The sequence below is a fragment of the Sminthopsis crassicaudata genome, chromosome 3, assembly GCF_048593235.1.
Source record: "Sminthopsis crassicaudata isolate SCR6 chromosome 3, ASM4859323v1, whole genome shotgun sequence".
Taxonomy (NCBI): domain Eukaryota; kingdom Metazoa; phylum Chordata; class Mammalia; order Dasyuromorphia; family Dasyuridae; genus Sminthopsis; species Sminthopsis crassicaudata.
The window spans coordinates 379,514,878-379,803,235 of record NC_133619.1 but is presented as its reverse complement, the minus strand read 5'-3'; the positions used below and the strand labels follow the sequence as shown (position 1 = coordinate 379,803,235).

At 34.2% G+C, this 288,358-nt stretch overlaps 1 protein-coding gene across 1 annotated transcript; it reads left to right on the top strand.

The window, feature by feature from the left end:
* Positions 1 to 106,086: 106,086 nt before the first annotated feature.
* NXPH2 (neurexophilin 2) lies at positions 106,087 to 258,013 on the top strand. The gene is made up of 2 exons (XM_074301937.1): positions 106,087 to 106,354; positions 256,184 to 258,013. The coding sequence occupies exons 1-2, from the start codon at positions 106,304 to 106,306 to the stop codon at positions 256,925 to 256,927; spliced, it is 795 nt and encodes a 264-aa protein (XP_074158038.1). The 5' UTR covers positions 106,087 to 106,303; the 3' UTR covers positions 256,928 to 258,013.
* The last annotated feature ends 30,345 nt before the right edge of the window (positions 258,014 to 288,358 follow it).

The following is a 288,358-nucleotide window of genomic DNA, read 5'->3' as shown; positions in this document are numbered from 1 at the left end:
TACTATTAAACCTTCTTCCTTTACATTTTTTTTTTCATTATTACTGACTGCTACTAACTGAGTATACTAGCTCCCATGTTTTTCTGATTAGTGGGACTTTACCATCTCTAATTGGCCCTAAATCTATCATATTGCAGTCCAATCATCTTCCTGTCATGCTTTGAAATACTTCCAGGCCTCCTTTTCCCCTTTATTATATAACATTGAACAAATCACACTACCATTCCTGTAAAGAGTGTATTAATTGATAATTCTATGATTATACTGATTTAACCTATGACTTCTCAGACCAAAACACCTATCTATTGCTCCCCTTTATGCTTTGAGATTACCTATTACTATGTAAGCTCCTCCAGAGTAGGGACTATATTGGGTTTTGCATTTGTATTTCCAGTACTAAGCTTAATGCCTTTCATACAGTAAGCATTTAATAAACATTGAATTCATTTATCCATCTATTAATTTTGCCATCATTATGTCATTTCACCTCATTTGTCCTTTTTAAAATCTCCTTTATAGCTACTTTTGCTTTAATGCAATGATTGTAACATCAGGAGGAGATGGATGGAAAGGTCTGCTGGAAAGATCTATAGAAAGAACTTAGAAAAGTAGGAAAAGATGAAGAAGAGGAAGGTTTCTTTGTTTGGCTTCCTTTCTCTGACTTTTGTTTTAATGGCCTTGGAAACGTTTTTTCAAACCTTAATATTTCTCAGTAGCCTTCTACCATTTGGCTAAATACTGTAGGAAAATGAATTAATAATTTACACAGTGCTTTTCCTAGGATTTCCAGTACTGGAGATCAAGAATTTATGAAATTGAATCAGCAGGTAAATAAAGGAGACTAAAAAATGTCTTCCATCACACAGATGCATACCAGATGTACTGAAGGAGGGAAATATAATAGATGTAGGTGTGAGATGACAAGGAACTGATCATGATTAGTAGCAATAGAAATGGAGTACTGAACCCAGGAGATTTTGTGTTTTTATTTAACAAAATAAAATAAAACTAAACAAAAAATATTAGGTAAAATTTTGCAAGATTGAACTTGTCCTTTCAGCTTGAAGTGATTATTTCTAGACTTAATAATCCTTTTTAGTCATAAGCTGTCAACTGTACAAGGTTGTCACACATTTCTGTATTAATTAGTATCTCTGCTTAATTTAATATCCGCTGCTGACAGAAAGACTTGTGATAGCATTTTATACTCACAACTGACAGTACAACAGGGTTATAGTTTTTTTCCTCCAGGGTATTAGAGTTTGAATGTACTTAAGAGCATTCAAAACATTTCATTAAACAAGATTTCCTGAATCATAACTAATTTTGAAATTTACATAAAATATCTGCATATGTTCAGCAAACTTAAATTTGCATTTCATAATTAACTATGAGGCTATGATAAAAGATGGATTTGGACACAAATTTCCATTGCATGTTCAAGAGTACTCTTAGGAAGAAAAAACTAATTTTGGCTTTCGCAAATTCCAATTGCTCTTGGTGCTACCCTGGGACACTAGTAATAATAATAATAATAATAATAATAATAATAATAATAATAATAATAATAATAATGATGATAAAATCTAACATCTTTTCAAAGGAAAATTTTTCCCTAAATATTTGAAGGATATTTCTTCAAATATTTAAAATTAGATATCGTGTACTATTCCACCTCACTCTAATATCTAACTTTCTGACTAAAATTTCCAAATTACTTCTATCCTTACATGAAAGAACATAAGCCTCTTTACCATTTGTGTGGTTCTAGGATGCTTCCTAGGCTATAATTTATTGGAAATGACTTAAACAAGACATGTAAAAGGGCTGAGATATTTATCTTAGTATATAAAGAATCAAGTACAAATTAACCACCTGGCATTCCACAAGGGACATAATTTATCTTAACTCTGGTTGGAATCTACCTGACTTCAGACAGGAGATTCTAGACTTAAGTATGATGGAACCAATCCAAAGGCTATGAATCTGCAGCCTTTTATAGAGTCACTTTTAGCTGTTCATACCTATATCTTAATTCCACAAGTAACGTCAAGAGGAGATAAGGATAAGAATAGATTTTCTGTATGCTATGGCAGAGATTACAGCTGCTTTTGTTACCTAATCCTGTTGGTATTAGAAATTGGACTCTGTTGATGGATCAGAAAAGTAATCTTCAGGTTTTAGGGGATTTGAAATGGTATCCCCAGGGAAGGTTTATCTGCCCTAAGGATTATGGAAACAAATATTCACACAAGGAGATATAGGAATACAGAGGGGAAGAGAAAGTATCTTTCTTTCTAGTTTGCTATAGTTTTGCAAAGAATGTATGTCTTCTCTACTGGATAGTGGTTGCTAAGCACTAAGATATTCTTTTTAAGCCCCAGAAAAAAAATTATTGTGAAAAGAGAAGATAGGAACAATCATGTGATGGTGATAATTATGTTCTGCTAGATTTCATCCTGGAATTTACAGAATGATATTGAAAGATTACTTTATTTTAATAATATATTGATCTTTGGTGAATTACATACCCAGAATCATTCTTTCAGGCAAAATGTCTTCTTATTATACAAGGAGTTGAATAGTAAGGCCTAGATCATCCAAGTCAGGGCCTGTCCATTCTAAGAAAGAGAAACAATTTGATCTTTCACTTAGATAACCACTTTATTAAGACAAGTTCCCTTATTCTTTCCTAATCCTTCTAGTTATTTATGTAAGACTGATTTAAGAATGAGATTGCCTTTCAGAGCCATTATGATGCTTCCAGTATGTTAAAAGGCACCAAGAAGGCAAGCTGCTAACATTCTCACCATTGTTATAAGCTATTGATTTATCAGCATATCTACAACATCAATAAGAATATTTAACATCAGTTGGTTCATATAAATTAATGTCAACAAAAATAAAAACAATCAAATTTTTGAAACCACAATCAAAAATAAGATCATAAGCACATTATAAGAAACAACAATCATATTTAGGGCTTCCAAACCATACAATAAGTATATATGCACATTTATGTATACATATATATACATATATATGCATAATATATATATACATAATAAATATATATATAAATGTATGTATAAATGGATTCATTCTCCTGTACCATTGGTAAAGGAAGGGTGCAGGAGTGACTGGGACACGTATATGAAGGAATACACATGAAAGGAACACATATGTTGAAATCACTTAAATAAAAGACACATAGCCAAAACTATTATTTTAGTAGGAGCCACAACACTTATATGAAGTGTGAGCTCCAAGAACTGAAGTAAAATGTAGTTTTAGGTACTACAAAGGTCATGCAGGTCTATGAATCCTGAACTCTTCTATTCTCATTCTTTTCTCTGTGGAGTTATGCCTATTTTTCTTTAAGAGGCAATTTATTGTGCAAAAGTGTAGGCAAAGGGCAAAAAGAAAAATAGAGATTAAGAAAGATAGGTTTAAACATCATTTCCAATCATATGACCATCTCAATCTCATCTCAATGCTAAAAAAGCTATTAAGAAAATAGAGCATCCATTCCTATTAAAAACACTATAGAGCATAAAAATAAAGGAAGTGTTCCTAAGCAGTTTCTATCTAAGCAATCATCAAGCATTATCTGTCATGAGGGTAAGTTTGGGGCCTTCCCAATAAGCTCAGGGGTGAAGCAAGGATGTCTTGCTTCATTATCATGACTATTATTCAATAACTAGAAATGCTAGTTTTAGCAATAAGAGACAAAGAGGAAATTGAAGGAATTAGAATAGGCAATGAGGAAACAAAACTATCACTATTTGCAAATGATATGAAGGTATAATTGGAGAATCCTAGATTATCAACTAAAAATTTACTTGAAATAACTAACAATTTCAGCAAAGTTTCAGAATAAATGAACATAAATTGCACATAAATCATCAGCCTTTCTTTACATGACCAACAAAGCCCAGCAGCAAGAGAAAAAAAGAGAAATTCTACTTAAAATATTGTAAACAGTATTAAACACATAAGAATCTACCTGCCAAGACAAACCTCCAAAACTATATGAAAACAGTACCAAACCACTTTTCATAAAATAAGGTCAAATCTAAGCAATTAAAATTTATTAATTTCTCGTGAGTAAGCAAAATCAAGGTAATATTAATGACAGTTCTGTCTAAACTAATTTATTTATTCAGTGCCATACTAATCAGATTACCAACAAAACAAAACAAAACAAAAACACTAGTTGATAAAACTATGAAAAAAACAAATTTCATCTGCAAAAAACAAAAAGACAAGAATATCAAAGGAATTAATGAAAAAAATATAAAGGAAAGTGGCCTATCAATACTAGATCTCAAACTATATTATAAAGCAGTAATCAAGAAAACTATCTGGTACTGGATAAAAAAATCAGTGGTGGATTGGTGGAATAGATTAGGTAAAAAAAAAAGACACAGTAGTTATTGACAAAAATGACTTTTTTTGATAAACAATAACTTTGTGTTTGATAAACACAAAGCCCATAACTTTGGGAATAAAACCTCACTGTTTGATAATCTTTGGGGAAAACTGGAAAACACTAGGAAACATATACAGTGCAACATCTCATACCACATATCAAGAAAAGGTCAAAATGAGTGCATGATTTAAATGTAAAAGGTAACACCATGAGCAAATTAGAAGAGCAAGGAATAATCTATCTGTCAGATCTATAAAAAGGAGATAAATTATCATAAAAATGATAGAAACAGAGCATTATAAAATATAAAAGTAGGTAATTTTCATTATCTTAAATTTAAAGTTTTTTGCACAAACAAAATGCATATCAAGATTAGAAGCAAAATAGAAAGCTGGGAAACAATCATTACAGCAAGTGTCTCTTATAAAGGCCCCATTTATCAAATATGTCAACAACTGAGTCAAATTTCTAAGCCATTCTCCCATTTGATCAAATCAAAGAATATGAACAGTTTTCAGATGAAGAAATCAAAGTTATCTATAGACATATGAAGAAGTGCACCAATACAAATTAAAACAACTCTGAGGTACCATCTTACACTTTTCAGACTGGCCAAGATGACAAAAAAATAAAGTGATAAATGTTTAAGAGTATGTGAAACAATTGAGACTTTAATTTACTGTTGGTAGAGACTGAACTGATCCAACTATTCTGGAGAACAATTTGTAACTATACCCAAAGGGTTATACAACTGTACACACCCTTTCACCCAATAATACCACTGCTAGATCTCTATCCCAAAGATATCATAAAAGAAGGAAAAGGATCTATATGTGTGTGAAAATATTTATAGCAGCTCTTTTGGTGGTCACAAAATACTAGATATTGATAGGATGCCCATCAATTAGGGAATGGCTAAGCAAGCTGCAGTATATGAATGAAATGGAATACTATTGTGCAATAAGAAGTGATGAACAAGCAGATTTCCAAAAAAAAAAAAAAAATGGGAATATGTATACAAACTAATGCAAAGTAAAATAAGTAGAACCAGGAAAACATTGTACAAAGTTTCAGGATCATGATTATCAACTATGATTAATTCAGACCTCTTCTGCAAATAATGATCCAAGACAAGTACAAAGAACTCTAGAAGGACAATGCTGTCTGTAATCAGATAAAGAACTGGTGTAGTCAGAATGCATATCAATATTTATGATTATGAAAGAATACTTTATTCTTTCTTATTTTCTCCTTTTGAATGCTTTCTTCTTTTTACAACTTGACTAATATGAAAATATATTTTACACATATAAACTACACCAAACTATCTACCATCTTTAGAGAGGAGAAGGAAGAAAGAAGGGAGAGAGAAAAACACAGAACTCAGAATAAATGCTAAAATTTTTCTTGCTATATATCTGGGGGAAAATACTTCTAATTTAAAATAAAATGAAAAAGGATAAAAACAAACATCATTTCTAAAGATTTTACCTATTCATTAAAAAATAAAAGAGAAAAAATGAGGCAATAAAGTCTGAATAATAAGCATCCAAATCCAGTTTTATCTCATTGATTTTTATGCTGCCGTAAGTCAAAACCTCCTGTTCATTCAAAATGGATTCACTTACTTTTTCTTTCTTTGTTTAACTAAGGCCATTTTTAAAGTGTCTTTTTCTTCTGACTATACCACCTATGAACTTGCACATACACCTCCATACATACACACATACATCAATCAGAACCAACAATACTGAACCCAATATTATATACCAACTCTATAAAAGTAAATAAGATCTTAATCATCTCACTCATGGAAAGGCACTGATATCTACCCATAAAGGAACTCCCTAGCTGTGTAGCAGTAAACCAAATTTTAGTAGTGCCTTTTATGTCCTAGAAATTCGCTCATTTGTAGTTGAGTGAACATATGCAAGAGAAACATGGCAGCTATTATATTTCCCATAATTACATTACCACCAGTGAATCCACAATGCTATGGGCAGAGAGATATATATGTTGACAGCAGGACTAAGAACTATTCACTCTTCCTCCTCTCCCCAAAAAAGAATGAAAATCTTTAACCTCCTCTCATAATACTGTAACTATATAGATGAAGCACTTGGATGCCATAGAACTCACACAAAAAGCACATTGAAAAGGTAACCATTCATGGCTCTACTAATACCATCTAGCAGATCCTTAACAAAAATGCTCACATGAACATTTCGTAGACTGAGGAGAAAAATAAGCACTGTGAATGACTTTAGTGTGCTTTATAATCCACTCATGCCTTATACATAAAGCATAGTAAGAAGGAGACTTTTTTGTTGGGCCAATTGCTTATGACATTGCAGAACACTCCAGGGAAGTATTCTGAACCTTTTCCTGGCATGTGGATTGATATAGCTATTACTTTTGTAATTATGCCATCAAAATATGGTGTTGAGGTATTACAAGCTCCAGTAAACTCATACATTGCAGACAGAAGGTTTGTTATGTGTGTGTTGTCCTTAATTTGAGTAGAGCAGAATTCTCTTGTGATTTCTTTGAACTTTACTCCAATTTGATTAATTTTAATTACCATTTTTCAGCCATAATAGGAGTAGCCAAAGTCAAGTCTGGCCCCTAAGTAAGCAAAATCATGTCAGTGCATACCAATTACTTGGCATTACATGAATATATAGTCAGTCTTTACCCAGATGAAAAGCACAATTACCCTTTTGTTTTCCAATTATTTGTTTTTAATTGAACTGATTGTTTTGTGTCTAAAAGTTAAAAAAATAACAATAATCTTGGAAATATCAAGCTTTTTACATCCCAAAAATCTCATTTCTTTTCATCTAATCACATACTTAGAAAATTTGTCTCTTGTAAATATGATAACAAGAATAACTTATTCAAATAACAATAGTGAACTATATAATTTAAAATATCTTTCTTACAACATCCCTATGAGGTAAGTAGTATAAGAATTATTATCCCTAATTTATATATAAGGACACTGAGGTACAAAAGTGAAATAAACTCTACAAGTAACCTCACATGGTTGATGGAGATACAAGAGATAATATGACTTGACCCAAATCACACTGTTTATGGGCAAAGCCTGGTCTAAAATTCAAAACTTCTATTTAAATCTAATAATTTTTTCACAGTATCTACTCTTTATAACTGAATTCCAGAAAAGCATAGAGAGTAGGAAGGGGCAATAGCAACTGACAACAAAAGAGAGAAAGAAATGCGACCACTTCCAAAAAAAAAAAAAAAATCCTGACAACTCCTTAATATCTAACTAATGATTATAATCAAGTTGTTGATGATTTATATTTATGAGGCATTTTGTGCATATGTACTTTGAGAACTCAGAGGTCTTTTCTCATATCTAGGTTAGAGTTTACATTCTAAAGGTAAAAAGAAATTTGATCTCTTACTATTATTATCTCAAACTGACAAAATACAAGCCAATGAGGTTGTATATGTATTCATGAAGAGGAAAATAATGAGTGTTTATATATATTTATACATGATAGCTGAAATTTAAGTTTGTAAATGTTAAGTATATACTTTTAAAAAAATTTAAATCAGCTTTGAGCATCAACAAAGCTTCGTATTTTTTTGGTTACTGAAAAATGTTTCAAGCGTGCTATGTATTATTGGAAAGTAATTAACAAATTTTTCCCATAGAGAGAAAGAAGCAAAGATTATCAAATAAAGAAAAACCTAGGGGAAATTAGATTTATATTATTTGACACATTTTTAAATCTGCATTCAAGAATATTAACACATTTCCCAATTTTTAATTGCTCATATTTTTCAGAACCACAACTGAATATTAGAAATGTCTTATCTTGGAAATGATAAAGTATGGTAGTCTGCTAATACATGAATTACCATTTGAAAAAAAATTAAGGAGGTCAAGAAGATTTGTCAGTGTAACTCAATAGGCAAAGCTTTTAGTATATGCTTTTTGTTTAAAAGCAAATAGAATTATAGGGAAATCTGCTCTATTTGTTTTCTATTCAGAACATCTTATGACAATAGCAAAATATGTCTGATTTATTCTTTGTTGATATTCAAGTTTTCTTTGAGGTTGTACCTATCAAAGAACCTTGAATGATCATAATAAGTACATAGGAAAAATCTAATTGGATGAGAGCCCTCCAGGATATGTTTTCCTCTAGTAAGTCAAATACTTTTCTATCATGAATAAACAATTAGCCAAGAGGATCATATGTTCTCTGTAGTTTGCATTCAATGAATTATGAAGGAAACATATGACAAGTATAAAATCGTTGATCCATTCTCTTCTCATATTTTCATCAAGGTTACCAATAAGATAGGCATAACTAATAAGATACCAAGAAGGAATTTTTGCACTCAAAAATTATAAGTAATTCAGTTTATTATTGACAAATGTGTAGAAGTCTGTATTACTACCTTTCCATTAAGTGGGTATTTGTCAACAGAAGGTTCAGATTTATAGAAGGTGGACATCCCTAATGAATGCCAAGATTTTTGAGATTTGTACCCTTTTATCTGATGGTGGTTGCTAATTAAATTCACAGGGACTTAATGGTTGACATTAGGAGCAATCAATCCATAGATAGTCTGCCCATCAACACTAACAAAATGATTAGTAGATTTTTCTAACCATACAGAACTATAAATGAAGTTTGCTAAATGGATACTTTGTCAAACTTATATTCCTAATTTTAGATGTGGTTTACCAAGTCAATTTTTTGTTTCATAGGAAATTCCTATTTTATGGTCAGGTCAATCAGTAGTCAGACACAGAATCAAAGCAACTGGTCTACCTTGAGAGTATCCTTGCAATTTGTATAGATCATCCTCATGAAGATTTTGATCACATGAGAAAATAGGTATATGGTTTAATGTTTGTTAGTATATGCTTTATGTTAGTGGGGGTGATATTCTTTCGTTTTTTTCTAGTTATTTGATATCTTCACTCTTTTCAGATATTTTGAAAATTAAGTCGATTGATACTTTAAAGATTGCATTGCCTTTGAAAGGGATATCTTCCATGTAAAATTGTTCTGATTGAAAGACACTTCCTTGAAGGGTACAAGAAAGGGGAAGGGACTTAAAAGGAGGGGGGAGGGATACTAAGAAGGGAGGGCTGCATGACACAAGTAGGGTCCATAAGTTTAATAGTGGCGAAGGGGTTCAGGGGGGACAAGGGAAAAAAAGCATAATCTGGGGATAATATGATGGCAGCAAATACAGAATTAGTAATTTTAACTGTAAATGTGAATGGGATGAACTCTCCTATTAAGCAGAGATGGATAGCAGACTGGATCAAAAGTCAGAACCCTACAATATATTATTTATAGGAAATACATTTAAAGCAGGGTGAAAGATACAGAGTAAAGGTAAAAGGCTGGAACAGAATCTATTATGCTTCAGGTGAAGTCAAAAAAGCAGAGGTAGCCATCCTTATCTCAGATCAAGCAAAAGCAGAAATTGATCTAATTAAAAGAGATAGGAAGGAAACTATATCCTGCTAAAAGGTAGCATAGACAATGAAGCCATATCAATACTAAACATATATGCACCAAGTGGTATAGCATCTAACTTCCTAAAGGAGAAGTTAAGAGATTTGCAAGAAGAAATAGACAGAAAAACTATAATAGTGGGAGATCTCAACCTTGCACTCTCAGAATTAGATAAATTAAACCACAAAACAAATAAGAAAGAAATTAAAGAGGTAAATAGAACATTAGAAAAATTAGGTATGATATATCATTGAAGAAAACTGAATGGTGATAAAAAGGAATATACTTTCTTCTCCGCAGTTCACGGAACCTATACAATAATTGACCATATATTAGGACATAAAGATCTCAAAAATAAATGCAGGAAGGCAGAAATAACAAATGCTTTCTTCTCAGATCACAATGCAATAAAAACTACATTCAACAAGAAGTTAGGTGTAAATAGACCAAAAAGTAATTGGAAAATAAATAATATCATCTTAAAGAATGACTGGGTGAAACAGCAAATTATAGAAACAATTCATAATTTCACCTAAGATAATGACAACAATGAGACATCATACCAAAATTTGTGGGGTGCAACTAAAGTGGTAATAAGGGGAAATTTTATATCTTTAGAGTCTTACTTGAATAAAATAGAAAGAGAAGATCAATGAACCCCCAACCAAAAACTTAACTTGAAATTCTAAAATTAAAAGGAGAAATCAATAATATTGAAAGTAAAAAAAAAAAAACTATTGAATTAATAAATAAAACTAAGATTTGGTTTTATGAAAAAGCCAATGAAATAGATAAACTTTTGGTAAATCTGACCAGAAAAAGGAAAGAGGAAAATCAAATTGTTAGTCTTAAAAATGAAAAGGGGGGATCTTTCCAACAATGAAGAGGAAATTAGAAAAATAAATAATAAGGAGTTACTTTGCCCAAGTTTATGCCAACAAATTTGATAACTTAAGTGAAATGGATGACTACCTCCAAATATAGGCTTCCTAGATTAACAGAGGAGGAGGTAAACTCCTTAAATAGTCTCATTTCAGAAAAAGAAATAGAACAACCTATTAATCAACTCCCCAGGAAAAAAATCCCCAGGATCAGATGGATTTACATGTAAATTCTACCAAACATTTAAAGAACAATTAGCCCCAATGTTATCTAAATTATTTGAAAAAATAGGGGATAAAGAAGTCCTATCAAACTCCTTTTATGACACAGACATGGTACTGATACCTAAACCAGGCAGGTTGAAAACTGAGAAAGAAAACTACAGACCAATCTCCTTAATAAATATTGATGCTAAAATCTTAAATAAGATATTAGCAAAAAGACTTCAGAAAATCATCCCCAGGATAATACGCTATGATCAAGTAGGATTTATACCAGGAATACAGGGCTGGTTTAATATTAGGAAAACTATTAGTATAATTGACCATATTAGTGATCAAATTAATAAAAACCATATGATCATCTCATTAGATGCAGAAAAAGCATTTGATAAAATACAACATCCATTCCTACTAAAAACTCTTGAGAGTATAAGAATAAATGGACTATTCCTTAAAATATCCAGAAGCATAAATTTAAAATTGTCAGTAAGCATCATATGTAATGGGGATAATCTGGAACCTTTCCCAGTAAGATCAGGAGTGCAAAAAGGTTGCCCACTATCACCATTACTATTCAAGATTTTATTAGAAATGCTAGCCTCGGTAATAAGAGTCGAGAAAGATATTAAAGAAATAAGAGTAGGTAATGAGCAAATCAAACTATCATTCTTTGCAGATGATATGATAGTATACAGAGATTCTAATAAAAAGTTATTAGAAATAATTCACAATTTTAGCAAAGTAGCTGGATACAAAATAAATCCACATAAATTCTCAGCATTTTTATACATCACCAACAAAATGCAACAGCAAGAGATGCAAAGAGAAATTCCATTCAAAACAACTGTCGAGAGTATAAAATATTTGGGAATCCATCTACCAAATAAAATTCAGGAATTATATGAGCTAAATTACAAAACACTTGCCACAAAAATCAAGTCAGATTTAAATAATTGGAAAGACATTAAGTGCTCTTGGATAGGCCAAGTGAATATAATAAAGATGACAATACTTCCTAAACTAATCTATTTATTTAGTGCTATACCAATCAGACTCCCAAAAAACTATTTTAATGACCTAGAAAAAATAACCACAAAATTCATATGGAAGAACAAAAGGTTGAAAATTTCAAGAGAATTAATGAAAAAAAAAAATCAGATGAAGGTGGCCTAGCTGTACCTGATCTAAAGCTATATTATAAAGCAGCAATCACCAAAACCATTTGGCATTGGCTAAGAAATAGACTACTTGATCAGTGAAACAGGTTAGGTTCACAGGACAACATAGGGTACAACTATAGCAAACTATAGCAAACTATAGTTTGACAAACCCAAAGATAACAACTTTTGAGATAATAATTCATTATTTGAGAAAAAAGGTTGGGAAAACTGGAAATTAGTACAGGAGAAATTAGATATAAACCCACACTTAACACTATATACCAAGATAAGATCAAAATGGACCCATTTAGTCATAAAGAATGAGATCATAAATACATTAGAGGAACATAGGATAGTTTACCTCTCAGACTTGTGGAGGAGGAAGGAATTTATGGCCAAAGGAGAACTAGCATTATTGATCACAAAATAGAAGATTTTGATTACATTAAATTAAAAAGCTTTTGTACAAACAAAACTAATGCAAACAAGATTAGAAGGGAAGTAACAAATTGGGAAAACATTTTTACAGTTAAAGCTTCTGATAAAGGCCTCATTTCCAAAATATATAGAGAACTGACTCTATAAGAAATCAAACCATTCTTCAATTGATAAGTGGTCAAAGGATATGAACAGACACTTCTCAGATGATGAAGTTGAAACTATATCCACTCATATGAAAGAGTGTTCCAAATCACTACTGATCAGAGAAATGCAAATTAAGACAACTCTGAGATACCATCACACACCTGTCAGATTGGCTAAGATGACAGGAACAAATAATGATGAATGTTGGAGGGGATGTGGGAAAACTGGGACACTGAGGCATTGTTGGTGGAGTTGTGAAAGAATCCAGCCATTCTGGAGAGCAATTTGGAACTATGCCCAAAAAGCTATCAAACTGTGCATATCCTTTGATCCATCAGTGCTACTACTGGGCTTCTATCCCAAAGAAATACTAAAAAAGGGAAAGGGACCTGTATGTGCCAAAATGTTTGTGGCAGCCCTTTTTGTAGTGGCTAGAAACTGGAAAATGAATAGATGCCCATCAATTGGAGAATGGTTGGGTAAATTATGATATATGAATGTTATAGAATATTATTGTTCTGTAAGAAACGACCAGCCAGATGAATACAGAGAGACTTGGAGAGACTTACATGAACTGATGCTGAGTGAAATGAGCAGAATCAGGAGATCATTATACACTTCAACAATGATACTATATAAGGATGTATTCTTATAAAAGTGGATATCTTCAACAAAGAGATGATCTAATCCATTTCCAATTGATCAATGATGGACAGAATCAACTACACCCATTTTTGTCTTTTTTCCAAGGTTATTTTTACCTTCTGAATCCAATTCTTCCTGTGCAACAAGAAATTCAGATCTGCACACATATATTGTATCTAGGATATACTATAACACATTATAACATGGGACTGCCTGTCATCTAGGGGAGAGGGTGGAGGGAAGGAGGGGAAAATTCTGAACAGAAGTGAGTATAAGAAATAATGTTGTAAAAAATTAACCACGCATATGTACTGTCAAAAAAATTATAATTATAAAATTAATTTAAAAAGTATAGATAAGGAAAAAATGATCAATAGCATCTATTTAAAATCATTAATAAGCATCATTTGTAAACTGAACCATTCCAAATAAGATCAGGGGTGAAACAAGGTTGCCCACTATCACTGTCACTATTAGTATTCAATATTGTATTTACAAGGCTAACTTTGACAATAAGAGAAAAAAAGAGATTAAAGGAATCAGAGTAGGTAATGAAGAAACCAAATTATCACTCTTTGCTGTTGATATGATGGTATACTTAGAGAACCCTAGTGAATTAACTAAAAACTACTAACAGCAATTCACAACTTTAGCAAAGTTGCAAAGTATGAAATAAACCCACAGAAATCATCAACATTTTTATATATTACCAACAAAGTCTGGCATCAAGAGATACAAAAGGAAATTCCATTCAAAATAAATGGGTCTAAAGTATAAAATATTTGGGAATCTATCTGCCAAGAAAAAATCAGGAACTATATGTACACAAATACAAAATATTTTACACACAGATAAAGTCAGATCTAACCAGTTGGAAAAAATATCAAATGATCATGGGTAGGCCAAGAAAATATAATAAAAATGACAATACTACCTAAATTAATCTACTTATTTAGTGCCATATCAATCAAATTCCCAAGAAATTATTTTACAGAACTAGAAAAAAATAATAACAAAGTTCATCTGGAAGAATAAAAGGTCAAGAATTTTAAGGAAATTAATGAAAAAAAAGCCAATTAAGGTAGCCTAGCTGTGCCAGATCTAAAACTATATTAAAAAGCAGCAGTCATCAAAACATTTGGTAAGGGCTAAGAAATAGAGCAGTCCATCAGTGGAATAGGTTAGAATCACAGGATAGAATAGTCAATAACTATAGCAATCTAGTGTTTGACAAACCTCAAAACCCCAGCTTTTTGGATAAGAACTCACTATTTGACAAAAACTGCTGGAAAATTAGAAAGTAATATGGTATAGGCATTGACCTATACCAAACACTACATACCAAGATAAGGTTGAAATGGGCTTATGATTTAGATACAAAGGATGATGTTATAAATAAATTAGAAGAACATAGGATAGTTTACCTCTCAGATCTGTGGAAAAGAAAAGAATTTGTGTCCAAAGAAGAACTGGAACTCATAATTGAACACCAAATAGATAATTTTGATTACATTAAGTTAAAAAGTTTTTGTACAAGCAAAACTAATGCAGACAAGATCAGAAAGGAAGAAATAAATTGGGAAAACATTTTTACATTTAAGAGTTCTGATAAAGGCCTCATTTCTAAAATATATAGAGAATAGACTCAAATTTATAAGAATTCAAGGCATTCTCCAATTGATAAATGGTCAAATGATATGAACAGAAAATTTTCAGGTGAAGAAATTAAAACCATTTCTATTCATATGAAAAGGTGCTCTAAAATGATCAGAGAAATGCAAATTAAGACAATTCTGAGATACCACTACATACCTCTGAGATTGGCAAAGATGACAGGAAAAGATAATGATGAATGTTGGAAGAGATGTGGGAAAACTGGGACACTAATACATTGTTGGTAGAACTATGAATGGATTCAGCCATTCTGGAGAGCAATTTGGAACTATGTTCAAACAGTTATCAAACTGTACATAGCTTTTGATCCAACAGTTTTTCTTTTGTCACCATATCCCAAAGACATCTTAAAGGAAGGAAAGGGACCCACATGTGCAAAAATGTTTGTGGCAGCCCTTTTTTGTAGTGGCAAGAAACTGGAAACTGAATGGATGCCCATCAGTTGCAGAATGACTGAATAAGTTGTGGTATATGAATGTTGTGGAATATTATTGTTCTGTAAGAAATGACCAGTAGGATGACTTTAGGGAAACCTGGAGAAACTTACAGGAACTGATGCTAAGTGAAATGAGAAGAACCAGGAGATCATTATACATGGCAACAAAACTATACAATGATCAATTCTGATGGACTTGGCTCTCTTCAACAATGAGAAGATTCAAACCAGTTCCACTTGTTCAGTGATAAAGAGAGACATTTACACCCAGAGAGAGGACTGTGGGAACTGAATGTGGATCACAACATAACAATCTCACTCTTTTTGTTATTGTTCATTTGCATTTTGTTTTCTTACTCATTTACCTTCATTTTTTTTATCTGATTTTTCTTGTGCAGCAAAAGAATTGTATAAGTATGTTTTTCACTTATTGTATTTAACATATTTTAACATGTATAACATATATTGGATTGCTTGCCGTCTAGAAGAGGGAATGAGGGAAGAGGGGAAAATCTAAAACATAAAGCTATGCAAGGATCAATGTTGAAAAATTATCCTCCCATATGTTGTTGTTGTTGTTGTTGTTGTTGTTGTTTCCCCTGTAGAGGACTAGAACTGAGCAGATGCAAGGTAACCTGGCACTTGAAGCTAATTACCAATTGGACAATTCTCTATTGCCACATAATTGGAGGATGACCCTACTTAACTATTCTGTGATGGCTCAATAGGTGGGTGTGGACAAAGAAGGGGAAGTGAGATCAGTAGGTGGAGTAAGAGGAGGACATTGATTCATTCTCTTGATGGTGGACAGAGAGGAAGGAGGTGTGGAGATTGCTAGATCTAATCCCCTGAGCAGAACTGCAAAAGACCAAAAATAAAGACTTTTGCTTATCCTGACTCCTGCTGATTTTAAGAGATACAGGGTCACAACATTTGGCCCCAACATTCCCTTACCCCAGGCAATTGGGGTTAAGTGACTTGCCCAGGGTCACACAGCTAGGAATTGTTAAGTGTCTGAGATCAAATTTGAATTCAGGTCCTCCTGACTTCAGGGCTGGTGCTCTATCCACTGCACCACCTATCAGCCCCTTCATGCATATGTTTTGAAAATAAAAAGCTTAATTTTTTTTTTTTAATTTGAAGTTTGGAGTCATAATAGGCAACTTTTTCCATGAACAAAATAGTTCATATCAACTGCATATTTATAGTGTTTGAGCTGGAAAGGACCTTAGAGGTCATTTAATCCAACTACTTCATTTCAGGAAACTGAAACTCAAAGTGATTAATTGACTTGCTATGATTATATAAATAGTAAGTGGCAAAACTGGAGTCAAATCTAGGCTCTCTGATCCCAAATCCACAACCTCTACCACACATTACCCCTTTTAAAAAGGTCAGTTAATATTATTTTAGTCCCCACTTAGTATTCTATCTGTGTCAAGACCTTCCATGGCAGAGATTTCCATTATTAATGCCTATCAGCAATTACTTTGTGTAGCGAGCTGTCGTCTCCAGAAGCTGCCGGATCACTCTCTGGGAAGAGATCTGCTGTGAATACTCAAATCTCTCAGACATATTCTTCTTCCTGTAGTGAACCGTTGTCTCCAAGCAGTTGCTGTTAACTCTTGTCCAGAGAAGTGACTTCCCTTCCTGCAGAGAGCCCCGTCAGGCCTGATGTAATGTAGAGACCTCTCCTATTTCTGGAGTGCAGTCCTCTTTTATCCTCCCAGAGAATGGGCGTGGGATAATGCAAGGGCTTCTGGGAAGAACCACTTCAACCAATGATCTTGCTCCTTCTAGGATTCCTAAGGTGTAAACTCCCTTTACAGGTCTGAGCCAGAGAACTGTCAAGTCAACCTGAGTTCTCACCTTGTAATTGTCCAGACAACCTGAGTTCTCATCTAGTAATCCTAACATCTCCCCCTTTCTTTTGATTTAGAACATAGGATAGTCATGACCTTGAAACATAAATCCATCAATATGGGAAGAATTACACATAATTACATAAATTACATAAGCACATAGTAACATAGTAACATAACACATGCTAGAAGTATATGACAAATAACATAATCAAATAATCATAAATTGAAAATTTATAAATGTCCATAAGTCCATTGTCCATTAGTCTCATCTTGTGTGAGGAAGTCCAATGATTCCTGATGGTTTTAAAGTTCTTTAACAGTCTTTTTATTAGCCATGCTCTTTCAGTGTAAGATGTTTCTTAGATCTTCTCCTTTATTTTGAGGTCTTTCTCTTTTTCTGTCTCTCTCTGATGGACAAGGCGAATACGACTCGTTGGCACCCATCTGATTCCTTCTCCTGCTGAAGAAATACAAGCAAACCCTCTCCCCCAGGCAGTTAACCTATCTAATTACCTTCTATTTACCACTTTCTAAATCTCTTCTCATCATCTCGCAATTACATTGGAATTGTTTGCACTGGGTACAGCCCTGTTGGTTTAAAAGGTCTGTATTCTCCCCAAGTGTAATCTTTTTTTGCTATCTGATTGCCTTTTGGCTGACTGATTGGGTAATCCCTTTCTGACATGTGATTGCTTTTCTGCTGGTTGATTAAATCAGAGTCCTGGCCTTCTAAAGACTCTTTGGGTATAACATCAGCTGCCACCATGCCCCAAGTCTTCTTTGCCTGGGGCCCTGGACCTGGGCCCCTCATCCCATTTCCTTGAATTATTCTACACTCTGATGCCCAATGGAATCCTCTGTTGCATTTTGGACATGGGGTTTTAGGTTTTCTCTCACCCTGTCTTCTCATTGTATCGCCATATCTACACTGAGCTCTTAGATGTCCAATTTTTCCACACTGAAAACATCGCCGAGTTTCTCTAGAAGTCCCTTGCCAGGAGGGACCCTGCCTTTCCACATTCATCATTGTCTGGGTGTAAAAAGCATTTGTTCCCACTGTAGCACAGCGTCTTATAATCTCCTCTAAAGGAGCATCTTTGTCTAATCCCCATATAATTCTTTTGCAAATCTCATTGGCATTTTCCTTAGCCAGATGTCTGGTCATTATTTCTGTAGCTGCATTTTCTCCAATAGTTCTTTTGACAGCAGTTTGCAAATGTCCCACAAAATCTGCAAAAGGTTCATTGGGACCTTGCTGTATTTTAGTGAAAGCCTCTCCCCGATCTTTCTGTCCAGGAAGGACACCCCAAGCTTTTATTGCAGCCTTAGCAATTTGTTCATATATTGTTATGGTATAATTAATCTGTTCCGAATTCTCTCCATACAGACCTTCACCAGTTAAGTGCTCAAAAGTGAATTGTGTGTTAACTCTTATTTCCAAATTGCATCTGACTTGAATTTTACATAATTCATGAAATTCCGCAAGCCATAATAAATTTTCTCCAGGTTCCAGGCATGTCCTTGCTATGGATTTCCAATCATTCGGGGTTAGGACTTCAAGACAAACCATCTAGTAACATTTTAACATAAGCTGATGTAGCCCCATAAAGGGTACAACCTTTTTTCAAATCCTTAATTTTATTCAAATCTAAAGGTGCATATCTTCTCCTTTTTTTACCTACAGAGTCAATATTTTCAATCACAGGATATGCATGTATAAAATCACTTATATCCTGTCCTTCTCTCTTAGCTTTAACCAATGCTTTTTCTAATCTTGTCATAGGCTTAGGCTGCTTCACAGGCAATTCTGTTTGTGTTTCTGCCTCTTCCCCTCCTTCTTCCTCCACCTCTGAAGGTGGGGTTGATGTGGGCCTGTCAATAATCTGTTCTCTAGGCAGAGTTGAAGCTTCTTCAAGAGAATCATACCATAATTCCTCATTTAAATCATCTTGCTCTAGGGCAAGATCTTGATCTTTCCTTTTTTCCTCACACTTCCTCCTCTGTTCATTTTTAAAACTTTTCCTTCTCCTACAACTTGCTTGATAGTTTAAGGCTAATTGAACTATGTTGTAGATATAAAATACCTCTGCAGAAATTGAACGAGGCCCATTTTTTGCATGAAATTCTTTCATTTCAAATCCCACTAGCTTCCATTTATCTACATCTATCTTTTCTTCCTCTAAGAACCAAGGGGATGTGCGTCTTAATACAGCCAAGAGTTTAGCAATCTGTACCCAGGTTACAAGTAAACTCTGCTCCTCAATTATCTTGATTATACTCTCTATAGTACCACTCCTGAATGGGGGTGGAGCTGAGGTTGCTTCTGGGGCTGGGGTTGAGTCGGCTGAGGTCCAGGGATTGAATATAGCTAACATCTGCCCCATTTCAGCTATAAGAGATTCCTGGTTTAGCCCTTAACAAGTTAAGTTCCTTATTTATCTATTAACACGCTCACTTAATCTTTTAACAAAGTTTCCTCGTTACTCATGGTTCTGGGTCAGAGAGACTGAGATCTGGATGGGAGGCTTTTCCATTGGAATCAGGATTGTGTCGGTCCCTGTTCGGGCGCCAAATTGCTATGGTCCAGTCTAGCTCCTCTTGTCAGAATAAGCAAAAGTCCTTGCCCCACGTGTGGACGCCAAATGTAGCGAGCTGTCGTCTCCAGAAGCTGCCGGATCACTCTCTGGGAAGAGATCTGCTGTGTCTACTCAAATCTCTCAGACATATTCTTCTTCCTGTAGTGAACCGTTGTCTCCAAGCAGTTGTTGTTAACTCTTGTCCAGAGAAGTGACTTCCCTTCCTGCAGAGAGCCCCGTCAGGCCTGATGTAATGCAGAGACCTCTCCTATTTCTGGAGTGCAGTCCTCTGATATAAAGATTTGTTTTGCTTAGTTGATCCCACCCTGAGCTGCTACTGTTGCTACTGTTGTTATTACTGCTGGTGGTACTGGGACTGGGAGGAGCCATTGGATGGGCTGGGACGATAGACTGCTTTGCCATCTGGGCTTGAACTCCAGTAGCCTTTAGAGCTGAGACTGCTTTCTGGGCAGCAGCTGGGCTGTCAAATTCCACAAAACCATAACCTTTGCATTTATTGGTTGTTTTGTCCAAAATTGCCTTTGTGGAGACAATTTTTCCATATGGTTGACAAAGTTTCACCAGGTCCTGGTCTGTGGTATTTGGAAGCTGCCGGATCACTCTCTGGAAAGAGATCTGCTGTGAATACTCAAATCTCTCAGACATATTCTTCTTCCTGTAGTGAACCGTTGTCTCCAAGCAGTTGCTGTTAACTCTTGCCAGAGAAGTGACTTCCCTTCCTGCAGAGAGCCCCGTCAGGCCTGATGTGATGCAGAGACCTCTCCTATTTCTGGAGTGCAGTCCTCTTTTATCCTCCCAGAGAATGGGCATGGGATAATGCAAGGGCTTCTGGGAAGAACCACTTCAACCAATGATATTGCTCCTTCTAGGATTCCTAAGGTGTAAACTCCCTTTACAGGTCTGAGCCAGAGAACTGTCAAGTCAACCTGAGTTCTCACCTTGTAATTGTCCAGACAACCTGAGTTCTCACCTAGTAATCCTAACAACTTTTTATTTTATTTTTACCACATTGCCAGAGGCACAAACAGATGTAGGGATTTCTTCAGTGTCATACAGACAATTGCAAGTTCTAGAAGCAGGAAGTGAAGGAAGATCTTTGTAACTGAAGTTGACTGTACTCCATGTGCCCTGTTATCCCAACAAAGGTTACAGGATGAGGGAGGAGAAGTGACAAAGGGAATGATAAATATTTAGGTGATAGATATAGATAGCTGATAGATAGATAATGGACATAGATAGCTATTAGATAAATAGATCAATAGGTAAATGATAGTAGATAGATAAATGATAGGTAGATATAGATGATAGATATCAATAAATATCTATCTACAGTTATCCATTCCACATCTGAAAAATCCAAAAAATTTTGATCTTCCCTTCATACAAAATAAGTTTGAATTTTTTTTTTCTTTTATGGGGTGTTTACAATATCTTATTGTAAAATTTGGGTGAAGTATTTATATATTGTGTCATCTATTGTTTCTGCAAAATTCCCAAAATTCCCCTGGGATTTCTTTATGCTGACCACTGATATATTGAAATTGTGATGGGTAAAGTCGTGATGTGGAAGTTATAATGTGTTTATATCTGTCTATAAATCAATCACAGGTATCTAAAAGGATAAGAATGTTAAATACAAGGAGATATAGATAGATATACTACATTATCTATAGTATTATAGATGCATATGTATCAGTCTATCTATCTATATCTATCTCCTTTTCATTTAAATTCTTACCTTAATTCTGAATATAAATATGCTAATTGTCAAAGTTGATAGATTAAATCAGTCTTGAATCCCCATTGCTTCCCATTTCCCCACATACATACCCCATCCTGTATTTACACATCTCAAAGGTCTTGGAAACATAAGGAAGAAACACTTATTCTTTTGCCTTCCCCAGCATGACAACTTCTTGGATTTTCCTCTCAGCTCTCATTTGTTCTTTGACCCAGCTGTGAGACACCCTTAGGGAAGTACTTTCTGATGGGCAATTGCTGCTTATTTGAGACAAACAAGGGAAGTGAGCCAAGGCTGCTGCTGTCTCTTCTGATTTTTTACCACTATGAGCTCAGATTTTACATCAAGACATTGATACTGGAAAGAAGGTCAGTGGAAATGTTTGATAAAAAACGATCTAAAGAACACTATTGGTATTCCCAGTGACTAGATGATAAAGTTTTATGCCTGGCGAGTTTAAATGGAAAATTTCGTGAATAAGGCAGAAATGATTTACAGAGAATCTAGTCTAATTCTGTCCACTTTTTATGTATTATTCTTGTTTAATCAGGAAAATTGTATGTAGATTATCCCTTCATAAGAATTTTTTTTACAATCATTGTATTGATTATAGGAATTTATTCTTTTACAGTTGATCATCATTATACTATTGTTGTTACTGTGCAGAATCTTCACCTACTTCTGCTTACTTTTCTTTGCATCAGTTCATAAAGGTTTTCCCAGATTTTTTTAAACCATCTGGCTTATCATTTCTTGTAGAACAATAGGATTCCATCTTAATTACGTAGCAGAAGTTTTTCAGTTATTTCCCAATTGGACTATGAGTTTCTTGAGGTTAGGGACTATGTTTTGTCTTTCTTTGTACCTCTAGTACTTAGAACAATAATTGACATATAGTAGATGATAGATAAATGTTTGTTGACTGACTGAGAGGTCCAATTTAAGTGTAGATTCCTGGGAAGAATTAAGAAAAAAAGAAACATACATTCATTCAATATTTATATAAGTAAGGCAATGCATGGTATATTTCCCATTAAACTTGATTATCCTATTTAACTTAGCACACCTTGAATTCTTTTAAATATTTAAGACCAGTGATTATTTTGCCAGTGGACTAAAATGATATATAGGTCACAAGATAATTGTACATATCTATATTGAGGGAAAAGGATGGAAATGGGTGAGAGCTTTGAGAAAGAGGAAATATAGATTTTGCAGTCACCAACTGAGCAAAGCAAAATTCTGAAAAGTTAGCGTGGTATCACTAATTTAAGCTCATACCAATGTGTCACAGAAAATAATGGAGATTTCTCTTCTTGGAAAACTTACTCAAATACTCAAACCAATCCCTGCATTCTCACCTTTATCTGTTTTTTGGATTTGTTTTGTATCTATTGATATGTTATTCTGCAATTGTTCTTGTGCCCTTTTTATGTGGATTTTTCTCCTATAAGATTCTGTACCTAGTGTGGTACAGAAAAAAGAGTATTTGCTTTACATTTACAGTACCTGAATTCAAACTCTGCCTCTTAGTAGTACCTCTTAATGGATTTGGGGAAATTAATTTAACCAACTTAGGCCTCAGTTTCCTCATTTATGAAATAAGGGAGTTAGTTCTATGTCAAACTACAAACATTTATTTAGCACCTACTAAATTCCATGCTAGCATTTGAGATACAAATACAAAGACTGAAATAATTCCTAATTTATAGTGATAACAAGAATTTAAATAGTGCTTTAAGATTCCTAAAATTCTTCACATGTGCATCCTATGACAGCATATTGCTTTTCTATCTCTTGTCAATCATGCTGTATCTCTAAATTCCCTTCTACAAGTATATCTATCTGTTTGGATTCTTACAAGGTGCTAAGTCAGTGGAATTGATAGAGACAATAATTATCTAATTTAGCATGGTTCAGTATGATTGATCTGATCCTATTGATCTGATGCTACAAGGAAATGTTATGGGCCAGAATTTGAAACAAGTTCCTAAGTGGAATTGAGACAGTGATTTAATCCTACAACAAATAATGGTTTCCTAGTGATATAATGATTGGTGTATACTCAGTATGGAACATATAAGGAGGAGCTTTCAGGGCCAGAAAGGACAAAGCCACTAGAAGCTCTCAGAGCCTCAGTCAGGATTCATTTGAGCAGATTCAGAAGCCAGAGAAGGCACATAAGCTCTCGGAACCAAGACTACAGAAGGCCTCCAAGAAAAACTAGCCGAGTCCCAAGTGAAGGAGACAAGACTTTGAAGGAGACAATAAAGGATTTAGACTTTAATACCTGGCTGCATTTGAGGTGATTACACTAAACTGAAATGAAGGCTGCCTCCAGAAGCTCCCCCAAGAAACCTGCTCTCAGAAAAGATTATACTTTAGAGAAGAATATTATATCTAATTTTCTTTATCTCTATATATCAATCTGTCTATATCCTCATAAAGGAACCTGAATATAAAAGGGATTCAATCAGTGTTTCATAGCTAAATATGAGACAGAAATCTGATTAAGAGAAAAATGTTTATACTGTGAAATCATATGAGTCATTCAAAAACAAATATGCTTCATATGAAAACATTTACTTATCAATATGACAATAGATAGCCAGTGTATAAACTAATATTTCTCATGAGTGCTAACAGGGTAACATCTTTTTTAACCTGAGTCAATAACTTAAATATTCTAAAAATAAATATGATTGATTTAACAGATCATATTAACAATTAAATGATACCCTCTTATAATATAGCTCCTTCGTGCATCATCTTACAATCCACAGACTAAATTTGGATTACCTGTGAGTCCTTTTGAAAATGTAAGAAGCTATCAAACATTCTACACTTCCAGCTTTCAAGCCTTGGGAAGATCAAAGGGACTTGTTCAACAGTAAAAGCCTTCTTAAGAGCTTCCTAAAACTTGACACATCACACACATTTCACATGTAAGGCAAGATTTAGGAGAATCCAGGCCATAGCGGCATAAATGTCTGCCTTATTTACTCTGACTATAAATAACCCAAAAAGTGTAATTCCCATAATAGCCTTTACCAACTCTTTATTTTTGGTTAAGTCCAGAGGCAGATGCCATTTTCAAGTGAGATGCAGCTAAGAAATATATTTTATATGAATATTTTCTTTTCAAAAAGAAAAAGGGAGTAGGAGAAACAGGAAAATGTCTTTTGTCAATAGATTACAATCCATCTGTTACTTAGACAGTTACCTGAACCTCAGGAAGGTTAGTTAAGTGATTAACCCATTGTAAGACAGTTAGTAAATATGTGATGATAGTTGAACCTATGCCTTCTAGGACATGAGAACAGCACTCTATCCAGCATCCCACAGTGTTTTTCTATTAATCTCTGTCAAACATTTACTGCTGGGTAACCCTGGGCAGGTACCTCTGCCTCTAAACTGCTTCAATTTCCTTCTCTATTAAATATGTTCATGATACTTTCACTAGCTATTTAACAGAACTATTACATGGAAAGAGCAAACCTTTAAGCATTATATGAAATGAGAGTTTATTTCTTCTCTTTTCATTCTCTTTTTTTTTATTTATTACTAGCAAGATCTATGACTTCAATGGCATTACCCCTAAAGAAGAAATTTCTTTTGTCAGTACAAATGGCCACTTTTCCCAAAACTTATAGACTGCACTTTTCTCATCCTTTTTATTATTATTGAAATTGTTCTCATTCTTTTTTTTTTATTTTAAGACAGTTCTTATCCTTTTCTATTATTAATAGAATCTATTTGCCCTTTTGTTGAGGATCTCAAAAAAATGAGTTATTTTAAATATTTGAAAATCTTATAATAATTAATCATTTTTAGTCATGTCCAATTCTTGACAAAGAACCTGGAGTGTCTTGCCATTTTTTCCAGCTCTTTTTACAAATAAGGAAATTGAGGCACATAGTGTTACATGACTTACCTATTTAAGACCAGATTTTAACTCAGCTCCTACTGACCTTGGGCTGGAATTCTATCATCTGAAGCACTAGCTGACTTATAATTTTAATTATTACAATAAAAAAGAAAAAAAGGAGAAGATTTTTACTCACAGAGATGGCGTTATTGACTCACAGTGCACTTTAACTATTAGAACAAGGTATCCTTATCTACAAAATAGGGAGGGAAGATGGGAATAGTCCAGATAAGTTTTAGAGGTTCCTTCACTGCTTCACTTGGTGATCTCATTAGCTCCCCTAGACTCAGTTGTCATTTCTATCCTGATGATTCTCAAATCTATTTTTCTATTGACTGATGTTTACCTTCAATCTCATATCTACAACTACATATTAGATAGTGCTGTAGACATTTTAAACTTGACATGTCCAAAACTGAGCTTTTTCCTTCACAACCCTCCCAACTTCCAAATTTCCCTGTTGAGACCACTATCACTCTCCCAGTCCATCAAGTTCACAACTAAGGTATAATCCAATCTATTGTTAAACATTGTCTAATTCACATCTCAACACCTCTACTATATATTCACTCCTATCCTCAGCCTACCATAACATCAACTCAGGGCTGAACTGTTTTTGTCATCTTCTGGTTCATCTTCTTATACTAAGATTCTCCTCATTATAGTCCATGCTCCCTAAGCTAATAAGTTGAATTCCCAAAAGTGTATATATGATCACACTGTTGTGGTAAAGAAGGGACCTCAAAAGGTTGGGGGTTGCAGAGCAGTGTTGCAAGGTGTCTCAAAAGAATTTGCAGGCTTAATAACTGTATGGATATGTATACATATATTGTATTTTACATATACTTTAACATATTTAACATGTATTGGTCAATCTGCCATCTGGGGAAAGGGGTGGGGGGAAAAAGGGGAAAAGTTGAAATAGAAGGTTTTGCAAGGGTCAATGCTGAAAAATTATCCATGCATATATCTTGTAAATAAAAAGCTATAATAAAAAAGTATATGCTAAGTAATATATACTAATATATACTAAATGTATACTAAGTGCTTTTAAAAAACCAATTAGCAGGCTTGCATATGTAAGTATTTGACAAAGTAGGTTTGAGGGGTGGTCTATTCATTATTGTCTCAGGAACTTGGTTATCATTGATTACCTAACTGACAATAAGTAGTGTTTGTAGGACTATTTTAAGGCCAGAAAAGTTTAGAATCATTGTCAGACAGATTATTAGAATAATAGTACTCTAAGGTCAGGGGGACCTCAGGATCATGGATTCTAAAGCCAGAAAATTTAAGAATCCTTTACAGATTGTTAGAACAGAAGCACTACAAGGTTAGGGTGTTAGATTCTTACTAAGTGCTAAATCGGTACTTAACAATTCTCTAGTTCACACCTTTGGTTCCAGCCTTTAAGGGGAGTTTACCCCTTTGAACTTCTGAGGAGGAGTTTACTTATGAAAAGGAGTTTACACAACCTTTAAAAGGAGCAAGTTCATTGGTTGAAGTATTTTGGCAGTTTCTGGAGACAACAGAACATTACATTTGGGGACCTCCTCACTACTGCGTTCCCGGAAAATCTGTACCCCATTGTGTGGGAAGGGGTGCTAGAAAATTTACCAAAATTAACTACTCAGAGGCATTAAACAGAAAGCATTTATTTGTTCCTTTCAAGGAAAGGTCCAAGCACATCAACTGCACAAAGTTCAGCATGGTATGTGGCCCATGGCATAAACAGAGAATGGATTATATAACAAAAAAATACACGGGCACAACCTCCCTTCCTGTTAACTTTAAAATTCATTGGATGGATTGAAAAGGAAGTAACCATTGACCAATGGTCAGGTCAACAAGGCTAGTTCCCAGAGGTCACGTGACTTCCTGAAACTTAGGCCTAAGGTCTAACCTACTCCATTTCATAGCCTTTTTGAGAAATCTTCACCAGGTCCCATCAGTCCCTCCTCTTTATTTCATACATTTGAAGATTTCTCACACCAATCTTGATACATTTCTTCCTCTAGGACACCATCGGTATCTAAGTCTTCAGACTTGTCCCTCTCTTCAGTATCAACTGTAACCCACCTTCTACCATACAGAACCAACACCCACACATCAGTGAAGCTTTTAGGAATCAGACTCCTTGCTTCCACCAACTCCCACCATTTGTCTTGGAAATCCTGTCATCCCAGCCAACAGATTAGCATCTGGCAGCCAGTTATCCATGGAACTACAGGACTGTGGAAGCTCACTGGCCTCAGGGCCATTATTCCATCCTCCCCTCCTCAAGCAGTTCAGACCCAGATTCATTTGGGACAAAAGGAGGAAGGCTTCATCTTCTGGAGCTGCTTCAGTCTGACAAGGGATGCAGAGCTGGCCCTGTCCAGTGAGCTCCAGACAGAGGGGAGACAAATGACTTGTAAGTAACTGCAGCATCAGTGCTGAACATCAGAATCAAATATCAGGTGATTTCATGTTGGCCAAACAAAACCCAAAAGCAGTTTGAAGCCCCTGCCAAGGGACATATATACAAAATGCTCCCCTAAATGTGAATCCCTCCTCCAGATAGACTAACCCTCCCTCCCCCCAGCATGAGGGAGGTTTAACAGCCCTTTCAGAATTTACTTGCCTGAGAGCTATATGAGGGAATGTAGGAATTAGGAATTGGGGGATTAAAGATGCCATGGTCAGGGACAAAAAAGCAGCTAAATCTTCAAACCTGTTTCCCTTGGACTGAAGAGCATCTCTCTTCTGTTGTCCTTTACAAAACATAGCAGAAACCTCTCTAAGTCCAGGGACAGCTTGCAGTAATTGTTCCCCTGTATACTTACAAGGCAAATGGCTGGCGGTCAAAAATCCCTTTTTTTTCTATATGTTCCCCAACAGCATGCAAAACATGAAAGCCTTATTTGGAGTCAGTATAGATATTCATTTATTCATTTCCTCAATTCTAAAGCTCTGGTGAGGGCAAAAATGCTTTGAAAATGGTAGGGAGTTAGAATTGCCAATGATTGGCCCAGGGTGAGCTTAGAGGCTTCCTCAATTAGAAAGACTGTGGTAGCCACTGCTCTAAAGTGGAAGGGGGTCACCCCAAAGACACCAAGTTTATTTGAAAAGTAAGCAAGGATTCTGGGATCAGATCTCAGGAACTGAGTTAAGACCCCTAGGACCTATCCCCCACCTTTCATCAACATACAGGGTAAAAGGTTTTAGCTAGGGCTAAAGTGGGTCAAGAGATTAGTTTAGCTTTCAGGGTTTTAAAAGCCTTGACCTGATAAGGGAGTAATAAGATTGTCTGCTTCCTCTCTGCAGAGAGCTAAAAGAAGGTGGGAGTTGATTCTTGGCTCAAATAGTTAACAGACTGATAGGTAAAGTGGGCCTTCAGACAAAGAAACTCTCACCTCAGAAAGCCAGAAAATTGTATGGCAGCAGCCTGAGAAGCCCCTAGGGTTGGGCTGCAAGTCAAAATATTATCTACATACTTGTATTGTGCCCATGGCTTCTATGGACCACTTGCTTTGGCTATAGAAATTTGCTATAAGAGGGAAAAAACAGGGACATGGTTATAATAGCATCAAAACATCTTTCAGACTTCAGTCTGAGAACACATACATGATAGGATTAAACTTCCTTATCTCTGATAACCAATCACTCAGTAACAACTCCACCAGATAGCCATACTCAAGAATAATCAGGTGAGAAACAAAGAAACAGAACAGGAAACTAAGCAGAAGCTAAGAAGAAGGTTGTCTTCCCAACTCTTGACCAGATAAGACTGTAAAAACTCAGGAAGGATCCCTCTGAGAAACTTATGGCATTTCTCCTAAATGATGGGTTTTTTATTTAATGATCTCTCAGACAATCATACCATACCCAAATTTAAAAATCAAAACAATATTAAAATTCCAAGAAATTTCATCTCAAAAGCAAGTTTCAACAATTAGAGGCTTCAAGTCTCTGTATTTAAAAAAAAAAAAAAAAAGAATCGAGAAAGAGCTATCAATCTGTCAATCCTTTCCGTGTCTGGGCTGGGTGAGGTTTCATTGTGCAAACCTATTACATGCACTTGCAAGACACAGTCAAAAGTAGTGCTTGGATATCAGGCTAAAATTCTGCTCTAGGTACTTCAAGAAAGTTATAAATCATCTTTGTTAACATATTCATTAAACAAGGAAGCCATTATGCCCTTCAATAACTATTAAATAATTTTGCTGAAGACAGATGGAGACCATATTCAGAGAAATTACAGTTCTAACAAACCTCTGAAAACTTCTTTCATTGTTAAGCAGTGGAATCATTGATGCAGCATCAAAAATGACTAACTCAAAGCAGCTATAAGTTAGAAAAATAGAAAAACAAATATTCAGTTATTAACACCATGTTAATGTAAGCTATTCCTTTAAACAATAGAAACAATTCATTGGTGGGGGGGAGTGGTGAGGTCCAGTGTATAGGTTTGTTTTCTTACTTCTAAGGAGTAGCCATACCCAGTGAGAGAAAGCTAGATTAAGCTTTAACATTCCCGAGCCAACAGATCATGCAAATATCTAGCATACAGTTTTTAATTCTAAATTTTAGCTTAACTACCAAAAATCCCAATCAAAAACCTCCAGAAACCTAAAGATGAAGAGACTGGAACTCTACACCCAGAACCAAGCTTTCTCCAAGCCCAGCATGTTCACAAAGCAGAAGAATGGACCCTAGAGCAGGAGCTGAAGTCTACTTCTTCTGCCTGTCCAACCTCACCTTAGAGTCCTCTAGGCAAGCAAGGAGAAGGCACAGATAGAGATCAGTTCAGCTCCATGGTCCCATCCTTTGGGGAGGTGGTCCAGTCTGAAATCCAAGTTACGTCAAACTCTTGATTCCCATCCTAGACCCACCTGAAGAGAAGCAGTCTCAGCCTGCCATGCCCTACCAGAAATCCTCCTCATGTCCCTGGGGTCAAATCCTCCCCATAAAATCTGTCCATGGGGAGCCCCACGGCCATTGCCTTCCCCTAGGTCAGCCCATCAAGGCATTCCACCTCATTGTGTCTTTCCCCTTTCCCTATGCCATGTGGTATCTTTCCTAACTCTACTATTCTTTCTGACTCCACTTTTTCTCCTTATAGCTAATTCTTTTAGGTTGCTAAATCTCAGGATTTAGCCTGCTAGCTAATGGCATACACCAATCTCATGGAGTGTTTCCTTTCTCCTGGCAAATGGCAAGTTCCACCAAAGAACTTTCCCTTTCTTTCCATCCTTAATTATTAAAACCCCTTTCTATGCTCTCCCACTCCATTTCATATTTTCCCATTCTTGGTGTCTATTCTATCCTTTCAATTTTGGGTCCTGGAACCACGCCTTTTGGTACCAGCCAAATATCCATCCTGTTCCTCTTTGTGCCCTTACATCTCCCTCTCTCTCTCCCTCTCCCTTTCTCCCTCCCTCTCTCCCTCACTCTCCTTCTTTCCCTCTCCCTTCCTCTTCTCCCTCTCCCTCTTCCTCTCTCTCTGTCTCTCTCTCTCTCTCTGTCTCTCTGTCTCTGTCTCTTTGTCTCTCTCTCTGTCTCTCTCTCTGTCTCTCTGTCTCTCTCTCTGTCTCTCTCTCTCTGTCTCTGTCTCTGTCTCTCTCTGTCTCTCTCTCTCTCTCTATCTCACACACACACGCACACACACCTTATCACATCAATAATCCTTAACAATTTTAGGTTTCAATATTACAATAACCCCTACTTAATTACCAATTTTACCATTTACAAAAGTGATAGCCAAATAAACATAACAGCCTATCACAAAAATGGATAGGAATCTCATGTAATTTAGTCATTTTCAATTCTAACATACACAATAATTTTTTTTAAAGTTATTTTATGGCCAACAGGATGATTTCACAAAGGCCTAGAGAGACTTAGATGAACTGATGCTGAGTGAAATGAGCAGGACCAGGAGATCATTATGTACTTCAACAACAATACTATGTGATGATCAATTCTGATGGACGTGGCCCTCTTCAGCAATGAGATCAACCAAATCAGTTCAAATAAAGCAGTAATGAACTGAACCAGCTACACCCAGCTAAAGAACTCTGGGAGATGACCATGAACCACTACATAGAATTCCCAATCCTTCTATTTTTGTCCGCCTATATTTTTGATTTTCTTCACAGGCTAATTGTACACTGTTTCAAGTCCGATTCTTTTTTGTACAGCAAAATAACTATTTGGACATGTATACATATATTGTATTTAACTTATACTTTAACATATTTAACATGTATTGATCAACCTGCCATCTGGGGAAAGGGGTGGGGGGAAGGAGGGCAAAAGTTGAAACAAAAGGTTTTGCAATTGTCAATGCTGAAAAATTACCCATGCATAAAATTTTCAAAAATTAATTAATTAATTAATTAAAAAAGAGAAAGTAATTGGTTGAATTTATTTTATAAAGTAAATATTAAGGAATAAAGATTCATAGTTTAATATACAAAAGAAAGTTATTTTAAAAATCAATATTTTACCTTGTGATATTCTAACTAGATGTTCCATTAAAGCTTTCAATTGCTTTTGCAAATCAATCTTCCTTGTCCCTTGTTTTTAAAATCACCTCTTTTTAAAACCTTAAGATTCACAATATAGCTAATATCTAAAAAAAACTTTGGACTAAATTTCCATAAAACTTGTATCTATCCAGCAGAGCTGACAAAATTTTAAAACACCTCATAATTTTTACAAATTATCCAATATACATTTTAGGAAGCAACATTATTTTATCTAATTAGGGGATACTGTGACCTCTTAAGATACATTACCAGAATTTTGTTTTAATAACCTATTTCTTAACTTAAAATCCAATCAAATATAGACTTAAATTTCTAGTAGTAATGTTTCAATGTTTGCAAACAAATGACTAAGATCTTGGGTTTAAAATAAACAAATTCACAATTCTAGCACATATCAGTTAATAGTGATTGTCTCATATACCTGCAATAATAAAAGATTCATCATATAAAATTTACAACTCATCTTAATATCTAAGGAAGTGTCCTTAAGCTCAACATTCCTGGTGTTAAAGCCAATCATCAGAAATTTTTCCTACTTAACAAAGTTGTAGATTATCAGTAAACTCATTCCTTCTTTGGGACCTACATAACTCAAACAAGTTATTTCTCAGGGATAAAAATTTTATTCACAAGATGGTTTTTAAAAATGTAACAAACTTACAATTTAAGAGACATTCCAGAAAAAGACTCTCCTTCACTTCCTGTCTATTTTCTTTGATTGACATCTTTCTTTGTTTTTTTTTTACTTCTTCCAATTCAGAGCTGCATATTCTCAGGTCTCTAGGATTTTAAAGTACAAACCTGATCCAGATAAGATTTGTATTTTTTAAACAAAAGTTTTATTTTTTTTTATTTTATTTTTTTTTATAATATTATCCCTTGTATTTATTTTTCCAAATTATCCCCTCCCTCCCTCCACTCCCTCCCCCTGATGACAGGTAATCCCATACATTTTACATGTGTTACAATATAACCTAGATACAATATATGTGTGTAAATACCATTTTCTTGTTGCACATTAAGTATTAGCTTCCGAAGGTATAAGTAACCTGGGTAGATAGACAGTAGTGCTAACAATTTACATTCACTTCCCAGTGTTCCTTCTCTGGGTGTAGTTATTTCTGTCCATCATTGATCAACTGGGAGTGAGTTGGATCTTCTTTATGTTGAAGATGTCCACTTCCATCAGAATACCTCTTCATATAGCATTGAAGTGTACAGAGATCTTCTGGTTTGATGTAAGTCTCTCCAAGCTTCTCTGTATTCCTCCTGCTGGTCATTTCTTACAAAGCAATAATATTCCATAACCTTCATATACCATAATTTACCCAACCATTCTCCAATTGATGAGCATCCATTCAACTTCCAGTTTCTAGCTAAAACAAAAAGAGCTGCCACAAACATTTTGGCACATACAGGTCCCTTTCCCTTTTTTAGTATTTCTTTGGGATATAAGCCCAGTAGTAGCACTGATGGATCAAAGGGTATGCACAGTTTGATAACTTTTTGGGCATAGTTCCAAATTGCTCTCCAGAATGGCTGGATTCTTTCACAACTCCACCAACAATGTATCAGTGCCCCAGTTTTCCCACATCCCCTCCAACATTCATCATTATTTGTTCTTGTCATCTTAGCCAATCTGACAGGTGTGTAGTGGTATCTCAGAGTTGTCTTAATTTGCATTTCTCTGATCAGTAGTGATTTGGAACACTTTTTCATATGAGTGGAAATAGTTTCAATTTCATCATCTGAGAATTGTCTGTTCATATCCTTTGACCATTTATCAATTGGAGAATGGTTTGATTTCTTATAAATTAGGGTCAGTTCTCTATATATTTTGGAAATGAGACCTTTGTCAGAACCTTTACTTTGAAAAATATTTTCCCAATTTGTTACTTCCCTTCTAATCTTGTTTGCATTAGTATTATTTGTACAGAAACTTTTTAGTTTGATGTAATCAAAATCTTCTATTTTGTGATCAATAATGATCTCCTCTGGTCATAAATTCCTTCCTCCTCCACAGGTCTGAGAGGTAGACTATTTTCTGTTTCTCTAATCTATTTATTATCTCACTCTTTATGCCTAAATCATGGAGCCATTTTGATCTTATCTTGGTATATGGTGTTAAGTGTGGATCCATATCTAATTTCTGCCATACTAATTTCCAGTTTTCCCAACAGTTTTTTCCAAATAATGAATTTTTGTCCCTAATGTTGGTATCTTTGGGTTTGTCAAAGATTAGATTGCTATAAATGTACTCTTTTTTGTCCTTTGTATCTAATCTGTTCCACTGATCTACTGGTCTATTTCTTAGCTCGTACCAAATGGTTTTGGTGACTGCTGCTATATAATATAGCTTTAGATCAGGTACACTTAGACCACCTTCCTCTGACTTTTTTTTCATTAGTTCCCTTGCAATTCTCGACCTTTTATTCTTCCATATGAATTTTGTTTAAACAAAAGTTTTAACAAACTTTTAGTTACAAGCCAAGTCTCAGTTCCCAGTTAGAAAGAAATTATTACTTTTTGATTGTTTTTGAAAGTCTAAACAAATCTTTTTTTCTTTCCTTTATGAATCACAAAAGGTTAAGTACTTGATGCTATATTTTCTCTCTCCCTCTCACCCCCCTAGTCCATGTATCCCTGCTGCAGTCAGGGAATGGGGAAAGGAGGAAGAAAGAGAAAGAGTCTCTTTACTCTATGTGCCACCCTCATTTTGGGAAGGCCTTAATTTAGTTGAATTTGCTTTCAAAATTTCTTTATATACACATAAAAATCATTTACCTCAACATATACTTTGCATGTTACTCACATGTAAAAGCCCATATTAAGTTATCAAATATGGAGCAATTAAATCCAATAAAGAAGTTAACATTCATATAGCATTTGTTTTATGCAAAACACTTTTACAATCTTGAAACAACCAATTGCCAAACTCCCCAATCATTGCTCTCATAAATTTGCTAACTTTATTTCTGTAGCCCTTAGCTTGATCAGAGCAAGGGTTCACAGGAAAAAATTCAGACTTTTTTTTCCTTCTAAGGTAGAAGTCAAGAGTGTTTAAAAAAAAATTATATATATATATATATATATATATATATATATATATGTGTGTGTGTGTGTGTGTGTGTGTGTGTGTGTGTGTGTGTGTGTATTTCCCAGTGTTCTTAATACAGCATAAACATTTTTCTTCTGCTAGCTGCATTTAAAATCTTTCCAGGTAACAAAATCTAGCTCATAGAACAGACATGACATAGATATTCTGCACAAAGACACAGACACTGACAGAAAATGGCGTGGACGGATTGTCCCATCCCCACACAAAACAGCAATATCTTATCATTTTATTTTTATCTTTCTCTTAATATTCTGGTAATTTTATATCTTAGATTTTTGCTCTGAAGATTTTGGGTTTGGACTGCTCCTTCCCCTAACTTTTCTGGGCAGAGTATCTCTAATCTAATGACTGGTGATCCTGTAAGTCACAAAGCCCACTTCTCCATGCAGACCTCAAGCCTGATGAAGCTGTCTCCATCCAGGCAATCATCCAGATTTGTCCCTGCTCTGTGTCATTTATCAGGACTTCTTTCTGGTTTACTAGATGCCATCCCGTTTCTTGATTCACCATGCCTTGATGATCCCAGTGTCCCATTCAGTGCTCACACAAAGTGTTTATCCCTGGATTATGCATACACAATAAGTTACCTGACTGTCCTCTCATCTGTCCTCAGGCTTATTCAAAGACTTTACTTCTGTCTTCTGGTTTTATTGAGTGTCTCTGCCTCTCAGGCCCATACTTCACATAGAGGGAGTCTGGGAATACAATTTTGAGGATGGTTGGAAACAATCACTTAACCTAGTGTCTGACATATCAGAACCCCCATCTTTCTCCAGAAAGTCACAGATCCCAGATGAGCCCCCACAAACTATGTGGAAAAGGGTACTAGATCCCCTTACCCAAATTGACCATTCAGAAGCATCTTCAATACAAACAGGAAGCATTTATTTTATCCTTGCAAGGAGAGGTCCAAGCACATCAAGTGGACAAAGTCCAGCATGGTGTGTGGCCCATGGAGGAAACAGAGAATGGATTATATAGCCAAAAAAAAAAAAAAAAAAGACATGGGCATAACCCGCTTTTCTGTTGATTTATAAATTCATTGAAAGGACTGAAAAGGAAATAACCATTGACATGGTCAACAACGCTGTCTACTTTCTGAGGATCATATGACTTCCTAAAACTTAGGCCCAAGGTCTGACCTACTTTACCCCATAGTCCTTTTTAGAAATCTTCACCTGGTCCCATTCAACATCAACACCATTTCCTACTAAGTAGACTCCAGGGTCTTCATATCATCTCTAGGATCAAATAAAAATTCTTTATCTGACATTCAAAGTCTTTCACAACCACAACCATCCCAACTTTTCCAGTCTTCTTACATCTTATACTCTTCTTCCAACAAGAAGCACTAACTTCTTTGCTATTCCTTGAACAAGATCTTGTTCTACCTTGTACAGAAATTTTCCCCATCCATCTCCCATGCGTTTAATGATTTTCCTCCATATCTTCATCCCCTGACTCCCTTGATTTCCTACAAGTGCCAGGTAAAATCCCATTCAAGAGAAAGTATTTCCAAATCCCTCTTAATTCTAATATTTTCCCTCTTAGTGACCCAATCTACTGTGAAAAGAAATTGACTTTTGTCTTTTTTTGTATCTTTATTGTTTAGCATGATATCAGGAGTATGATATCAGCAACATAATAGATGCTTAATAAATTATATTGATTATTTCTAGATTTAGGATCCTATTATATGGTTCTATTTCTTTTTCAATAGTCATGATATATTTGTACCATAATGTTGAGGTTCAGAAGAAGATCCCAAAAGGTTGGGATCACATACCAGTGTTGTAAGATGTCTCAAAAGACTTTATAGGTTTGAACATTCCAATCTCCAAAGCAAAGGGCAAAGTTTAATGCAATTGTAAAGCCAATTGAAGCAGGCTAAATTCCAAAAGAATTTAGCAAAGAACTAGGAATAAGAAGATAAAATTATAGGAAAAAAGATAGAGAGATTAGATGCTTCATGTCACTGATAATGCTAATTTTATGGCTTAGAAGTAGAATTGAGGAATGGTCTTAGAGATGGAGTTGAAGAGTGGTTTAGTATGCATCTCATTATTATCTCAGAAACTTTGTCATTACTGATCAACAGATTGTCATCTGACACCCACCACTGTTTGTGGAATTAGGCACTGCCAAAGCCTGGTGGCCTCAGGGCTACTACCACTTTTCCCCTAGAAGCTGTATCCCAGCATTATCTGTCTACCTCCAGACTTTTAGAGTCTAGTGTGAGTATTTATAAGAGATCTAATAATTCTTTTGACAACAAACTTTCAAGTGATTTGAAATATTTGGAGGGGAAATGCTAATATAAGTAAAATTTAACCTACTAATTTATTTGAAAGTGTTTCTGTACAATTTCAGCAGTGCTTGAAATTTGTACTTTTCTGTTGTCTAAATAAGAAAACTGCTTTTCAGAAATTTAATTAAAAAAAAACTTTATTCCAAAAAAGAAAATTAGATTGGGGGAATGAAAAGAAAGTTGAGAAAAGAAAGAGTAGGGGTCACATAGGAAAATTTTATTTAAAAGAAAATCTTAAAAGTAGAGACTTGTATGTAGAAACTGGATAGAGCACTGTAGGAATCATTAATAAAGCAGTAACAGCTTTCTAAATTTCTCTACTGGACCACAGAAAATAACCCTTATTCCATTTAAAGTTAATGGCAGAGGAAAAAGTTAAAACCAGTGAAGTAGCGACTTAACAACTCTACTTCCCATTATAGAACATAAATTTCCTTTCATTAAAATGGGCACTCACGCCAACCCTGCTGAAAAATTTTAAAACAAGATGGTTTTTATTTATGATGGACTTATAGTATATGATGCACTGATTCCCAGAGCAGATTTTTTTTTTTAAGTTTGTTGTTTGTTCTCGAAAAAGACAGTGGCATCAGGGAGATGATACCATAATATGACAATGAATTGGATTTATGTGAGGGAGGGCTGTGCAAGGTCACCTACTTCACTTTCCACTCTAGAGCCACCTGGGTCCAGTGGCCAGATATAGACCAGGATGACTAGAGATGGCTCTGGATGTAGTGGGAGACCTTGGCCTTTTTAAGCTAAGGAATTCAACAGACCTCAGTTTGACTGAAGCTGCACCCATTCAAGTATTAAAGGTAGGTAGCAATTATAGCAAAGAAGCACTACTCTCATTCTTATCAATTGACTGCCAATATTGGTCCCAGATCACACCCCATTTAAGTTTAAACTAATAGCTAAAGATTAAGGTAATACATATCTTATTTTGTTCTCAAGAAAATGCTTTTGGGACAACTGGTCCCTTCAGGAGGCAACTCTATTTGTAACTGAATATCCTCAGTAAATTTGTGGTCATTAAACTTCTCTCTGCTTTTAGCTTCTGAGATTTATCTCTTTTTCTCTTCTACTGGCCATCTAATTCCCAAGCACTAAAATTTGGGGCTGGGGAAGCCACTTCCTTATAAGAACTGGCTTCCACATCTTTAGATGAGAGGTTATGAACCTCACACTTCATTCCTATAATGCTTCCTAGTTTACAAATGAATTTGAGTCAGAAATAAGGAGATAAGATCATTTTGCTACATTGTCTTGTCCTATCTTTTTTTCCCCCCATTTTTATGAAGCAGTAACTAACATAGGGGGTAGTGACTTTGAGTTATGAAGTTTGTTGTTATCTTTGTAATCTCATTTGGATTTAGTTTTTGTTTTTTAACAGAGAGCTAGAGTGGTTTGCCATTTCTTTCTCTAGTTCATTTTTACATATGAGGAAACTGAGGCAAACAGAATTAAGTAACTTGCTCAAAGTCACACACCTAGTATCTAAGGATAAATTTGAACTCATAAAGATGAGTCTTCCTGACTCCAAGCCTAGGGCTCTATCCACTGTTCTATCTGGATGCTTGGAATTCGGGAGACTTGAATTTGAATATTGCCCCAGAATTACTACCTGCATGAATTTAGGCAAGTCATTTAGCCCTCAATCTCAGTTCTTTCACTTGTAAAATAGTAATTATACTAATAATAAATACAGGCTTCCTAAGATTGCTATGAGATTCAAATGAATTAACATATATATGTATATATACAGATATATATATGTATATATACATATATATATCACTTTGTAAACCTTAAAGGAATATAGCAATGCTAATTATTATTATTATAATTATTATAAATATTTGTCCTTATCAAGAGGGAAAAAATAGTTTTGTTGATATATTTTGACCAGTGAAAAAAGTATAGTATCTCATTATATATAGATATTCACATGTATACTACTTTTGATCATTGCTCCCATTCTGGGAGGTCTTAATTTTTTTAACGCCCTAATTCATTATAATTGTTCAGCTTGAAACTTTAAACTAAGACCAAATCCAATTCCCTGAACTGTACCTTTAAGGTCCATGAGTTTTCTAGCTATTCTAGCACTGCCTATCTAAAATAAAGCTTCCTTGAGAACAGATAGTATTCAAACAATAATTAATGATACTATCCATCTGTTGCTTTTCTTTTTTCACCAAAAATACTTCTCACCACCAGAATCTCAGATATTATTTTCTTTATCTTAAAACTTCCTATACCCAAAAGTCTGTGATCCTAATCTGTAATATCCTGTCATCTCTCAGTTGTAATCCTTCTGTGGGAGGAGGTATCTTTTCTGTATAAACTTTTCCTCTTTGAGCAGGTTTCTTGGGAGGCTTCTGGAGCCTCCAGCCAGAGTCCTCGAATCCTTATTCTTGAATTTATCCTTATGCTCGAATCTTCTTCTTCCTGAATCCTGGCTCTGAATCTCCTTGAGCTTCCCTGAAATTCTCCCGGGAAGTCTTGTTCTTCTCCCAATCTAGACTCTCTCCTTCCAGACTGCCGTCCAGGCTCAATGTTCCAGTCTAGACTGACTTCAGACTCAATGTTGCCTTCTTTTGTGCTCGAAGAGAATGGGCTTGTGAGAACTCAGGGGCTTGTAGGAAATACTTCAACCAATGAATTTGCTCCTTTTAAAGGTATAAACTCCTTCAAAAATATATAAACTCCTTTTCAGAAGTCTAAAGGTGTAAACTCCTTTTAAAGGTTTGAACTAAAGGTGTGAATTCTGAGCTAGAGAATTGTTTAGACAACCTGAGTTATCACCTTGTAATCCTAACACTAATCATAACACACTTCCTCAAAAATTCATATGACAAAAGTGCAGTCAAGAAAAGGCTACAATCAGCAAACTGTTGCAGGTTAGATATAATGACATAATTGTATTTTAATGAAATTGATTATCTGCTCCTTAAATTGTTCAGTTCCCAAACTCATTTTTTTTCCGAGTTCAATCACAAATTTGCAAGTTCTATATAATTTATATATACTAATCAAACTCTTAATAGTTTGACAAGCCAGAATACTAGCTTATTAATTTACAAAGGAACACCAAGGAGTATTATTGCTAAATTTTAAAACACCCATATCAATGAAAAAAATCTAAAAGAAGCAACAACAACAAATTCAAATATCCTGGAGCAATTAGAATTATAAGGATTTATCAGCAGCTACAACAAAAGATCACAGGTACTAGAATAATACCAATAATCAAAAGTGCTAGATCTGTGGCTAAAAATGTCTAATCTAGCAAAACTAGCCATAACATTTGTAGAGGGCTGAAACTCTAAAAAGGTGTGCTTGAATCAGACAGTAGAGCACTTAAGGCTAATCATCTATTCAATGTGAGATAATGACTCTCTAAGCATATACTTAGCATGTATACAATGTGATAGCTCTCTTCATGATTGGCACTTGCTGAATGTGTGGTAGGCAAGGATTGGAAGGCTAAGGGAGAGAGGTCAGGATCACTTGGCTGCAGGACCAGGAGGAGAGAGGCTGGAGACTCTGGACTCCAGAATCTAGGATACATCTTTGGCAAGCCATGTGAATGAAAAAATTGCATTCAACAAGCTTGCATGTTCCAATTGAACTCAATAGAAAATTTAACAGATAAGAGCCAACATCAAAGATTACTTTCAAGGCATTTAGCATAAACCATATGTTTACAATTGACATCACTAATTAGATAGTTCAAAGGAAAGATTGGGGCAGAACTGAGTATGATCTGACTCTAAAAACAAAACTATCTAGGAAAAGGTAAAAATAGTAATTATGCTATGCAAATGAAATATAGAGAAGATTTGATACGGAGAGAAGAGGGCTGGTCATATTGAAAATTTACTAATATTGGGAATGGATTAAATAGGGAACAGTACACTCAGATGCGCGTGCGCATAAACACACACACACATATATGAGTGTATGTATCTATAAATATACACAGCATGAAGGGTATCTATAACAAAATAAAGGAAATGAAACAGAATTAGATGGTGTATAGAAGAAGAGTATATAGATTTATTACCATAGAACAAGGAATGTAAATTAATGGGAAAGGAATAAAGAGGAAGGGAAAGGGTGAGGGGAGAAGATAAAGGATGGATCAATGGTGGAGGGGTTAAGTAATAGCAAGGCAAATTAAGGAATAGAATTAAAGTAAGTAGAAGAGTTAACTAAGAAATAAGAAAAATGCACAAACACTATTATAAGGATTAGGAGTATTTAATAGAAAAAAAGCTAGTATGCTTAATCTCAAAGTCAAACTTAAAGATTCAGTCAAGAGAGAAATCCACATTAGATGTCAGTCATATTAATGTTGTTTTAGATGCATCTCTACAGATAAATGCATATATATGTTTATGTATTGTATATATATGCATGTAGATATATGTTTATATAGATATATGTATGTGGTAGATAGGCATGGGTATGGGTGTGTAAATATAAATATATATATATATATATATATATATATATATATATATATATATATATATATATATATATATATAGTGTGTGTGTATGTATATGTAGATATAATCATGCTTAACTCTAACCTGGTTGGGGGAGGGAGATGAAAGAGGAAAAAAAGAACAAACTAAAAAATTCACAGCAGTAAAGAGACAATAACCTACAAGGAAGTCAAGAAAAGATGGACAGTCATGAGTATAATCTCTTCTCTTATTATATATGTTTGCTTGAAATGGAAATATTGTTACATATTTTGAATTCTCCCTATTATTTGGCTACACACATGACAATATTTTCTTTTTGTTTTATTTTTCTTTTATTTTTCTACTTTTTTTCTTATTTTGTATCTAATTTTAAATAAATATTTTAAAAAAGCAAAAACATGAAGTATTATTGTTAGTCTAAAGCAAAGCTTCTTAAACTGTGAGTCATGACCCCAAATGGGGTCATGTAACTGAATGTCAGGGTTGGGAAATTATGATTTATTATTATATTTGATTTGTAAATCTATTTTTATATACCCTGGATCATAAAAAATTTCTTGGATGGAAAAAAAGGTCATGAATGGAAAAAGTTTAAGAAATCCTGTTCTAAAGAGCTAGACTAATCATCTAAAGATTGTCCATTGGACAAAGTGGAGAAATATAAATTGTTACTCCCTAACTCTCATTTTCTAAATACTGTGCAGATCACCTCTCTTTTGTTTGCATTTTTCACTGAGATATAGCCTGCCTGCAAATTGTTAAAATTTCTTTGTTTAGTTTATCTTGCATAAGTTACATTTTAGAGTAACTAATTTCTGAGGACTTGTGGCAAGACACTTTTCCCCCCTGTTATTTCTAAATTCTTGTTATTTCCAGCAAAGGATATAGCCCCTCCTAGATTTACATTTCCTATTTTCTTCCTAAAAATTGACCCTTCACTCTTGATTCTCTTGATTTATGCTATACCCTTCCCCACATGCAATTACATATATATATATATATATATATATATATATATATATATATATATATATAGTATGTATGCATATATATAAACACATATGCATATGTAGATATGTAGTATGTATACATGTATTTTATATGCTACATATATACATGAATATATGTACATATATGTATATTGTGTATATATATATAATATGCATTTATATTTTTACAAAGTCTCATTCATACTCCTTGCCTTTGAAAAGTCTGTCTGATATAATTAAATTAAATCAAGTCTAAGTTGAATCTTACACATTTACATACTACATGTGTGTATATATACATATTTATGTGTCTAGGAATTCCTGGTCTTATTTGTTTTCTTATTACTGTCTCAGTTCTCCATATCACTTTGTAATATGTATATTAGTAAATGCAAAGCATAATAGACCTAAAATGAAGATAGAAAGATAACTAGGAATTTTTTCACCTAGGTAAAAATATATTGGGGTAAGGAAAGAGAGAGGGATGGCAGTGGAAGTATAGAATATATTCCAGGATCAATTTAGAAAACTATGAAATTTTAAACTGGAAGATTATCTAATCAAGTCTTTTATTCTACTGATGTGGCAGCTGAAGATCCCAGTCAAGTATCAAGTAATTTGCCCAAAGGTACATCATTTGAGAAAAAATAATAATTCATGTGTAGGATCTCAAACTCCAAGGTTAAGGCTCTTCATTATATCATATTGAAAAGATTTTCACTACAATGACTCCAATAAGTATTCATTTGTCCTCTGAAGAACTTTAGTGAATATGAATTCTCTACATCCTTTAAAGAAAAAGATGAATCCTTCTATCCTTACTATCATCCCATAATTTATTTGCCTTTTGTGGGTAAAAGACCATTTACAATAGATACCTTCATTTAGTCTGTCCTTACTCTTCTATTCTCCTTGCAACATAGTTTCTGACTTCATTCTATCAAAGATGCTTTCTCTAAAACTATCAGTGATCTTCTAATTGCCAAATTTAATTGGGCTTTACTCAATCTTTAGTCTTCTGGATTTCTCTGCAGTCTCTGATAACTGATCATCATTTTCTCCTTGATACTCTTTCTTCTCTCTAGATTTTGGGGACAATGGTCTCCTGTTCTTTTGTGCGAATTTCTATGCTAGTTTCCCATCTTTATTTCCAACTGTCTTTCAGACAATTTGAATTATATGTCCAGTAGACATCTTAAACTTATGTCCAAAATTGAAGTCATTATCTTTCTCTGGAAACCTCCTTCTTTCTAAGTATCCCTATTATTGAGAAGGATGCCACCATGCTCTTAATCTACCATGCTCACAATCAAAGTGTCATTTTCCTTGCTTCATTTATATTTATGTGTCTTACTCTATCCCCATATTTAATCTGTTGCTAAGGCTTGCCATTTTCATCTTTGTAATTTCTCTTGAATATTCCCGCTTCTGTCTGCTGATACTTCCACACCTGATGTAGGTCCTTATCAGTTCATACTTGAACTGTTCCAATAGCCTGCTGCATGCGAAATCTTTGCCACCAAAAATCTCTGTCCAGTGCAATCCATTTAAGTTCAGCCATCATGGTGATTTTCCTAAAGCTCAGGTCTAACTATATCACACATGTACTCAATAAATGTCAATAGCTCCCTATTACTCCCAGTATCAAATAAAAAATCCTTGGATATTCAAAACCCTTTTAGTACTTTTAGTTCCACAATCAACAAGTGGAAATCTGATTACCCCCATATAATAACTCCTTTTGCCCAAGAGAGTTATATAGGACAGTGCAGGTTTCTAAAGGCAGCTTTGAAAGATATGTTGACCCATTCTCTCCAAGAGAAACTTTGACTCTTGTTTTTAGGGCAGTAAAAAGGCTATGAGTTTCAATCTCTATTTTTCTTCTGAGAAGCTATTAAACTAGAATTATAGCTATCCCAAAATATTGTTAGTTTAGGGATTTTTTTGTTTTGTTTTGTTTTGATTTGGTTCAACTCATTTTCTAGGTCACTTTCCCTCAAAGAAGAAATTATTTCAAATTTATGAATTCAAAGTTGATTTCTTTCTGCCAAATTGTAGTTACAGAAATTATCATGATAATCACAAATAAGAAATAGCAAGTAAATCTATTTTATCCAAAAAGAAAATATCAAATTAGAGATATTATACAGATTAGAGTATACTAGAAAATGAGTGAGATATTTCAACTCACCCAAGAAAGAAGTCCTGATCTCACCCAGGGGAAATTCCCCCAAGGTTCTGCTGATTAAAGTTAACAATTGTGAAACCTTGGCTCTTCTATAGGTTAGTTGCTTTCCCAAATTATTTTTTTTTTCTTTCTCTTTTTCTCCATTAGCCTCTCCTTAAAGAGATCTTGGAACCAATTGTATTTCTTTTGACAGAAGGAATAAAAAGAATGTCCCTCTTCACCAAAGCTCTGGTACCAACTTTGCCCCTCAAAGTAGACATGAATAATCATTCTCTTCATCAATCTGAAATTACACCTAAGTAGCAGCACAAATAATACCTTAGGCTTGAACTCAGGATTTTATCTTCCAGTAGTTGAAGATAGCTATCAAACTATGCTCTTTCACCCATCTGTGCTGCAACCTCTCTTCTTCCTCACCCCATATCTATCCAAGTATTCTCTGTTATCTTTAATCATTTCTCACCTTCCTGTATACAGATACTAGTTTGTCAATGTGCTTTCTAAATGTAGTGTCAAGAAATGTATAGTGGGCACTGAATAAGGAACTATAGGGCACCGAGGTGATAGATTTGTCTCCCTCATCTCCCTAATTCTGAACACAAAATTCTCAAGTAATGCAGTGTAAGATCTCAGTATTTTTTTACTCTTGTTCCATACTATTTTCTCATATTCAGTTTGCAGTTCATTAGCCACTAAAAACTCTTTAGTCTTGTAATAGTAATTGTTATCTAGCTACACTTCCTCATCTTTTAATTGATACTTTTAATCCAAGTACAGGACTTACATTTATCATTTTAGATGTCATTTTGTTGCATTCAGTCCATCATTCTGCTGAGTTCTTTTAATCATTCTGACTTTTTCATCTGACATGTTAACTATGGCATAGTGAGCTGGACGTTATCTTATTAGGAAGTCTTAAGTTCAAAACTGGCCTCAGACCTTACTATTTCTGTGACCCTGGGTAAGTCACTGTTTGCTTCAGTTTTTCAATCTGTAAAATGATCTGGAGAAGGAAATGACAAATCACTCTGGTATTTGCCAAGAAAACCTCAAATGGGTTCATGAAGAGTTGGACACAGCTGAAAACTAACTTTAAAGTATTGGCTTCTCAGCTTCTGAAATCTTATAAACACCATCTCTGCCTTCTTCTGGGACACTCACTGGTTAAAAACTTGTAAGCAGCTGGTAGCTAGGGTCAAATGTTAGAGACTCTTCTCCAGAATGATACCAGTCATTCATTTTACTCACTGGGTCCACTCATAAAACCATTTCTTAATCCATCAAACTATCATTTTATCATACACATCTTCCTTAACTAAAGCAACACTTCTGTGACACTTAAAAGAAAAAGAGAAAAGTGGTACCTGGAGAGATAGGCTTTGGGGGGAAAGTTGTTTTGTTGTTTTTGTTTTTAGTTTCAGTCTTTCCATCTATGTGATGTACTTTTCCAAAGGCAAAAGTAAACAGATCTTTGTAACAATAATTGTGAATTCAATTCTCCAAAGGAATTTCAGCCAGAAACTGAATTACAAGTGGCAAGTAGCTTTAACCAGAATTATAAATTCCCAGAATAGATATCTGGAAATACTCTCAATATGAGAAGTACAATAATCTTGCTAACCAAACTTAATGTTTTTAGGACAGTTAGGCCTTTGGGAAGTTATGTTCATGACTCTTATAAGAAAAATATGACAGCTAAATACATTGGTTTTAACTTGAGGAGAGGGATTTGTGTGTGTGTGTGTGTGTGTGTGTGTGTGTGTGTGTGTGTTTTCTGTGTGTGGGTATATTTCATGGCACAATTATGGAGAAATAATGCAAGCCTCTGAGAATGGCACTTCTTTCATAAATGGTGAAAATTTTTCATGACAGACAAGAGGAATTGGGGCTGCTGCTTTTTCAGTGATTGTGAGGGAGAGTTCCTTTTGTATCACTAAGTGATCATTGGCCAATTGTAACAAAACTGATTAACTGAAATGTTCTGGGAACAGGGTGTTTGTTCTATTTAATTGCATTTCAGGTTAACTCAGTTAACCTGAAAAAATCTATTTTGTTTCAAACTTTGTTGTGGAAACTTTCTAAACTGTATGAGTCCACTTTATTATTCTGATGTGTTAGGGACCAAGATATTTGTTAGATATACAGAATACAATTAATTAATCTTTTTTTTTTTTTTTTAATTGAAGTATACAATGGCCTTGGAATCAGAACTAATCCAAATGATGCCTGTTCTAACACTTGACCTTGAACCATGGTCATTTCAGTTTCTTAAGAACTCAATTTTTACATCTGTAAAATGGGGATAATATTGTTACTACCTACTTTAAAAAGGTTTAGGAGAGTCTTTTGTACATTTTACACCACCATGGAAATATAAGAATAAATATCCCTTAGAGTGTCCCAGAATCAATTTTTAGTACAGAGGGAACTGACTATAGGGAACCTAGACTAAAAGGATATTAAGCTTAGAATATTCTCTGAAAGCTATTTTTGTGCAAGAATTAGCTAATTTTCTGTGATTTGTTGCTTGCTCTAGAAGTTAGTTCTATTCTTGGATATTAGTCAACTAAACTTTTTTTTTTCCCTAAAAATGCAAAATTTCCTTCTTCCTTAAATTTCCCTATGTGATATCCTTGTTCTTTGGGGAATGTCTCCTCAAGAAGTAAACTGAAAGGCCAGAGATCCATGACTCATGCAAAGTTCAATAAATTTAAAGTAATACCTTAGGCATTACAAATGTCATTTTATTTCAATGATTTCCTTTCACTCTGATATTTGTTTACAGAATCCATAGAGAATTTCTTTCTAATGTCATCCTTATTTATCAATCTGTTCAGCTAGAAGTGTCATATCAGAAGAAAATTGCACAGCTCCTGGAGATAATGCTCAATTTTCATTTGATTCAAAACTATAGTAGATTTAGTCCAAGGCTTCTAACTGATTGCATCAAATAGTGTTACAAAGGTGTTTTTGTTGTTATTGTTGTTGTTGCTTTAATTTCAGTATAAAAATAGATTTATTTTTTTTTTGCAACCTACTTATTTACATCTGTCTTTGAAGTGTACTCCTCTACCACCCACCTTACAGGGACAAAATTCTTTTATATGTTTTCTTGTTTAGCAAATCTCCATTTAACAATTCTTTTATACAATCATGACCGATAAGAGGAAATTCTTCTAGCAGCATCTACTCCAGTAAGTACAGCAGATGGCAGCAGAGAGCTGTTTTTCCTTGAAAAGCTGGTCTTAATCTGAGGTGAAATCTTGAGCTGTGTGTTTATACTACATCCAAGTAAAAATTGACAAGTATCCCAAAGTGGCCATATGTATCACCTGAAGGTGGTTCAAAGTAAAAGATATCATAATGTTGTGAGATAAAAAGAAAGCAAAGACATCGCTTGTCTGTTAAATAGAAATAAACTAAAAACCTATACAAAGGTGATTTTTGGTTTTTGAATTTGAGATTTTGAAGTTTTTTGGGGGGAGTCAAGCCAGAATTCTCCTGTAACTGTTTTTATATCTATTTGCTAAATATGACATGAGATGTAGTTTAGCTCTTTTAACTGAACTGCTATTACTATAGAATTCACAAACTTTTCAAATGAATTTATATGATAGAATTGAGAACAAAAAGGGAAACCAAGACTCAGAGAAATCCTTGCCCAACATTATTCAGATGTTGCTTAGTAGATCTGGAATAACATATAGGTCTTTTGGTGACTATATATAACATACTTTTCACTTCACTGAATTAACCAGATTTATTATTTCATGTGATATGGTCACAATAGAGTGGATAGAAATAGGAGGAACAGAACCTTCTACATTGCTTCTGAGAGACTACATTACCTTTTTAATGACCCCAAACTATTTACCAAAAAAGGGGGGGTTTTAATATCACTGCTCACCTAGTAATGTTATAGGGTTATTAATAATACAATAAAGAATACAATAAGCTATGAAGAATCAGTCACAGATGATCCCACTGGCATGGCAGATGTAAATAAGCTACAGCATATCTCCGATGATGACCTACATGCAAGAAGTAACAAGCAATATCCTTCAAGAAATGCATGCTTGGTTAGGTATGGTGGCTCATTCTTATAATCCCTGCTATTAGGAGGCTGAGGCTGGTACCTCTATTGAGCTCATTAATTCTGAGTCATAGTGAGCCAAGCAGATTGGGTGTCCCCAGGAGCAGGAAGCAACCAGATTGTCTAAAAAGGGGTGAGCTGGCCTGTATTGGAAACAAAAATTGTCAAAGTTTCCCTTGATGATCAGAGTAAATCAGAACTGTAAATGGCCAATTCAATATTTCTAATCTTACTTAGGGAGTTCCAATCTAGAAAAAGAAAGGGGAAAGGAAGTGGCAGGGTAAAGGAAGGAAAAAAAAGGAAGCCCAGTCATATAGTGAGACTAAGGACAAGAGCAAATGAGAGTAAATAAGAAAAGAAATCCCTTGGAATACATCTTTGTAAATATCCTTCCTGAAAAACCCATTGCCCTTGCTGAAAAGATAGTCAAAATTTTGTTCTTGAAACTACAACATATAAAATTACTTGGATCAAAATTACTTAAATCACAAGATATTTTTGTATCATAGATCCATTTGGCTTGCTTCCTGGTAAAGACCATGAACCTTTTCAAATAACATTTTTCAATTTATAGGATCACAACAGAAATCAATTAAGTTGAAATAGTTATAAAGATATTTTTAAAAGACCTCAGGACCGCAGGTTAAGATTCCTGATTCTAGAGAGGATTGTAGTGTATTAAATTACTTCTCCATAGTGGAAATATGGGGAAACATAGATAAGATGGCATAAGATAGGAAAGAACAAAAAGAATGAGTAATGAAATAATTTTGTTGTTTAATCATTTATAGTTATTTTTTTCAGTTGTGTCCAATTCTTTGTGACTCCTTTTGATGTTTTCTTGGCAAAAAAAATACTGGAATGGTTTGCTATTTCCTTCTGTAATTCATTTAAGTGACTCTTGCCCAGTGTCACACAGCTAGTAAATGTCTGAGGCTGAATTGGAATTCCTTACTTCAAGCCCAGCAATCTATCCACTGCACCACCTAGCTGCCCAATGAAAAAATAGCTTTCATTTACATAGCTATTTGAGGTTTGTGAAGTACTTTATGTATGTTATCTTACCAATCCTCACAACAACCCTTCACAGATGTCATATTTGACAAAGTAGAGAGAGGTTAAGTGACTTGTACAGATTCATACAGCTAGTAAGCAAAGCAGGGTTTGAATTCTATTCTACCTGATTCAAGACCCAAGGCTACCCCTGGCTGCATCCTTGTCAATGAAGCCATGTGATCTGCTGAAGGATAGACATCTCCAAAAACTCATTTGAAAACAGTTGACTTTAAATCATCATTTTACTAAACATTTCCCTCCCAGCAACCCTATGAGCTCAGGAGTATAAATATTATCATCTTCATTTTCTAGATGAGGAAATTGAAGGTAAAAGAGGCAAAATAAATCCCCCAATGTTGATCAGCAAATAAAGGACAGCACCAAGACTTGAATTCAGGTGATCTAACTCCAAGTCCACTGCTTTTTATATTTCATCATGCTACTGATAAGGTGCAAATGATAAGACTAGTGGTAGTGAAGAGGTGCAAAAATTGGGGTGGGGAATCCCCTCTGTTTGGTGTAGGTTCAATGAAAAAGAATTAGCAAACCCAAAATCTGTGTGTGGCAAGAAAAGGGAATGTTATTATTCACTAAGAAGGAAGTTTTCTTAACAGGCAAAACTACTCATTAAGAGTTTGGCAATGAGAAGTAAGCTTTGCTAGGAAGACAGACTTATTAGTGGCAAGGTCCCGTTAGGAAAATGGCAAAGGTTAACACTGAGAAGAGAATATCTTTACAGTGGGCAAAAGTCCTAGTAGGCAGCCTTGCCAAGAAGAGAGCTTCCTTAGCAAGCATAATCCTGTTTCAGACTTCTGCAAAGATTTGAGGTTCAGAGTTGTCTTTTATTAGCCACCTGAGGCTTGGGCTTTCATTGGAAACTGAATGAGAGTCCTTCAATGTTGTCAATGCCTGGGGCTTAGATTTCCAATTGAAAAGAGATTACTTATCTTGGAGTCTCCAACCACATAGGACTATCAAGCCAAGATCTCCAGCTGAATGAGACCACTTAACATGGGAGTAGGGCTTTGTCTGGGAAAGGTATGCTTTTCCCAGGGAGAGCTTGAGACCCCAATCACCCTTCTTTTACAAATTAAAGGGTGTTGACACCCTTCTTTTACAAATTAAAGGATGTCGACACAGTTTTAGGATTCACCCCCATCACTACCTTACCTAGGTTACTAAGTGATGATAGGGATATACCATTGAGTCCACAATCAGAAAGACCTGAATTCAGGTCAGGTCTCCTATATGCACTAGTTGTGAACAAATCACTTATCTTTACTCTGGCAAATCATATAATTGCTATTCATCTCAGTTCTCTCAAATGGAAAGTGGGGATAATAGTAGCTCTTATCTCAAAAGCTTGATGGAAAATAAAATGAAATAATATTTATAAACAGCACCCAGAACATAGTAGACAATTAATCAATGCTTATTTTCTTCACCCCTTTCCCTTCTTCCTTTCTTTTCCTTATTCCTTCTTTCCACAGTAAAGTTGCAAAGGATATAAAGTTTAACAGGCCTAAGAGGGAGGGAAAAAAGCAAAGCTACAAATAACCTGACTGGAAAACTAATAAAGGAATGCTGGTAACTAAAGGAATTCTGCAGATTGATCCACTATAGAGAGGCATACAGAACAAATCTCAATCTGATCAGTCATATTCTGTGCACCATTCAGACAGCACTTATAAAACATTTACCATATGCCAGATCCTATGCTTAGAGGACCTTTGTATACAAAAAAAGTTAAAAAAAAAACAAAAAAAAAAAACATGGTTCCTGCTCTCAAAGAGCTCACATTATATTGCTATCCCTTCTCCATCATGACTTTCTCCATTTCACCTCATATATATCACAATTTGGCAAAAGAAATTAAATGGAAACTTTGGGGAGAGCTTTGTGGAAGCTGCAGATGATATTTGAAGGCCAATAGATGACACAGAGCCTATGAACAAAAACTTAACCTAAATTATACAATAAGGTACTATAAACACCCCAAAAAGAAAAACAAAAATGTCAGAATTCTTCTCTGTCAAAAAGAAAGGGCCAAAAATTTTACATGGACTTTCCAGATCATGGGAGAACTGTGCCCCCAATCCCTACTATATAAAATAAATAATGGCAGTGATGAAGACAATACACAAACAATTGTTTGCATACAAGGGATATTCAGTATAAATGGACAGTAACCCAAAAGAGAAGGCACTAGCAATGTGAGAGGGGGAACCAAGAAGCCTTCTTGTAGAAAGTGGCATTTGAAGTGAATCTTAAAGGAAGCCAGAAGGCAGAACTGAGGAGAGAGTGCTTTTCAAGCATAAAGGACAGACTTCAGAATTATTGAGTAAAGTGGAATGCCATTTGTCAAGAACAGAAAAGTAAAGTCATCCTGGCTAGGTCTCAAAGTGGAAGGAAATAAAGTAAAAGAAGACTACAAAGATTAAAAAGAGGCAAGGCCTTGAAAGTTTTTAAAAGGAAAAAAAGACAAATAGAGTTCCATATTTGATCATGTTGGTAACAGGATTGGATTTTTCTGAGCTGATGGTCAGAGCCTCACTTTAGGAAGATCAATTTATTAACAAATCACTGAGCATAATATAGGCTAAGGCTGGGGGGAGAATGAGAGAGTACAGATTTTAAATTTTTATGTAAGACACTACCTATCTCTCCAGCATTTATACTCCAGTAGGTAAATCAAGCAAAAGATAGACATCATATAAGCGTTCTATAGCATTGTAAAACAAAGTGTTATACAAGGTCCAAGAGGGTCATTTTTAATCCCAGGTTAGGAATCAAACCTGGAGAACCAAACCATGGAGAAGATGAAATGAATTATACTTTGAAGTGTAGATAGCAATTCAACATGAGAAGAAGGAAGGAATTGCTGGCCAAAAAGAATAGTGGAAACAAAAGCTTTAAGTTAGAGAGCAGATAGAATAGTTGGGGATTATCCGATCATAGATTTAGAGTCAGAAGGGATCACACACAAGAAGCCTTCTTTATAAAACCCAAATCAATTAGTAAATGGATGGCATGTCCATTTCATAGTTCAAAACAGGAGCTGTCTCTTTCTTTTAATACAGACCTACTTGGAGTCACATTTCTTATGAGAAGGTTACCGCTTAACCATATGAAACCAGATTTAGAAAGATGGCTAGCTTTTCCAAGACAGTTTTTAATGACTACAGATACATAGTTGTTCTTTCCCATAAACACTGTGATTTCTTCAGCTCTTCTATTTCATAATTTTGCCCAAAAGTTGCTGTATACTACATATAGGCTATAGTGACAAAAAGAAAGATGACAATTACCTAGGTATAATCTGAAAAGGGACATAGAGATCTGAACTAAGCGACAAGACATTCTATAAGCTTTCTTAAGAAGAAATAGCTGTTTCTTTACTGCTGTATACCCTTCTCTCTAACCCCTGCCAATGTCAATTATGTCTTTCATCTTTTCTCTTGAAAACTTAGGAAATGGCAATGGCATTGGCCTTTTGCCTAAGTGGAGTAATTGGTTGCCTATGTGATATGATTTGAGAAATGTGAAAGGGCTCCCTGCCCCATAACGTCTTCATTGCTGGCACTGCCACAAGGATGAGAATTCTCAAATTACCCTTTTGTGTGAAAGCATTGAAAATTATTTAAATGCAAATGTTATCTAGCCATGTGGCATAAGGATATAATGGAATATTAGTGCACCATAAGAAAAGGATAACAGCATAAAGTCAATTGATATAAACAGGCAATTCTGGAAATAAAAAACAGAAATGAATTGTTCAGATTCATCAATGAAAAGGGAAATGTGAATTTAAAAGCTTTGAGGTACTTCCTTATGCCTATTAAGTTTGCAATAAGTCTAAAACTACCAAATTCATTATTTCAAGGGATGTTATGAAAAAACAGGCACATTGATTTATTACTGGTAGAGTTGCTAAGTTAAATGGAAAGTTAAATGTAACTTGAATTATGAACTTTAATTGTATATACTCTTTGACCCAATAAAGCCATTACCAGGACTAAGGAAATGAAAGTCCAGCCTACTATACTTTGCTCTTATATGACCATAGGCTACTTTTTTCAGTTTTTGGTACATCTTTAAAATGATGTTGTTAAATTGGAAATTTAGATGAGAAAAATAAGCATTCTCTTGGTTGAGGGAATTAGATTTAGTCTGAAGAACATAAGTCTTGGGTGAAAGAAAAAAGATGCAGGGAAGACAAGCATGGTCTACTATATTCCAGGCATTAGAGATAATAGAGACACAAATAAGAAAAAGACAGTTGAACAATTACTTGAAAAAAATATGTTCCTTTTATAAAGGAAGGCTTTATGAAAAGTTTATTTCTCTTCTTCTGGCCCTACATTTGGAAGAGAGAGGTAACTAACAACTGAGTATCAATAGTTGAGTTAATCTTTATGATGAGGAGGGTAGAGCTACTATGGGAAAATGAAAAATAGACAATCTACTGAGTATGTAAGACTGTAAGGGTTGAAGTAGTAGCTATGGGTAGATATTACAAAGAGGACATAACCATTAAAAACACAAAATTCTGCTTTGTTCACTGCTTAGTGATTGAAAAAAAATATTTGATGTAATAGAGTAAAATGTAGTCTTTAAAGGGTCTCTTTCACAAAAGGTTCTCTTTTTTATAAATGTATCAAGATCATACAAAGGCCCTCAAATGGATGAATCAAGAAACATTTACTAAGCACTTATTATGTGCAAAGCACTGTGCTAAATGCTGGGGATTCCTATTAAAAAGTAAAGTATTCTACACTCCCAAGGAATTCCTTCTGATAAAGACAAGGAATATAGAAGGTTTCTGCTTCAAGCTAAATGGAAAGACCCCAAAGTCCTTAGATTGCAAGAGCAAAGTAATTGATAATGATAATACATTTTCTTTGAAGCTATTGATACTTATAAAATCATAGCGATTTCTGATGTTGTACCATTTGACAATTCAAAGGGCCCTGAAGTTGGGAACTTTTTTTCTGAATCTTCATTTCCTTTGGTTGCTGAGATGAAGCTACAGAACCAAAAGAGATAATCACAATTGTCTGATCTCCAATCAATTCAATTAATCAATCAATAAATATCTGTTAACCACTCACTATGTGCTAGTCACCCAGCTGTTAGGGATATAAATAAGAGATTCCACTCGACTATGAATAGAGGAGAAGTTGACCTAAGGATGATGTAAAGGGCTAGAACTGAGCAAATGTACTTGGATAATGGAGCACATGAGACTAATTGCCAATTGGACGGTTCTCTATTAACTTGTTTGAAGGTTGACCCTCCCCAGCTGTTCTGTGCTGACTTGATTGGTGGGACAAAGAGGGGGAAGTGACGTGTGTGGGGGGAGTAGGAGGAGGAAATTGAGGCATTCTTTCATGGTGGTTGAGAGAGGAAGGTGGTGTGGAGATTACTAGATCTAATCCCCTGATGGGGAGCTCAAGAGACCAAGAATAAAGATTTTTGGTGATCCTGACTCCGGCTGATTTCTGGGAAGACAGAGTTCCAGCATTTGCTGTCCAACACGGACCAGGCACCCTATCTCCACTGAAGTCCTCCGGTGACCAGGAGATTAGATGAGTATTCTAATAGACAAATAAGGAACTTACCTTGTTAAGGGTTAAACCAGCAATCTCTTATAGCTGAAATGGGCCAGATGTTAGCTAAAGATATTCCCTCGACCTCAGCCGACTCAGCCCCACGTTGGGCGCCAAATGCTGGAACTCTGTCTTCCCAGAAATCAGCCGGAGTCAGGATCACCAAAAATCTTTATTCTTGGTCTCTTGAGCTCCCCATCAGGGGATTAGATCTAGTAATCTCCACACCACCTTCCTCTCTCAACCACCATGAGAGAATGCCTCAATTTCCTCCTCCTACTCCCCCCACACATGTCACTTCCCCCTCTTTGTCCCACCAATCAAGTAAGCACAGAACAGCTGGGGAGGGTCAACCTTCAAACAAGTTAATAGAGAACTGTCCAATTGGCAATTAGTCTCATGTGCTCCATTATCCAAGTGCATTTGCTCAGTTCTAGCCCTTTACAGGATGAGGCAACTCCTGAGGTTTGGGAGCTTAAAAGTCTTTGGCTGCCTTCACCAGGGCCTGCGTGTGGTAGTTAGTTTGACCTACTTGCCACATGCCACCTCCATTCCCTCTTTCAAAGTGAATTGTTACCTTTGTTAGGCTGGCTTGCTTACCTGTTGGTGGAAGCTAGTCAATTATTGCTCTTGGTAGTTCAGGGGTTCTCAAACTACAGCCTGCGGGCCAGATGCAGCCTCCTGAGGACATTTATGCGGCCCACTGGGTTATGGCAAATGGGCTGAGGGGCGGAGACAGAGTGTGAGCTTTTGTTTTTACTATAGTCTGGCCCTCTAACAGTCTGAGAGGCAGTGAACTGGCCCCTATTTAAAAAGTTTGAGGACCACTAGTAGAGGATAGAGGAAGTGTCTCCAATAGAGCTGCCCTTCTGAAAATTGCAACCACAGAGATAACTGTTCTTTGATCATCTGATTGCCAGTACCAAATGAAGCATGAAACAGAGAATCATCCATTTGCCAAAACTGTGGGTCAGTGTCAAAAGATTTCTAGACAGATTCTAAATGGCAGAAAGATTCCCAATAAATGTTGAAAGGAAGGACTTTTCCTTTTTTGCCACTGTCTGTCCAGGTCCCAGAATTGTGTCTTCAAAATAGGAGATTCTCTATTCTCTAAATGCTGCAGATGATATTGTGTGGGCTATATCAAACCTAAGAACATATGAGATCTAGTGCATCCCAAAAGATATTTCTCTAGTAATCCATATAGAGAAAAAAAATCAAGTGATTATTGCTCAAGTTATTATATGCATCTAAATTGACATTCTACTGAAGGAAACATTTAGACTATATATTATGGAAATCTGGAAGGCAAATAATGAACTTGAACAAGATTCAATAGGAGAATGGGTTGGATTTCATTTGGGAAATTGTACAGTACCTAAAATGATTATAATTTATTCCCTTACAGAAAAGCCCAGTTTTTCCACACTATAATCATTACAATGATGGTGGTGATTCATAGAACACCAAAATCAGAGTAATCCAAATGGTTAAGGGTGAACACAGTGAGTGTAAATGACTATAGCACATTATCAGTAATTACTTTATTTCAAGAAGGGGCATAAAATACATTTTAAGGATATACACGCCAAAAATGAAAATAAACTAATTGAGTAGTAAGAAAAAGGGATTACAAATCAACAACTTGACTATTGCTTTAGTATTCATGAGATATTAAAAACCTAGAGGAAGGTTTCTAGTGCATTTTGAAAGATTTATAGAAAGACATGGATGAAGGCTTCCCACATCAACAAGACAAAAGATCCATCAATTTTATGGATCTTTCAAATTGAAAGAGGATAGGTATAAAATTCCACTGAGGATTCAGATCTCTTCTAAGTTTTGCTTTGGATTGACTGGCTAGAATACCAACACTAGTTACAGTAGTACAAAAAATATAATTGTTGAGCATTCACTAGCTTCACACTTCTCAGTATGTGAGCCTGTGATCTCTAAGATTATACCAATAAGTACAAGATCTGGTAGAATGTACTGAAATGAAATACCATGAAGTAAGGATCCAGCAATGAACTTACTGTCTTTGGTAAGCCTAATTAAATTCACAGATACTTATCATCTGAATGCAAAGGTAAGGAATATTTTGTCCAGGATAATACATGAAGGCTATCCACAAAGAAAAGAGTGTCAGTGGATGAAGTACTTTGATGAAGTACCTGTTGGTAGTAGCTGGTCAATTATTGTTATTTATAGTATAAAAGGATGGATGAAGTGGTAGGATTTGTGTCTCTAGTGGATCTGTTCTTTTGAAAGATGCAACCACAGAGAAAACTGTTCTTTGATCATCTGATTGCCAATATCAAATGGAATATGAAACACAGAGTGCAAAGGGAGTAGAGAGAACTGAGTTTGATCAGTTTCTAGTATTTAAAGACTTTCCAGTATTTAAACATTTAAACACTATGAATTCACAGTGTTCAGACATATCATCTATGACTACATGGATCAAGACATTTTGATATGAATCAGCTGATTTAAATGACTTTTATGCTGAAGGAAATCAAGGGCACAAAATAAGGCATTTTGGAGAATTGTAGACACATTTCCAGAAAATATGCCCCATAACCTTAGGGCTTAAATCAGTCTCAGGAAAGAGAATAATTGTAGCACGAGAATCAAAAGCAGCCATCTGTGTCAGCTCCATTGAATGCAATAGTATGACTTCTAGAACTTCAAAAGACAGAGAACTCACCTTTTTGAAAAGGAGAGAAGAAGAAGGAAGGAAAGGGAATGAGAGAAATGTATTATTCCACAAAACCACACAGTCCCTTCTTCTATGCGTGAAATTCTATTTTTTTTTTTTTTTTGATGGGGTGGAGATTTGCTGAGGGCAAGTAGAGTGCAAAATGGGTATCACTGTTTTCCAATTCAGTGATATAGGACAATAAAAGAAAATAGGGGCATTGTGAGGAATATATGCCCCTTGATACCACTTCATTGACATAATGTGTGGCCGTGAACAGGTCGCTTAATTTCTCTGAGTTTCCATTTCTTCATCTTGAAAATATTCATATTAGCTGACCAACAGTGTAATTGTGAGAACATTTCCTAAACTTAAAAGTACTACATAAATGTAAGTAGTTTTTATTAGTAACCTTTTTTTTAAAGATCTAAGCATTCTCTAGAAATTCTTTCTTAATTTCTTTCTTTAAGATTGGATTTCCCTATTTCACCCAAGATGGGAACTTTTGTGCTACACAGGACTGGTCCAATATTGCTTTGATCACCTTGGAAAATTTAAACTATTCTCTTTCAACCTGGGCCTGTTTGTCTTGGCCAAGTTAGTGTCTTCCCCCACCTCCATCTCTACTCAGGAAGTTCAACATGTTAATGCTGAAATAAATAAAGACTCCCCTTCACATGCACAAGCAACTCAGAACTTCTGAATTCAAGATACTAGTCAGCCTCATTCTTTACAGCATCAGGGATTACAGGCATGCTAGAACTCTTCCCACTCTGCTCATGGTCATTAATATTCTTTTTTTGTATGCACCTTCTGCTTTCACCAAATACAGTTCAACTGTATTCTTTCTTGTGGTGCCTTATTTATCACTGACTATCATCCCCAAGCAGATGCCTACTCATCATTGGCCCTTCCTCCAATGAGATCCATTTTCCACATAGGTTCATATTTCTTTATACATATCATATGTATCTATTATATATATATAATGTATAATATAATATATTATATATACATATATATGTAACATCCAAATGGAAAGTAACATCTAAGAAAGATGCTTTTAAAAAGTATATGTGTGTGTGTGTGTGTGTGTGTGTGTGTGTGTGTGTGTGTGGAGAGAGAGAGTATGTTTCTGTGTACATGATACATACTCACATGTTAATATAGTTGCTATAGATAGGTATGTATTAATACTGTGATAAATACTTAATCCTGTTTGCCTCAGTTCCTTCTCTGTAAAATAAGCTAGAGAAGGAAAAGACAAAACATTTCAGTATCTTTGTAAAGAAAACCCCAAATGGGGTTACAGCACATTGAACATGACTGAAAATTAACCAAACAACAACAAACATGTGTATAAATATATATTTATGTATATGTATATAGATGCATTTCTTAATATATTAAAATCCATATATAATATTTTATTAAGCACCAACTATGTGTCAGTCATTTGCTAATGTTAAGAATAAAACTAGGAAGGAAAAGAGGGAGGGAGGGAGGGAAGAAGGAAAGAGGGGAGGAAAGAAGGAGGGAGGGAAAGAGGGAGAGAGAAAGGGAGAGAAAGGAAAAACAAGCAATCTTTATTCTCAGGGAACATTCTATTGGGGAAGACAATATTTGCAGTTATACCAAATCTATGCAACATAAATGCATATGTTGGGTAGTTTGGAAGCAAATGCACTAGCAGAAAGAGAATTCAGTAAAAATTATATGAAGAAGGTGGAGTTTGAATTCCATCTGGAAGGAAATGAAGGATTCAATGAAGTAAAAAAGAGGAAGAAGTTCTTTCCAAGGGTAAGATTTGATCATGCGAAGGAAGAAATGTAAAGTGGCATACTGGATATGGCAAAGGGAAGTCCATTTTTGTCTGGATTATAGAGTCTGAGAAAGAAAGTACTATAATACAACATTAGACAGCTAAGCTAGGACCAAGTTGGGAAGGTTTCTGAGACAATAGAGAGTCACCAGAGAGGAAAATCATTCTGGCATCTATTTGGAGGATAAATATATTAGAATGAAAAGAGACTTGAGACAGAGAGACCAATTTGGATACCATTGCAGTAGTACCATTGTCTAAGGGACAAGATAAGAGCCTAAACAAAGATGTTAACTGTGTGAATAGAGAGAAAGCGTTGTATTTCTGAGATGTAACAGAAGCAGAAACATCACCATTTGTTAATTTATTGACTATATGGAGTGAGGAAAACTTAAGAGTAATGGCAAAGATATGAACCTGAGAGAATGAAAGAATGATGGTCCCTCTGAATGCAAAGTTGTGTTCATGACCTGCTACAGTCCTTTTGTGAAAATACATTTCCTGAATTATATCATTATGTAATTATCTTTTCCTTATACTTAACCCAAATTTTATAATAAGGGACTGTAAACCCCCCATGAAAGAAAAAGGGAAAAAAATTCAAACTTCCTTTCTAGTACAAAGGAAGGGCCAAAATATTTTACCTGGATTTTCCACGTAACCCCCATTATGTGGAAGAAATAATTATATTCTTTATGGAATCATTTTTTTTCAAGGAAAGTCCAGCTCAAGCTAGTATTTAAAACAAACTATTTATACTTTTTAAAAGAGATTTCTATGGTCTTTGTGTCCTGCCTTTCTGGAGTTCTCTTAAGTGTTCTTTCCTCTTTATTTTCTCCTTTCTTTTCTGATTTTATATTAGGTGTCTTTTCTCTTTCTCTTTTTTTTTATGTTAACTATTTAAAAATTCCTCCATCAAAAAAGAAGCACCTCTTCACACTACACACTTAATATCAAGGGGAAAAGGAACATAACCAGGATCTAGCATCATTACATATTTACTTTTAATAGTCTAAGAGCAGGTTTGCCAAATTGTTCCAGCTGTTACAAAAACAAAAAGCTAGCTCTATGAATCCATCTATTCCAGCCCAACTTAACATCTGCTTAAAAAAAATAAAAAATAAAAACAGCCTCAGGACAAGTCACTGCTTGAAATGTATCACAGGGTTGTAGCTTGTCATCTTTTAAATATATTCTGTTACTGGAATTTTTTTTTAATGCAATTCCAACCAAGCCCCAGATAAGACAGGAAGTTGGAATGTTCCACTATAGTCATGTTCTATGCCTATCACAGAAAAGGCTTCTCATGCACGTAGACTATAACTTTGGAGGAGAAATAAAAAAGGAAAAGAAAAAAGAGTGAAGAAATATTTGGCTTCATATCACATGATGCCTGGGAGATAGCTGAGGAAATCAAATTGGAGCAGAGAAATATGCAAAAAATTAAAACAGCAGATTAACGGAGGTGAGAGGATAATTGCATTATTTCCACCTAATATCACAAAGATTGGATCATACATAATTGTGGCCAATCCAGACAATACTGAATGTTTATGTTAATCAGCATCTCACTGCATCTGGGGAATAACACATGGCAATACATGCAAGATTTACTGGCCATGTTTTGTTTGTGGGAAAAGGTTCAGTTCTTTAAATGAACACCAACAATAAGCGTGGAACCCACTCCCAGAAATGACATGTGGCTGTACACTGAGCCAAATTCTTTCTACAGCTGACCACTTGTCATGATTTATCATGCTTGGCTTCATGCTTCTCAGTCTGTCCAAGAATACATTTGACTTGCTTTTCAGTTGTTCATTTAGAGGCTATCTACTCTAAGACTCCCCAGCTGGACAGGAATATCTACTGGCACCAAGTCATAGTTTCATCTCCACATCTCTGCTACAGACCTTCTGCATAAATGGTTTTACATTGCAAATAAAAGCCTTCTGGGAGGATTTCCTCAGGCTTTTTTAATAGTTTCTAAAAATTTCGATTTTGGTTGGTTTGTTTTTACATGCTAAGTAGAGCACATTTACAAAATATAAGCTTTGCAATAAAAATATGCTTACCTAGGTCTGACCTTTGAGACCCTATATATTCTCTCTGTATTTTACCTTGCCACCTTTATCTCTCAGAATAGAAGCTTTCTTATCCCGTGATGCTCTTCTTTGTCTCCTTAATGGCATCCCTTATATCATCATCATTCTCCCTCTGCACTTTCTCAATCTTCCTCCTGCCTGGAATGATGTCCTTCATGAGATTTCATCTTTGCACATCCTCCTCCCCAGTACTCTCTAAAAAGAAACTTCCTTGCTATTACCATAAAGGTCTGGAAATTAGGGGAAATGATTTCATGCCCCCAGCAGACCTGAGCCTCACCATTTATAGCTCTTGGTTATCATTCTGTCCACAATATGAACATGCTGCTGCCTCACTCTTTGTAGCTTGGCTAGCAACTGAAACAGAAATTAATCCATGTTTCATTTTGATTTGAGACACATGGGCTACATCTACTAGGAAAATATCCATTATAAGAACCCAAAAGGGCTAGTACTAGATGGCTCATGACCAATACATACATTAATTCATCCATCCATATTCAATAATAATGTGTTGAGTGACTTCTCATACCTATAGGAGTATTTTCTGGTAAGTATAGCCCATGAGAGTAGAATTTTCATCCTTGGGTAAAGTTGGAAACCTATAATCAATTAATCAAAAATATTTATTAATTTTGATAAAATGTTTAGTAATTTGTTGATCAATTGACGAGTATTATTATGTGTCAGTCTCTGTATTAGACACTGTATATATAGATACCAAAAATGTTAAAATGTCTACAAGAAAGAAGCTTACGTTGGGATAGGAGAGTCATATAAATGTACAGAACATTCATATAAAGGTAATTATGATACCTATGTGTAAGATGAATATGTAGCATGAGGTGTCATGTGTCATAGTTTGCTGAAAGGCCAGAATAGCATCTCCAGCTACACACACACACACACACACACACACACACACACACACACACACACCCTTCTCCAAGGAGACTGGTTCTACCAGGATGGGAAGCAGGAGTTGAGGGTCAGAGGTTGTTACATTTTCCTCAGACAGTCTTTTTCTCCCTTTGGCAACCTGAAGTGGATTTGAGATTATTCCTTTTCTCTCATAACTGGAAGGCAAAATTATATGAAGAAACTGAGAAAACAGAAAAGATTGGATCTTACTTCTTTCAGCAACTCTGCCCCATCCTCTCATGTAAGTATGGGGCATTGATCAGGAATAAAGAGAGAATCCCATACCAATAAGCTCTGGGGCTCTGGTTACATTCTTTAAAATGGTAATTTTTTGTGGGGGAGGGGAAATCACAAGAGGTGTAGAGAAAAATTAGGAAAAAACTTTAGAAAACAGGAATCTATAAAAGGAGAGAATATATTTCAGGCATGTGGAATGACCAGAAGGCACAGAAATATGAAGTGTCATGTATGAGAAAAAGAGAGAAAATCAATTTCATTTTAAAAGTCCACTATGGTTAGATACTCAGTTATTGCCTTGTTAAGAAAACACTGAGAAGTTGCTAAAATTTGTTAGGCAAATGTTAGTGTAGAATGAGTCAAATGATTTAATTAAAACAGAAAAAAATTTAAAATATTACAAATATAGCAACCATTCCCCAAAATGGTATTATTCTTACTCTACTCTCCAAAATTATTCAGAAAGGAAGCTCTTTCTCCATTCTTATCCAGATTCCTGTCTGCAAACTGGAGAAACAGCCTATATTAGCAGCTGTGAAACCCGCTCTTATAGCTATTAGTCATCATTCTAGTCTTCAGTTATAGTTATAGCAATTTCCACGGTTCTATTACCTCATCTCTTCAAAGACCATCCAGCAGCTTGACTAGAAGTTTATTTTTGTCTACTTGTGTTTTCTTTCAATTCTTCACAACTCAAGATTTCACAGATAGCATGTCTTGTTCTCCACTTAATACTATTTCTCCTGTAGTCTCTCCAAGATTTTTTATTCTCTTCCACAGTATTTTATGTTTCTTCTCCATAACAAACCATGTCCCATGCCTGAGCTCATGAGTAGATGGTTTTTTTGTCTGCCACATGCACAGTGGGAAGTGTGGATTTGTCATCCAAGAACTGAATAAAAATCATCAAAACATCAGATAAGCCAGTTTGGAATATATTCGGATCATTGCACATTCTGATAATCTTATAGAGTTGAAGATAAGCTAAGTAGATGTTGATTTGAAACTTTGAGGTTGATTACAAAGCCAAGCTGCACACAACCAGATTAATTAAATTACTTTCTAGCATGAAGTTTGCATTATTTTTTCTTTTCCCATGTTATGATGTAAAATTTCTGTCTACAAAAATCATTGCCTTTTATCATTTTCTCAAGTTATGGTTTCTTATCTCTATGATTTCTCTAACTCATTTCTTTTAAAATAAAAATTAAAATCTTGTTTTATTTCTCATTTTACCTTTTCCCCAAAATATCTCCAGTTATTTAATCAAGTCAATTAATCAAATGAATTAACTTATTCATGTTTCCTGTACCTCACAGATAACCCTTTGTTCCAGGTAGAATAAAGAAAATTAATTTTGGAGAGCAAGGCAAAGAATGAATGACAGTCTAAACCTAGGATATTTTGATAGATCAGTGAACTCATCCTTCCAGTGAGGTAACAATATAATTCATTCATGTTTACTCATCTTAAAAAGCTGGAGGCCTTCTTTTAAATAAGGGATTCTTTACTTTTTTCTGTATCTTGGACCCCTTTGGAAGTCTGGTTCAGTACTCTTTCTCAAAATGATGATCTAAAGTACATAAAATACAATACATAGGATTACAAAGAAAATCAATTAATTTAAAATAGATTCAGTAGATAACTATAGTCACTTGACTTCAAGGTAATAATGAGCATACATGATATTTCAAGATACCTGCAATAATTGCAATGTAATAGGAAAATGTAATTTTTATTAATGACAAAGTGCCTACTATGGCTTGATACATCAGATCAAAATTGAAAGAAACACTATTTTCAGTTAGAAGTTAGTGGAAAAAAAAAAGACATATATATACGTAAACATGTGTGTGTGTGTTTGTGTTTGCCTACAAATGCCTAGAGCTCCTGAAATCTATACATAGCCCTACCATTAAACTTTTTACATTATATGGGTACAAATCTACCAAGAGAGTACCAACAATTACTGATTTTATATCATTCTCACAAAATTTTGTGAAATTGTGAAAATACACATATGGCTTAGTAATTGTTGATACTCTCTTTGTAAATTTGTTTGAGTAATAATATAATCCCAGGTTTCTTGCATGTCTTTGATGTCCTTCTTTCAAGTACCTTAAGAGTCAGTCACTACATGTTCTGAAATTTGTGTCACCTTCCATGCAGATTTCCCTTCTGTATATACTTGGTCCAGTCCATTTTTCTCCTACTATTATTTTTGTTGTTGTTATCATTAACATTTATCTGATAATCTTCCTGGCCTTAACTCCACTGAACAAGGTACTCATCATAGGCTAAGCTCATCTTCTCTAACTTATCACCCCCCTGCTAACTTAAGCATTTATTGACATCTTCTCCCTCAGTAGAATGAAGGATGGGATTATGGAATACCAAACTCTCCCAATGTCTTCCTTTATAGAGTGCAGAAACTGGACTTTTACTCACTCTACTCTGCATATGCAACTCTACCCAGTTTCAATTTGGTGGAATAAAATATCCCTGCACTGAGTACTAGGGACAGCTAGGTTGCACAGTGATTGGAAAAACTGAACCAGAGTCAGAATGACAGTGTTTGGTACATAGTAGGTGCTTAGTAGATGTCTATTAGGTTGGATTGAATTGTTGGTTCTCTTTTAACTTCCTCACAGAATATAACTAGAATCCAAACTTTTTCATAGTGAAAAACTTTTTTTCTTTTATTAAAAAACCCAACTTCATAGATATTTTCATCATTTTGTTATGATTCATCCAATTTCATCCTAAAGTCCTCCGAATAATTGTACTTAGTTGGATATCTCATTGAATTTTCTTTAAATTTTCCTCCTCTATGGCTTCTCATTGTTTCTATTATATAATATTGAATATAATCTTCCACTAACCACCTCTGTAAGATTTTTTCAAATGAGTTTTTATTCTAAACTGATATGGTCTTTAGTGACTATATTTTTCTGTCCTACAAAATGATAAAGTGTTTTCTGGGAGTTGTTAGTATCTTTCATCCTCATTAGAGTAACTAATTTCATTGGCTATAATACTGCTAAAAAATGACTAAAACTACATCAATGTCTCTTCTGTACATTTTGTATTTTTAGTGTTAAAAGATTACTTAGCTAAGTTAAGGCCATACCTTTTTCTAATTTTCATTCCTTTTTTGTTTATATTTATCTTACTCTTCATTCTAACAAATATTATACACAAGTGATTTGAAAATGATTTGTGATTTTTATTTAAATTAATCAGCTTTCTTTTTTTTTATTTTGATATTTTCCATGTTTAGCATCTCTTGACTCTTTTCTCACAGAAAGTATCCATGATATAAAAATACAAGACTTTTGTGCAAGTATCTACAGGTTCCTGAAACATCTTTCTTAGCATATTTTGTCACCTTCACATTGAAATAACTGAGTATCACAATGTTTATGTCGGTTTAATTTAAGAGTTTTATCAAGTCCCTTATCTAATTTCTCTACTTCTTCTTCCTCTACAAAAGATCGTGGGCAATTTACTTAATCTCAGGTATACAACCTGTTTCTTAAGTCCTCATATAATTAGATAGTAGAATCATATCTTTTCTAAAATGTCTTACAGCTATAAATCTATAATCCTACAAGATGGCACATGAGCTGCTATTATATTTATTACTACTAGGGGGTATTGTGACCAGTTCCTAGAGAAAATGTTTTCACTCTTGTTGCTCAGCTTCACATATCATGAACACCCAAAAACAGAGGGTGCTCTAAGTAATTGCCAATCTTTTCTTCCTTCCATTCTGTCCTTTTGTAGGTAGGGCATTACTGAATCATGTTAGATCTAAACTAAGCCTTTATTCTACTCTAGAAAACTCTTCCTATTTATCCCAAGTCCTTCAATGATGTTTCTAATTAGTAAGCTTAATCCTATTTAAAATAAATGTTCAATGCAATAAAAAGTATACTAATTTCAACTCTCATTCATCTGTTCACACAACCACAAGTTTATCCCTACTCAAGATACCTTGCTTTTTTTGCCAACTTCTCCATAGAACAAAATCCCAATCTGTTTCTCTTTCAGAGTTGAAACAAATACAGTTCAGATGCTTAAAGCAAATGTATTAAATTCTACTGGCACACAAGCTAGAACTAACTTCCTGATGGACTTTTTGTTAATGCTTATCACAAATAGTACAATATGATATGAACAAATCTAAAAAATATGTTTTTTATTGTTTTTCGAAGGATAAAATTAATTCTGGTCTCACTTTTCTTTGTCTTTCCACAGAGAATCAATAAACCATCCTTCTATTTAGTTTTAACTTCTTTTTGGTCTTTGAATATATTTACTGTGAGAATTGAGAAATTATTAGTATTCATTTCTCTAATAATCTGTCCACTTATTGGTCATTGGCCAAATATTTCATTTAGAGTATCATTGGGTAGTGCAATGTTTATATAAGGTCTGAAAACCAAACCGGATTACAATTTTCCCTTCTTCCTTCCCATTCTGTGTTCCCAGAATCTTTTCCTTCAGCAACTTCAAGGGTAGTTCTTTTCTATCTTTTCTCTTGAAGCTTGTCTAAAAGCAGCTCAATTCTGGAAGAAGGCTTGAACTTTGGAGAAAGTTGAAGGGGGAATGATGAAGATACTGACTTAAGAATGAGGTTCCTGGTAAAGGAATTGTTGCTGGCCCTAAGCTAGGTACCAAGCAACATGAAAGTTCAGAAAATAAGAGTAACTGTTTGGGTCAGATCCTAAGAGTGAAAAGCATCTCAGCCTAATCTGAAACAGTTGAATAACCAGGGAAGGAATACCAGACCAAAATAAAATCTAAAATTCTGTCACCTTGCACCAGCATTATTTTCTAGTTTGCTATTAGTTGGCTAAGTTTAGCAATAGTCTATTGGAACTCCAATCAAGAACAAGCCCACAAGTATGCTGCTCAGTCCCTAACTCTGGGCAGGAACTTTCAGAACTTAAAACTAGTATGGTCATGATCAGACTTTGTCCTTAACCAGACCATTTTGAGAGCAATGAGCTTCCAAATTCTGAGATTGAGTTATCCCTGTTATCCTGGAATAATATAACAATCAAGACCTCAAAAAAGCAAGAATAAGAATGAAAAGAATATAGGGTAGGCTCAGGTATGCCCTCCATAATTACAGAGACTCTGCCTCTAATATAAAATTCAAAGTCATGGAGTAACCTAGAATAATGATCAAACAAAAAGAAACAGGCAAAAGAATGCCACAATAAAAAGTTTTTATGATAATATAGATATTTAAGACACAAACCCAGAAGAAAAAATGATCCCCAATATTGTCCGTGAAGTACAAAAGCCTCAAAGGAAAATGTAAGTTGGGCATAAGGAGGAGGAGGTGGAGGAGGCAGAAAAGGAAGAAGAAGGAGAAGAAGGAGGAGGAGCAGAAAGAGGAGGAGAAAGAAGAAAAGAGCAGCAGAAAGAAGAAAAGAGCAGCAGTAGCAGCAGAAAAGAAAAGAAAAAAAGAAAGAAGAAAGAAGAAGAAGAAGAAGAAGAAGAAGAAGAAGAAGAAGAAGAAGAAGAAGAAGAAGAAGAAGAAGAAGAAGAAGAAGAAGGAGAAGAAGAAGGAGAAGAAGAAGGAGAAGGAGAAGGAGAAGGAGAAGGAGAAGGAGAAGGAGAAGGAGAAGGAGAAGGAGAAGGAGAAGAAGGAGAAGAAGGAGAAGAGGAGAAGAGGAGAAGAGGAGAAGAGGAGAAGGAGGAGGAGGAGAAGGAGGAGAAGGAGGAGAAGGAGGAGAAGGAGGAAAAGGAGGAGAAGGAGAAGAAGAAGAAGAAGAAGAAGACAATTGACCTGGAATACATATCAAAAGTTTAAATTCAAATTTAAATGGGATACATTAAAACCATCACAAAAAAAGAGATCAGACATCATATTTCAAGAAATTATAAAAGATTACTGCACAAATCTATTAGAACCACGGGGCAAATAAGAAATCCTAGAAACTTTGTATCTCAAAAGTCATCAAAGAAAAAAGAACTATAAATAGTGAGAAATTCATGTTGTAAGGAATCACAGTCAGGAACATGCAAGATTTAGCAACCAGCATTATAAATTAATCAAGAACTTTGAATATAATATTTCAGGAGAAGATGGATCAAGGTATACAATTAAGAATAATTTACTTTGAAAAAAATTGAAATCTTGGAAAGGAAGGAAAGAGTCTTTAAAGAAAAAGAAGACTTTCAAGTATTTCTGATGAAAAGTGCAAATAAATGAATACAGTACAAATAGGATATGAGAAGCACAAAAAAAGTTTAAAATATGAATGAGTAAATAAATAGACAAACTGTATTCTAACATAGAAAAGTGACTAGTCTACTCAGAATCATATACTTATAGGAGTCATAGAAGGAGTCTTAAGTAAATAGTTGTTCTTTTGTATTTGGAAGCTCTTAAAACTTAGAATGGAAAGGAAGGGGAAGAGAGACACTGGAGAGTGGTAACAAAAAGAGGAAGGTAGAAGAAAATATCTCACATAACTGAGATATACAAGTAAAAGTCAAGGAAAAGACAAGGAAAAAGGCAAGGGGAAAGAAAGTAACACTTGAACCTCACTCTCTTCTGAAATGGTCAAAAAAAAGGGGCAGCTAGGTGGCACAGTGGATAGAGCACCAGCCTTGAATTCAGGAGGACCTAAATTCAAGTCTGGTCTCAGACACTTAACACTTCCTAGCTGTGTGACCCTGGGCAAGTCACTTAACCCCAGCCTCAGGGGGGGAAAAAAAAAAAAAAGAACACATACACATATGTACATACAATTGGATAGAGAACTGCATTTTATTCAGCAAAAATAATATTAAGGAAAAGGAAAAAGGTGGATATAAGGAATAACAGAAAAAGTAGGTTAGGAGAGACATTCAACCTAAACAAAACAAACTGAAACAGAGGATATACAAAAACATGTATAAGCAACTCTTGTGGTAGGAATAAAATAGAAATTGAGGGAGTACTGATTCATTTGGCAATGATCAAAAAAGTTACAGTATATGAATGTGATGGAATATTAATGTGCTTTAAGAAATAATGAATAAAATGGCTTCAGGGAAACCTCAGAGAAATTATATGAACTGATAGAGAATGAAGTCAGTGAAACTAAGGGAATAGTTAATGTGATAATATTGTGGAAACAAACAACTTTGAATGATTTCGGAACTCTTATTAATATGGTTACTTAAACACTTAGAGGACATTGTAGGGTTAATAATTAACTTAATTTCAAAATTGTTCTATCTCTGAGATTAAGGGAGGCCAAAGAATCATAAAGTCAAGGAGTGGCTGATTAGTGGAGCAATAAGAACACATACAACATTTATCAGTTAAGTCTTATGTGGCCACTGTTCAAAGCAGCTCAAAACAATTACAATAGAAACATCAAAGATCACTTGTCACAGATCACCATAACAGTTATAATAGTAATGAAAAAGTTTCAGATATTGTAAGAACTGCCAAAATGTGATAGTGATATGATATGAGCATATACTGTTAGAAAAATGGTATCAATAGATTTAGATCAGTTCATAGTGGTCACAAACTTTCAGTTTGTAAAATGCGTAAGATCTGTGAAGTGCAATAAAGAGAAGTGCAATAGAACAAGGTATCTCTACATTGAAACCACCTTAATTTCAAATCTGTAAGTTGAGCTCCACCCTAACACTATTCCTGGGCAAAGAAAATAAAAGGATCCTTGATCAATATCTCAACAGTTCAGCCTTGAGTCAAAGGCAAACTTCAACAAAATAATATTCCATTCCTACATTGTAGTGTTGTGATGACTTTAAGTTCTTAAAAAACATGCCAATCCTTTACTGGATAATTCATTCTCCCAGCTCCACATTTTAAAACAAGCTGTTCCTCATGTTGGGAACATTCTCCTTTCTTATCTCTGACTCATTGGAATCCCTAGGTCTCTTCGAAGGTGAGCCCAAACAATATCACTTAAGGGACTCTGATCCCCACATTGTTAGTGCTATTGTCTTTCCCTGAAATGTTTTGTATTTTTATACTATATTTTTTGTATTGGTTTATCAGTGAATATTCTATTTTCTCCCAATAAATGTGAGAAGATCTTGTTTGTCATTGTCTTTGTATTCTCAATACTGGGTCTCAACTTTAGTATGTAGTAGATGCTTACTAAATGTTTATTTTTTTAAATAAAAGAATTTAAATGCATTGATCATGTAACAACCTTGGTAACTTAGCTCTCCAGCATATGAATTCCTGCCTTAATTCCCAATCTGATTTAATCACTGAATTATCTACCAATATCTGTTTTTTTTCCTCTGAAGCTTATTTCTCAGTTACTTGGCCATTCATTAATCCCTAGCCTTACTAATGACTTAGTTTTTTCTTGAACACTCATTGGTCTCAAAATTCTTTTCCCTAATATACCAGTAACTAGACCTTTGCAAATTATCAACTTTTTGGATCTTAATTGATAACTGGTGATGTGTTTAGACAGATTCCGCCATACTGGATACTAATGTAAGGAATCACATTCAAAATCCTGAATCTTACATTCAGTTTGGATCTTTGGCCAATGCTTTTACATTCCCAACCTGTTCTATTCATATATTATATATATAGATATATAGATATATATAGATATATACATACACATATATGAATGTTCGGTGCTATCTTTCTCTTTCCCTGTCTCTTCTTCCATTTTAAACACTAATCCTTCACATAATTCTCAAGGTCTGCTTAGTTCCCACCTTCCCCTGTCTGGTTTGTCCTAAAATCTCTTTAACTGTGGTTAACTGTAGAAAAAAAATATCAAGGAGACTGTCACTGCTGAAAAAAAATACCTGATTCTGTGGTAATCTCTTTGAAAAATATGAAGAAGTGACACATAGCACCAGACGATTTCAAGTTCAGTAATACAATAAAGTGATGAGAAAGTGAAGCTTGCCCCTCCTAATCTCAATCTAGGATTCAACAAATTTATAGGCATATACTTTTAAATTCCTAAATATTTGGGTGGAAGTCATAATAAATACATATTAAAATTGTTATGCAGATTCAGCAGTTTTCATATGCACTGATTAATGTGCCACTATGTGAATACTTCTTTAGTATAATGAATATTAGAATAATTTTACTATGTATGTAAGCCTGTCTTTTAACCCTTATCTTTTCTGCATTAAACATATTCCATTGATTTTTTTTCACTGCCAAAAATAGAATATGATTTTGACAACTCCAAAAGTAGCTGGGAATTGGCCAAGAATTTGTGGATATAAGATGTATTTGCTTTCTTGAGCTAAACCTAATCAGCAATTTGTAACCTCTCTGGCAGAGTACATTTCATAAGCTTGGAGGGGACTCAGGTGAATGAAAACCTAATTAGCTTCTAGTGTTAAAGCTAAAAGATCACAAAGTGAAAGTCCTGCAACTTGGAGTTGGGGGGGGGGGGGGAAATACCTTCTCTCTGCAGGAGAGTCGAGGACCAGTGAACTAAATCAAAAAGAAACAGAGGATTCTTACCATATAACTATTGTTTCAGACAAGGCTAATTGTGTGGGGAAAAAAATTTTCTACAGCCACTATTGGAAACTGAAGGATAGAATGACAAGAAGCCCATAGAAAGCGTGTGACTTGAGTCTATTTCATTCTACAAATAGTACAAAAGTTGTTATTGATGCTAATTAATTAAGGCAGTAGAAAAAATATTGAAGATCAGAATTTGAATACCAGGATCTGTGTTCCTCCTTTTTAACTTCAGACTAGTGAGTGAGCCCTTTTAAGTTTCCATTTCCTCATCTACAAAATGGGAATGATAATAGTTTCAGTACATATCTCAGTGTGTTTTTTAGAATGAAATAAGATAATGTATGTAAAGTCATTTGTGCCATAAAGCATCACAGAATTGTATACAATTATTTGTCCATATCTATGGTTTCATAGTTTAAAAAGTTCCTGATGAAAAAAAAGCTCCATTATCCTCATAGTTCAGGCAATTGTTATATAACTTAAGAATATTAAGATGTTGCTTGAAGCTTTGAGAAGTTGGGAGTAACACATGATAAAACCAGCACCTGCTAGAGGCAAGACCGGAGCCCATTTTTATCTTAACTGAGAAAGGGGGCTGTTGGGGAGAGTAGAATCTAATGAAAAGTAGAACTTGGAAGACTAAAAGGGGAATATGTAAGTGTGCATATATAAACATATATATATATACATATATGTATTGTACATTTGCATTATATGTGCTTTACATGCTAAATATGCATTTAGAAGAAGCTTCTAAAAGAATCAGGAAAGCTTATGATAGTGTATACACACATATCTTGGGAAGTCTTTTGCTATGACTTGAACAAAAGGAAATCAATCAATAATGGGGAAAAATTGATAAGATGTAGTTCTCATACCTTGAGGATAATGCAAGACTAACTCTCATAACTTGTACAAACTTGCAAACTATTTCTTCTTTATTTGATATTTTAACCTTCTGTATGTTTTCTTGTAGTGCATAGGATTAAAATAATTAAGTCCAACCTAAACAAGAGATTCTGTTATTTTAGGGAATAGGAGAAAGGGCAGAACTAATCAGTCAATTGGCAAACATTTATTAAGTATCTACTGTTAGCTAGCTATTGTGCTAGGAATTTGGGAAATAAATATTAAAAAATGAAATGAACCTTGTTTACAATGAGCTTCCAAACTAGTGAAAAAAAAACCTTGAAATCCTCTCTTATAGTGTGGATGATTAACAACTAATCAAAAAGAGAACATTGGGTTTTTTTGTTTTTGTTTTTGTTTTTGTTTTTTTTCATTCTTGAAGAGAACTAATAACATCAGGAAAGTGATTGCTTAACTGGCAAGTGCATTGGATTTGAGTGAATCAGAGATATGCAAAGTCAGCATCTCAGTACTCCAGAGTCATTGGAGTCCACTGGCAAAACATAGGTCATGATGATTGATAATAGCCTCAGAAAGAAAAAATGATGGCAATAAGAATACAGAAAAGGGTGCCAATAAGCCACATTCTGGGACTTCCTGGTGGAAGTAATTGGCTTGTTAGGTTTCTGTGATCCTGACAGACAGCAGTCAATTCTTAAAAAATCTGTGTCTAATAAATATAATGAAATCACTTTAAAAACCTGTTTTTGCCTTGTTAAATACGAATATTTTTAAAGACATTTTCTGTAGAAAAAGATGTTTCTCATAATTGAAGCAATAGATAAAAGTTGCAGACTGCTGGACAGTTACCATGGGAACCATTGTTTGCAAAATAAGATATTAGACAAGGAGAACTTTTTCTCAAAAAGATTATTTTTAAAAGGTAAAAATGGAAATGTATTCAAGTCAAAAGGAAATTTCCAGGGCTGGGGGAAAACATTTGGGCAAAGAAACTTAATTTTTTTTTCCTTTCAGTGTAGAGGCAAAGTTATAGACTTTGCTTATATGTGCTTATGTACTTCTCTGACAAATAATTCTAGATACCAGGGGAAATCAAAGGGAAGACATTACCTCTATCTGTTACCCTAGTTAATTCTATGATCCATGACCGCCAAGAAGAGAGCTAAAAAAAATTAGCAACTGTGATGAGAAGTTTCTAACAGGACCAGCCTATGATAATTAGAAAATTGATAAATTTAAAAAGAGCTGAAAAACTTGTCTTTCTAAAATGGCCTGCTCTTCCAAAATCATATATAATCACTAGAAGGTACATATTAGAAACTTAAACTAACACTTGATTATTGACAGATCAGAAGAGAGTGTAAGGCACTTAAAATGAATTAGATTAAATTGTGGTAATAATTAATTAGTAAAAAAATCTATCAAATTATATGAACATTAGTTTTTTGTTGTTTTTTTTTTAGTCTTTTTATATTATCACTCAAGTCACTCATGCAAGGAAAACAAAAAGACAGTTTGGATGCTACATACTTTGATTTCAAAAGATTAAAAAAAAAAAAAAACACAGAGGAAGCCCTCCAGTTCATTAAGTAGGTGACTTATGCCAATTCATGGAAAAATATGGAGAAAAATATAATAAGAAAAGAAAAGCATAGATAAAGCTTTGATCTGCCCTAATGGACTGAAGTGATCCCACTGACAAGATAGTAATAGAAATATAATAGTTAAGAGTAAGGATAAATTATATCTATCTGTTTTGGAAGAAAGTCCCTTCCCTAAAAGAAAAGAGTTATGACTTCAAAGAATTGTTTTAATAGAAGGGAAAGATTCCAGATTTCTGATCTTTATGTTGATGTTGAGGCTTGTAACTACCCCAAACCTAGTTTCTGTTAATTTGATGAAAAAATTAAACTAAGGGACATCACAGTGACATTGAGTAACTAAAGAGAAAAATTGGGGAAGAGAATAACAACAACAAAAAAAAAAAGAGTCATGAGAAAAGAAATGAAAATAAAGATATAACCAAAACAAAACAAAACAAAACAAAAAAAATTTGTCTAATCATCCCTGATCAGCTATGAACTTCTTAGGCTGGAAAACTATTTCAAATTACTACAACAATCTCTTTTTTAAAAGTTTTTCAGTTAAGTTTGTTTTTCATTTATGAAATAAAACAAGTATTTTCATAACACAATAAAAATGGCATATGAAACTACAAATCTGTTGTGCAATGTGCTATTCCTTTTGAACACATATTAAAGTTTTGTAAATTTCTTTTTTTCCTTTTTTATCTCTCTCCCCTCCTCAAATCAAGAAATGGTTATTGTTAGACACATACTTGTATGTTGGTGGGTTTACACATACATAACCATATATATATATGCATATATATGTAAAATCACTCTAATATTGTAATTAAATTCTTGTATTTGCCATCTTTTAAATGTTTTTTCTTGATATTTACTTAATGGATATCTGCTAGCATTGTACTAGATACTATAGAAAATACAAAAATTTAAATGATATAGATCTTACCCACAAGAAACTTGGAATATAATAAAGGAAATGGGAGATGGGATTCAAGTCAATAAATATTCTATAACTGGCACATCAGGTTTTGTGCTAAATTCTGGAAATACAAGAGCGAAAGGGAAACTTTAGTTGCCCTCAAAGAATTTATGTTAGTTAATATGCAAACAGATAATTAATTAATTAATAATTGTATTACATAATTTTGGTGGATGAAGTAACAAAGTACCATCACTAAGGAGTGAAAGTGCTGTTAAGGTCCTCTAAACTTCAGTGTCCTGAGAAAAATCCACACCTACACTGCACTATTACATCCCTGAGTATAAACAGCTTACCTTGAATAAAGGTTCTCTGATAGAAAATGACTGATAGCTTCTTTAGAAAAGTAGATTCAGGCCAGATTGTGAAGAACCATGCATCTAAGCTTAATATTATGGACTTTATCTTAAAAGATAGTCATGAATATCACTATCACCCTAATCTTAGTTCTTAAAGCTAATTATGATAAAAAAAGAAAGAGCTCTGTTAACTGTTTTACTATTAACTATTATATGAGTTTACTATTAACTATTATATGAATTTAAAATAATGAATTATTCTCCTTAATCATTTTTCCTTCCCCTCACAAACAACACAAAAACTGTCAATGTGTAACACAGTTCTCATTTACCAAATATATTAAATAAGCCCAGTCCTTGTGTCCTGTGAAATGAGAGACTGTATGGCTTGTTCTTCTTTCACCTCCAAAGGGAAAAGAAAAGAAGTGTTCAGGAAAGGTTTCAAATTAGCAAACAGAGCATTGAGCATAGAGAAATTAGATAGCACTGAGAAAAATCTTTGATATCTCTATTTTAAAATTTATTTTGTTCCACTTCGATGTATTCATAAAATGTTGTCTTCTGTGGAAAGGAGCAAGGTCTCTTTAAAAAAGGGCAATCTGTTTCAGAGGTCAGACTGTAAAAGTTGCAGGGGAGCTGGAGTGCTTAGTGTTTAATGAGCAAACATTGTATGCCAATTTCAAGCTACAGATAAGAAAGGAGAAGAGAAAGCTTGAAGCAAGTTAGTCAAGTGGAGAGAAGGGAAAATTACTCCCTTCTGATTGGAAAATAACAATCAAGAGATTTCAAACAAACCATCCTCATCATTGCTGCCTGTAACACTGATTCTCCCTCCCTCCTTCTTTCTCCCTCCCTTGCTCTTTCTCTTTCTCTTTCTCTCTCTGTTTCTATCTCTCTGTTCTCTCTCCCTCTCTCTATGTCTGTTTCTCTTTCTTTTTTTGTTTCTCTGTATGTCTCTCTCTGTGTTTTTCTGTCTCTCTGCCTTTCTGTGTATCTGTTTCTCTCTATAAAAAAAAAAAAACAACAAACCTCTTCCTTTCTATATATCTCTGTGTTTCTCTGTCTCTGTCATTCATTTTCCTCTTCTTTTCCTCTCTTCCCTTTCCCTTCCTCCCTTTATTTCTCCCCTTCTCCTCCTCCTTGTTCTTTTTTTCTCTGTGTCCCTCTGTGTCTGTTTCTCCTCTTTTCCTCTTTCTCATTCTCTCTCTCTTTTCTTCTCCTCTTCCCTTTCCCAAGATAACAAATAAGAAGCAAAAATAAAACAGAAAGACAAATGGAGGGTTTTCTTCTGATTTATTCACTGAAAGCTAGAACCTGGGTAGCTGGAGATGATAACAGAGTAGTTGATCATAAGAAAATGTTCCAGACTCCAGAACAAACATATACAGAAATAAATCACAAGGAATCAGCCTTACACACAACCAGCAAGAGTTATATCAATTACTCAGCCATTGCCAATGAAATGATTATCACAGTTGAGAAAGGGATCTAGCTTGTACTAAGAGCAGTCTTGTACAAAACAAAGATTGAGCTCCCTCCCCCAAAAGAAAAAATCCACTACTATAGCTGGGAGCAATTATCTTAACCAGAACCTAGACACCTTTTAGACTGGTGATCTGATGATTCTACTCTTCCTTTCCTGTCAACAAGCATTTATCAAGTTTTCAAAGTGTGCCAATCATTGTACTTAAGCATTGGGGATACAAAGAAAAGTACTAGTAACATGGTCTCTAGCTTTAAATTAATGATGATAATAATAATAATAATAATAATAATAATAATAATAATAATAACTAGCATTTATCTGGTGCCCATTATGTGCCAACCACTCTACAAAGTACTTGACAAATGTTATATTTGATCTTCACAATAATTTGAGACAGATCCTATTATCATCCCCATTGTTATAGTTAAAGAAACTGAGATAAACAAACATTAAATGACTTACCCAATGTCAGAGAACTAATAAGTAACTGAGATTGGATCTTTCTATTCCAGGCTCAGTTTTCTATCCTCTGAGTCCTCTAATTGCCTCCAGTTCTGGCTACTCATATTCTAATAGGAGGAACAACATGCAAATAACTGTTCATATAATATATAGATAGTACAGACAACTAGTCCCATGCTAGTCTACATAGATCTAGATTTGACTATATCATTCTGACAATGAATTTCTAGTTTCTATTACAAGAAAGGATAATCACAGACAATACTATTTCAATACATGAATTGAAATATCCGGAACAGAATCATATGAGGGGAAGGGTGGCAGCAACTTTAAAGTTATAAAGATTCAAAATGAACAGAAATAAAGGTTGTAAAATGAACCTAATTTAGATTAAATAATAGTTCAACAATGCCCTAGTTAAGGTCAGAAAGATTAAAGAATGAGACCTTCATTTTGGAATAGAAGATTTCTCTCAGCAGAAAATAAAATCTCCCCATTGACATTACACTCAAGTCTTTGTTCTTATGCTGAAAAAAAAATCTCTCTTTTATGGGGTATGAATTCTCTTTTCCGTGGGTATTTGTTGGCCTATGGATACAACATTACAAGTGATTCATTAGAAGGAATTTATAGCCAGCTTCATAGCATCTGGTATCATAGCATCCTTAGTCTTCACCATTTTTTAATCTTATAAAATTTCATTTATTTTTATTTTTAATATATATCTTTTGAAATTTTGAATTCCAAATTATCCCTCTCTATCCTTCTCTCATCTGTTGATAAGGCAAGCAATGTGTCAATTCACATGATCTTTTTAAAAAATTAACTCAACAGAAAGAGGAAACTCAAACTGTAAGCTACAGAGGGATACCACACAAAGATTCTTGGACCTCACTTCCTGAAGTAAAATTTTATGCATCTGTATTCCAGGATAACAGGAACCTAAATGACCCCTGGAAGAAAGAGGATCATGTGAATCCAGAAATGTTAGCAGATAGAGATAATGGTAAAACAATGGCAGACCATTGAATGAATTAAGTTAAATTAGCAGAGTAATCACTGGATAAAAGCAATTTCTTTAATCAGAAATTTATTTAACCAATTTCTTTAGAGAGAAGTTACTGAACAACACTGCGTTCCTCAACCAATTAAGGGAGTTCTGGTATCAAGCAAGAACCAAAGTCAACGAAAATCAAAAAAGAGTTATAAAGTGGGAATTGAAACTCAAACCATGCCCTCCAATAGTAAATATGAAATATGGCAGCTTTTTGTGAGAAGTAATCGGTTGATTCTATCAACTCTTAGTTCTTTGTTCTAGTGAAGGATAGTATAAACAGTTTCTACCTGGTATAGTGCCTGTAATTTGAAGGACTATACAGGTCCCCAGGGGAATAGAGAAGAGACATATATTTCTTCAATTCTAGCAAGTTCAAGTATTTTATTTTGATAAGGGACTTTCAACTCTAGGATAATCAGTAAAAGAGATAAAAATCTCACTAGAGAAGAAAGGAAAATCGTCTTGACTGTAGAAGGGTTCTATTATAAGTCTCTTCTGTTTTCTACTTTTTGTCAAGTTAATAAAAGCTTGATGTGTCTGTTTACATGTAAGGAAGCTACTTTATTGAGACTGAGAAATGAGCAATGCTGTTATTTCCCCAAAAAATATTCTAATTGGGAATCAAACAAGCCAAATATCACTGTTCCCATAAGAGCTTAAAAAAAAAAAAAAAAAAAGTGATTTGTGATCTGGCCTCCAAGACTGAAGTTGATACTTACAAACCTAGAGCTTTCATTCCGGATCATGGGATACACAGCTATTTATGCCTAAATGTTGTTCTAAATCATATTTTACATTTTAAAATATAAACTTATTTAACATTTAGGTTTAATTATTTTGTAGTATAGTGGCAAAAATTCTGAACTTTGAGTCAGTAAACCTGTCTACTGATGATCTACCATTCCTGGTTGTGATATTTGTTATCTGTTTAATCTCTAGGCTCACTTTTTAAAAATCTGAAATAATGACAGCTAAAGAGATAATAATGCCTATACTATCTCAAAGGATTATTTTGAGAATGTATTTTTCTGAAACAATTTAAAGTTCACAAAGTAAGTTTTTTTGTTTGTTTGTTTTGTTTTGTTTTGTTTTTGTTTACTAATAAGCATTCAATTTTTAGAGAAGGCTAGAGACCTAGCTGTTTAGGATATAAAGAGATCATCAAAGAAGTACCATCCCCTGGTTGCAGCTTATCATAATTGTAAATAAATTGCAAAGGAAGAAATAGTCTCTGGAGTGCAAGCAAACATATGAATGATAACAAAGATTATCTGGGAGGTAGAATAACACCTAATACAAATTTGGACATTTCCCCCCTCTAAAATAGTCTTTTCATTATTTGTGAAAACAAATATTTTTTTTTCTATTTCTTTAAGTCCCACTCCCTACTAAAAGAGTCCCTTTTACTAGTTGAAATCCTTTTCTTTTATCTTGCTTCTAAGAAAAGGAAACCATGACACTTGGCTTCAATCAGGATCAACCCTGATACCAAGTTACTTATGTTATTACAACTCTGAAGCAGAAATAGGATCCTTTAATCCCTGTGATTCACAATCACCATTGATCTATCTTGGCAAAAACTCCTTTCTTTGATACCTTTCCTTGTACCTACTAATATCTAAACTAGCTGTGTCCCTCCCCAAGTTTTCAACTAATCATCAATCATCATCAATCAATAAGATAAGTATTTACTATGTACTTACTAGACTGTGCTAGATATGGAGGTTTCAAAAATAAAGAAAGAACAATCTCTTCTTTCAAGGAGCTTAAATGCTAACAGGAGAAAGAAACAAACAATGGTATATATGTAACTATATGCAGAGCAAATATAAAGAAAATCTGGGGATAACAGAAACCTGACTTTCTTCTGAACATAGAACTCTGATCACCCTTTATTACTACTCTTGCAACCCTCCCTAAGGTCCTGGAAGATGAACTGGCATATTATTTGCTCCTTCCTGCCACTTCTAGGCCTTCCCTCTAACTCAGTAATATCACTTCTTTTTAAATTCATATTATCTGATTTATATCATCTTCTTGTTTTCTACCAATTTTCAGATCATTCTCTCTCCTTCAAAGAGTTTATCATTTGGATCCCAGACTTCCTTTCTGTGCAGCAGTCAGAATTGATATTAACCCTTCTAATGTCTTTATCTCCCAGATAAGTTTCTTCCATTTCAAGACCTTCAGTTACCCTTGGAGCAATCATATGTTACACTTTGTTAATAGAAACTGTTCCTCCTCCAAGATCTTAAACTTTAAGATCCCCTTTTATGATTATATAATCTGCTGTCTTACTTTTTTTACTATTTCATTTCTCATAAACCTATTCTTCATCATTCCTATGAGTTATCCATAAATTCTGAATTCCCTCCCCCAAAAAAATCTTCCTTTTCTTTACATAGAGTTTCTCACCTATAATTAACTATATTAAGGATGTACCATATTCTATTTTTGAAGCTCTTATTCCTTTAACCTTTTATTGTTCACACACTGACTCTGGATCATCCCTACTCCTTGTCTTCTTATTGCTATTCCCAAGTGACTAATTGTTAGAGGGAAGTCATGAAGGTAAAAGATTGGGTCTCTTAAAAATTAATAATAATCAAAAATGCTTACTGAATATAATTGATTTAAAATTTTTTAAAATTCCAACTCAATCATGAACACTAGATAATAATGCTCATATTTGTTTGATTTTGCTTCTAATCACTCCTCAGAATAGCTATCCCAAATCCTCTGCTTTCTTTTAAATCACTAATTCAGCCTTCATGTCTTTGTCTCAATAGTTGACTTTATTTCTAATTCACTGAGAGTGAAGCATTCTATTATGAGCTCCCTTATCTCCTCTAATCCATATATCAAAATTTCTCTGTCTTTACCAATATTAAAATTCCCATGTTTCAGTCTCCAAAACTCCTTCACTATACTAAAGCTAACCTATCCAGTGCCACAGTGGAGACTAGCAAAATGGTGCAGTGGATAGAGTGTAGGGCTTGGAATCAGGAAGATAAGAATTTACTCTTTTCTCAGATATTTACCTCTCAATTTCTTTCAGGTTCAGTTTCATTATCTGTGAAATGGAGATGATGATAATACCTCGTGGATTTATTGGATAAAATGTTTTGCAAATATAAACCATTATATAAATGTTAGATCTTGTTAGCAGAAGAGAAAAGCATTCATTTAAAGAGATTGATGTGTATCCACAAGAAACTAACCTAGATTTTTAAAGATGTAAAAACATATATTCAAGCAATTGCAAAGTGGATACAAAAGCATGATTCTATAAAAATAGTGTATGGAATGGTAAAGGTCAGAAATGATCTGAGGTTGGTGATAAATGTTAATAACAATAACAATGACAAAGAATTTTCTGTTTTTCTACATTAGAAAAAAAAGAAAATTAAAAAATGATACAGAAGATGGAATAATAGCAATAGATAATGGAAAAAATACATAACTTCTCAAACCTTATTCCCTGCCACAGAGAATGATTTTTGGACTTGAAAGAACAGAATTAAAAATGGTTAATAGGGAATTAAAACCCAGAATTAAAAGGAAAATAATAAGAAGGCAAGTCTACAACATTAAGGAGTTCAATTCACCAGGTGCAAATGAATGAGATGCTGAGGTATTGAAAGAAATAGTAATGCCCTCCTTATGAAAGACTGTGGAAAACAAAAAGGGATTGGGTGGGGGGAGCATGGCAGGAAATCACTATTCTCAAAAAAGTTAAGAGATGAGAGGCTTATGATCTACAGTCTAGTGTTTGACTTTGAGACTTGGGAAAATTCTAGAATTTAATAAAAGGATGTTCTTCACACATTTTGGAAAGGGAGCCAATATGGCTTCATCAAAAACAAACATGTTAGAACAGAATCCCCCTTTTGTTTTATTATGTTATTAGACAAGCAGATTAAGGTAGGTCTCAAGTTAACCAGTATTTCTTAATTCCCTAATACATGTGAAATATGTGTGAGACATGTGTTAGACTGGGGACACAATGACAAAATATGAAATAAACCTTGCCTTTAAGGAGTAGAGAAAGAATATTCATATAAATTTGCAGTAATCTGTATAAACATAGAGAATCAAAAATTGGAGAAATTAGGAAAATCTCTTAAGAGGAGGCAGTATCTGATTAGATATTAAGGAAACCAAAGAATCTAGGAGACAAAGATTCTTTATGCAAAGGCACAATTTATGCAAAGGCACAAAAATGAAATGTCAGCTTTAGAGAACTACTACTAGGCCAATTTGGGGTAAATAAGATATTATTTTTTAAAAAGTCATTACTAAATAAAATTCATATTTTTTTTCATTTTTTAAATTAATGCCTTTGGCATTTATGTCAGTTAGATAATATGCTAAATGCTGAGTTTAAAAGAGTACTATCTGAAATCCAACATTCCCTCATTGGACCTTTGTGTCACAAAAACAGTTAAGTAAAACCAAATGATATCAAAATCACTTCTGACAGTATATTTTATGTTCTATACTCTTGTTCCCTCAACTATCTGTTGAGAAGGAAGCATTTTTCATCATCTATTCTCCAAGAAGCAATAATGTCCATTATACTATTCAAGGTTTATCTGACTTCCAGTATTGTTTTCATTTATTTTGTTGTAATCCTTGTGTATATTGTTCTCCAGTGTCTCCTTATTTCACTCTGTGGTCACCTCACATAAGCCTTCCAGTGACAGTTACATAAACACATAGTAAACTACATACATAACTTGGTGCCAAAATTGGTCTTTTTTTAATGTATATATGTCAAAAAATGTTTTTAAAAGTCAGCAGTAAACTATAGTAAAATGACATATATGTGACTGTCTGACTCCATAGGAAACAATCAATTGTAGATCAACTTATTATTCCATCCCATGAGTTCCAAGGGGAATCTTGCAAGATTGCTTCTCTGAAGATGATAGGCAGACAAAAACCCATCATTAGACAGAATCCCTAGGAGTACTTATTCCTCTATAACTGATAATTTTTTAAAAAGAAAACTTCTAAGAAAGGAATTCTTCCTTTTGCCATTCTTCTGATCCTTTCTTTTTTAAGTAATTCTCTACTTTTCTTAATAACCTTTAAGTTTAGAGGAATATTTATTGTGGCCTAAATGTTTTCTCTTTAGGATCTAATTCTGTCAAAGAAAATTCTTCTCATCTGTCTAGTAAACCTAGTCTAACTTAGTCATGACCTAGGGCTTATATAAGTACTCTTGAGACCATATCTGTAATATAAAAACCAAGCTATAAGTTTGTTTAGTTAAGACTCTCTTTATAAGAGAGCATAGATGATGGTAGTACTAAGAGGACTTCAAACTTAGATCTTTTCAAAAGTAATTTATCAATTACAACCTAGGAAATAAAAGAAAGGAAATGGCTACAATTTACTGTAGCCTAAAATCTACCTCATCCCTTTAAAAATGTCATTATAATGAAGTCTAGAAAGGTTAGCTGAAAAAAAGCTTATGAAAGGTTTTAAATCTGAGGGGGGTTTTACATTTTATCTTAGAAGCAATAAACAGGATTCTGAGGGTTTGAGAATAGAACAATGACACAATTGGGATTATGTCTTATTTTAGATGTATTTATAAAACTATATGGAAGGTATATTGGAAGGGGAGAAACTGATATCATGGAGACTGTCCAATAATCTAAAGAAGAGGTAATAGGAGTTTAAACAAATATAATGGCGATGTGAACAGAGATTAGAAAACAAATATAAAAAATACTCTGACTTGGCAACTAATTAGATATTTTGGGTGAGGTAAGACATTTTGGATAAGAGTTAAGATAACAGGGTAGCAGCAACTCTTTGAATACTCAGTCAACTGAGAAACTAGAAGGATGTTGAGTATTTTTCTAAAAATATGGAAGTTTGGAGGAGTTACGTTATGGAAGAATGTAATAAGTTTTGTTTTGTACATGGTGAATTCAAAAAATTGATGAAACATAGAAGTTTGTGTGTCTATAGAAAGTTGGTGATATAGAACTGGAATTTCAGAAAGAAATTAGAGCTGCAGTTAGATTTTAAGTTATCTTCTTAAATATGATAATTTAACCCTTGAGAGCATATGTGGTCAGGAAGGGAGAAGCATAGAGGAAAAAAATGGAAAACCTAGGACAGAATCTTGGCAGATATTTGAATTATGGTTTTGTGATGATAAATAAAGGATATTTCCTTACCTTTGTGACTCAGTAAACTTAATTAGAGAGAGTTCAGATAGGTATAAAGAAAAGTAGAAGAGAGCAGTATGGTACAATAGAAAAAGTATTGGATTTAGATTCAGAGTACTTGAGTTCAAATTTTAATTCAATTACCTTTTAATCTTGGGGAAATCACTTTAAAGACAAACAATTTTGAAGGGCTTGGGGACTCCAATCAATATAACCATGAACCATGATTCCAGAGGACTGATGATGAAACATGCTGCCCTTCTCTGAACAGAGTAAGATGGAATTAGGGTACAGAATTAGACATCTATTTTTTTTGGATGTGGAAATTTGTTTTTCTCGATTGTATATATTTGTTACAAGTATTTTGTTTTTATTTTTTGTTTTCATTGAGGGGGGGTCATAAAGAAATGGGAAAATAGATTTTTGTTCATTTAAAAATTATAATTTTAAAACTATTTTAAGCCCTAGAACAATAAGTACTATCTATAAAATGAAGGATTAGATTGCCTCCAAGATTCATTCCAGCCTGTGAACAGTGTCATAGGAGAACACAGATTATCTAGAGAAAGGAAATAATTAACAGATGAAAAGCATAAGAGATGAAAAAAGATAATGGCAAAAAAATAAATGATAGGATTTAGCAATTAAATGATCATTGATAATTTTTGAAAAAGAAGTTTTAATGGAATGGTAGAGTCTAAAGATCACTTACAAAAATCTGAGGAAAATGAATGTGGTAAAGAATTAGAAAGAGAAATAATAGATGATTCTAGGATCTTGGCAGTGAAAAAGGAAAAGAAATACAGGATAATAGCCTGAGGAGAAGGCCAGAACAAATAGGTATTTGTTTTGTTAAGGATGAGGGAGACCTGGATCTATTTATAAGCAATAGGAAAGGAGGAAGGGAGAGAGAGGAAGAGAAGGTAATAAGAATGCTTACCCAAAACCAATTTGCCAGATGATGGACTAAGCATTTTTGTAGATTTTTACCTCATTGATAGGAGGGAGGGAGACAAAATTTGAAAAGAAAAAAGAAGATGAGATTGAGGACACAAGTATAAGCATTAGACTTGGCAAAGAGAAGACCAACTTCTTTCTCCATTAATGGAGGAAAGGACAGATAAAAATATTAGAGATTTTAAAATATAAAGATGAGTTTGTGAAAAAGATCTTGATGAATGATTTCAATTTCCTCAGTAAAATAGGAGGGAGACAAGATCATTTTCTAATAGAGGAGAGGTTGGGATGACATAGGGGGCTGTTTTGGGATAATGGCTATAAGGAAAAAGGCTAGAGAGTTGATTCAGAAGAATAAAAGGATTGTCTAAGTAATTATTTCTAAGTACAATTTCATTTATTTCAATACTTTCACAGATCCAATTTTTCATTGTTGTTTCTCCATTGATTCACATTACAAAGTCTCCATATAAGTAGATACTTATGGAGGAGAAAAGGATAGCTAACTTTATGATGATGGACCACTGAACTTAGCTCAACTGGTCCTTATATGACAGACATGGAATTAATCATAAAGACCCATACTAAAAACCTTTCTACTTTGGTAGGAATCTCTACATTTTTTATCATACTAGTTTAAACTTCAAGAACCTATTGTCACATTTTGAATTTATCTAATTTCACATCAATCCTTCAGGGCTTGATTGTAACACTATAACAAAAGATAGTTTCCTATCCTTTGCTTTTTCTCAATATAAATTTATACTAAATGGCATTATCATCTTTCATTTTGCTAAATTAAGTAAGATCCTTCAGCTATTTGCCTATTTTCCATACAAAACACTTTTCTGTCTTTCACTATTTTTATACTCCTTAATTTTCTCTTTGGGTTTGGGCAAATTTGATTAAAATTGAATTCTTCCAAATCATTTAGGAGGAGGAAGAAAAGTTTTAAAAGCTTAGGAAATCTAAAAAAATAGCATAATTTGATACTAAACTCTGTGAACTTAGCTGAATCTTTGAAGTGTTCTCAAAACAATATCATCATTAATGGTTTGCTCTTTTTTTTTTTTTTTAACCTTGTATGATTGAGCTTATACTGAATTGGAAAAAAATTACCTTAATTTACCCTGTAGCTCTTTCTTTGTGTTCATAAAAAGCATAAGGTGATTGATTAGTTATATTTAGAGAACCTTATTCTTAATTAATGAGTATTTTTTTTCTTCTCATTTACTTGACTCGGTAAAAAGACATGAACTATTAATAGTTATCAAATTCAAGGAAAGACACCTGGAAATTTGCCAGCTACATTGAGCCTACACTCGATTATTTAGTGGTCCCTGGTCAAGGTGTCCTCTTAACTGTAGTCTGATGAAATAGTCCCAGACAACATTATAAACAAAGGCTGAAGCAGGCTGGATATGAAAAGTATGTCTTTATGATTACTGAAGTAGTCTGCAGCAAGGTAGAAATTCAATCTGAGGGTGGAGCCTGATTTGGAATCAAGGGTCAAAGCCAGAGTCAGCAAAAGCAGAAATAAGGCTGGTCATAGAAGGGGGTCTGAGCAATGAAGCTTACTACATTTATTTGTTTTGCTCAGTTGAGCTGGGAGATTCTGTAGATTTTTAAGTCAGTGAAGAGAATTCAGATCTCCTAATCTGATCTTCTTGAATGATAGGCATCAGTGATAAGATAAGCAGAAAAATATCTCATTTAACAAGCTGATTGGCAAATTCCAATATGTTAAACCATAGATAATTCAGTTTAAATAAAACTTAGTCATCTCTATTCCATTAATTAAACTCTAGTTTCTTCTCTGTGAAATTTAGTTTTAAGTGGTTACATTATGGTACTTCAGATGTGAAGAAAAAAAAGGAAAAGATAATAATTTCAAATATTTTCTGCATATTCCCTAAATGAATTTATGAAGTGCCTAACTACTTATTGTACTGTGTGTACAAAAGTTAAATTAGCATAAACAACTTTTGCACCATAGAAATTTTATGATCTTGAATCAGTCTTTATAAGCTTTTAGTCTTCAAACAAGTCCCTAAAGTTTTCTGAATATATGTTCAATCAATATGGCTTTTTACAGACATGCTTTAATAAGACTAAGTTTTTTGATACATCCAAGAAATAAAATATAGTTTAAAAGAATATATTGGATCACCCATGACAAAATTAGGCCAATTTTTCAATCAACAAGAAATCAAACTGCAATTAATGATTTCTTTCTGTAGAGAAAAAAAAATAGTCAAAGATATGTAATTATGTTCAGACTATAGTTTATAGCTGGGAAATTAGGAACTCAACATACATTTCAACTCCTCAAAGTTAATAGGGTAGAAAAGGTAAAACTTCTTATATTATTCCCTTTCCTAAATATTAAGGTTAAATTTGTCTCTTTACAGCTTCAAGCCATTCTTTCTAGGTGAAACCAAGAAAGGGAAAAAAATCTAATTTTATCATCTTTATGACAGCTTTGTGTTGTTTTCGAAAAGGTTGTATGTTGGGATTTACATGAAAGCAATCCAAGCTTGTATAACAACACTCTTTTAAAGTTATCAGATATCTAAACCTTATTTAGGTTCCTATCTAAAAAATTCTCCCATTGTCCTCCTCTGAATATCCTCCCCAAATAAATAAAAAAATAAGCATTGCATCATCAATCCAAGCTTTGGAGAAACTTTCATCTAATCCAAGCTATTCATTTTGGGAATTCAATTGGGAAATTGGGACCCAGAAAGATTGAGTGTCATGTCTAAAGTAACATAGAACCCAGATGCTCTGACTCTATCTACTCTTTTGTCATTCTTTTCATTGTACCATGCTGCCTCAATCACATGATATATTATATATAGTCTAAAGATGCTCCCTCTTCACCCCACAAAAAAAAAGACAAACTTTAAAAATATAGGGCAAATTCTCCAATTGATAAATGGTCAAATGATATGAAAAGATAATTTTCAGATGATGAAATTGAAACTATTTCTACTCATATGAAAGGGTATTCCAAATCACTATTGATCAGAGAAATGCAAATTAAGACAACTCTGAGATACCACTATACACTTGTCAGATTGGCTAAGATGACAAGAAAAGATAATGATGAATATTGAAGGGGATGTGGGAAAATTGGGACAGTGGTGCATTGTTGGTGGAGTTGTGAAAGAATCTGGCCATTCTGGAGAGCAATCTGGAATTATGCCCAAAAAGTTATCAAACTGTGCATACCATTTGATCTAGCAGTGCTACTAATGGGCTTATATCCTAAAGAAATACTAAAGAAGGGAAAGGAACCTGTATGTGCCAAAGTGTTTGTGGCAGCCCTTTTTATAGTGGCTAGAAACTGGAAAATGAATCAATGCCCATCATTTGGAGAATGGTTGGGAAATTGTGGTATATGAATGTTATAGAATATTATTGTTCTGTAAGAAATGACCAGCAGGATAAATAGAGAGAGGCTTGGAGAGACTTACATCAACTGATGCTAAGTGAAATGAGCAGAACTAGGGGATCATTATACACTTCAACAAAATACTGTATGAGGATCAATTCTGATGGAAGTGGATATCTTCAACATAGAGAAGTTCTAATTCAGTTCCAATTGATCAATGATGAACAGAATTAGCTCCACCCATGGAAGAAACACTGGGAAATGAATATGGACTACTTGCATTTTTGTTCTTCTTCCCAGGTTACTTTTACCTTCTGAATTCAATTCTTCTTGTGTAACAAGAGAACTGTACAGTTCTCCACACATATATTGTATCTAGGATATATTATAACATATTTAACATGTATAAGACTGCTTGCCATCTAGAGGAGGGGATGGAGGGAGGGAAGGAAAAAGTCAGAGCAGAAGTGAGTGCAAAGGATAATGTTGTAAAAAATTACCTATGTATATGTTCTGTCAATAAAAAGTTATAATAATAATAAAAAGAAAAATGTTGGGCAAATATGTATAAAATACTTTTGATACCTATTACTCAAACAATCTCCCATTGACTTAGTTCCAAATGTTCAAGTGCTACCTAGACCATGAGTTGTGTTCAGCAGCTTGATATCTCTATTTGTCAAGCAGAAAATTAGGTAAACACTTTACCCATTTGATAACATGGCATGATTATGCATTTTCTTGTCAAGATCCCATCATCATTTGCAGCTGGACTGGTAAATCATTAGAATTCTGAAGCCAATTCATCAAAAAAGAAAGGATGCAAAAGGCCAGTCCTGCATATCTTACTCAGAGTGCAACTTTCTATCTGATGGTATGAGGAGCATCTCTGCACAACCCCCTGTCTCTACCCATCCCCTATGGAATGGCAGAAAAGGAGAGAATCCATCACTAGCCATTTTATTTATCTATTTATTTTTGTCTTTGTTTACATTTTAAATTGTAAACTGTCTCCCTCCTTCCCTCTCCACACTGTTCTAGAGAAGGACACCATTTGACAATGATTGCAAATATATGTAAAACCATACTATCTGTACTTCAATTTATCATTTCTTTCTCTGGAGATAGAAAGCATTGTCCTTCATAGTTTCTTTATAGTTAATTTTATTTATAGTACTCATGTACCCATTTTCTAACCTCCTCCCCGCCTTCTTCCTTCCATATTCAACCTTTCCATCTTCTTGAAAGTTCACACTAGAAGAGTACCTGAAAGAATAAAATCTGTTTGGAAAATATAAACATGATGTTGAGTCCAAACCATGTTCATTGTTGTTAATAATGTTACTGTTGCTATTGTTTGTATGGGAGATAGTCCATGGAGTCTCCATAGTGAATGAAATTTTCTACCCCAATGTTATATGAGGAATGAAATTCAGAAAAAAAAATAGAATCTTTATTTATCCAGACATAGATTCCTTTTATTTATATAGGACATATAGGAATGGTTGAAGAAATTCAGGGTATTGTAAATATAATCTCAGATCTCTGGAAAGATCAGAAGTCTGAAAAATGGCTGATTTTCATTGGTTCTTTGGCCCAATCTCCAATTTACCTCCTGAAGTAAAATTCTACTAGTTCTCATGATGGAGGTGATGCTCTTGATTCCAGCACAACCATTCAGAGCATGTTGCCTTTCCCCCTCCCCTGAAATTTATCCATTTTCATGTGGAAATACAAGCCCTTAAAGAGATAAGTACATGAGAATGTTATTTCAATGTCTTTCTAGTTCAGTAAATCATGTTGCACTGATCAAGCTATTAGCAGTTTGAATTTAATAAATTACTTTGTTTAAATGTCGAGATGTGGTTGAAAGCATTTGAATTGACCATTTGAATCTCAGAGGTAATTCAGTATGAGTGACTTAGGAAGGTGTCATCCTTTTGGTATATCTTTATCTTGGAGGTTGAGATTGGCAGTTGGGTCAGAAGATATAATGCCTGTCAATTCATTCCTCTTATTATATATAGTGACATCGGTTAAGTTACTCAGCATTCCCTTTTTCCAGGATGATTTTGTCTGATGGACTCTATAGCTTCTTAATGTATATGGGAATCTTGCCTGAATCTGAGAGTGTGTCAATTAAGTGGGCAGAAGACTCATAAGGATTACTGTGTTTTTTCAGCTATTTTCAGTTTGTTTCTTCTTCAAAATGGTTCAGCATAATTTGAGAGATGATAAGACAGGGAGGAACGGGTCTGAGAAAAGGAACATGTTATATAGTGCATTTAAATTGTGTCTTGTTTTGATCTTCCTGACCATTCCTCTCTTCTGGTTAATAAAGTAATAAGTTTATAATCAGACCATATAAAGGGGGCAATTGAAGGAAGTAAGGTTGAAAAAGGGAACCTGAAAGTTGCATACAAACCATCCTAAAGCTCAAAGGAATGTAATTAACAAATCATATTACATATTAACCAAAATTCTCATCTTGATAATTCATTCTGAATCAGCAGAAATCATCTTAGTGCCACAGTCAGGGCCTTTTGAGATTATACTATGGAAATGTCAGGCCACTTGCAGACATCAGCAATAAGACCAACAGATCAGCAAATGGAACTGATGGGGACATGATGTGGGCACATATTAACTTTAAAGTTTTATTGACAACTTTGGCTGATTTGGATTTGTTAATGAACTATCCCAAAATGACACAGATAAGAGTTTATCAGTATCTTCCCCAAAAAAATGTATAAAATGAGAACTCAGACTCCTTCATTCCCAGCATTCTTCTCCATTCCATAATTTCACAAATTTATTCTCAATTCATTTAGTTCCTCTTCATTCCCAAGTACACATATAGCTAGACTGTTATTTTTCTGATCAGAAGTTTATTAGGGACATATTGAGCATCTGAAAGTCACAAAGTTACATGTGTCACACTCAACTACACCTACAAATACATGCAAAAAGAAAGTTTTCCATTAGCAAGTATGAAAATATCTGAATTTTATTGTGTTTTAATTGATGAAATAACAAGTAGAATTTCCAATCTAGTCACACACACACATACACATACTCACACACTACCACCACCACCACCTCAGAACAATTTCTTTTGTTCAAATTCTCTGACAAGATAGATTAGAAATAAAATGAGAGATGCAGTAAAAGAGAATAATACTTTTGGTACATTCTACTAGATGGAAAGCAAGATAGGGGAGAGACTATAGCAATAATCTGGAGTGCATGACTTGAAACTCACTTCTGGATCATTTGGATAAAGACCAGTCTCCTCTGCTACTCTAGGTCCTGAATATAGAATATTTTTGTGGATGTTATTATGACTTCCAAGTTCCAAAATAGAACATTTTGCAGCTGGATTTTGTTTTGTGTGACACTTCTGTTATGCTTTAAACTGATTTTGTTTTTATTTAATAGGCTAATATGGTATTTGAAAACATATTTTTTTAAGTTATAATTTTCTTTGCACAAATTCTTGTTTATATTTGTAGGCAGTGCCACCTTTGGCCAGTAGATAGCACTCAAGATATTTCAATAAATAGAGAAGAGAAATTTTGGAGAGATTTTTACTCTATCAAATGAACAACAGATAAATCCATCTGTACCTAGCAAAGGAAAAGAAAATAGGCAATTCTGTGTAATTATAAATGGAAGCTTTCCTACCAATCATCAAGTGGCATCTTAATGCATACCTGCATATTATGATCGATGTAGGAAATTAGCCCACCTGTTTCCCAAAGCAATTATTGTCTACAGACAGGAAGGAGTCACTCATTGACAGGAATGGAAGCATTTAAAAAAAAAAAAATCACCTGATTACTAACACTAAGGACCACTTGCATAAGTCATGTACCTGGTCGAATCTTTCTAATTTTTTTTTTTTTGGGGGGGAAAGGCTTAAAATGAAACATAATGTAAAATCCACTGATTCTACTCTACAAAAGGGTATTATGCAAAAAGCTGATCTTTTGATAAATATTGTACTGGGGAAGAGAAGAGAACTTCCAGATGTTCTCTTCATAGCCTTAGATGGCTATGAAGAATGAATTTTAACTTTTCAGTGCAAGTGAAACATATCTTGGTTAGTTTAGTGTAAAAACAAATTGCTCTGTTTATACATGGTTTTCTGTGTGAATAAAGGATACTTCAACAAGCACTTAGGTGTAAATGGTGACAAGAAAAACTGATATTGACATTTTGTATAATCTGCCATGTATGAGTTCCAAAGAGAAAGAGAGACTGATGTAGTTCTACAGTCACAGTGTATCTGCTAAAGTTAATTCATGTATGTGTGGTGCCCAGGTAGTGGATGATAGCATACATGTGTTGTCCATCTTGTCCCAGCTGACTGCAGTTATGGAAGCCAGAAGCAGAGAGCTACTGAAAGAGCAAGTCCAAGAGGCAGTAAAGGCAACAGAGCAAGAAAAGAACCCATCAAGAAAGAAAAATCATCACCAAGTTCAATTTAGAGAAAGAACCAGATACATTTACGTCTTCAACCTTTTTTTTTTTAATAGCATCTAGATGGCTCAATGGATAGAGTACTGTCCCGAAAGTTAGGAGGATCTGAGTTTAAATATGATCTCAGACACTTAGCATTTACTAGCTATGTGACCCTGGACAAGTCATTTAACACTAATGGCCTGCATTCCGTAACAAAAAAAAAAAAAATCAGGGAAGGCATTTTTTCTCTCTCTCAAGACCAACTAACCACAAAAATTTGAAGGTATTACACCCACCTCTTCTTAGTGGTGATACTATATATTCTTGGAAGCCCCATCTTTATAAAATGATCTAAGAATTTTCTAAACGTTCCCTGTTTAGAGAAAAAAGCCAAAGTATCACAAAATCGAATATGCTATATTTCATTGGCTGTTCAATGATAAGCTTAAGCTATGCTTATGACCCCTATTGGTTGAGTGACCCTAGCAAGGCACTTAACCTCTTAATACTGTGGGCAATTCTCTAAAGCTATAAGAGGCAGGGAAGATATTGACCTATATTGGTAGAAAGAGTTCTCTTCCTTGCCAGTTCTCTGTCCCTTATACTAATGATCATAGGTCTCTGTCCTTATTCCTGATGACCAAATTGATTTCCCTATGTAATATATAGCACTTTGTCACTTTTATTTTATTATAGGAAATTCAGCAGATGTTATCTTAATTTTTTTAACACCTACAATATAGGTTTCTACTGAATTTAGAATCATTACATTTTGAAAAAAATGTCATACCTTGCCCACATTTGCTTAAGAAAATATAATCCTGATTCACGTCTTGAGTGAAATCTATTATGTTTTCTTCCTTGCTTTTTCATCATATCATCTTTTCAGCTTTCTGCTAATAAATGCATAAATGAAATATTATAGACAACCTGCATTCATTCTAATTTATTATTATTAGGAGACCTAAAAGATGACCCAGTTTGTTGTATGGATATTCTTGAATGTTTTATAGTAGGTGGACATGAATCATACAAGTTGAAAAGGGTAGAGATCTATGCTATGGTAAGGGGTTACCCCCCATTAATCAAAGCTCAATGAGATCCATTAAAGAAAGAATAGTCTTTAGAGATTTTGAGAGGAAAGCTTTCCAAAATAAAGTACTTTTCATTTAACATGTTAGAAGTGGTACTTAAACATTGTCTATATGCTCCTTTACCTTATTTTTCTTTTCTTTGAGAGATGGAAAATCTCAATCTGAACATTTCCTGTCTGATTGCAGACTGAAAGCAGCAAGTAAAACAGCCAAGGTGATACCCTGTATATTTAGTATCTGGAGAAAAAACAACAACTATAGAAATATATAATCTTATGTGCACACTTGCTGATGAATGAAGGAATACATAGAAATAATGAAAAAACTCTTATCCTAATCAATCCAAGTTGACATGGATGTGATTTGAATAGTCTAGGAAATTGTATTATGAAGGCTTCTGCAATCCAGAGTAATAGTATATTGATCTACTTGTTCTATTCATCCCAAGGCTAACTTGGAAAATACATACTATCTCTTTTTCTCTTCTACCATTTTCTTCTAGGAAAGTTTTTCTTCACAGGAAATTGAACCTTTTTCTTCCTAAGGGGTATACTACTACTACAACTGTCATCAAATGGGAGGATCCATTTCCATTTACATTATATTATTATATCCATAGAAAAATTTCCTATGTTACTCCCTGAATTTTCTCTACCATTGATTTGTCAGGTTGTAATTGATTGATGCTTATCTTATTTATTTTATTTATTTAATTGGTTGATATCTCTTAATTATAATATTTTTGATTAGCTCTTTTGGCAAAGGAACTCTAAAAATGTATTTCTATTTCTCATAAATGGAGGTAAAGTTCTGGCTATACAATGATTAGTAAAGACAAGTTTGGATGGATGGATGAATGAATGAATGAACAAATGAAAACATGCTTCCTTGGTAGATAAGTTTGTCTTACTGTTTCTTTGTACAGTGAGGCTAGTCATGGGATACACAAGGAATATTTCAGCTAAAAGTTATAGTTTCATAGAGTTCTTCCTTAAGTATGTCCAGTTCTATGACTATCCATTAAAAAACTTAGATGACACTTCATAACTTTTTCTTGTGCCATGGACCTCTTTGTTAATCTGGCAAAGCATTTGGAGCTCTTCTGCAAATAATATTTTTAAATGCATAAAATAAAATAAACAGTATTATAAATGAAATTAACTATATTGAAATATAGTTATCAACACATTTTAAGTAATAGACTTTAAGAACTTGTGTTCTAGAGTCTTTCCCAAAATGAGATGAAGAATGTTAGTTTAAAAAGTATATTTAAGGATAAGATATAAAGTGAAGGGGAAAGAGGAAAGCACAAATAAATTGTTTCACATAATTGTATAAATAGATGAGTTACAAAATCATACACATCTTATCAGAATTTTATAGCTGTAAGCCAACTTTAGAAATCATTCAGTTCGACTATTTTCCTTTCATATATGAAGCACTTGGGGTCCATTTAATTAAAAAGACTGGTACACAGTCATGACTAATAAGTGAGTGTTAAAAATGAAATATAGAAACTAGATATTATGAAATCAGGGTACCTGAACAATCTTTGATTCTGTCTTTAACCATTCCTGAAAACTATATACTTTTTTCACTGAGGCAATTGGGGTTGTGACTTGCCCACGGTCACACAGTTAGGAAGTTTTAAGTGTCTGAGGTCAATTTTGAACTCAGGTCCCCCTGACTTCAGGGCTGGTGCTCTAATCTCTGCGCCACTAGCTGTCCCCCAGCTATATACTCTTTAGGAAACACTGAGAAAGTATAACTATGGAATGAGCCTTTTCCTTGCTTTCATATATTTAAAGTGCTCACTTCCTCAGGTTTTCATCTGTATCTATTGAGAGAGGACAGAAAAATAAAAACAGAAAGAAAAGAAGAAAAAGATGATGATGGTAATGATGAAGATGAAGGAAAAAGAAAAAGATGAAGAAGAAGAAGATGATGATGATAAAGATGAAGAAAAGATGATGAAGAAGGAGAAGAAGATGATGGAGAAGAAGAAGAGATGAGAGGAAGGAAGGAAGGAAGGAAGGAAGGAAGGAAGGAAGGAAGGAAGGAAGGAAGGAAGGAAGGAAGGAAGGAAGGAAGGAGGGAGGGAGGGAGGGAGGCAGGGAGGGAGGGAGGCAGGGAGGAAGGAGGAAAGGAAAGGAAAGGAAAGGAAAGGAAAGGAAAGGAAGGAAGGAAAGGAAAGGAAAGGAAAGGAAGAGGAAAGGAAAGGAAAGGAAAGGAAAGGAAAGGAAAGGAAAGGAAAGGAAAGGAAGGAAGGAAGGAAGGGAAAGGAAAGGAAAGGAAAGGAAAGGAAAGGAAGAAGGAAAGGAAAGGAAAGGAAAGGAAAGGAAAGGAAAGGAAGGAAGGAAAGGAAAGGAAAGGAAGGAAAGGAAAGGAAGGAAAGGAAAGGAAGGAAGGAAGGAAAGGAAAGGAAAGGAAAGGAAAGGAAAGGAAAGGAAGGGAAAGGAAAGGAAAGGAAAGGAAAGGGAAAGGAAAGGGAAAGGAAAGGAAAGGAAAGGAAAGGAAGGAAAGGAAGGAAGGAAGGAAAGGAAAGGAAAGGAAAGAAGGAAAGGAAAGGAAAGGAAAGGAAAGGAAAGGAAAGGAAAGGAAAGGAAAGGAAAGGAAAGGAGAGGGAAGGGAAAGGAAAGGAAAGGAAAGGAAAGGAAGGAAAAAGGAAAGGAAAGGAGAGAGGAAAGTGGAGGCAGGGAAAGGAAGGCAGGGAAGAGGAAGGAAGAGGAAAGAGAGCCATAGCTTCTGATTCAAAATACTATTTCATGTTATTCCACTATATTTTTATAGTGGAAATCAACATCAAGTATTGAGCATTCACTGTACCTATATCAACCTGCTAGACAATGTGAGGAGATAAAAGGATTAGAAAAAGATAAAACTCTAATCCCTAAGAAGCTTGTAATATAGTTTTAAATTCAGAGAGTTATAAGTGATCTTACATAAAAATAACATTGTAATAAGTATAAATGACCTCATTTATATTTAACCCTCTTCCTAGGCTTATGTAATACTTGTTTTCTAGGCTCCAATGTGCATACCAACAAAATCAAAGATACATACATATGAAGTATATTATTAAATCATATGCAGAAATAAGAGAACAAATATAATATTGTAACAGTTTCTGAACACAGTCCTTCAAGGATGTGTACTTTTATCAGTATGGATTTCTCTGCATTAATTGACATAATAATCTATCTAAGCCTTGATCTTCAGGAATTGCTATAGGGAAGGGGGAAAAAAATTCCCAGTGGTTAAACCACTGGTGATGAACCTATCTGATCTTAACTGGGAGAGATCCAAATAACAGACACAAAGCCTGTTGCCCAGTTCCTATTTCCAGTTTTCCTGCCTGGCAGGGTTTGCCAGAGCTTGTATTCCACTGGCACAGCCTTTAAAAACTCAAGGTCACCTCTATGCCATGATGAATCATCCAAGCAATACTTGAGTGGATAAAATAATGTCCTACAAGTTAAATGCATTTTTTAGAAATAATCCATAAATAATTGTTTTTCAGTAGTCCTAAATCTCCCTAAGGCCATATATGTGCTGCAGGTTAATAAGTCTCTCAAACATCCTGGCCATTTACAAATAAATTTTGCCATTGGCATCAAAACTAACTCAACTTAGATCTATTCTTCTCTTTCCACTGGAATAAGGAGTTTCTCTCTTGGTTATATCTGGAAGGAAGGGTAAAAGAAGAACATGGAGTTATATTTGCATACTATTGTAGTTATTTTCAATAAGGAAATACAATAGGAATAAGTGGGAAAATAAGCATTTATTAAACATCTACTATGTGCCAGACACTGTGCTGAGCACTTTACAATGTTGTCTCATTTGAGTTATTATCTAAAGCACAATAGAATAACAATATTATTCACAAGACATCTGGGAAGTCTTTTTATCATGTACCATTGATGAAATGGTTAAACAAAACTTTTTTTTAAGTGTCACTGTCAAGATAAGACACTTTAAGGGGGGAAGAATGGCAAAGAGGATGGGAGAATGAAGGAAGAAAATGGGGAAAAGAGAAAAAAGAAGAAAAAAGAAAGCTACATATGGTAGGCCACCAGTAAGAGGCAGTACTGCACTTTGCCTCTCTACTTCAGATGCTAAAATATCTGGTTGTAAGCATGGTTGCCATAATTTGGCACTCCTATGTACTGAAACTACCCTGATCATGACATTTTTCTTCCTCTTCCAGACATATCCCTGGATTCTTAGCACGCATAGGATTAGATCCTAACTACTGAAAATTTAGGGGCTATAATATGAATCTATAGATTGATATCAAATCAGATTTTACAACAGAAACCTATCTGAGAATTTAGTCAATGTTGATTTTCTCCTTTTTTCTTCCCAACTCAATCAGAATACTCTGTCTTTTATGTTTGTCCCTCTATTGCATTCTCCTTCTCTTTTCTACTATTCACATATGGAGAGCTGGGGTATATTTCTATTGTCTAAGGAAGGAAAATCGTCCTAGCCAAGTATGTATCAATATATATGTATGTGTGGATAGATAGATAGACATATGAGGTACATACATAAATACCATGTATGTGTATGCATGCATATATATGCTGTATACTATATGTATTTAAAACAATTTAATATAAATATATAATGTACTTTTATATTATAAATGTATAGTATTAATATACTATAGCAAGACAAAACAAGGCATCAAATTCATTGTTCATTTATTAGGCACCAACTACATGTGATGTACTTCCAACGAAGTGCCAAGTATCCGGGGCAAAAATAGATAAGGTACAGATCTTGAGCTTAATCAGCTTGCAATCTAATTCAGGGAAAAAAATAAATAAATAAATAAATGAATAACCATTGCCCACTGAAGACTATGAAAATTACAAGGGAAAAGTTTAGGTCACATGCTATGATAATTTTGAGGGGAAATGATCTTTTTAAAGTTTAATTGATCAAAGAGAAGATCTAATTCAGATCCAATTGATCAATGATGGACAGAATCAGCTACACCCAGAGAAGGACCACTGGGAAATGAGTGTAAACTATTTGTATTTTTGTTTTTCTTCCCAGGTTATTTTTACCTTCTGAATTCAATTCTTCCTGTGCAACAAGAAATTAGGTTCTGCACATATAGATCTAGGATATACTGTAACATATTTGACATGTATCTAGGGGAGGGGGTGGAGGGGAGAAGGGGAAAATTTAGAATAGAAGTGAGTGCAAGGGATAATGTTGTAAAAAATTACCCATGCATATGTACTGTCAAAAAAATGTTATAATTATAAAATTAATTAAAAAAATAAATATGTGCAAAAAAAAAGTTTAGTTGATGACTTTTTTTTAAAGAATAATTTCCTAATAGTACTTCTTTCTGTCCCATATTCACTGCAGAGCCCACTCTCATAAGAAAAAAAGTTAAACTACTACAGATACCAGACATTGGAGTGTATGCTATTTATAGCCCCTCTATTCCCCTTAGCTTCCTCTTTTGAGAGGAAAATGTATTTAATCATTTGTTATCTACAGCTAACATTTTCCCTTTTATTTAATTATTTAGTTAATTTAATTTAATTTTACCTGTATTTTAGTATTGTTTTCATTTACGTTGTAATAATTATCTTATATATTATTGTTATAGACCATTTTCAGTAAGCATTCTACAAATTGAATTAAACCACTTCCTGCTATTGTCTGAGAAAGAAAAAATTGACAAAGTAGGAGATTAGAAGGATATTTAATACACATAACAATAATACCAATAATCACTAAAAGAAGATGTAGATAAATAAGCAAAGGAGTAAGTAATTGCTTTTGTTGTCCTGAGAATGTTATGGGTGTGAATAAAGATATATCATAGGAATTATATGTTGAGATAGAGTAGGATTAAGGAAATAGCACATTTCCCCAATGTGCTATGTTCCAGTTTTAAAAAAGAATAGCTGGATTTAACTAACCTAACTTTTGTTCATCATGTGGTACCCTATCTAATTTTTTCATGTTGTCTAGAAGGGTATCCAAAAGTTGTCCAGATAGTATACTTATTTTGTCATGTTATTCTGATATCTTTATCTACTAACCAACCTGATCCTAATAAAAGTGAAATTTGTCTATATAACTTTTTTGTTTGTTTGTTTTACTCTAATGGAATGAAAGTGGCTTCAGGGAAGAAACTACTTTTCATTTTGATTTTCTATCCTCAATGTCCAAAATAGTAACATGCACTTAGAGGCTTAATAAATCTTTATCAAATTGTACTGGATTGGATTGGATTGGAATTTGTCTAGAATCAAAGAGTTAATCTAACACATATATTTCTCTAGGTCCCTTCTATATTTATGAACCTTTTAACTATCTCCAATCATATGGGAAAACATTTTTCTAGTATTCAAAGCTTCAAAGGTGACGGAAATGTGAAGACAAAATTAGTAGGTTAGCACTACCTGGAAAGTATCTTGGAGAGGACAATTTTGTGTGCGTGTGTGCGTGTGTGTGTGTGTGTGCGTGTGTGGTGTGTGTGTGTGTGTATGTGTGTGTTGTGTGTGTGAAAGAGAGAGAAAAAGAGAGAGAGAGAGAAAGAAAGAAAGAGAGAGAGAGAAAGAGAGAGAGAGAGAGAGAGAGAGAGAGAGAGAGAGAGAGAGAGAGAGAGAGAGAGAGAGAGAGAGATTTAAAACATCTCTACCATTACAAAATGAGACTGCAAGCTGGTATAAAAAGCTTTTGTTTCTTTTGTACTCTAACAATCAGGAGAATGGAGTTGGCCACTTAACTGAGGTGAATTTAGACTTATCCCTTCAAAAGATTATTTTCCTTATTGATTGGATTATAGATTTAGAGATAGAAGGAGTCTTATAGTTCATGAAGTCCAACTCCTTGTGCAGATTCTGCCTTTATAAATCTCTTGAGAACCATGGGTGAACATCACTGACAGACCTTCAAATTTTATTTGAAGACAGTATTTATTCCCCCTAGGATTTCTCTTTTTTGGTTCTAAACATTCCAAGTTCCTTTTACTGTTCTTCACTTGTAATGATATCAGGTCCCTCATCATCTTGGCATGAACTATAATTTGTCAATATGTCCCTTAAATATAATACCCAGAATTCAATATAAAACTCTACAACAGGAATAACCATTAAAGAATATAATGAAAGTAAAATTTCCTTGTTTTGAACAGACTCTACTAATGAAGATGAATATTCTTTCAATTTGGCAATGACATCACAATGTTGAATAATTTTCAAGTTTTCATAATCTGAAACCCCTAGAACTTTTTCACATGGATTTCTCTTAATCTTACCCTCCCTCCTTCCATGTAAAGTTGATTTTTTTTTTATTTATTTACTGCTAAGCACATGATTTTCTATTTTTCACTCTGTTAGTTTAGGCCTGTCCTTTAAGTCTGTCAAGTTCTTTTAGATCCTATCATCTGGTTAGTTAACATTATTTTCTAGCATTGCTATACATACATTACATTTCATAATAATGTATCCAAAATATTGGAAGATAATGAAACCAGGAACAAAGACCCATGGAATGGCTAGAGAATGCCCCTCCAAAATGCTGCTACTCCATCAATCAATGTCTTTGAATAGGCTCTTATATCAGAATATCAGCTATAAATTCATCTGTAGGGGCAGCTAGGTAGCACAATAGTTAGGTTCCTGGGCCTGAAATAAGGAAGATTTTAGTTCAAGTCCAAACTCAGTCACTTATCAGTTGTGTGACCCTGGTCAAGTCACTTAAGCTTTATATCAGTTTCCTCATCTTGGAAGTGGAGATAATAATAGCATGTACCTCCCAGGATTCTTGTGAAGATTAAATGAAAAAATATTTGTAAAGTGCTTGGCCCACAGTAGTTGCTATATAAATGTTAAATATTATAAAATTTTACTATCTACCATCCACTCCATATCTAATTCAATCTAAAGTTATCATGAGATACATTGTAAATCTTGTCAAGATCCAGCTATATTACACCTAATGACAATTTCCTGATCTACTGATTTCATAATCTAATTAACAAAGAACATGTTAATTTAATATGATGGTTTTAAGTGAACCTATACTGGCTCCTAGAAATCACTATTTTTCTTGGCGTTCATAAATTGTCTATATCATATTATATTCTAGAATTTGCAAATATTTACTGGAACTTACATGTCAAAGATCTGAATCCTTACCTTCAACTATTTTGAAAATCAGGGTGAGCTATAAAGGATAGAAAAAAATAGGCATTTTATTTCACAGAAAAGAATAAATAGCGGTAAAAGAGTGAGCACGGCACCTGCTATATGCAAAGGTTATTTAGAGCAAACATTTTCCAATCCTGTACTCAGGGAATGCTTTATACATTGCATCACTTATTCTTCTTGTACTGCAGCTTCAGCCAACCTCAGGAACAAGAGCTCTGCCCTTCTGATCATCAATTCATATCCAGGAGTGTAGCTGAGCTTTAGGGCTGAGGATATTTTACTTCAAAAATGAGCATCTAGAATTATTAATATAGATCTTTTTAAATTTTTCATTTCAAGTAAGAGGGAAGGAGGGGATGGATTAGAAGCCATTATTAGTATCCTTTTAAAAAATTCAAACCAAAAAAATGACCACATTTTGTAAGAGAAATGAATAACAGACTCTCCTCTTCTCTCTTTTTTTCCTTCTCTGTCAGCCTTTAATTTTCCTCACCTATCAGTCCCTAGGGGTGCTTTTCCAGTGGACTGAAAAATAGAGTAGAGGCAAACAGGATCGAAGGTATATCTCTCCAGTATCTTGAGTCCTGCACTCCTTAATCTTGTCGGAGGAAAGTGAGACAGGAAGATCCAGAGGTGAAGGACAGAGGAGCTGCTCAGACTACCGAACTTCCCTGGAAAGCAATTTCTGCACAACTCAAGTCTATTTTGCACTGTGCTGCCTTTAGGTGCAAACCAGGGATAACTTGATAGCCATACTTTAAGAATTACTCTTACTCTCTCCACCATCCCGGCCCTCGTTCCACCGAGGAGGGATGTCTAGATGACTACTCTGTCCTCCGAAAAGCTTGTTTTTCCTCTGCCTAGTTTGGTCACACTTCCGGAACACCTTCCACTTCTGCATAACATTCAGGTGCAGAGGTCACTAACACTCAGGCCCTAACTCTCCACCCATCATCCTCCCCATTACACGGACTTCATCTGCCTGTTTAGACCTCGCCCAGTCCAATTTACTTTAATCATTTCCTTACCTCTTTCTCTAGTAACCTTAACCCTCCCTACTTCGCTTGCTTCCCCAGTCCCACATCTTATCCACTTTTTTCCTTTCCCCAGGTTTCCCTCTGAAACTGCACCGCGGATCTTCTTCAATGCCCTTTCCGCCCCTCCTCACCCCCAGCCGCCACATTTCACCCCTTCCTCTGGCACACAAGAATTCTCTTTCTCACTCTTTCCTCTCCATCTCCACCCCCAGTCACTCACAGCCCCCACTCTTTATTTTGTCGCCCCCTCCCCCAAAATGAGAGCCAGTGGGCTGGGCTCACTTCTGCCGTCGAGCTGCCCTGGACCAGCCCCCTACTGGGCGGGAGAGAGGGTTGTAAGGGAGGAGGGACGGGGCCTGCCGGGACTCCCTCGGGACTCCTAAGCCAGCTCCGCTCTTCTCCGGCCAAGAAGGCAGCTGCGCGGGGCGGCCGCAGCGGTGGAGACAGAACTAGGGGAAGGAAGGAGCCGCAGATAGCGCGAGGCAGCAGTCACTGCCTGGTGCCCACGGGCAGCCAGTTCATTTCGCCCCCTGCAGCCCAGGCAAGCGAGCCCCAGCTCTGCGCCTGCGACTGGACTTTGTTGATGGTTATTTAGAATTTATTTTAATTATTATTTTTTGTCTCCTTGAAGGGGTGTGCGGGTGGGGGGTGGGGGGCTCAGAATTCTTTTCCTCTCCTCAATCCTTGTATATAACCCTCCCCAAGCTTTCCCACCCACCCTTCAGTTCGGTGTTTGGAGTTTAAAAAAAAGGAAGGGGGGGGGGAGGAAAGCGCAGTGGCATGTCCCTGTCCTCTTCAGTCCTGCCCCCCGAAGTGGAGATGTGCAAGAGACAAGCGAGAGAGAGGAGCTCGTGAGACGCAGAGCCGGAACCATGTACCTGCGGCCCCTGCCCCTTGTCGTGGTCCCAGGCTTTCTCCAGCTGGTGAGTGGCCCCCGCCCGCAGCCCCCAACTCTACGTTTCGGCTTCCCACGCTCCCACCAACCCCTGGCTCACCCGGCTTTCCTGGGCTTTCTCTGCCCGTGGGAGCTTTTCGGCGGGAAATGTTAGCCTAACCTGGAGGGTGAGGGAAGCTGAGCCCCCGGCCAGTTACAAAGGCGAGGTGGGAGGGAGTGGAGAGAGAACTGGTGGAATATAAGGGACTTGAAAGTAGGGAGGGAGAGACTCGGGAAATGAAATAGAGGGGACACGGAGGCGGATAGGGTTAGGGTTGAGGGACATAAGACGGGGGGTAGTGAAGCTCAAGGTAAGGATGGAAAACGGAGAAGTGGGTAGAAGGCAGTTGAAGACTAGGGTTAAAAGAACCTGGAAGCCGAAGACGGGGGACGGATGGAGAAGATGGGCAAAACTAAGCCGGGGTATATCTTCCTCCAGATCAGATTTAGAAGATGGTTTGGAGGAGTTTGAGGTTTCTTTAAAAAAATATATGTTTTGGATGATTTGGGGGTTGTAAGTTTTAGTTTGGGGTTATAGACATCCCCAACAGCCCTCCTCCAAACCTGAGTTTGACTGCATCTCTCCTCTCCTTAAATAAGGCTGACCTATCTGTACAGTACCAGATGAAGTGATGTATATGGGGAAAGGGTCGAAAATGGGGAAGAGGGTTAGCTTTTCGGACAAATGGCATTTTTCTCTTCCCACTGATTGTCATGGAAGGCTTGGGGTTTTCTGTCTGCTGGTGGGTGGCAGGATGTAACTTTCACCAGCAACTCCCTGCCGGAGGTCTCAGAGAACCGCAGAGTCTTCTGCGGGTACCTTTCCGCCGGCTCTTGGCTATTGCCGGCCGAGAGTGAAGTAGGTAGGGTCTTTTTTAAGGTCATTGAAAGATCAAGACCAAATCCTTGTCCAATTCATGACTCTGAGTTGGTTCCCTGCGTGGTGTCATGCTATGCTTTGCTGCAATTTGTCTTAATTCGTTGTCATTAGCTAATTATGTTGAAGGGAGTTCGCAAATCAAAATCTTAATTAAAGTAACTTTTAAAATAGAATAAAAAAGCCGTTTTTTGGTTGGTTTTGGTTAAGTATTTAGTCGGCTTCTTTTAAGTTCGTGTCATCTGTAGGTACCTGACTGATTGTCCTAATACAACTGGTACTGTGGGGGAAAGAAGAAGTTTTCTTTCTTGGGGGGGGGGGAGGTCCTCACTATACCATGATTTCTTTTAGTTTTCACCTGTGCACTTCTTTTTCAATCCAACTCAATATCGTTTAAGAAATTAGGAGGGCAGATTTTTAACACCCCCCCCTTAAAAACACCTCCCCAAACTGGCAAAAGTTTCTCAACTCTATTTAAAATTGTTTCAATACAGTTACATACTGAGACATTGAGGACTATAGATGTCTATTTGAAAGTCATTTGGGCTGACTTTAAAGGCTTTTCTTCTTCTTGACAGTCCAACCTAAGGCACCCCCACCATCAGTTTTATAACATAAAAAAGCTGCACCTACTCTGTTTTCTATTCATTTCCTTTATGTCTGGCAGAGGAAACAAAGAGTGCACATTTGTTACTTAAAGTTAAAGTAAAAATTAGCCATGCTATTTTACATATTATAATAGCTTCTATTCATATAGTGACTTGTCAAGGTTTCCAAGATACAATGCAGAGTCCCCAAACCTGTCTTTTTAGTTAGACTATTTACAATAGGATACTATTAAAGAATAGCGTTTTGTTTTGTTTTGTTTTTTACAGTGAGGCTCTCCAGTATATTAGAGTAAAACTCTGAAAACATGAGGAGTACAGGTATTCCACTGTTTTCTGGATGTATAATGTCTTCATAAATATATTCATTATAAGGACAGATCTCTTTGAGATCATACTGCAAAAGTTTACTTATCACCTATTATATATCTGAAAGGTTTTCATGTTTTGTGGGAGGTTTTGGTCACTTATACTTCAGTACATAATGAATAAATAGGGAATACATAATAAATCTTGAAAGGATTATGTATCCTCCTTAAGAACTAGATTCTAACATCGTGGCCCAAGTTGATTGATTAGTTTTTTAAGAAAGCTTATTGTAGGATTGTAATCCATTTTGGGGTTGTGCTTGTCGTGTAATGTGTTTTTCCCCCTATAGCACTTTATCATGGTGGTGAAGTACAGAGCTGCAGCCCTGCGATAAGCCACACATTTCTTAAACACTGCTATCCTTTTGGACAATAAAAGGCTGTTTACATTCTTCACATTCTTATAGCACAGCTTCCAACTGAACAACACAAGGGACTTGAGATGTGAATGGAAAACAAAGTAGCTGACAGGACAGTTCTAAATTAAAACACCCCCCACATACACATAGACAAACAGAGACACACATATACACAGCAGGTATCAAAAAGGATGGATTAAAACTTGCCCCTTTAGACAGTGTTGTAGTTTTATTTCACCTTTTCCACCTGATATTGAGCTTCTTTGTTATGGCCCAACAGCTACTGGATAAATGCATTTGGGCTTGGAAATTAAAAATCAGCGGCTTAATTTGATATGAAAATACCATTCAACTATAGAGCTGTTTCAGATGTTAGAAAATATTCTTTAAAACCCCCCCACACAATTTAAGGATTCCCTCTTTAGAGCTTGTGGTAATTTGAAACAATGGAACAATGGCAAGGGGGAGGCATCTTAAAACTTTGACTATATTAACATTGTCAACTCCACCATCAAATGACTCCACTATACAATTTGCACTAAATAAATAAATATTATAATTATTTGATATTGTTATGATAATTAGGGTGCTTTTCTTTGTAATTACTAATGTGATATCTAGAGTTTTGAAGAAAACAATAGGAATTGATTTGAAAAATGGGGGGGACAAAAAAAGATAGTCTGTTGCCTGTTACTGTATAATTTATTTAATGTTTCAAATGTTCAGTACTTCAAATGACTAGTACATTCTTAGAATCCAAATGGTGGGATTAGTAATCAGGTATATGCAAAATTTAAATACTAATTTTGGAATTTCTTCTATTCTTTGAAATTTTTACCACCTAATATATTTTGTTAAAAGAAATGAATAACAGGACAAAATTCTTCTCCTAATATCCTACCAAGAAAGAAATGACAATTTAAATTTATGATGCAAAAAATTGTGTTGCATCACTACAGTATATACAATGAAGAATCTGTTTAATGAACTTTTAATAAATTTGCATAAATTGAAATTCATTGCTTTTGTATGTTCCCAAAATATAAATGATAAAAAAGACTGTAAAATTAAATAAAACATCCAGCTGAAAATGAAGGTTAAGATTTGATGGGGATTTAATAAATAAAAATGAATATTGTTATATATACCAAATTATCTTCCTGTTAACATAATGCATTTTAAAACTGAAAATGTATAAATTAAAATTTTATTTGTTAATTTTCAGGTGGTTTTAAAATTATAGTGTTTGTGACATAAATTAATATATTTTTATGGAAACTGTTATTTGGTATCATCCCATAATATATTGTTATAATTTTATAATTTCTCTACTTGAATAATTGCTTAATATGGTTCAATGCATTACATTCATTTTCTAATCTGCTATATGCACTCTGAGACTCAACTAGTATCATATTAATCAGATTAACCAATTCATGATAAGTTATGAATATCTTCCATTCATAAGTCACATTATATTATTTTAATCAATAAATATCAAACATTAATTCACAGTATACACCAATAGTTATCTATTCAACTATTGCCTAAATGACAATGAGGAGAAAATAATTCTGCTACTTAGACCATGTCATGGCCAGTACTTAAGAGTTGTCTCTAGTTTGAAATTAATGTATATAAATCTCCTCTGGTGTTCTATAATTACCTCATTATTGCTACCCCTACCTTAGACATTAAAAAGGGGTGGGAGAGGAGAAAGAATTAGAATTGAATTAGAATTAGAGAATTAAGCCATCTGGTCTAGCCACCTCTTAGTAAAAGGTTTCCTCTCTTGGCCTATTTTGGTATTGTGTTGTCCATTCCAATTTTAAATGCCTTACACATTGGAACATGACCCTTTCTCAAGGGAGATTATTTTATAGCTTAATAGATTTCCTAATGGAAAAAGGTATTTCAATATTCATCCTAAATTTTCAGTATCTTATAATCTTATTCTATTACCTTTGATTAGTGGTTAAAAATACTAAATAAGTGGAGAGGTTTGCAAAAAGAAATGTTTTAAAGTTTTTGCATTGCATCAGCTTAAATGTAACTAGATACTTTGAAAATCAAATGATTTTTTAAAAAAGTTTATTTCATCATATTACTCATATTTTATCATCCAAAGTCATTGATATTTCTAGAGTGCTTTTCAGTATTTTACACTCATAGGCAAATAGTGTCACAGTTTTATAATTTTGTTATGATTATAGAATTGTTTTCAACTGCTTAAATATTCTGCAGGTTCCTCTACTTGAATCATTGCAGTATAATATTAGGAAAAAGAATTATAGCCATACACTCAAGCATCTATAGCTAAGGTTGTGTCAGCATTTCTGTGAAGACTCTTATTTCTATCTTAGCCTTGAGATTTTCTCTGGTCTAAAAATTGGCAACTCAATTCAAGAGTCAATCTGAATATGCTTTTAAACATTAAAACCAGGTTTAAATATATAAAAACATAGAAGTTATTCATTTTGTTTCACTATAGAATGATAGAATTAGTTTATCCAAAATTTATGTAGCATAGTGCTTTGGGGATATAATTTTCATTATTTCAAATTTTGAGGATATTTTTCACATTATCTTACAATACAACATTTCATTATACTTATTTCCGGTGTTTCAAATGAGATTATTATTATTATTAATATTTGTTAAATATTAGATTATTCAAAATTATTTCTCATTACTTGTTGACATGATGCATGATTTTCAAGGCTATAATTTGGCTCCTCAAACTGTAATGCTGATTAATAATTAAAAAAACAACAACTTTAAAACCTATAAAATAATATTCAAGTAATACAGTCTTGTACATTAGAGAACTATTTCTAGTTAAGACTTCTATTTATGAATTTTTTATTAAAAAATCTGTAAATTTATATTGTCATCCTAGAAAAAAAAAACACAGTCTTTCTCATTGTATAAAGGACAGACTACAATTATACACACATACACCTTTTTTCTTCCTTCCTTCCTTCTTTCCTTCCTTCCTTCCTTCCTTCCTTCCTTCTTTCTTTTCTTTTTTCTTTCCTTCCTTCCTTCCTTCCCTCTTCATTTTCCAGCATCATTATTAAATATAGTGTTAGAAAATAGAAATATAAGCAATATGAGTACTACTATTTCTAAAATACACATTAATCTTTTCCCTTGGTGAGATAATTTACCTGAGGATCAAATTGTCATCTTTACCATTAAAATGAATTTTGTCTTACTTGACTTAGAGGCCTATCATAATAGAAGAGCTGGAAAATGACAAGAATTTATCAAAATTCATCTTCTATGTACAGAGTATAATGAAATTTATATAAAATGGCTGACTTTTATGGGAATTGGATCTTCTTTTGACAGACATTTCACTTTACTTTGTCAGTGAATAAAGTTGAACCGGAGTCAAAAAGACTTGAGTTCAAACTCAGCCAGAGATACATACTTGCTTATGATCTTGGTAAAGTCAAATAATGTCATCTGCCTGCTTCCATTTCCTCATATGTAAAAATAGATGCAATAACAGAACTCGCTTCCTAGGGTTGTCTTGAAGACAAAATAATATATATAAAGTGCTTCTCAAAGCTGAAAGCCCTATATAATGGTAGCTGTTATCCCCTTCTTATTCTATTCATCATTATCACCCAATTAATTAATCATAAGAAATTGTTTTTATCCTGTGTTTTGGGTATTAAAATGGTGTTTTTAATTTTTTCTAACAATGAAAACCATATTAGTTACAATAAGATTACATATTTCACATGTTGATTGCATCATAAAGTTAAAGCTGAAAGAGACTGCAGAGATCATCTATAGCAATCATTTCATTTTACTGATTAAAAAAAAAGCTGAGGCTCAGATAGGTATTATGACTTGTTCAAAGAGTCTAAAGCAGTAAATAGCAAAATTCCAGTTTGAAATTAGACCTTTTCTAACTCTAAATGTAGCATTTAACTATAGCATATAATCTCTCTATGAAAAGAATTATTTTGCATTGACATTTTATGTTGCATTTATACTATGTTATTATTTCCATTATATAGATGAGGAAAGTGTGCTGAAAATAGGCAAGATTATTTGACAAGCAGCTGTTGGTACATAATAATAAGACCTAGCATATCTATTGCACTTCAAGATTTGTGAAATGTTTTACAAATACTTTATTTGATCTTCATAACAACTCAGGAAGGTAGGTACTATTATTATCCCCATTTTACAGATGAGGAAACTGAGGTAGACATGGTTTGTCTGGGGCATATAACTAGTAATTATCTAAGGTTAGATTTGAACTCTGGTCTCCTTGGTTCCAGGTTTAGTGTTCTATCCAGTTTTTTACTTACATGCCATAATCAATTAAGATAGTCAATATAAGTAATTAATGGAAAAGAAAATGCTTCTTTCTAGACTGATTTTTGTAGTTTTGTAGTTACAGCCAGTTCATATGAAAAGATATTCAAAGTCTGATGTAAATTGGGGCATCTAGTTAGGCAGAGGAAAAATCATTCAAATCTGGCCTCAAATACATACTAGCTTTGTGACTCTGAGCAAGTCACTAAACTCTGTTTGCCTCAATTTCCTCATCTGTAAAATGATCTAGAAAACAAAATATCAAACCATTCCAGTTTTTCTGCCAAGAAAACCCTAAATGGGGTCATGAAGAGTTGGATATGACTGGAAAAAATGAACAACTTATGTAAATGGAGTAATGTCATGAGAACTGATATATCTCAACACCATAGGAAAATGAGAAAAGGAACTACTAAAAGATATTAGTGTTTCTTCGATCAGAGGTATTGAAAACATGTAACCCTGAACACTATTGAGAGGGTCCTGAACTGCATCAAAATGTTATTAGGAAATATTTAACACAATTTAAAAAATACAATAGAACACAGCTATTGTTAATATATGATTTCCTAAACCAATATATCCAATATGTATGTATTTGTAGCTTTAATTTATATTTCAGTTTGAAGCTACTCTTCTTAATAAAGTCTTTAGTCTGATCAGGTAAGAAATGTTTATGACAGCTCCAAAAGTTATGAGCTTCTTGATCAGTCATATTTCTGTGTTGTCCTACTCATCACAACCCTATTTGGGGCTTGGCAGGGAAAATGGAGTATTTTGGCATTTCCTTCTCCAACTCATTTTACAGATGAAGAAACTGTGGCAAAGGGTCGCACAGCAAGTGAGTGTCCAAGGCTAGATTTAAATTCATGAAGATAAGTCTTCCTGGCTCCAGATCTGGCACTCTGTCTAGTGCACTACCTAGCTGCCCCAAAGGTTCTCAACACATAAGTTCAAATAATACAAATGTAACAAAGAAAAATACTGGAAAGAGAGTTGCAGAATTTGAGGGGTCTAAATCTTAGAAAACAAAACTCAACAAGTAAACCACAAACTGGGGCTGAAGCACTATCACTATGTAGCTCTGAAAAGATACATGGAATGTTTAATATAACCATCTTTATAGCAATATAATACACAATAACAACAACAACAACAACAACAACAACCCTGTTCTCTAACATTATGCAAATAAACATTGCATTCTGGCAAAGTACCTCAAACAAGATTCCATTTTTTTCAGCTACTTTCTACCTTCTCATCTATGTTTCCTGGCTTCCCTGGCTTTTTTGAAGATCCAATTTAAAATCCCATTTCCTATGATAAGCCTTCACTGATCCTGTTGATACTAGTGCCTTCCCTCCATTGATCTCCTATTTAACCTGTCTATATTTGGTTTGTATTTAGTTTTGTTTTTTTTTTTTTTAATGTGTCCTCCATTTGACTTTGAGTTCCTTAAGAGTAGGGTCTGTCTATTGTCTCGTTGTATTCTAGGTATTTAGCACAGTTCCTGGCATAAAGGGTAGTTAGTCATCTGCTTTTTGATGGTTTGATGGTTAAAAATCTTCAAGGTTACCAAATTCACTTTGACATGGCAGATATAGCCAGAATTACAAGGAGGGGATGGGATGGTAAGATAGTGGTTGTGAATAAAAAGATACCAGATGGTTTATTTGGTCCAGAATTCTCCAATTCATTTTCTGTGTGACAATACAGCCAAGGAATATATATTAGCATTAATGGTCACTTGATAGGCATCATTATGAATAGACTATATAAAAGGTAAGGGGAAGAAAGCTAATTGAAGAGATAGTTTCAGGAATAAACATTTTTAAATAATAATAACATATAGTATAATGTTACTTTGCATCACTGAAAGTTCTTATGCAAGGTAATCATTTTCAACTATTTTTATGTATACTGATGTTTTTGAAATACCATATTCCTATCAATGTTCATAGGCAGAGCAGGAATATTAGGGTAAAGGGATATCTTCAGCTTGCTCTTAATGTCCATGAATATACAAAGCAAGTCTGACCAGGGATTCTTATTTATATCTAAGAAGAGAAAAACTGGAACCTACCCTTTAATGAGTCTGAGTGCTATATATAGGAGAAGCTACATGGATATTTCATGAGCAAAAGTTTGCACCTCAAGCTTGTCAAATCAGGATTTAACATAGGGGAAAACATTTTCCCCATTCACCCAGACTTGAAATGTAGAAATTATTTTCTATTCCTTATAATTTGTTCTCTGTATCCAGTAAAATAGAGTTGATAAAAAGAGATGAAATAGAAATAACAAAAAATATAATATATATAATATATACATATACTCATAATATACATATATATATATTTCAAAATATCTTCAATTATATTCTAATATATATTTATCAAGTGCCTACTCTGTTCAAAGCACTGTTAAAGGAGCTAAAGATACAAAGATAGAAAAGAAATATTGCCCTTGACTTCAAGAAGCTTATGTTTTTTTTGTTTCTTTTTATCCATTATTGTTGCCATCAACTCAAGTTTGCAATAGCCACGTAAATAGCTTTTGTGACGTTCATCTACATCATTCAACAAAGATGTACTGATAACATATAAGATACTAAGAAAAAAATAATGAGACTTTACTCTTTCAAACTGAAAAACTTTTTTGAATTGGGTATGGCTTGTATGCTAAGGGCCTTTCTCTAAATATCTTAAGGCCTATATGGGTATGACTGGTGTACAGAGGCATCTTTTAGCCCTCAATTTTACAGTCCATCTTCTTTTTCTGTTTGTACATCTCTGGTGACATTCTTTAATTTGGTAAATAACTCCTTGTTAATATACTAGATCCTACCCATTCCCCTTATATTCTCTTTATCGCCCTTTGAATGACTTTAATTATTTTAAAATCGTGAAATTCCATTATTTGGGTGTATATAATGTCATTCAGATTATCATCATTCTAAAAATAAACCTTGGTTCCTGAAAGAAGCTTGTTGTCATTTAAGCAACTACACAATTTCCAAATTGCTAACCAGACACTCAATTTTTTTTATTTCTTCCCTATTCTCTAATAGTCCTGATGTCATAAAATATTCTCAATAAATTTGTGCTGATTGGTTGGTTCAACAATAGACTGAACTTTTAAGAATACTAAGACTTTCTAAGAGTATTGGGGCTATTCTGGGAAGAACCTTTTTTTTCCAATATACATGAAATAACATAATGATTTTATTCAAGAAAGATTTTTAATTCTGTAATTATATCTAAACAAGATCATTTTAGAAGATCCCTTTGATTAAATTAGAGAATAAAAATAATTATAAGTACTGTATTATACCTGAGTTAATATATGTTGAGTAATTCCTATCTACATTTGATCTTAAGAAGAATTCCACTGTTACTAAGACATGGACTTTTGTTTTGTTTGGGTTTGGTGTTTTGTCTTTTGTTGTTGTTGTTGGGGGGGGATTTGGTGTGTGGGGGTGTAGGGATAGAGGCAATTTGAAAACATGTTTCTGTATTTGTAGACTTCTTTTCCATTGGTGCCAATCAACATGTCAATAGTTTAGAACTTCTTGGATTTCAACATAAAGAAGAAAGATTTAACATAAAGAGCTACTTGTCTGGTAGAAGAATGGATTATCCCCTAAAGGAAGAAAAGGTGATCTGTCTAGGAAGCTATAGAAAAGATTTCTTATTGATAGGAAGTTAGACTAGATCACTTCTAAGGTTTGTCTTTTTCAGCTAAATTCTGATTCTATGACTTGTTCTATAGAAACTAATTTTGTTCATAGGCCTGGTTCTTAACCTCTGTGTTTATCCACTAGGAGTAAGTTAACTAAATTCCAGAAGCAGGTTTCTATTTGATAAATTGTCCTTTCAAAGAACTAAATAATGCTTGTTTCTCTGGAATCCCACCAAGTATAGCTTCTTCACCCAGTACACTACTTTAATCCCCAAGAGAACTTTATTTACTCAGAGACTCAGATCTTACTGATTCTTCCATGTTATTGATGAAGGTCTTAGCACTGCATTTCTATTCATTTAAAATGTAACTCAAAAAAACCGAAAACCTATATGAGAATCTCATTAATTCATACCAACAACTGAGCAAATGAATGAGTCCTGAAAATTAGTGGGTTACCAAAGATATGAACAAGTAGGATGGCTAAATCAATAAATACACACACACACACACACACACACACACACACACACATACACACTATATTTGGTATTGTTCGTTAAAGACTTTGTTGTGAATCCAGATGCACATTGCTGACATAAAAGCTAGAGTTATATGTATACATCAGAGCTCAGATTTAGTCCTTACTACATTTGATAATCTGTAAGATTCTTAAAAGCATTAAAATCAAAGTTATGATAAACTCCATGCACTGAATTTAAGGTCAAAGATTTTTAAATTGAAGGATTTTGAATTTTCCTGAAAAAGGAACTGTTTTGCTTTTTTTTTTTTTTAACAGAATAATAAATGCATCTTTTATGTACTAGGATTAGTGTATTAAATATTTTTATCACATACAAGACTATGAGAACTAAAATTTTACATTTGTTTCCTGTTATGTTTTGTTTTGTTATTAAACTTGGAACTTTATGAAAATGTACTGCCCAGAACCAAGATTAATCTGGAAACAATCACAAATAACTAATTTTGCAATAAAAATAACTTCTTTGCTGAAAAATATCAAAACAAAATATTTGTGTGAAAGTAGTCATATGAAGGAAATATTAGAAGTCATTCAATCAACATCCACTTACCCATATTAGCTTACTATGTACCAAATACTTTGGTCATTTTACTGACTGAGATTTTTAAAAATTGTTTAAGTTAGCCTTTTGAATATAAAATTAGTCTGTGATTATTATTAGTATTGCTAATATTTGTAGTCAGATAGTTTCTTACCTTCCATTTAAAATTGTGATCTTTTTTATTTGTTCTAGAATTATTTACCTATTGACTGAAAGGGAATTTTGCACATTCATGTTATTAAAAACAAAACAAAAGACCTGTTTATTCACTATATCTATGAAGGAAAAACCATTCATGGTAGGAAAACTAAGTTTAAAGACCTTGCAAATCCTAAAAGCAGCTAAGTCCCACTTTAAGGAAATTAAATATGTGAAAATCTCAAACTATGAAGATCTTCTTTATTAATTATTTTTTAGTAAATAGTGAATTCTTAAATCATTTCAAAGTATTCTACTGACATGTATATATAACTTTTCTGAAACATATTTATTACATAAGCTAAAGTATGTTAGAAGATGAAAAAGTTAACAAAAAATAAAAAGAAATTAGAGATAAAGAAATATAGAAGCTTTATTAATATTATTTTTTCCTCTGAGGCAATTGGGGTTAAGTGACTTGCCCAGAGTCACACAGCTGATGCTTTATGCACTGTGCCACCTAGCTGCCCCTTTATTTATATTCTGTGATTCAGCTAGCAGGTTTTTACTTTCACATAGGATATTCAGTGATAACTTATTGACAATTGTTATATCAAACCTAAATCCAGCTCTTTGTACTTACATCCATTGATCTTAGTTCTATGCTATGGAGCAAAGAGAATAAGACTAATCCATGAGACTACTATTATTATCCTCATTTTAAAGATGAGGATCCTGAACAGACTGATGTTAAGTACCCAGGATCACAAAGCTTATAAATTTCTGAGGTTGAATCTGAACTTAGGTCTTCCTGAATCTAATACTATCCACTAAGACTCTTAGTTGCCGCATGTTATTTCTCTATTTTATTGATTTTCTACTTATAGAAATAGTGCTTAATTGTGTACAACTCAAGGTAATAAAGAAATGAAAGTACTTAATAAAAACCTATTGATGATGTTGATTCTGATGATAATGTGGTCAATGGCATTTCTCATAAAACTTCTTCTAAGTTAACAAAATGGAACATCTATAATGCTGGAGAAACTGAGGCAAGGTAGAGATTAGAGAATATTTAATAATTTATTTAAAAGGGATAGATTTACTGAGACCAAATGGATCCATGGTTTGTTCCCAGGGCTGAATGAGACTATCATCTCCAGGGATTCAGCCAATGTGAGTTCTCAATGACATATGCACGTAGCTCAGACTCAAGGGGTAGACTGAGGCAGGGGTGGAGTCAGGGTGCTAAGAGCAGGAATGGGACTCTGAAAGGGTGGGGGGAGCCACCAGAGATGGGATGACATAATGGGGAGAGGAATCCCGGAGATGAGGAAAGACATCTTGATAAGATGGTATCTGATATTCTGATAGCTTGGGATGGGGAGAGGCATTCTGATATTCTAAAACATAAGATATTTTATCCTTATCAAATATTCTGATTAAAAGGGAGAGGTAGTTTTGCAGGATTTAGCAGAACAATTAGGGAAACTGAGTCAGTACAATATATAAAAGAGAACTGTGGCATAACACAAATACTTTAAGAAAAAAAATAATTATTTGAAAGATTAGGAGTTTTAATAAGATATAAGATCAGTTATGGGAGTAGAAAGGAAATATAGGCAACATCAGGGAAGAAGTGCCATAATTCAGTTTTCTTAAAAATGGTCACCTTTAAAGTCAAAATGATATCTAAGTGGCAAATCTAGACTTAGAAATGTTGCTTATTTTCAGTTTTTACTAATCCATATGTGTGTAAACAGTCCTGATTTATGTGCTAATGTTACACCTATGTTATTTGCATGACTATCTTAAAAACTCTCCTGCTGCATATGCCTTTCCCTCCTCATTTCCTTTTCAGGCTCCTGATCTGCCTTCTATTTGGGCTATCTTCCTCTTCAACTTTCCCTGTCACCTCACCAGGGACAGAAAATGTTCTTTTGCTAAGAAGTTGGGGAGAGACAGTGTCTGTAGCTTCTGAAAGAAAAAAGAAAAGAAAAATCAAGAAATGAAGCAGCAAGAGGAAAGCAAGACTAAAACCTAGAGGAAGTTTGGAATATTAAGAGTGATGAATATGAGGGACAACTTTGATTATATTTATCTGTGGGTTATAAATTGTCCCTTGGTTATTTTTAAAACAATTTTTCTGTTTTCCAGAAGATGAAAAAATAATCTTAAAGAGTTTCAAACTTCTAGTGTATAGAATCGTAAAATCTTGGAATTGGTAAGTACCTCAGAAGTCAACTAGTTTTGAATAGAGGAGAGACTGAACTTATAATTTTATTAACCTAGGGAATTTCCTTATGAGAAAATGCCTTACACACCTGCAGATTTCCAAGTGGTTATGCAATTTTTAACCTGGATCATTGAGAACTAATTGATTTGTCCAATTGTTCTACTTTAGGGAGTTGTAGAGAGATAGGTTGAATTAGGTAGCCTCGAACTTCTGGAATTTCATGAAGCAAAACAAAACCAATGTGTCTTCCACATGACAATCCTTCAAATATTTTAAAAGAATAATCATGTTTCCATTAAATCTTCTTTTAGAGGATGTTATGGTTTGAGCTCCCTTAATAAACTTGATTATATTCTAGATTCACCTCTCTCTCTTTTTTTTTTTTTTTTTTTTTTAACTTTTGGTCAATATCTTTTCACAAATAAAATTCCAAGAATAAGACACTATTCCAGATGGAGTCTGATCAGTACAGAGAAATATTTAAACCAAAACAGGTATGCCCATTTTACAAACAAGATACTGGAATTCTAAGATGTCCCATGTATTCTAATTTCTTTCAACATGTGCAAATTACTTGGGACAAGCATTAATTGTAATACGATTTAGTTTTATGGCAATAGATTTGTTGTTCTTTACATTTCTAAAATGGGAGAGACCTAGATCTTCTGACTTTGACCAGATGAAACTACACAGGGCTGGTTTTCATGCCTTGCACAGGTTTCATTGCTGTCTTTTGTTGTATTTTAAATTCAGTGGATTGTTATTCCAAAGAAATGTGCCCAGGGTCACATAGGTAGGAAGTGTTAAGTGTCTTAGACCAGATTTGAACTCAGGTCCTTCTGACTTCAGGGCTGGTGCTCTAACCAATGCACCACCTAGCTTCCCCTATCTCTTCCTTTTCTAAGTTCACAAACTGTCCCTTTAATAAGTAGTTTTAAGATTTTCATCAGGAAATGATGTAATTTTATTGACCTATAGTTTGAAATGTCTATCTTTAGCTTTTTAAAAATTGGGGTACTTTTCTGTGACCTGTATGTTTGCTCAAAGAACATGAAAGCTGCCTTAGTAATCATTTCCTCATATTTTCTCCATCTTTATGAAGCAGTTTGTCAGGAACTGGTAACCAGATGTAATTGAGGTCATGTAAGAAGGACATTTGTATGTTCACTAACCATATCCTCTAATTTGGAGCATCCATTCCCAAATTAAGAGTAATATTGGGAGCTTCCATCATGTTCAAGAAGCTGTTTTTTGATTTGTCTCTTCTCCCCAATATAGATTTTTTTCTTACAGTCTTCTTCATTGCCTTTAGCAGTTATTTTAAGCACCTGCTTACTTTGGACTTTAGTCTTCCTGATACTATTCTTACAAACTTTCTACTTATATTTATAGAATCATCAATTATCTTTCCTCATTTATATATCTTATAAATGTTTTTTTTTAATGTGAGCTGATTACTTCCTATACATCGCAGTAAATGAAATTATCATGTAAGAAAACCAAAAATTGTTAGTTGCTCAGCTTTTATGAGGCAGACTACAAGACTAACATATGTTTTAAAGAACTGAATTTGCCCATTGCAACTATATCCTACTTTTCTTCCCTGGTTTTGTGATCCTTGTCAGAAACTCATCATCTAGTTCCTTCAGCTGTCTTGGCAACTGAAATCAAGAGTTCCCAGTTGTGACAATGAATATTTGTGGAGCCACAGAGTTATTGTGAGGGATTCATAAATCTGTACATAAATCTATAAACAAGAAAGTATATCTTCTATAGGCTGGTTAAATAATATCCAACAACATGATAAATGCAGTGACTGACATATCAAGCACTTAATAAATGATTATTCACTAAATTTTACTTTATTCTTGCTTTTCAAAATTAAGTAGAGTTGTTATAATAAAGTACAGATATATTTAAAAACATTACTAAATTAATATGGGTTTTTTTGTCATGTGTGTTTTCCATGGTGCAATTATTTTAATGTCTTTTATTATTTATTTTCAACAGGAGTCTTGTGTAAAAAATTTAAGAACCACTTGTATTGTATTTTTTTGTAAGAACCACATTATAGTATTTTCATATACAATGTTCTCATCACAATGTCACTTTTTCACTACTTTTTCACCAAATGAAAATGGTTCTCAGAAGTCAACAATAACTCTTAAAACCTAAAATTCAGGTCTAATCATTCAAATAGTTCTTAAATTCAAATTATCATTCAGCCCAATTTTTGTCATTGATCTACAAGAATATCACAAGAGTCTTTGTCATGTCTTGATAAAAATTCATGTATTCTACATCTTCATATTTTATGGCTTTTCTAGAATTCTTATCTCATTGACTTTTTGATAGCATTTGATATTGTTGATCATTCTCTTCTTGGGATGCTTTGTTGACCATATATGATCCTCCTACCTCTCTAACCCTCTGTGGCCCTCTTACTGCTCCCTTAAAGTTTTGTTTTAGACACGTCAACCTTTATATTCCCTCTCCCTTGACAATCTCATTCACTCCCAATAGTCTCAATTATCACCTCTATGATAATAATTCCCAAGTCTATATATCTGTCCTCCAAGGAGTGATATACAAGATATAGAACATACAGTATAGCTCCGTATGTGTGTATCAGCCTGGATTCAAAGGTATTTTATATAAAACAAAACTTATTTTTATTCTTCCACTATCTTTCAAATCACTCAAATTTTCAAAACCAGTTATCATTTTTGACTCCTCACTTTGTCTCATCCAGCATCCATATTCTATTTCTACCATTCTCAAATCTGTCCCTTCTCTACTCACACTGCTACCACCCCGGTCCAGAACCTTATTATCTCTCACCTGAACTATTGTAATAACCTTCTAGTTGCATTCCTACCTCAAACTTCTCCTCACTCCAAACCATATATAACTACCAAGGTGAATTTCCTAAAATATCCACTTGGCCTTTCATTCCTTTCTCAATAAATTCCCTGCTGGCTATAGAATCAAACATTATTTCATCATTATATCGTTCTTTTTGAATTGCTATTTTTTGTTTAACTTTTATAATATACATCTTTATTAACGATATAATAATGCATAACTACAAACAATTCAATATGTACAAATTGGGTTTATGTACTCAGATATTTTTATTGAAGGGTAAACAAAGAAAAGTTGGAGACTATGGCTTAAGAGGTTCTAGTATTCTTCTAATAATTCTTCTAGCCTCCATTCTCTCTCTCTCCCTCTTCTAATCCATCCTTTGCCTAGCTTGATACAATGAACTTTCTTGTGCATAAATCTGTTCACTTCAAATTTTCTTCTCAAAATTTTTCAATGATTACTTAACTACTAAATATCAAACTTCATTTCCAACATTCATTGTCTTCCATAATCTATCATCATTCTTTGTTTCCATTCTTATTTCATTTTACCTGCCTTCACATACCCTATCCATATTCTTATGAGACTAATTTTCATCTTCTATAGAGCAACTATACTTGCTTCTCTCTGTCTTGTCTTATTCTGTTTCTTATACTTACATTGTGTTATCATAAGCATGTAAGTACACACTTCAAGACGTGTATATTGTCAGACAAAGAGAAACACACATACACACACACATTCTAATATTCAACTACCACCTTTCCAGCAAACTGTATTCCCATTCATTCTTTAGAATCAACTCAATTGCTGCCCTTAACAATAAGCCTTCTCTAATTCTTCTGTCAGTAATTATCTTACTCTCTCAGGTTTCTCATAAGAATTTGCTTTTACTTTTCAGATTATATTTTATTTTGTACATGTTATTTGTATATGTATCATATCCTACTAAGCTTTAAGTTTAATGAAGGCAGGAAATACCTTTAAAAAATCTTATAAATTTATTTCAACTCCTGACATAGTCCTTTGCACACAGTAAATATTAATTTGTATTTAATTGAATTTTGTGCATTGGGCTGAGAATCTAACTATAGTTTATAATGCTGTTTTCTTGTGAAAAGTTGCTCTCTTTCAAATAACAGCTTCCCAAATGCTATTTTGGAGCTCAGCCTATTCATAACTTGGTGACTTCCTGTATTACCTTCTAAATAGGCTTCCTCTGTTTAAAAAAAAAAAAAAAAAAAAAATGAAGACATAGGAAGACCATGCTTACTAAGTTACAAAATTCAAGTTATATTTAGATGCTAATATTAAATCAGCACTGCTCTTCAAAATATTATCCTCAATGTAATTCTACCAGCTTTCTCTGTTACTTATCTGCTTTTGTTTAAAGGAAAAAACAAAGGCCATCATAAAGCCACTGATCCAAGAGCTAGTTGATTCCATTAAACTTATTTAGATAAAATTTTCTAAAAAATTGAAAATATTTGTATTGTCTACAATATCCATTTTGGGAAAAAAAAATGTAATTACATTAACTTGAAAGTCTTATCTTTCTAGTTCAAGAATTTACCTAATCTTATTTATCCTTGCTATTTACATACCTATGCAAATAAAGACTTAGCTAATGTAGAAGAAGCTTATTGTTTCTAAAAGCTTAGTTTCTACTATTTGATAGGGGAAATAGCACAATAACAAGGATTCAGATATTCATCCAACCCAAAGGTTTTGAGTTGATGAGCAAGATTACTAACCTACTATTTAATATTGATATTTTAATGGTATTCTGAGTGAACTTGTAATTTTTTTTTTCCAGTTAGGCAACAAGATTAATTTGGTGGTAGCTACATCATAAGAATGATATCAGCATCTCTTCAGTAGACTTTTTCAGATTCTAATCAAGTGTTATCAGAATTTTACTTAGTGTTAATTAGGCTGATTGCTTTGTGAATGAGACTTTTAGTGTGGTTCAAGGACTAATTCAGTTTTAATATATTCATCATGGTGCCACCTAATAACCATTCTAATTTATCTTCCCTTTAATAGAGGCTAGCTCTTAATAATCCCACTACCCACTCACCAGGTAGGCAAACAGCCATAACATTATAGGAACCTGTCAATGAATAGGCTTATCCTTTGATAGGGAGTTAAACATATGGTGGTGGTGCTTATGCTCATTATACCAAGCAAACATGTTTCCAATAATTCTAAGGTTCTGATAAGTGAGAAGATTTGATTTTCATTTGGAAAATGATATCTGAATACAGTTAAGGCTTAAGCTGTGCAAATTCAGAAGATCCCATTTGATGGAAGTGGGTTTCTCTGAACCACTCTAGCATCCTAATGCATTTGGTTTCTCTAAGTGAAACGATGAAGAGGTTTTTTTTGTTTTTTTTTTTTGTTTGTTTGTTTGTTTTTTGTTTTTTGTTTTTTTTTTTTATCAAGAAACAAATCTTAGTTCTGGAAAAAAAAATGAAAATATGGGGTATAATAAGACTCACCTGAATATGACAGTAACACAACAATTATGTGTGCAGTTGATGGAGATATAGAAACCTAAAGTTTACTACTGACAGATTCACAAATAATTGTACTGCAAATCATAATGTCATAGATAAGGGAGAAGTTATAGAAGTATCATTATAAAAGGGATAACAAAATTGGTATGGAATTTGAGATTTTGAAAGTATGTCAAATATACAACAGTAACCCCCTCTATAGCATACTTTACAAATAATCATCCAGGATCTGTTTGAATACCTCTGAGGAAAAGAACTCATCACCTCTAGAAACAACCTATTTCAGTTTGGTACAGCTCTAAGTGCTAGAAAATATTACCTTTCCAGGAAAGGTCTTCCTATAAAATCTGGATTACCACTTGTTAGACAAGCAGTATAAATAATTATTGTTTGCATATGGAATGGTCCCTGTACTCCCTTCTGTTTCTCAAATTCTGTAATTCTATGTTTCTTTGAAAAAGATATGAAAGAGGAATAAGGAGAGGGAATATATGTATGTTAATGTGTGTATATTAAAAAAAAAGAGAGAGAATGGGATATAGAATCAGAAATCTGAGTTGAAAATCTGATACTGCCACTTATTACTTGTATGATCTTGGGCATATCATTAAATTTTCTAGTATGTGTGTAGATAGATAGATAGATAGATAGATAGATAGATAGATAGATAGATGGCCCAATGGATAGAGTACTCAGGAGGTGAAATCAGGAGGATCTGAGTTCAAATGGGACCTCAGATAGTTTATACTGCCTAGCTATGTGACCCCAGGCAAGGCATTTAACCCCAACTGCCTCAATAAAAAACAAAAAAAAACCAAAAGGAGTGATTCAATCATTAGATGATCTCTAAAGTGTTTTCCTTTCTCATATGTACTATCCTATTTGTGTAACAAGCATAAGGCTGGAAAGATAGAGTAGAACAAGTTTGTGGAGGATACTGAATGACAGTATAAGGAGTTTAATATTTTATTTGATCAACAAAAGGGAGCCACTGATAAAGCCATGTGTTCATGTTGATGCATTCACCAGACATTTCAACAATCACATTACTACATATCTCTTTTTAGAAAAAGCCCCTGCTGGCTATGAAAAAATGAACTTCCATCTCTTGTTTAGATGTTTTTAAGTGGCAACTGTTACTGTTCTCTCTTTTTCTCTTTTGTTCTTGACTTTGAATCTGGTATGTTTTAAGCAGGAATGACTACCTAGTGAGATTCTGAGTTTCAAATATGTTATCATGAGATCCCATGAGATAGCTTAATTTCCAGTTGAATGTCTGTTTTAATTAGTCAATCTATAAACATTTATTAAGAACCTACTATGTGCCACAGCATCAAGGAGGCAGAAGATAGTGCCTGCTCTCAATGACCTCACAATTGTGTGTGTGTGTGTGTGTGTGTGTGTGTGTGTGTGTGTGTGTGTGTATTACAATCAAACAAATGATTACAATCAAGAATATTCAGGATAAATAGAAAATAAGTAACTGAGGGAGGAAGGCACTAGAACCAAGAAGAAACTGGAATTACTGAATCAGCTGCTGCACTTGACCACATTCTTCATGTTAGTAACATTCATTCTAGATCTTCTCTTTAGCCACCCTCAGGTTCTTTGACTAACATTTCCTTTGTATGTCTAGCAGTGCTTCTGTGACACTTTCTTGATATATTTTCTTTTATTATTAATGATGGTTTTGAATGTAATACCAGAGAAACTGAGTCAAGAACGGGATTGGTTGTTAATCTTTAATGTGAAGTTTGAGCTGGCTTGACCGAATGGGATTCTTGTCCAAAGCATTCAGAAAATTGAGGCAGGGAACTTATATAGGATTTTAGCTAACTAGAGTTTGATAGGGGAAACAAAAGCAGATAAGGGGGTACAAAGTCACTGGGAGGATGGACAAGCCATAATTCCAGGAAAGGATCATAATTTAATCCTGACAGGATAGAGGGTCAAGATAAGAAGGTCCTGGACAGAAGATGGCGAGGCAGGGGCAATACTCAAAAGGAGGGGGAATTATCCTAGCAAGGATTGAGATAAAACATCTGAAGATTATGACACAATGGTATGTAAAGATAATCAGAGCTTCAAGATTTTTCCTGGGCTCTTTTTTTAAAGTCAATTTCTAGTCCTGATGGCAAGGAAGAGGAGTGGCTATGATTTTTTATTCAGGGTTCAACATGAACACTAAACTTTACCACCTTCATCTCAAATACTTTCATTCATATATACATATATATATATAATAGCTACATCTCATTCTCTATTCCATTATAAATATATATTTTATATATGTATACATATATATATACATACATACACACAAATACATATCCTTTCATTTTTCTGTAACTCTATTTTCTCATAAATAGGTTTGACTACTTAGTAAGTGAGAATATTATCTTTTACACAAATATTTTCTTCAGCAACAAATCAGGAGTAGGGAATGGAATATTCCTGCTTCTACTATCAGCCTAATAATTGCCTTTCTTACTTTATTTAATTAAGTGTATGATGTGAAGATAGGGCTGGGGAGGGATAATGTTAGCTCATTAAAGCCTGTTGAGGTCTCTAATATGGAAAAGAAGGGCCACTGTTTCTAAATGCCAAATTCATTAGGAATTCAAATCATGTTTGTTTATGTATGAACATATGTTTGCATATATTCACATATGTATTCCATATTTTAAACATCTATACATTAACATATGAACATATGTACTATCATACATTGATATATATGAGTCCATATATTGGTAGTTTTTACTTTTTGATATTTCTCTAGTGATGTTGAAACATTCCTCTTAACATGAGATTCTGAGACAGGTGATCTTGTGCCTGACATTCAGCTGGAATTCCTGTGTGGTTACTCATAGACTATAATCTTCCTCCCATCTATTGATCAGTTAGGAATCAAAGGCCGGGCATCACACTGAACAGTGACCTCTTGTTTAAAGGCTTCCCTAGACCTTTCTAGAGCTAAATTCTTCTTATCATATGCCCTCAGTAGCATTTAACTAGCTATTTTAAAATATTTTTACTTAATTAATTTACCATGAATACCAGTTAGGCTGCTTCATTAAACGGAAACCAATCATCCAGGAGCAGAAAATGTCTGGTTTGGGTTTCTTAATGTCTGGTTTTGGGTTCTGTAACAGTAGAACATATCTGATTTATGATAAATATATATTTGGACATATCTAGTTGGCATAATGAATACAGCACTGGAAGTAGAATAAGGAAGACCTAAGTTCAAATCCCATATCATACACTTAATAGTTTTGTGACTTGGGTAGGTCACTTAATCTTGGTTTGTATCAATTTCCTCAAGTGTAAATTGGAGAAAATAACAATTCTTATCTCACAGGGTTTTTGTGAAGATCAAGTAAGGTATTATTTGGAAAGTTCTTAGTATAGTACTTATTGTATAGTAAATACTATATAAATGGTCATCCCCTTACTTTCCTGTATACTGCAAACCATTCTATTTTATCCAGGCCATATAGGGGCAGGTATATTTAAGTTAAAACACAAGTCAAGATTGTTCATTCTCAGCTCCAAATTTTATAGTAAAAACTTTAAGCATATTTCTAATATCTACACATAAAATAATATAGATTTCTATGCCATAGCACTTACTTCTTGCTTAAAATCTAGCACAAAAAGTTTTCAAACCAAAAAAGAAATGTAGTCAACATGAGTCAACAGGCTCCACTGAAAGAGATGTTTTAATGGGGAAGGCAATTGATAAATGGGATTATTAAGAATAGGTCCTGCTATGGACTTTATTTACAAAAGCTGAAATCCTTTGGGGCCATTGAGGATCCAAGGGAGGAGAGTAGGGGGACAGTAGGTTGGTCAAGGAGTGATATTAGAAATGGAAGTTGGATAGGAATTTTGGTGAATACAACACTGGAATAAGGCCACAACATAGTCTTTCCCCTACCTTGATCACTGAAAGTAAGTGGTATTCATAGGCACACATCAGTCTGGAAGTATACTGAACTTTTACGCATTTATTTCAATGTTCTTCTTGGGAAATGAAGTGTCCAAAGAACTCCTCCTGTACTAAAAGGAATCTATTTCTTAGTCATTATGGATTTGGCTAAAAATGGAACAGACATAATTAGGGTACCTGTAGGAGTCACAAAAGTAAATCTGGATATTAGATATAAATTACTTAAAGGCTCATAAGGTTGTAAAAGATGTGATTTATAACACATTGAACAATGAAAAGTACTACATACATATAAGAATATCAAAATTATATTTCCCCATACAAGTGGAGCTTAATAAATGCTTTGGCCTTTAGGAATTGATATATTAGAGACACAGGAAATCTTGATTGAAGATAGGGAATGAAATCATGACAAGTAGTCAATATATAATTATATTTCTCACTCTTTTCATTTTTACTGAGGACAAGGAAATATGATGAAGAAATTGTGACTTAGATAAATAAATCTTTCAATTTTTGTCAAGAAAATCCTGGTGATCTTTTCTCTTAAATTCCTACAGAGTGTGCATATATACCACAATATACTTCTTAGGCATTATATTGACTGCAGAATTCTAAGGATGATATAGTTGATAAAATGTCCACTTCTGTATCCTAAAACATCATAGACGTTCTCAAATTTTTTTTGTAAAAAGCCCAGACTATATATACATATATATATATATTCTCTTGGGATTGTGCTTTTTGCTACCTTTAATGCTATCTAAAGGAACTTTTGGTATGGAAGACAGTGTAGTATTATGAATTTACATTGATCTTGCAATCAGAAAAACTGAATTCCATATCCAAAGCTGACACTGATTAGCTGTGGTAAACTGTACAAGTCAATTGACTTCTCCTCTGTGCCCTTGTTTCTTCAAGTATATAACCAAAACTTACATTATTTACTTGACATGATGTGTGGAGAAATTGCTTTAGAAATTTTAAAAAGAACATAAATATTGTTGCTATTATTGTCATCCTTGGAGAAATTGCTTTGATTTAGGAGTCATATATTTATTCTTAACACAATCACTAAATAAGCAAGACTAGAGGGTAAGAGGTGAATGAGGCATTTCAATGTAAAGCTTCTCCCCCTGCCTACCTATATCCTTCATTACCATACAGTTTTCATTGATGACTTAACCAGTCATCTATGAGGTGAAGAATCAATAATTCAATTTGGATTGTAGGATTATAGAATAATAGATAGAAGCTATCTATCTATTTGGCTCCATATCAGCTACATTGGTCCCATGTATTAACACTTTAATAATGCACTGGAAATCACCCTGGAATTCCTCTTTCTTTGAGTTTCCACTATTTCTAATTTCTATTGTCATAGGTAGAAGAAACCATAGAGGCCATCAAATCTATTCCCATACTTAGATGAAGAAACTGAGGCTAGAGAGATTGTGATTTGGCTAGAATCATAAAGCTAATAAGTGTCTGAGAAAGAAAGAATTTGGAGCTAAATATTCCTGAACATAAGCCTAATATATACCATCCATTATTATCATGCTGTCTCAATTCAGTTCATTTTAATTCATATCATGCAAAGTTAATATGCATTTATTAAATATCTCTTTTTTTGTTCAGAGAATTGTACAATATGGTAAGAGAAATGCAACATTTCAATAAAATATTGTACCTACCATAACAGAGCTTATAGTCAAGTAAGTTAATGTGACACATTTATGAATAATGATAATACAAAATATTACATGACCATTTTAACATAGATTTAAACAAAATGGGATCCTTATTACTGTTGAGATAATGAATGAGAGTTACCAAGTTTTCAGTTGGGCTTTATAAGAATGGATAGGAATTTGAAAGATAGAAAAAAGAGAATTTCAGGCACGAGAAGAAATGCTATGAGCAAAGATATGGAAATAGGAAAATTCAAGGTTTATCTATTGAGATGGTGGGCTGCTTAAAGTACATAGTTGAGAGTAGTGTGAGATAAATCTAGGAAAGTAGGTAAAAGACTTTATATTTTTCTCACTTTACAGTAGGAATCCACTGAAGATCTCTGAACAGAAAACTGACATGATCAGATGTTATACATAAATAAAATTCACTGGCAATGTTATGGTAAAAGGAAAAAATGGAGCTAGGAAGACCTCTTAGGAGGTTTTTGCAGTAGTCTATTCATTTTGTATGTGAAGAACATAGAAATTGGATGACTTGACCAAGCTCATATATTTATAGGATCATAGATCTAGAGATAGATGGAGTTCAGTAACCCCCTAGTGCAATTCCTTCATTTTATAGATGTGGAAACTGAAATCCATGCAGGTTAATGACAGATTTAGATCACATGGGCTTTAAGATTTTGATCCAGATTATTTGTCTCTAAATTCAAATATTTGTTTGTTTGTTTGTTTTTCCCCATTATATGATGATGAAAGCATAATCAAAGATAACTAGATTTTCAACATAATGGACTTTATAAACAATTTTGACACTTATAGCAGTAGTGAAATCAGGACAAAGAAAAGGCTTAGAAAGAAAAATAATGAACTTATTTTGGACATTGTGTTTTTGTTAAGCCAGGAGCTTTTTGTACATGTTTGTTTGTTGTACATGTAGGAAACATTATTGGAAATGGAAAAAGTTGAGGATTAGATGTTGTGTAGAATGAAAGAGTCAACAGCAATCCAACAATAAAAGGATTGTTGAACAATGATGTGGACCCACCTGATGTTACAACTCATAGATTCATAATGGGGAATATTCACTCAAGTTCATGACTGTATACTGAAGCTTAGTGGACCAGGAGCAGGTGTGAAGGCATAGTATCATAAAGTCTTTGTCTCTTTAATACTTACAACCATGTTTATATATTGTAATCATTTAAAAAAATGTTTGGTAAATTGAAATATTGAGAAATTGGCTGCCAGAGGTTACCAGAAATTAGGATAGAAATTAGAAATAGTGGAAACTCAAACAAAGAGGAATTCCAGGGTGATTTCTAGTGCATTATTAAAGAGTCAATACATGGGTCCAATTAAGCTGGATATGGAGCCAAATTAAACCAGATTGCTGTAGATAGACTGGAAGAATTGGGTATGGTACCATGGTAAAAGTTGTTGCTGCTGCCATTTTTGCTATTGAATTGTTTCAATTGGATTTTGTTCTTCATGATCCCATTTGGTATTTTCTAGGCAAAAGGACTAAAGTGGTTTGCATGTCTTTCTCTAGGTCATTTTATTGATGAGGAAACTAAAGCAAACAGTTAAATGATTTGCCCAGAATCACATAGCTAGTAGATACCAGAGCACTCTATACACTGTTCCATAGAAAAAGTTCAGGAATAGGAAATAAGGAGATGCAAGCATAAAGTACAGTTTATGGAGATTGTAGTTTTGTGAGATGAGCTCATAAGACATTGAAGTCTCATGTATGATAATGCCAGTGGATGACTGAAGTGAGATGAAGAAGCCCAGATGCTTTGTTGCTGATTGCTCCTTTCTTCACTTTGACAGGTTTTCCAGTATCTTTTGCAAAGTTTTGGTCAACAAAGTTTCTCATGAAAGTTATTACCATGATGTAAATTTGTATTTATTGGCTATACTCAGTGTAGCTAAATGGAGCAAAATATTTTGACATTGTTTTGTACTGAGAGTAACTTCATGCATCAAGCTAAGAGATTGGTTGTCCCTGTCATCTCCAGTCAATCAGCATTGATCAGCAAAAGTTAATGTTTGGCAGTCAGAGAGGCTATTATTTGGGAAGGTACCAGGGAATTGATCAAAAAAGGCTTCATGCAGAAGATTGTTACTTGATTTATATCTTGAGATAATGATAGATTTTTGACTGGCAGAGATAGATGGAGATATCATTTCAGGAATAAAAAATGCATAAAAGCATAGTTTGTGTTCAGGGATTTGAATGAGAGGTTTGGCCCTTATTTGTTAAGGCAATAAAAAGCTATTGGAGATTGAATCAGGGAAATCACATCATCAAAATTATATGTTTAAAAGATCCGGTAGCCAGGCATAGTATAAATTGGAGCATGAAGAGATAGAAGAGACTATTTAGGAAATACTGGATCAGGTGAGAAGTAATTAGGATCTGAATTAAGGTGATAAACTTAGAAAGGAACAAGGAAAAATTTTTACAAATGGAGGAAGGAATTTACAATTCAACTCTCCCAACTGATAATTGAAGTATACAGAATCAAAAACAGACCAAGACAACTTTCATTTAGAACAGGAATTCTTAAGTTGTAGTCTGTGGATATACAAGGGATCCATAGATAAATTTTAGGAGATTCATGAACTTAAGTGGAAAAAGCCACATTTTTATTTCCATAAAATGTGTTTTCTTTGTAATCCTAGGCATTTTATTTTAGGTCTTTTAAGAGGAGTCCATAGGTACTAACAGATTGCTAAAGGAGTTTATGATATAAAAAGATTAGAAATTCCTATTTTAGAGAGGCGGGAATATTAATGTGGAATAGAAGTCAAATGCACTTTAAGACATTTCTAGCCAAACTACAAAACTTTTAATACCTTTTGACCTACTGTTAATCAATCAACAAGTCTAGAAGTATTTATTAAGCACCTACTATGGGCCAAGAACTTGTGATACAAGTACAATGAATGAAATAATCCTTACTAGTAAAGGATTTATACTACATTAAGGGAGACAAAAGGTATTTATAAAATATAACAGAACTCTTAAAAATATTAAGCTCTTAAAGCTTAAAACTGGAGTGATTTGTGGGATATCCTGTATAAATATAGACAACCAATATGAAGATAATAAATATCCAAAGTACTTAAACATAAGATAAGAGAGTAGTTGTAATTTGCTGGATCAAGAAGATTTTCATGCAGAAGATTTGAGCTGCATCTTAAAGGAATAGAATTCTAAAGGCAGAGATGAAGAGGAAGTAAATCCCATTCATGGAGGATAACCACAAGATGGAAGATGGAATAATATGTGTAAGAAACAGACAGAAGGTCAATTTGATTGGGTTGTGGAATGAAGGAGGGAAAGTCAGTGGCAATAAGACTAGAAAGATAAGTTGGGTCTAACTTATGAAGGTTTTTAAATGTCTAAACAAAAAAGTTTTATGTTTGATGTAATAGAGAAAAACTAAAATTTACTAAATGATGTGGTCATATCTGCTTAAGGAAAACCACTTTGATTATAGTATGGAGTTGGGAAAGATATGGGACAGAAGCTCCTTCTGTGATGGCAAAAAAATTGGAAATGGAGGGCATGCCCATCAATTGGGGAATGCCTGAGCAAGCAGTGGTATATAAATGTAATAGAATACTATTGCCTATGAGAAATGATTAGCAGACAGATTTAAGAAAAACCCGGAAAGACTTACATGAATTGATGCAGTAACATTGTGTGATGATCAACTATGATACTCTTAGCTCTTCTCAGAAGTACAATGATACAAGACAATTCAAAAAAATTCATGCTATAAAATGCTATCCATATCCAGAAAAAGAAATATGTTGATGCAAATCTTAAATAAAATATTAGCAAAGAGATTATAGCAACTTATCACCAGGATAATATACTGTGACCAAGTGGGATTTATACAGGAAGGTAGAGTTGCTTCAATATCAATAAAACTATCAGCATAATCGATTATATCAGTAACCATACTTGTTAGGTTCTTACTAAGTGCTAATGAGATAATGAGATATTAGGTTCTTACTAAGTGCTAAGTTAGTACTTAACAATTCTCTAGTTCTGGTCTTTACTAGGAGTTCAATCCCTTTGAATTCCTGGGGAAGAACTTGTGTGCTTAGGAGGAGCAAGTTCATTGGTTGAAGTAATTTATCCCAGAAGCCCTTGCATTATCCCACGCCCATTCTCTGGGAGGATAAAAGAGGAAAGTCACTACTCTGGACGAGAGTTAACGGCAACTGTCTGGAGACAACGGTTCTCTACAGGAAGAAGAATCTGTCGGAGAGATTTGAGTTGACACAGCAGATCTCCTCCCAGAGAGTGATCAGCAGCTTCTGGAGACAATGGCACGTTACACATACTAACAGATTATCTCAATAGATGCAGAAAAAAGTATAGTCTGAATGCAGATCTATGCATACTATTACTTATGTATGTGTGTGTGTGTGTGTGTATGTATGTGGTTCTCCCTTTGTTCTGTTTCTTCTTTCACTATATGATTAATGTAGAAATATGTTTAACATGATAGCACATGTACAACCTATATCAGATTGCTTGCTGTCTTGAGGAGAAGCAAGGGGAAGAAAGGAGGGAGAAAAATTTGGAACTCAATCTTAATTTAAAAAATAAATGTTGAAAACTATATTTACATGAAATTGGAAAAAATAAAGTAACATTTACAAAGTAAATAATTTTTTTTAAAAGAAAGGTTTGGGGCAAAGAGACCAATTAAGATATACTTAGAATAATTTTAGTAGAAGGTAATAGGGGCAGCTCTGAAAAAAAGAGAAAGAGTCAAATTCAAAAAGGATTTTGTGAAGATAGAAACAACAAAATTTGAAAGCTGTTTCAATATGTAATAAAGTAGAGACATAAGGAGTCAAAAATGAAATCCGGAATACAAATTTGAGAGCCTAGAATAATGGTGACACCTTTGAATAGAAAGTTGAAGTCTGGGGGAGAGAGCAGGTTTGTTGTTGTTTTTTCTTTTTAGGGGAGAGAATAATGAGTTATATTTTAAGCCTTTTGAATTCAAGGTATTTCCAACACATCCAGTTTGTAATTTCAAATAATAAACTGGTGATGTGAGAGTGAAATTCATGATAGGAACTGGAACTATATCCCCAGATCTGTGAATCATCAATACAGATCATTAGAGGCTCATATCTAAAGTATATTAATAACAAGTGAAATGAAAAGGCCTCTCTGTACAGAAATATTTACAGCAGCATAATTTCACATAACAAAAATATTTTAAAATATATATGTGATATGATTAGGGAATGTTTGAATAAATAGTGGTATATGAATTCAATGAATTATTGTTGTACCATTAAAAATGACAAATTAGAAAGAAATTTATAAAGAAATTACAGAAATATTGAGATGCATGTGGGAAGTAAGAAGTAATTAAAAAAAGCTCAAATGAAAACAAAAAACTTATAGACAATAATAGTAGATAAAATAATGAAACAAAATCAAGAAAAATACATAAAAATAGTTTAGAAGGGGCATGGGAAATAAACAACATTTTGATATTCTCATTAAAGGTTATATGAAACAAACTTTTGAAAAAACAAACTACATGTGGAAATTTAAAGGCTCATGATTTTTAAAATCATATTGTCTTTTCTTAATAATTAACAAGTTCAGAATAATATAGATGGTTCAAAATAATTATGATAATGAATAGCTATCATTTACTTAAGGCTTACTATGGGCCAAGAATTGTGCTAACCATTTTACAATTATCTCATTTTACTTACAACAACCCTGGAAGGTAGATGTAATTATGATTCCCATTTTACAGAGGAGGTAATTGTATCTCACCCAAGGTTACCCATCTAGTAAATATCTAAAGTCCTTTTTTTTGCATTTAGGTTTTGCTGACTCTACTGATACTCTTCCCATTATGTCACATAGTTGTCTCCTCAAAAAAAACCACTCAGTGTGGCATATTGGATTAGAGACTAGCCTTAAATTTAAGAAGACCTGATTTCATCTCCTGCTTCTGGCCAAACTAGCTGGGCTATCATTGGCCAGTGGATCTGGGCCTCCAGACAATTCTGTTAGACTAGGTTATTGACAAGCTGGTGATATTCATAAATGTAATAATATGTGCTTCACACTAGGAGTTCCCTATACTAAACAAATAATTGAATCATCTTTCTTGTCTGCTCCCTCTCAATTATAGTAAAAGCCATATAAAACTATTAGAAGGAATATCTATAAATAGAGACTGATTTTAAGAAAAACTCAAAGATTATAAACATTTATATACATATGTGTGTATTTAACATTCCCATGAAAAAAGAAATAATTAGATTATAATCTAGATAGCTTTCCTAGGCACTGTTGGACATATTTGATTTTAAGTTATCCCAGTTTCATATGAAATTTCTTAGAAACTTCCTCACTGGTGGTCTTAAGACAAATGTATAATAACCTTTTCTTACATTCCAGGTAGGGTTAGAAAAGATTCTTATTAAGGGATCAATTGGACTGGAGGGACCCTTTGAGATCCCTTCCATCTCTTAAGATTCTGTAACAGCACACAGCCTAACAGTTCAGACGGGAAGAAAAAAAAAAAGGATGTGAATCAAGATGTTGTCAAATCACTTATCTGAAGGGAAAGTGAGAAAGGTAAAGAAGTAGTTGGGATACTTGCAGGGGAAAGAAATTTGAGGAAAGAGAACAGAAAGGGAAAGGGAGAGAGAGAAGTGAGGGCATAGGTAAGGAGGGAAGAAAAGAAGGACACATGTGTGCGTGCATGCACACATACCACACACATACACACACACACACACACACACACACACACACACACAACTGAGGTTCTGTCAAAAGTCTGTCAGGAAGCCAGAACTGGAGAACTGTCTTTGTATTCGGTATAGTCTTCCACTTCCTTCCAATATTACCAGGTCATGATTTATAGCCAAACAAAAGTTACTTGTCCTTTGCTAGATTTTCTACAGATTCTCAGTTTTTCCTAAAGGTTTAAGGGAGTAGGGGGGAAATGCATTTTCTGTGCTCCAAACTGGTATGGAATGATATGAAGAATACAAGTGAAAAGGGAAACCTTGGAATGAAGGAAAGATACTTCTTTCTTCTGAAATAAGAGAAAAAGAGTCCAGAAATGAAATACAAAGAAAATTGTATATATAGAGAGGGAGATGCTGATAAAGTTCATGTCAAAGGACCCCTTCCTACCTTCTGACTAAAGTAGGAAGATTCTAAGACTTCTTTAATACTCATATAGCAATTTAGATTGGGGCCAGCAGAGTTGAAGTGAGAGTATCTCCAATAGAATTACACAATGCTTCCGAATTTGTTTCATCAAAACAGTATCATTAAACTCAAACAACAATTATTAAGCACTTATTATGTGGCAAGCACTGTGCTAGGAGCTGAGGGCCCCCCCACAAAAAAAAGAAGAAGGAAAAAATTATTCCTATTTTTAATGAGTTTATATTCTACCAGGAGAAATGAATAATAAGTACCCATATAAGTATATGCAAAATTCCTGAATACATACTCAGAAAATAATAACAGAGTCTGAAATAGGGTCAATCTCTTAATGCAGTCATTGCATCTAAAGATTGGTAGCCTTATGCAAAGTTCGGTTCTCAAAAAACACATTATAATTCATGATGTGTGTGACTATTGATAAAGTCCAATGTGAGACCTTAAATCCTTGAATAAGCAATTCCTGGCAAGTCTGCACAGCAAGGTCATCTGTCCACTCTACTTTATATCTGCTGCTCTGCCTGGTTTTAACTCCAGAACAAAATGCCACCACAACCTCTCCATCCCCCAGCATAAACTCATCACTTCTAATTTCTTCATCATGGTGCTAACCAATCCTTGATTGGCATCATCTTCAGCCTTCTCTCCCCGCTGAATGGAGAAGTGGAAGGTGAAGTACTAAACACCTTCCAGTGCCTTCCTTTACAGAGGAAAGGCTTTAAACTTTCAACTCGGTCCATTTTATATCTGAACTCTGCCTGGTCTTAGCTCCCCAGAACAAAATGACCTTACTGCCAGGTACTTATTGATATCCTGCCCACTACCAACCCAATTCCCTTCCCCCTTTATTTAGAACGCACAGAACCCTACAAAACCAAGCCAAACCTGGGAAGCAGGGTTTCTTCTGTTAGCTCCTCTGAGAGAACTTCTTCAGAAGTTCCTTAGGATTTTCTATGTGTTTTTTATTTATTTATATTTTACAAAAATTTTATGCATAGGTAATTTTCCAGCATTGACAATTGCAAAACCTTTTGTTTCAGATTTTCCCCTCCTTCCCCCCACCCTTCCCCCAGATGGCAGGTTGACCAATACATGTTAAATATGTTGAAGTATAAATTAAATACAATTATGTATACATGTCCAAACAGTTATTTTGCTGTACAAAAAGAATTGGACTTTGAAACAGTGTACAATTAGCCTGTGAAGGAAATAAAAAATGTAGGCAGACAAAAATAGAGGGATTTGGAATTCTATTGGTTCATAGTCATCTCCCAGAGTTCTTTCGCTGGGTGTAGCTGGTTCAGTTTCATTATTGCTCTATTGGAACTGATTTGGTTCATCTCATTGTTGGGGAGGGCCTCATCCATCAGAATTGATCATCATCTAGTATTGTTGTTGAAGTACATAATGATCTCTTGGGCTCATTTCACTCAGCATCAGTTCATGTAAGTCTCTCCAGGCCTTTTTGAAATCATCCTGTTGGTCATTTCCTACAGAACAATAATATTCCATAATATTCATATACCACAATTTATTCAGCCATTCTCCAGTTGATGGGCATCCATTTAGTTTCCAGTTTCTGGCCACTATAAAGAGGGCTGCCACAAACATTCTTGCACATACAGGTCCCTTTCCCTTCTTGAAAATCTGACTATGTGTTTTGAACAAAATCACTGATCTTGGAGTACAGAACTGTAACATGCACTCCTGGCAGTTACAAGTACTAGTCTGTCCTAGGCCCAACAGAGTACCTTTGACCACTGACCTTTGCAGTGTCAACTCTATCCGGCTCGCCTCCTCCAAGGCCTTCAAAGGTCTCTGGCCACGAACTCTTGAATTTATAGCTTAATAACCGGTAGCACACTCAAGAACAGCCACGTGTAATCCTAAAAGCCTTTATTATACCTACTCACATAATGCCCTGACTTGATGCCCTGACTTGTTGGTTCCCTAGTGAACACATGGTCAGAAGACCCATGTGTTCACTACCAAGATCCTTACCTCTCTGGGCTATCCATCCACTTGGCTCAGGGAGCCAGGTTAAAGAGTGCCAGGTTAAAGAGAGTGACTGCTGTCTGCATTGGGCTTATAAAGGGCCTGTGAGGTCACACACACAGCCAATCAGCGAGAGAGTCATCACCCATTACAAAGCTATCTTAATGTGGCTAAGATCCCACCTACAGGGCAGTCCTAATATCCACAGAGATTACTTCCTGAGGCACTCAATCTCTGGGGCACTCAATCTCCTTTGCACTGTGTCCGCCCATTTAAAGGGCTCTTACAATTCCCTTCTCTTGTTTTGCGGGAACTGCATCCTTACACAGAACTACAAATGATAACATCACAGCACCATAAGCCTTAACTGCTCAGGAGCACAAATAAATTACTGCCAATAGTACAACCCTAGTAAAAGATCTGTACTCTTCCCTTGCTAATTTCATGGCAAATATTGACTTTGGGATGAGCCCAAAAAATCTGATATACAGGGGAATCGGCCAGCTAAGAAGACACTGACCAGGAGAGTGAATTGTCAGGTGAAGATGAGTCTATCAACTATTTGGAGTCTTGCTACTATCTCTTGTGTTCTACACATGAGCCATTTCATATAGATCTCCAAAGGTAGGAGTTGTGCCAATAAATCAATTCTAGCAGGAAAAAGGAGACTGAATACTTAACATTTAGATAGTGTAGGGTTAAGAGCAGAATATTCTCAGTGTAAATTTTAAAATTACATTAGATAGATAGATATAACATATCTATATGTATATATTTTATTGCTTTGTTTTATATCACTTAAATCTCCTCTTGTATCACTTTCCCTCCCTCAAAAGAATCATCCTCTATAACTAAGAATTTTTAGAAAAAGGAAAAAAATCCACACTAATCAATACACAATAAAAAATTCTTAAGAGTATGTTTCACCCCTATGAACATTACACTTCTGCAAAGAAGTAGGAGGAGGTCTTCTCATATCTCTTTTTTGGAGCTATACTTGTTCTTTACAATTTTACATTTTAAAAATAAATTTTTATTTGTCTTTTTTCTTTTATATGACCTATATTTCTTTATTGATTTCACTCCCTCAGAGAACTATCTTGTATAATAGAGAATTTTGTTGATAAAAAGCAAGAAAAAACCAGTAAAATTTATAAATATATTCTTTTAAAATCTGAAAATATATATAATATTTCAGGCTTGTAAACCACCAACCATTGTAAAGAAAGTGGGAACATATCTTCTAATATCTGTTCTTTGGGGTCATGTTTGGTCTTTGTAATTTTGCAATGTTCATTTTCAATTGTTTTATGGTTCTTTCCAGTTACATTGTTATGATCATTGTACATATTAGATGTTTTTGGCTCTGCTTACTTAACTCTGCATTAGTCCATGTTAAAGCATTCTATGATTCTCTATAACCATCATATTCATCACTTCTTCAATACAATAATATTATATTAGGCTCATGTATCACACTTCATTTTTCATTCCTCAAAGAATAGGAATCTACTTTGTTTGTTTCCAATTCTTTGCTACCACAAAAGAGATCTTATAAATATTTTTATGCATATGGAATTTTTTTTACCTCTTACTTTCTTAGGATTTTTATACTCAGTAGTAGAATTTCTGGATCAAATGATATGGATATTTTAGGCACTTTATTTACATTTTTAAAAAAAATATTTTCCAAAAATGTTTGTGATAATTCACAAGTTCACCAACATTGCCTAGGTCTCACACCCAATTTTTAACCCTGATTTTGGATATCTACTCTCTTCTTTTACATTTACTATTTACTAGTATAAAATATTATTTACTTTATATAGTTGGAACTCTACTGTCTTTGGTTCTGACTCTACACTTTGACAGTATAAATGTTACAGTTTATCTAGTTTGAAATTTCCTATTTCTGGCCATGGACCATCCTTTCTGTCCTGACAATTTGCTTCTCCCTAATAACTCCCTTTTCCTCCTCCCCATTATGTCTTGGAGCCTCGGCTCCCGTTGTTTATTTTGACTTTACTGGCAGAGGCCTTAGCCCTGAGACAGAACATCTCTTCATTACAGAAATAAAAGAAGCTGATTTGGCTAGAAAATACTAGCCAGCAGAGATGGAAAGTCATGTTGCCTTCAAGATACAAGTAGGCATCCTTCCATCCATTTAACAAATATTTCTTTCATATACAAATTATTAGACTAGGTTATAGGCATACAAAAATAAGAGACAATTTCTCTATTTCCAGAATTTTAACATACTAAGCAAGATTAAGCATGTGTATATATAAATATAACATAAAACAGAATATGATAAATGCATAAAATGATTAAAACGAGAATCTAAACAAATGCAAAGAATTATAGAAGGAAGATTTAATTACTGAATGGAAAATCAGAAAGCTGTTTGTGGAAAAGTTGCATTTGAGCTAGGCCATCAGTAAAATTTGAGTTCAGAAGACTGAAATGGGTTGGGAAAGGGACATGGATTGTGGATAAAGATATGGATAAACAAGTATATGAAGGTGGGAAAATATGAGAATACATTCAGAAGTTCTGGTTGAAGCAATGAGAACAGAATAGGGATTCATGGGAGTAAAGATGGGAAAGGTGGTTGGTTTTTTTGGTCCTTTGTGTTGGTGCAAGATTGCTGAGGGCTTTGAATGTCATAGTGTGAACAGTACGCAGTAAATAAGGAGTCATTGAAGAACAGGGTAGTGATAAGAGCAGACTTATTCACTGAAAAAAATTAATCTTACAGCTGAGAGGGGAGACATTCAAGATTAACAGAATGGGAAGAAGATTTTTACAAGAGTTTTGCAAGAGGCAATAAGAGCATATGTTAGGATAGTGGCAGGGTTTGGGTGTAAGAAATTGAAGAGCCTAATTTGAGGCTTGACAACTGATTATATGAAATGAGGAAGGGAAATAGATAAATCAAAAATAATTCCAATAGTTAAATTCTAGTCAATTGGGCAATTCATGATCAGTGCAGAGGATTAGTATTGGTGTCAGTGATGATATGGATTATGGCAAACAGTGCAGGAATCAGTCAAATCAGTCTATTAGAATTTATCCAATATTTACTATATGCAAGACACTGAGCCAAGACCTGGGTATACAAAGAAAAGAAAAAGGCATGGCTTCCCTTAAGAAAACTGCCATTATCTTTGAATAGGATTATTGTTTCATTTTATTTTATGTTTCATTAAATAAGCATTTATTTTTTCTTTTCCTCTTACTGACTCCAAATTTAAAAGCAAAGCAAAGCAAAACCCTTATAAGAGATCCACCTAGTAATGATTCCCCACACTGTGTATGGCCAAGAATGTAGGTCTCATTATGCATCATAATGTATCACCTCACTGTTAGGAGATAGTATCTTAGATCATCAACAATTCTCTAGAATCATGGTTGTTCATAATATTGGTCAGAGATCTTAAGTCTTTCAAAATTATTTTTATACTATTGTCCTTTGTATTTCTTAGGTTATTTTTTGTCTTTTGTTTTTTGGGTTTTTTTTTTTTTTTTGCCTCAGTCCACACACAACTTTTCAGGTTTCTTTGAAATCATCCTTTTTGTCATTTCTCATGACATAGTAGCTTTCTACTATATTCATATACCATGATTTGTCAGGCACTCCATAATTATTGGATATGCCTTTAGTTTCCAGTTATTTGCCATGAGGAAAATAACTCTAATATTTTGTACATATATGTCCTTTTGTTTATTCTCTTTGGATTACAGATCTAATATATTACTGAGACAAAAGGTGTGCACTAGTTAGTGAGTTTGGTGGCATAGTTCCAAAATGCTTTCTAGAATGACTAGATCAATTTACAATTTCAACAACAGTGCATTAATGTACCTGACATTTATCATTTTCCTTTTTTGTTAACTTTGTCCATCTGATGGATTTGAAATGGAAGCCTCAAAGTAACTTTAATGGGCATTTATCTAATTATTAAAGATTTTGAATATTTTTATGACTTCATAGTTTTTATGCCCTTCTTTGAGAACTGCTTGTTCATAAAGGAATTTACATTCTAATGGGGGAAATGACATGACAATAACCAAAAGTATATGAGATATATACAGAGTAGATGGGAGGTAATTTGAGAAAGGAAAGCACTAGCAGCTAAGAGGACCAGTAAAGACCTACTATAGAAGGTCATATTTGAACTAATTATAATATTCAAGAACTGCAAATAGGATAATGTACCTGGATTATAGTATGCATGGGGAGGAAAAGACAATAGGATCCCTTACGAGGACCTGAAAAAAGTAGGGAGCCACTGAATCTCATTGCTTTGTGTTTTAGAAAAATCAGTTATCAGTTTGGCACCTGAATGAAGGATAGATTAGAGTGGCAAAAGAGTTCAAGGCAGGGAGAATGGTCAAAAAGCTATTTCAATAGTCCAGGTGAATGAGAATATCAGGGTCTGAACTAGATTGGTGGCTGAATGAGTGGAAAGAAGGTCACATTTATAAAAAATGTTGGGAAGGTAGAAATAAAAAGATTTGGTAAGGGACTGTAAGTTTGGGAACCTGGGTGACTTAAAGGGTGGTAGTATTCTTGATAGTAAGAGGGAAGTTTATAAAAAGGATGGATTTTGCTAATAAAGGTAAGAAAGTCTGTTTTAAACATTGATTTGATATGTTGTTGGTTTGACAACTTTGATTTGTCTAGTTCAAGATGTCCAAAGGGATCAGGAATTTAATATCAAGAGCAGTTCAAAATTAAAGATGAAGGTTCAAGATGGTCAAGCATAGAGACCTCTCTAGTGTTGTATATAACTAGTTTTGGGTCAAAGATAACCTCAGGCATTCCAGTACCCCTTTGTTTTGCCTGTCTAAAGAAAATGTGGAAAATTTTATTCCCAGTATTACTTTTTTTTCAGTTGTCTCTGTCTTCTCTAGAATTTTCTATTGTTAAAGGGAAAACACCCTCTTTCATCAAGTTTAGTTCCAATATAATTAGGGATTTTTGTATAGCTTTGATCTATCAATTTCCATGACTAAAATAAGGCAATATTTTATGATCTGACTCATAGAGTCCACTAAGGTGTCATTTCCTTCAACAATCTGAAAAATTATTTGGAAGTAGGAAGAATGGGTTCTCATTATCCTCATATTAGGATCTGATTTTTCTTCTGTAACCAACCAGTGTCCTAATTAGTGTTCTTAGAAAACAAGAAGCTTACTAGTTATAAATGTACAAGGTGATGGAAAGCCAGATAGGCATTTTTTAGTGTCTACTTTATTTAAAAGATTCTTCCATGTTCTACAGTGAATATAAGGTAGCTTAAGATATATTCGTTGTTCTTGATCTAGTTAGTGTTATTATTAATGTCATTCCCATTATTTGCACTATTCCATTTAAAATCTGATTGCTTCACTTGAGACTAGCCAGCATTAGGATTTTATTAAGGCATACTTCCTAATGTGGAAAAAGCTTCTTTTAAAAAAATACTTTTCCAATTTCAGGTAAAAAAAATTATTTTTTTTTAAATTGAGTTCTAAATTCTCTCTCTTCTTCCACTGCTTCCTCTCTGAGATGACAAGTAATTTGATATAGATTACATATGTGCAAACATGCAAAACATATTTGCATATTAGTCATGTTATGAAAGCAGAGAGAGAGAGAGGGGGGAGAAAGGAGAGAGAGAAAGAGAGAGAGAGAAAGGCAAGGAGGGAGGGAGGGAGGGAGGGAGGAAGGAAAGAAGGAAGGAAGGAAGGAAGGAAGGAAGGAAGGAAGGAAGGAAGGAAGGAAGGAAGGAAGGAAGGAAGGAAGGAAGGAAGGAAGGAAGGAGGAAGGAAGGAAGGAAGGAAGGAAGGAAGGAAGGAAGGAAGGAAGGAAGGAAGGAAGGAAGGAAGGAAGGAAGGAAAAAAGGAAGGAAGGAAGGAAGGAAGGAAGGAAGGAAGGAAGGAAGGAAGGAAGGAAGGAAAAAAGGAAGGAAGGAAGGAAGGAAGGAAGGAAGGAAGGAAGGAAGGAAGGAAGGAAGGAAGGAAGGAAGGAAGGAAGGGAGGGAGGGAAAAATTACATACTTCAGCCTGCATTTAGACTCCATCAATTCTTCTCTGGAAGTTGATAGCATTTTTCATTGTGACCCCTTTAGGATTGTCTTAGAGCTTTGTATTTCCAAGAATAGCTAAGTCATTCAAGGTTATTCATTGTATAATTATAATGTTACTGTGTACAATATTTTCCTAGTTCAACTCAGTTCACATTGCATCAGCTCATGTAAGTCTTTCCAAGTTTTTGAGAAAAGTTTCTTGTATCATTTATGTGTCTATTGTGAAATTCCAGTCACAAAATCTCTTCATCTCAAACTATTTCTTCATTTGTTCATGACTTCATAATTAACATCCAAGACAATTGAAGATGGAAATATTGCTAATATGATCATTTTCCTTTGTGCCTACTAACCCATATCCAAAAAACCATTTAAAACTTAATTGTTGGCTATGGTCTCATCTGTCATTACTTTATTTTTATAATTGCCTCTCTTATCTTTGTGATGTATCCACCTTGTAGATTAATTGATCCACTTTCTCTCAGACATTCAGAATCTCAGAATTGGAAGGAACTTTAGAGATTGTCCAATACAGACATTTCTGAAGTAGGATCCTTTCTAAATTATTCTTGACAAGTGACCATATAGTGAAAATGTTTCCTAAATGTACAGATTCCTCCTCTTGAACAATACTGATTGTTCACTAATGGCATAGTCCTAATCCCTAAATGGAGAGTTTTCAATTAAAATCTCTCTTGATCAGATCATCAAGCTTGTAGGCAAGTACACTCTCTCTCTCTCTCTCTCTCTCTCTCTCTCTCTCTCTCTCTCTCTCTCTCTCTCTCTCTCTCATTCTCTTGCTCTAAAGAGACACACACACATATATATATACATACACATTCATATATATATATATATGTATTCTACCAGACATCCTAAATCTCTTCTCATGCCAGTTTCCATTCTTAACTTTTTTGTCCATTTCAATTCAGTTCAACAAAAAGTCATTAAACAAGGCACTGTGCTAGACCTGAATATAGAAAAGTGTTTTGTTTTGTTTGTTTTTGTTTTTGTTTTTTTTAATCCAAAACCAATCCTTGGACTGATTGTATGTAATGAAGACAGAAAAGGAAATAATCAAAAATAATTTTCATTATCTTTGGTAAACTAAAGTTAAGTTATCAAAATCTGGCATACATGGGTTAGATTAGGTGGCTGACACTGAGATTAGTCAAAATAAAGTTGGCTTTAAATGAGGACAATTTAGGGGGTTATTTAAAATGAGTTTTTCTTCTGCATTTAAGTAGAATAAGCTTAATCCTTCCTTCATATGATAGCTTTTCAAATTCTTAAAGGCAATTATGGTAGTGTCTCCTTTTTACTAATATAACAAAAAGGCATGTATTTAAGTACTTAATATGTGCCATACACTGCATTAAGCAATAGGAATATAAATACAAATACAAATACATTCTCTGCCTTCAGCTTACTTTCTAATTGGAAAATACAAAACATGAAAGGAAGATGAAATTGAGAGAGTGGGACCAGACTTAAGTAATGAAAAGAAAAGTCCAGGAATAAGGCTTGAAAATGAAATAACTTGGCTGGTCTAGGTACATTACATAAATGGAGGTTCTTGGGGGATCTATCCAATCAGTGTGTTAGACCTCAAGAGTGAAAGTTATCCCTAATGTACAAACTCCTTAAGTGCAGTGAGATTCCAGAATGAAGAGATTTTTGGGGGTAGACAAAGTCCAGAGTGCATACTAGAAATGACTACCATCAGTTTCTTCAATTAATCCTCAAATAACATAATCCTGAGGCATTTCAACACCTTGAAAGGAGTATCTCCTTTAGACACTCTTCAGTTTTATACAAGTCTTTTCTTAAAATGTGTCACCCAGAACTGAGTATAAACTTAAATTTGGAGTCTGACTAAGGTTAAAGTCCAGAGAAACCATTTACTTTTTTTTCCCCCCTCAACTTATTGAAAAATAAAGACCTATATGGCAAAGAAAGATGAATTTTTTCATTAATATAATCATTTTAAAAAGTAACATCAAAAAGTATTCCTCAAGGCACCCATCTACATGTTGTACTGTTGGAGACTGCATATTTTGTCTGGAAAGCTAACTTAGCACAATTTAGCTGTGCTAGAAGAGAACCTACTACCTCTTTTTCAAACCCATCAGTTTTTCCAAATATTTTGGTGGAGGGGTTTTTAGGATAAAATGTATCATGAACATAAAAATAACTATTTTCATTCCTAACTTCCTCTCAGAATATATAAATCCTCAGACTACATAATACTTTTAAAGCCTAGAACTTTTGTCAGTGGTCTAAGATAAAGGTCTGGGATATATGTCACCAAATAAAGAGGGGAATCTTCCATTTTTTCTCTACTGAAACTTAGAAATTATTAAAAAGAGTTCTGGCATTTATATTTCACTTTTAGTGGTTTAAAGCTCTAATTATGAATTTAAACATAAATATGATTCTTTACAAATTTGCTCTGACTCAATGAATTTTGCATAGCCTTTGCCCCTACACACACACAAACACACACACACACACACACACACACACACACACACACACACCATTCCACCAAGACTTTCATCATCTTCAATGTTAATTTTACCACTTAATTTGCATATGACATGGGGTGTCTTGAGAATTAACTGTTTATGAAGTGTTTAGAATTAAATTATTTGCACAGATCTCCTGGCACTTTATGCCTCTAGAGAGAAACTAAAAGTAGAATAAAATATTGCAGTTTTTGCTATCCCAAATTTCTGAGCACCTACTGAAAGAAAAAAAGTAAAAAAAATGATTGAGTAATTATAGAAGGAGAGGAATATTTGAATATCCATGCAGAATTTTCTTTTAAAATGGATACTCTCCAAAAAAAAGAAACATCAATTTAATTCTTATCACAGATACCTAAAATCATAAGAAAACTTGTAATGCAGAATTAACAAAAGGACAACATTACTATCATCCTTGAATTTAGTTTGTCATCCTAAATATTTTCTGGGAATTGTGTGTGATTGAATGTATATGTATATGTTTTTTCAAAGGACTAATGATAAAAAAAAACCTCCTTGAAACTAAAGTGTTTGCCAAGGCAGCTGATTCTCCAACCAGTTATATTGAATTCAAAGGACTACAAACTGGACCCTAAGTTTCTAGTTTAAAATTGTCTTTTAATAAAAACTTAAAAGAAAGGAGGAAAAGGTAACTGCTTTTTACAAAACTTCCAACTATCATCGCTCTTAAATTAAATTAACTTAAGAAATCTTTCCTCATTTAAATTTAGAGTTTATAGGGTACAAAACGAAGACTATGCTATTTTCATAAATGAAATATTTTCACATAAGTGGAACTTGTATTATTTCACCCTTGAAATTGTATATCAAGTTATTAACCATTTGTGATTTAAAAATACTTTGGTTAGCCTTTGGTTCAAATTAATAGGCCTCTAAATCTGAAAGGAAACTTTAAAAAGTAATAGTTTGATTTTTGAAAATATATTCAGAAAAGTCTTACTGAAAATATTGCTCTGTAGACAGAATATATTCTTTTCATTCTTTGCTTTCTTGTAATATCTATCAATGGAATATCTCAAAATATATTGATTAAATGAGATACAGTGCATTAAATTACATTTAAGAATATGAAATACTATATAGATGGAAGACATTATTAGTAACGCCGAATGCATAATAGATGGTAGAAGTTATAGTAGTACATTATAATAATAATTTTACAGAAATTTAACCGATACATGTATGTGTATTTGTGTGTTTACACACACAAAAATTTTTTTTTGCCATTAAATACAATAGAGCTATTGTATTTGTTCTATCAAATCACAGTTCTAGATGTGATTATAGATAAAGATGTCCTTGAAGAGAACAGATGGGAAAAGCAGCTAGATTGAACTAAGGGTATATGTAACGGAATTGTGCTGGAGAAAACACAATTGTTATAGTACTGAGTATTGTTTCTTAAGGAGTCTCAAGGAAGTGAAAATAATAAATAAATCTGAGACTTATTAAAAAAAAAAAAAAAAGGTAATAGTCATCAACAGCTACCAACCTATATGCCTACTTTCCAACCTATACAGAAATCTACATACACATTGAAGGCATCCTCAGGGAAAATGGTCAGTGCTCAAGCTTTCACAAATAATAGTATGCAATAGACCATTTCTTTTCTATCTGTCATGTGACTGAAAGATGTTGGAAACAAAATATTCCACTATGCTTACTCTTTATTTATTTGTTTTTAAATTTATTCATTTATTTTAAATTTAAATACAAAATAGAAAAGGGGAGGAAATTGAAAGTAGACAGCAGAATATGAGAGGATTCAAAATATAAAGGAATGACTTTCCATTACAAGAAAACTTATATGATAAATACTATACATTGTATCCAGAGCTGTCCATCTTTTCTTTGCTTCTTTATAGGTTTTCTTTTGTTCTCTGCTGTATATTTTTTACTTTATTCTTTTTTTCTCTTGCCTCTTGCCTTCTCCCAATCAAATATAGATAAATCTATTCACAGATACACACGCACGCACACACACACACGTATATATGCATACAAATGTATATTTACCCGAACATATATATATAATATACATATATATATATATATCTAAAATCATACACATATATATATATAAAAATACATTCACATGCATCTATGTAAGACTGTACTATGCTTCTTTGTCCTTTCTTTCTCTGAAGACTTGTCTAGTTATTTTAAGTAATTTTAAGTAGTCTAAAACAATATTGATTAATGTGGCTGGCATATAATGCAGCCTATTTTTCTTTTTTTGATTAAGTCTGCTTTAGCTTTAACTTTGTCTGAGATCATGATTACTATGCCTGCTTTTTTACATAATTTCGATTCATAAGCTATATTTTATGTTTGTGTAATCTCTTATTTTCTATACCTTCTGACTCCTCTGCTTTATGTCTGTCTACCACCTTGCCCTTACTCACCACCCGTCCAAGAATTCCTCCTATATTTTCTCCCCCATCCTTCCCTTTTGTACTCATTTCTATCTGAATTTAAAAGACTTTTATGGCTATATATGTATATGTGTGTGTGTTGCTTCCTCTTTATCCCATTCCCATTAATTTATATATCTTTCTATTACCCCAACACACACTTATTCTATTCTCTTGCCCTCTTTATAAATTTAGAAAACTCTTATTCTGTTCTAAATGTATATGTTGTTCTCTCTTTAACCCAGATTTGATATGATCTTGGTTCCTGCTAAAAATCCCTCCTTTATCCTCTCCTCCATCCCTTATCCCTTCACTCTCTTATTTTTTTTTTAATTTAGAAGACTTTTATATCCTTCTACATGTATATGTATCATTCCCTCTATAACCCATTCACAATGAGAGTACTAGAACTATCAGCCTTTCTCCCCCATCTAGTTCCTCTGTGTTACTTTTTCCTGTCACACCTCATTTGTATAAGATAATTACTCTTTTTACCTTTCCCTACATAACTTTGCTTTTTAGAATTATATCATATGCAATTCTTACCCAAGCTTTCTTTCAAATCACCCAATTACTAATAACAATCTTAGACATATGGTTTACATTTCTATTTGTAAAAAAAAATAGTTTATTGAGTTCCTTAGTATTCTTTGATGTTTACCTTTATTTCTCTTGGATTTTGTATATCAAATTTTTAAATAAGTTTCAACAAAATCCTGAAAGTCTGGCAATTTATTGAATGTCCTTTTTTTCATTCAGAATTAAGCTTAATATGGTATTTTCCACCATAATCCTACTTCTTTTGTTCTTCAGTATATAGTCTTCCAAGATCTACAGTCTTAAATGTAAGTATTACTAAGTTTTGTGTGATTCTAATTGCAGCCCCACCAAATTTGATTTTTTTTTCCTTGATCCTCATGATATTTTCTCCTTGAGCTGGAGGTTTCAGAATTTGGCTATGATATTCCTATAGGTTTTCCTTGTAGAATCTCTTTCAGGTAGTAATTAGTGGATTTTTTTCCTATTTCTACTTTTCCTTCTTGTTGTAATATTTCAGGACAATTTTCTTCAGTTTTTTCTTGAATTATTATATCAAGATTCATTTTTTGATTGTAGCTTTCAGATAGTCCACTTATTCTTATGTTTTATCTTCTTGATCTGTTATTCAGAGCAATTATTTTTCTTATGAGATATTTCAAGTTCTCTGCTTTTCAAAAGTTCTTATTATTTTGTTTTATTACTTCTTGATCTGGCTTCTGGTCCAATCCTAATTTTCAAGAAGTCATTTTCATCTTTAAACTGGAATCTCTTTTCCCAGTTAGCTGACTTTCTTTTTATAATCTTGTTTTTCATGGACAATTTTTATTTTACTTTTTCTTCAATCATTGTTGATTTTGATTGACTTCAATAGAGCAGAAATTGTTTGAAGGCCTTTTCCCAATAGTCTCTTTTCCTTCATCAAATCTTTAAAAACTATTACAAAAACCAATCTTACTCAATAACCCTCTGATCATAAACTTAAGACAATACATCAAACTAAGAGATTACCTAAGATCACCAGTGTGATGAGGTTCAAATTGAAGAGCGATTCTCTAAGGACAGAGAATTCTTCTAGTAATTTTTGTTTAGACAGTAACATTGGGTTACTTACACCAAACTGAAGAACATTGTAGAGCTACCCAGAAGATTTCATAACCATTCGAAAGAGTTAGGCCTGACTATCCATAAAGGAAAGATGAAGCAAATGAAAAAATACATTTTGCCCAGACTAAGATATGCAATTAGGAGGAAAAATATGATTGTTCATCAGTAAGTACAATACAAATGTTTAGTGAATTATGCTGAAAATTAAACAAAAGGAAAAGATGATAAATTTTAAGAAGTTACAAAGCTCTTTAGATAGCTTTAAGCTTTTCCTAGAAACAAAGATTCATCTTTCTAATATCAGGATTTATTATTATAATTTTATGACTATGAAATATCAAATGCAACAATTCTTCAAGAACTGAAAATGAATAACAGAGGACAAAAGAGAGACTGGTGTGAGAAGGCTATAAGATGTGACAAGTGAGAAATTTCAAATAAGGGTACTGGCCACATGATCAAAGTGAGAAATGCAAGAGGACAGTGAAGCAAAAATGGTATTCTGACTATGTCAGATGAAAGTTAGATCTCCCATCATATGGGAGTAGACCTCTTGTGGCAAACAAATCCTGAAGGATCCCAAAAGAAGGATAATGTATGCTTTATAAATTATGTCATGGGGAAGGAATTCCCAACTTGAGCATAGATCCATGTGGATATCTGAGTACTGATATCATTATTAACCTTTATTAATTCAACATGAAATAATCTTATGAGGCCAAATGAACTGAGTTACAAACACTCCCTCCACCAAGATTTTCCCCAGTTGTTAATGCCCTCAATTATATATATATATATATATATATATATAAATGATTCTATATTTATTTTTTGTACACATGTTACATATTCTTTTCCTGCCCCAGTAGAATATAAACTCCTTCTGGCAGGCAGGGACTCCTTCATTTTGTATTTGTACTCTACTGCCTAGCACATTACAATTACATAGTAACTACATAATAAGTGATTGTTGGTTGACTGGAGAACAGGATGTAGCACATTGTATCTCTTAATTTTGAAATTTTTTCTATTTTTCTATTCCCAGTAGATTCATTATCTTTCAAAATATAGCCTTCAGGGGCTACCTTTGTATGTTTTTCATCTTATAAACAAAATTTTAGTCTTAATTTATGATTCCATATATTCTTTTTTTAATGGTTATATCTCCTTTGGCTTTCTGAAAACAAAATCCCATATAATTGGTAAAGATATTTTATCATTTAAGCTGAAATCTTTTCTTTTCTCCTATTGAATTAGCAATTAAATGTGACTTTCTGAAAAGAAATACCAGTTCCATTAATTCCCATTTTAGTCTAACAATTAATCTTGATAATCCTCTTTTCCTATTCTACAGTTATTTTTGTTGAATTTTTGTTGCATTTTTTTAAACCACTCAAACTGTTACTTTTCAATTGGGCTGTTTATTCAATGCCAAAACATCCAGCTATATTAAAGAATAGTCCTTAACTTCTTTGGCTGCACTTATGATTTTTTTTTTTACTTTTGCTGGATGACTTTCCCCACCCTCATCATTGCCTTTCTGATTAGATTGTGAGTTCCTTGTACTGGGAACTTTATTTTTCTTTATATTTGTATCCCTAGTGCTTACTGCATTGGTAGTATATAGTATGCACTTAATAATGTTTATTGACTATTGAATATATCAGTCATACTGATTGTTTTTATTACATGTAGGCAAAATGATTTAATTTCTGCTTATACTAGCTTCTAATTAACTGTATAAGATGAAAAAGGAATTCCAAAGAATATGGATCCCTGTTTGCTTTTTAAAAGAAAGCCTTCTGTGTTCTTTCCCTTTTTCCTTTCCAGGAAGAAAATTGATCTTATCATCAAACCAATTGTGAAAAGAGTGTCTTTATAAAATATTTTAAAAAGGCAAATGTATCAAAAGGTGGGGGAAATAGTTTTCTTTAACTCACATGTAAATTTGTGGCAGCTCTGAGCCATATAAAGATTTCTGACTTCAAGTTCAGTCTCCTCCTTCAGCCTTGATTTCCTTGTTTGCCTTCACATTGTCAGTTAACACTTGAAATCAAGAAATAAAGGAAATGGAATGAATTTTATATATATATATATATATATATATATATATATATATATACATATATATATATATATATATATGTGTGTGTGTGTGTGTGTGTGTGTGTGTGTATATATACATATATATATAACTATATATATATAAAATAATGAATTTTATATATATATGTGTGTGTGTGTATACATATATATATAACTATATATATATAAAATAATGAATTTTATATATATATATGTATATAAATATATAAAAGGAGTGGAGTCGATATCTTCTTAAAATGGCATCCTTCATCATCCAATCCAAGAAATGATAACATTTATTATTTGTTCTAAACCTTTGAGAATGTAGAATAGCAATTCACATGTAATTATACATTTGGAAAGTTGTCTAAGGTATAGACAGGGCTTCCCTATGATCACATGCCTAAGATATATCAGAGGAAGGAAGTGAACCTCCATTCTTCTTTATCATTACTTCATGCTTACTCTTAAGTGTCAACATGGTATAAATCTAAGGAGCCACATAGCCAAAAAAACACTTAGATACAGAATCAAAAGATCTGAATTTGGGTCATAACTCTATCATTTACTGACCATGAAATATGTGCAAATCACCTCACCTCTCTAAGTCTGAATTTATTCTTATAAAGCAAAGGTGTTTTTGTACACAGGTGTGTGTTTGGAGGGAGATTTAGATATACCCTAAGATCGCTGCCTGCTCTCAATCATATGATCAAATAACTCCCAAGAACTTTAAGATGAACTTTTAATGAACATTTTGTTGTTGTTGTTGTTCTGGTTATATTTTCTTTAGTGCAAGGAACTCACAATGAGGAATTTTCTAGTAGTGCAGTAGAAAGAGTAAGGAACCTGATACGAGGAAAGTTTAAGTTAAATTGCTGCCTTGGACACTATCTGTGTGACATGGGGCAAACCATTTACTCTTTCTGCTTCAGTTCCTCATTGATAAAATGAGGATACTGGCAGCACCTCCCTTCCATAATTGTGAAAATGATTAACAAAATTTAAAGTGCTGTATAAAGGTTATTATAATTAATGCAATTTTTGTTTTAGAGGACTATCTAGGGGCATTGAGACATTAATTCACTTGTACCAGATTGCACAACTAGTTTGTATCAGAGAAAAAACTTGAAACCAGGCCTTGGCACATGCCAGGTATTTAATTAATGCCTGATGACTGAAATGCTTGCGCTTATTATGTCATATGACCTCTCAGAGTAAACTTAAATTTGTAAAAATATCCAGTATTTCATAATAATGAGGATAGATAATATTTAATTGATAGAAATTCCTTTTCTTGTAACATCACAAGAGAAGCTTTGACAAGATCATAAGTCTCTTGAAGCAAATTCATATTGCTGACTTTGGAGCCATTTCTTAAACGAGGTGACAAATTAACTAATCGAGAGAAGAGTAGAACATCATCAATGTCCATACAAATGATCTCAATACACTTGAATTTAGAAATTAAGATGGTGGATAAAATATGTTATGTTTTTTATTAGCCCTGAGGGAGACCAGTATTTCAGTTCATCCATCACTTTCAATTTTCTCTTGTAGCACAATCAGTTTCTGAGATGCCTGTGTAGCAGTCTCCTTGATTCTGACTTTGAAACCTTAGGTGCTCAGGCAGTGTTGGCACTAGAGAACCTAGAGAACCTTTTCAGCCTTTTAAAGATATATTTTAGATATAAGGCACTAGTTTTTAATGCTGGATGCTGAAAATGTGTAGAGTGTATGTATGAAAGTGTAAAACTTCTTTAACTATACTAAAAGTCATTGTGTAGAATAGAAAGTGTCCTGAAACTGTAATTAAGAAAGAGAAATGGGTTTATATCTTTTTTGGCACTGAATAAATGTGTATCCAATAGTAAATCACTTGACCTCTTTCCAATTGTTTCTTATATAAAATGAGAAGAAGAATTATACCCAGACTTACAAATGAGATCATACATATAAAGTGCTTCAAAAACCTTAAAGTGCTTTATAGATGTCAGCTATTATTAAACTATGCTCATTGCAAAAAGGGTAACATAATTTAGAAAGCCTCTTAGTTTGCTAGAATCTTACAATCCCTTTTATCTGCATATTAGTACTTTAGTTAAAATTAAATCATCTCCTAAAAATGGTAACTAATGAAAGAAACCTAGAGGTAGGAATATTTTGTATTATTTCCTCTGAACATCATCATAGAATGTATCATATCATTATATCCAGACTTTGGAATGCCTCCAGCTGTGCCAGCCACCAGTAGGCATTTAGTAAGTATTCATTGACAGGGACCAGAACCCTGCATAAATTATCTTCTACTTCCTTTTTAAAAGACACAAATGACTTATAATATGAAAATATTTAGATCACTTCTTTTTCTAGCGTCAAAAAGATGGAAACTAAAGGTATGCCCTTCACTTGGGAACAAATTTTATGGTATGAGAATATAATGGAATACTATTGTACCATAAAAAAAATCATGGTTTCCTAAAAATCTAAAAAGACTCGCATGAACTGATGCAAAAGGGAATGAGGAGAACAATTTATGCAGTAACAATACTGTAAAAGTGAACAACTTGGAAGACTTAAGAACTTTTGTCAATGAAATGATCAACCATGATTTCAGAGGACCAAAGAGGATATCTCTCCTGATGGAGAAGTGATGGACTCAAAATGCAGAAAGAGAGCAGCATTTGGGGATGTAGTCTATCTAAGAACTTGTTTTGCTTGACTGTGCAAATGTGTTATAAGGGTTTTACATTTTCCTTTTTTCCCCTAGGGTAGGGAGATAATAAGCATAAAAGGAATAGAAAATCAACATACTAGTTTTTAAAATTCAATTAAAAAGATACAATCCTTTTCTCCTTTTGTCCACAAATAATTGTTGTTTCTCTAAATTATTTTAAGTCTCTTCCTTATCCCACAGAACCTATTCTAATACCTTAGAAAATAAAAAAAAACTTCTTCAAGACTATTGTCTGTATCAATAAAGGGAATTGAAGATGGTACTCTAGAACTAAGTAAAAACCATCCTACATACGTCAGTTGTCAAACATTTAGTTCTGAAAATATTGTGGAACAGGAAAAAAAATACAAAGATTTTAAATCTAAGACTTTTTAGTTCCAGAACTATTTGTTCAATATGAACCATGTTATATGTTATTCTCATTCCTTTGGACCTATTACAGTGCTCAATGAAAGCCTGTACTAATGGCAAATTGTAGTTGGCTTTGAAGAACCACGATGTAGAATAAATTGTGCTCTATTTTGCTGAAGGCATACCTATATATTAGCTCTGATGGGTTTTTTTTCCACTGTAAAGATAGCTCTCATCACCACAATCTAAGACACTACAATACATTTTATGCTATTATAGTGATCCACTTCTATCTATCCTACCTTCAATTAAATGGTTTGAAGGTTAGAAGTAAGATAGAATTTTAGTTTTTAGTATGTAGGATGATATTCACTGCTGATTGTCAAAAACTCACAGCAGTATTGATTCTTTTACTAAAAAAAAATAAGTATACAATGCAGTTAACCACATTGCGTCATCTTCAAATTTTTGCTACCATGTACAGCTTTGTTTTTGTTATTGTTCAACAGGGACACCTCTATGAAAGTGCTTTGTATACCTTAAATATTTTAAACTGACATATGTTTTATGTTTTATCAATTATTATCAATAGAGACTAAGCACAAGATACTCCTGTCATGAATTGGCTCAAAATTATTTCATTTATTTCTTTACAATTAATATCTATTTGGGGCAGCTGGATGGCACAGTAGATGTAAGTGAGTTTGGAATAAGGAAGATTTATCTTCCTGAATATTTAATACTCAAACACTCAATAGCTGTGTGACCCTGGACAAGTCACTTAACCCTGTTTACTTCATGTTCCTCATCTGTAAAATGACTAGAGAAGGAAATACAAATTATTCCAATATCTTTGCCAAGAAAAGTATAAATAGGATCACAAAGAGCCAGACACAACTGAATAATAATAACAATCATTAATTTATAATGTGAAGACAATAAAAAGGAAAATAGTTGGTGATCAAACTTGATTCTGAGGAGTTTTTTTTTAAATAAAGATACAGAAAAACTATGAAAAACATATACATATAAATGATATAATATAATAATAAATATATGAGCATATGTTTGAGTGTCCACAAAGGAAAGCAAAATCAGTTAAAAATTGCATATTTTTAGTTTCCCATCAAGCAATGATTTTTGGTCCTCATCTCCATAATAATAACTTTAGGTTTCAAGAAATACTAGTAAACAAGTATTTCACTTATATATACTATATATATATATATATATATATATATATATATATATAAACACATATTTAAAATGTACTGATATTCACATACAAATATGTAGATGTGTGCATACTTATATGTGTGTTCATATCAACATATTCTATGTGTGTTATATGCATAGATACACACATGTATATAATATATGTATGTGTATCTGAAGTTACCTGAACTCTGATGTCACTGGAGTAGAAAATGAGGAGTAAAAATATTACTTTAGGTGATTCTAGAATTATACCATTTCTTCACTCATTTTTCTTTATTTTCTTAATTCTCAAACCCACTGAGTTATATATGCCAAGGAACTGAGACACTGTATGAGGGAGTAAGTATGTGTTATATGGCATGAGCCACCCACAGTTTGCTATTGACAGCATTTCCCAGAACTATCTTTGGCTCTGAAAGACAACTACTACTGTCTCTGGAACCCTATATAAACATTGACTAATCTTCACCACATGCTTTGATTCTGTTCTACCAACAGGGAAACTATGGAAAAAAAGAAAATATTTCCAAGACCATGTAAGAAACTGGGCCAATGGTTGGGAAGAGGACATTTCCAATTTTTCATCCCATTTTCAGGCCCATTAAGATGTGTTTTAATTCTATCTTAGTACAATATGTTGTCATGGAAAGAGCACTGAACAGAAGGTGTGGGTTCAAGTCTGAGCTCTTTCATTTTAGGTGTATAATCTTGGTAAAGTTACTTAATCTCAGTCAGTTTTGTTATCTGTAATAGAAATAATATTTGTCTTATCTTATGAGACTATCATGATGATCAAATAAAGTATTTTATGTTAAACTGGGAACAATAAACAGAAAATAAGGTATGCACTTACTATAATCACATATAATAAATAAGGACAAAATTAAGTGAATTTAGGAAAGTCTTTCTTGCAATATTTTTATTTTTTATATTTTCTCTGACTGTCTCCCATCCCTAAATACCCAGGGCAGTTTCTCCTCTCCTTCCCCCCTAAAAATATACTGCTTAGTGATTAAAATTCATTTGGTGCTAAAGTTAGGAAAAAGTCATCCATCATTAACAGCATTGGTTCAGTAGTGGGAGGAAAGGGTGGTTTTAGGACTAATACCCTACCTTTCAATTAGCCTAATCCTTTTTCTGATCTATAAAGCAAGCAGGAGACTTTAAACTTTATAAAGCTATAAGAATCAACATTTTTGATGATAAAAGTTATTACACATGAATAAGCTTCTTAAAATCAATGAAATAAATTAGGTTCCCTGCTTAGCAGCATATGGTATCCTCAGTATCAAGTTCATATAATTATAACTCTGTTTATTAAAAAGAATTATGTAACAATATGGTTGATTTATTCTGATGTGATTGGCTTACAAATTTAATTGGACTATGCAATATACCCAGGAAAAATTAATTTAATTAGCTGATTCATTTGAGGATGACGAGAAGCCCCTCTCCACACATTCTGATAATCTTCTTAGAAGGTGTATAAGTAAATAAGGAAAGTTCAAGAAAATTGGATACCTGCATGGCATATTAATTGAGGACACAAGTGTCAGATAGAAAAAAACAACAACAACAACAACAACAACTAGAAAATGCTTCCATATCTATGCCATCCAAAAAGCCAGCAGTCATAACTTGTGCTTCAAGTATTTTCCCTTTCCAATATTTTATTGTCTCCATGTAAAGGATATTAGTAGCTCTTCCTATAATTACCTTCCTCTATTCCCTTTGCTACAGTCATAGCCCATGGCTGGATAACTCAGTTAGCAAAAGCATGATCCTAATAAGGACAAGAGTTTGGGTTTAATCCCAGTATGGGACAGTTAGCTTCATTCTTTTCTATGGCCATAGTTTGTATGCTCAATTTCATTTTGTATTTGTGTGTCATTGGTCATGAGTGTTACAACAATTAAGAAAGTAGAGCAGTCAAGCCAGGAGAACAGGAAGGCAATCGCTAATGATGACCAAGAACTCTTTCCTACTCTGAGGCTGCCTCTGGGCAGTTTACAAAAATGACTTGAACAAGCCTTTGGGCTGCTTTTCCTTAAACTGAACTTCATATTCCAAATTGAGTGTGTTGGTGAGAGGGAGACCAAGAGATCCAGGCAAGATTTCTTTTTTTTAAAGAGCAGTGTAGCTTTCAGGAGTCTGGCTAGCTGGCTGAATTTCCTCGTGTATCTGTGTTTGTGTTCCCGATTGTGTGTACCCCTGGAGGATACCCTGTGTTGTACTATAAAGCTGGGCAGAAATGTCTGTCACAAGACAGGACATGGCCAGGACAGCTCTGGCCTTAACACTTTCTGAACTCTTCCCAACTCTCTTGAGCATCTCTCTTAGTTGTGTTAGGTATGGTCTAAAAACTCATCTTTTCCTTTTATATGAACTCCCAACAGCCAGTGGAATGTAACCTCTTTAAAGGTATTTGTATTTGTATCCCAGTGCCTAGCATATTGCCTTCAAGTAAGTAATTAAAATTTGCTTGTTGGTTGACTGATGGATTCTAGGTTCCCTCTGTACTGGATATATATATATATATAGATAGATCTCTCTCTATATATATAGATCTATATGTGTATATAGATCTATATATAAGAGAGAGATCTATATACATATATATATATGTATACACACACACACACACACATACATTACATCTAAACATGGTACACCCTACCTCAAATATTTTCAAAAACTCTCCATTTCCAAATAAGTGAATGCTAGTCCACTAAGCCTAAGATTTGAAGCCCTCCAGAATCTGGTCTCAATTTACCTTTTATGAATTATCTTTAATACTATCTTAAAACACACACACACACACACACACACACACACACACACACACACACACACACACCCCTTTCCTTCATGAATGTGGCAAAGGTGTTGGAAAGAGTTAGGAGATCAAGATTCTTGTATATGCTCTGCCACTGACTCACTCTGTGCACTTTGGGCAGACCACCTAATCAGTCTGATCTTTCCTCATTTATAAAATGGGAGTGGCGGGAGTGTCAGAGAGCAAAGATGGAATATAGATGTTTCCTAAGATTCGTTATAATTCAAAATATTTATCAATCTTTGCTAAATCTGATTTGCCTTTTCTCTGCCTTTCTATGTTTTTGTCTTTCCCTCTTCCTGTAACACCTATCCAACATATCTACTTGTTGAAATCTTAACAATCCTCCAATACTTCAAGGGCCAATTCAAATGTTATTTCATCCATAGAGACTTAGCTAATTCTTCCCCGGAAGAGGGATTCCTCCATTTTAGAAACTTTCATAGTAATTATTTTATAACTGCCATGCACTTAGCAATGTACAGATCCATTTGTGCACATTATCTGCCTAGCCTACTATAAGATTTTTTGGTAAGCAGGGATTGTCTTTTTCATCTCTGAATTCTGCTCAGAGCCCATCATAGTGCCTTGTATACAGTACTTAGTAAATGCTTGGGCACTTTGGCCATTAAGAATTCAGTCCTTCTGCCCCATGTGCCTTTCTTTTCCTTTTTTCTTTCTTTTTTTTTTCTTTTTCTTTTTTCCTTTCCTTTCCTTTCATTTTCTTTTCTTTCTTTCTTTCTTTTTTTTTTTTTTTCAAATTAACCCCCTCTGAAAGTCAACTATCTTTATACAACAGGGGGAAAAAAAATCCTTCCTTATCTAAATCCCTTTCTAAGCCTGGTAACATGTTTTGTAATTCTACCCAAGTAGCAGGCTGATTATATCTCTAAATTACAGTACATGTTGTTGAATGAACACAATACTTAATATTATCAGGATGAATGGAGTCCTTGACCTGGAGTCAGGAAGTCCTGAGTTCAAATGTGGTTTCATAAGTATATTAGTTACATGATTCTCGAGCAAATCACTTCTCTTTATCTCCATTTCCTCATCTGTAAACGGGCATGCTAACAGCATCTACCTCCCAGAATTGTTGTATCTTTTACTTTATACATATACTGAGATCCAGTGATACAGGATTCCTTGGCACTTCAACCATAGCACTCCATATCTTGGGTCTGACATTTTCATTGTCTGACTACCATGTCTGGAAATCTCACCCTCCTCATCTCTACATCCTACTTTCCCCAGTTAACTTAGGAATTCTACCTAAAATCCCATCTTTTACAGAAAAACCTTTCTTATTTCCTATTAGTGTTAGGGCCTTTGCTCTATTCATTATCTTTGTGTATATGAATGTGTGGGTGTGGGTGTGGGTGTGTATATACCCAGTGCTTACCACAGAGTAAGTACCTAATAAATGTTTGTTGACTGACTTCACAAACCTTAAATTTAGCACTAAATAACTAGCTATTATCAACTATTATCATAGTTTATCATGATGTGTGGCAACATGTTTCTAGTCCTCAAACACCTAAAACTGTGCCGAAGGAGCTATGGAATACAACTTCCACAAATGACCTTCAACCTGACTCTAACCATCCCTCTTTAGAAGTTTTACTTCTAAAGCAGACCTCATTTCCCAGAAATACTTAAGTTACTGGTTTAAAAAATATTAATTCTAGTTTGTCCTTAATGTACCTTCTTTAGTCCCTCTGTAAATGGCAAAAACAAAACATCCCTGAGAGCAATGTTAAAGATCTGACCATCCCCACAAAAGCTGCTCTGAGGTTGAAATTCCAAATATAACGCATCCTGTTGCACCTTGATATTACAGCCCATATGGCGTGTGAGATAACACACTGTTCCAAGATGCTGTTCTAACTAGACAGAACAAGGGGAACGAAGGCCAGAGATTTACCCTTAGCTCTGTGCTTCCTAGCTTTGGTGTAGTTAGATCAGACTTGGACTGCAAGGCATTGATCTTTGTGGTTTGGTTTCCTTTGTTGTAGGAACAAAACTGTGTTTAAAAAAAAAAAAAAGAGAGAGAGAGAGAGAGAGGAAGAACAGAAAGCATTTCTATAATGAGCATTTAGGTGAATCTAGGTAGTCTGTATCTCACAAAAGGCTCATTTATCACTGCCTTGAAAATCCTTTAGACAGACCCAGCACTTTTTTTAAAGATTCTTTACCTTCTTGGTTTATATCCTGAGCCTGAGCATGCCACCAAAGACTACATGAAAGTTGCTGGGGGTTTTTTTTTCCAGATCATAAGGAGGTGTTACAAAATGAAATGAATCTTCTATGCCTTTCATTTATAATAGAGTAATATTCTATTTCATGGAGAACTTATTTAGACATGATCATTGGTTTCGTAATACCAAAGGGAAGGAAGGGAGGGAGAGAGGGAGGGAGGGAGGAAGGAAGGAAGGAAGGAAGGAAGGAAGGAAGGAAGGAAGGAAGGAAGGAAGGAAGGAAGGAAGGAAGGAAGGAAGGAAGGAAGGAAGGAAGGAAGGAAGGAAGGAAGGAAGGAAGGAAGGAAGGAAGGAAGGAAGGAAGGAAGGAAGGAAGGAAGGGAGGGAGAAAGAAAAAGAAAGAGAAAGAAAACTTTGCCCAGAGGTTTCAGGAAAATATACATGTTAAGGGAAGATGTAGAGATGATTCATTTATTTGATCCTTGTCACATAAACATTGAAAACATAATAAATATTCTAACTTGGGTCCTAAGGCAGTCTTTGCATGGTAGAGTGATGGTCAAGCTTATTTTAAACTGTTGAGGTAGGAGGGAAATGAGGGATGAAGTAAGATGATGGGGAACTTGAAAGAGTGAGCATGTCTTTTAAAAAACCAGAGCACAGAGTGAAATAAGAAGGGCAATTAGGGAACACTGAATAAGTCATATGAATCCATTTTTATGATAACTTATGAAAATTCTAAGTTGGAAGGAACCTCAGAGTCTATTTATGTTAGTTTCTTCTACCTTTATTTAGGAATCCCTCTACAATATCTCTTAGGGAGATCATTCATTTTAAGAGTTTTAATTTTTTTTAAAGTTGTTCATTATATTGAACTGACATCTTAACCTTCTTATAGCTGCTAGACCTGACCTCTCTAGCAGTTAAGAATGAATCTCATCTATCAAGTGCATAATAATGCTTCAAATATTAATTTTTTTGCACCAGCTTACTTCCATAATTCCTTAAATCATACTTTATCTGGCAGTTTTCTTAGCCTTCTCCATTCTAGTTGTCTTTTGGGGTTCATATTCTAGTTTATCAATCTTTCTGTTTAAGTATCCATCATACATGTGATCTGAACAATGGAATTACAACAGAATTATTTCTTCTCTTGATCTTTTCTCCTATAGATGAAGTCAAACATTAGTAGCTGTGCTGGCTTATATAAACCTTGTGCTATTTATTTTTTTTAATTCAAATACAGGATTTGGGATTTATCACTATTATATTTAATTTTGTTAATTTTGACTTATTCAGACCTATCAAAATACTTTTGAATACAGATTCCATCATCTAAAGTATTAGCTATTCCTCCATGATTTTTGCTATCAGCAAATTTTAAAATTTAAATTTTAAATTTCTTATGGCTGTAATGCCTTTTCCAACTTTAGCATCTTATGATTCTATAATTGTTCTCATTTAATTAAAGGTCCATATCTGATTCTCAGATGATGAGAATTTCAGATATAATTGCCTATTGAAGAAAAGTAACTGTGATACCTTTCCCCATAATTTAAGGCTTTTTATTTTTTTTTAACTTTACTGCCCATTTTCTGCCATCTTCTCATTTAGATGACTATTCTCATTATTTTTTTTCAAACTCTCCTGATGTGCTATACTGAGAACATCATTAAATGAGACATTTGACTTCTTTATGGTCTTTATACCTCCCACAATCCTCTAAAACAGGGGTTCTCAAAATGTGGTTCAGGAATCTCAAGAATTTTTGCAGGCATCCATAAGGTCAAAATTGTTTACATAATAAGACATTTTCATTTTTAGTATGGTAAATATTGTTAGATATAATCAACATTTAAAAAGTTCTTGTAGAAGAGGTTCTCAATAATTTTAAGTCTAAAATGATCCTGAGACCTAATAGTTTAGGAGCTGCTACTCTAAAGGCCCCTAGATGTTCTAGTTCTAGCTGAAACTATTTTCTGACACAAGTATAAGATTAGCAGTCTTGAAAAGCAGCTCATTCAGGCCCTGCTTTTTACTTTTGACATATGCTGGATCTATACCCAGATGTCTAGGGGGTAATCAGCCAGTTCCTTAACCTACTTCACCACATTAGTCATATTTTTCTCATTTCTGCTCCCCTTGCCATGCACATTTCTATCCACACCACCTACATGAACAAATCTACACAGAAGTGGCATTCAAACTTTGGCAGAGGTGCTTGTATCCAGAAGAAGCAGGTTTAGATGATGTATAACTCATAAATACTAAGGGAATTAGTTTTTTTAGAAAAACTTAAACTCTTGAAAATTAACTTAAACAGACATCAGAGGAGGAACAAAGAATTGAATAAAGGAAAGCAGAGCCTCTGAGACAAAGGTGCCCACAGCTTGAGAGCCCTGTTATACTTTGAGGGACATTACATGTATAGTGACCTGAGCCTCCCATTTAGAAAAAAAGGGAAAATTATTCCACTGGAAAGCCAATCCAATGACACCAATTTCCTACTTGCAAGAATGCTGACTTCAATACACTAAAAAGGAAGCTAGACTTCTTTTTTTCAATGAAAAACAATATGAAACAAAAAGAATATAATGACAATAGCTCATTTTTACATGATGCTTTTATGACTTTTTTTTCTAACAACTCATTTGCTCATCATAGTGGGGCAATTATTATTATTCATATTTTACAGATAAGGAGACTCAAACTCAGACTGGTTAAATTATAGTAACCTGTAAATCAATGAACTTGCTTTTGTCAAGCATTTCTCACATATTGACACTGTGATAAATACAAAATAAAGCAAAAATCAGTCCCTGCTATAGGGATCTCACATTCTAACAGAGGAGAGAACATGCAAATAAATACATACAAACTATATGCGTGGTATGTTGGAGATGTTCAACAAAAGGAAGGCACTCAAATTAATGAGATCATATAAGTCTTCCTGTAGAAGATAGGAGTATAACAAATTTGAAAGAAGCAAAAGAAACTAGAAGGCAAAGATATAGGAATGTTTTCAGGCATGGAGGACAATAAAAATGCTGGGAGTTAGGAGATTGAAAGCATGTATTGTTGTGAACAATAAGGAGGCCAGAATCATAGAATCTAATTTTTCAGATAAGGAAGTTTAGATTTAGATAAGTTGTGACTTGGGAGCAGATAGATGGCAAAGTGGATGGAGCACTGACCCTGAATTTAGGAGGACCTGGTTTCAAAACTGGCCTCAAACATCTTCATAGTTCTAGATGTGTGCCCCTGGGGAAGCCACTTAACCCCCATTTCTCTCAAAGAAAAAGAAAGAAAGATAAATTGTGATTAAACAGTCAGTCAAGAAACATTTGGTAAGTACCTACTATGTGTCAGGCACTGTGCTATAACAAACTCACATAGCTAAGCATTAGAACTGAGTATCATGTTTTTCTCCAGATTTACTATTTCATAGACACATAGCTAAAAATATTAGAGTTCATGCTATTTCTACTACACCTCTTATACCCACTTTTGGAGATCCCTATCTACTGATGGAAAATCAGGAATAAATTTAGCTGATACTATTTAATGAATACTAGGTCAAATCTGACTACTTTCATTATAACTTACTTCTCCATTCTGGTACATGGTCAAAGACAGAATCACTGAATACTAGTTGGAAAAATTCTCATCAGACATTTATTCTAACCCATATCTGAAAGGAATGCCCACCAAAACATATCTGATGTGGTCATCTGACCTCTCGTTGTATGTTCCAATGATAGTCAAGTGACCATCTAATAAGGCAGCCCATTCCACTTTGGGTGGTTTTTATGGTAGGAAAGTTTCCCTGACATCGAGTTTAAACTAAATTATCTCATCTCTATATGATTGCCTTTTCAAGTAGTCTACGAAAATGACCATATTCTCCATGAACCTTTCATTCTCCAGGCTAAAATATTCCCATTTTATCAACAAATCCTCACAGGACAGCCAATTGCTCTGTTTTCCATCTTGTAATTTTCTTTCTTGATCTGTGGAATTCAGAACTAAGTACAATGCTCCAGATGTCGTCTGATCAAACCAGAATACTTAAGGATCAACTATCATTTTGTTTCTGAAAATTGTGAGTTTTAATTTAGTCCAGGATTTTGTGAGCTTTTTTAGTTCCATATCATGCTAGAGTAGTGCAAGCTATGACTTTGAACTGACCCTGGTCACTGTGAACATCGCCATTTACTACAATGACAATACAAATAGAAGCCTAGAACCAAATGCTAAGGCCAAAGTTAATATCTTCCCTTCTTTCATTCTCACTCCGGCCACATCTCTCAAATACATTGACATTTACGATAAGTTATTACTCATCTTAGCTAGTCTCCATCAAGGTACTGTTCAGGTGACCTCCTATAGGGAGGGAAGGGAGTCCCTGAGGGTCAGGGAGAGAGATGTGGTGAGTAAACAGGAAGAAGGTAACTTTCTTCCTTAGCTGTTCTTTTCCCCATTTTTAAATTGCTCTCCCTACCCTGGCCCTTTTCCAAGCAGTTTGCTCTCCTCTGTCATTGTTCTCTAGCACTTATTTGTTTTCCCTAGGAGATGGTGCCATTTTTGAACAGTTCCCCCCTCTTAAAATAAACTTCTAGGACCATCATGCCTCTAAACTATTTGAATCTTTTAAAATCAGTTGTTGGCTTGGATTGCTTTGGGGTCTTTCAACACTTTGTACTCTTTTATTTGAAACCCACAATTTACTACAGAATGATCTCTTTTCCTCCTCTGGCTCTATTAAGACTAATTTTTTCCCCTCTCTTCACAGGCTGGGAGCAGGACATAGGTAGGACTGGGACAGGTAGACTTCCTACTTACTCACCCTCTCTCACTGAATCTCAAGGTGCTAAGGGACCTCTTCACTCCCTCTTCTCAACTATCTTTTTCTCAGGCTGTGCAAATTAATTTAGGAGCTGCCTTAGCAAAGCGTTGAAAATACTTAAAAGATAAGGAAGGGAAAAGGAAGGAGGAAGCTGTTGTTCCAGAAGGCTCCATAGCAAGCACCAATAACACACAAAGATAGTGGAAGGGGAGAGGAGTGCACTCTTAGGCAATCCTACTTTAATTGCAAAGATTCATGTCTCTGCCCTATTTACATATGTAAAATTTGAATACAGAAATAAGCCAATTATAATCCTGTTTTCTCCTAAAATATTGATTTCTTCCTTATTAAGAAAGATATTTCAAAGAAATACAATCTGATTTGCTTAATAGATTAAATTCCATTTGAATTTGCCTTTAACACTCTCTAATTCTGTTTAATCATCTAATTTAGGAGCAAGGCAAGGCTCCCTTTAACCATTACCACCTTGATTGAGAGAGAAAAAAGTTCCTTCTGACTCTGCTGACATCTATATCATGAGTTTTTTGTTTTTTTTTTTGTTTTTGTTTTTTTTTAATGAATCACATTACTTTGCACATATAATTTCCTTTGATCTTCACAACACCCCTGTGAAGTAGGGAGTACAAATATCTAAATCAATGTAGTTACAATGAAGAGTGTAGGATTTAAAGCCAGAGGACCCTAGCCTTCCCACTAGCACCTGGGTGATCTTGAGCAAATTACTTGATTTTTCCATATGGCATGTTTGTACTAGATATTCTAAATTCTCTTCAAGCCTGTGATCATAGGATCATGAGTAGTACAGCCAGGAGTCAAAATCAAAGTATTTGACCTCAAATCCAGAACACTTTTTACTATATCACAAAATTGTGCATTATAGACTTGGGCAAAATGTATGTTTTCTTCCAAGTAGCGTTGGAAGGATTTTTGTCAATCACTCCAACGACAAGCATTTATTGAGCATTTGCTTTGTATGGGGCTAAAGCCCTGGAAATACAAAGAAAAGCAACACCAAAAACAAAAGTAATTTCTGACCTCTCAGAGCATACATTCTAAAGTAGGGAGACAACTTGTCAATAACTAAGTTCATATTATATATGTACTTGCTGTAAAGTAATCTGAAAAGGGAAGAAGGCATTAGCAAAGATGTGAAGGAAGGGAAAGAACTAGAAAAAGCCTCCTACAGAAGATTGTACTTGATTGTACTGAAGGAATCTAGTAAATTACTAAGAGAAGTTGAGTGGTCAGTGCAAAGGAACAGAAATGGAAGAGGGTAGAGTGTTTTTTCAGGGAATTGCCAGTAGGCCAGTATGGATAGATTGCAGAATTCCTTGAAATAAAGACAAATTAGATCATTCTGTTGAAAAGGATTTGGATATTTGTACTATCTGGAACAATCCAAGGATAATACAGCAGTGTAATAATAAATTAAATAGAAGAAATGGTCCGGCATAGTAATATAATCTTCACACCTGGGCTTATTATGGAGGAGGGGGGGAAAGGAGGGTATGTCTAACATGGTATGTTAATTAAATTCCCAGTTGGTTCAACATTGAGAGGTGTTATGAATAGCATCAGAAAGAGAAAAATAATATGCAGGCATGGAAAGGACTTTAGAATATTAAGATATAGACAGAAAATAGTAACACAGACAAGACATACTTATATATCTGTGAAGGAATAACCTAAATGGAAATAATTCAAAGGCAAGTAAATACTTAGAAGCAGACAAGCAGGAACAATTGTAATACTTCTTGCCTTAGCATTTGAAAATTCTTTATAAACAGTAATTGGGTTTTACAGAGGAAAATAAAAAAGCACAGAAAGGTTGTCAGAAAAAGCCACTGATCATTGAAGTGAGGGTAATAAGATGTACTGTCAGTAGCATTATCTTCTAATATAAAGGACAATGACATACATAGTTTATTTGGTAGCAGTGGCTTGGATCTGGGACAAGCATATGAATTAAAGGCAGTATATCAGGCTAGGTGGTACATAGTACAGTCTATTCTGTCTCTGATTCTCCTGAATCTTTGAGCTAGAAAGTCAAAACTGGAAGCTCCTCATTAACATATTCATAAATAACATCAATTCTAAATAATCTGTAAATGAATTATCTACTTTCAATCTAATTCAAAAAATTCTCATTAAATATCTATTATGTAAAAGGTGGTCTAGTAGATAAAGGATTATAATTTCTTGAGTTGGAGTCCTAATTCTAATACATATTAGCTATGTGATTGATTATAGGCAAGCCACTTAACCTCCCAGTGTCCCCAAACAATTTTCTAAGACTATAATATATGAACCAATTAATGATCTGCATCAATGGAAGAAGTTTCTACAATGGAGTTTACCATGCCAATCAAATCACATCGGTACCTTTAAAAATTGTAAGAGACATTGTTAGGCCCAGGATATAAAGTTAAAAATGATATGATTCTTGTTTACAAAAGGTTTAGATTCTATTAGGAGTAGGAATAAATCATATCTATCTATCTACCTATGTATCTATATCTAGACATCTATCTATCTATCGTTATTTTCACTAGTGTTTTGGTCCCAATTGTAATCTTGCATATTTTATTTTATGCATTTTAAAAGTTTCGATGGGAAGAGGAGGCATTAATAAGCTTCACTAAATTGCCAAAGTAATTCATGATTTGAAAAAAAAATTAACAACCACTGCACTAGTGAACACCAAACAAATCATAAATTACTAATAAAAGAGTTTTACTTAGGCAGAGTTAAATGTGGTGAGCTTATATTAGTATATTTGAATGTATGTGATTGTGTGTGAATATGTATCTGTGTTAATGAGATTGTATTAACTCTATACCAAAGCAGTTTGGTACAAGTGATTCAAGACATCTGTATGCTTCCAGTATTTAGCTGTTTAGTGTGATGTAGACAAAACAATCATTTGACTGGTTGGAATTTAGTCTGATTATATTGACCAAGTGTGGAATAGTCAAAGTTCTTGTGACAAACACATAGGTAAAATTTATTTTAGTAGAGTTGCTGTGGCTTATCATTTCATCACTTCACAGCTAGTCTAGTGTTAAAGCTGTTGAATTTAGCTATGCTTGTCCTTAGCCAGCAGATACAGCCTCTAACTAGACCCTTTTATTAAACTTTTCCATCTTGGTAAGATTCTACCTAGGTTTCCCCCTTCTCTAATATAGTCTTTGAAATCTCAGCATTGATATCCTTCTGTGGAACTACTTCTATATGAATATTATTATTTTAAAGTTTTGGTGGTTGAAATAAATCTGATTCAAAAAAGGAAGGTTTAAAAAAAAAAGAAATTTCAGAGTCACTTCCATGCAGCAATTAGACATAGGCATAAGACTTTGGCAATGTATATTTTTATCTAAATGCAAAATCAAGGTAAATAATAATTATTTGGGGATCTTAATTTTGTTTGTTTATTTTTGCTCTGTTTCTTTTCATTTACATAGGTAATTCATAGTTCCCTATAATTATTTTTTCTTTTTGCTGGTAATAATGTTTTATAGATTATATTTCGGTTCTATGGTATTAGAATAGTGCAAACTAGAGAAGAAATAAACAGACATACTCTTGTAGAGAAGTTTGTAATCTACTTTAGACAAAACCAGTACTACTAATAATAACAAAAGCTGACATTTATATGGTGCTTATTATGTATCCAAACACTGTGCTAAGTGCTTTACATTTATTATCTAACTTGATAATGGATGTTGTTATTATTCCTATTTTATAGATGAAAAAACTAGAGTAAACAGAGGTTTACATGACTTTCCTAGTATCACACAGCTAAGAAGTATATGAGATCAGATTTGAACTTAGGTCTTTCTGACTCTTTACCTGATATTCTATCCACTATATCACAATATAATAATATATTCTTATTATATTTTGTCATAATATGAAACAGCATTATACTGAAATCACCTTGTAAAAAGATTTTCTCATCTCTTCTTATACTATTAAAAATTTAATTGAGAAAAAGTGATCTCTAACTCATGCTATGTACACTAAGCCCCACACTTAATTGGAGCAACTATATGTCATATTCCTAAAAATCACATACAAATTATGTATAGAGATGAATATAGATGATATAGATCCACCATTTGGAAAGCAGTAGATTGATTGTTATGTCTACCAAATTAAAAAAAAATATTCATAAGTAATTCCACAGAATGCTATTGATCCTGGGATTTCAAAAACTATATTAGGAAAGTGAAACCCTGATAGAGTTTACCAAGATGGAAAAGTTTTAAAAATGGGCCCCGTTACAGACTGTGGCGGACAAGCCTAGCTAAATTCAATAGGTCTATCACTAGACTGGTTGTGAAGTGATGAAATGATAGGCCACAGCAACTCTACTAAAATCAGACCATAGCTTCAGAGTTTGTCAAAGGCTAATTAGAGCAGTATAATTCCAGAATATCTATATTTTAAAAGAAATTGGGGAAAATATAATCACTGTCAGGCCCAATGAGACATGATACATACATAATGCATAAACCTGATACCATTTTATATGTTCAGTGTTATTCCTGAGTATATTGGATATCTTTAAGTATTTAACATGAAGAGTTTATAAGAAAAGAGACATTCAGTGCATATACTTTATTGTCTTAGAAATTTCCTCTTAAGTTAGGTAGACCTAGAATGAGTACTATGTGTTGTAAATAACTCAAATATGTTGTATGGGAAAAGGGCACAAGAAGTATGCTTAGCAAATGTTTATTACTCATACTATTAATGCTGTTGCTCCTTTTTGAGAATGATTTATACTCAATCAATACCCAAGGAAGCTAGTCTTGATAAAATTAGGAAGGAGCATGTAGGCTTTTACAGGTGATTTCCTATTAAAAAAAACAAAACAACAACAACAAAAAAAAAAAAACTACATGTTCAGTCATTCAACAAGACAGAAAAAAATATTTGTTAAATATTATGTGTCAGGCACTAAGGATATGAAGAAAGGGGGGAAAACAGCCCTTGCCCCCAACCGCAATATGTAAATAACCAAATATGTACAAAATATGAAGAGTAGGTAGAAGACAGTTTGAGAGGGACACGCTTTAGTAGGTAGGGAGGTTGTGAAAGAGCACCTGATCACAACATTTAGATGTGAGTTGGATTGTGAGGAAAAACAGGGAAACAGAGGTTGTGATGAAGGGACAAAAGAATTTCAGACATGGCAGACAGCTAGTGCCAATGGCAATGAGATGAAAGATATAGTATGTCATGTCCAAGGAATTGCAAATAGAGAGATGTTGTTCAATCATGAATTATAAAGAAAGGAAAAAAAAAAGTATAAGAAGATTAGGAAGTATAGGAAGAGGCCATAGATTATATGCCAAATAAGGGAGTTTATGTTTAATCTCAGAGATAACAGGGAGCCATTGGGGTTCATTAGACAAGGGAATTACATGATCAGATCTACAGTTTAGAAAATTTGTCATGGCAGCTCAGTGAGAAATGGCTTGGGTTTTGGGGGTAGGGGAGGTTTTAGGCATAAGGAATTGAACTCAGTTTTGGCTATGTGAATGGTAAGGAGACATATATCAGAGATGTTGTAAAGGTAGAAATGATAATATTTGCCAGGGGTTTGGATTTATGGGGTGAAGAAGAATGAGAAGTTTAGAATATCATTGAGACCAAGAATCTAAACACCTGGGAGAATTGATGATTCCTTTTACAGTTTCAGAAGAAGTTTTAAAACATAAGATATTTTGTTTCAGATGCAATGGATTTGAAATGCCATTGGGATATTCAATTTGAGATAGCCAAAAAATAGTTGTGATATTTGGCTTTCCCTCAGGAGAAAAGTCAGAGGGAGATATAAAGATCTGTGAATCATCTCTATGGAGCTGATCATTGCATTTGTGGAGCTGATGAATCCATAAAGATATATACAGTAAAAAAGAAGAAAAGAGGATCAAAGACAAAATCCTGGAGGGGACACACATGGAAAGTAATAAGAATAAAGAAGAAGCAAAAGGATATTGAGAAACAGTGATTGGACAAATGGGAAAATAATTGAAAGAGAATGGTGTCACAAAAATCTAAAGACAGAATATCCAAAAAGAAGAGTTGATCAGCACTATCAAATACAGCAGAGAGATTTTAAATGTGTGTGTGTGTGTGTGTGTGTATGCGTGTGTGTGTTTTATGTAACTTAGAAAAACTCATTTAGATTTGGCAATTATTTATTTTATTAATAATTCTGGAGAGAGCAGTTTCAGTTGAATAATGAATTCAAAATGAATGAATAGATGAACAAAGTATTTATCAAGCCCCCTACTCTGTGTAAAGCATCATGCAGTAGGGGGATACAAAATGAGAAATGACTTATCTTTTAATGGAGGAGACAACAAACATTTCAAGTGTAAGTCAAATGGAAATATTCCATAGTCCTTAGGGCTCAATGAAAAAACAGATGTAAAGGCCTCTTCTTTAACATCACTGCTACTGATAAAATCATATCAGTATGACATTGAATTATTTGACATACCAAGGACCTTGTCAAAAACTTTCTTTTCTTACTCTTCAGTTTCTGTTGTGGAGCACCTACAGAATAGTTTCTATGCTTCATCTACAGATTGCTTCCCAAAACAAAATCTTGAGAGTACTATACTGTCAGTATTGCTGCTCCTAAGATACTTGGGTTTAGTGTTCTGGGCTGCTTCAAATTCTGAGGGGAAATAGTGGTCAAGGAGTTGGTCTGACTTGCTTAGTGCATGTTGCTTCCTTTCTCTCCCTCAGGGTGTCTAGCTGCATCACCCAGACTGCCTTGCCTTCCCAAAAGCCAGATTGTATTCGATTTAGAGAAAATGAAAAGACTAAGTGTTAAAGGTTTTCTCTAGAAGTTTTGCCATGAAGGAGAAGAAAGATATAACTGGTGAGGATAGTCAGTAAACAAGCACTTATTAAGCACTTGCTGTGTGCTCCACACTGCTGAATGCTGGGAATACAAATATAGGCAAAGAAACAAATAGCCCTGACCTCTAGAAGCTTCCATTTTAATGAGAGAAGACAACTTATAAAAAGGAAAGCTGAAAATCAGGGTGGGGAACAGGGATGTGAGAAGGGAAAAAGTGCCAGAGCATGGGACTAAGTCAGCACAATGAGGGATATCTGGTCCAATGCTTTCATCAAAATGAAAGTTTCAAGAACTCAGCAATGGGAAGAGTGCAATCAAGTGGCAGATGAGTTAGGATGTTTAAGTATGGAAAAGCCAGGATGGCTGGTCTGGGGTAGGATTTTTAAGGATGAGAGAGACATGAGTGTTTGGGGATCATAAAAAAAGACAAAGAATGAGAGAGATAAAGAAAGTGAAAGGATTGGTTGTGGAGGCAATTGACTAAAAAAATCAGAAAGAAGGGATCAAGAATTCAGGTAAAGAAGTTAGCTTTGGTTTAAAAAAATGGCTCTCTTAATGGAAATCTGGAAGAAATGAGAAGTGGAGGAAGATGTATAAATGGTGTAAGGGAGATACAGGAGAGTTCTTGGTGAAGAGCCTCAATTTTTTTTCAAAGAATGATATGAAATCCTCAGCTAAAATGGTAAGGAGAGGATGTTCTATAGAAGAATTGAGGAAAGAAAAAAACACAAGAAGGAATAAAATAATCATTTTGCTGTATTAGGAACAAGTTGAGATGATAATGGTGGTAAAAAAATGCTTATAACAATTATAATTAGTATATAAAATTATTATTTATATTGATAATTGTGTTATATGTATTCATTTTTCTCATATATATTTATAACATGATTCTTTATATATTATATATGACAATATGTATGATACTATAATAATTATTATCAATAACAATGATAACTAACACTTATACAGAACTTTCAGATTGGTAAAGTATTTTCCAAATATCTCATTTTATCCTCATAACAACTCTGGGGAGTAGAATAAGTGTTTACCCAATCAGCACAGCTTTGTGATTTCCTCTAGTTCTATTTTTCATCACATAGACATAAGTGAATTCAAAGGATAGTGGTTGTAATTCAGGACTGGGGTTTGGAAAGATATATACAGCAACAGAACAAGGGAATGAGAGTGTAGAACAATGTAGAGTTTTGTTGACTCACCAAGAGGTCAAGATAAGGAAGGAAGAAAAGAAGAGCTTAAGCTGGACAGAGGTTATGGCCTGGAAAAGAACAAAAGGAAGAGAGTTCATAGGGAACTCCAAGAAAGGGGGTATAGATTATAAAGCATAAAGACAGATGGAATGATAAAAGATTTTGATCAGATAAAAGAATTTTTAACTTAAACAAGAAAATGGAACACTTGTGATGACAAGATGAAGGATATGATTGTGTGAGTAGCAGAGGTGAACTGGAGAAGCATAGCATGGGAGTGAAGTAGATTGAAGGACTAGGAAATTAGGGGATTTCAAAAAAATCTGTATGTATTTTGAAATTCTCTATTAGTGAAGCAGCAGAAAAGAAGGAGAGAAAGACAGAGAGATACTTAAATCACGGAAGGAAGGATGGAGAATGTCCTTGGGGAGAAGACCCAGCTATAAATTTGATTAGCATGAATCTCAAAGACAAATAAAGTTTTATTAGTGAAAATATCAAAGGAAGAGTCCAGAATTTGAAATAGAGAGAAAAGAGTACTCTAATCAGTGAATTAGTGATGTAAGAGAAGAGTTGCTAATATAATGGTAAAAGGATTACCAAAAGATGATATAGAAACTACTATCAAGAGGGAGCTGGGTCTTAATAAGAGTTGCCAGAAAAGAGAATCTTGAAAATTTGAACCCTGGTAGCCTTCAGCCAGCATTTTAGATGGAAAGCCACAAACAGTCCGGAAGAAAAGTTCTGGAGAAACCAGGGACTCAAGACTTGGAACTAAGACTGAGCTTTATATAAATATTGTGATTCATATTACTTATTATTATTCATATTTATTATATTTATGTTATTATTTGTCATCATTATTATATCATACATACAATATAAAAATTATATTACAAATAAAATAATAGAAAATGAAATATAAATAATACAATTACAGAGTGGGATATTCTGGGTAAGGTTTAGGTGGATGGTCATGAAAAAGGCCAGTTGTAAATGGGGAATATGGTTTCTACAGGCAGAGTTTCTGTATGGTTGGGCGGGGGAATGTTCCCTCCCTCTTACTATGCCTTTAGGCAATTGTTGGCATGTAAATGTCAGGTAGACTGGAGAGGAGATGTTTCCTACTAGCTTTTAGTCTTGCTGGGTCTCCAGTTTCCCTTTGGCACACATTTGCTTAATAAAATATTGTTAAAACAAATTGGGATTCTATTCTCTCTTGGCTACATAAAAACATTTGATATAACAGAGAAAATGGAAGTTCTCCCATATATATAATAAAATTAAACAAGTATGTTGTAGTGGAAAGATCATTAGTTTTGATGAGAGAATTTGAATTTGAATCACAGTTCTTCTATTTAGTCCCTTTATGACATTAGGCAACTCATTTAACCTTTCAGATCCTTTCATTTTCTAGTATGAGGTATGGACTATATGGCATTTTGAGCCATTGTCATTCTTATTTTCTTTGCTGTATTTTTGCTGTCATGAACAAAATTTATAAGATGAAGCATTATATTATCCCATGTCTTTGGCCAGCAGAAAGAAGAAATGGCTGAGAACGGATATTTGTACTATCTGGAACAATCCAAGGATTGTTACTGTATTAGGACAAAGTAAACCTACTTTTAACTGCTCAAAGACTTTCAAGTGCCTCCTTTCATCACAAAACTTGAACATAAACATGTTGCAAGTGATATAAACCACCCCTTAATATTCCAAAAGCTAGAACACTTGGAAGAATCACAATTACAAATGACAATGAAAATGTTTGGTATAAACAATGATGTTTTTTGTTCAATAAATTTTTGGAAAAGATATTATCCAGAAAATGGGTAACTGGCAAAGGAAGGAAATGGTGATGTTAGCATTAAGGATTATAGTTTAAATTTAATATATACTTATAATAATATACAAAAATATAACAAGATGCAAAAGAAGTCCTCCAGTGCACTATGGAAGATCTGTAGAAAACACATACAAAAACTTGCAAGATGGGAAGCTTAAATAAGAAATAATTTGCATTGGAGAAAAGAGTGCCGGTATTAGAGATAATGGATTTATTAAGGTATGGCATGGCTCATGTGTAATAGGGGGAGTGATGAAGGGGAGTCAGTATCAGCTGTTGTGAATAAAGAAGTCCTTCATTCTTAGCCAAAATGCAGGAAGGGGGCAGATAGTGCTCAAATTGTTTTAGAAAGATAAACAGTTCCATCTATGTACTCACCAACTATATGATAGACTAACACAGAATGTTCGTGCATGTGTTGATTCTACTTGTCTCCTAAAAACAAATTCTCAACTCCATCTTTGGTGATTTGGGCATGCATCAAACTTCCATTATACTTGTGTGTGTGTGTGTGTGTGTGTATACAAAATTGAATAGTAAGAAAACATTCTCACAATTGGCTCCAGGTGACTTTCTAAAAGAAAAGACGCCCCGTTGGCTTCTTTTTTTTAATTAAACCAAGTTTCCAGCAATCAAATAAGGTAAAAAAAAATTTCCTCCCATGCTGACAGCCATAATACTACATAAGAAGATTTTTTCACATCCAAATCCTGTAATTATAACAAGAAATAAATATATTCTTCTTGAGATTCTTTTTTATTTGATCATTTCTGCAACTATATACTGTGCTAGTTTGGGTTGTTGCTTTGCAGGGCTCCATTAAAGATGTTTGAATTAAATCTTTGAGCCTTGACTCACACAGTTCCTTTTTATTTGTGTTAATGTGAAACCTGACAATGAGTGTCTGCAGTGGCTAGGCTGTCTATTTTCTATGCTTGCCTCTATAAAACATGAAAATATCTGTTCTCAGCCATTTCTTCTTTCTGCTGGCCAAAGACATGGGATAATATAATGCTTCATCTTATAAATTTTGTTCATGACAGCAAAAATACAGCAAAGAAGATAAGAAAATAAGAATGACAATGGCTCAAAATGCCATATAGTTCATACCTCATACTAGAAAACAGAAATGAATCTATTTCTTAAACCACATTGAGACTTCAAGGTCCATAGATCCCAAAGAGACTGATTTTTTAAACAAATGACCATTCTGTCCATCAATTCTGCTGATTCATCAAGAAATATTTATGCTATCTAATACAGAAAATAAGGACACTACAACATGCCCACTTTAGCTAAATCCCTGTGCCTTTTCAGGAGATGCCAACAGAGTTGCTAAAGATGAATTACTCAGTTTGTGGAGGGTTAATTACTCATATACTATACTGGCAAATATAAAAGCTAATTAAGACCTAAACAGACTCACTGAAGAAAACTAATAGCATTTATTGTCGATGCCATTTTAGGGGCACTTACTCATATACTATCTTCTGTCATTTGTTGATTCAGGTACAAGATATTTCTTCCAGTAAAACTATAAGCTTTATGAAAGCAGGAACTACATCTTTTATAATTTTTGCATAACCCATATCACCTAGAATTGTAGGTTTTCACTGAGATGAAATGGATTAGAGATGGAGAGGTCTTGTTCAAGTAATAGATGTAGAACATTTCAGGTGCAATCTCAATATTATTTTTATTAATGATAACATTGCTCTGCATTATTTTAACTAAAATAGAGAAAATTTCCATCTTTTGCTAACTCATATTTCTCTACTCTGCTCATTCAATCTTGCCTAATAAACATTTATAGGACAGCCAGGCAGTTCAATGAATAGAGTGCTAGGCCTGGAGTCAGGAAGATTCAACTTCCTGTTTTGAAATCTGGCCACAGATTCTGTGTGATCCTGAACAAGTCATTTATCCCTCTGCCTCATTTTCTCCATATGTAAAATGAGCTGGAAAAAAAAAAGAAATGCAAATCATTACAGTATCTTTGCCAAGAAAACCACAATAGTGTCACAAGAATCAGGTACAACTGAAGGACAATAAAATAAACATTCATATTTTACTTCTTGCAACTTTGCCTACTTTTAGTAACGATGCCAAATATGTTTGAGCAATTGGATACAAAGGCAAATGATATATGTGCTCAATCAGTCTATAACAATATGCTTTATGATATGGTTTCCAAGAAGAACTTCTATTATAAAAATGTGACCAGCTAAGCTGTCAGGGGCTTTCTTCTGTATATGAAAATGATGTGATTTTATTAGCTATTCTCTCACAACTGCTTGACAGTCCTTCTATGTATTTTGCTCTCTTCTCAAGCTCCTAATTACCCTTCCACCCATTATAATCATAACAAATATATGACAACATATTTCACTGAGAAGTTTGAAGCTGTCTTACATGAGTTCCCTTAACTTTCCCCTTTCCACTTCTTGAAAACATCTCAACAATAACATTCATACTTTTCTCCTTCCCTTGATCAATGAAAAGATAAATTCTTATTTTTCAATATTTTTCTAATTAGATTCTTGAATCAAGATTTTTTTTGTTCTTGCCTCCTCCATAAAACTGCTTCAGTAATGATTCTATTTTAAATTTCACAAGATGCCTTTGTGGAAAAAAAATGCTGAAATAGAATTAGCACAATGGGCATAATCTAATATGCACTTTACATTTGGGAATAGTGGATTTCTAAAAGTTCAAAGAAAGGATAGATAAGATTCCATGACCTAAAATTCTAAAGTAGACTCAAGATATTCTCAAGAAAGAAATTCTAATGGCATACTCAAAAATAGTTAAAGGAAAAAAGAATTAGCTGTCTAAAAAGACTGTGGTACATTGGATAGAGTTTTCATAAACAAATTTATATTTTAAAAAGATTCTGTAAACACTGGAAATGATATCAAAGAATTAAGGATAAATATGGGCACTAGCTTATCAGAATAGTGTTAATAGCAATAAATTCAGAAAACTAGAAAGAATAGGGTTTGATAAGTTCAACATAATTCCATCACATCCCCACAACTTCTTTTTTTAGGGGAGTGAGGGGAAAAAGGTATTTGGGATTAAGTGACTTGCCCAGTCACACAGCTAGTAAGTGTTCAATGTCTAAGTCATATTTGAACTCAGGTCCTCTTGCTCCAAAGCTGATGCTCCATCTACTGTGCCATTTAGTTGCCCCTTCACGACAACTTTTTGTCTTCACTATGCTATCAAATATTCCAGCTCCCCTTACCTTTACAATTCTTATTCACTCTAGTCTTTTCTGTCAATATTATAAACTAGTCCTGGGGAAAGAAGACTCAGAACCATTCAAGTAACCATTTTCTAATATTCTTTGAATGCATTTCTTTTCAGTCACATAGGTTCCCAATCTGTGAGTCATTCTTGATTCCTTCATCTCCCTCATCCCTCATATATATTTAGTTGCCAAATCTTGTTGATTTTACTCCTTAAAAATCGCTCAGATCCATCTCTTGTTACATAACAACTTTCCTAGTCAAGTTCCTCACCTCTTATCTAGGCTATTGCAATAAACTTCCACTTGGTCTTCTTGAATCCTATCTCTCTCTCCTTTACAATTCATCCTCCACAGACTTTAAATTGGTAACCCAAAAATTGAAGTTTGACTATGTCATTTCTCTTTTTAAGAAGCTTCATTGCTTCTTGAATAAAATATAAAATACTCTGTCTTGCATCTAAAACCCTTCACAATCTGGCTCCAGCTTATCTTTCTAGATAGCTTGTACATTATTCCCCTATTCACTCTATACTCTCTCTGAGACAACTCTCTGTTCCTTGTAGACAAGTGTGTGCTGATAAATGTTTAACAACCAGTTTTCCCAAAAAATTCATGCACAAGACACGGTCAATCTGCATTGTTAACAATTTATCACATTCTTAAGCCTAGATAATCAACAACGGAGTAAATTGAGCCCTGATTTATATAACCTTTACCAATTTTCAAAGTATAATCAAACTGAAACTTTAACAATCAACTCTCATAAGCCAGCTCAGGTTGGTTCTACAACACTCCTGCTTATAGAAAGCATTCTTTCTTACACACATAGAATACTCTCTCTCTTTAAACATAGAATACTCTCTCTCTTTCTTTCATTTCCTCCCCTTCTTAGAAAACTTAGTTTCCTTTAAGGTTTGTCTCATTTCACATAACATCTATTTCAAGAGGCCTTTCTCAAGTTGTTTCCTAGATCAGTATGTATATATTTTGCATGTATTTGCATGTATACAGCTAACATCTACACAGCACTTTACAATTTGCAATGTTCTTTATATAAGTTGTTTCATCTTTTTCTCTCAACAGTCTTCAGAAATAGGTGATTTTATTACCCCCATTTTACAGATGAAGATACTGAAAATGAGAGAGATTAAGTGTGCCCAGGTTAGTATAGCTAGGAAGTATCTGAGGAAGGATTTAAACTTAAATCTTTCTGACTCCATGTCCAGAAAGGCAGCATAACATAGTAGAGAGACTGCTAGCCTTTAACTCAAGAAGGACAGTGTTCAAATCCCATCTCTGACAAAAATTACTGGGGTGATTTTGGGTAAATCTCTTTGGCTCTCATTCACCATATCGAAAAATTAAGGAAGGGGTTATACTAAGCAACTTATAATTCTTCTTTTAGCTCTAACTAATATTCTCTAACTATAACTGAACTTCAATTTTAACCTTATTTAGTCCCTGAACTGAACATAGACATTTCTACTCTAAAAGATGAACAAGATAATAGCTAACACTGTCTGAATTATCTGCAAATATAGTTCTTTTATCTGCTTTCCAAATGACAAGTTCTGAATGAAAATTAAATTCTAAATGAACAAAGATCAAGAATCAATATACATGTAATTACAAAATAGAAAAGTATATTCTTAAGATCTTCTGTTCCAAGAAACAAGCAAGGTAAAACAATGACTATGGTTAATCTGTAGAGGAAAAAAATATTTATTTCAATGTCATTAAAGTTTTACAATCTCTAAGTAGACTACAAATATTTATATTGTCCTTATAAATGAGAAGGGGAAGGGAATAAAGCATTTATTAAGCAACTACTGTTTGCCAGGCACTGTGCTAAGTGCTTAGAAATATTATCTCATTTGATCTTTATAACAACCCTGTGAGAAAGATATTATGATCGTTATTATATAGCTCAGGAAACTGTGATAGATTATCATTAGTTTACCTTAAATTTTATTTCCCATTATCTTGTACTATATTAAAATCAGTGGCCTGTTTGTAGAAAATCCCTCCAATGAGGTCATTAACAACCTGTGTATCATATGTAGTCTGAGAAACTTTCCTGGAGATCAAAGGAGTGAGTGATGTGCCATGGTCACACAACTAGCAGAAAGGTGAGAGATGTACCCATGGGCACATGACTTGAAGACAGAATTCTATCATTTTTTGATCCAAAATAAGGGGAAATTGTGCAACATGGACTTTCTGTATATGTTCATGATTCCTAATCTTTGTAAGAATTGTCATTACTTATTGATTCTAATACCATAATTACACATATTCCCCCCTTTTTGAAATAAATTATATTTTTTGTTTTAAGAATGTTATAACATTCTTTGAGAGAATTAAAAATATCTAGAGATGCTGTAAATATAGAATTAGGCTGAATCAATGTGTCATCACTATGAAAACCTAGTAGCTAAAATAATTGTCTCAAGCTACTTAAAAAGTGCTATGTGGGCAGTATGCATTTTGGTCAACATGGGCATGGCAGCCCTCAGCAAGAATCTGTATTGGCCAGGGATGACATTAATATTAAATGGTTCACCAGTTAAAGAAAATACCTGTGGTAAATTAATACTTAGATTACACCATTGCCTTATTAATTACATTAGAAATTAATCTTCCTTTCTGTTCTTTTAAAAGATTAGTTCAATAGCTAATTTCTAAACCCCTGAAATGTTTTTTGGCCCTAATACCTTTCCATCTTTTCATTAGATAGTGTGAAGAAAATGTGCTAACACATCATTAAAGTTTTTTTTTGTTGTTGTTGTTGTTTTTGTTTTTTTGTTTTGTTTTGTTTTGTTTTGTTTTTTAGCATTGGCAGTGAGTTGATATCATCTTATCAGCTTACGGAAATGTTTAACAGCCTGCAAAGTCTTCACCAATCCTCACAGCATTTCCCTGTGTTATAACAGTGATACACCTGAGGAGAGTGAACATTAGTAACTAGAGAACTTGAATGCTCAGTTTTTATTAAACTTTTTTTTTTTCAGGGAGTCAAATTTTTTTTTAAGTGAATCTATTCTGATTGATTTTCTGTTATGTGTTCTTTATTCAAATTCTTTTTTTTACTAATTGGGTAATTGGATTTTAGTGAACTACTTTCCAGAGAAAGAGGAAGTTAACCTTGACAAAGAAACCTGAGATCAAGGAGTCAGTTGAAAGTAGAGAGAAATGTTCAGTGTTTATTCACCCCCATGGTGTGGCAGCCATCAGTTTGCTGTTACCTGGGTGCATGTTCAGAGAAGAGCAAACATTCAGAGTGAGATAAAATCCCATGCTGAAGGTAGTATAGTGATGGCAGGCTCAAAAAGACAACATGAATCTAACCTTGCAGTTGTATGACTTTTATAGGAGGACTCAAATTTGAATCTGTGGCAGTGCTAAGAAGAAATAAATAGCCATTTTAAAAAGATACTTAAAACATTTAGCCAAGGAGCCTTCCTTTAGGTAAACTACATGGAACCAAAAAGGATAGGTTGAGGGCAAGAAAGGAGATTCTAGGAAATAGACTATAATGATGTCAGTGGGATGAAGGTAGAAATTGTAAAGGTGATAAAAGAAACATGAAACCTGATAAAAACTCTTGTAGAAAAATTAAGGAAAGATTTTTCTTATACAGGGAGGCAGGAGGTCAAGAATAGGACTTCTACAGATTGTTCTCAGATGTCCAGATGGGTCAAGGTGAAAAATATGTAAGTGTTATCTTGCTTATAAGAAGGAAGCCAAGGAGGCCTTTCTTGTCTGTGGTTAGGAATTGATTCTGGGGAAAAACCCATAATCAATTGAAAATAGTAAGTAGCCTAATGCTCAGCAAACCCAAGGACACCAGCTAGTGGAAAGCAGTTTAGTAAAAGTTAGGTTTAGAGCAACATTTTACATCATACATCAAAATTCCACATGGATACACAAAAGAAAAGGTAGTAATTTCCCTTCTCTAAAATTCTAACTTCCAAACCTGGAACAGAGAAATAGGAAGCACATTCTAGAAAGGTTAAGACCTCTAAACTTCCTTGCCAAATCAAACCCACCAGCTACAAAACTCAGTATCTCTTAACTGGATATCATCATGTTAGATCTATTTTATCTAACATGGGGAAATCATTTAGCTGGGCACAGTATATAGTATGCTGGAGTTGGAGTCAAGAAAAGAAATTAGTGGGTGATATAACCAAGCCTTTATCAAGGCTCTTAATTTTATCAAGTCTCAGCTTCCTCATTTGTAAAATAGGGATAACAAAGATATGTAAAGTGCTTTGGAAATAATGTAGTAAATAAATTTCAGTTATTATTAATAATAAAAGGAAGTCAGGAAAAAAAGAGGAAATTAAAGAAGAAAAAAGAGTTTCCTACATATTTGTACCTAAGAATAAAATTAACTAATAAGTTATTTATAACCTAGCAGTAGACTAGATTATACCAATAAAACATACAGTTAGATGGCACAGTGGATAGCATGGGAGACCTGGAATCAGCAAATTGTTCAATCATTTCAATAATCTCCAACTCTTTGTGACCCTATTTGGAATTTTCTTGGCAAAGATTCCAGAGTGGTTTGCCATTTGCTTCTTCAGTTCATGTTACAGATTAGTAAACTGAGGCAAATAGAATTAAGTGGCTTGGCCAGGGTCACAAGTGTCTGAGGTCATATTTGAATTTAGGATCTTTCTGATTCCAGGCTTGGCACTCTATTGATAACACTACTTTACTGCCCTATATAAATTAGCCATTATTATAAACTTTGCTCTTTCCATTATTATTGTGAGCCTTCTATATACTCCCTTGTGCCTAATAACAAAATTCTTAAAAGCACATGAGTCATCTGATATCAGTTAACAAGAAAAGTTTGCATCCTCTCCTGTGGAAGGAATACAAGTTAGATCAGAGAATTTGGGAGTAATAAAGAGGCTCCTAGATGGCATGTAATCCAACCTCTCATTTTGAAGATAAGGAAGCCGATGCCCAGGAAGGCTAAATTATTTCTCTAAGGTCACACAGACAAGTCAGTGGCAGAGTTAGAATTCAAACTTCTGACCTGTGGTTATAAAGTCTCTTACCCTGTTGGACCTTGGATTCTTTATCTTTTAAGTGAAGAGGTTGGATTGAATGGCTTCTGAAATCCCTTATACCTCTCAATCTCAGATTTTATGATCCTAAAGTACATTATTCTCTATACCATGGATGCCTCTGTTCAAAGCAGAAAAGCAGTGATAGTGAGAAACCAGTAGGAGACATCATTGAGTCAGATTCTGAGGTTTGCTTCTTGGAGAGAAGAGCAGGGACCATGGGACATAGTGAGTCATGTTACTTGAGGGACTCCAATTTCTTTCAGGTCCAGGACTTCTGTTCTTCTATTGACTTTGAACCTGTTATAGTGGTTTAGGTGTTTTGAGCATTGAGCTAATGGAAGTGAAGAAAATAATTTTGCTTGAGCCAGTATTATTTCCAAACAAGTGGGACTTCTCATCACTTAGCCATTAGTTTTAGGAAACAGGGCTGGAAGTATTGCCATTTCTGATATAATACTATGTAGAGTCATATGGTAAGCTTTTCTCCCATTTTAGGGACACTTTTAAATGATTTGCCTTCTTTTATTTTTTCTGTTTCATACAACTAAAAAAAGATGCTAGTATTCCTACTATGTTAGGTATAGAAAGAGAAGTTCTATGTGGAGGGAAAAGAATAGACTTTCTCTAGCTCCAGTTAATTCAGAGAAATTCTGGTTCTAGGAGATAAAAGGATGCTGCGTTGCTCACAGCAGCAATCTGATAGAGGGATACTATATTAGTAGTACTATGATGGGTTCTGTTTTCATCGATAACTAGCTCACTAGGTAAGTAGATAGACAGATATTCAGTTCTCATTTTCATTATGAATCTCAAATAACTTATTTGAGTTACTTACTATTACTTACAGACTGAGTAAGGTGATCTCTGGCATCAGAACATACATTTTAGCTCCTGCAATTTTACAACAAAAAAGGAAAAAAAGAAGCTGTTCCCTCATTGCTGATTCTCTGGCCTGTTTTGTTCCACCATCTGCAATCAAATTGCCTGCACAACCTTTTTACATAATTTGAAAGTGGTGCGGCTGAATAGAAATGTGCCAATAGAAACTGACATTTATCTTGTGGGGAGATATAAATCAGTATCTAGAGACTTGTTCAGTAATTCACACTAAAAACAAAAAAAGGTCTGATAAGAAACACATTGGATTTCCCTGATGGGGGCATTCTAGCTCTGAAAGAAACAAAAGGATTGGAAATGATCCCCCTGAGCTAGCTGTTCTTGTCCCCTTCCTATTGTGCAGGCACACTGCATAATTACAGAACACGGATCATGATAGCATTACTCTTGGGATGCAAGATGAATGGAGTTTTTGCTTCCACCAATTTAGTAAGGCTTTAAAGGCTTCTAAAATTGACTTTAAGTGCATTTAAAGCTTGCCTTTGGAAAGGTTTTAGGTGGTTGTTGTTTTTTTTTTTTAATTTTCCTTTTCCCTGCATGCTCCTACTTTTTTTGTACTCTATTTCTCTCATAGAAATCATAAGGTGATGAATGCAAAATACACTGAATAGACTGCCTATATAGAACTGCAGGTGAAGTTTCCTTGTGCAATAAGTCTATTCTACACTTGGTTTTTCTTTCCTCCCCTAAGGATTGTTTGCGAGAGGAAAAAAAATCTCACTAGGAACAAGATTACCAATTTATAAGTGCTCCTTCTTAAAGCTGTTTAGAACTTCTCATATAGGTTGTAACATTTCTTAGTGAGATTAACTTGCTTGTCCAAGCATAGATTAAACCAAAATTAGAGGGGCATTAGATACTAAGAGAACAATATTGAGGAGATCAGGAAGGAGAAGAGACATAAAACCATATCACATGAGAACTGTCTGAATGAACTAGAGATGTTTACCATGAAGAAGAGCAAATTTATGGAATGATGATAGCTTCCTTCAAATATTTGAAAAGAAGTTACGTAGAAGAGAGAGATTGAATGTGTTCCTTTTGGCCCTTGGTGACAGAACTAAAGTCAATAGGTGGAAAGTAAAAGGATTAGTGCTCAAGGTAAGGGGGAAAAAACTTCCTAATAATTAGGTATATCCTAAAATGGAATGGTTTGTTCACAAAGTTGTAAATTCCTCGTCCTTGAATATCTTCAAGACAGACATTTGAGATAGTTTTCATGGGGAGAATTTCTGCTCATGGAAGGCTGTGTGGCACAATGGAACATGTACTGCACTTGGATTCAAAAGAAAACTGTATTCCAATATCACCGCTGGCACTTACTGGCTACATCATCATAAAGTAGCCACTTAGGGTTTCTGAGTCTCAGTTTCCTCCTCTATAAAATAATAATAATGTCTGTAATATTAACTGACAGAGTTGTTGTGACAATCAATTGGAATCATGTCCATGAAAGGCTTTAAAAACCTTCAAGTTTCAGCTATTATTATGGTTGTATTGAGCTAATTGACTCTGAGGTGCCTTCTAAGATTCTGTATAAGTATTATTAGATAGGTAGGTGGGTAGATAGATAGACAGCTGGGATTACCATAGAAGTTATCATAGAGAACATTGAAAGTTTAAAAAATTCAACCAATATCAGTTAAACACCTAGCAGATTCTTGTGCAATAAACTGCCTATTTATGCCCTTTGGTCACTTAGCCAATAATAATTAGGTTTAGAACAACATTTTATAACATATATCACAATAAAGTCCAAATGGATATTACTATTAGTAGAACTGCAAATTGTTGCAAGTTCCAAACTCTTTAGAATTGCACTTTTGAAAAATCACTAAATTGTTTGACTTATAAATGCTACCACTACTTTTATTGTAATGTAGAAAATCAAGGACAGGAAAATATCTTTTAATACCAAATATTTTTATATCATCATTTTTTGATATTAGCAGAGAACTGGAAAGATAATAGGGGAAAGTAGTTATCCACTAATAGGAATAGCTGAACAAATTATGCTATAGGAATGTATTGTGACCTAGGAAATGTAAAATATGAAAAATTCAAATACATTTAGAAAACACCATATAAATCAATGCAGAATGAAATAATAATTTATGTAATGAGAAAAAAATAGTTCAAAATAAAACTAAAAGTTTCCAGAAAAAGATTTCAAATGAGTAACAATCATGACTTCAGGAACTAATGGCAATGTTCAGTCACAACAGAAATTTGGTGGACTAGCAGTGTGGAATATGGCATACATTTACAGGTTCACAGCCAACATATAGATCTATCTTATTTGATTGTAATTATTTGTTGTTTGTTTTTTTATGCAGTAAACAAACTGATTTATTAAGCTCTTACTATAGCTAGCATTAAAATTGTGCTTTAAGGTTTTCAAAGTGGTCTACCTGTGTTAAATCCTCACAGCAATCCTGTGAGATAGGTGCTATTAATGTCATCCCTTTTTTATTGATGAGGAAATTGAGGCTGAGAGTGAATTGTGTATTGGGTCACACAGTAATGGTAATAATGATTATTTTTGATATGATAATTTTTATGGTAAGCATTATATAATATTATACATTATTTACCCGTATTATTTAATCGTCACAATTACTATGGGAGGGAGATGCTGTTAATATCCACATATTATAAGTGATGAAATTGAGGCAAACAGGTTCAAGTGACATACCCAGAATCACATAGATATTATTAAGAATCTGAGGCTGGCTTTGAACTCAGGTTTTTCTGACTACCCAATCAGTGTTCTATCCACTATGCTGAATAACAGCACTATACAAAGTTCCACAAATGTAAAGAAAGGTAAAAAGCATCCTTGACCTCAAGGAGCTTATATCCTAATGATAAGATGCAAATAATTAGGGGCTGAAAAGTTGTATTTATTTGTTGCAAAGTAGGGTTTTATAAGTAGGTAGTATCATTAGAATATCTGTGATAAATAGAATATATAATAATGTGATATTAATATATTATATTTAATTTAAATAATCATATACATTATATATTTTAATTATTATATATAAAACAAAAATAAAATAATTTATCACAATAGCATTTTATTTTTCCAATTACATGTAAAGATATTTTTAACATTCATTTTTGTAATATTTTGAGTTCCAAACTTTTCTCTCTTCTCCCTTACCACTCCCCACCCCAAGATAGCAAGCAGTTTGATTTATTTACAATCATTTTAAACAAATTTCCATATTAGTCATATTATGAAAGAAAAATCAGAATAAAAGGGAGAAATCAAAAGAAAGAAAAAAAGCAAACAAAAAAGGTGAAAATAGTGTGTTTTGATCTAGTTTTCTCTTTTTTGGAGGTGGATGGCATTTTCATCCCAAATCAATTAGAATTGGCTTGGATCACTATATTGCTGGGAAGAGCTAAGTATATCATAGTTTATCATCACATAATCTTGCTGTTACTATGTACAATGTTCTCCTGGTCCTACTTACTTTATTTAGCAACAGTTCATGTAAGTCTTTCCAGGCTTTTCTTAAATCAGCCTGCTCATCATTTTTAGTATAACAATAGTATACTACTATATTCATATACTATAAGTTATTCAGCCATTCAATTGATAGGCATTTACTCAACTTGTAATTCCTGCAACAAATATTTTTTCACATGTATGCCACCTTCATTTGATTTTTTTTTTCATTACTTCCCTTGAAATTCTCGACCTTTTGTTATTCCATATGAATTTTGTTGTTATTTTTTCTAGGGAATTAAAATAGTTTCTTGGGAGTCTGATTAGTATAGCACTAAATAAATAGATTAGTTTAGGGAGTATTGTCATCTTGATTATATTCGCTTGGCCTGTCCAAGAGCAATTAATGTCTTTCCACTTATTTAAATCTGACTTTATTTTTTGTGGCAATTGTTTTGTAATTTTGCTCATATAATTCCTGACTTTCCTTTGGTAGATATATTCCCAAATATTTTATACTATCGACCATTATTTTGAATGGAATTTCTCTTTGTATCTCTTGCTCTTGGATTGTGTTGGTAATGTATAAAAATCCTGAGGATTTCTGTGGATTTATTTTGTATCCTGCAACTTTGCTAAAGTTCTGAATTATTTCTAATACTTTTTTAGCAGAGTCTTTGGGGTTCTCTAAGTATACCATCATGTCATCTGCAAAGAGTGATAGTTGATTTCCTCATTACCTACTCTAATTCCTTGAATCTCTTTCTCGGCTCTTATTGCCTAGGCTAGCGTTTCTAGTACTATATTGAATAATAATGGTGATAGTGGGCAATCTTGTTTCACTCCTGATCTTACTGGGAAAGGTTCCAGTTTATCACCATTACTTATGATGTTTACAGATGGTTTTAAATATATACTCCTTATTATTTTCAGGAATAATCCATTTATTCCTATACTCTCAAGAGTTTTTAGTAGGAATGGATGTTGGATTTTGTCAAATGCTTTTTCTGCATCTATTGAGATGATCATATGGTTTTTGTTAATTTGGTTATTGATATAGTCAATTATGCTAATAGTTTTCCTAATATTGAACCAGCCCTGTATTCCTGGTATAAATCCCACTTGGTCATAGTGTATTATCCTGGGGATGATTTTCTGTAGTCTTTTTGCTAATATTTTATTTAAGATTTTAGCATCAATATTCATTAGGGAGATTGGTCTATAATATTCTTTCTCAGTTTTCAGCCTACCTGGTATAGGTATCAGTACCATGTCTATGTCATAAAAGGAATTTGGTAGGACTCCTTCAATCCTTATTTTTTCAAATAGTTTATATAGCATTGGAGTTAGTTGTTCTTTAAATGTTTGCTAGAATTCACATGTAAATCCATCTGGTCTTGGGGATTTTTTCTTAGGGAGTTGGTTAATAGCTTGTTCTATTTCTTTTTCTGAAATGGAACTATATAGACTATTTACTTCTTCCTCTGTTAATCTGGGCAAGCTATCTTTCTGTAGGTATTCTTCCATTTCATTTAAGTTATCGAATTTATTGGCATAAAGTTGAGCAAAATAGCTCCTAACTATTGTTCTAATTTCCTCTTTATTAGTGGTGAGTTCTCCCTTTTCATTTTTAAGACTAACAATTTGCTTTTCCTCTTTCCTTTTTTAAATCAGATTTACTAAGGGTTTGTCTATTTTGTTGGTTTTTTCATAGAACCAACTCTTAGTTTTATTAATTAATTCAATAGTATTTTTTACTTTCAAGTTTATTAATCTCACCTTTTATATTTAGAATTTCAAGTTTTGTGTTTGTCTGGGGGTTTTTAATTTGTTCCTTTTCTAACAATTTTAGTTGTAAGCCCAATTCGCTGACCCTCTCTTTCTCTATTTTATGCAAGTAGGCCTCTAAAGATATAAAACTTCCCCTTATTACTGCTTTGGCTGTATCCCACACATTTTGGTATGATGTCTCATTATTGTCATTTTTTGGGTGAAGTTATTAATTATGTCTATGATTTGCTGTTTTACCCAATCATTCTTTAGTATAAGATTATTTGGTTTCCAATTATTTTTTGATCTATTTTCCCCTGGCTTTTTATTAAATGTAATTTTCATTGCATTGTGGTCTGAAAAGGATGCATTTACTATTTCTGCCTTACTGCATTTGATTTTGAGGTTTTCATGTCCTAGTATATGATCAATTTTTGTATAGGTTCCATGAACTGCTGAGAAGAAAGTGTACTCCTTTCTGTCTCCATTTAGCTTTTGCCAAAGATCTATCATATCAAACTTTTCTAGTATTCTATTTACCTTTTTGACTTCTTTCTTATTTATTTTGTGGTTTGATTTATCTAATTCTGAGAGTGCAAGGTTGGGATCGCCCACTATTATAGTTTTGCTGTCTATTTCTTTTTGCAGCTCTCTTAATTTCTCTTTTAAGAATTTAGATGCTGCACCACTTGGTGCGTATATGTTTAATATTGATACTGCTTCATTATGTTTGCTACCCTTTAGCAGGATATAATACCCTTCCTTATCTCTTTTAATTAGATCAATTTTTGTTTTTGCTTGATCTGAGATGAAGATGGCTACCCCTGCTTTTTTGGCTTTACCTGAAGCATAGTAGATTCTGCTCCACCCTTTTATTTTTATTTTGAATATATCACCCTGTTTCAGGTGTGTTTCCTGTAAACAACATATAATAGGATTCTGGCTTTTAATCCAGTCTGCTAACAGCTTCCTCTTTATGAGGGAGTTTATTCCATTCACATTTATGGTTAGAATGACTAATTCTATATTGCTTGCCATCCTATTAACCCTTGCTTATGCTTTTCTCCTTTCCTTCCCTCTCACCCCCCTACCCAGTATTAAACTTGTGAACACCACTTGCTTTTTCACAGCCCTCCTTTTTTAGTATCCCTCCCCCACTTTAAAGTTCTTCTTTCTATTTCACCCCTTTTTCTCACAATTTCTGTATTCCCTTCCCCTTAGCTTACTCCTTCCCTCTCACTTTTCAATGAATTGGAAGAAGTTTCACCATAAATCAAATATGCCTATTGATACACATTATGTTTATTTCCCTCATTTCTTTCTCTCAGATATAATAGATTACCTTTGCCTCTTCATGAAATGTAGTACCACCACTTTACCCATTTTTGTGATATAATTTCCTTTCCACCTCTAATTTATAGGACAAATTATGCATGTGTTCTTTACATATCTTTATGGCAGAAACATAGTTCTCAAGATTTCTTTTTACCTTTTTATAAATCTCTTGAGTTCTGTATTTGAAGATCAAACATTTTGTGTAGATCTGGTATTTTCATCAAGAATAGTTGGAATTCATTTATTTCGTTAAATGTCCATCTTCTTCCCTGGAAAATGATGCTCATTTTTGCTGGGTAAGTTATTCTTGGCTGCATACCAAGTTCCTTAGCCTTTGGGAATATCATATTCCAGGCCCTTCATTCTTTTAATGTGGATGTTGCTAGATCCTGGGTTATCCTTATTGTGGTTCCTCCATATCTGAATTGCTTTTTTCTAGAAGCTTCCAGTATTTTTTCCTTCATCTGATGGTTCTTGAACTTGGCCACTATATTTCTTGGCGTTTTGATTTTAGGGTCCCTTTCAGTAAGGATCCTTTAAATGGGCGGGCTCAGCGCAACAGGAGATTTGAGTGGCCCAGAAGTATTCTCTGTGGATATAGGACTGCCCTGTGGGTGGGATCCTGGCCATATTAAGATAGCTTCATAATGGATGACGGCTCTCTTGCTGGTTGGCTGTGTGTGTGACCTTCACGAGGGAACTAACAAGTCAGGGCATTATGTGAGTAGGTATAATAAAGGCGTTTAAGATTATATGTGGCTGTTCTTGAGTGCGCTACCAGTTATTAAACTATAGATTCAAGAAATCATGGCCAGAGACCTTTCAAGGCCTCAGAGGAGGCGAGCCGAGTAGAGTTGACACTGCAAAGGTCAGTGGTCAAAGATACTCTGTTGGGCATAGGGTAGACTAGTAATTGTAACTTCCAGGAGTGCATGTTACACCTTTCAGTAGGTGATCGATGAATTTTTTCAATGTCTATTTTGCCCTCTGTTTCCAAAACATCTGGGCAGTTCTCTTTGATAATTTCCTGGAAAATAGTGTCCAGCCTCTTTTTTCCCTCACATTTTTAGGGAGTCCAATTATTCTCAAATTGTCTCTCCTGGACCTATTTTCCAGGTCTGTTGTCTTTCCAATAATGTACTTGACATTCTTTTCAATTGTTTTGTTTTTCTGGTTTTGCTTGACTACTTCTTGGTTTCTCCTTGAGTCATTCATTTCTACTTGTTCTAGTCTAATTTTCAATGATGTATTTTCTTCACTCACTTTTTAAAATATCTTTTTGTAATTGACCAATTGAGTTTTTAAGTGAGTTTTTTTCTTCTATGGAATTTTTTTTTCCATTTTATCCATTTTATTTTTTAGAGAGCTGTTTTCTTTTTCCAGCTCACTAATCCTGTTTTCCTTGGAGTTGTTTACCTTTTCTAATTCACTAATTTTATTTCTCAATGATTTGATCTCTTTATCCACTCTGGATAACTTCTCCAGGCTCTCTTGCCAAGGTTCCTTTTCCTTTTCCCATTTCTCTTCTAGCTCTCTTTTGAGAGCCTTTTGATTTCCTCTATGAGAGTTTTGTGTATTGAGGAGCAGATCATATCCCCTTTAGGGGATTCCTCTGGAGACAATCTGCTTTTAGTCTCCTTAGGGTTTGAAGTCTGCTCTCTCCATACAGAAGCTGTCAATGGTTAGAGCCCTTTTAAATTTTTTGTTCATTTTGTCAGAGTGGGAATCGAAGAAAACAAATTGACAAGAGAAACAATTGGTCTGTTTGGGAGGGGAATGGGGCTGGACGGTGTTACCAGGCTTCCTCTACAGACTGCGGGAGATAGCAGTGAGGCACTAACAGGACAGAGATGGCTGCTCTGCATCTGAATTCTGAGGCTCTAAGAATGCGCTGAGTCACTCCGGGTGGGGGTGGGGGTGGCCAGGTCCCCAGTGATGCTAGCTTTCTGGAATTTTATTCTTCACCTCTGGTGTTTACACCCTCTCCACTGCTCCTGGCTTGCTGCCAAGGTGGAACATCCACACTGGGGTAAAAATCTTTTTGCAGAAATGGAAAAGATTGCACCCCTTCCCCCTCCAGTCTGAGCTGTGTAAGCTGCCTGCCTCGCTCTTGCTGCCTGCCCTCAGTCTGTGCCCAGTCTGTTTGTCCCCTTCCCCGAGCAAGCACAGACCTTCTCTGGCGAATTTCAAGGATGTCTTCTGTTGGTGATTATTTGTGGGTTTCTTTTCCAGTCAAGCATTAATTCTGAGGCTTGTCATGAAGTAAGTTCTGAGAGAAAAAGGAGCTCAAGCAGCTGTCTGCCTCCATGCTGCCATCTTGGCCAGAAGTCCCTATTCCTATCATCTTAGCTGACATGATAGGTGAGAGGTGGTACTTCTGATTGTGATATTCTTTAAAAGGATAAGAAGGGAACAGTCACGTGGCACAGCATATAGAGCACTGGCCCTGGATTCAGGAGGATCTGAGTTCAAATCTGGTTTTAGATACAATACTTCCTAGCTGTGTGACCCTAGACAAATCACTTAACCCCAGTTTCCTGGGGGGGAGAGGATAGTAAATGAATAAAAAAGAAGTGCGAAAGCTGGAACTATTAAATATAGTGCTCATGTTAGCTCCCTCTCAGTCTAATTTTGTAAGAAAAGATAAATTCCATATCCCAAAATTTCATATGTGAAAATTGCTTTAGTGATCAGCCAATCCCAACCATAACTGAATAATAGTCATTTCTGTAGCATATTCAAATAATGGTCATCTGGTCTTTGTTGCTGAGTACCTGAATTATTAAGAGGGGAATTTGGCATATCCCAAGGCAACTTTTAAGTATAAAGGAAGGTCTTTTTTTTTTAATTAAAATGATCAGAAACATATTGACTAAAAAACACAGTATTTATTTGAAAAATGGCAAATGGTTCAAATAAAGATAGAGTTGAGGATAGTTCTGGGAAATGTATGTCAATAAGTAAGAAAGGCTAACCGGATTCATATTGTGAAAGATTCAGTTAGTTGATTTTAAATTTCATGCTAATAAATTTAGACAAGACTAGACTAGCTAGTCAACCAATCAGTGAACAAAAATGTACTGTCTTCAGGGTAACATGTATTATGTTCTTCTCTAGAGATACAGATACAAAAAAAAAAATGAAATGATCCATATTTTCAAGAAAAGGGGAATTGGATGATTTATTGGCTATAACAGTAGAGAGAAGCCAAAATATTCCCATATGATTTTAAGGCTGGGCAAGCAGAATAATGGTAGATATTATTTTGAGGAATAGAAGTAAGGCAGACATGGGGAACAAAATGAAAAGTTCTGTTTTAAACATATTGAATTTGAAGTACCAGCAGACAAGACAGAAATATCATACTGGACCCACACACAAAAAAAGGTTCAGACTAGAAATATAAAATTGAGACTTCAACTTTTCCTAACACCATGGTCAACTCCTACATTCTGATTATTTTCTTTATTCTTGGAATCTTGACTACATCTCTGGGATACTGGACCCTGATAGGTAAACCCTTATCTTATCTTGCCCAGAAGCACATTTCCAGGTCCCAGAACCAAGTCATTTCCAAACCATAGGGTATTCTCACATCCTTTTTTCTAGGTCCCTATTATATATTGTCTTTTCCAATTTAAATATTATTTGATGGAAAGAGCTGTCTTGATTGCTTTTATTTGTATTCCCAGGACTTAAAGGAAACATAAAAAGCTTTAAGGAATGTATCAGTTGTATATTACATCCTTAATGAATGCCTTTTCATTCATTCATCCATTTATTTATTCATTCAAATCATAGAGCTAAGGGGGTGAGATTTCTGAAAGAAATAATGCACAGAATAAAAATAAGAAGGTCAAGGATATAACCTTGGGTAACCCAGACTTAGGGGGCTAAAAGGAAAATGGGAATCCAAGGAAAGATAGGATATAAAAACAAAACTCATGCATTTACCAGGCTAAGATTTGCACCATTAGAAGAAAGCCCCTCTTAAGTGTGTGTGTGCATGCCTAGACCTCTTCTGAATGATTTCTAGTTATTATCTGGGATTTAGTAAAGTATTTTTAAAGAAGTATATGTATTACAAGGTGGCAAAGGTAAGAAAATAGAATAGGTATAAGTAATATGGAACAAACTGAGATTGACAAAGCAATGGAAACAGTTAGGTAGTTAGGATCTTCTCAGTCCATTAAAGTATAAAGGAAGATGGGTCAAGTCAACAGGAAGCTATGATTTTGGTTAGAATTAGAGCAGATAATCAGTCTGGAAGAAAATCTCATCTTTGGATGCCAAATTCCAAGGTATCCTTATGGAGATATAAACTTTTGGTCCAGTGGAAATCTAAGGAAATAAGCGGGGAAAGAAATTTTATCAACAAAGTCAGAGCCAATCAACACAGTGTAGCTTAAGGAATTTTGCTTTAGATTGATCCACCCAGAAAAGAGTATGGAATGAAGGGAAAATTTTTAAAAAGAGAGTTTCTAGAAGCTATTCAGATTTCCAAAGGCAAAGAGTGAAGCCCAAGAAAGGAAACACAAAGACAATAAATAGCTTAGGTAGCCATCTAGAAAGTGGTCTTTCTTGTCTGGGATATACAGGGACCTGAAAGGTAAGAGGCTAGTCAGAAAAGAAAAAGCCTAAAAGTTCATGGGAAGAGAGTAAAATTTGACTGTTAGAATCATGTAATCATGTAAAAAATAATTCCATTAAACCATTATTTCTCACTACCACAAAAATATAACATGATAATATTGCTAAATTGGTCAAGGAAGGAAACAAATATACAAAACACTATAAGGAACCCAAGATGCCCATGGACCATTGCTGCCATATGTTGCTCTGGCTCCAGGAATAACTTAGAGTGAAACAGAGACAATATCTTGGACTGCCCCAGTACTCCCTGGAACTGAGGTGAAAAGGGAACATTTAGGAAAAGAGAATAAGGTAAACAGGCTGCTAGTGCAGCTCTCTGATGTTACCTAGAGCTGAAATGGCAGAGGAACCAGAGCTTGCATTGCTCTGGGACTGGGACAATATTATTAAGAAGAATTAAAACCTTATATTATTAGAAAGAATTAAAACCCTATAACAATGGCCCACAGAACTCATTACATCATCAGGTCTTAAAGGCAACAATTACTAAAGCTGCCATATTCCTTACCAATTGTAGAGCTGGTCTTTCCCAGAAACTACTTTTCACTATTGTAGCAGCAGGGGTCATGTTAAATTCAGAGTCTTATATCTCAATAAATAAAAACAGAAAAAATTCACAGAAATGATAATGTGGGGAAAACAAAGCAGAAACAAGAACTTGCAAATAAAGAAGTCAAGGAAAGTACCCACATGATAAATAAATTCTGCAACAAAAAAGACTTGGGGACAAAAGTATGACAGAATAACATCTGAATCAAAAAAGAAAAGAAGCAAAATATAAACACAAGGTAATATTAATTGGTTTATGAACACCTTAAAGAAAATAATAACTCAGCAAAAATACCAAGATAAAAGAACAATTTACAGAAATGATGTTTTTAATTCTGTTCTGTTGCTTTGCAATGGATTTAACAAGAGCAGAATAAATGAGAAAAAAAATCACAGAACTTATTTTCATAAAACTTGGTAATGCAAAATAAAATTATTTGGAAGATAAATCAAAACTTTAATTGAGAATCTGGAAAATAATAACTACCCTAAAGTTAATTGTAGGCTGTAACGATCATTTACTGAAGAGAATGAGGACATAGATAAATTATGTGAAAAACTTGACAAAATCCTACAGATCACATCAACATAACTCTTGTCATTTAGATGATTTCAAGTAAAAATAGACACAGGAGGAAAAGGTAAAAACTATGTTGGAAATATGGTTTGGGATGAAGAAATGAAAGATTCCAAATGTCATTAGACTCATTGGAAGGCTCAAACTTGTGCATTATAAATACTTTGTTCACAAAGAAATGTGGGAAGGGATTAGATACAGTGAGCATGAAATAACTTTAGAAATATTCAGTTGACAGAAAGAAAATGACTTGTTAGTGATATAGGAGGCATTTGAGAATAAATTGTGCACAGTCAAATCACAAGTAGATTAGGGCCAAAATCAAAGTAAACACTAACTTAAAAGAAAAGGATAAAAATAAGAAACTCATTGAATGATTGCAATAGCTCTAACCCAGCCAATTTGAAGAAAATATTGACAAAGAAATAGAAAACAGATAAATTTAGACAATGACCAATAATCATGATTATCTGGGGAATTTTAACTAATAAAAAGTCTCTACCACAAAGGCAAAATAATCTTAACAAGCAGGGAAGGAGTTTGCTTGTCAGTGACAAGGGAGATCCAAATATGTTAAGAATTCTTATTGCAAAAAGCATTGGGCTAGTTCTATTTGGTCCCAGAAGCCAGTAGAAGCACCAAACAGATAAATTTAGGTTTGATGTCAGAGGAATTAATAGACTATGAACTCATTTTTAAATTTTATTTTAAAGACTTATTTTAAGTCATATTTTAAATAATTAAAAATGATTTGAGAAGTATGGTCTTATAAAGCAGAAAGAAGAAATGTATGATAAGACTAGTGTAAAGAAAACTTGGATAGATATAAACAAGCAAAACCATTCAAGACGCATGCAAGGAAAAAGATGGAAATAAAAATAAAAAGAAAAATGAAATTGATTTGGCAGAAAGAATTTCAATTGTTTTCTTCATCAAGGATAGTGAAAATATCACTAACATTCAGAACCCAAGCTGCTTGTAGAGATGGTGTAAATAGCACTAGACAGAACAAAGACTCGGAAAGCAGCCCTGTAGAAGTACAAAGAAGGTTTATATATATATATATATATATATATATATATATATATATATATATATATATATATATATATATATATATATATATATATATATATATATATTATATATATATCATATATATATACATATATATGTATATATATATACATATATATACAGATAGATAGATAGATAGATAGATAGATAAGGATGGATGGATGTAACTATGGAGTATTAAGGGACTGATATACAGACATATCGAAAGAAAAAAAAAAGATACAAAAAGTGTGAAAAATAATCTTATTTCTATTATTACAGATACTTCTTGCTTTATTTAAGTGTACTACTTTTACATCTACACAAAGAATTTTTATGTAATGCAAATTTGCCAAGTGATGTAGAGAAAGGAAGGAGGCAGGAAGGGGATAGCATGACCACAGATAGAGGAATCTAATTTAAGGTCACATGGGGGTGAGGGGAAAAGAAGCAGAGTAGGAAGAAGAACATGTGGGGGGAGTAGCCACCAAGAAAGGAGGTGGTCAGCAAAGAGGAAGAGACATATGGAGGCTTGGAACTGACACACACACACAGAAACATGGAACTAAATGCTAACAGTCAGACAAGAGAACAGAATGTCTTTTCTCTCCTGTCAGAGATCTCAAGCCAAACCCCCATTAAGCTGCACCATTTTTTCTGCTTTTATTTATAAAGTTTTTGTGTCTCTTTGTTTATTTGGGTTTTTTTTAGAGGTGGAAGGAAGGCTGCAGAGTGCTGAACAAGGGATAGAAATGGAGCGAGACAGCATAGTACTATATACTAAAGTTAACAGATTGTTGTTTGGGGGGTATTGAAATAAGGATTTCTTTCATAATTCTTTACGTAAAGCCAAATTTGCATTATTACATATGTAAAGGAAAACTATCTATATTGAAACAGGTAAATTGAATAACATCAATTACTTCCAACCCTTACATGTAGTTTACATTTATAAAGAAATCTAAGAGTCATCTATACCCTAATCATAGGCATCCTTGATTAGGAAAGAACAAATAGGTTATTGCAACATGCAATAAGGAGCCACCCCTTTGTAATCATCTCACAATTAACTGAAGTATATGGAAAATATAAAACCTCATTGTTTATTCTTTCTTGATTGTAAAAAAAAAAAAAAGTATTTTAAAGGATCTCTTATTTGAGATACCTCTTATATACATTGAGAATATCCAGAATTCCCTGAAAAGAAAATAATAGAAATATCCCTGTTTAGTGACTCTGATAACAAACATTAGACATAAAAATGATATTTTAGTTGCCAAATATGTTCAACATTGTGATAGAGGAGATTCAGTAGAGTGTACATTGAGAAGGATTCTTTATTGATTGTGAAATCCTCCAGAAGCTTGAGCTGAATTCATGAAAGCACAAGATATTGCAAAGACTTTTAAAAGAGAGCTGAAATCACCCAAAATAATGTGTTCATCCCCTCAAGAAAGAATAAAAAGATGAAGAATGTTTAATACACAGATTACAGGGGAGCTGATAATCTAAACTGATATAAGGAATTTCCTCAATGAAAGTTCTCTATACCAATGATATCACGGAACCCATCGAAAAAACATTACCATGAACATTATTTTTAAAAGAAAACAAATAGAACTATCTTCTCAAAAGTGGGTATAAGAACATTTAGAATTCAACTTAGAATAATTATTCAATTTAATAACAAATTCTTAATATCTGTGTGATGTTAAACAAGTCACAACCCCATTGGATTTCATTTTCCTAATCAAAAAATGAAAAGTTTGAAATAGATAATTTCACAGGTCTTGAAATTAGTAACTTGAAGTAGATAAATCATATAATACTGTAACTAAAAAGAAATGTGAAAGAATGAGAGCTGACAAACAAGAAATTAAGGTGATCTAAGAAGACTTGCATGAACTGATATCAAGTGAAATGAGCTGTACAAAGGAAACATTGTACACATTTAACAGTATTATTGTATGAGCATCAAATATAAATGACTTAGCTATTGTTATGATTACAATGATCCAAAACAATTCTGAAGAACTAATGAAAAATGCAATCTACCTTCAGAGAATGATCAAAGCATACATTTTTTGTTGTTGTTGTTCAGTCTTTTTCAATCATATCCAAACCTTCATGACCTCATTTTTGGGTTTTTCTTGGTAAAGATACTGGAGTGATTTGCATTTCCTTCTTGTGATCATTTTACAGATGAAGAAATTGAGGCAAGAAGGGCTAAAAGACTTGCCCAGAGTTGCATAGCTAGCACCTAAGTGCTAGATTTGAAGTTAGGAAGATGAGTCTTCCTGACTCTAAAACCAGAGCTCTATCCACTGTTATCTAGTTGTTGTCTAGCTTTTCTTTCTTCCTTCCTTCCTTCCTTCCTTCCTTCCTTCCTTCCTTCCTTCCTTCCTTCCTTCCTTCCTTCCTTCCTTCCTTCCTTCCTTCCTTCCTTCCTTTCTTTCTTTCTTTCTTTCTTTCTTTCTTTCTTTCTTTCTTTCTTTCTTTCTTTCTTTCTTTCTTTCTTTCTTTTTTCCTTTCTTTTTTCTTTCTTTCTTTCTTTCTTACTTTTTTCTTTCTTTCTTTCTTTCTTTATTTATTTTTTGTGCTTTCTTTAGCAAGATAGTTAATAAGGAAATGTTTTGCATTAGTACACATGTATAATCACTTGCCTTATTAAAGACAGTACAGTTCATGGAGGGAAGGAAAAAATTTAAAATTCAGATTTTGATTAAATATTAAAAATTTTGTTTACATGTATGTTGAGAAAAATAAAAATTTAAAAAACAAATAAATGGAAAATAAACAAAGGAGAAAAAAAAGAACCAATCTGTCTGATCTAGATCTTCAATTTTTAAAAGGCCAGAGAGATAAGGTGATCTAAGGTCACACAGACCCTAACTGACAGTGTTAGAATTCAAAGACCAATTCATTTAATCCAAATTCAACATCCTTCCCACTGCCCACAATGTCTTCTGATGATAACTTTATCTAGGTTCATTTACATTTGCTTATAACTGTCTTATATTCAACTTTATTATTTAAAATTTTGTGGTAAATTATATAAATGTACATGTGTACGATTTTTAATATAAAAACATGCAAATTTAGACTGAAATTTAGGAAAGTTCAGTCCTTTGGGAAAACAAAGAAGATAAGTCTTTTGAGTACCATGCCCAAAGCTAAAATGTAGGGATGCAGAAATTAGCAGGCTGATGAACCAAGCAGAGAACTATAAATGAGGCAAAATTAAGGCTAAGATTTGGAAGAGAAAAAACTAAAGGCTAACAAGGTTAACTTGCTTTGAGTTTATATATATAACCAGAATTCGAACTAAGAAGCCTTTAAAATTACTTTTTTTTGTTGTTATTGTATCATCCAACAAAATATACATGTAGTTGCTGTCAGTTATAGTAACTTCTGTTTACAAAAGCAAAATTAAAGAATGATCTTGTGCTATTTTAAGAGAGAAAGGAAATGCAAATTTCATGAGATTGAGGAAATCTAAGATATGTCAGCATGGCCAGAGAAACCAAGGAAGAAGACAGTTTAAAGAAGAAAGTTGCTTATGATGTCAAACACTGCAAAGTGTAGGACTGAGGAAATGCCATGGAGTTTGGCAACTAAGAGGACTTTGGTAGAAAGAGCAGTTTTAAGAAGGAATAAAAAAAGATATTAGAGGTAGAAGTGAGAATTTAAGGAGTTAAAAGAGTGAATAGTAAAGAAACAGGGAGAGTGAATATGAAACTATTTTTACCCAGTAACAATGGTAAGAAAGGAGATAAGACAATAAATGAAAGATTTGAATGGCTAAGGGAGATTTTTTTTTTACACTACAGGTGACTTGAGAACATTTATTTTTATTTCAAACTTATTGTTTATTTTTAACATTCATTTTTAAAAATTTTTGAGTTCTAAATTCTTTTCTTCTATTTACCCTTCCCTCACCCATTAGAAAAGCAAGAAATATGATATCAATTATATATATGAAATCATGTGTGTTAGCCATGTTGTATTAAAAAAACAATGATCTTGGAAAAATATGGACAGAAGAGTAAAATAAGCAGAACTAAGAGAATGTTTGTACACAGTAATGACAATATTGTTTTAAAAACTACTTGGAATGAGTAAGTCATTTTGACTATTGGCTATTATAAATTTCTACTTAATTACAAAAGACATATGAAGAAAGAATATCCACATCCAGAGAAAGCACTGATAAATACAAGCATGTATAGAGTGGTTTTACACACACACACACACACACACACACACACACACACATTTGTATCTAATAGTAGCCATCTCTAGGATGGGAAAACATGATTGAAGAAAGAAGAAAAAGTGGGGAAGATAATGACTTTATTATATATATAAAAGGAGTAGCAAATTGCACATAGACTTGCTATTTCATGTACAGTCATTTTTTTTCTATTCTATCTTATGAAAATGCTTGTTTTATTTCTTCTTCATTCAGATTTTTATCAGCTCTTGCTCTAGAGGGGGATAGAAATTTTTCATTTTAATTTTAGTTAAATTTAATTAATTAACTAAATAATTAAATTTAAATTCCTCTAGAATGTTCTTGGATCATTGTATTGATCAAAATAGCTAAATCATTCATAGTTGATCATTTTACAATATTGTTGTTAGTGTGCATAATGTGCTCTTATTTTTTTATGGCAAAGCAATTGGAGTTAAGCGACTTGCCCGTGGTCACACCCCTAGTAAGTGTCAAGTATCTGAGACCAAATTTGAACTAAGGTCCTTTTTACTCCAGGGCTGGCACTCTATCCACTGTGCCACCTAGCTGCCTCTACAATGTTCTCTTAAGACATAAAACATTTCTAAGACAAATGAAATGAACAAGCAGAGGAGTTATTGAATTTGTTTGAGAAGGTGATGCTTAATGCAACAAGCTCCTGGAGGTGATGGGCACAAGGAGGAAGGAATTAGCCTTGAATGGTAATAAGGATAATTGAGCCTGTTGTGGTGGCAAAAAAAGAAGAGGCAGTAGGAATGGAGACTAAGGGACAAAAGGGTATCAGAAGAGAAGGGAGCATCCTCTTTGGTAAAATAAGAGGCCAATTCTCCAGTTGATAAATGGTCAAAAAATATGAACAATTTTCAGATGATGAAATTGAAACTATTTTTACCCATATGAAAAGATGCTCCAAATCATTATTGATCAGAGGAATGCAAATTAAGACAACCCTGAATTACCACTACACACCTGTCAGATTCGCTAGGAATGCAGGAAAAAATAATGATGAATGAATATTGGAGGGGATGTGGGGGAAAACTGGGACACTGATGCATTGTTGATGGAGTTGTGAACAGATACAACTATTCTGGAGAGCAATTAAGAACTATATTCAAAAAGTTGTCAAATTGTACATACCCTTTGATCCAACAATGTTACTGCTGAGCTTATATCCCAAAGAGATATTTTAAAATGTTTGTAGCAGCCCTTTTTGTAGTGGCTAGAAACTGGAAATTGAATGGATGCCCATCAATTGGAGAATGGTTGAGTAAATTGTGTATATGAAAGTTACGGAATATTATTGTTCTGTAAGAAATGACCAGCAGGATGAATACAGAGAGGCTTAGAGAGACTTACTTGAATTGATGCAAAGTGAAATGAGCAGAACCAGGAGATCATTATACATTTCAACAACAATACTGTATGAGGACCAATTCTGATGGAAGTGGCTATGTTCAACAATGAGAAGATCCAAATCCATTCCAATTGATCAGTAATTAACAGAAACAGCTACACTCAGCGAAAAAACACTGGGAAATGAATGTGGACCACAACATAGCATTTAGACTCTGTTATTGTTTGCTTGCATTTTTTGTTTTTCTTCCCAAGTTAACCTTTCTAAATCCTATTTTTCTTGTGTAGCAAGACAATTGTATAAATATGTATACACATATTGTATTTAACATATACTTTTATATATTTAACATGTATGTGCTACCTGCCATCTAGGGGAAGGGGTGGAGGAAAGGAGGGAAAAAGTTGGAACAGAAGTTTTTGCAAGTGTCAGTGTTGAAAAATTATCCATGCATATGTTTTTGTCAATAAAAAGCTATAATAAAAAGTAAAGTAAGAGGCCAGAATGATGTCAGCATTTTCAGAAACGTAGAAAAGATTTGAGACAATTTCAAAGAAAACTCCAAAAGGAAATACCTTTTCTTGGTTATTACAATTTCTCCTCTTTTCCTTTGCCCTTCGTTGTTCTTTTTTATGTGAATCCAAGATAGTCAATTCAGTGTAATAGCAATGCAAATGTTCAGATGGATGGAGAGAAAGAACTGATTTTTAGCTTTCTGCTTCAATTTGTAGGCTACAATAGATATTTTTTCCTTAGGAAAACAGTGTCTTTTCTCATCTCTCTGTGGGCATCTATCCAATCTTGTGCCTCATAAGAGCCAAATTAGGTGTATCCACAGGGGCAGAACCTAAAGAATGTTTCCTATTAAATCAGATCCATCTACTTCACAAAGTTAATAATACATTTTTCAATGCTCTTCCCACGTTCTCCTTTTCTTTCTACTACCACATCTTACCACATTTATTTAATCTTCATGTTGATTTATTCTTGAATTGCTTACTCAAGGACCTAGAGTGGCTCCCTATTGCCTATTAGATCAAATTTAAATTCCTCCAATTAGCATTCAAAACCATCCATCAACTCCCTACTCCCTATCCCGAACTATCCATTCTCATCCCTGTAAATTTCCCAACAGAGTTTATTTCTAATATTCCTTTCCTTATACTGTTCTGGTCTTTTTACCATCGTCTTAACACATCTTTGTAGTTTCCTGTTTTCTGCTTTTGGCTTTACAATTCCTTCTCTTGCACAGCTCCAGTGTCCCTCTCCCCATGGAATTGCCCTCTTGCTTCTCCTCCACCAACCCATTTCTAACTTCCTTTAAGGAGTCTCAAGATGTTAATAAAGTGTTCCTTCAATTTGATTGTAAGCTCTTCAGGGTCAGGGACCATGTCATCCATTTATTTTATAACCTCTGTAGCAGTTAATATACTACAAAGCACATAGTAGGTACTCAGTAAACAACTTCCTGAGTTGTGGCTTTTCTCATTTTTATATAGCTTGCAGGGATCTTAGAAGTTCATTGAGGTGAGGAGTGAGGAAACCTTTGACTCCTGGATCCAGCCTCAGCTTAATTTCATTTGGCCTTCAGCAAGTTCTCTAAATTAAAGTGTCTATCAGTTGTTCATCCCTACTCCCTGCAGTTAAAATTGATAAATATAATGGAACCTCTATCTACAAGAGAACTGTGGCTATTAAGACAAAGATCCCAACATACTACACAGGGGAATTCTGTTTTCTGAGCTTTCCTCTAGTGGAGTAATTTAGAAAGGAAGGAACAAATGCTAGTCATATTACCTTGAGGCCAATTTTGATTGCAGAATTAGGGAGAAAAGAAAATCTTGAAGCCTCAATTTCTCTCTCAGGACTTTATCTTGCTTTCTGTCATTCTTTTAGTCCCTCTTTTTCTCTTCTATTTATTTCATCTTTCCCTCTATCTCTACCTTTTTAACATAACATAGAACAGAAATATATTTTTATATGTGCTACATTTTATTGGAGAAAGCATTCGGTGCTCCCTCTCTTGAATTTTCATTTTATTTACTTTATTCTGAATTTAAGAAATAAAACAAGCATTTCCATAGCATAGTAGAATAGAAAAATATAATTGTATATGAAATTGCAATTTATAATATACAATTTATTATTCCTTTTGAATACATAATAAAGTTATTATGTCACTTTTTTTGAGATGGCTACCATTGTATACAAATATTTTTTTTAAGTTCATGTGTGGGGATGGGACAGTGAGTGCAGCTGGATGGAGCAGTGGATAGAACACTGAAACTGAAGTCAGGAGGACCTCAGTTAAAATACAGCTTCAGGCACTTAACCCTTAATAATTCTGTGACTATGAGCAAGTTACTTAACCCCCAATTGCCTTTTCTCCCCCTCAAAAAAAACAATGTTTTGATATTTTCTATTTCTGTCCTTCTCCTGACGTTATAGTGAAGCCTAATTATAAGTTTTTTTTTAACTTGCAGGTATGTGTGAACCAATATTTTTAAAATATGGTTTTGAAGACCTTAATGAAGAAAATACCTGATCTATACAAAATTATTGCCTTTTTTGGCAGAATGAATTCTAAAGAATCTCAGATAAATAAGGATCAATTTCACTGCTGCTTTTAAACCTGGAGAACATATATTCATATGTTGAAATTCTCACATGAAATGTTTTAGTGATTCATAGATTGTGCTAAATGGTAGACTCCTGTTTTAAATTGCAAGAGAACAAAATTAAAAGATAGCCTTTTCTTACTGGGAGCAAAGGAGTTTCCTTGATCATTAAATGAGCTTGGGAAAAAAAAGCCCAGCCTGTCAAATTGACTCTGTAAAGGGAAGTTTATTCAATCCAATCCTATCATTTCACACCCCCAAATAAGTAAATAGAAAAATTGTACTATTCAGTTAAGAGAATGCAAAACAGGAGGGTACCAAACATTTCAGGATATATACATATCAGGTGAAGTATCCATTCAATAAAATTCAATTAGACAGAACTAGAAATATCTCCTAGTCCAGCTAAATGGTGTGGGCCTGAATGAAAGTGCCTATGGTGTGAGTAAAGAGAAGGGAATGGAGACAAGAGATAACAGAGGAGGTAGATTCACTTTCTTGACTATTCTAAGGAATATATCTTGTGAGTCTTAAATAAATTTTTCCTGAACTTCAGTTAGCTGCAGAATCAGTCCCTGTTATTAGAATAACCACTTATATTGGGGGGAATATTTGAAATGTTAGCTTTGGAAGCTTTCTTTTTCTTGTCAGGGTACCAGAAAACTCAGCATATTCTATTGTCATTTGAATTCAACTGCTTTTATTTTTCATTGAAATATTTCTGCCTAACATAGAATGGCCAAGACGTATGAACATAAAACATATTTTGTCAACACAAAAACATATTAAATCAAATTTTCCTGTTACCTAACCAGCCCAAAGGAACACCTCTGGTTTCTTGACATTTTGACAAATATCCCAGTAGCTTAGAGTAAAGGAGAGGTAGGAATCCAACCACTTAATTGGAGGTTTTCCAGTTCACAGTACTTACCTTTTCTACAGCATGTCACCTTAATTTAGAACAACCAAGCAGCCAAAGGGTAATAAGCACTACACCTCACATTATTTTGGGCCTGTTCGTAAACCTACCAGTAAAATTTTCAAAACTAGAAAAAACTTTGTCTTTTTCCAACTTTTTGATGATTCACAAAGGGGGAGGGGAAGGGAAAATTGGGGCAGGGAACAGTATATATTTATTAGCAGTTTTCAGTAGAATAATGTGTTGTTCAGATTTAGTATATTTAGGTCAAAGAGACATTAATTTGCATGTTTGCCATCTATGTCTCATTACATCTGCATTCATCAGTGAAATTATTTTTAGAGACTGGCAATCAATACAATCTCTGAAAGGTGAAGACATCCATGTTAGGAAATAACCATGCTTGGAAGACATGTTGTCCTGCATTTTATTTCACTCAAGTCTACTTTTAAATAGTTTTTCAGATTTTAAAATTCAAACTGCAGACTTTAGATAGTCTGTAGAAACTTACAAAGTTTCTACTATTCTGTAGAGCAAAAATGGCATCTGAGGATGCTCTAAGCAGGGAGATTATAGTGCCTACATCAGAGCAGTCAGTGATAGGTTGATGAACATTCAATTTTAATAGCATTCCTGATTCATAAAATAATAATAAATACTATTAATTTAAAAACAACATAAAGGAAGAATTCTCAATATTGGGCTTAATGCTATTATTATAAAAGGTTGGAATAGTTTAATCTAATTTAGTTTATGTACCTCAGTGAAGGACTTCTTGAATTGCATGTGTGAATATATAAAATATAGACAAATCAAATATTTGTTCCCAAGAGTTCTGACCTTTCTCTTTTTTAGATACTAATTTAGATCCAGGAAGTGCATGACTGGAAAAGGATTACTAGTCCAAGAGCTTCACATGTTTCCATGGAGTATTTAAAAAACAAATCTTAGAGGAAGCCCTATTATTATAAAAGAATTATACAGGCAAGAAAAAATGATAATTAACATTTATATAGTGCTCTAAGATTTGCAAATTCCTTTTGAAATATTATTTTATTTTCATCACAATACTGAGAGGAAGGTGCTATTATTATCTCCACATTACATTGAAGATACTAGTGCAGACAGAGGTGAAGTGACTCCCCCAACATCAGAGAATTACTTAAGTGTCTGAGGAACAATTTGAACCTAACTTTTCCTGACTCTTCAATTATGGTCAATATGGAGGGAGGGGGGAAGGGAAATACTTGCTTCAGTGAGATTTTGGATTCTTTGAAGTAATGGGAAAAATGATTAAGGAAAGTATCCTAACCAGATTTATGTAGAAGAAAATTTCTGAACCTTCATGACTGTCAAAGAATAGGCTGAGGGAACCCTGTAGGCCCTGATGCAATTTGAACATTTTTAAGAATAGCCTGTTCTTTTTCAAGGAGAATAGATTTTGTTCTGAATATGTTTTGCATGTATATCAGGTCCTTTAAGAATAAGAAGGTTGACAGAAAACCTTATCTACTTTTGCTCCAAATTCACATATTCAATATGCATATAGATTTGTGATTTCATTAATGTGTTTCCTTTCTCCATTCATGCATATTGTACCCATTTATGCCTTTCTATCCTATATGGCTTATCAATTTCTATCCAAAAGTTGACCACAGGTGGCACGATACGCTAAGACCATTATTCATTTTCTACTAACATTATAAAGATACCCCTGGAGAGCATGGACTATCTCCAACCCTCACTTTTGATATGTGATAAGCTCCTCTTTTTTTATTATATGTTCTTTTAATGACAAATTTAATCTAATTCTTCATAGTTTGTTATATGTTTCAATCTATGATTCTCCCCATTACCTTCTGAGTGATATTTATATTGCATTATGTTGGAAACTGTAGCCTTTGATCATTTAAAGCCATACCACCACAATGTTATCGAAAAATTGGAAGTAAAAAGATTGGGCCTTTGCTCAAGGGAGAAGTTTGGAGTCACTTAAGAAATTTTGCAATTTCACAAAGACAATTCATCACTCTTTCATCACAGTTTCTAAGTTGTTTTAAGTTATTTTTCTTCACAGTATGTTGTGAGTGTATATATTGTAATTTTGATTCTACTCATTTCACTTGTTCGTACTGCCCAAGTTCACCAAAAAGTTACTTAAGTGTCAGTAATATTACATTGAATTTATATACCACAGTTTGTTTGTTTAGCATTCCCCAAAAATCTATAGGGCTCCCCATCAGAGTCCTTTTCTTTTTTTTCCTTCCTCATTCCCACCACCCCTTTTGAATAAATCCCACTTCAGGATTAGGAAGCTTGTTTTATGTTTGTAATACTTCCCTCTCTATTATTATTCTTGACTTGACTTCATTTGGGAATTGGGAGTCCTTCCCTTAAAGTAGCCTTGTTGGCAAGAATGAATGGATTGATTCTTGAAGGAATCAGGGCATAGGAAAGAGGTTTCTAACCTTATTTATAATGCCATTGGCAGTATAAAATCTATGAATCTCTTCTTAGAACAACCTTGGTATAGAGCATCTTGTTAATTTAAATAGATGTATGGGGTGGCACACCATCTTACTTAAAAACTCTGAATTTGAACTATTTTGAGGGTTATTTCTTTTCATGTTTAGTTTTGGGGCCAATCATTATCAATTTACAGTATTTATTCAAGACAGTATGCTAATGAAAAAGCTATATAGGCAGATTCATTATATATCATAAGTAATAAGCATTTGTCATCTGCTTTCCTTATCTTCTGTGGAAAACTGAGTCACACTCTTTTGAATAGTTATCCATTTCAATCAATTATTTTGTTTTGTTTTGCTTTCTGGAATATTCTAGTGTAGAGGATAAATGGGAAGAAATATATGACTAAAAACAAAAGGACTTGCTAGTAATGTAGTAAAAGAGAGGTATAGAACAAAAAAGAAGTACACACTCCAAAACTGCCTATTAAATGATAAAAGTATGAGAGAAAATCTCTTAAAACTTATTGATTGGATATATTTTGACAGATTTATAAGCAGATATGAACAAAAGTCACATAAGCAAGCATAGATGGATTGCAAGCTACATAACTGGAAGATATTTCTCTATTAATAAAATGGCACAATAGAGTTGTATCTTAATCCTAAAAAACAATAGCATGTACGTAAAAATCATCAGCACTTGGGTTATCGATCCAATTCAGACTTTGTCTGAACATCTCCTTAAGTTATGTCTTAAGCAGTCCTTGAGACTTCCCCTAAGACAAAGTGCTGGTAATAAAATTTGTTCTTTTAACATTCCTTGTGTTATAATTCAATAATGCATTACATTGGTCCATACTGGTTTTATAAGATAATTGTACCCATGTTCTAAATTTCAAAAGTAGGCAAGTGCCTGGAAATAGTTTGCTCTAACACCTCTGTCTTTAAAGGACATTTGGGACTTATTATTTTAATCCTTGTACAGCCTGATTTATCACATCAAACATCTGTCAGCTGTGCTTTGTCTTGGAATTGATAGTGATGGTGTTGCTGATTTTTCAACAGCAGCTGTTAGACGTTCATTAGTTCGATTCTCAAAGGGTGGATAGAGCTGTAATATTTTTCTTTGTTAATGATCTACTAAGCATTAAAATATTATGTATCCCGTATTGATGGCAAGTAGTGGGTTTTTATTTTCTGGTTTCTAGATTTAGAACATTAAGTTTTCCTCATTTAGCTGAATTATTAAAATCCAATCCCCAGGTCATGCAGTTTTAAAAGAAAAAAATGGACATTAAGTTATGGGGTTAAATAGTTGTCACTTAATATGGATGAAAAGATGTGTCACTTACTCTTCAATAGAGTATTAGAAGCAAACATGACATGTCTTATGGAATTTTAAAATATCAAGTAAAATATAATTAGAGTTTCTTGACTTAAGTATTGTGCTGAATTCATCCCCTTGTACCCCTTGCATTCCCTTACCAGAGAGAAAAAATATGAAGTTTCCTTTGACTAACCTATACTCTTAGGCTTCATTTTGTCTAAATGTCTATTATTCTCTCATATATATATATATATATATATATATATATATATATATATATATATATATATATATATCAGCCACTAACATTTTAGTTAAATCAGTTTATCAAATTAGGACAAGTAAAATATCATTAAATGAGTTATTTCAGGAGAAGGAAAATATACAAGCAAAGGTATGTAGTTGGAAGAGCATAGCATATGACCAGAGTTGGCAATCAATTCTCTATCACGATGAAGTCTCATATTCTTTCTCTAAATAAAAAGGAACTAACCTAGGGAATTGTGTACCATCTTTCCATATCTCTACTCCTATGGTAGTGAGCAAATTGAGACTAATCCCTATAAGCATTGACTGTGCCCATGCAGATTTATAGCTACTTAGTCCTTCCAATTTAGAGAATATTTTATTTGGTGAACACTTTAAGGAACTAATGCACCTTTGATTGATTTTCCTGAGATATCCTAAGGTAGAAATAAATACACTATAGAAGTGGTCTCATTCAATGGCCTCTAAGGCACTTGGTAGATAGTTTACTTCTACTCCTTCTTTCAGTTGCCTTTCTCTTTATTTCATTCTCTTTCTTCCTTCTTCTCCTCTTTTCCCCCTTTGTCTTCCTACTTTGCTATTCTCATTTGACTTTGCCTTAGCTCTATGAGTGGTACCCAGAGGCATTTATTAGCCTTGCTGACAGTGCTCAGGACTAAGGAGGGATGCTGACCCCTGCCATAAGACAAGAATCCATCCACAAATCCTAACTTGCTTAAGACAGCAGATCACAAACTCCCTTAGAGAGCAGTGCTTGGAATTAGATTTGCTACTTTATAGGTAAAATTCTCCCAACATGACAACAGAACTATTACCTGATATGTTTATTGTTTATAGCTGCTTTCTCTTTTTTCCCTAAAGGAGAGTATCAGTATGAATATTTTTCAAATTGTTTCGATTTGCCACACATGCAATTCTCCCTGCCTGGCTTTGTTGCTTTCCTTAAAGCATATTCCCGACATCTCTCTCAAAGCTGCTTACATTTAAGTGCCACAGTAACTCTTGCTCGAAGCTCCAGGGGACGAGAACAGATGTGAAACTCTCCTGCAGTTAGAAACGTATCCGTTCCACTGCTGGTTAAACCACCAATACAAACCAACAGATAATTACAGTTTAAAATTAGTATTTTAATGAACTAATCTTAGTAAATGTAAAGTGAGATCTCCCAGGCATTAAAGAAATAAGCAAGGGAGGGAGAATATTAACCAAGAAGTCCAACAGATGGATGGTCAGCAGGTGCTGGTCTAATAGAGAGTTGTGTTCTAATTTCAATATACTGAGAAGGAAGGAAGGAAGGAAAAAAGGAAGAAAAGAAGGAAGAGAGGAAGAAAGGGAGGGAAGGAGAGAGAAAGGAAGGAAGGAAGAATTCACAAATTTAAAGGTGAACTGAATGTAAATACTCAGATACATGTCAAATGGTAATCATTCAGATTTCAGGTGAAAACTAGCACAATTAAATTTTTGTTTAAAACAAGGAGGAATGATTTGCTTTTTAATTGTTCTGTGCCAGACAAGGTTTTGTCTTCCCCTCACAGAAATTAATATCATCATTAAATATTAATAGTATCTGAAATTCTGCTTTTAATATTAACAATATCAAAAACCCTGACAACCATGAAAACTAGCAGTAAGTCTAGAGCCCCAGCACAAAAAAGCTTGGGATAGTGCAGGTCCAGAGCCTAAAATATCAAGTCACAAAAAAGGCAGAAAAGTGAGCAAAAAACAAAAGAAAAACAATTTGACTATAGAAAATAATATAGTGATAGGGAGGAATAAGATATGAAGCCTCAAAGAAATATATTATTTGGTCTATGGACCAAAAACAATTCCTGAAAGAACTTTAAAAGGATTTTAAAAAGCAAATTAGAGAAGCAGAAGAAGAATTGGGGAAAGAATTGAGAATAATGCAAGAGAAACATGAAAAAAGAATCAACAGATTGAGAAAAGATATACAAAACTTCACTAAAAATATATAAAGGTAGTACAAAAGTTCACCAAAGAAAATAATTCCTTTTAAAAATTAGAATTGAATAAGTAGAAACTAATAACTAATAAGACATCAGGATATAATCAAATGAAATCTAAAAAGCTAAAAAAAATAGAAGAAAATGTAAAAATTCTCAATAGAAAAAAAAATCCTATAAAATCTGGGATAGATAAAATAAGACTTATTGGATTACCCTAAAGCCATTTTTTAAAAACCTGGACAACATCTTTCAAGAAAATATCAAAATAAGCTGATATATTAGATATTCTAGATATATTAGAATCAAAAGGCAAAATAGAAATTGAAAGAATCTATCAACTATCGCCTGAAAGAGATCCCAAATGAAAACTCCTAGGAATATCATAGCCAAATTCCAGAGCTCCTGAACCAAGCAAACAGTTAAAAAGAAACAATTCAAATATCATGGAACTACAGTCAGGATTACACAGGATTTGGAAACTTCCATATTAAAGAGCCAGAGAGCTTGGAATATGATCAATCGAAAGGCAAAGGAGTTAGGATTACAACCAAGAATCACCTAGAATTCAATAAAACTGAATATAATCTTTTTGATAGGCATTTTAATTAATAGACCAGAGCTCAATTTTTAAAAAGACTTCTAAATACAGGACTCAAGTGAAACATCAAAAGAAGAAAGGAAAGGAAGGAAAGAGGCAGGAAGAAAAAGGAGGAAGAGAAAGAGGAAAAAGGGAGGAAGGGAGAGAGGGAGGAAGAAGAGACAGACAAACAGAGACAAAGCTCATTACAAATACGCATAGTTAGGGAAAATAATTTCCTCATCATCATCTTTAAAAATATATCTCATTCTGCATTTGGAGTCCATCAACTTTCTAAAGGAGATATGTTTCATTTATAGTACATTACAATTGTGATTGTCATTATATTGATCAGAGTTCTCAAATCTTTCAAAACTGTTTTTCTTTGGAATGTTATCGTAAATTGCTCTGGCTCTGCTAACTTCACTCTGCATCAGTTCATTCTATTTTACCAGTTTTCTCTGAAACTGTCTATTTTGCCTTTACTTGATGATGCAATAATGTTCCATTACATTCACATGACATGCTTTATTTAACCATTCTCCAATAGGTGAATGCCCTGTTCATTTCCAGTTCTTTGTTGTTACAAAAAGAGCTGCTGCAAATGTTTTATCGTATGGTTCCTTTTCCTCTCTTTGATCCCTTTGTAATAATGGCATAATAATGAAGTATCACTGAATCAAAAAATATTCATAGGTTAGTGACTTTTGGTGCATAGTTCCAAATTGCTTTCCAGAATGACTGGATTAATTTGTAGGTCCACCAATAATGCATTATTTAGTGTGCCTGTTTTTCAGAGCCCCATAACATTTGTCATTTGTCATTTTTCTTTTTTGTCATATTTTCTAGAAAGGCATGAGATGGAATCTAAGAGTTATTTTAATTTGCATTTCTCTGATTATTAGTGATTTGGACCATTTTTCCATGTTTGTGCTGACAACTTGGCTTTCAGACAGTGATAAGTTAAGGTAGCACTTCTGTTTTTATTGTCATTGTTGATGTTTGTTTTTCGGTATTTGGGGAATTTTCTGTGATGGCAGCAAATAGATAATAGAGACATGAGTCTTTAATTCAGTTCAGCTGTGTTGAAGTCCACAGGGTAGATAGTCAATTGAATGGATGAGAAGTTACTAACAAGTATATCTGTGGGAAAAACAAGAAGACATATAAAGCATTGATAAAATTTATCATGATAAATGAAAAGCAAATTTAATAACAAATTTCCTCTTTTAGAATTTTAGTAAAACAAAAATACTTGAAATAGAATATGTTACCCATTAATATAGTTTATAAAAATAAGTTAATATTTATTCTTTTTTCTTGCCAAGAAGATTTTCATATATTTTCTCTAATTGGCTTTAAAACTCTATACCTTTTCTAACTCTTCTATCTTCTGTTGCTCTCTGCTTATAGCATGGTTCCTAATCAAAATGTCATATATCCCTCAATATCTGAAGTATATTTTTTCCAAAGGCATCTACCCAACTTTTGATTAGGTAATACTAAAATGAGTAACATTTAAAGGTCAAATATTTCATGTATAGAACTATCTGCTCTGAGCATTTAAATAAAAAAGGAATGAGCTCCAATGTTAGATGCTTTTTTTTTCTGGACAAATTTAACAGTTCTTATATATACTATTGTTTCTCTTCTCTAGGTATACATTTCAAAGTAGTCCCTTAAAAATTGATTTTAAGGCTAGATTGCTACCTGTTATTTCCACATTTCAGGATTCCTGTGGCAAAGCAAAACAGTCATAACATTTATACCAATCACTAAGGTTCAAAATCCAAATATTCTAACTTCGATTTGTGAGACTATTGACTTCTGCTTCTTTTTTCCTGAATGAATGGGATAAAATTAAATGTCAGTCCTGAATGGACAGAAACAGCAATAGCTTGTTCTTTTAAGAGAGTTCAAGTCATTCTGCGGATTTAAGCCTCAGTACATCTAGAACTCCTCAAGTTTTATTACAATTGATGGGCACCTCCTCCTCCATTTTTTGTCACTACAAAAAGAGTTGCTATAGATATAGTTACATGTATAGAACCTTTTCATTTTTCTTTAATGTATAGACCTATAGCTGGGAAAGACATGCACCATTTAGGAAGTTTGTGTGCATAATTCCAAGTTATTTTACACAAGGATCACTTATTCATAATTTCACCAGAATTACATTAAGTGTTTGTTTTTCCACAGCCCTACATTTATCATTTTTTCTTTCATCTTTACCAATTTAATGAAATTGACGTATAAACTCAAAATTTCTTTAATTTGCATTTCTCTGTTAGAGATTTGTAGCTATTTTTCATATGATTATCAAAAGCCTTAGTTTATTCTCACTCCCTAGCTGTGTGACCCGGGCAAGTCACTTAACCCCAATTGCCTCAGCAAAGCAAACAAATAGATAGATAGATAGATAGATAGATAGATAGATAGATAGATGAATAAATAAACAAACAAATAAATAAATAATGAATGAATGCATAGACAGATAAAATGAATGAATAAATAAATAAATGAGTGAATAGATAAATGGATGGATGAATGAATAAATAAAGATTTTTTAAAAAAGACATCATGATGTACCAGTCTTGAATTTAAAATTCCATATAATGGACCAGGTGCTGCAATGAACATACAATGTTACAAGTGTCAAAAGAGACCTTCATTGTACTGATTGGAGCGATCAAGAAAGAATTCTAAAAGAACATGGAAAAAAGTTGTGCAAAAAAAGAAGGCAATGAGCAGTTTTGAATTATACCAGTGAAGAATGTCCAATAATGTACTAGTAAATGCTTAAGAATTAGCAAAGGAAAGGAAAGAAAGAAGGGAAGGAGGGAGGAAGAGAGGGAGGGAGGTAAAGAAATAAGGAAATATGTGCTTGAGACTTTTAAATTAAATCTACATTATTAACATTTTCTTCATCATTTTCTTAATTCTAGACAATCAATGAAGCAATAAATCAAGCCCTGATTTGTAGCTTTTGCTGATTTTCTGAGGTACAAATGCTCATACTGAAAATTTAACAATTCCAAATCTATAAAAATCAGCTCCAGTATATCCCTGAACGATATACTTCTTCTTTAAGATCATAGATGGAATAAACTCCTCCCCATATTACCCTGCTCAGTTTTCCATCCACATTGACCCCTTAGGATATTCTGGTGTTTAACTGTGGGATTACCTTCCCAGAACTTCACAATAACATAGAAGTATACTTAACTTTTTCATATTTAAATAATACCAACCCAGGATTCATAGAATTTGGAATTGTAGGAGATAATCTAATACAGTCCCCCTACATTACTCATTTTACTGATGAACAACTTGAAATTTGGATATTCAATCAACACTTAAGCATCTACAATGGGCCAGGTGGTGTGATACATGCTGGAGAAACAAAGACAGAGACCAATTTCTGCCCTCAACGAGCTTATAAAATAGGAGGGAAAACATATATATACAAATACGTTTATATAGTGTATATATGTTTGTATATATATACCTATTTGTATAATATACGTGGAAAAGTATCTATATATACATGTAATATATCCAAATTTAAAACATGTATTATATTTTAAAGAGGAAAACAAATGTAACTTACTTGCTTAGAGTCAAATAACTTAGAGTCCAAGGCCAAATATAAGATCCAAGGAATTTTCTTGTGGTGAACTAGGGAAGATAAGACACTGTATATATGGGATGAGTGACAGAAACAGTAACAACTTAATAAAGAAGGTAGCTTTTGAATTGGTCTTGAAGGAATCAATAGAATTGATTCTATTGATGAAGGAAAGGATAAAGTATAAGCCAGGTATGGCAGACAACCATTGCAAAGAAAGGGAAATAGAAGGAGAATTTTATCTGTGAAGAAACAGAAAAAAAATACTATGGCTGAAACATAGGGTCTGTAAAAGGAACTAATATATAATAAAACTCCAAGAGTGAAGAGTTTTCAACGTCAAACTAAGGATTTTATATTTGATCCTAGATGTAATAGGGTACTACTAAAGGTTAGAAATACACTTTCAGAAAATCACTTTGTTAACTATGCAGATAATGTTTGTTTGAACTAAAGAGAGATTTGAAGGAAGCTGACAAATTAAGAGACTTATTATTATAGTTTCATTCAGAAATAATTTGGACCTGAACTGGAAGTGGCTGTGTGAGTTGAGAAAAGTCGATACATAAGAGATATTGTAGAAATAGGGATGATAAAATTTGGCAACTCCTTTATTATGTGTGCTTAATGAGAATGAGTCTGAAGAATAACTTCAAACCTGGATGACTGGAAACATAGTTGAGTGCTTGAAGGATGTCTACAACAAAAATAGGGAATATCAGAAGAGGAGTTTTAGGGAAGAACTAGTAAATTCTGCTTTAGACAAAATGAATTTGAGATACCTACAAAACACCAAAATCAAAATATGCAAAAGACATTGGAGATGCAAAACTGAAACACAAATAAAAACTAAAGGTTGGATTTAACTTAGGGTTGGATTTATAGATCTGTAAGATTTATAGATATCTACATAGTCTATCTACATAGACATGATCACTGAGCCAAATCACCAAGCAAGAGAATATAAGGGAAAAAAAGGAGGTAGAACACAATTTGGAGTACAATTAAGAGATGGAACATGAAGGAAGATCCAGAAAAAGAAACTTAAATGTACAATGGAATAGAAGACAGAGTAACAAGGAGAATAGGGGGCATAGATAGAGCCAAATGGTGCAAAGTAGTGCTGTGAAAAGGTCACAAAATTTATCAATCAGTAGATCACTGGTAACTTTGTGGAGAGCAGATTTCATTGAATAGTGAAGTCACAAGATTGCAAATGGTTTAAAATAAAGGAAAGTAACAAGGTAATATAGTTTTTAAAAGGGAATTCATCTGTAAAAAATATGGAGAGATATAACATTATAACTAATAGTAATGGTAGAATCAAAGAAGAAATGTTAAGGTCAAAAGATACCTGAATTTCTCTGAAAAGAGCAGGGAAATGAATGAATGAATTAATGAACAAATAAAACAAACAAATAAATGAATGAGTGAAGGAATGAATGGACAAATATGCAAGTAAATAAATAAATGAATGAATGAATAAAGAAAGAAAGAATAGATGAATGAATGAATGATCAATGAAGTCAATTATCAGCTCAGAACAAGTATATATCATGACAGGACAAGTCTTGACAGAGACCCTCCCCAAAATCGGTCAAATCTGACAAACACTACCCCATTTCTGGTGATTGGCATGGGGACAAATTATACTATCATGAGTCATTTAGAAAGCTTTAAATGAGTTATAAAGTCCTAGAGGGGAGAGACTAAATATCTTAAGGGCATGGGTTTTAAGAGCATTTTATTTATCAATCAAGTGATGATAGTTTCCAAAGAAAAAAAGGAGATATGAGATATAAACACTTGGCTAAAAATAGCATCTGAATACAAATATTTTTGTTTGGGGGATTTTTTGCTTTTTAGGGGGAGTAGGTAGGGTTTGGCCCATAACTTAAAATACCAGAATAATACAACTTTTAAAATGCACTAGTGTACCTAACAAAGGACAATAAAAATACATTTTCATGGGATGTTGTAAATCTAATGAAGAGGGATTTAAACTGAAAGGAAAAGGGCCGGGAGAAAACTGTGCATATATCTGTGACAAGCCTAATACTCTGCTGTTTCAGAAGAGCAAGTACAACATAACAGCAGAAGACAGAATCAACAATGCACAAGAGAAAATGTCCAATAAAAATGCAGCAATAAGACTGTCACATCAAAGGTCTTTATATAAATACGCAAAACTTGGATGATGAACAGATCACACTTGAAATTCTAACACAAGAAGATAAATTTGACCTAAAACATTTACTTGAGATTTGTGGGGTAGAATCCATGATTCATATAAAGCTGGATGAATGTCACAAATTTAAAAGAAACAGAACAGATAAAGGGAAGGAAGTATATAGTAGGATAGTATCCTATGAAGTAATCCAATAACTTGAGGGAAATAACATGGTGAAGAACAGAGGTAGAAAAACATATTCATGTGGAAGTAAACTCCAGACCACATAGACAAAAAGAGAAGCTTGTTGAGGAATTTGGGAAACATCAAAAACATGACTCAGATGAATGACATGTTAGTTATGAAAGACTTTAAATAACATCTGTTTGAGCTCTTTTGGATTTTAGATGTGATTGGATTAATTGGCTCTATAGTCCCAGTTCTTAAACTATGTAACTGTGAAATAATTTAGAGATTCAGTATCTAAATCTATCTATCTATCTATCTATCTATCTATCTATCTATAATACATTGTTCCCATCACATTTTAAAGACTAAGACAAATAGATTAGTTATTGATAACAAATACCCAGAAGTTTACAAATATAAAAATTCCACTTAAGTGTTCATCATATAAATATCCTTTGAAACCCTATTATTGTTGTTGTTGAGTTTATTAATCATATCCAACTCTTCCTGAAATCTGTCCAAGTTCATGTTTGTTGTTTCCATGATTCTACCCACCATCTCATCTTCTGTTGTCCCCTTTTCCTTTACCTTAAATTTCCCCCAAAATCAGGATTTTTTCCAATGAATCTTGTCTTTTTATGATGTAGCCTGAAGCCTTAGCAATAAATAGGTCATATTGACTCCCATCTAAGTTAAAAAAAATAAAAAGTAGTGAAATTTTTAAAAAAACTGAAAAGGGTCTTCATATCTCTCAATAATCAAGGACATATTACATATAAACTTAGAGATGCTATATTTGGATTTTTTCAGCTACACTTAAGTCCAAGAATAATGAAGTCAATTAGCAACCATCTTTGCAAGCTATAGACAGCAAAGAACATTTAATTATAATATCTGATATAACTGTACATAAACAGTGATTTTGGAATGAATCTCTAATATGATATAGGGAAAAGACTTAATCTGGTCCCAACTCTGTCATTAACTACCTTTGGGACTTGCATTCGTTTCTTAATCTTTGGAGATTTAACATCTCCAGGTCCCTCAAATTTGAAATGAGACCTCTTAATAATTGATGTTTATAAAGCATTTTTAAGCCTCTAAAGCTCTTTGCATGGAATATTTGATCTAAACTTCACAATGTCCCCATAAGGTTGGCATTATATGTATTATTCCCTTTTTATATGGTAGGAAATTAAGGACAGAGAAATTAAACTACTCACTTCTGATAATGTGGCTAATAAATTTCAAGGGTGGGATTTGACTTCTAATCTAGCTAGATCAAATCTAGCACTTGATCATTTCTAAGTTAAAGGGTTTCTCCTTCCCTTCCTCAAAAGTTTATTTATTGCCACTACCTTTCCAGTCACCCTAGTTTCCCAACCTGGGTGTTATCCCTGACTCAACACTCTCACAAGACACTCCTCCCTACTCTGGCTATTTTCACTGCTACTGAGCTTCAAATTCTTTCACTTTTCATCTCTGCCTTCTGGATTCATTGTCCTTGGCCCTGTTCTCTCATCCACTTTTCTCCTTCAGCTATTAACTTAAAAGTGTATATTCCAAACCTTTATTCCATGTTCTCACATTTAAGCTATAGGAATGAATCTTCAATTTATTTTATTTTTTATTAAAGCTTTTTATTTTTCAAAACATATGGGTGGACATTTCTTTAACATTAGCCCTTGCAAAACCCTGTGTTCCAATGTTCCCTCCCTTCCCTCATATTCTCCCCCTAGATGGCAAGTAGTCCAGTATATGTTAAACATAGTAGAAATATATGTTAAATCTAATGTATGCATACATATTTATACAATTTTTGTGCTGCACAAAAAAATCAAACCAGTAGAAGAAGAAGAAGAAGAAGAAGAAGAAGAAGAAGAAGAAGAAGAAGAAGAAGAAGAAGAAGAAGAAGAAGAAGAAAATAAAATGCCTTTTACCTTTACTCTATATGTATCACTCTGTCTTAAATGTGTTTCTTTTAAACAACATGTTGTAGGGTTCTGGCTTTTAATCCAGTTTGCTATCCACTTTCACTTTATGGGAGAGTTTTTCCCATTCACTTTTATGGTTAAGACTACTAATTCTATATTTCTTGCTATCTTATTTACCCCAAATTATACTTTTCTTGTTCCTTTCCCCCTTTTCCTCTTCTCCATTATTTTACTTATGAGCACCACTTGCCTCCAGCAGTCCTCCCCCTTTAAAGTTTCCCCTTTCTTGTACCTTTCCCCTACTATTTTTGTTTTCCCTTCTACTTAGTCTATCCCTTCCTTTTTCCTCTTTCCTTTCCCATTTTCTATAAGGTGAGAGCAGTTTCTCTGTGGAACCAAATATATCTAATACTCTTTCTTTGAGCCAAATTTCATGAGAATAAGATTCACACAATGTTCACCATCCCCTTCTCTCCCTCAGTTATAATAGGTTATCTTTGCCTCTTCATGAGATGTAATTTCCTTTATTTTACCTCCACTTTCCCCTTTTTCTGGTATAATCCCCTTTCTATTTCTAGTTTCTTTTTTACATTCTAACAGTAAAATCAAATTATGCACATATTCTCTATGCATACTCATAACAAAAACACAGTTCTCAAGAGTTCTTTTTACCTTTTTATGCTTCTTTTGAGTCCTATATTTGGAGGTCAAATTTTTGGTTTAGAAATAAATAGAATTAATAATAAATAGAAATAAACAGAAATAAATAGAATTCACCTGTTTCATTGAATGCCCTTCTTCCTTGGAAGAAAATGCTCAGGTTAGCAAGGTAGTTTATTCTTGGCTGCATTCCAAGTTCATTTGCCTTTCAGAATAACAGATTCTAGGTTCTTTGATCCTTTAAGCTGCTAGGTCCTGGGTAATCCTTATTGTAGTTCCTTGATATTTGAATTGTTTTTTTCTGGCTGCTTGTAATATTTTTTTTTCCTGGGTCAGATAATTCTGAAATTAATCCACAGTTTTCCTTGGAGTTTTAATTTTGGGGTCTCTTTCAGGAGGTGTTCAGTTTACCTTCTGATTCTATGACATCAAGGCAGTTCTTTTTGATGATTTCCTGAAATATAATGTCTAAGTTCTTTATTTCATCATGGTTTTCAGGAAGTTCAAAAATCCTTAGATTGTCTCTCCTAGATCTATTTTCCAGATCAGCTGTTTATCTAAGTAAGTGTTTTACATTTTCTTCTATTTGTTTTTCTTTTTCTTTTTTTATTTTGCTTGACTGATTCTTGATGTCTCTTGAGTCATTCATTTCCATTTGTTCAGTTCTGATTTTTAGTGAATTTTTTTCATTTACTTTTTTTTTAGTTCTTTTTGTATTTGTCCAATTGAATTTTTAAATAAGTTGTTTTGTTCTATGGATTTTTTTCCATTTTACAAATTCTGTTTTTCAGGGAATTGTTTTCTCTTTCCATTTTGTCAAATCTATCTTTTAATGAGTTATATGCTTTTTCCATTTCACCAAGTCTATTTTGTAGTGAATTTTCTTCAAATAGTTTCTGGGTTGCCCTTTCCAAATCCTCTTTCAAAGTTTTCATTTCCTTTCCCCATTTTTCTTCTAGTTCTCTTTTAGGGTACTTTTAAATTTCTTCTAGGAGAGCCTTATGTGATGGGGACTAGTTTATATCACCCTTTGGGGCTTCATCTGGAGATGATCAGGGTTTGAAATCTTTCACCATAAAAACTATCTATGGTCAGAGTTCTTTTTGCATTTTTAGTCATTTTTTTTTTAAATTGAGGTCTACTTTTAGGGCAAGGGAGACTGTCCAAGCTTCTTCTACAAGCAGTGGCAGCATATACTTACTGACTTCCGATACTGGATAGGTGTGGCCAGGTCCCATGAAATTCTGGCATTTTGGAGTTCACTATTTACCTTTTGTATTTGTATTGAATGTTTTATAACTTCTCTGCTGATCTATTGGCTTTCAACCAGGGCAGAGGAGCGAACAATGCTGTAGATTCTTCCCCACAGATTTTCCAGCACATGGAGCTTCCACTGCCCTGGGTCTGTGCTGGGCCTGCTTTCACTTGGCCCATCTCCCTCTGTGCCCAATTGAAATAGACCTTTTTCTGGAGATCTTCAAAATTATCTTCTGCTGGTAATTTGTTACACTCCTGATATTCATGGATTCTGCCAGTCCAGAGCTAATTCAGAGGCTGGATTTATTGATTAGTCTGAGGGTCAAGGGAGAAGGTCAGAAAGAAACTTGTGTCCTCTCTACCATCTTGGCTCTGCCCCTACCCCCACCCCAGATTCTGCATCTTCAATTTAAATAATCCTTAGATATCCTCTAGGAACCACAAACAAGCAAATCTCAAACCAAGATGATTATTTTCCTTCTTCCTGCTCCTGTTCTTTCCTTCCAACTTGTAAATTGTTTGTGCCATACAAAATCCTAGATCTTAGAGATAAAAGGAACATCAATTCTCTCATTTCACAGATAACAAAACAAATCCAGATTTTTTTTTACTTGCCCAGGGTCACATAGGTAGAAGACATCACAGTTTTCAAACAGTTTCCCACATTGATAACCCAATATTGATATCAATCCCTTCGTTACTTCTCATACCCAATCAGTCACCAAGTCTCCAACCTCCATATTGTTCCTCACATTTGTGTTTTTTCTCTTTTCTCACTATCATTATCCTAATGCTAATTATCATTACCACCCACAAAGCCTTTTACATTCCTTACCAGTACTATTCTCTTTACCTCTCCAACCCACCCTTTATAGTATTACCAGAATAATTTTTCCTATGTGTGACCTTTCTCTGATCAAAAATATTCAATGTCTTCTTCTTGCCCACCATTCATACTCCTTAGCCTTGTATTCATGTCCTTTACCATCTACAGTCTCCTTAATCTTTCTGAAAGAAAGATTTCCATATGTCTTCTTACCTTGGAACTTAATATCTCACTCATCTTCATACATTTTTAAGCTCCAACCAACCTGGAAAACTTTTTGCTCTTGAAATACACAAGGTACTATGGTACCTCCATGACTTTGTTTACACTGTTTCCTATACCTATATTCACTCATTTTCTTTGCCTATTGAATTTCTATCCATTCTTTGAAGACGAACTCAAATGTTGCCTCCTTCATGAAGTCTGTAATTTTTCCTGCTTCTCCCTCATACATAACATAATATTTTATTTTTCACCTCCATAATGTTCTTATCTTGTAATACTACTTATCTTGTAGTACTATTATTGTTGAGTCATTTCAGTAGTGTCCAACTCTTCATTACCTCATTTGTGTTTTTCTTATCAAATATCATGGAATAGCTTGCCATTTTCTTGTCTATATGAGAAAACTGAGGGTCACAGAGGTAGTGTCTAAGGCCAGATTTAAACTCATGAACAACCTTCCTGTTCCAAGCCCAGTGCTCTATCCACTGCACCACCTAGCTGCCATTATATGCTGTATTATTTATATTTGGTGTTTTGTTTTCTTGCTAAGTTCTAAGAGAGCAATGATTAACCTAAACTTTTTTTAGCTTACACAACACCTAACACAGAGTAAATACTCTGCAATTGTGTTAAATTACTTCTCTTAACTTTTCTTATTTGATGTTGATTTTAACCTATAGTATAACTAATTTATTATCTGGCACTACACAGGCAGCTTATTCTGATAGAACTCCCACATCCATAACCAGTCATTCTCTGTCTTAAGATAAAGCCAATTTCATTTTTTTGTTAATGTTGTTTAGTATTCACTGGCTTCCAACCCTGTTTTGTCAGAGTCAGAGTTAATAAATATTTAAGTGCCTACTATGTGTCAGATGCTATTTTAAGTGCTGGAAATATAAAGAAAGGTATAACATAGTTCCAACTTTCAAAGAGCTCACACTCTAATGGGAAAGATAATATATGAAAAGAACTAAAAAAGTGGAACATTTTGAAAAAGGGATGTTACTTGTTGTAGGACATATGATAAAGCTATGCAGCTAGGATGAGAAATGACCTGAAGAGATATGAGCTTCCAAGTTGACTTCTTCTTGAAGAATGTTAAGTTTCTAGGGATGATGCTATCCACCAAAGTAGCTGGGGAAGGGGAAAAGACAAGAAGAATTCTCAGGGTGCCATTCTTAAATAGTGAAGGATCTAAGAGGAGCTCTCTAATGTCCATTCTTCACCTTTTCCATTCAGAGGAAAGGAGGGACCCAAGGAATTAGAAGTGCTAAGTAGATGTAAATTCCTTAGTTGATTTCATCTAGGCTGAAGAAAGTGTTAATGATATGTAGGTTTTTGATTAACTTTTATGCCATTAGTTTTTTCTCCAATCTGAGTCTTACCTTTACAATATATATATATATATATATATATATATATATATATATATATATATATATATATTACCCTTTACCCAACTTACATTAGAGTCATCTAGTACAAAGTATACTTTAACTTGATCTCAAGGATTTTGTTGACTTCATAAAATTTCTCCTCTTTTTCTAATTGCAATAGAGTTGCAGACTGTCTGTGGAAGTCTTTTTTCCTTATTTTCATCATGAGCACTGAAAAGTAAAATGTCCCTTGAAATTATATTTCTTGTTGCTTTGAAATTCATCATGAAACAAAATTCTTCCAACTCTACAACTACAAAGAGAGGCTGTGAGACAGCCTTCTATTTCCCAACAATTTTTTTTGTCTTCTACTTTTGTTTCCCATTAGAATATCAATAATTAATGTAGTTTCAGGTCTTCCAATAGTATGTCAACTCACTGGTCATTGGACTCAGGGTACTTGTATACCACAATGAGTTACTGGAATAAGATTTTGGGAAGGATGGAATGTACTCAGGAGGCAATAACCACATGCAGCTTTTGATTAGTGTCAAATAAAATTTCTAAGCACTTAAGTTGGAAAGACAGCAGTTTCTAGTTACATGATTATAGCAGAAGATAGTAAAATATATATACTTTACCTTTAACATGTATAGTCCCTAACATCTATTAAAATTGAGTCCACTCTGATAAACAAATAGAATGTTTTCCCCTTTTCCTTCTTTCTAGTTGATTGATTTTCCTTAAATAGCATTATTATCATTTTGGTAAAACTATGGTCTGTGGTTTGGTTTTAAAATGATCCTCACACTTTGTAATTTCATAATTCTTTAGTGATCAGAGTTGCTGATATTCTTTCATTTGGAACTATTTCAAATCTTTAAAAACTTTTATGAATTTTATGAGAAAATAGTACTATTCTTAGTATCTCATCACTTCTAAAATCATACTTTGTCATTTATTAATTAGCAATCAAGGTCGTTTCTCTTTGCTGTTTCATCAAGAGAATGTCCCACAGACTAGGAAGCCTTGGAAAACTGCCATTAAATCATGACATAACTTGACCCTGTATCACTCAGGAACTATGACAGTGCCACAACCTGCATCAGTGATAAATTCAGAAAGAGCCTTGCATTGTGCCTTATTCTTTTGTGTAATTTATTTTTAAAGATTTTTTCTAGCCATTATCAAACAAAATAAAGTTTCTATTTTTGATCTCCTCTACCTCTACTCTTTGAATATTTCCAGGCAAAGAGGGCCCAAATATATATCTTTACATTCTGGCAAGGACTGACGTCACCTTGTTTTCCAGATTACTGGCATCCTGATGAAGCAAGAATTGCCATATTTAACCTTAACAACAAAACCACTGCCAAGAGTAGAGATCTCTCATGCTGGCTCTTTCTTCAAACATTTCTGTCTTCACATTTGGGCTTCCTGTTAGTTCCTGTATCAATCTGGGGAAATGTAAAGGGTATCTATTAAGGGGATATAGAAGGCGAAATGAGTTTTTGCCAGACTCAGCAGACAGTGTTTGGATTGTTTAGCTTTCATTTCCCAAACATCCTTTGAATACTACCTGCAGTCTGAGCTTGGAAACAGAAGCATATTCTGCCACAAAATATTAATAGCAGCAATTAATATATTGATTTATATTTGATTCTGTCATCCTTCATTCCCTCTCTGCCACTTTCCTTTTATTCTGCTCTGACAATTCCCTAATGGTGCACAAGAGATATGGCTTTAGGGTAAGCTATGCTACCAATCATCCAAAGCAGTCTATGTGGTTCAACAGATCCCGACTCCTATTTTGTCAGGAGGGATGATGTTCTTTAGGATCTCTGTGGAGAGAAAAGCTCTTTCTAAGATTCATTTACAAGCAAAAAAAAATTTAATAGGATGTTCTGTTCAATCATGACAGGGTATTTCTGCTGAAACAGCTTGTTGTTTTAGTTTTAACTGCAGGAGACAGGACAGAATTGTTAAGGCAACCCAATTATGAGCTATATATAAGCTACAGAAGCAAGGTTCTGGGCCACCTTTCATTAACAGGGTAATAGGTGTAGCTGCTCTATAACTCTTCAGCTGAAAAGAACAATTTCATTACTACCTCCAGGTTACATGACAGTGCCCTACTTATGGTGCCTTAGTTTTCTAAAAGTGGGGTAACAAAATCCTCATCATCTTATGCCTAGACTGATAGAAGCATCTTGGTGGTCCCTACCACAAGTGTCTCCTCGCTCCAGTCTATCTTTCACTCAGCTGTCAAAATGAACTTCCTAAAAAGTCTAATGTTGACCATATCATTCCTCCACTAGATCAACTTCAGTGACTTCCAATCATCTCCATGATTAAATATAAAAATCTTCTGTTTGGATTTTAAAAGTCCTTCATAATGTGGCTCCCTCCAACCTTCTTGGTCCTCAAACTTATGTAGTCTATGATCCAGTAACACTGAGCTCCATGCTATTCCTCCCACAAGACACATCTTCCAGCTCTAGGCATTTTCACAGGCTGTCCTCCAAACCTAAAATTCTCCTTCTCCCCATTTTCCTGGCTTCCTTCAAGTCTCACCTAAATCCCAAAGTTCCACAAGGAGCCTTTCCTAATTCCCCTGGAGTACTAGTACCTTTCCTGGGTTGGTTATCTCTAATTTGTCGTGAATATATGGTTTGTATAAAAGCTTTCCTCCATTAGACCATAGGATTCTTGAGCACAAGAATTGTATTTTGTCTTTTTTGTGTGTCCCTAGTGCTCAGCACAGTGCCTGACACTTAGTAGGCACTTAATAAATACTTGTGGATTAGTTGACTGACAACACAACTTCAATACAACTTCCATTCCTAATAGCTACAATCAATTAAGCAAATCAGTGTTTCCTGTCAACATGACATCTAACAATGTCTTTGAGAATACAATTCAGAAGCTCTCAGAATGGTCAAGAAAGAAACAGTTTAGGGATAAGCTAACTGACTCTGAAAAAAAAAAAAGTTTATAGGCCTATGTTAACCTAGCACTTATGGCATATACCAGCCCCATTGACAGTATTCCAGTTTGGTACAAACCTCCAAATTTGGAGTATGTACTTACTCTCTGAAGCAGTATTTCCTCATCCTAGGAGCAGTGGTCTTTTCTTTCCACATGGGAAGGTCATGGGAACAAAGATTTAAAACTTAAAGAAAATGTAGAGGCCCATCTAATCTAATATATGATAACAACCAGACCCAGAAAGTAAAATGATGTGTTAAATATCCCACGGGGAATAAGTTGCAGAGGCGGACTTTCAAAACAGAGCCTCTCATTTCAAACCCAGAACTCCTTACACCAAACTCATTGAGGGCTCGATTTCATTTGTGAATCATGTGCATTGTTCAAATATAGCCATTATTTCTCAGTGGCAGGAACTGCTTTGTGGATGGTGCAAGGATCAACACCCACCTGGAATAGATAGTTTGGGACAATTATTGAAGAAGGGAGACAAGAAATTATCTTAAGAAATAGAGAAGCAGATGAAAAAGTTACTGAGAGCCCCGTAAATGATTATGCAAATAGACATTTAAACATAGCCCTAGGGAGATAACTGGGGACAGCTGGAATATTCACATATTTCACATCCCCTGTTGTGGGTAAAGAAGTAGAAGGAAGCAAACAACACTCAGTCTAAGTCCTTAACTTGACAAAGGAACCAAAGTTATTTGACAAGCAGCAAAGCCTTAATAAAACCAAGAAATTAACTCAATATAACAGGAGCTTTATGATTCTTAAGGCATTATCTAAATGTTACAGCTAACGGTCAACAAAAGGATAATAAGGAATGTTAGTTTAAGGAACTGAAAATATACAATATCAAAGGTAAAAAAATAGGTAGAAACATGCACTTTAATTATTTTTGTGATTATACTTTTGGTGTCTAAGACTTGAAGGGAGGAAAGACAATGGTGTAATTAATTGAAAGAGGTCTGGATTTGAAATCAGGGAATTTGCATTTGACTACCGTGTCAATTATTGTATAAATCCAGACAAATCATTGAATTTCTTTGGGAACTTAGTTTTCCCATCTGTAAAATAAGGGGTATGAACAAGATGCCTTAGATTCCCTTCAAGCCCAATGTGATCCTGAAGCATTTTTCTCATGTTTTTATTTATATTGAATATTATTAGCCATTCCCTTATGCTAATGTTAGACATTAACCTATAGCATTAAAACCAAATCTTATTTGCATTTCATTCTTGTTTTTCTTAAGCAAAATTAAGCATCATTTCTGGGCAACAAATGGTTAATGCATCACTATGCTCCACGGCCCTGGTCCCAGACATCACACCACCAGCACATTAATCAGAACACTACTGCATAATAAAGAGATGAGACAGTTTCCCCTTATTAGTGTGAAACAGCTGCAACTAACCAAACACACCCAAAGCATTCCAACACGAAATGATTAAAAGAAATTATTTGTCAGTTGTTTATTGGGGAAAGATCTTACTTTCCTAATAGGAAGGAACCTTAGAGACTATTCAGCCAAACCCCCTCATGCTGTAGGTAAGGAAACCAAATGCCAAACAGAGTAAGTCACTTGTTTAATGTCACATTCAATAGCAGAGCCTGAATTCAAACCCAGCTTTAACTGAAAAGCTAGAGTTATTTCCATTGAGTCATTTTGTGAAATAGAGTAATTATATAGCATTCTTGGGGTGAAGAGGATGATAGTTAATATCACTAAAGAAAAAAGAATGATAGAAAAATCATACACTAAAGTCCCCGAAGGGTAGAAGAAATGCTCTATGTTCTTACAGTGTCACACTAGACACTAGACTAGAGAGTTGGCTGAAATAAACTCTTTTTGGGTCTAAGTCAGAGTTGGTGTTTATTACTTTCATATTAGGCCTTCTTAAAGATCTGAGGGAGCTAAAAAAAAAATCCTTCGTCACCATCAATAATATTTACTAAACATCTATGTTTATGATATTATAATTTATTAGGCTTGAGCTTGCAAAAAAACAAACAGGGGCAGCTAGATGGCACAGTGGATAGGGCACCAGCCCTGAAGTCAGGAGGACCTGAGTTCAAATCCAACCTCAGTCACTTAACACTTCCTAGCTGTGTGACCCTGGGCAAGTCACTTAACCCCAATTGCCTCAAGGAAAAAAAATGGAGGCTAAAAAAGCAAACAAATAAAAACAGTAGGAAGAAACAAGGATAATAGCCAATCTAATCTTAGTTCTCCCCACCAGGTAGGACAAGTGATGAAACCTTGGAGGAAAGTAACCATTCAATCTTAGATTCTGTGGTAGAAGAGCAGAGAAAAGTCATAGTCAGACACACAGCAGATAGCTTAAAATTCTATAGCTTATAATTCTTGGCAGGAAGACAACCCCAAAAAAGGATAAAGAATCTTCAAGAATGAAATTTTGAAAACAAAACAAACAAATAAAAAAGACAATTTCAACGAGAAGGAACAGAACTGTCTAAAAAGATGAATGTGGATGTAAAGGGAGTTCATTAATTAATTTGTGTTTTTAAAAATGTTTAAAAGATAGAATAAATAAAGATAAAAAGGCATAAATATAAAATCATGTGATGATCCTGCAGTCACACTGTTAGTGGTGCTATTATTAAGAATGACCTGAAAAAAAAGCTGAAAGTATTGTCAAAGATAGCATGTGTGTATATGTATTGTATGTATCCATGTGTGTACATATTTAAAAGATATGTGTATAAGTGTATATGTATAATTTATATATCAATATCAAAATATAGATACACTTGTGCATTTAGTTTATCAGACAGGTAGGTGTCACAGTGGATAGAGTGTTGAGTCTGGAGTTAAGAAGACCTGAGTTCAAATTAGACCTCAGACCCTAGCTGTGTGACCCTGGCAAGACATTTCACCTGTTGGTCCTTCATCTTTAAAATGTAGACACTCATAGCACCTGCTTCTCAAGGTTGTTGTGATCATCAAATGATCCAATTGTAAAATGCTTAGCACAAACATAGTAAGTATTATATAAATATTAGCGGTTAATTTTTTGAATATATGCATAGATAGGCATATATTTATTTGAGTAAATATATAATATTTATAAAAGGGGATAAAATAGTGGCTATGATTGCTACTCACTGGAGACTAAAGTATATAATTGTCTCAATTAGCAGTGAGAGTTTAAAAGTCTAGAGTACAAGCTTTATACTGCAGCATTATGATAATAGGGTCTTACAAATCATTGCCCTTATAACTTGGCACACAAGTTATATCGAATTCTTGTCATTACACTCAAATTGGTAGGAAAGTATCTGGGTCCCATTTTTCATATAACAAGGCAGTTCAACAATGAATTTGATTAGTTTCCTATCCCAATGAAACAGAAATGTCAGACATTGGCTAGTGAGAGGGGAAATTTTCATAATGAAAAATTCAAGATCAGGACTAAGATGGAAATTTGAAACAGGAAGAGAAAATGATTTCTAGAGCTCAAGCAACGTGTTACCAAAAAGGGGGAAGAATCAGAAAATTTCCCAGATTTTCTAGACTACCACACCTTCTCTACTCATGCCATTTACTCAAAAACTTTAATTGCTCCCTTTTACCTACTGATAAAGATAAGATCTGTGTCTGTGATTTCATTGACATAGGGAATGTTATCCCCTCCCTCAAGATGAGGGAACACCTTTTGCCAATGCAGATCAATAACTTCTATGAAAATTATAGCCTAAGTGGCCTAGGCAGACACTGAAAAATTAAGTGATAAAGTCAGTGTTCATCCAAGGCTAGACTTGAATTCAGGTCTTTTTGACCCCAAAGCTACCTTTCCTTATGCAGGTTTTCTTCCATCATGAATAAAGTATAAACTTCTGATCTTGATATTCAAGACCCCAACGATCTTATCTCATATTGCTGCCATCTACATACTGATATCTGGATGCTAACTCTACTCATCTAACCCCACTGAAGTCTTTTCCTCTCTTACCTCTGTGCATTTTGCCAGTGCTCTTCCCACACATCCTCCAGGCCTTTTATGTAATCAAAGCTGATTAAATGTTGAACTGAGTCTTCTCCTGTTGAAGTCCCTCTCTTCCTTCAAGAACCTCTTTCAATTGCCAAATTTTTCATGTTTTCCTTGACTTCCCAGCTGAAAGCAACCTTTTCTTCCCAGAACTCATAACATTTTGCCAGTTCTATCCATTGCACTTGCTTCCCATTGTCTTGGACCGTAGTTATTTATTTATATTTCTTTTCTGCTATTCTATTACAACTCTAATTACTATTGTGTGTCTTTATGTCCTTATTAGTTTAAAAAATCTGTTTTATGTATGATATTTAATAGATGTTTGATGAATGTTGAATTTATTCCTGACAGGAACTAGTGGTAAAATCAGAGACTTACATTCTTGAGTTTAGAAAGATTATGCAATATTCCCCATATCTAGTAAAATATAGTCATACTTTTGAGAACAAAGGAAAAAGCAAAGACAATTAGAAAGGGAAAACAATGAGGGCTCTTTTCAAAACTGAAAAGAAACTCAAAAATCTGTCTTCCTCACTTATGCCCTCCTCTGCCCACATAGTATGCCTCCTTCCTAAAAGACTGCTTCAACAAATATTCTCCATTTTCAAATTAATCAAAGCAATTTTGCCTTCAGTCCTCTTACTATTTCCTGACTGTGCTTCTTTCCTTTCTCAACCAGTTTTACTTCACAGGAGTTGTTCATGTCATCATTTCTTCAATGCTGCCACAATTTTTCTTGTTAATGTTGCAATCCAGTACATGAAGAGTCCCACAGCAGATGCTTCTCTGAAATCCAGAGAGATGGTTTAGATAATACTCTCTTTTTCTTGGTCCAGTAACTTGGAAGTAAAATGTGAGGGAAGCATCATTCATGTGATTTAAAGCTCTAGCAAAAAAAAGGAAAAGAAAGTTTGATCACAGATGCTCTCTCTTCAATTCTGCAAATATCCATTAAGTGTCTACTACATGTAGTTTAAACAGAATGAACAGCCTCCTACATGTGTGATTTGAGTCTATCCAAAATTCCTCCTCACTGATCTCTTCTTTGGCTAACTATTTCCAACATTTTAGCCAATGATTAAAAGGCAGAAGTAAAAGAGGAAAAGAGGAGGACGGACATAATAACAAAGTAAGGACATTAGTCCTTTCAAAGATTCATGTTCAAATCCTGACTTTGGCACTTATTACTTATGTAATCTTGGATAAGTAACTCAATCTCTCTGAATCTTTAGTTTCTTCATCTACAAAATGAGGGGAGTTGGACTAGGTGTCTTCTTATGTCTCTTATAGCTATGGATTTATAATCCATCAATTTATTGATCTGTCAGCTTGTATTAGCTAGTGAAAATAATGTTCTCATTAACACTGATTAGTTTTTCATATTAGCTATTTGTCATATGTTATAATGGGAGAAGGGATAAAGAAAAACATGAGGAATGGAATAGCAACAGCATCTAGGTTCCAATGGTAGGTGGACTAATATGAAGGGACTGAGGTGGGAAAGGAAGGAGTAGGGTAGAGAGAATGAGGATCTGTTTAGGAAGGAGTCTCAAAAACAATCATATATTTCATATATGCCTTGCCTAGTGATGACTAAAATACAAAGACAGTACAGATGATGGATACTCAGCTCCTGACTCTATAAAGCAAAGAATAAAGCTTAGAGTCTCTCCTCTACAGATTATATTCTCACATACACCTTGACTTCTCAGAAAGGGAATTTAGAGTCTACTTTCCATCATCAGAAGAGAATGGCTGTCCCGTATTATCCTGACAATAAAGAAATAGACCAAAGGATCCAGCTAAAAAAAACCATGAAATTGTTTTTTTTTTTTTTTCTGAGCTTTATTCAAATTCTTGAATTACCCTTCCTCAATCCTTTCAGAGGTTTTTGTTGTAATTGATTCTATTAGCAGAGTGGGACCTGAGACCACACTGGGTTTATTGGAGGATGCAGAGGGCCATTTCTAAAAGACTCCAATATGTATATCTCTAGCCATGTCATCTCTTCTGAATTCTAGACTCATGTTTCCAACTACCTGTAAAACATCTCCACCTGTTTAGTATATTTTTTGATATGTCTAGTTCTCTTTGTCATCTTTCCCCTTAAATTTATTCTTTCTGATTTCACTTTCCATTAGTGACATGAAGTGGAAGGGGAAGATAACAATCATGTATTAAACTCCTGTTGTATGCCAGGCACTTTGCTAAGCACTTTACAAAAGCATTCATCCATCACCTACATTTGTAACTTTGGAATTGTCTTTGATTCTTCCCTCCTGCTCATCTTCTATGTTTACAAAAGTACAGAGTCCTTGCAACTTTTCAATATGTCAGGCATCTGTCCCTTACTCTTTAATCCCATGGCTACCATCCTAGAATATGTCTTATTACAATAATTTAACAGATCTTCCAACCCCAAATTTCTCCTTATTACAATCTATTCTTATCCAAATGCCAAGTCTAATATTCTTTATGTATATCTTTAGTGATATTATTTCTCTGCTCAAAAATCTTTAGTAACCACCTATTCATACACTTTCTGTTATCTACACTATAAAAGGACAAAGCAAGATGGGCTAGTCATTCTGCTAGAGGAGGTGACAACTCAGGGAGTAAGAGTTAGAAGGTTCAGCTAGGTGGTATAATGGATAGTCAGGAAGACTCATTTTCCTGAGTTCAAACCCAGCATCAGACAATTACTAACTGAATTGGGCAAGTCACTTAACCCTGTTTGCTTCTGGATCTGAATCTGGATCCAGAAAAGATAATGGGAAACTACCCAGTATCTTTGCCAAGAAAACTCCAAATGAAATCATGAAGAGTCAAACAAGATGGAAAAGCACCTGAATAAAAATGACAACAATTTAGATTCAATGTAAGGAAAACCTTAACAATTAGAACTTAAAAGTAAAAGGAACCATTTCAGGAAGTAATGGGCTCTTCCTCACCAGAGATATCAAGGATAATCTGAGTAATCAGTTGTCAGCTCTATTGTACAGATATTCTTATTCAGGTATGAATTAAATTAACTGGCTTCTGAGTTCCTTTCTAACTGAGATTTGTGGATTCTCTCAGTCCTCTGCCTCTAACTTTTTATTATACCTAAAATGTTTCTTCCATGAAGCCTTTTCTGAACCTGCTATTGCAATCTCACTTGGCTCTTGTTTTCCCCCTAATGTGCTTATCATATATTATCCATTGTAGTTATCTGTATTTTTTATTATTATTATTATTATTATTATTATTACCATCACCACCACCACTATTCTCCTATTCCTACTGCTACTATTACCACAACCACTACCACCATTATTACTAGATTCCACAAGTTCCCTGGAAGCAGGGATGATGTTTTATCTAAACTTCATTGTATCTCCTCCAGTGTCTAACATAGTGTTCTCCAGTCAAATTAAAAATAAATTTTTATTGAATTGTATTGCAAATTCAAAATACCAAATTTTCTACTCAGATCATCAAGAACTTACCAGATCATTTTAAAATAGAAAGTAAGAAAAGAATATTATGAGATAAAGGGAGGACATTATTAAGGGAGAAAGAAAAACTTTAAAATTTCCCCAGTTGGGACAGGAACAGTTTAATCTTAGAGACAGCAATCAAGGAATCATAGATTTAGAGTTAATAAGTACAATAGAGATCATCTTGTCCAATCCCCTCAATTGACAGAGGTGGAAACCAAGCTCCAACAAGCTTAAGTCACATATTATCACATAGCTAGGATTAAAATTCAAGAGAAATTGCACTTGATTAGAAACTTTAATCCTCCTGTAAAAGCCACTTAGGCAATCTATTCATCAGTTTCCCAAATGATAGTTATTTTAAAAAATCATTCTTCTGAAGAAATTTCTGCCCTCTGCTCATTTGAAATAATCCTGTAGGCATAGAAGAATATATGGGGGTTAATCTTCCTTTGACAGAAAATAGCTAAATGACTCAATGAATAAGCATGGCTACTTTTTCTTGGTTGAGTAAAGTGACCAAAATGGAAAAAAAAACCCTTTAGCGAATAGAACATTGAAGCATAAGTACAAGCAATCCAATTCAGCTAAAAATTACTAGCAGTAATAGTAGTAGTAGTAATAGAAGTAGTAGTAGTAGTAGCAGTAGCAGTAGGTAGTAGGTAGTAGTAGTAGTGGTATTAGTAGTCATAGTAGTAATAATTGTTGTTGTTGTTATTTTAAGATCTTTCTTTACAAGATGTGAAAATATTTGCCAGAATTTTGGACTTTTCAACTGTTTTCCTTGGTTCGTAGATATGAGAGATGAAATTTGCGTTATTTAGTTCTAAAAAGGACATGGAATTTGTAAGAAAAGGCAGTGACTTTATTAAGGTCTTTAGGTATGACTAATCACTTATGTGGATAATGTTAATTAATTGATGGTCTCCATTCCCATTGGTGGCAATTAAAGAGACTCTTTGAGAGAAGCCTAGTAATAATCTGGTATAGTGTAAAGAATGTTGAATGTGAAATCATGCTAGGTCCTAACTCTGACACATTTCATATATGTGTCCATGGAGCAGTCATTTCACTTCCCTGAGCCTCAGTTTCCTCATCTATAAACAAAGAAATGAGAAGCATTTGGTCTTTGGTATCTTTGCCAAGAAAACTCCAAATAATAGGCTTGGCCAGGACAGATTATAGAGGAATAACTGTTTCCATAATCCTTCATTGTATGCCCTAAATCTGCAGTAGACAGCTAAAAGGTGTCAGGAATTCAATTTTTTTAATACCAGAGAAACTGAGACAAGATAGAGATTAGAGATTTTTAACATTTTATTAGTAGAGAGTAGGACTGGCCACACCATTTTAGCCAGCTGGCTGCATTGGATGTTTGTCAAAGCATTCAGCAATGAACGAGGGATTCCAGAGACTCTTATAGGGCTCCAGCTATCAGGACAGCAAAGGCAAGGGAGGGGTAGATTATTGGTGAGCGGGAACTCCAGAAAAGGACCATAAATTCAGTTCTGACAGGTTGAGATTAAGGAGGAAGGATCATAAGTTCTGATAAGTTGGGAGGGAAGAAGCTAGGAGATACTAAATCTGGTTCAGAGGATCCTATCTAAGTATTTGAAATAAGCCATATGGAATTTTTTATGACTCTTTGGAATGTCAGAGTAGCTAGGAAGAGGAGATTACCACCAGGGAAACTGAGGCAGAAAAATCTGTCCTCAACTAGCTTTGTAACCCTGCACAGAATAAAGTGGTCTTGCCATCAAAGAAACCTGGGTCTTGCCATTGACAATGTATTAATATTAATATGGCCTCAGGAAGCTTTTAAACTGCCCCTAGGAAATGCTGAGACTCCTGTTGCAGAGATGGTACTGAGACTGGTAACTCCCATGGATGTGGTTTAAAGTAAATAAATAACAAATCTCATTTACTGAGTGTTTGAAAACTTTATAGAATATTTTCCCCACAACAACCCTGTATAAGTTTATTCCCATTTTAAAGGTGAGGACACTTCAAGGTTACAGTTAGAAAACATTTTCTATACCTTTAAGTGCTATATATAAATTGAAACATGTAAATTTTACACACACACACACACACACACACACACACACACACACACACACACACACACATATATATATGTTAGTTTGATGCTATTGCTGTTAAGTGGAGGTCAGTTTTAAGGCAATATCACCCTTCTTTAACATTCCTAAACTGGGAAATAAGGCAATAAGGTGTATCTTCAGATACACAAAATAATTCACAAAACTACTTTAACTCAAAAACTACTTTGTTTCTAATCACTCAAAGCCTGTCCACTTATTAAATATAAAATATAAGCTCTGTTACTCATTTTGGATAGAGGATACCTAAATAAAAGCAGAAACCAGAATGGGCTACTGGCTAGTTTTGTAAAAGGCTGGCAAAATGGTAGCAGGAGTTTTGTGTTTTAGAACTATAATATATAATATCATTCTAGACTAACTAGATTATTTTACAAAGATGGTTCAGGGAAATAGTAATTTACCCAAGTTTGCACAGGTAGTAAGGAGCAGATCCAGGTTCTCCACCTCTAAGTCCTCTAACTCCAAGTTAAATATTCTTTCTGTAACATATTTAATTGATATCTAAAATCATGATGATCTGAAAGAAAACCAAAAATTTTTTTTAAAAAATATGGATAAACAATTGACTTTTTGGATTGTGAAGGTAAAGGATTTCTATGTTTATGTGTTTAATAATTATATAAATATATTATATAGAAATTAAGCCCCAAAGAACTATTCAAGAATGATTTTTAAAATCACTGATAATCACAATGTTGTGATTACTGATCTAGAGTTTTACAGTCCAGAGAATGAAGTCAAATGGACCTGAGGAAATATTGCTAACAATTAGGCTAGTGGAAGTGATGGAATTCCAGCTAAACTATTTCAAATCCTAAAAGGTGATGTTGTCAAAGTGGCTATTCAATATGCCAGCAAATTTGGAAAGTTTGACAATGACCACTGGATTGAAAAAGATCAGTTATATGCTAACCCTGAAGAAGGGCAATGTCAAAAAATGTTCAAATTACCAACAATTGTTCTTATTTCACACTCCAACAAGGTTATACTTAAGTTTCTGCAAGATAAGCGCCAGCATTATGTGAGCCAAGAATCATCAGAATAGGCTGGTTTTCAAAGAGGCAGAGAAACTAGAGACCAAATTGTCAACATTTGTTTATGGAGATTATGCGAAAACAGGAAAATACTTACTTCTGCTTCACTGACTACACAAAACCTTTGACTGTGTTCATCACAAATAAAATGTGACAAGTCTCCAAAGAGATGGAAGTACTGGATCATCTCTTTTATCTCTTGAGGAATTTGAATGTAGGTAAAGAAGAATTAGAACAGAACATGAAACAAATGATTAGTTTAAGATTGAAAAAAAAAGGAATATGACAAGCTAGTATCACCTTATTTATTTAACTTATATTCACACTACATCACATAATATTCCAGCCTGGATAAATCAAAAGCCATAATCAATGTGTCTGGGATAAATAGCAGCAATTGCACATATGCAGATGATACTGCTTTTATGGCAGAAAGTAAAGAAGAATTAAGAAGCCCTTAGCTTTGGATGAAAGAAGACAGTATAAAATCTGGCCAGAAACTTTACATCTAAAAACAAAACAAAATGGGGGCAGTTAGGTGGTGCAGTGGATAGATTACCAGTCCTGAAGTCAGGAGGACCTGACTGTTCAAATCTGGTTTCAGATACTTAATACTTCCTAGCTGTGTGACCCTGGACAAGTCATTTAACCCCATGCCTCAACTCTCATATCTGCTACTTACTATTAGCTTATCTGTAGCTTCTCTGCCTTTTGAGAAAACAAAAAACAAAAACAAAAAACCCCTAACATCATGGCAACTGGTCCCATCACCTCCTGACAAATATAGAGAGAGGAATGGAAGCAGTGTTAGATTTTATATTCTTGGGCTCAAAGATCACTGCAGATGGTGATTGAAGCCATGAAATTAAAAGATGCTTACTCCTTGGAAGGAAAGCTATGCAAAATATGGATGGCATACTAAAAATCAGACACATCACCTTGCCAACAAAGGTCTGTACAGTGAAAGCTATATTTTTACAGTAGCAATGTATGACTTTGAGAGTTGGATTATGAGGAAAACTGAGCTCGACAGAACTGACATTTTATAATTGTGGTGCTAAAGAAAATTTTTGAGAGTACCTTGGACAGCAAGGAGACCAAATGATTCAATACTTAAAGAAATTATTTCAGATTATTTATTGAAAGGTCAAATACTGAAGTTGAAACTTAAATAATTTGGCCACATAATGAGATGACAGGAATCAGTGGAAAATACTTTAATGTTGGAAAAACTAAAAGCAAAAGAGTGGGCTGGCAAAAGATGAGATGGATAGTCATCAAAGCAACAAACATGAACTTGGACAGAGTGCAGGAAATGGTGGAGGGTAGAAAAGCCTGGCATGCTCTAGTCCATGTCACAAAAAGTTAGACATTATTTAATGAGTGATTAACAACCAAAAACAAGCAAAAACAAAAACCAGAAAACATCAATTAAATTCAAAATTCCACAGTGGTCTAATTTTCTTGTCGATGTTTTCTTAGTCTTCTTTCCTTAGCAGAGTAGTGCAGAAGCCTATACTTAGATACAAAAGGAGTGTTCATCTTTTATCCTTGAGACTAAGGCAGAAAATCACTGAAATAATGGGTGTAAGTCCATTAGTATGTCCCAAAGGACAGCAGGTAGTCCTGAATCACCAATGAGTCCCAGATAAACAAACTAACAGTGGTGCACAAAAATTTTCCTGTGAAGGGCTGCTCTAGTCATTCTTTTGCCAACCCTATGGTTAAGCATGGAACATGAACTGGGTAAGCATGTAGATATGCAAAGGGTATTTTTGAAAATCCAGTCAGGAGAAATATATGTGAAATTGACTCCTAAATTAGTAAATAATAACTGGTATTACAATTTAAATTTTACACCAATTATATCATTTGAGCCCCACAACAATCCCATGAGATACAAACATTTTGCAGATGCAAAAATTGACATTCAGAGAGATTGAGTGGTTTTCCATAGTCACTTCTCTATACATCCTCTATACACAGAAGATTTTAAATTTAATTCTTCCAAATTCAAGGACTATGCTGATAATAAAATGAAATAAATTCGAGAGACAGTTCCATTTAAAAAAAAAACCATGAAACACAAAATAACTACAACTTTAATGAAAAGTAGAATTTTGGATATCATAAAGGTCATCCTGACTAGTGGTATCAAACTTGAATAAAAATGGGGATCATCAGTCCATATATAAGGATCCCTAAAGGCTACATGTTGATATATTTTTAAATGTAATATTACATATATATTTTCATTTACATTTTAATCTAGTTGGGCCTGTACCAGGAAGTATTGAGGACCATATCACTTCTGACCTGAACCAACTCTCTCATTTTACAAAAGAGAAAACCAAGGACTGGAAAATTGAAATGACTTGTCTAAGATCATCTAGTTTGTAGGGAATACAGATCTTCCAATCCCCAGACTGGTGCTCTTTCCTTACACCAGGATGCCTGTTTATAATTGGATAACTTTAGTGTCAAAACAATAGACTGATTTCATTGAAAACTCTAGAGTCACACTAAGCTATTCTAGACTACTTCATGTCTATATAAATTAAAGTGTATGATATGTACCAAATGTCAAGAATCAATCCTAAGGAAAGTACTGCTGGCTTAAATGCAATTTAAGCTTAGTTTATGATGACAGAAACATATAGCCCAAGTAAGAATATAAAAAATAAAATAAAACCAAGCAGAATTTTTTAAATGACTGCTGATGCAATTTTCTCAAAGGAAGATTATCTTTAGTTCCTAAATTCTTTACAGAATTCCTGACAGCTCTCACATCTGCTACTATAAAACTCGCTGTAGCTTCTCTGCCTTTTGGGAAAAAGCACATTTAATTATCAGTAAAGTTCAACTTCAGCTTGTTATGATGAATGATTAGAACCTGTCATCCTTTTCCAACAACAAAGGAGCTGCAAAGGAATACAATTTTATTCATCTCTCCTCTCCCCCCACCTGCTTTATTTAATTGATGAAGGTTTGAGCTTTTATTAATCTTTTCAAGCTCTACTGTGAGATACAGAAAAAGCTAATATGATATCATTATATCTAGCTAATGTGTATGCTTTGTGAAATTGATACACCCTGCCAAGACGTAAATTACTTAAGCTTTGATAAATGTGTTGAAATCATGGAATGTTCAAACAGATAAAGCATAGCAATTCCTCTTCCCCCACCCCCACCTCTTTTTCAAACTCAGGTTTTTGTTCCAGCAGCTGAATGTTTTTTTGCATTATTATTGTAATACATGGGACAAAAGAGAGCAGTGATACTGAAATTAGCATGAAGAGCCTGGAGAAGCATAGAAGTTACCAGGGAAATACAGCCATATATTTTGTAGATAAAATCTAATGATCTTGCCTTGGACAGAGTGGTTTGCCAACAGGTTCAGAACCCATCTAAGTCTTTTGCTTGCATGCTATAGCATAGAAATTGTCTGTTTGAGCAAAAGAGTACCTGCTAGGCTATTTTATACCAGCAGCTATCTTTGCTGACTCATTTGGTAGGTTGGATCAAAAATTTCCCAAAACATTTTAGAACCAATAACTCCTCTGCCTCACTTCTTTTATGATCTAAATATAGCTCAGAATCCAGCAGCACCAAAACCCTGAAGAAATATCATGGTGCTGTCCATGGAAGGCTGAGGTGGAAGCTCATTCAGTCATTAGCTTAACATCTGCTATTAAACAAATTACTTGATTGTTAACCAGGTTGCAAGGTGATGCTTAAACAAAGATATGTTTAATACCCTATTGACCTGGAGAAAGGGGGTCTCCTAGAGTATAGGAGTCCTGCGTGCATGCTAGTAGCCAGGTTCAAAGGAGATCCAAAAGATTTGCTTGGTTCTGAAAGCCCAACTAGAATTAGGGCAATGAAAAAAAGAGTGGATTTAGATTTGGAATCTCTCTCAGTGATATTTCAATCATTTAGCTTCTCTGGGTCTGTTTTTCTCATCTGTTAAAATGAGGGGATTGGCCACATAACCTTCAAGTCTTTTCCAGCTCTCTATGATCCTATGAAGGTCATGGCTTTAACCTAAGGGAAGTTATATTTTGAAAATCACTTAGCTATAAAGTGATATTTTGATGGTTATTTTGGTTTGTTTCTTTGCTTTTACAACTAGGCTATCCATTAGTATAATTTAGAGCAAGAAAGAAGGAAAGTGGCAAATGTTATAGTCTAAAAGACAAATTGGATGAGGAGAATGAGTGATGGGGGGCTCACTCAGGCAACTGGAGTTTTATTGTTATTCAGACTTCTGGTAAGTTTCTTCATCATTTTGGAGGACTGGGGGACATGTCCATTTTGTATCTGAAAACATTAACCAGGCCACCTATTAGCTGAAGAAGGAAATGGCAAACCACTCTAGTATCTTTGCCAAGAAAACCTCAAAAGGAGTTGTATATGACTGAAAATGACTGAACAACAAAAAAGGAATAAGAGCCCAGTTTTTGTCAAATTTACACTTTGGTCAGTTTAACTGACTTCTTCTGCTGTTTAGGGAATGAAAGCATTCCCAGAAACAGAATTCAGAAACACATTGGCATAGGGAAGAGATGAAGCACAAAGGTCAAAAAGCAAAACATTCCATTCAATTCTTATAGATTTTTACTTTGGGAGAAACAGAAAATTGCAAATTTGAACTGTTAGTCGTCTGCTTATTACCAGGTTGTAGCACTTACACTGTATACATGAACTTTATTTTATCCAACAGATGTGTACCTCTAGAATTGTAAATTCAATCTTTGTAAATCAAATTCTATTTTAAAGTTCTTCGAGGAAGTATTTAAAGGAATCGTGTATATTTTTCAAAACAGGTAAAATCCATTTACAAAGCAAAGAATGACCCTTTATTTTTTCCCAACAAATTAAAATTTTTGCATCCTCATACTTTCTTTAAGTAGCTATACCTATGGAAATTAAATATTGTCAACATGTATACTACTCTAGAATTGTATCTCTTTAAAAAAGAACCTCAGGCAAAATACACTTTGTTTTAGGCAATATTTAATATAATGAAATTGCAATATAACAGAAGGATTTAGACAGTCTCCTACAGTTTCTCATTATCTTGTGGGATCTGTCATATATTTTGAAATGTGCCAATATGAATCAGGTTATACCCCACAAGGTCAGAAACCTCTGTTACCACCACATCAATTAGTAATTGGTGAGTTCAGGGAGCCAGAAATATCCTCTATAGCTTCATGAATAATGGCTTTAAGATTTATAGGTTAAAAACAATGGCAATGAGAAGCTGAATCCAAGCAGAGTGCTACATCAAGGAAAAGATAAAGGAGGAAAAGCAAAAGGGAGAGTATGATAACAAAGGGTTGAAAAGAAAAAAAGAACTTGATGCTGGCCCTGATAACAAGGACTGTTTCATGTGTATGGAGGAAAAAAAGTTTCAAATGGAGAAAAGACAGGCTAGTTAGTAAAGGAGTAGGGATGATAATGGTTTTTAAATTCCTGTGACTTGAGATAAAAAAGTAACAAAAAAAAAAGGCAAAATAGCAAATGAAGCATCAATCTGCCTCAAAGAGAAAGGAAATAGTAATAAAACCAGTAGAAGAGTAGAAGAGAAAAGAAAAAAAATAGAGAGAGAGAGATACAGATAGATATATCCACATACACACATATATACTATATATATATATATGAATTTAAGGCTAATAATAAGAAGCAAAAACATATTTTAAGGAAAAATATAGAAGAAAGAGTAGATACAAGCCTTGTCCACTTATACTATGAGGGATAACAATAAAAACAGAAAGGATGCTTGTTTTTCAACCAACCACCATCTCCAGAAGGTTTTTGGAAGTGATTAATGAGTCCAAAAGTATTTAGCAGTAGCTGTTCCAGATATAGCCACCAAATGCCATCCCTATAAATGTGTATGAAGTCATGGTTCTCTGCCTGCCTAGTCCATTGTTTCCTTATAATAATTGCCATATAACTATTATGCTGTGCTATATCAGTACAGCATATAAAATATATTCCCAAATCCCCGGATTGGATAGCTACCACATCATGAACTATTTTTGGCTACAAAATAACAAAAACCTATTAAGGTTTTACTAAGAGGTAAAAGCATTGTGAGTGGTATCAATAAAATTACACTCATGATATTGCGGATTCTTTTTTTGTTTTGTTTTGTTTTAATATATCTTATTATAAAAAACAGAATAGAAAAGAGAAAACAGAAAAGGAAAACAAAATAAAATAGAACATTGTCAAGTGCTCAGTAGAACATCAAGGAAGATTCACAATAGATAGCAATAAATTACCAGTTCAAGAAAAGATATATAATAGTAGAAGAAATTATATTCATCAGTGTCTACTTTTCTTTGCTTCCTTGTAAGATTTTTTTTTGTTCTCTGTGTATTTTTTAAACTTTTTTTTTTCTTTTTTCCCCCTTTCATTATCTCCCACCTCCCCCAAGCAGGCTCTAGTTAAACACTGATATATGTTAAAATAGATAGATAGATAGATAGATAAAGATTATATTTTCACAGAGACACACACACACATACACATTTAGAACCCTCACAGACTCACTCACACACACACACACACACACATATCTATCCACACACATAGAAAGAACAACATGCATATACATCATATACATCTCCATATACTCAGACACATCTATATACACACACATCCACCCACATGCAAACATACATCCAAAACAACGTAAGTATGGCCGACATATAATGTAGATTTCTCTCTTAATTGAATTTTAAAATTTATTTTATCTTTTCTTTCCTATCCCTGCTAACTCTTCAGTTATAAATCTGCTCCTTAACTTGCCTATTATTTAACCTCCCTCCACACATGGATCCCTCCCTTATTTTTCCCCCACCCTTTGCTTCCCCTCTTCCCATTCATTCCTCTTCCCTTAATTTTTTTAATAGATTTTGGAGGATGCTATACCCTTGATGTAATATTGCCTATTTAATCCATTCTTTATGCGAGTATGTTTTCAGAACTCTGAGTCCTCTTCCTCCTACTAATGCTTCTGTCTGTTCTTTCTCTGTGCCTCGTTTGTATAACATAATTAATATTTTTACCTTTTTCTAGGTGGTTTTGCTTTTTTTTTTTAATCTACTCAATTCTGCCCCAATCTTTCTTTTGAGCTACCCAATTATTGATGTCAATATTAAACATATAGTATACATTTTCATATTTAAAAAATCATAAACACTTTGTCCATGCTAAGTTCCTTAAAACTGATCTTTGATATTAGCTCTTATATGTTAAATTTTCTATTGAATTTGGGTTTGGTCAAAAGAAAGTCCTGAAAATTTGCAGATGCATGGAAGATCCATCTTTTTTCATTCAATATTGTGGACAAGTTTGCTGGATATGATTTTTTTGGCTCCAGGCCTAGTGTTTTTGATTTTCAGTATATATGATTCCAGGGCCTGTGGTCTTTTATTGTGGCTGTACAATTCTAATTGTATCTTCAGTATATTTGAATTATTTCTTTCTTATTTCTTACAGAATTTTCTCTTTGACCTGGGGATTTCAAAATTTAGTAATAATATATCTTTGTATTTTCTATTAAGGATCTCTTTCAGGTAGTGATCTGTGGATTTTTTTTTCTATTTCTACTTTCCCCTCATGTTCTATCAGTCCAATACAAATCCCTTGGATTATTGTTTTCATTATTGTGTCAAGGTTTTTTGTTTTGTTTTTTTTGTCACAGATTTCAGGTAGTGTAATTATTCTTTTATTTTCTCTTCTTGATCTGTTCTCCAGATCTGTTGTTTTTCTTAGGTTTCATACTCCATTCTATTTTTTCATTCTTTATATTCTATTTTGTTATTTCTTAGTCTCTTATAGCTTCACTGGCTTCCCCTTGCCTAATTCTAATTTTCAGGGTTTTATTTTTGTCTTTAAGACTCTATATCTCCTTTTCTAGATGGTTAACTTTTTTTTCTTAATCTTGGTTTTTTTTAAACTATTTTTAGTTTTAGTTTTCCTCAATGTCTCTCATTTGATTTTTAAATTCTTTTTTGAGTTCTTCTTTACATTTTCTCAGGACAAGGGGCCATTTGATGTCACTCTTTGGGGTAGACAAAACTTTATATTTCAGTGTCCTCCTCTGAAAATGAACCCCAGTCTCCACTATTTTTATAGTACTTTTTATGACTGGGTTCTTTCTTCTTTGTGGGATAATTTTTTTCTTTTTTAATGGAACTATTAGTGTAAGCCCCTCTAATAGTAGGGGAGGGATGGTGCCTCTGCCTTCACTTCAGCTCTCCCCTCAGACTTGAAACTCCAAACCAAGAACTCCTTACCCTGTGAGTGCTGGCAGCCAGCAGCATCCCTGCCCCACCACTTCTGCACTCCCAGGGTGATGGTTCCTTCTCTCCCAGGGCACTGTCTCTGCAGCATAGCTGGGCCTGGCATTGCTAATCAGCAGAGATTCCCTCCTTCTTCCAGTACCCCTCACACTGCCTGAAGGTGCAAGTCTCTGGCTCTTGCTGAGGCTCCAGTCACCCCAGGAGTCCTCACTGGATGTTTCTGTGGAACTAGCTCAGAGATGTTTGCCTTCACATTGGTGAATCCCTGGCCTGGGAGCTTTTTTGTTGTCCCAGGTGGTCTCCTGTTCTGCCCCAGTCTTCTTGACTTTTTACCAGTCTATGTTCGCCCAGAGGTGCAAATTTGTTCTGTTTGTGGGGGAAATCTGGAGAGCATGAAATTTACTGAGCTACTCTGCCATCTTCCAAGAATCTTCTATGAAGTTATGGATTCTTAAAGAAGCAGAGAGCTCTATATTTGGAGTCAAACAACTCACTTCAAATACTGGTTCTTTTATTTTCTACCTCTGTTGCCTTGTACAGATCATGCACTGCTCTTTTTCTTAGTTTTCTTGCTTTTGTATGTATGTGTATGTGTGTGTTTTTTAAGATGTTTAGATTAGAGGCTCTCTGAAGTCCCTTCCAACATTAGGAAACATTAAGAAGGACCAAGTCATGTTTGCCACTATATTCCATTTCAATATGTAACATGAACTATAATCCCAAATAGCATGATGGACATGCCCAGTTCTTTGCTTAGCATATAATGTCAAGGACCAAGACGTGACTTCAGCCTGAAAACATATAGACTGCTAAAACGGGCCATCTGAATGACAAGTACTAGTAAAAGAGTTTTGAATGATCATGCCCAGGAATGGGAAGTAATGAACCAAGCAACAAAGGAAGGCAATAGAATGTATTGGAAAGACTTCATTTACCTTGAACTCAAAATAGCTGGATTCTAATGCTGAAGCTGACACTGATTTGAGGGATTTTGAGGGAGTCTTCTATTTATCTATGACATGAAACTCAGATAATACATTCACTGTGATCACCTTCAGTGCTCAAGTTTCTGATTCTATATTTTAGAAGAACAAAAGTCATCACTACTTTGGGTCTATATAGGGAGAAAGGTAAGTTTCATGGAAAGTTTGCTATACAGAGATAGTGCAATGTAGTACAGAGGGAACTGTCCTAAAAGACAGGAATTCAAATCCTACCTTTGCAGCTTGCTCCTTGTATGATCCAGGATATGTCATGTAACTTCTCAGTGCCTGAAGCAGCTCTTTAATACTCAGAGTTGCAAAGAAGGTGACCAAACCACATTAGTTGAAGAAATTTCCTTCTTAAAAGCTCCCTATATTGATGAAATCACATTCCTGATTTGTTCTCTCAGTCTCTGTCTTTCTCTCCTTCTCTCTCCTTTTTTTTCCTCCATTCTCTCTCTCTCTCTCTCTCTCTCTCTCTCTCTCTCTCTCTCTCTCTCTCTCTCTCTCTCTCTCTCTCTCTCTCTCTCTCTCTCTCACACACACACACACACACACACACACACACACTGTCTCCCTCCCTCTGTCTTTCTCTTTGTCTCTCTCTGTCTCTGTTTCTCTCTCTCTTTTTCTCTCTTTCCTTTCTCTTTCTCTCTCTCTCTTTTTCTCTCTCTACACATACATATAAATGCAAATATAAGCATATATACACATTCATAAACATGTATGTATGTATGTGTATATATTTTATATTTATATATTGTATATTTATATATGTGTGTGTATGTGTATATATTTATAGATTGATCGATAATGAATATATGAATTAAAAGCATTAGATTCAATGAAATCAGGTAAAGCTTGTTGGATCTTGGTTTGGTTTTCCTTGAAGGAGAGAAGGTTTAGAAAAAAAGCTTCATCTAATCTGGCTATAAACTAGAGGCAATTTGTGAGGATTGACAAAGAACATCTCTATTCCATCTGGATTCAACTAGAATTTAAGATGACATAAGGAAAAAAGCAGAAGTCATTATCCTGAACACTGCAGAATAAATGTAAGTCAGGGAAATCCAATATCCTAACATCAGATAGAACCAAATGGTCTCTGGTGTCTCCCAGCCTGGTGAAAATCCAGCTCCAATGATGGAGGCAAGGAAGATGAGTTAAGTCTTATCTAGTGATGTTTTCAAATACCAAGAAGTGGAAGTTTAAATCTAGCTACCCTACTCCAAGCCCAAAATTGAGATCATCCAGATCCCCTGTCCAAAATCTTCAGAAAATGCTAATTAATTTAAAGAGGCAATATCATATTTTAAATACCAGTCAAAAGTGAAATTGATGGGAGATAAATTAACTCCACATCTTCCCAACATTTTGTTCTTTCTTGGCCTAAAAGATAACATTAGAAGTTTGGTTGGAATGAGATGGTTGATGCCAGTTCCAATGAGCTTGTGATGAAGAGAGCCATCTACACCCAGAGAGAGAACTATGGGAACTGGATAACAACATAACATTCTCACTCTTTTTGTTGTTCACTTACATTTTATTTTCTTACTAATTTGCTTTCTTTTTTTTTTGTTTTTGATCTGATTTTTCTTGTGCAGCAAGAGGATTGTATAAATATGTTTATACATATTGGATTTAACATGTATTTTAGCATGTTTAACATATAATGGATTGCTTGTCATCTAGGTGGGGGGAAGGAGGAGGAAATCTGAAACACAAAGCTATGCAAGGGTCAATGTTGTCTAATTATCCATGCATATGTTTTGAAAATGAAAAAATTAAAAAATTAAAAAAAATAGGGACACCTTTAGCTGAAATACCTTACAATATTGCAGTTTAAGTACTTTCATAACTAAATCTCTTTCTATAGGTTAAAGATGGTCCCCTTCAGTTTGTTTGTTTCTCATTTTCCAGTCATATTCAACTTTTTGTGATCCCATTTAAGGTTTTCTTGGCAAAGATACTGGAGTAACACTCATTTCCTTCTCCAGTTCATTTTACATGGTTAAGTGACTTGCCCAGGGTCATACCTTGCCCAGGTTAGTAAGTGTCTGAGACCAAATTTGAACTCAGAAATATGAGTCTTCCAGACTCTATGCCCAGGAGCTTTATCTCAGCCCCCTGGCTACTCAGCTTTATGCTAAATTCTGACCTATTGTGACAAGGATTATACAGAAGTTCAAATGTATGTGTTCTTTCTAAAACTGGATTGAAACCAATCACCTCTGTATATACAGCTACTAAAAAGCTTTCTCTGGTACTTCCCCAAGATTGAGAGGATTTCAGAAATAATATATAAATATAATATTACTTCTCCCCTCACCCATGCTTTATACCCTTTCCATCATACTGACAGTTTTCCATAGAATCATTACCACAGAGAGGATTGTACCATTAGAGATAAGTATCTATCAGTATTAGAAACATTAGAACCATCTATTTTCCAGACTTTATAACTCAACCGAAATATTCACAACTGACAACAGTTTGTGAAACTTGAGATTTTTTCATACTTTCTCAAATTTAATTTTAGAAGTAATTTACAAAGTCACTAAAAGTATGTAACACATTCTTTTATTTCCTGTTTTGCAGTATGTCTTTGCAGTAAAAAAACAAAACAAAAAAAAAACTGTGCTTCTATGTCAATTATATAAAATCTACTTTATTGAATTGGTAAAGAAAAAAAAAGGAGGAAGGAAGGAAGGAAGGAAGGAAGGAAGGAAGGAAGGAAGGAAGGAAGGAAGGAAGGATGAGACCCATGCTCAAAAGAAAAATAAAACTTTTTTTTTTTTCAAAAAAATTTTTAAACATTTTACAATATCTTCAAACCAGATGATCTTTATAAATTCACAAGACTTCCAGGAGGCCTTTCCTTCTTCCTGGGAGAAAAGACCCCAACCAATTTGATGATATAATTTCATTTTGGTTAAACAATCAATTAGAAACAGATAAAGTCCCAAAGATGCCCTGATTCTGGTTTGAGAAAAGATCAAAGTTGGAATGTTTAGGAAAAAAGCAGCTAAAATTGTATCAACTTGTTAAAATGAAGTTTTGGTGTTTTGTTTGTTTGTTTTTGTTTTTTTTTAATACTGCAAGTCATCATTTTAATTTCTATGTGCTCACAGTTCTATGTGGCTTGAAATAATGCTTATCTTGGTACATTGGTGAAGTCCAGCTGTGTGTGTGAAATTCTATTTAGCAGCCCTTTAAATAACAGTGAAACCATTTCCCTTTTATGCTTCAGGTATTTTAACTTCAACAGTCATGAGCTCAAAAGACCAACCTGATATTCCTCTCTCTCTCTTTTTTCTCTTCAAACAGCTATTTTGTGACAGTAAAAAAATAGCATATGCCTCAGAGGGGCTGGATTGGGAAGACAAAGATGCTGCAGACACACTGGTCGATAACGAGGTCCACTCAAGGATCATCAATCCTTTACGCCTGTTTGTTAAACAGTCTCCAGTGTCAAAGTCCGGTCAGATGTCATATGCAGACAGCATAGAAAACTTTTGGGATTGGTTGTCCAACATCACGGAAGTGCAGGAGCCATTGGCAAGAACTAAGCGTAGGCCAATAGTAAAAACAGGGAAATTTAAGAAAATGTTTGGATGGGGCGACTTCCATTCCAACATCAAGACTGTGAAACTCAACCTTCTCATCACGGGGAAAATTGTTGACCATGGCAATGGAACCTTTAGTGTTTATTTCCGACATAACTCCACGGGTCTGGGTAATGTCTCAGTGAGCCTGGTACCACCGTCCAAAGTGGTGGAATTTGAAGTATCCCCCCAGTCCACACTAGAGACCAAGGAATCCAAATCTTTCAATTGCCGCATTGAATATGAAAAAACAGACCGGGCGAAGAAGACTGCACTGTGCAACTTTGACCCTTCGAAGATCTGCTATCAGGAACAGACTCAGAGTCATGTCTCTTGGTTGTGCTCCAAACCCTTTAAGGTTATTTGCATTTACATTGCCTTTTACAGTGTCGACTACAAACTTGTACAAAAGGTTTGTCCTGACTACAATTATCATAGTGAGACTCCCTATTTATCCTCTGGCTGAATCTTTATGAGATAGCAGAACTGGGGGACATTTGTGACTGGAATAACTGAGAATGGAGTTCAGCTCCTCACCATAAAGATTACTTTTGTTTGGGGCAGTGGACCTTGCTTCCTTATCAGGTTTTAAAATGATTAAAAAAAAAAAAAAAGTCTTCAAGTTTGTGGCCGTGTTTGTGCTGTGTCATAAGTAACCTACAGAGTCAAACTGTTTATGTAATATCGTTTTCATTTAAGATGATGGTCTGGAAATGTTGCTGGGTTGTTGTTGTTGTTTTTAAGGAAGGTATCAGATGGTAACAATATGAGATAAGAAAGGATACAATTTTGCATGTGAGAAACACTATTTTTGAAAATGAGTCAAATTTGCAGATGAGTATTAGAATTCTGCTTAGCAGATACCATGGAGCAGCTAAAAAAACTGCATTGGACAAAGAGTTTTAGTTCTAACATTGACTTCTTTTTAGTTCACTATTTTCTTGTTTTCACCCCTATGTAATCACTTTTATGGGAAATCAAAAAGAAAAACTTGTTTGAAAACTCACCTTTAAAGGAAGAGACTGTCACAGTGGAACTAATGCACATTAACAGGAATAGATATGCTGTGTTGAATTTGCATGGTTTGATTTGTTTTTGAGGCCCTCATATTTATAATGTTTTCCATCTACTTAATAACAGTGTGATGGGAAAAATGCGAGGTTTAGAAATAAAAGACCGCGCTCAAATCCTGGCTCTGTTATTATCTGTGTGATGTTGGGCAAGTCACTTAATTTTGGGGGTCTCACTTTTCTCATATGTAAAATGAGATGACTCTTAAATCCCTTCTAGTTCTATCAAGAATTCTATTTGTGTTTTGTAATAGTATTAGAAGAGATACCATGGAATCTGTATTGACAAGAAGAAAGACCCATTTTTAAACATCATCATTACCTACTGAGATTACCAAAATTTAAAATAAATATAAATATCTGAGTATGACCCACCTATAGCAAATAGATTCATCTTGTTAATTTGTACTCACAGGATTTTACACACACACACACACACACACACACACACACACACACACACACACACACTGTCTTTGAAATGAAGGAAGCAACTAAAATGATAGGAAGAAAAATATGGACTCTGAAGTCCTAATACTTCGTGTCCCTGGATTGTATTTACTTTTGAACTGAAGGGAAGAACCATATGAAAATAAAAGGTTGTTCATGTTAAAATGTTGCTATACTGACAACCAAGATGCCTGACTTTCTAGTCTATGAACCAAACTTTTTAGTACACATTAGTGTGGTACTTCACAATTCAGTGTCTGTGAACTTGTTATTTTTCTAATATGATAAAGTTAATCTTTAAGGTACAAAATGGGACAATCACTGACTCAATCAAAGAGGATGATTAAAAGAGAGAGAAAGGGACAGACAGAGAGAGGAAATCTCTATTGCATAGAGGACCCTTTAATAAGTGGCTTTCTAGACTATAGATCACCCACTTCCCATATTTCTTTGTAAAATTTCAGACTAAGGTATTCTATTTATTAAAATAGGTTTCATCTAAAAGCCTATCCATAAGACTATTTGTTTAATATTTTCTTCCATTTTTCCTTCCTTCTTTCCTTTCTTCCTTTCCTTCCTTTCTCTTTGTTTTTCTTGTTCCTTTCTTCCTTTTCCCCTCTTATTTCCTTCCTTCCTTCTTTCCTTCCTTCCTTTTTTCCTTCTTCTTTCAAATGAGATTGGAAGAAGTGGAGAAGGAAGAATTATTCTAGCAAACAAAATGCTCTTTCCTCACTAGCCATAAAACCCAACTGTTACTGTCATAAAACTTAACTTTCTATTTCTTACCTTTTGCTGCTGCTCTGTGCACAGTATTCTGTTTTGTATAAGTTGTATTGGACTTAGTGGTATATGGTAGTACAGGCTAGAATGTATTGCTCTATTTTGAGTTTGTCTGGCGCTTTGTAATATTGTTGTAAGTGATGATTTAATTGACCTGTCTTTTTACCTTCCTCTATAAGCAATTTAAAAATGCATATATATTGTACAGTATGTGGAAACATATGTATATATATATACCTAGAGTTTCCTGTGTACATATAGTGTATGTGTACACATTTCTATGTAAATAAAGAGAATTTGCTAAATCTGTCACTTGACCACAGAACATTTATTTTAAAAGGCCTACCTTGCCACCCCAGAAATGTTAATCTACTCATTTCCCCCTTATACTACATTCAAGCCATTATAGAAATAGTGATGCTAAAGTAGCATAAAATAAGGTAAAATTCCAAAAGTATTGATGTAGAATCTTGAGCAACATTGATTCTGAGCAAGGAAATAAGCTAATCACAATTCACACTACTTGTGTTTTAGATGAATAGGAAAGCATGCTTCCTGAAAAAAAAGAAAATGCACTCCTCTAGATGTATTTTTAAAATGAATAGAATATATGCCACAAATATACTAAATCATAGCTTCTTTTTAAGACCTGATAATTTTCAGCCAGAGTACTTGGCACGGTGTAATTAGGTTTCTTTAAAACACTCAAATACATTAAATTATTACAAAGCCATTATTGGCTTAGAGCACTGCAGTTGAGGCAAAAGCCATTTTGTAAACCAGTTTTTGCAGCCATTCACAAATTGTTCAGAAACATAAAGAAAAACACACATGTGTTTCTCAAGATAAGAACCCAACTAAAACACCAATGGCAAAAAGAACAAAGAAAGCCCCAGAGAAGCAGACCAAACAAATGTTAGAATATTCAATCATTCTGGGAATTGAATTTACCAAACAGGACAAATCAAAGCTGATGGCCAAGGAGAAAAACAAAAATAAGACCTGAATGCTAACTTCATTAGATATAGTTCCACCCTATATTAGGAACAATGCAAAGGTAGAAAGCAAATTTTCCTAAATCTTTATTTTTTAAATAAGCTGATATCAAAACAAATCCAGACGCTAAGCCAAGTATGTATATAAATATACATACATTCAATAAACATTTATTAAGCACCTGTAATGTAGCAAGTACTGTGCTAAGCACTGGGCATACAATTAATAAAAAGAAAAGTAGTCTCTGCACTGAACAAGCTTATATTTAAGGTAGAAAAACAACATACAAAAGGAGGAAGGAAACAAGTAGGGGAGAGATGGGGTACAGAGGGCACTTGTGGATGGTGAGCTGCAATTTGCTCCATTGTTGAAACCAGGCAGGGCAGCAAATGCAAGAGAGAATGACCTGAGAGACTAGTTTCTTACCTCAATAAAAGCATAAGAGGTATTTGATACTCTATCCCTCAGCCCTCTAAAAAAAGGGGGGAGAAGAAACTAAGGGAGATGGAATCAATCAATCAAGGCTTGAGTTAGTTATATGGTGGTGCATTCTAAAAGTGATATGTTTGAGCAGGGAGGGCAATGTTAGCTGAAATCAGGCAAAGCATCAGTTACAAGATAGAGTAAATATGTACATATTTACAAATGAATCATGAATTTTGACAAATCAACAAACACAAACTATATTATTTTTCTCAATAACTAATAAATGTGTTGGAATGACTAAGCACTTATTCATTGTTATTTTATTATTTCATTTTCAGTGATTTGACCATTCCAGTAATTGTATCTTGTCTATTAAAAAAGGTTATAAAACAAAGAAAGAAAAAATATTTTTTCTTTGTAACTTCCTTTGTAACCTAGTAACTAATTTAATACTAGTATGCTGTAGGCAATCAATAAATGTCTTGTTAAGTGGAGTAGATATTCTAAATAACAATGCTCAAACACTGAAAGATTCTCAATCCTTAAATAAAAAGTCCATTATTTTTCTTGTGTTCTCCTTACTTAGGCACAAAACTAGACTAGTGTCTTAGATTTTTGAAAAATTAAAGAGAGAGAGAGAGAGAGAGAGAGAGAGAGAGAGAGAGAGAGAGAGAGAGAGAGAGAGAGAGAGAGAAAGAGAGAGAGAGAGAGAGAAAAGGAGTGAAAGGAGGGATGGAGGGAGGGAGGAAAAGAAAAAAAAAAACTATTTCTAGGACCTGATTGATCCCTGCCTCATCTGACACAGGTTTTTGGTGACCTTATGAGGATTAGAGGAATTGAAAAAATAAGATACCATAGAATTAAAAAAAAAAAAATTTACATGCATAGATATGTACTTTATATAAAGAGAAAAAGGAAGAAAGGAAGAAAAGAAAGAGAGGGGGGATGGAGAGAGGGAGAGAGAGAAAGAGAAACAAAATCTGCAGTTATCCAGAACCCTGAACCTTCAACCCTTCGAGTACTCTGGTCAATCAAAATTTCATTTGCAATAAAAAATAAATCCTTCTGCAGCTGAATGGAAAATCTCTAGTAATTTTTAAATCTTTCTGACTGAAGTCCAGAAAGAGACAGAAAATTTATGGAGCAACCCTTGTGGGCAAATCATTGTGCAATCCCCTAGAAATTTTTTTTTTTCTTTTTGGTATAGATATGTGATTTCTTAAGCAGAACACACTAGCAGTCTTGGGAAACTTAGTCATTAGCCAGCATGTATAAAGAGAAAGACTGAAACTCTGGTTTTCTAAATTTCATGGCTGACTCTCTATCCACTATTCCATTCTTTTATGTCATATTAGGACTAGGAAAGTTAGAGAAGGAAAAGAAGACATGCTTCTGGCCAACAAGATTACAATTATCAGTACATATATACAGAAGTAAATATATAAAATGTATTCAAGAAATTCAAGAAACACAAATATGTCAAAATACCATGAAGAAGAGAACTAAAAAAAATCTAAAAATTCCTACTACACATAGTGTTTTATGGATTTTTAAACATATATATTTAGATTATATATACACACATATATATTTACTTTATCAGGGAAAAATAAAGTGCTCTATTTTGACCTCCCTTTTTCTCATTGCCCACTAATCCACATTCTATCTCCTCCTCCTTCTCCTCTAATTTGAAGCCCTCTCTTATAATAAATATAAAAAACCAAGCAACAAAAATGAATAGAACTAAAAAATGCACAGCTGGTTCTGTTCCTCTACTATCAATATGCAGGAGCTAGCTGATCTGACTTGGGAGAGCTATTTGGTAATTGTTCAGTCAATTTTAACCTTAGAAATTAGTAATGCACAAAATCAGGGTTGGATTTATTGTTTTGTTCATTGTCCAGATTTAATAAAGTAATGAAGAAAATGTTAATAACATAAAATAAACTTAAAAGGGTTTTGTAAGTATTTTTCCACCAGAGCCAGTTATTAAATATTTCCCAGAATGCCACTAATTCAGTTCTTCACTAATAAGAAGTAGCAAACATATTCCATTGTCTAACAATTGATATGTTACTCAAATTTCCAAGGTCTTTCCATTTCATATTATTGTGATCATTGCAAAAATAAATTTTTCTCAGATCCTGCTCACATGACTTTCTAGAAGTTCATATAAGTCTTTCCATATTTTTTTCTGAATCTATCATTTTTCTTATTTACTATGACACCATAAAATTCCCTTATAGGCCTACCCTACAATTTGACACTCCCCCCCTTACCCCATATGATAGTTATGTATTTTTGGTTCTGTTCTTTGCCACCACAAAAAGGACTAGTATAAATATTCTTGTATAGAAATTCTTTCCATATGGTCCTAACCAAAAGAAATAACAATCTAATGGAACAAAAAAAATTTAATTGCTGTCCTCAAGGATCTTATATTTTTCTGGGCCAAAAACAACATAAAGTCTTCCTAAAGTTGATTAATAAAGTTAGGCTTGGAAACCCAATCTCAGTATAGTATGGTAAGCTAGAAAAAAGCAGTGTATAAAGTACTGGCCTAGTGTCAAAAAGACTCATCTTCCTGAGTTCAAATCTGGCCCCAGATACTCACTAGCCCTGGGCAAGACATGACCAAATTTATCTCAGTTTCATCATTTGGAAAATGAGTTGAAAAAATGAAAAGATTAAACCATCCCAATATTTTTGCTAAGAAAACCCCAAATAGGGTCATGAAGAGTCCAAGAGGACTGAATAATAACAATACAATGCTATAGGGAAAATTTATAGATTAAAATTTTAAAGTCAGAAGAGAATTTAAGAAATCATCTAGGACAGTATATTCATTTTGGGAGTAAGGCCTAGAATGATGACATGACTTGTGACTTGTAAGTCAGAACTAGAATTCAGGTCTTCTGACTCTTATTCAAGTAATTTCCCACTGTGTGTCATGCTACTTCTTCTTTCAGTGGTTTTCCATAGATGTTTTCCCTCCTCCCCCATATCATAACCAGATGAGTAATTATTTCTAATAACTGTTACCAAACACAGATGTGCAGGACAGACTTTTCAAGGCTAATAGAAGCTGTGAGGTTCTGCAGTTTACAACAATCAGACTTTGATAGAGCCAATTATAATTGTTCTGACATCTACATAAGTAAAAAGATGACCAAAGAAACACGACCGCAGGATAATCAAGATTCAAGTAAAAATAAAAAAATATTTTGGTTTTATCCTCATATTTCACATATAATTAATTAATATAATATAATTAATATAATTAATTGACCATATATTAATCCACCTTTTAAAGATGCCAGTGAATGCATGGATGGTGCAAGGAAACCAGAAAAAGTTTGTTCATCATTAAGGAGTTAGATTCATACAATACCATTAGAGATGTTGTCTAGTAAGGATATGAGGCTCTCCTCATTAAAACCCTTCTTATACTGACCTCAAGACCTCAATCATTCTCAGTCCTTCTCATCTTCAACCAAATCCACTTTTAGTCATGCTACCAGTGTCTGAATACTGATCTGGGATAGCAGGGGAACCAGGCAAAATCATGCGGTAAGAGATGAGGGAAGTGAAAAGAGGCAGATGTGGGAGGGAAGGAGTACCAGATCTGGGAGAAGGACAGCAGGAGGGGAAGAGAGAGAATTTGGACAAGTCATGTCTTCCCTCTGAGCTTCAGTTTTTCATATGCAAAAGGAGGTGGTTAGACTAAGTGGCTCCTTCCAATTCTATAGCCTGTGATCATATGAAGATGAAAGTTGAATATTAAAAAGAAGAATTTAATTTGATGTGTTAGATCATAAATTGGAGTGTTGGGACGGGGCGGGGGGGCGTTGTGGGAGGGGAGGCAAAATAGCAGAATAAAGACCATATCTGGCCTAAATTATATCTCACAACATAAGTATATTCATTGCTATAATTTTCTCCCTACAAAATGAAGTACAGCTGAAATGATTTTTAAAGTCCTTCCCAGTGAGTTTCTGTGATTAAAAATATTTAGCCATGATAATGATAATGGCAACAACTAGGTGGCATAATAGTTAGTGCCAGACCTGGAGTCAGGAAAATCTGAGTTCAAATCTAGTCTTAGAAATTTACTAACTATATGACCCTATATGACATCTTAAACTCTATTTATCTCAAGTTTTCTCATTGTAAAATGGGAATAATAATATATCAACTTTCCAAGGTTGTTTTGCAAATCAAATAAAATTAGGAATTGTACAACACTTAGAAGTGCCTAGCATATAGTACATGCTATATGAGTATTATCTATGATGATAATAATGATAAAAATAAAGCTTAGAAACAGTCTAAATTCCTCATTAAATAATAATAGCTAATAATAATAATACTAAACACACCCCGTTAATCTTATCCTTACCAAACTCTGTGATTATAGGTGCTAATATTATTCCCTTTTTCCAGATGATGAAACTGAGGCACAGAGAGGTGATGTAACTTCTCTAGGTTCACACAGGTACTAAGTATTTGATTCAAGACTTGAAATAAGGTCTTCCTTACTCCATTTCCTACACAGTATCCATCTGTGTCACCTAGCTGCTGTTAACTCACATTCTCACTTCAAAGGGAAAAGATAAACTATCTCAAATGATAGATTTATATTAACATTTTATAACCAAGTGCAATTTTTCTGAAATCTACACAAATATTACACAAATGATCAAGGAATGACTCATTCAGTGCATTAACTAGCATTAACTAAAAAGTATTAACTAGAAGAAAAATTGCAAATTTTTTCTATCTTACAACTAAATGTTAATGTAATCTATTAGAATTCTGTCTTTTTCTACCTTTTAAGAAGTTTAATCATTATTAAACTATTAGTTATCTCAAGAGTATAAAAAGCCAAGAACACCAAGGATTCTTCAATCTAAAACCAAACAGGATAAATAGTCAAATCTTTAAAAGGAAAAAACAAAAGTACATTACTGAAACTGTGAGTTCACATAGACTAAGTTCTTTGTAGGCCTTTCAATAATGTTCTTCTTTGGCCTTGGACATTCCCTCACCCTAAATCTAAATTTGACAGACTTCTTGTCTTTCCTATAGAATGTAAGTTCATTGAAATCAGGAATTATTTTTGCTTTTTCTTAGCATTCTCAGAACTAAGCACAATACCCAATACATAGTAGATATTTAACAAATGCATATAGATTGTTCAGGGTTTTTTGTTTGTTTGTTTGTTTGTTTGTTTGTTTTTGCTGAGGCAATTGGGGTTAAGTGACTTACCCAGGATCACACAGCTAGGAAGTATTAAGTGTCTGAAGTCAAATTTGAACTCAGGTACTCCTGACTTCAGGGCTGGTAGTCTATCCACTGCATCACCTAGCTTCCCTAGATTGTTCAGTTTTCTAGGAGTATCCAGTTCCTTTGTAAGCATCAGGCTAATAGCAAAATGTACTCATTGATGGAGCTTAATTTAATACAACAACAATAAAAAAAAAAAAAAAAATTAGGTCTTTCTCATAGACAAAAGGAAATAGATTTCCAGATTCTGAGTCCTTTTTCCTTTCTTCACAATTCAGATACAACTTACAACATTCACTCAATTGTGGTCTTGCCTGTGTCCCTAGACTGACTTAATTCTGGGGTCTTTTTGTTCCCATTTTGCCTTAGAACTTCTTTGTTTCCTTTACACTCAGTCCATCATCCTCCTAACAATAAAACTATTCCTGCTCCAAGCTCTCTCCTCATAATTGTTGGAATTTGGGAGTATTAGACCCTAAAAGTATATTAGGGTTATAAGCTGATATCATAAGGTGTCTCAAAAGAATCTGTAAGCTTAGACCTTCTTCAACTCAGGAGGCAAAGATTTGATTGGTTAAATCCATATGGAGCTTTTGGCTGAGAAAAGGAATTTTGCAGTTAACAAAGGGAAAGACACCATTAAACCCCGGCAAGTTCCTAATGAACCCTAGACTCCATAAGGCAGGCTAAATTCCTAGAAAAGAACTTTAGCAGAGGATTAAGTCAATGGCATAATTTAGCACCCTAAAAGAGTTGTCATTGTGACACTCAGCAAGCAGACTAAACCTAAAAAGGAGTTAGCTAGGAAGGTACAGTAAGTTCTTTTATAGGGGATATATAATCTGGGGAGAAGGAAAGGCAAAATTGTAATTTAATTTTCTGCTTGGATACAATAACTATAGAGTTAAATTGGTTTTGTTAATATGAAGAATTGGGCTAGGAATTCAACCTGGGATGGTACTGTAATAAAACTTAAAGGTAACTTAAAGGTAACAAAAGGCCTAATCAAAATCAAAATCAAAAAGTCCACTTATAATCCTATCAGTGCTCCTCCCTGTTTGTCTCTGAGAGTAGTTTGGCTTCCAGATTGTTTACAGTTATTCAACTCTCTCTCTATCAATGCCCACTTAACCATCAAGAACCTCATCATTGATCACCAATTTGTAAACTCCATTTCATTTTTAGCTCAAAAGTCCTGCTTTTGTGCTCCACCCAACATCATTCCCCCATTGAGAAAAGGGTCAGCAATTGCATCTGTTTTGTGTGTGTGTGTGTGTGTACAGTCATATATGTATGCACATACAGTCTATTTATATATCCGTTATAATTACAAATGTTTGTATATACACACATATATCTTTTATCCTTCATCACAAAGACCAATTATAGTGCAATATGAGGTTTTCACTTGTGCAATAAGGCAGAACTGTACAAAATTATTATCCTGACTCTCTCCTACAGAGTCATCAGAATCAAGTGACAAAATTAAGGTTGAGATGAGTGGCAATGGCCCAGCATGCAGTGGGTGACTTGGTCTTTTCTAGGTCCCAGTTTGTCTGAGGTCACACCCATTCAGTGACTAAAGACTAAAGACTAGGTAAGAACTCAAAAAAAGGTAGCCCAACTTACCATCTCAAAGATATCAATCTAAGAGGGGAAGACCCTCATAGTTTCTGGCCAGAACAAAAAACAATTGCTTTTTACACTCACTCTGAGTCACCAAACCTAAACAATGAGCCAAAGAAACTTGTATTTGAGTTATTGTTGACCATTCAATGAAAGTCAGAACAATTTAAGTTAAAGACTTAGTCAAGTAGCTCCATTCAAAACACGATGTACTTTTTTAAAGCCTATTTTTCTAGAGCTATAGTTCAAGGAATCAAAAAGTGAAAACTCTCCTGAGCAATGTCCCAGCTTTTAAAAAAAATGAAAGGAGCAGGAAAAGAAAAGCAGCAAAATGAAGGAGGAGGAAGAGAAGGACAAAAATAAAGAGAAAAAGGAGGAAGAGAAGGAAAAGGAGAAGAAATATCAGTAGCAATTCTATTCAAATTGGCAGGGTTGGTTCCCAGAGGATAGCTACTTCTAATCTCAGATAATATGGCAAAAATAGGCAATACAAAATCTTTTCCTAACAACTTGATTTACTTCTTCCCACAAACACATAGGGCATCTATGGGAAAAGTAAGCTTAACTCAAACCATAACGATGGTGAGGTACAAATAAGAAATGTGTGTGACAAGGTTTACTCATCACCTGTTCTGCAAGTCCTTCTTTCTATCCATTCATGTATGTATGTATATGTGTGTATGTATGATTGAAAGGCACAGATGATTCCAAATCCTCATTTTAAGTAAAATTCCTGCATTAAGCCTTTCACCAGAGCTTCTGCTAAAGGAAGACAAAGGCATCAACTTTATCTCAATTAAATTCTATATTTCTAAAGCTTCTATTGTGTGCAAGCTGATGCAACAGGTAGGGAGGCACAGAGACAAAACAATACCATTATTGCCATCAAGGAACTTCCATTATCCTGCAGGGAGGAGAGGAAGACTTTCCACTCTATCTCTTCAAATGTACTGCTGAAGAAACTGAGGCAAGACAGAGATTAGAAGTTTTTAATATTTTAATAGTGAAGAAGTTGGACTGGTGAAGCCATACTAAGCCATAGCCAGAGCCAGCTGGCTGGATTGGATTTTTGTCTTAAAGCATCCAGCAACAAGCAAATAATTCCAGAGACTTTTGTAGGGCTCCAGCAATCAGGGAAACAGAGGAAAGGAGGGACAGAGCCCTGGGTGAGTGGAAATTCCAGGAAGGACCATAACTATTTAATTCTGACAGGTTGGAAGTGAAGACAGGAATCTAAGGCAGAAAATAACCAAGGATTTGAGAAAAGCCATCTGGAGTTTTATGATTCTTTGAAATGCCAGAGTGGCCAGAGCTCTGCAATCCAATTATCTCAGTCCTAATGACCAGAAAGGGGAGGGTGGCCACTGGGGAAACTGAGGCAGAACAATTCAGGAAAACTGAGGCAGGGAAACTGAGGCATAGCACTAAGATCTGGACATAGCTACAATGTGACAGAATGAGTATCAGAAAACAATGCAAGAAAATAATGGGAGAAAGGAATGTGGAATTAGCAATCACCAAAATAGCGTTTATGCCTTTGGATGATTTGAGGTATCCATTCAAAAAGATTTGTTTTCTGTGGAAGATCTACTCAGGCAATTATGTTTTTATCTCCCTGTGGATTCCTTTTATGTTCTCAATTTGCATAATGTAGAAAGGAATTTGTTGGCATAAATGTTAGGAAAAGAGTAACAGGTGTTGTGGTTTATTGTTTATTTCCCCCCCCCCCAAGACTTAGTCTTGAAAAAATGCTGGATCCCACAAGTGATTTATTCTGCTGTGTCACAGGAAAATAAATGTCCTTCCTTAACGAGTGTGGCTCTTTTCATTTATCAAATATTGATCCCCTCCCACAAGCTCTCTTCCTGGCCCCATGATTCTTGTAGAGGTTAAACCAATGAAGCCCATTCCCATTTATTTCTCCTAGTTTATTCAGTAGTTTCACCATCCATAACATCAGTGCCACCAGCAACACATCTTTAGTTTTCTATCTTGAACCCCAAATAACAAAGAAGCAAACACTAGCTAAATAATTCTCAGAAAGCTTCTATCACAATATCCCAATCCCACTAATAACATGCATCTAGCAGTTGGTGCCCAAGTCAGAGTTTTACTCTAGCTTCCATCTTCATAACTAAAAAATTTTATTAAAAGTGTAGTTTTGCATTAAAGAGGTCTTCTATACCCCTATTCTGTATGGACACAAAATGAAAGAGATGGTCATTGAAGGCACCTCTTAAGGGATTGTTCATGATTTCTGTGGCAGCATTCTGTAGGCCTTCAGCCCAGTCATCAACATATTGGTCTTTGCCTGTCAGTATTTGGAATGGATATGGGCCCTTCTCAGTTCTCTACCATAGTTTAGGGCTACAATTCCAGGAAAACTTGCCCTTGTTTGTAGCCTTTCTCAATCTTGCACAAACTGCTTTGCAATCTATAGTGCAACTGTTCTTGTACCTGAGTGTGGAGTGGATTCCCATGACAGACGTGAGTCTTGATTCAGGGACAACTGGGGCCCACGATGGGGTTAAAAAAAAAAAATTGGTTTAGGGTATAAAAACAATTCCCTGTTGCCTATACTTTGCCTCATTGCATTAGACTATTCTAATGGATGCAATGCCCCTTTCCTGCAGACACTGAATAAACCACTTTCTGCTCTGGCTCTGAGAAACATCTATTTGAATTATTTTCAGTTAGTGATCGCTGTCCCACACATGAGAAACTCCTTGCTGCCTCTATTCTCTAATCAGAGTGACTGATGGTGCAGTGGGCCTAGAGTAAGAAAGACCCGAGTTCCAATCAGTCTCAATCACCAAATAGCTCTGTCACTTACCCTCCCACTCGCCTCAGTTTCCTCAACTGTAAAATAAGGATAATAATAGTACTAGTAATATTAATAGTATAATAAAATATATGATAACATTATATAATATAATAAGATATTATATATATAATAACATTATATTATTAAATAATAAATTATATAATAGCATTCTATTATAAAATATAATTATAAATTATATTAATTATTAATTTTATTAAATATTAATTATAAAATGTTAGTTGTTATTGATAATACCAATAATTCTCATCTTTCCTCTTTTTCTTTTTCTAGACTATTCAAAATTCACATATCACTTTAATAAACTAACTTCACATGGCTGTGATTTCTTCCCCCTTCACATGCGCACGCACACACACACACACACACACACACACACACACACACACACACACTCTGAACTGAAACTGATCTAAAGTACTTTTCAGAGAAAGGTATCATTACTGTGGCCTAGTAGATCAATGGGTTCAGCCTGTTACCTATAACATCTGTGCATCCCCAGACAAATCATTTAACATCTCAATAACCCTTTTTGAAGATTAGAAGTTGCAGGGTCATTGTGGCTCCTGATCCACATTGGTTTGGAGGGAGCGCCTCCCTGAGGACTTCCTAAGTTAGTGAGATAGCAAGTCTGGTCCAAAAAAAATGCAAGACTCTTAACACATGTGTGATGTGTGGGGATATTGTTTTTGAAGTGACATATATTTGGCACTTAAAAATGGGCAAAGCTTTTTACATGAACCATCTTTTTTGATCCTCACAAAAACTCTATAGAATAGGTACAGCAGTAATTAATAGCCTCATTTTTTTAAGGTGATGAAAATCAGGCTAAAAAATTTTACAATTTGTCCAGGGCCTTTCAGTTAGTAAATGTCAAAGACAGGATTTGAATCCAGTTCTTTCTGATCGCGTTCAGCATATTGTGAATTATAATTTGAATCTGTCATTTGAATTGTGTTCTTACTATCTTTTTGTTTATACCAATGTTCTTAACATTGTGTGTGTGTGTGTGAGTGTGTGTGTGTGTGTATCCTATATATACATGACACTGTAGGAAAGTCCAGAAATCCTCAGAATAATGTTTTAATATAACTGTAAGGGGGCAGCTAGATGACAAAGTGTATAGAGCATCAGCTTTAGAGTCAAGAGGATCTGAATTAAATCTATGTCACCCTAGACAAATCACTTAATCTTGATTGCCTCCCCAAAAAAATCCAAAATTAAAAAAAAACTAAAATAATTGGGAAAATGCTAAATTTAAGTTAAAGGTTAGTGAACATAAAGATTTTTTTTTTTTGTCCAAGTTTATATCTCCTTAAGAATTCCTGCTTTAAAATAACTGTTTGGATATGTATACATATATGGTATTTAATTTATACTTTAAAATATTTAACATGTATTGGTCAACCTGCCATCTGGGGGAGGGAGTGGGGGGAAGGAAGGGAAAAATTAGAACAAAAGGTTTGGTAATTGTCAATGCTATAAAATTACTCATGCATATATCTGGTAAATAAAAAGCTATAATAATAAAAAAAAAAAAAAAGAATTCCTGCTTTATAATAAAACTCTTCCAGAACAGTTTTGTTTATTTGCTTTTATTTTCCTTTAGGCAATATAATCCAAATTCACTCTTACTTGCTACTTACTTGTTCACTCACATTTGTATCTGATTGATAATTTCCCAAACTGCCATTCCTTCTCCAATTCACTTTATAGATAAGGAAAATGAGGCAAACAGTGACTTGCACAGAGTCACAGAACTAGTAAGTAGCCAAGGCCAGATTTGAATTCAGGAAGATTGTTCTTCCTAACTCCAGGTTTGGCACTCTATACACTGTACTCTCTAGCTGTCTTCTGTTATGGGCCAGAACTCTGAACTTAAACAAAGGATCCTTACACGGTACTAAGTCAGTGGAATTGATAGAGACAATAATTATTTAATTTAGCATGGTTCAGTATGATTGATTTAATCCTAAAAGGAGATGTTATGGGCCAGAACTTGAAACAAGGTACTAAGTGGAATTGAGGAGACAATGGTTAAATCTAGTTTAGCACTGATTTAATCTTACAACAAATAATGGTTTCCTAGTGATATAATGATTGGTGTATACTCAGTGTGGGGCATATAAGGAGAAGCTCTCAGGGCCAGAAAAGACAAGTGTACTAGAAGCTCTCAGAGGCTGAGACAGATTCATTCCATCGTCCACCTTTGTGGTGGCTGGAAGCTGAAGCACAAGCCTTTGGATTCAGAGAGAGTCGGGGAGATTCAGAAGGCAGAGAAAGAGGGAGGAGCTCAAGCTCTCCATACCAAAGAGAGATATAGGCATTTAAGAAAGCTAACAGGGCCCCAAGAAAGGAGATAAGACTTTGAAGGAGACAATAAAGGATTTGGACTTTAACACTTGGCTGCATTTATGGTGATTACTCTGAACTGAAACGAAGGCTGCCCCCAGAGACCCCAAGAAAACTTCAACAGAGAACATTATATTTTAAAGAGAATGTTACAGTCTTTCCTCTAAATATTCACTAAATCTTAAAGAGTCCATTGCATTATCTCTCAGATCCACCTTTTTTCTCACCATTCAAACAGCCTCTATTCTAACCCAGGCCCTATCTTCACCTTCTAATTCACTGATAGACTAACTTTCCTGAATCATTATTTTAATGTTATTTCCTTGCTCAATAACCTTCGATGGGTTTCCATTACTTAAAGGACAGAGTTGCAGTCCCAATTCCTAAGGATGGCATCCAAGGCTTTCTCTAACCTGGTTTACTATGATTTATACAACTTTATCTCTCAATCTCTCTCCCTCGGCCCCCACGGCTGCTCAAAGGAAGCTATTCTCTAGAGAGGAGGAAAATACTGTCCTAGCAGCAATGGGAAACTAGCATCTAATCTTACTTAAAAGATAAAGTAAGTGAGAGGAATTAGTCCCAATCCTTAGTTCTCAAGCAAGATGAGAACCCCAAAAGGACATTAGCAGAGCCATCAAGTTCAGTAGGTCCTATGTAAATTTAATTTCTATGAGTTCAACTCTGTTTAGTTCACAAAAGACTTGATTATATTGTTTTGCTTTTCAGGTACTCACTCTGTTGTATTATTTAAACTTCCAGATATTACAAAAATAGTAATAATAACTACCATTCACACTTTAAGAATTACAATGGGTTCTGTACATGTGAAAACACTGTAACTAAGACTGTTTTTTCACTATCTTCCAAACATTTCCAATTTAGCAGCTTTTGCTCCTGCTGTTTTGTATAATCTTTCCCTTCCTGTCCACTTATTACAATCCTACCCACTTTTCAAAGGGGTGACATTTCCTCAATGAAGCTTTCCTGGAATCTCTACAGGAGGAAATTCTTGTTACCAATGCAGGTTGACATGTGCTTTGCAATTTATAGTCTTAGAGGGTTCTCTAGGGCATCAAAAAGACTTGTTGAGGGTTACATAAGCAGTGTATGTCAGAAACAGGTTTGAACACAGGTCAGCCTGTATCTGAGGTTCTCTTTCTATTCAATGCATCATGATATTTCATAATAAAAAGAGTCTTTGGGGGCAGCTAAGATGGTGTGGTAGATAGAGTATCAGTCCTGGAGTCAGGAGGATCTGAGTTCAAATTTAGTCTCAGATAATTTTAACACTTACTAGCTGTGTGATCCTGGGAAAGTCACTGATCCCCAATTGCCTTGCCAAAATAAATAATAAAATAAAGCAAAATTAAAAGAGTCTTCTAATATCTATCTGCTATTACCTATCTATCACCTATTATTTCTCTTTCTCCACCTCTTTGTCTCCTTCTCTCTGTCTCTTTGTCTCTGTCTCTGTCTCCTTTTCCTGGCTCTTGGACAATGAATAACCTTCTGGTCAGTCGTCCTGCCAGCTAAGTGCATGCCAAACTATCCTTCACTCGGCTACCAAAGTACATATCTCGGGGAGGGAGGGAGAGGAAAAAAATAAATTCAAAAGTTCATAGCAGAGAACAAAAGATAAATATAGAAGGAAGCAAAAACTGGGTAGCTTTAAAAACAATATGTAGTATTTAATTTATACATTTTCTTGAAATGGAAATATATTGTTGCAAACAGAAATGTTCTTTTTTCTTTCTTTTGTCATTTTGTATTTGTTTAAAATGAATACACAAGCACATACATACACATACACATATATATCTCTATTATCTCTATATTTATCTATATGCCCCATGTGAATCTTAAAGTGTTAGTTGTCATTATTCATAATATCAGACAAGATTCCATAGTATCACTGCAGTCAACACTAATCTTCCCATACTCTAAACTTTGATAATGTTTGTCATCTGGAATGTGCATTCCCACATTATTGGTAACTATTATTATTTAACTAGTTTGTTTTTGTCTCTTTGCATAAATAAGCTCTGGGAAAGGAGGTCCTGTTATTTTATATTTCATTTATAACCCTCTAAATCCTAACCCAGAGCAAGGCACATAGTATTAGGAAACATAATAATCAAATGATGATGATGATGATAGCTAACATTTGTAAAGCATAGGATATATGGAGTAGGAGTTCTGAATTGACTCTTATCTAAAAAGAATCCAGCCACTTCAAAGTACTTATTAAATCTCTTTGGACCAGTGTTTTGATAGCACTGGATGGGGTCTTGGCCTGTCTTATTAGTAGTTTACACTCTAATATAACCAACATATATAAATACACACATACATACATACATACACACCCTTGTGCTTTAAAAATATGTGTGTACTATTTTCCTTCATATTTTTGCTCTTGTTGCCTGTATAATAATTCCCCTCCTCCCCACTTATCCTAATCCTACCCACAATTTGAGAGTTAGCTTATTTTTATTCTTATTTTATTGATAATCCTCCACTATGAAATGAGGGGGTGGGACTAGATGGTCTCAGATCCCTCCCAGCTTTATAATAGAATGCAGTGATATTGTGAGCTGAGAAAGGAGGCCAAATACAATTCAACATAAACCAAGAGTAGTTAACTAACCTTTTCACAAGGAGGAAGTGGTAGAAATCCCACCAATTTGTCCTCAGTAATCTTAAATCTAGTTAAATCTGAGACTGAACAACTACTGAATCACCACTGCTTAAGTGGATTCTAACAAAAGGAAGTTTCTTCCCAGATTTTTTTCCTAAGTATCATATTATAGCAGTCTGATGGGAGGCTGTTGATTCTCCTTCCACAAAAAAAAAAAAAAAAAAAAAAAAGGGAGAAAAAGAAACTGGCTCTTTTTGATTTGGCTATAACCATTACTTCAGATTCCATACAGGTAGAAGAATCTTCCTCATCCAGATAAACCAGGGCAAATTCCCAGTTTCTGAATGCAGATTTGAATTTTATTTTCCAATTCAAGAATCCTGGTTACTCTGGAAAGTCATCCTGAATCAAAATGGCTCTGCTAAGCTTACAAACTCCCTTTCTCTGCTCCCAGATTCATTTCATAGAGCTAGAAGGGTTCTGAGATCAGAGTAAAAATCCCTCATTTCAAAGCTTTAATAAAAGCATAAACATCATCAGTTTACAAACTAAGAAGATTAAAATGATAATGATCCCAAGAATGAAATATTAAGAATGATGATGCCTATGTATTTCCAAAACTCTTACAGCTTAAGTTTCAGTTGTCACTCTTATGTTGTCCTCTTTCATCTCACCAAAAAAAAAAAAAATGATAATGTATGTACCAGGCAATAAAATTCCTAAAATATTATTAATTTTAGTGTTTTCTTCTAAAAGAGCAGTTGATATTGTTCCATTCGCCTCTCAGTAGAGATTATCTGCAATCTCTTTTCATTAAGAAGAACAAGAAAAAGAAGGAGGAAGAAGAGGAGGAGGAGGAAGAGGAGAAAAAGGAGGACTTCAGCCAAAGTAACCAATCTATCAACTTAGGATATGTAATGCTCCACCTCCAAAGTGTTTACTTTAGCAAAGAATATTCAGTCATTTCTAAGGTTTTCCTCTGGTTCTGTATGTATGTTGGAAGTTCTAAATTCTGTCAGTTTTAAGGGCAGTCAAATGAGACTGGAAGTTCGGTTTCATCCCTGGTCACTAGCTTTTTTATATGGAAACAGATTTGGGTCTGTATTATATATAGAGAGAGTTCAGGCATGGGGGGAAGGAGAATGGCTTCTTTCACAAATATTGTGGAAGTTGTTTGAGGGAAAAAACAAGCACCATGTAGAATATTATGAAAAATATTGTGAAAATGGTGTATCAAGTCGGAGTTCTGAATTGACTCCCATCTAAAAAGAATCCATCCACCTCAAAATATTTATTAAACCTCTTTGGGCCAGTGCTTTCCTAGACCCTGTACATGGATGGGGTCCAGCCTGCCTTATTTAGTAGTTTACTATCTAATATAACCAAACATTGCATGTTCCAGTTCATCCTACCCTGTGCTTCAGAGGACTTTGATTCATTATTTCTCCACATTTGCATTTTAATATGTAAATTCCTCTGAGAGGAGTGTAAATTAAAACCAGTGGCAGCTGGTTTTCATAGAAGGCAGGCAAAGACGGGAGGGCACATGCCGCCTGGTTATAGAAGAGGGAAGCTGGGGGAGGGAAGGAAGACAGATGAGGGAAGGGACAGAATATCATCAATGCAGGAACAGAATGCAAGCCAAAATTTGTCTTTTTTAATCTGACTGAGGTTCAGGTCTCAAGATCTCTACCAATCATGATCAAACTTGGAGAAATATGACCGCTAGGGGGATACCGGAACCAGGTAATCCCTGTCCTAAAATGTCAAAAATTAAGCTTAAAAATGAGTATGAACTAGAGCTTTAAAGGGAAAAAGAGTCACCAAAAAGGGATATTCAATCTCAGGGTGAGGTTTGTGTAAAGGGGAAGAGCTCTTCTTTAGGGAAGATGGGGACTAGGTTAAAGATGACCTTCTCTTTTTTAGCATCTACTGGCAAAGCCCCCTCCCTCTCTTCTCTCCCCCAGTTGCCTTTCCCTCCATCCAGGACCCAGTTCCTGCAGCAGTGTAGGATCTACCCAAAACTTGGGCCCTTGCCTAGTTGCTATCACCGATGACAGTGCTGAGTTTCCAAAGCCAGTAAGCCTTGTCTTGCCCACTGGCGCCACGCTAGGTTTTATAGGAAAATTTCCTCCCAGTGAAGCAGCCAGAAAGCCCAGGCTGACACTGTCCTCATTCTGATCCCAGTTCCTATTTTAAGTCTCTAGACTGGAGCTTTACCTAGTGCATGCCTTATGGTCTCAAGTCAATGTGGCTGTTTCAATTAAGCATTCAATTAATAGTCTACTTTCTAGCAAAATTATTCAAAAGGGAAAATATCTAGATTGTTTTTGGAATATGACCAGATATTAGGACAAAAGGAAGTAGATTCCGGTCTTTTCCCTCCCTCCGTGGATAATAAGAAGCAGTGTGACCTTAATTTGTACAGAGCACAATGCCAGGCACAATAGGGGGACACAAGAAAACAAGAAGGTACAAGTACTGCTTGCATATGAACTCTTTGAGAGAGAGCAGAACACACACAATGTACCAGTGGCTGCATTGATTGACTGTAGAACAATTACATCAACAATTAAAAACAGCAGAATAGCTAGAAAGCCAGAGTGCTGACAGGCTATTAGAATGAGAGGTGTGGGAGAGTCTTTCTGTATCCTAATGCCTAGCTAAGTATTCCCCTACCAAAAAAAAAAAAAATGGTGACTGGTGACAGAGAATCTAGATTCAAATCTCGCCTTTAATAATTACTAACTGTGTGACCTTAAGTCACTTAACCTTTCTGGGTCCTAGTTTTTCCATCTGTAAAATGAGAGGGTTGTGTAAGATAGCTTCTGTAATCCATAGGAGGTACAGTGGATAGAGTGCCTAGCTATTCAAATCTGTCCTCACATGTTTAATTACCTGTATGTCCCTGGATTTGACTTCTAATTTGCCTCAGTTTCCTCAACTATAAAATGGCGATAATAATACATCCATCATCCAGGGACAAATGAGATAATAATTATAAAGTGCTTTCCTCAGGACTTGGAACAAAGTATGTGCTATATAAATGTTGTTATTATTATTAGGCTTTGATTCTTTGTTTCTATGACTAGATCCTGTCACTGAAGGACAGCATGATGTATTTTTAAATATATATTATTTTGTTAAATATTTACAATTACATTTTTAAATTAACATTCATTTTTGAAAGTTTTGATTTTCAAATCATTTTGCTCCCTGCTACCCTTTTCCCCACTCCTTGAGAAGGCAAGCAATAGGATATGGATTACACATGTAGAGTCATGCAAAACATATTTCCATATTAGCCATGTTACTAAAGAAAATACACACACACACGCAAAAGTACGCTTCCTTCTGCTCTTAAAATTCATCAGTTCTCTTTCTGGAGATGGATAGCATTTTTCATCATGGGTCCTTTAGGACTGGCTTGGATCATTGTCTTGATCAGATTAGCTAAATCTTTCACAATTAATCATCTTTACAATATTGCTATTACTATGTACAAGGTTTTTCATGTACACTTTGAATGTACTTATAAAAAACTTCCTAGGTTTTTCTGAAACTAGCCTGCCTTTCATTTCTTATATAGCACAATAGTATCCCATTATAATATACCCCAACTTGTTCAACCACTCCCCGATTGATGAACGATCCTTCAATTTCCGGTTCTTTGCCCCTATATCTAACACACACACACACACACACACACACACACACACACACACACACACACACACACACACACGTGCGTGCATGCTGCTATAAATAATTTTGTACTAAGTCCCTTTTTCTTTTATTTGATCTCTTTGGAATATAAACCTAGAATAAATATGCACAATTTTATCTCCCTTTGGGCATGGTTTCAAATTGTCCTTCAGAGTGGTCAGACCAGCTTACAGCTCTACCAACAATGGATTAATGTTCCTATTTTTCCACACTCACTCTAGCATTTGTTGTTTTTTTTCTTTTTCTGTCATGTTGACCAGGTGGTATCTCAGAGTTCTTCACTAGGAAGAAGATTCCCTTTGATCAATAGTGATTTAGAATATGTTTTAATGCAACTATTGATAACTTTTATTTGATCTTCTGAAAACTATATTTTGTATCCTTTGACCATTTATCAATTGGGAATCACTCTGATGTTTCATAATGGTAGAGGATGTTCAATTATTTCCCATATATCCACTTTCCCTTATAACTCACCCTGTGAGTTATAAGGGAATATATATAGGAAGTTACAAAATGAAGATGAGGAAAGTAGAATGCATTACCTCTAAATGGCCCCATTAAAACACACACACACACACACACACACACACACACTCATTTTATCTGAGAAGTACAGCTAGACCCCAATTCAGGCAAATAATGAATCTTGTAAAATGGTCTCTTATATTCAAATTCAAATTATAATTATGTAAAATAATAGAAACATGCAGCAAGCATTCCAAAACTATGATCACTTAGTAGGATTCATTATTCACAGTAATCAGGGTCCTTGCTATTCTTTAGCATAGCTTAATCATATCATTTAGATACTGAAGCCTTGAAGGATACAGAACAGATAAATTTCAAAAGGGTATAAGACTGGTTGAAGAAAAGCAGAGAGAATATCCCAAACTTACAGACAGATCTATGATAACAGCTCAATGAGGAGACATTTTGAAGGGCAGATGGAGATACTAGAGACAAAAATGAAGTTCCATCATAAATCTGCTAAATCAGCTAGCGACTGGTGATTGGATAGGACTTCCCAAGTCTTCAAAAAAGTTATAGAGCAGCATGTGGCATGCAGTATTCCATCCCTTAATGCTATATAAATATGAGCTATCATTTATCACTATTGACAATTGTATCACAGATGCTCAGAATCTTTTGGCAGTCTCTAACATGTTGAAGCCATGATCAATAATGAGACTCTGAAACAGGGCTGAAAACAAAGACTAGGGGAGAAAGAAAGAGAAAGAAAAGATTAGGAATAAAAACAGAAACTAGGTGTGGGAGAGAGCTAGGCATTAAAACTACCTGAAAATCAGTTGTCAGGATGGAGCTGAGCTTCAAAAGCCATTAAGTGAACAAATCAGGAATCAGGAAGTGTTTTAGAGATACCAGAGGTCAAGGTAAAACAATGGATCAGGAAGGAGGCAAGTAGAATATAAACATAGGAACCTAGAATTAAAGGCTATCTAACCTGACCTTTCATTTTGCAAACGAATAAACTAGAAATGATAGGGGCTCAGTGCTTAGCCTACTAGTATAGTAAGCAACAGAATTAGGACTGAAAGTCAGGTCTCCTGCCTTCTAATCTGGCACCCCTTCCATGACAAATCAAGATCCCAGAAATGGCAAAACTTGAAGTATCTCAGATTCATAATCCCATAATCAATTTGGATTTCCCACCCTGTATCATTCCATACATCAAATTGTCAAATTTGTCAAATTTCACCCTGTGTCTCTTCACTTCACATTATTACACCAGGCTCCTCACTGATCTCCTGCCTCAAGTTTCTTATCATTCCAGTCCATCCTACACATTGCTACCAAAGCTATTTTCCTTAAATACAAATCTGACCACATGACTTCTAACTTGCCAAATCTATTGCCTTCCTATTGCATCTAGAATAAAATATAAATATTTCTATTAAGCTTTTAAAGTCCTTTCACAACTTGGTCCCAAACTATCTTTGCAGCATTATTTCTCCATCTCAGAAATCTAGACAAATTGGCTTTTCTATTTTTTTCATCCAAAATACTCCCCTTCCTGTCTTTATACTTTTGCACTGACCATCCCCTGTACCTGAAAAGCATTCTCTTCTTTCTTCTACCTCAAAAATTTCCTTTCTTCTTTTAAATGCCTTTCTTAATCTCCCTGACCAATAGTTGTCCTCCTTCCCAAAATATTTTGTTTTTACTGCATGTATATACATATGTTTGCCTTTATTAAGCTGTGTATATTTTTACATGTACTTGCCTCACTCATTAGAATGCCAGTTCATTGTAGGTAGTTTTTTTTTTTCATTCTTTGTTTCCCCATTGCCTAGAGCAATACCTGCCATAAATATTTGCTGATCGGTGTATTGATTGAAATGACCAAGAGGTAATTTCTTCCTCAGGCAGGAAATTTCTTCTATGATATCTGCTAGCAAAGAAGGAGTTCTGTTCCTGACTGGTTAGACCAGCTTAGGCAACTCCCTTTAATTCCATAGCTTCAACAGGAAAAGGATTAAGACTAGAGGGCCAAGGACCCGGTTAGCTCTAACATATTACGATTCTGTGAAGACTAATGTAGCAGGGGTGATGAGAAGGCCCCCTGTTTTTTGTTTGTTTGTTTGTTTGTTTTCAATTGGAGCACCTGCTATGGAGCTAGACAAACACTGTGGCTTCTTGGGTTGAGAAAACCCTGGACTTACTGGAATGATAGAGAGTTTCAATCGCCCCGTGACTTGAAGTGAGGGGTAGGGATATTTCAAAGTTAATTGGTCACTGAGTATCCTGGAGAACAGCCTTTTTGCAACAGCTTCTTTTCTCTCTGTTCTACAAAAACTATGGAAATGACTGTGGTTTTGGACATATCTCTGTGATGTGTCCTGATTTTCACTCCCTAGTATTTCTGATCAAGCAGAAGGGATATCTCTCCCCTTCTCCAAATCCCACCCCTAAGAGCAACTGTAGTTTGTAGCACAATCACGTGACAGCTAGCATCCTTATTTGCTGATGCAGTTGTGAGACTGGACTTTGAGTCACTGGCCACCTTCTTCTGACTTTCTAGTTAATTCCTTGAGCAAGATCAGTAACTTCTGATCCTGAGAAATTCCAGCTTTGGTAGTTAATGTTGTGTGTTCAAGAGCTTTTGAGCTCTTGAATTGCATGACAATTCCCCGGGTGGGAGAATTTTTTTCCCTTTTATCCTTATCCTTTTTTCCTATTTATCCTTTCTAAGTGTGAGCTTAGACTCCATTATAGCAGTGTCTGACCCAAAGGATATAACTAAGAAAATGGTAAAGAAATAAACCTTCCACAGTTACAAGGGGAGTAGGGGAAAGAAACTTTACCTTTATTCATTACTTGGATGCTTTACTGGTTTTTAACTATACTTATTCTGCAGGAAAAACCGCATAGATTTTTTTTAACTTGTTAAATTCTAACTTTGCTAAATACTTTTATAAACTAAAAGTATTATTTATAAATGAATATCTTTTAATCTTTTTAGTAGAAAAAAATTTTAGTTGCCATTTGATGTTAGATAAGTTCTTTATTATATTTTAACCCATGAGCCTAAATCATTAGACTGGTATAGCATAATAATCACCACTATTGAACAAATGAGAAGACTTGAGGTACAGAGGAACCCTGTAATATGTCCAGAGTGATATAAATTAACTTTTTTCTATTAGAACATGATAGCCTTGGGCACTAAAAGAAATTTTACATCCACAATAGAATAAGCTACTCATTTGTAGACCAGAGATGTTTCCTTGGAGAATGACAGTGAGTTCAGGGACCATTGTTTTATCTTGTCATTATTTCCCATTTTCTTCAGGTTCTTTTTTACTCCTCAATCTATGTTTTTTCCATTTTAACACCATCTTTGAGTCTGTTTTCCCTTCATTGTTAACTCTTTTTTTTTCCCTTTAATTTGCAAATAGCATCTTTGACAGAGGGCACAATGAGCATTAATACCCCCAAATGTTATTTTAATACTGAGTCAATATGTTCATGCACATATACTTTTCCATATTCATTGTAAAAAATAGTAAGAACATGTTTCTTGGTGATTCTTCTTGATTAATATAATCTGCATCTAAAGTGAAATTTAGATACACCTTCCTTGTATCATATAGTCCCAATTAGGATGATTTAACATAAGAGTAGAGTTAACACCCTCCCCATTTGCTTTGGTGCCTTGACTAGGTGTAAAAACTTTTTTTCTGAATGACACCATTTTTTTGTGTGTGAGAGAAAAATGGAGTTAAGGATTTGCCCAAGATCACACTGCTATTAAATGTCAAGTGTCTGAGGCTGGATTTGAACTCAAATCCTCCTAGTTCCAAGGTTGATGCTTCATCTACTACTCCGCCTAGCTAAATATTTTAAGCTGCCTCTACTTAATATTTTAAAGAAAAATTTAGTGCAGTATAGTCTTTTTTTCATATTTGTCACTGTGTAAAAGAAAACAGATTCCCAAATTATACATGCATGCATATACATACACATGTGCACTCACACACATCCACACACAAACAGTATGCTTAGATCTGCATTTAGACTCCAACAGTTCTTTAGAGATGGATGACATTTTTCATAATGACTCCTTTGGAATTGTCTTGGATCATCATGCTGCTGAAAATGGCTAAGTCATTTATAGCTGATCATCCTTTTAATGTTGTTATTGTATATGCTGTTCTGGCTCTGTTTACAACACTTTGCCTCAGTTCATGTTAATGTTCCAGGTTTACTTTCTGTTTTTTTCTGAAAGCATCATGTTCATCATTTCTGCAGAATAATAATATTCCATTACAATCATATGTCACAACTTGTTCAGCCATTCCCTAATTGATGGGCATCCCCTCAATTTCCTATTCTTTGCCACCACCAAAAAAAATAGCTGCTATAAATATTTTTGTACATTTGGGTCATTTTCCTTTTTAAAAAAATCTCTCTGGGATACAGACATAGTAGTAGTATTGTTAGATCAAAGGGTATGCACAGATTTATATACCTTTGATCATAATTTCAAATTGCTCTCACAATTCACAAATTTCACCAACAATACATTAGTGTCCCAATTCTCTCATACTCTCTCCAACATTTATCATTTTCCTTCTCTGTTATATTAACCAACCTGATAGGTGTAGGGCTGTACTTCAGATTTGTTTTAATAAGTATTTCCCAAATCAATAGAGATTTAGAGCATCTTTTATATTATTATAGATAGGTTTGGTTGTTTTCATTTGAAAACTGCCTGTTCATATCCTTTACCATTTACCAATTGGGAAATAACTTATATTCTTATAAATTTGATTCAGTTTTCTATATATTTGAGAAATTATACTTTTGGTTTTGTTTGTGTAAAACCTTTTAAATTTAATGTAATCAAAATTATCTATTACAAATTTAAAATCTTGCAATTCTCACTATGTCTTGTTTGAAGACTTAAAAAAAAACTAGAACTGTGAATAGAGTCTGTACATCTCTTTGGAACAATCAAAGCCATTGTGTGAGAGACTGAGTCATATCATATATATAGAAGGGAGAAACTATCTCAGATTCAAAGAGATTCTGAACATTATGAATTCAAAAGATTAAAGCAACTTAGAGCAAAAGGATGGGAGAGGTATCTAGCAGAGTTGTTGCTTCAATGATCATTATGAAGAGGAAGTACCAGGCTAATAAAAGATCAAAAAAAAAAAAAAAAAGGTAAACTCTTCATCTATCTTCCCCTCTCAATGCATGTCTATGCACAAATATTACAATATAACCTGCAGTTTCATTACTCAAATGTTGTCAGCAAAGTAAATTTTGTTTTAGTCACAAAAAAAGAACAAGACTAACTAACTAGAGATGGGACAAAATTGTAAAGTTAGGCAAAGACACCTAATCAATGCCAAAGTATTAGTAATTTTTCCTAACTAGGGACTTGAAGTGATGGTTAATATACTCTAAACTTTTCATCTAAAATAAATTGCCTCATTATATTGTCCCCAGGTTTAAAACAATTTTTATAATAGCATCACAGTACAACAACAGTATGTATGCAGCACCCTGATAGGCAGTTTGGTATAGTGGTTGGTCTTAGAACTAAGAAGACTAGGGTCCAAGTAGTAGTAAATATGTCACTTAATTTCTTGATGCTCTAGGAAAAGATCTAATTAGTTAATCAACAAGTCTTTTATTGAGTACCTACTTTGTGATGCCAGTGTACTAGATACTGGGGATATAATAGTTACAATCCACACTGCTAGATAATTTCCTTATCTGAGAGTTTTCTATATCAAATGAAATCACTGGGTTAGTCTTTATCTTTCTTTATGTATTGGTTCAGTTCAAATGTCATTTTTTAAACATAGGGTTTTTAATTTCTTTTATATCATTAGCCCTTTTGGCAGTCTGATGAAACCTATGGAGCCCTTCTCTAAAAAAAAATTAATGCATAAATTAAAATAGTATTCCAAGTGAAATAAATTATATTGAAATAAAGATTTAATTTTTCTTGTCCAAATTTTGGATTCCCCCCAAAATAGTTTATGGATTCTAGACCAAAGATTCTTATATTGTGGATCATGACCCCACATAGGGTCTCACAACTGAAGGTGGGGGTCATGAAATTATGATTTATTATGACTAAATGTTTGATTCATTCACTTATATACCCAAGCTCACATGCAAAAAGGGGTCATGAATAGAAAAAGTTTGAGATTGAGATTTAGACCAAGAATTTTTGAGCCCCATGCTAGTGCCTCCCCCACAACTATCATATATATTGTATATGATTATATACATATTGTCAACTCCAGCTAAATTATAATAATAATAGCTTATAATTAATAATATTAATAGGAATTAACTTTTATATAGTGCTTTCAGATTTCCAAAGTGCTTTACATTTGTCATTTCATTTAAATTTCACAATAGTTCTATGAGATAAATGTTTTTAGTATTTCAGGTGGAAAAAAAATGAGACTGAGAGAAGTAAATCAAATTGGAACACAGAGCTGTTATGTGAGGAAGAATTTGAACTCTTCCTCCAGACTCTAAGTGTAGGGCTCTATCCTTTTCATCACATAAATTCTTTAGGGTCAAAGACTTTTCACGGGCCCTCAGCCTGGCACTGGGCCTAACTGACAGGTGCTGTGGGGTTGATTTCTACAGTCTGGGTCTTGGGCTCTGGTAGGAGGGAGGCTTTATTTGAAGCTCATACATGTATCTTATCCTTTTCCCTCTGTTCCTCTGCTCTCCTGCAGAGATCTTTTGCAGCACAGATCATTGCTTGATTACCAGGAGCTGGATGGCTGGCTGTTAGGGCCCCAGCATGCTTCTGTTTCTAGAGTGCTACGACATTCTTATCAAGATCTGAACAAAGTTCCCCTGCCTAGAGCTGAAACTCCACTGCACTGGAGAGAAAAAGAGGGCACTTTGTATTGGTCTTTGAGTCAACTCATGCAGCATTAGATTAGCTAAGTGGTGTGATGGATGCAGTGAGGCTGTTTGCCTCAATGTCCCCATTTGTAAAATGAACTGGAGAAAAAAAAAAAAAAAGCAAACCATTGCAGTAATCTTTGTCAAGAAAGCCATAAATGGGATCATGGAGGGTCCAAAACAGTTGAACAACAGTGCATTCAGGCTGCTGATAGTGTGGAAAGTAGGAGAGGGTTACTAAGGAGCTCAGGGTAGATATCAATTCGTGGCATATTTTTTAAACTTATAAATTTCAGGTTTTCTAGACCATGGGAAAAAATGATTTAATTTTGTCTTTGGACCATAATTTCTGTTTTAGAGAGATTGGATAGGTCATAGAAATCAAAGAAAATGCCTAGTCTGCCATCTTTGTTGATCATGTGACAAGCACTTTCCCCCCCAATATCTCCTTTAGTTTTTAGGATTTAAAAATATATATGTTTATAGTATGGGACACTTTCTAGTCAAGTAAATATGATATTTTAACTGACTTAAAATTTTCTCATGGAATTAACCACCAGATTTGTTCTAATGTGGCGTTCTGCTTTTTTTAAGATTTCTATTCAGTTTGTGAAAATTTAATCATTATTCCTCATTCATAGGGGTCCCAGGTGGTTTGAAAAATGATACCTGGGGTGGTAAATTTAAGAGCAACAGCAGAAATAGAATTTCTAAAATTCTATTTATTTCATTAAATAAAGGGGAAAAACAGAATAGGGGAGGAAACAAACAGAAAAGGAAAATAAAAACAAAACAATACAGAGCCGAACATTGTCATATATACAGCAGCACATCTGGCAGAATTCAAAATATAAAACAATAAATTATTATTTCAAGAAAGGATATATAATAGTAGACATTATAATCATGAATGTCCAGCTTTGCTTCCTTGTAGATGGTTTTTTTGATCTCTACTGTGTACTTTTTCTTTAACTTTATTCTTTTCACCCCTTTCATCCAACCTATCTTGTCCAAGCAGATTATAATTAAGCACAAATATATTTTGTATACACATATTGATATATACATACATACATATAAACACGCATATATACACATACATTCACACCCACCCACAGACCCACATGCATATGCATATATCTTTATACATGCACGCATACAGCTCCATGCATATATATCTCCATATATTCAGATAATATATTGATATATTTGTGCATATGTTTTGAAAAGGACTTTGATCCTATAAGTAAAATGGATTTGACACTAATCAGCTAAGTAACCTTGTATTAATCGTATAAGAATCTTCTACTGAGGAGATTATTATATTGTTATATGACAATGGTAAAAAGATCAAGAGGCAGAAGATCTTTTGTATATGCATTTACCCATGTGTAAACATGCATCTAAAACAATATTAGTATGGTTGAAATATGTAGATTTCTCTCTTGATTGAATATTTAAGTATGACTTTGTCTCAGAGCAGTGATTACTAGCCATATTTTATTTTTTCTAATAAATTCTACTCCTCATCCTTGTTATAGTGTTTGTGTATATCTCTTCTTTCTTAACCCTGCTAATTATTCTTTAATTCTACTCTTTAACTTGTTTTGCTATTACTTAGCCTTCCTCTGTCCATGGATCCCTCCCTTATCTTATCCCTCCACCTTTTATTTTCCCCTCCCCCCATATCTCCCTCCCTTATTCCTTTAGAGATTTTGGAGGGTGCTATACCCTTCATGGTATACAGAATTATAGTTATATATAGGTATATACATAGAATGTATATTTATGTATACATATACATACATGTACAAATATGTGCATACATAGAGCATTCTGTGTATTTATATATGTATAAATTTACCCATACATATTATGCACACATAATATTAAAGTCAGCCCAAAAAGATAAAATTCTGGGAATGGCACACATATTTACTCCCTTGTTAGGTCATGTGTTAAATGGCAATAAAGCAAAACCTTATACCATTTGAGAGTACAAAGGATCTTCTGCCTCTTGATCTTAACCATTGTCAAATAACAATGTACCAATCTTCTCAGCAGAAGTAGATTTCTTTATAAGATTAATACAAAGTTACTTAGCTGGTTACTGTTAAGTCCATTTTACTTACAGGATCAATGTTCTTTCCAACAAAAGGAAGTTTCTAGCTAATTAATAAGTATGACTTTTCTATCTGTTCCTTAAGACTATCTATTAGTTCTCAGATAACAGCATATACTATTTATTTACCTCTATCCTGTTTCACACTGAATACACAAAAAGATACACAT

What these genes read in the sequence shown, in the direction of transcription:
- NXPH2 (XM_074301937.1), top strand. Translation starts at nt 106,304, where the DNA reads ATGTACCTGCGGCCCCTGCCCCTTGTCGTGGTCCCAGGCTTTCTCCAG. An exon ending in TCCCAGGCTTTCTCCAGCTG is followed by an intron (nt 106,355 to 256,183) that starts GTGAGTGGCCCC and finishes CTCTTCAAACAG; the next exon opens with CTATTTTGTGACAGTAAAAA.